Source organism: Catharus ustulatus, chromosome 4 (genome assembly GCF_009819885.2).
Source record: "Catharus ustulatus isolate bCatUst1 chromosome 4, bCatUst1.pri.v2, whole genome shotgun sequence".
Lineage (NCBI taxonomy): Eukaryota > Metazoa > Chordata > Aves > Passeriformes > Turdidae > Catharus > Catharus ustulatus.
In genome coordinates, this window is record NC_046224.1 from 61,040,865 (window position 1) to 61,286,200 (window position 245,336).

General features: G+C 42.3%; 1 protein-coding gene and 3 long non-coding RNA genes across 7 annotated transcripts; 2 read left to right on the forward strand and 2 right to left on the reverse strand.

Moving 5' to 3' along the window:
- Nucleotides 1-45,621: 45,621 nt before the first annotated feature.
- Nucleotides 45,622-219,198, reverse strand: LOC116995377. Of its 4 annotated transcripts, XR_006162963.1 has the most exons (6): nucleotides 218,895-219,198; nucleotides 127,879-128,053; nucleotides 127,553-127,661; nucleotides 126,507-126,714; nucleotides 46,095-46,203; nucleotides 45,622-45,975 (listed from the first exon to the last, which is right to left on the reverse strand). It is a non-coding gene; the product is annotated as an uncharacterized LOC116995377 (long non-coding RNA). The 4 variants fall into 4 exon arrangements; XR_004417714.2 differs by lacking the exons at nucleotides 45,622-45,975; nucleotides 46,095-46,203 and adding an exon at nucleotides 123,951-125,595; XR_004417716.2 differs by lacking the exons at nucleotides 45,622-45,975; nucleotides 46,095-46,203; nucleotides 127,879-128,053 and adding an exon at nucleotides 123,951-125,595.
- LOC116995376 lies at nucleotides 154,578-155,777 on the forward strand. The gene is made up of 2 exons (XR_004417713.2): nucleotides 154,578-155,188; nucleotides 155,367-155,777. It is a non-coding gene; the product is annotated as an uncharacterized LOC116995376 (long non-coding RNA).
- On the forward strand, nucleotides 159,888-206,456 carry LOC116995372 (neurotrophin-3). The gene is made up of 2 exons (XM_033058056.1): nucleotides 159,888-160,249; nucleotides 204,478-206,456. Exons 1-2 carry the CDS (start codon nucleotides 160,232-160,234, stop codon nucleotides 205,270-205,272), a joined length of 813 nt encoding a protein of 270 aa, XP_032913947.1. The 5' UTR covers nucleotides 159,888-160,231; the 3' UTR covers nucleotides 205,273-206,456.
- On the reverse strand, nucleotides 201,571-204,857 carry LOC116995378. Its single transcript, XR_004417717.1, has 3 exons — nucleotides 204,768-204,857; nucleotides 204,535-204,643; nucleotides 201,571-201,733 (listed from the first exon to the last, which is right to left on the reverse strand). It is a non-coding gene; the product is annotated as an uncharacterized LOC116995378 (long non-coding RNA).
- Nucleotides 219,199-245,336: the final 26,138 nt, after the last annotated feature.

The window sequence follows — 245,336 nt, forward strand, 5'->3', positions numbered from 1 at the left end:
AGCTCTACGTGAGGAAAAGGCCATGGGAGCAATTAAATTAGCTCATGTTTAAAATAAACAACCACATCACAACAAATCCTCCACCTTTCTGCTTGCTGGCAGAATCTCTGCTCCCTCCCACGCAGCCCCAGCTGGAGAGCACTCTGCAGCAAAGCCACTCCGGTTGTGACAGTGCCTTTCCACTCACTGCTCCCTTTTCCTCCCCTCCCAGGGAGCAGCAGCTGCCACCACAGCCCCTCTTTTCTGCCTCCAAGGGGCTCCCACTTATGTAATTTGCAGAAGGCAAAGGAAGAAAATACTGAATTGGTCCTAGGCAGGGTCAGGGTGATCTTCCTAGCAACGCAGATTAACAGGTCCAGTGCTGCAGAGAGCATCCTGCTTCAATTTCAGGTGGAGTAAAGTCTTTCACCCAGGCTCTGAACCTGCCTAAACACAGTCTGGGCAGAGGAGCTCTGTGCTTGTGCACTTCTGGGTTTAAAAGTGCCTTTCAGGCCAGAGTTGAACCTGGTGTTTGGAGCCAGGCTAAGTTAATGTGTTGGGGGAATTTTGGCTGCATGGGAGCTTTTTGCAGTGGCCAAAATCTGGTCTCTTTGGCAGTGACAGGATCAGTGCTGCTGCTGAGGGGTCATCTAGGGAGAGTGTCCCCTTACTCCCCTCCCTGTCAACCAGGGGAAGGAAGGAATAAGTGTTTGAGCAACCGGGTCTGCTGGAAGGTGTCCCTGCTCAGGCCAGGGGCTGGAATGAGGGGATCAGTAAGGTCCTTTCCAACCCAAACCATTCTGTGACGTTATTGAAGCATGCTGAGTGCTGGCTGAGCCAAGGGCCCTTAGTTTCTGTCCTTCAAGAGCAAAGCTCAAAGCAGCTTTGGGAAAAAGACGGTGTAGAAGGCAAGGATTAATTTTCCTCTACTCACTCTGGGGTCTGCCCCATTCCTGCCCTTGGGTGGGGTGGATGCCAGTGTGGAAGCTGGGAACAGATGTATGCACCAGCGACTAATGAGGTGTGAGTGATTGATTCCCTTCTTGCTCAGGAAGCACAGCAGAGTGCTCCTTTCTCTGCCACAGGCCATCCTCCAGGAACAGGGAATCATCCATCTGAACAGGGATTCCAATGCTCCAGGAAGGAGAAGTGCCAGAGAGCGAGGAACAAGTGGAGCAGCCTTTGGGGACTGAAGGGGTGGCAGCAGCCTCAGTGCACTTTGTGTGCTGGCAAAGGACTGTATTTATTTTACAAATGGAGCACAGCTATCATCCCTCAGCTGTGTGGAGGTTACAAACCTCTGTGGAGGATATCCAGTCATTTGGATTGGCTTGTGAGCTCCTCAGCAGAGAGTCACAAACAAGACTGAGGGGGAAAAAAATCCCATCTGTCAGTGCAGGATTCACACAAAACCACCTGATTGCAAGAATTCTGTGCCCTGGTATTCCATGAGCTTCACAGGATCATGGAATGGCTTTGGTTGGAAGGATCCTTAAAGCCCATCCAGTTCCAGCTCCCTGACATGGGGGACACTCCACTGGGCTGCTCAGAGCCTCGTCTAACCTGGCCTTGGACATTTCCAGGGATGGGGCAGCCACAGAAACATCTCTGGGCAAGTTTCTTTCAAGTCTTTCTCTCACTGAGCCTGCACAGCTCAGGCTGACAGGCACATGGGGTGTAAGAGCAAGCCCTTTCCTATCTGCTTACAGAAATTGCTACCTTTGCTCTTACACTGTGATAATGATGCACTAGAGAACAAAAATCCTTCCAGAGCCTTCCCAGTGCCATTTTCCATCCTCTATCATGCATCCCTGGGCCCCACTGGCACTGCCTGGCTTTGCAGGTGGAGAATTCCCAAGCTCAGCACCACACCCAGAGGAATTTCTGGGTTGCTTTGGCTTTCCTTGATTTTTCCATTATTTTTGTGCCTCATTAGTGTGACAAAAAAGCTGCTCCCAGCATGTATTTGTTAGGCACACATAGAGGGAAGACTAAAGATCTTTAAAAGTGAGGGACATGTTTTTCTCAGTAGCTTTTTCCACCCTGTTTTGCCAAGCTGGCACTCCCTGCTCAGCCTCATTTGGAAATTGCCACAAATAAAGCCCGTACTGAAAACCTCCAAAGTACAAATAACTATGAAGAGAATGAGTCCAAGAGTTCATAGCTGTCCCAACTTCACTTAAATTGGAGTTTTGCTAGGCAAGATTTAAGATTCTGGAAGAAAAACTCTAGTATATATTATATATATATATTTTTTTTTTATTAAGTCTATTTAAAGTGCTTTGATACACCAGAATGCAGTGCAGAAAGGCAGCTTTTATCACTTACCTTTGATCATATAACAGGTTTTCTGTGAGGAATATGAGCAAGAGCTGATGGGAAAAAGAAAGGGACAGGCAACAGTTAATGGTAGTTTTTAAAACTGGCCAGACTAGTGCTGCTGAGTAAATGTGACAGCTAAAACTCTGACTTGCCTGGCTCTGTCCATATGAATTGCTGGTAAAACTTCCTTTCCCCTGAGATGAACACTTAAGAATTCCATGGTGAGCTTTGCCATTCTCTGTGTTTGCACTGGTATGAATCAGAATAAAAAATTCTCCTCGCAACTTACTTTGTTAATGATAAAGGTTCTAAGAATAAATTCTAGCTAAATATCTCCTGACCCACCCTCCAAAAAAAAATGAAACTCAGGCCTAGAAGCATCTTTGCATGTGGCTGTGTGGTAAATTTTTTATATATTTTTTTTATGGTACCCATAGTTTGAGGATAGGCACGAGGGAAAGTCATCCTCTGGAGAGATATAATCCAAGGAAAAGCAGAAACACATGTAAAAGAATGGATGGGACATAGAATAAAAATAAATTCTTCTGCCATGGCTCAAGGCCAAGAAGATGGGATTGCTGATGAGCAGGTGAATAATTGAAAATGAGGTAGGAATATTATTTTGTTCTCCCTTTGGACACAGGGAGTCCCTTTGGAGGAAAGTGCTTTGATTAAATGGAAGTTGTTTCCAGGCTACACAACCCCCGTTTCTGTGGGTACAAGTGAGCCCCAAAGATGCATCCTGGCAAATAAATGTACCAAACTCCTAAAGGAATAGGCTGAACAGCCTTATAAGGAAAGTATGAACTTGGGGAAAAAAGGTTGTACAGCAGGGAAGAAAGTAAAAGGAATGACTTTGGAAAAATAGCAAACCCTGAAGCTCCAAAAATTCAGCATAATGAACCTCCCAAAGAGAGTACTCATGTCCAGCCAGTTAAAACACTCCTTGGTGACCAACTTGAACCTTCCAAGATGTGAGGATGGGGTGAAGAGAAAATTGCCCCCCACTGCTGCTTCTTCACTGCTATCCTGTCTGCTTTGTGCTGGAACAGAACAACAGCAGGCAAGAGAAGGGGAAAGAGGGAAAATTTGCACCAGCTAGGATTCCATGGCCAATTGATTCCATGGCCACTGATCCCAGTGAATTTTAACAGGCTAATGCCAGCACAGTGTTATCTTTCTTTCATGGGTGAATTGATTTCATAAACCTTTTCCTTTCAGTAAAAGGCCTGATTAAAGTGATGGTAATATCTCTAAAAGGGATTCTGATGGTAATATCTCAAGTGAAAAAGCTGCAGGATGTACAGAAAATTTCCATCTATCTTCTGACTCAGGTAGCCATGGCACTGAGACCAGTTCTTGTGACATTTCTGAAAGAAATGTCAATAAATCAGCTTCACTCAAGGGCCACATTAGCAATGTAACCACTTTTTAAAAGAGTCTAGAAATATTGTAAAGACCTCAGCTCTGTTACAACATAGATTTGTGGTGTGTGAGGCACACCACAGTGTATGAGACTGAAACTGTTTTCAGAAAGTCTTTTGGCATTCTCCTGATGCAGGTTGATCCATAAGAGTTGGAACACTTTAAAAGAATTGAGAAGGAAGAATTAATTTTTTTTTTCTATTTCTCTTTTTTTTTTTCTATTTTTCCCCTTTACATTTTGTCCAAATCTTAGAAGTCAAAGTACTTAATGAAAATAATTGAGAATTTCAAAAGCTCAAACTGTAATGTTTCATAAGTTAGCAATTTTTGTCCTAGCTGAAATGACACAGAGTGCCATGAATAGAATATATAGGAAGTTATGGTTACCCCTGAATTATATTATTTGTAGTGAGTGTAGTAATATAAGAAAGTGCAACAAAGCTTTACAGCTCTGGATGAGATGTTTCCAGTCACCTAAACCATGTTATCCAGCAGAACATTGTTCTAATTTTTTTCCACTAGCTCCATCTTTACTCCAAATCCATTGGACATTTCCCATTTTCCAGGGAGTTAAAGGCTGAGAAAACCACATTGGTGATCAAGACAGAAGCTGAGAGCAAACAAAGTGTGGATCTATCCTAGTGTGGAGGATGATCTGGTCTGATGTGTCTGGTCAGCTTTCTGTGGCTCCCACCCAGGATCCCCATCAGTTTGTTTGTGAGCTTCTCTCTGTCCTTGTACTCCCAAAACACCTCCAGCAATCCATTGGAAGCTGTGGAAAAACAGGTCCTGCACTAAATACAGCCCTGTGCTGGAGAGTGATGTGGAAATACGTAGAATAATCTGTGAGGGGAGTAGTTTTATATTTCTGTCCCCCATTCTGGGAATGACATCACTCCTTTCCAGATATACCCAAAATTAGAGCCTGTATCTCCAAGTGTGTTTGTCAATTCAATCATACAAGGAAGCAAAGTATGGAGCAGCTGATACTTGTGAGAGAGTTAAGACTAATGAATAGGATTAAAAAAATACCAGTCCTACTGAGGTAACAGCTCTGCTGTGCTTCAACCTGATGCTACAGGCCCTGTGTTTCTTTCTCTGTTGCCAGAAAAGCTTAATGGAGGTTAAGGTTTCTATCAGTACTTTAAATTTGTTTTGATATCTCAGATCCCACAGAACAAAACTCAGGGAAATAATACAATTTCAGTAGCAGTGATCTAGTTTGGACCTCGTGTTATTTGGAGCTGCAACAAGTCAGAAGAGTTATCTTGGTCACAAAATGAGGCACAGAAATGCCTTTGCTATACATAAATTAAGATAAAATACTATGATTGCATCTCATTCCCTTAGGTAGTTTAAGGCTAAAACAGTCTGGCACCAGGGCAGAGCTCTGATAATGAACACTTTTTTTACACAAGCTCTCCCATCTTTTCTTCTTAAAATATAATAAAAAGTTGTTTTGTTTTGGTTTTTTTTTTTGTTTTGTTTTTGTACTGATCGAGTACTTTGCCAGATTATTGTATCCCATGAAGTATCTCTGTGTGTTCTTATTTGCTCAGAAGTTTAGGAAATTAATCTTTCCATCTCTGGCTGTGAAACTTAGATTGAATGATCATGGCTCCTTACTAATGTCTGGTGCTTAAGGTGGCCCAATTATTTAAAAATTTTTTTACCCCAACATAGGATTTAAACTTAGACTGTTCTCCACTCTAACACTTATCTGATAATATACAAATGCAAGATGAGTGGGGAAGACCACAAACTTGAACTTAATCAAAGTGCAAAAGTAAGGACTTTTTTCTTCATTTGTCGTACTTAGAGAAGCTGAAGTGCTCTCACCAGTTCACATCAGGTGAGTAGGAGAGGATTCCAGGCCAAAGAGATTGAACTGCTCACCACATGAAGAAAACTTGACCTGACAACCCCAAAATCTGCCCTCACATCAGCTTCAGGATCAGTGACCTCAGTGGCTCTTTCCCCTTTCTCTCCAGTGATTCTGTTCATGCTCCGTGAAATGTGCATTGCTTTGACAGCCAGCAGAGCACTGAAAGATGGAAAACAAGTATTGCAAATGCAGTTTGCATAAAGTTCTTGGCACACTGAGTTGATCTCCCAAGGGAGATGTGTTTTGTCCTGTATGGGGTCTTCAAACTCTAACACCATGAAATAACTTCTAGAAGAATATGCGACAAAAAAAAAAAAAAAAAAAAAAAAAAAATCTTATTATTAGATCTCTAATTAGCCCTCTAGTTTCTGATTCCTTTCTGTCTTGTCCACTGTCCTTTGCCATCGAAACACTTTTAAGCTCGAAGCAAATGATGTGTGCAGTAGAAATTTTGCTTCTATTTACATGCAGTCCATACTGTTTGCTCCTTGTCTTTCTTGCAGATAACAGATTTTCCTAAAAGCAGCTGCCTGGCTAAGAACAGAACAGGGAAAGCTGAAATTCCAGGGATTAAATTGGATTTTCCCATGCAAGAGTATGCATACAGTGAGATTTGCCAGCCTGTTTACCCCTCTGCAGAGTCCAGTGAAGATAGCTTCAGAAGCTCACAGATAGCTCACATACCAGGAGAAGTTACTTCTCAGTGATGAATCCATACTAAATTTATCCCAATTCCAGGGCAACAGTTTATAGTGCTATAGTTTATAGCAGTTTATGTTTTAAAAAAGAACCTCCTTTCCTTGCCTTCTGAGACTTGAGTTTCACTTGGGAAACTTCTCTCAACAGCTCTGGGCTTTGTTTTGTTTTTCTTCTCTTTCAAGTAAAATCACGAGCTGCTGAAAGGTCCCAATTTAAGTTCTGTGGGACAGCAGGGCCCTCCAAATGGTCTCTGCAGAAGTGGCTCTTGGCAAAGGCAACATGCCTGCTTTTTTATTTGGTTCCCTCTGTGAGGGTGAAATTCCTACCATGAGGACAGCCATGGGCTGGAGAAGGAAGGTACTGAGTAATTCTGGGAGATAAACAGTCAAAATATTACTAATCTGCAAGTGGAAGGAGGGAATGCAGACCCCAATGGGGTAAGGATGCAAAAAAGACAAAATGAAGAGGGTGAGGGACATTGTCCTCTGCTCTGTGAGAGTCCAGGAATGACACTGAAAGGAAAATCTGCATGGATATAACATGGACGGGTTGTGAAAAGATAAAGAACAATGCCCTGCCTGGTTTCAATGGATGGCCCATTAGCAGAATATCTGCCGTTGAGATAAGGATCACTGCCCCCACCCTCAACAGATGGTGATAGAACAGATACCTTTTATCACACCCTGTATTGTAATGTGCGGCTTATAATCAGGTGCGGCTTATGTATGGACAAAGAATGAAAAGTTGCTGGCACCCGGAAGTGCGGCTTATACTCAGTGGGGCTTATGATGGTGAAGTTACTGTAGTGTGAGAGTTGGGAACATCAAGTCTCAAGAAGCAGAATTGCTCCCGAGTTTGTGTTAATTATCTATTCTAGCAGTGCCAATCCCATGAAAAGGGAAGAGCTCATCATCTACAGCCATATAAAATAGTGTTAATAGTTTATGCCAGACACACATTTGCTTCCAACAGCATTTTCCCAGTGGTTTCCATGTGTGTCTGTTAAAAACATGCCTCATTACCTGAAGTCACCCCGGTTATCCAGGAGGAAAACAAAACAAAATTCTGGTTGAAACTGAACACTGCTGGCCATGTGCCTGTTAAAGCCAGAAAAGAGATAAGATTGAAATAATGTGAGATAATGATTGATGATGCAACTTCCCTCCCTCATTTTAAAAGGAAATAATGACCTGTTAGATTCCTGCCTTGCTTGCATTTAAATAACAAACGCTTACAGTCTCAAGATCTTAAGGGCTGCAATCTTCTGCACAGAGGAAACCATCTTTAGAATAGCGATGAAAGGAAACAGATGGTCTCTCCTTTATGCACTAATCTTCCTGTATGTTTCAGAAAATTAAGGTTTGGGGAGTGGAGTTGAGGCGGGGGAGAATTCTTCTCCTGGGAGAGAATATTGAACAGAAATCACTTCAAGTAGATTCACTGAAAATCGTATCTCTTTTTATGGATAAGTAGCTTGCAGGCAGATTCCCTACTGCTTTTCCAGAATATTAACAGCTTGTTTTAACAGTTCTCTAATGTGCAACCTATTTGTAGCCATCTCCTCTCTTCCCAATTTCATGTGGGCTGCACTGTGATAAAGCAATGATGTCCCTACTGCGAGTTCTACTGTGGTTCACTACCAAAGTGTTCTTCACCTTAGGGTGAGGAAGGCAGATTTTCATCTGGGATTTAGTCTTATTCTGCTTCCTTTGTGCACTTGAAAGACTTTCAGAATTAAATGTGTATCTGATGAAATTTTGGAGAAAATTTCAGAGAAAATATGTATATGAAGAAATCAGCCAAGTCAATTATGGATAACCTTGTGTCTAATATATTTATTATCACGTAATGTTTGCTCTGATCATAGACAAGTATAGTATCAAACTTCCAGTGACCCTACAGGGAGACTTTCCTGACTGAGACTTTCCTCTGTTTTTGAGTTTTGGGTTAGTGATGGGCTTTTTGGTTGGTAATTTGGTTGTTGGTTTTGTTCAGCATTTTGATACGTGACTTCTTTAAAGAATTTCCCTCCACAGAACCACAGGATCATGGAATCATTAAGGCTGGAAAAGACCTCCAAGATATCAAGGCCAACCTCTGACCTTGCGCACTAAACCAGAGCACAGAGTTTGTGCTTGTCTGTGTTTGTGTTGTTTGTGTTTGTCAAGAAATGACATCCAGTCATTTCCTGAACACCTCCAGGGATGGGGACTCCACCATACCTCTGGGCAGCCCATTCCAGGCTTGGCAGCATTTAAAATTGGAGTAAACTCAACTTTGCATCAAGAAATAGAAAACTGGCCAGAAATTAGGGAACCTCAGGGTTGTATTTGTCTTGTGAACAACAAGCAGTCTTTATTTGCTAAGGAAGCACCAAAGGAGGAATTCTACCTCCCCAGGTTTTTCTATTCTTTATTCAGAATTAGTGAGCGGTGTAGGTAGGAGACACTGAGCCTTGACAGTGGATCTGGGAGGACACATGAGCCCTTCTCAGTCGTGTATTTGTCCTCAGAATTCTTTAGGGTGAGGCAGCACAAGGGAGGGGCTGAGGGAGCTGGAAAGGGGCTCAGCCTGGAGAAAAGGAGGCTCAGGGGGAACCTTCTGGCTCTGCACAACTCCCTGACAGCTGGGGGGGTCAGGCTCTGCTCCCAGGGAACGGGGACAGGATGAGAGCAAACAGCCTTCAGCTGTGCCAGGGGAGGGTCAGGTTGGACATCAGGAAGAAGAGTGTGCAGGTAACTTTGCTGATAAATATGCCATATTCAATACCACAGAAATAATGTTTCCAGCCTCTTTCATGAGTAGTAACTGTCCACTACCTAAGGAGAAGCATGAAAGCCCATATATATCTAGAACTTCCTTGAATGAAGGGAAAAAAACCCACTATTTCTATACTTGAAGCTTGCCAAAGCTGGAGGTAAAAATCTTAAAAGGGGGAAAGTGACAAATTTCCCTCAGCAAATTTAGAAACAGAAGGGGAAGTCACAAATACTTGCAAACTGCCAGTACTTGCTTGTCTACCCACTTAATGGAAATATGAAAGGAAAAGCATAGAGCACATTTTCTGCTTTATTTTGACAGCCTTTTTTTCTGAGGACATCTCTGACTTTTCACTATGTGTACAGGAATAATGAGAGTATGGAGGTCTCTATGGTCACAGGAACCTGTTTATGTGTCCTTACGTGTGACTGAACACAATCATGTGAACTACAGGAAAGTTGTGGCTATTATTTTAAAGCAACACTTCCCACATTTCCAGCCTCCTGATTTTAACACAGACAGGTGACAGGAGGAATTGGCTAGTTCAGTGGTAGTGCCATGCTGCAGCACAAGCTGATCATGTTTCTTCAATATTTGACATGATGAGGCATTGCAATGCCTTCAAAGCAGGGTTCTACCATGCAGATGCACACACCACGAGTAGTGTTGAGATGGCAAAGCCCAGTTTCAAGGGCCTTTGCAATTAAGTTGACCAAGACTTGCTTTTCTTAAACCAGCTGTTGTGCTTCACTTTAGTCACCTTTGTTGCTGGCTGTAATGAAAAACATTTGCAAAATGATACGTGATACAGGCTGCTAATGTACTGCAGAGGTGAAAGATAAAGGCAGGTGTGGGGTTTCACTTAAGTGATTTCATAAATTAATGTGACCTGTAGTTCCTTTGCCAAATAACAGGTTAGCAAATGAATTTGAATATGTGTTATTTGAAAGTTGAAAGCTGATGTTAGCATCTGAATGAGACCTGGGAACCTGACAGGCTTTTATTGAGTGCCAGTCTTCTTATTATTTCTAGTGAATAATTCATGTCCTGATGGTGGCTGTGGCAGAAAGACTGCTTCACCAGACAGGAGACAAAGCAGACATTTATCCCACCCCATTCACACTTTAAGGTGTGCATTCAGGTAAGAACAAGACTGCAAGCCAAATTCTCCTCGGGGTTCAGTAATTCACAGCATCTGGAAGCAGCCTGGTGTGGAGCAGGCCCTAGGGAAGGCAGGGTGAAGTTTCCCACATGGACAGCACTGCCCTGCTCAGGGAGCTTCTCTGAACCCAGTGATAAGGGTGTACCAGGAGATTTCCTTCATGCACCAGGCATTGCCTTTCAGTGTGATGTGGTCTATTGCAAATAGCCTCCTGATACCACTTAGTAGAGAATTATTGAATGATTTTCTAAATGATATGAGGGAAATAAAATGCTGTTAAAACACAGAAATACAGAAATGATGGATTCTGTTGCTTGAAAGCACCCACTGAAACTGATGCTGTGACTGAGACTAGTTTTTTATTCAGTAAGTAAAATGTCAAATTAAACACAGCTCTATTGATACACCAAGAAAAGGGTTCTTGGTTTAATGCCAACATCAATAATTATAAAGGGGAGACAGCAGGCTAAAAGGCATAGCTGGCAGCACTTCTAAAATATTTGTCCTTGGTGGGACCAGGGACTGATTTAGTATAAATTTAGATTCCAAAGAAAAATAACATCTCAAAGGGCATATCATAAAACTTAACTGGTTTATTTGTTGCAAACCAGATCAAATAAAATGCAGTAGAATAAACGTTTATTGGTTTTAAAATAGTGGAACAGTGCTGCAGTCAGATGAGTGAGTTGATTCAGTAGGTGAGGACTTAGGAGATCAAGGGAGGAGATTCTGCTCCTCTCTGCTGAGCCCCCTGCCCTGCAGGGCTGCACCCAACCCTGGGATCCCAGCACAGCAAGGACAGGGAGCTGCTGGAGCCAGAGCAGGGACACCAAGGGATCAGAGGGATGGAGCAGCTCTGCTGGGAGCAAAGGCTGAGGGAATTGGGATTGTGCAGCCTGGAGAGGAGAAGGCTTTGGGGTGACCTCACTGTGGCCTTGCAGTGCCTGAAGGGAGCCACAGGAAAGATGGAGAGAGACTCTTGACAAGGGCCTGGAGTGACAGGACAAGGGGCAATGGCTTCACACTGACAGAGGGCAGGGTTAGATTGGATATTGGGGAGGAATTGTTCCCTGTGAGGGTGCTGAGGCTCTGGCACAGGTTGCCCAGAGAAGCTGTGGCTGCCCCATCCCTGGCAGTGTCCAAGGCCAGGTTGTGAAAGGTGTCCCTGCCCACGGCAGGAGGTTGGGACAAGATGACCTTTAAGGTCCAATAATCTCTCTTCATCTTTCTGGGTTTCAAATCTGTGTTTGTCAGTGTCTATAAGTATGTCATATGTTCCAGACAGCTCCACATGATGAAGAGCAGAAACTTAAATGGACAGATTCTGTCTCAGTTATGGCTCATCTCTTTATGATTTATCTCCAAAAGGAAGCAGGTCCTGTGTGTGGAGGGCAGACAAAAGGTCTCCCAGCAAATATTAGCTATTAAAGTCTATTGAGTGGAAATCTGCCTTTACTTTATGGAGTGGTCATGCACTTAGACAGTTAAGGCAGAGCCTATTGCCAGTGGGTGATCTAAACATTTCCTGGCAGATCCTGAGAGAAATCACTGTGACTGAGGTTTGTGAAAGAGGAAAAGGCTTGTTAGTTCATTCACCATTCTCCAGCCACTTGTGCACAAGCCCATGGTGGTGCAGAGCACATTGAACATTCACAAGTGGCACTGGCGACAAGTACCTGGGACAAAGCAACCTGTCCAGATAAGAGAAATGAAGTTTATTGTGACCTCCTGCTGCTCTGGCTCTGCAGCCTGTTGTTTGCAATGAAAAGAACACATTGCACAGGCAGGGAGCTCATCTCTGGGGCAGAGAGAATGATGTTTCTGGACATGATGGAGATAACTCAGGCCTTTGGGACCAAGTGGATGATCTTTCCTAACCATTGTTTGATAGATCCACACTCTCAAAGTCATACCCCTCCAAGAAATAAATCATCATTATCCTTCCAGAGCCAGTGCAACACTCTTCCATGCAGAATGCTTTTCTAAATGTGTTTTGTCAAACTTCTGCTAGGAAAGAAATTTCTACATCTCCCCTTAGAATGACAGTTTTTCAAGGGGGTTTTCTTGGAGCTCCCTTATAAAACTGTCCTCTTAAAACTGATCAAAACGTCTATTTTGGGGGAGGAAGCTGTTTCTGAGAGTGCTGCAGCAATGGTTTTAGTTTTCATCACTATTTCATTAATATGTACACTGGCTTCAAATGATCTCATGTTCCTTGATAATTCTCAGGCAACTTACAAAATACTAAGTTAAGAGAAAGTGTTCTGCACCAAGCCAATGCCTGCTCTGATGTGGTGACAAATGCTATTTTGGGAATACTACGTCTTTGTTAGAGATGTCTCATTGCAATGCATGAGTGTAACAACCCATGGAATCCTCTCCCTCTCCTACTGGAGTCAGATCAGTCCTGAATTTTGCCCCCTTTTTCAACTGATCTCACACATTGTGCCTGGTCTGAACATTAAAAGAACAGTCTGATCCACTGTCTGAAGCTCTAATGACAGCAGAAAGGATATTTTTTTCAGGATCACATGCTCAAAAAACTATTTTTAAGTCTTAATTTTCATTCAAAATAGGAAAAACATTTAAATGAGCACTCTAAAGTTCCAAATCTGACTAAACAGTAAAAAAAAAAAAAAAAAAAAAAAAGAAGTAGAATCTCTTTCTAGTGGTTAAATTTGAATTTATAATATCTTTTTATAGTAATGATGTCTTTATATTTATGAAAAATAAGACACTGCCTACTTACTCCAGAAGCTGTGTAGTCCCAGTGGAGATGCCACATGTTGGATAAGAATTTTTTTCCTGTGCAGCCACAATGTTCTGTTATATTTCACCTTCCATGTTGTGAAATTACTCTGCAAGTGCACAAGTTTTAAGGAATTATTTACAATTTTCATTTGTTTGTGTCCTTTTCCAACCCCATGTGAAAATTTGTTTCCTTCCACCTACCAATAGAACTGGAATTTCCCTTGAAAAAATTTAAATATCCATAGGATCATGCCAGGTCACATCAAGTCATTCAGGCTTTCAAGACATAACATCAGCCTACACAATGTGACATGGTTGCTGCATCGTGTCACAAATCTTCAGGGATATTATAGTTTTTTAATAAATGATTGTGGAAGTTACCATGGCTACAAACCCTTTTTATTATGTTCAGATTTGAAACATTTCTTTAAATATTGGCTAAACCACTCTTTCCTTCCCAGCAACAACTCGCGTGTTTCAAATGGGCTTATTGTCAAGTTTCAAGGATGAGGAAACTCCTACCATATTTCCATGTGGTTTTTGTTGGTTTGTTTGTTTGTTTTAATCAGCTGTGATTTCTTTCCTTGGGATTAATATAAAATGTGAAGAAAGGGATTTTGTTGCTTTTTAAATAGCACCTAAGAGGACTTAGCAGCAGACTTGTAAAGGGTAAGGTGTTTGTGGGTTAGAAAGGGGCAGTGTCTGGAGTAGGGGCAGTGCCCTGTGAATGCCACTTGTCATCCTGCTCAGTAATCCTCATATTTTCCTTGGGATTAACCATGGAGGCATGAAGCTGGAACAGCTTGGCAACACACCCTGTGGAACAGCGTGACAAGGAGGCTTCATTTCCCACCCTAATACTGGTGGGGATTTGGAAGTTTTATCAGAGAAGTGTTTTACCTCATCCTGTAGGTTCTGATGACACTGCACTGCTGTTCTACAATGAACAGGAAAGGGGAAAATAATGCAAAATGGGCCTATTTCAACTCCAGCCTGTGTGTAAGGGACTTGGCTGAGTGGCCTCTGATGGTGGCCACCATCAGGCAGTCCCAGGGAAATAAAGTCACTTTGAGGGAGAAGGAGTGGATTGTGATTCCCCAGCTGTGTTCTCCCAACACCTCCCTGTCACGCTGGCCCTGAGGAGAGACCTTAAGGCAGGTGGTTTAAAAATTGGAGGGTATCTAGATTTTTTTTTCTATTACTATGCTGCTGTTTCCCCCTCTTACTTCCTCCTTATTTATTTTTTTCTTTCTCTTTTCTGGCCAAAGAGGGTTTTGTTTTCATGATTCTAGTGTCCACCTCAGCAAGTCCCAAAGTCTGGCGGTCTTGCCAAGAAAGTCTGTGAAATTCTGAATGTTTGTGCTCTTCTGAATTTGCAGACAGATGTTGAGAGTTTCAGAGTCTGTGGAGGAACACAGTCTGGGAAAATCACCTCTGAAGAGAGAAGGTAACTTTCTCTTGAGTTTTTCTCAAAAAGAAGGAAAGACACATCTGGGTTCATCTTCTTCTTGTGTAGTTCTGGAACACCCCATGGCTGGTCTTACTGGGTTGAAAGGAAGAAAAACTTTTTATCTTTTGCTTTTTTGATTTTTATTTGCTTTTAATCATTTACATGACAAACTTTTAATTTCTGGATTCTATTGAAAAGTTGATCCTAGTTTTAGCTAAAATGCATCACTTTCTGCCAAGTTTCTTTGCTTGCTGTCCTAGTTGTGATTTTTAATATTTGCCAAAGAAATGAAAGGGAAATTTGCTGGAATTTGACCAAATGCTTTAATACTCTTTATCATAATTATCTCATATAGGTATTACAAAATGTGAAATCTAGGAAATTAAAAACAAGGAAAATAATTCTATCCTTTCCCTCTGGTGATTTTTCCTATCACATTTTATACACATTATATTATTGGTATATATTTTTATATGCGATAATTACAACAATATATTGTTTATAAATATTTTAGCTACATATGCTTTTGTATGTACACATTTTGAAGTGATTTCCTTTACTTCTAGGAAAATCATTAGGACTAATTGCTAGAAAAGTAGCAGTTGGCAGGATGGAAGTTTTAATAGAAAAACATCTTTATTAGGAACCTTTTCTCTGTCATTCTTCATTTTCATCATAAAAATGGGACAAATATCAGTGATTAAAACTGTTTAAAAATAAATTTTCCCTTCTCAAATGTGTCTGCAGAAGTTAATGGTCTCAGGGGAGTTAAGGTTCCCATGTGGCCAACAGCAACTCCATTAGACTTGCATAGTTTTGCACACCCAGAGTCAGTGTGCAATGTTATTTTCCTTCCCTTTTTATTGGGTTCTTCCTTCCTGTGGTTATTTCCTGCAAATACTCATGACTCATCTCTTTCTGAGTGGCTCTTTTTGCAGCCAAACCTCATTCCTTGAATGAATGAATGAGAGTTTGTGAACCAATGGGGATGATGGCACCTGAAAAGAAAGTCAATGAAAGTGATGCAAGTAGCCAGTTTAAAATGTCACAAAAAGGTGACCAATGTTCTGATTTTTATCCCTTGGCAGTCATCTCACAGTGGGTTTGAAAGGACCATTTTCAGTTGGTTTATGATCTGTGCCAATGTCTCTCTTTAATTTAATCCATCACCTGGGCTCTTTTAGCTTCTGGAATTTTTGCTATCCATTTCAGAGGGAAACTGAGATGGGCCAAGTTTAATGAAGGCTTTACTGGAATCTGAGTCCTTTCATTTCTAATACCCACTCTATCTAGGTATGAAGTGATTTAAGATTGTATAATTTAAGTATCTTGGAATTGCAGAAAAAAGGAGAAATGTTATTATCCTCCATTAAGCAGTTCTTTGGTTTATGAGCAAAATGCAATTCTGAAAAGAAAGAGTGGCATGAATGAGTTTTATTGTTACACTGTGATTCTCCTTGTGAAGCAGCAGGAGTTCAGTTACTCCTCCAGGATTCCTGTTCCCCATAAAACAGGATCCTGGCTCCTACCCTCACACTCACCTGTTTGACATTATTGTGTGCAGCGTTGTGGAAACGTGTTGATGATGTGTGCCTCTCTGTGTGTGTCCCTGTGAACAGGTGGATGTCAAAATCAAGGACAGGGTGACAAAGCCCCAGTGAAATTACCTTTGCCTGATATTTCCAGAATTCCAGAAATCTTTTTTTTTTTTCACCCTGTGTCAGGGAGCAGCAAGGGTGAGACAGATTGGGGTAGCACTCTCATCTCACTGCTGGAAGAAACAGGCACGTGCAGGGGCAGTTCTGTTCTCAGGGGGTTTGAATTATATTTGTGGGGTGCCTTTATTCCCCCTGTCCCTGCAGAGGACACCTGGGAAGGCTGGGCCCCAAACTAGGTGGTGTGAATAGCATCAACACAGAGGGAACAGAGTACACTGGCAGCAGAAATCGTGTGAGTGTCATGATAAATGTGCTGCTTTTGAGAGGGTGAAAGGAATAAGAGGAAGGGATAAGAGGAACAAATTGGTAAAATAAAACTAGAAAGGGAAGGTACTGAATGGAGCTAAAAAACATTGCTAATTCACCACAAGAACTGGAAATTGTCAACCAGCACAGGCTTGAGCAAATCCAACCACAGACATGATAAATGAGAAAGTTCTCTGTTTCTAACATTGTGTGTGAGCACTGTGTCCCTCAGGCTGAGTCCTCTTTCTGCAAATTTCATCTCAAGCCAAATGGCACATGATTTACCTTCAGGCCAGAGGAGCTACCACTTGTGTCCTCTTTGCTCTCAGAAAGCCTTCCTTGCATAATTCTGGGTTTTTAATAAAAAATAATTCTACTGGGAACTCCCATCTAGTGATACTGTGGCTGCTCCTGCATCTCCTTCTGCCACATCAACCCTGTGTTCTGAATCCCTAGTTGTGAGAAAGATATTCCTGCCCTCTTCTTTGTCTTTTTACTGGGAGACAAAGTCATCCTCTGCACAGAGACAGTGTAAGGTTCAGTTTGGTCACAGTAAGGTTACACTAATTGTTTAATATAGAAAATAAGTAGCCCTGACAACGTTTTTTAAAGCCTTGGCAATAGGATATGGGAGAGATTTCAGTACTCTCCAGAGTGGTTCTTATGAACAAAATGCAAACAGAACCAAAACTTTCCATTTCTCAACAGGCACCTAATGGTTAAAGGGCCTTTTTTTTAACACTGCAGTGAATGATGACTGTACATTGCTAAACAACAGCTGATTGAAGGCTCTGCACTCATTTAAAGGTGCTCCACATATAATATCAGCATTATGGGTTGGATACCAGCAGCCCTTGTCCTCTCACCCCTTAGTCAAAGATATAGAGGGGATAATTTCTGAGATTCAGTTTGAATTTTGACTAGAGACTAATCCTGGGTCATTGTGAAAAATCAGGACTTCATGATGCTCTGAAGTGTGCTGTGAATCTTCTCTAAGTGTGACCGGACAGCTTTGGATCTTCCTGGAGAGAGGCTGAGTCACATCTGTAAAGTTTTTTTGGAGCATGGTGCCTTCAGTTCCCAGTAAGGTGAGTGGGAGCATCTGCTGCTCCCTCCGAACATGCACAGAACAGCTGGGGAGCAGTTCCTTTGCTCAGCAGTGAATTGGCCATGACACCAGCAGGCACAAGGACAACTGGCTGACAGGAGCCTCAGAGACTCGGTCTCCTCTGAAGCACTACGCTGTGGGAAACTTGGACACAGCTCTGCAGAAATGTTAGGCAAGTGGATGCTCCTGTCTCTCAGCAAACTGTCCCCCAGCCAGACAATCAGCTGATTGCAGCCACTGCTCAGGAGCTGATGAGTGCCTTGTAATGAGTGGCTGCAGGGCAAATGCTCCCCTGGCAAACTGACTCTGAGCCAAACAAGGGAAAAGGTCAGGCTGAAGCTGTGTGCCACAAAATAAGGATGCTGCAAAGGTGGCTCTAAGGGAAACATTTCAAACCAAGACTTATAAACATTTTGCTTTCCACCAAGATTTGATTTCCTGGTCCTAGCTCAAAGTCTGGCCTTTGTAATACTGGCTGCCTCTTTTTCTTCTGCTGAGTGCACGTATTTTTAAGCTTCTATATGAGATGCCAGCCTACAAACAAATGGATAAAACTCAAATTTTCCAAGAAATGCTCTTGGATATGTGGGGGCTGACTCCACTGAAAGCAGCAGTGCAACATCTGTGCCTCTGACGTAGCGATGCAGAGCACTCTGTGCAAACAAAAATAGAAGATGGCAACGGCAGAACTGCGCTGCTGAGCTCTTCAAAACCAAACCCCTTCAGATGATTTAATGGCAGTGACAAAAGCTGTGTCAAGTGATTTGCTTGTTTATCTGACAGCATCTAAATACATCAGACGTTGCAGCTCCGTGCTTCGATCTGATAATAAATATTGTTTATTGCCCCAGAGCTCTCCGCGTGTCCAGGGAGGGATGAGCTGCCAGGAGGGCTGCACGGGAGCTGTGAACTGATTAAGATTAGTATAACCATCCATGGAACACCAGCTGTCTGTCCTTTGTCTAGAAAGGAGAGAGCAGGGGTGAAGTTTTAAAGAGATATACCAAGAAAGACATGCAATGCTACTTACACATTATGACTGGGAACATTCCCATACACAGAAGGCAGAATAAAAAACTTGGAGGGCTGGGCATGGAGGAAATCTAACAGACAAGTCAGCAAAGGCAGGAATCAGTATCTGCTGTGAAATCTATAACTGAAAAGTTTTCAATCTGAATTTCTTCCTTTTTGACCACAGTACATTTTCCTGGGTCTAATTTTCTTCCAGTGTAACATGCACACCCACCAAATACTCCAGCCAAATCATTTCTAGCCTCTGGGTTGTTTGTGGACTGTTAAGTTGCTTTGCTTTGCTCTTCTTCCTAAATTGTATGCCATTTTCTTGTCTTAAATACTTGAGTGAAGGAGGTTAAACACAACAGCAGAAAGTCACTGCTGAACATTCCAGAGAGGCTTCGTTATCCTGAATATCTGAAGTGCATGAGATTTCCATTAATAAAGACCAAAAAAAGTCTCTATAACCATTTAAAAAAAAAAATCTATTCTTTTTATCTCTGTGGGTTGAATAAAATCCTCCCCAACTTCCTCTTTCATTTACTCAAAACATATATGTATGTTTTGCTATCCAACTAGCAGGGTCTGTAGCAACTATCTGTGTCCTAAAATATTCAGCTACAAACAGCACCAGAGTTAATCTAGGATGATATCCAGGATGAGGGAATCAGAGTCTTGGCCTGTACATGTCAGGGCTCAGCTGTCACAGCATGGACAAGCCCCCCAGTCCCCTCTTCCTGTAGCAATGGGACTGGTGTGGTGCCAGAGTTCAAGTCTGGAGATCCTTTGTTGCTCTGGTAACTACAACTTATTTTCATGCCAAATTATGCTGCCTTTGGCCAGCAGGACAATCTGTGTTCTGCCACTGGCAAGTTTTTTTTGCAGTAAAAATAAACTCTGCTGCTAGTTCATCGAATGAATTAGCTTTTGCCTCAATTTCCAGGTTTTTTCCAGGCCTCTGGCATGACTAGCTTTAGCCTTCGGATGGTGCTTGCCTTCAGCATTAGTCTTCTATCATAGTTTAGATGGGATCAATTTGCTTGTTTCCTTTGTCTCTAATAAACTGGCAGCTTACACTTCCTCCCGCTTTTAATGGCAAATAAAAAGTGTTCTGTGTTCTTTCCCCCCATATTTCAGGGAGGGGAAAGGCCCATTGCAAGTCACCCACAGCAGGAGCCATGTGGTGCCAAGGAGCTCTGAGTGACACTGGCAGTGCTGGAGTGCTCTGTGTGCCCCTGTGGCCAGCATTTTGTAGGGTTTTGTAGAGTTATGGGAGAAAGGAACAAACTCAGCTTCTGTTCTTGGGAAGGAGTATGATGTGGAGTTGTGGGAATTGCAGATAATACTGGGAAGTTTTTTGCATTTCCAGTTGTGGAAGAAAGTGTGATTCTGTGTTTTATGGCAAAAATTTAGTGGGAAAGGTGCTCTTCTCCCTCACTCCCCCTGTTTGCCCTATAAGCACAGGGAAAACAAGGTAGGAAGTAAAGCTGGGGACATTTGTGCTTGTGGAAGTAAAAGCTGAGGTTAACTCTGTGCTTTTCTTCATGAAGTACAGGAACAGTCAAGCACTGGTGCATTAAAAATTATCACAGTTTCTTTCTTTTTATTATTACCATCATCAGAGCTTCTCTCAAAGCCATACTAAGCATGAGTATTTAAACATTAGACTTTTTAAAAAGACTGAATCAAAATGTCTGGAAGCAAATTGCTTTCATTCTACCCACAGCTGTAAATTTAACAAGACAAGGTCTCCTTTTGCCCCCTTTACTGATCTTGACAAGTGTTTGGCTGAATGCAGAACCACATTGCTGGCAAACATTATTGTGCCTCTCTGGCCTCTTCCCTGTGTTTACTGACCCCATCCATCCTGGAATAGTTGCTTCTGAAATGGACTGGGAGGACTTTTGCAAGTGGTGGGGGATTTTTATACACTTTATTGGCCTGTATACACCTTTCACATGAACATGGGGGATTTTAGAAGATTAGGTGAGGTTTAGAGTCACAGAAGAGCCTGGGTTGGAAAGGGACCTTACAAATCATCCAGTCCCAACCTCCTGCCATGGGCAGGGACACCTTCCACTATCCCAGGCTCCTCAGAGCCCCATCCAGCCTGGCCTTGGATGCTGCCACAGATCAGGCAGCCACAGCTTCTCTGGGAAACCTGTGCCAGGGCCTCAGCACCCTCACAGGAACAATTCCTCCCCAATATCCAATCTAACCCTGCCCTCTGTCAGTGTGAAGCCACTGCCCCTTGTCCTGTCACTCCAGGCCCTTGTCAAGAGTCTCTCTCCATCTTTCCTGTGGCTCCCTGCAGGCACTGCAAGGCCACAATGAGATCACCCCAAAGCCTTCTCCTCTCCAGGCTGAACAATCCCAATTCCCTCAGCCTTTGCTCCCAGCAGAGCTGCTCCATCCCTCTGATCCCTTGGTGTCCCTGCTCTGGCTCCAGCAGCTCCCTGTCCTTGTTGTGCTGGGACCCCAGGACTGGATGGCTTTTCAGCCCCAATGAGGTGTCTTTGGAGCCTGGATAACTTGTGCCTTAATCATGGCTTTAATGCAGCTGGCAGGTTTTGCACCTATCATTTAAGAACCATTTAGGTGAAAACTGTTCAAAGGTGTTCAAAGGAGGAGAGTTTAATTGTCTGTAGCAGAGGCTGTCATGGTCTGTGGAGAGCATGTTACTGACCCTTTATAATTCCTGTAAATGCTCTTTGGACTGTGAAAGCATTTGGGTAATAGCCAACACTTTGGTTGTGGGAGTCCATGGAAGGTCACGGCATTATCCAAGGAATATCTGTGTGCCTCATGGAGTCAGCTAGGAGAGGGCTGAGTCCCCTGTGCTCAGATGGTCCTGCCCAGCTCTGTAAGTGCAGGCACAACCTTGTGCTTCTCTCTGCTACCATTCCTCACCTGGCTCACCCAAAATCTGAGCCATGGGCTTGCTGGGAGGTGCCCTTCAAAATGTGCTGCACAACTTTCCTTTCCTTAAGAAGGGTCAGTGCTAGTCCTAAGCAGCTTGGCTGTGGTCCTGTTAATTAAGTAGCTGTCACTGATTTAAAGGATGAATCAGCAGGGACTTCATTTGTTGCTGGCTGGGAGCATCCAGGCAGTCAGTAAAGCTGCCAGGATGTGTTTATTCCTACATATTCCTACGCTGTCCCCTCCACGTGACACAGCCTTGTGTGGGGCTGAAACCAGTCTGGACTCACAAAGCTGACATGAAATGTCAATACTGCAAACCATTTCTGACATGCATGAGCTTATACTAATCCAACTTAAGGTTTATGCAGACCCAGTCATTCATAAGTCCATCAGTCACCCAGCCCCTCATGTGTGCCCTGAGCCCCTGGAACAACACAGGGCCATCTGTTGCTTTAATGGAGGATTAATTTCTAGGAAAATCCAGCACCCAGTATCAAAGCTGATATGCTTACATCCATGTTTGGCCAATTTTTTGAGTATTTTTATTCTGGGCAAGAGTTGAATCTCAACCAAGATTAATAATGCACATGTATATCTCGAGATTGAGCCAGCATGTGCAGTTTTCAGAGCAATAAAGTCAGATTTGCTCAGTCTTGTGATTTCAGGTGAAGGCTTTGCCATTTTTTTTGTCCTGATCCTGTAGATGTCTATAGAGATTGTCAGGAATTGTGTCTTTCTGAGGAAGAAAAAACATGCAAAAGAGATTTAATGAATCGTAGAATGTCTTGGGTTGGAAGGTATCTTAAAAATCATTCAGTTCTACCCCCAGGCAGGGACACCTTCCACTATCCCAGGTTGCTCAGAGCTCCATCCAACCTGGCCTTGGACACTTCCAGGGATGGGGCAGCCACAGCTTCTCTGGGAAACCTGTGCCAGGGCCTCACCACCCTCACAGGGAGGAATTTCTTCCTGATATCCACTAAACTCACTATCTGTCAGTTTGATCATGATGTCAGTGAAACTAAGGTGACAGATAAATCTATTTATTTACTCAATCACTATTATTTTTAGCAGCAAATTAGAATGTGAGTACAGCTAAACATAAAATAGTTGTAAGAGGACAATGAGAAAGCCACTCAGTGTAAGGTAGGGGTCTGCACCTTCATTAAGTGCCATGATAAACTTTATGGGAAATATCTGTTTTCCTCAAGCTTTTTATTTTCCCTCAGGGACAGTGGTATCTTTAGCGGCAGGCCCACATTTCTGGAGGTTGCTATTGTTTTCCTTCACCAGCCTTTTCTGTGATAACTTCTGCACTGATGGTTTTCTGCATATCCAATATACAATTCTAACTCTCATTCAAAAACTGCCTGGGTGAGAGTGGCTTTGAGTGCTGAGTCCCTGAGAGGTTGGAGCTCTGGCTGGTCCCAGGGATTCAAACTCTACCTGAGCACCTTCAGGCAGGTTTTAGCAGGATCCAGCATTAGCACACAAACCCAGACAATACTGGAATAGAGATGAGTGCTCACATAGACCCTTTTTTCTTTTTTTTTTCATTCATAATACTCAAAATTAAACAGCTTTCCAGATTTGGTGTGATGTGTCTGTTTTATCTAAGGGATTGAATGGTGTGCCATGATTTTTCTTTTTACCAAATCAAACAGCAATTGCTCTCTTTCTCTTCCAGAAACAATTCCCATCTTTTCTTTTGGATGTCCTCATCTACATCTTGTCTACACCAGTAGATGGAAGAGCTTTTAACTAAGACCTTCAGTATTGACTAGGAATAAACTTCTGTGATTCTGTGAAAGGCTAAAAATGCCTGTGTTCCTCTTCCTCCATATTGTTCTCTGCCTCTTGATTTTGCTTTTCAGTCTTTCAGGGAATCATTATGGTCAGAAAAGACCCACAAGGTCACCAAGTCCAACCATTGACCACACATCTGCAGTTCAGCCAAATTCTTTCCTGTTTTTTCCATCATTTTATCTGCAATAATCTTCTTCCCCCTCCAGTTTCTGCCACTTTGCTGCTCCTGCCTCCTCCACTTCCCAGTTGTTGAAAAGTCTGTGATCCATGTTTCCTCACTGTTTCATCACTGGAAATGAATGCAGGGAAAAATGCAGGAATGGTTCTCAGAGCAGAAACTGGACAATCCTATTTGCAAGAAACTCCAACTTGGAAAATAAAACGAAGCATAAAACTAGGAGAATGGTGTTGGAAAGAAATAGAACACATTTTTTTTTTTTTTTTAGGAGATAGAAAATGACGATAGACAATTGAAGGAGTTTAACATGGGTGGTAATATTGATAAACCAGGATGTTATTTAAAATTATAAGTTAATGATAAGGAGTGTTGCAGAAAGGATATTGCATCCTATTTCTTGGGCCAAGTTGTCTTAGGGATCAGGATAAATTCATTTTTAAAAATCCCCTAAACTGAGTTTATATTTGATTAAAGGGGCAGTTGGTCAGACTAGTCTGACCTATCTCCTTTGTTTTAAACTATCATAAGCAGATTTCTTTCTGTGCAAACAAAAAAATCCTTCTGCAGCAGTCTGCATTAAGCCCAGAGCCTCTGTAAAAATATCTGAAAAGTAGGTTAAATTGATACAAATATCACTTCATTTTTTTTAATGGGGTGTTTTTAAAATAGGGTGATACATGCTGCTTGAATTAAATCAAACAACCAGAGAGAGGAATGATGAGAACTCAAGTATCTGTAAATTGGGAATGAGAATGCTGAAAACAGATTTGCTTTGCCCTGATTTCTTTCAAGACTTATTTTTAAATATTCTTCCTGAACCTATTGAATCAATCTCTTTTACTACAAGTGTATGGTTTGTTGTGCTGAGGCACAAGCAGGAAACTAATCTGGGGATATTTATTTATCCCTGTACAGTACTGATGGCCTGACAGTGCTTGCATGGAGGAAGGAAACCCTTAGAGAACATGATGCATATCTTGCCATTAAATCCTAGACCTCCACATTAGAATGAAGAGACATTTTAACTGTATTACATTCTTTAAGTAATCAGCCTTCAACCCCTTTGGCTCGACCCACCCTACTGTGGTTTTTACACCACCCCAAGGTGTGAGTGGCGAGCATGTGCTGGTTTTTAGGGTTGATTTTCAAACCTTGCCTCAGTAGAGCACTGCCCATGGGGATCCAGGCATATGTGACCTCTCTGAGTTTATGGCTTGCTTTGCTCCCAGATGCACAAAGTCTGTGCTCTGTGGAAACCCCAGCCAGCTTCCCTACTCCAGACCTGTGGCACCTTCATGGCTCTGACTTTGGGTTTGCTCTGGTTCAGGAATGCAGTCTGGCTGCATCATCTCCTCTCAGCTGGGTACATTCTGATGAGTGTAAAAAAATAAAATTAATTCAATGTTAGTATCAAAAAAACAGTAGTGCAGATGGAATGATTTGAAAAAAAAATCAGGTGCATTAATATTTAATGTTATATGAAAAGTGACGCATTAAGAACCTTTTATTAAGATATTACTATATCTTATTGTATACTAAGATATGTTCTGTCCCCTGCTCTTCTCTGCTCAGCCCCACCTGCAAAGCTCCTCCAGCCCTGGGATCCCAGCACAGCAAGGACAGGGAGCTGCTGGAGCCAGAGCAGGGACACCAAGGGATCAGAGGGATGGAGCAGCTCTGCTGGGAGCAAAGGCTGAGGGAATTGGGATTGTGCAGCCTGGAGAGGAGAAGGCTTTGGGGTGACCTCATTGTGGCCTTGCAGTGCCTGAAGGGAGCCACAGGAAAGATGGAGAGAGACTCTTGACAAGGGCCTGGAGTGACAGGACAAGGGGCAATGGCTTCACACTGACAGAGGGCAGGGTTAGATTGGATATTGGGAAGGAATTGTTCCCTGTGAGGGTGTGAGGTCCTGGCACAGGTTTCCCAGAGAAGCTGTGGCTGCTCCATCCCTGGCAGTGTCCAAGGCCAGGCTGGATGGGGCTCTGAGCACCCTGGGACAGTGGAAGGTGTCCCTGTCCATGGCAGGGGGTGGAACTGGATGATCTGTAAGGTCCCTTCCAACCCAAACCATTCTGTAGTTCTAGGGTATTAAACCCACAATTTTTCCTCTTTTCCTCAACACAGCACAGATGTCATCCATGGTAAAGGATGTAAATGGGATCTTTCCCTTGAACTGCTTGGAATTTGGACCAGAGATAGCTGAACTGCAAATTGACTTTCATCAGGGAGCTGATGCTGCCTCTTTGCTGAGCCATGGCACCAGTCTGAGGGGGCACTATGATGATTTTTCAGATGGACAACAGGAAATGGGGGCTGACTAAGACCTGCCACTGTCTGTCGTGGTCACAGGAGTGGTCCCCATGAAAGGGACCTGAAGGGGATTGCAGCCTGCTCTAGAGGAAGGTCTTCCTGCCCATGCCTGGGAGATTGGAATCAGATGATCCTTAAGGTCCCTTCCCACCCAAACCAGTCCACGATTCTGAGATGATTCTATGACTGAAAGTAACTCCCTGAGTTCAGCAATGGTGAAGTCCAAGCATTTAATTTTCCTCACAGCTTGAAACAAACCTTCTGGGTTTGTGGATTACAGCCCCCTCCTTGTCTTTTACACAGCAAGAAGAAAGCTAAAGAATGAGGTCAGATATTGGGAGAAAGGTGGGGAGTCACTTCAGGCTGCAGCTGGGGACCTGCAGGGCCACCCAGCCATGCTGACCTCGGCCGGGAGCGCTCTCCTGTGCCGTGCCGGATGGGCAGGCTGGTGGGCAGGGTGCGCTCCCGTGCTCTTGGCCCCACCTCTGCTGCTCTGTGCGCAGGGTGCGGGGCATCCCCGCGCCGAGAGGCAGATGCCGGAGCCAGGCTGGGCGGCTCGGGCAGGATTAGGAGAGGGTGACAGATGCACACGGTGGCCTGAGGGCTCGGAGCGTGGCTGGCCAGGCATAAATGCACAGCTTAAACCACAGCAGGATGGGGGTCGCGCACGGCTGGGGTGCCGGGAGGAGGAGGAGCGGGGTCAGAGCTCTGCGGGAAAAGGGAGGAAGGTGGCGGGTGGGGTTTGAGCGGGGAAATAAATGCACATTCCCCCCATTTAGGGCTGTGGCTCAAGGAGAAAGAGCCGGTGTTAGAGCAGCGTGGGGAAATTCTGCGCTGGGAGCAGGCAGCGGGCTGGAGCACATCTTGGAGCACAGCCCCGCTCCCGGTGCCTCCGCCCGGCGAGTCCCGGGATCCCGGGGGATCCGCCGGTGTCCGGGATCCCGCAGCGGGCCAGGCTCTGCAGGGCTGTGCCAGGGATGTGCCAGGGATGTGCCGGGACTGTGGTGATCCCAGCACCGCCGCTCCCTGCCCTGGGCTCGAGGATGCTCCGGGAGCAGCGGGTCCCGGCGGTACCGCGGGCAGCCGGCGCCATCTCCCGGTGTCGGGAGAGAGGGAAGGGAAAGGGGAGAGGGAGGGAGAGAAGGAGGCAGGGGGAGAGGAAAGAGCAGGGAGGGAGAGAAAAGGGAAGGGAGGGAGAGAGACATGGAGGGAAATAGCAGCGAGGGAGGGAGGGAAGAGAGAGGGAGAGGAGGGCGCGGAGAGAAGGGAAGGGGAAGGGAAAGGGAAGGGAAAGGGAAGGGAAAGGGAAGGGAAAGGGAAGGGAAAGGGAAGGAAAGGGAAGGGAAAGAGGAGAGGAGAGGAGAGGAGAGGAGAGGAGAGGAGAGGAGAGGAGAGGAGAGGAGAGGAGAGGAGAGGAGAGGAGAGGAGAGGAGAGGAGAGGAGAGGAGAGGAGAGGAGAGGAGAGGAGAGGAGAGGAGAGGAGAGGAGAGGAGAGGAGAGGAGAGGAGAGGAGAGGAGAGGAGAGGAGAGGAGAGGAGAGGAGAGGAGAGGAGAGGAGAGGAGAGGAGAGGAGAGGAGAGGAGAGGAGAGGAGAGGAGAGGAGAGGAGAGGAGAGGAGAGGAGAGGAGAGGAGAGGAGAGGAGAGGAGAGGAGAGGAGAGGAGAGGAGAGGAGAGGAGAGGAGAGGAGAGGAGAGGAGAGGAGAGGAGAGGAGAGGAGAGGAGAGGAGAGGAGAGGAGAGGAGAGGAGAGGAGAGGAGAGGAGAGGAGAGGAGAGGAGAGGAGAGGAGAGGAGAGGAGAGAAGAGAAGAGAAGAGAAGAGAAGAGAAGAGAAGAGAAGAGAAGAGAAGAGAAGAGAAGAGAAGAGAAGAGAAGAGAAGAGAAGACATCAAGTTCTGTCTCACAGCACATTACAAACAATCCTTGCTTGGCTCCACAGCTATCCAGTTATCCATGTTGGAGACACACACACATTAGTCATCTTCAAGGCTTCTACAAGAGGTCTCGGCCTCAGAGAGGACAGGAAAAACAGGCAGCATCTGCAGCTTGAGAAACATGCCCTCAAAAATAATTGAAACTTTTCTCCTGGTGCAAAAACACATGTGTGAAGGTGCTCAGCCTTGCTAGGTGTTCTTCCTCCTCCACCTGTCCTATGTTAGCCTGGTTCTGTTTTGATGAAGACATCAAGTAGATGAAATAGGATTCTGCAGCAGACCGAGTTAAAAAAAATGTTCCATGAATGGATATAAAGGGCGCTGCAATGTAGTAGGCTATTTGCATATATATATAGCCATGGTGTTTTTCTTTTCTTTAGGTTTATTTGGTCTTTTTATTTTGTCTGGGTTTTGTTTGGTTTTGGTTTTGTTTTCGTTGTTTGTTTTGTTTTGTTTTTTCTTTGGCAGAGATTGAGGAGTCAAAAAAAAAGAAAAAGGCTTCTGGTTTTCCTTGCTAAACAAGTTGTATATGTGTGTAGATGCTCAGTTTGGGCAGCTTCACAGAATCCCAGGATGGGTCAGGCTGGAAGGGACCACAGAGGGTCACTGGTGCCACCTCCCTGCTCCAGCAGGGCCATCCCAGAGCACAGGGCACAGCATTGTGTCCAGCTGGCTCTGGAATATCCCCAGTGAGGAGACTCCACACCCTGTCTGGTCTCTGTTCAGCACTGCCCAGGGAAGAAGTTGTGCCTCCTGTGCAGGTGGAACCCCCTGGGCTCAGTCCCTGCCCGTGGCTCTGGTGCCATTGCTGGGCCCCCGGAGCAGAGCCTGGGCCCTGCTCGGAGCCCTCCCTGCACACAGGGACACCCAGGGCTGAGGGCCCCTCTCAGCTGGGGCTCCTCTCCAGCCTGGACAGCCCCAGCTCCCTCAGCCTTTCCCTGCCACAGATGCTCCAGGCCCTAAATCATCTCCACAGCCTCCGCTGGCCCCGCTCCAGGAGCTCCCTGTCCCTCCTGTGCTGGTGATCCCAGAGCTGGACACAGCTCTCCACATGTGCCTCCCAGGGCTTCCTAAACTGGGAGCTTCCTGAAGCCCCCAAATACAGGACTATTACAGCTTTTATTAATACCCAGCAGACCTGGAGTTAAGCCCTAGCAGCTGCTTAGCCCCTTTCTCTTCATGGAAGCATTTCACCTCTGCAATCTTTGCAATTCCTGGTCATCATATCACCTCTGCTGCAACACTGAGCTGCACCTCTGGCTTTGATTTGCAGCCACCCTAATCCTGGGATGCTTTTAAATGCAGAATATTGTAAAGGTCAGTTTTCCTTGCACATTTTTCTAAGCACGGTACACAGAGTTCTGCAGCAATGTTTCACTGTGTGGTTTTAGGTGCAGCATCAGCTGAGTTCTCATTACAGTGTTAGTCATGTATTTTTGGTGGTTTTCTCTGCTAAATGCTGGAGCAGGAAAGTTTTGCAGAGGTTAATGATTTAAAGGTGGCAGGTATGGTTTATCCAGTTCTAAAGGTAGGAACAGCACTCAACTGCTATTTTACCAGCATGGAAAAATAACCAGGAAACTTGCACTCCTCCAGATCTCACCCAGACAGACTGAGAGGAGCTCTAATGGATGTAACAAGAATTGGCTTTGGTTTTCTCTCATAAAATTTGCAGTACGTTCTGTCAGAGAGGAGTTGTGCTTGACAGCATAAGGGATTGCTGCAGTTCTGACCAGAATTTGAAGGCTTGCCACAGCTTGTTAAGCAAAGCAGCCCTCTCCACTGCCTTTGTCAAGTCTGTCTTTTCATTTGATATGATTTTAATTTAGAAAATAAAGGTAAAATCCTTGTGAGTGGAATACAGAAGTAATTAGAAGAAGTAGAAAAGAAGTAACTTTTCCTTCAAACTCTTTGTATGTGACTTGACATTTTCAGTGTGGAGTGATTTTCTTCTTTCCCACTCCACACTTTTCCAAATGGGAGATGGCTGCCAGAACTACATGAGTACAGTGAAACTGAGTAGGCAGTGATTTCAAATTAAGGTGATTTTGTGTCTAAAACAATATAGAAAAATCATCCTTGTAGACTTTCTACTTGGTGGGACCTTTAAAAAGCAACTTTCAAAGTAAAATTCCAGTCAGAAAAAAAACCCCAACAACAAAACACCACAGTTGTATGGGATGCAATATGAACAACAATGCTTTACTTGTTTTTGACAAATAAATATGTAAATTTCTGCTTCTTTCTTATTCTCACTCTGTTCTGAAATATTTGGCCTGCACCTGTCATGAGAATTCTTAAATATAAGCACTTTATATTTCTGCCATGTTTACTGGGGCAGATTTACACTTTAGAAAACAGTTGCTGATCTGTCTTTATTTCTGAAAAATGTTGATTTAAAAACCTCAAATACAGAAAAGTTTAGCTTTGGAAAAAACTCAACTACATTGTCAGTTAAAAGTTTCAAGATGGTCTGTACTATGATTTAACAGTTCTGAGCATTTCTCATTGTGTTTTTTTCTTTTTTTTCCTCCTTGAAACCACTTTGCTCTAATTAATTGTAAAAAAATTTTAGTTTGAAATCTTTGGATTTTTATCCTACTTCAAGAAGGAAAACAGTAAAAATCACCATACCAAACAGTGAGTATAGTAAGAAAGCATTTCCCAGCTGGAGCCATGGGCACCTGAGTCTGTTGGCCCAGATTTTTGCATTATGGCTGCAAGTCCTTATACTGAAAATTCTGGATCAAGTCAGGATTTTGCCCTGTCTAGAGGAGAACTCTGACTTGGTTGTCCCAGGACAGTGGCTCCCAAACAGGATGTCTGAGGTTTCCAGCAGATGATTGTTACTGCTGTTCCAGCCTGAGTGACCTGAAGCACTATCTGACAGACTCACAGAGGTCTGTGGGATGATGAAATGAGAGGAATTAATTTTTCCTAACAGTTCTCATGAAAGGAAAAGAGGGGAAGGCATCAGAAAGCATCTTATCCTCTGTATCTGAAGGAGGAGGATCTGTCTCAGGAGTATTTGCTGTCTTTTCAAGCCCATCCGTGGTGACATATTCTGAGTACTCTGGTTACAAATATGAGCCCTCCCGAATTTTTGACTGTCCTTTCAGATCAGGGCTGCAGGGATGCAGCTTGTTCAGCCTGTTCATGTTACTCAGGTGTTGGTGTCATACCTTCTGTTCCCTTTTCATCTGAGAGGAATGTGAATAAAAAGCAGGGCCATATTTCCTGAGCACATTGGCAGGACTTGGCAACTCATCCTTCAGATCCCATTACTAATGAGATTCAGCAAGTTTTTCAGCCTTTCCTGCTTCTCACAATCACTTTGAGTTTGATACCCTTTTTATTGGAGATGTGTTTCTTTTGTAGCCTCTCTCTTCAAAGTCCCTGCCTGTCCCCCAAGTTCCTTCTCCATTTATTGCCTCTTATCAGGAATTCAGTGTGCTCTGGGGGGCTGTTTGCCTCTTTGCTTTGTTAGGCACAAAGTATCTGCTGTATTGGTTTTCCATCTCCTGAGTCTCTGAGGGCTCCTGGGGAGGACATGAAATATTAAATTACCCAGCTCTGTCTTTAGATCATGGTGATAGTCCTCTAATCCCAGTGCACAATACCAAGATACTTTATTTTATGCAGATGAATGTCACCACCTAAAAGAAACCAAAGATTCCAACCCCAGCTCAGTGAGTGCAAGCTCTCATCCTTCCCATCACCAGCAATAAATTTGTGCTAAGGCATTTTGAGGGAAAATTATTTATAATGAGCTGGTAGCTTGCCAGAGGATGTGGTTTGGGATTATTTGCCTTCAAAGCTCTCTGGGGGAACACAAATTTAAAAGATTTCCTAGGGAATTATTACCTTTAAAAAACTTATTTCCTTTTTATTCTTACCCCACAGATGTTCAAAGGCCCTCTCCTCGTTACCTGGAGGTCCTGCCCTCTGTGGGTCACTTGGACTGGCCCAGCAGGGATAGGATCTGTGTTCCTGAGCAGGACACTTGGGATTTGGAGGGTGCTGAAGGGGTGGGTGATGGACAAGGGCATGAAACAAAACAAGAGTCCTGTTGTGCTGCTTTGCTATGCTTATTTAGGGGGCTCTGTGGAGATTTTCCTGCTTCCATACCCTTTATGGTTTGGATTTTTCAATCAGTGGCTCCATGCTTCTGAGAATTTTCATGTTTCTGAGTGGAGAAGATCCAGTGTCCCTGATGGCCACCACAGTGTCAGAAAGCATAGCTGCAGAAGGAGCTTATTGGCTTGGATTTTATTTGCTTGCTTATGGAGGTGGTGGAGGTGTTTTGTTCTGTTTTGTTTTGTTTTGTTTTGTTTTGTAAAGATATTTAGCTGGGTTGATCCTGGCAGCAGGCACAGGATGTCTGCAGATGAAGCAGGCTCTGACAATCCTTTCCCATCTGTTCACCTGCATGTGCCCATGCCTCTGTTTTTGAAGGAGAGATCACCTCTCTCTTCTGTTTGTGTACCTCTGGTGCTAGTAAGTGGTGATAATTCTGCAGTTCTTCAACAATCCAGAAAGTTCCTCTTAAAAATAAATAGTTTTTTTTCTCCCAGACATCAGGAGTATTTCAATGTCCTTGAGACTCCTTTGTTTCCCCTTCTGCTTTTTCTAATATTTATTTTTATTTCTGATTCTTTTTTGCAGCTGCCAGCAGAAGCCTTGAGTCTTGAAAGTCAGATGTTGGTGTTATGAGTCCTATTTTTGCTCTGAGTACTGGCAGGGCACCCACAGGCAGTCTGAGATGGTTCCAGTTCTTGTTGTCGAGTCTGTGTGCTAGAAAGAACATCTCTTCCTCTTGACTAACTTTCCTGTTGATTTTTTTTTCTTGTTTTCACATGACTTCTCTCTTTGTGGACTTCAGCCACTCAATAATAATTAACAATGCAAATAGCAGGCAATTACAGCCAATCTTCTCTTACACTCCCTTCATTCTAAGGCGTTCTGGCATAAATATAAATAATATAATTGCAGTGGAATCTATTTATGGATGAAGTTCCAAGTCCCACTGAGGACTTCCCAGTGGGAGCAGGAAGCAGGAGGCCAGGACCATCCAGGTTATAAAGGAGCAACAGCATCAACACCATCCATTGAAAGGAAAAGTTGCAGCATCAGTCCCTATGGAATTGCTGTTTTCTCCTCACATATCTGCCAGTCGTGGGACCTTGGCAGCCTTTTGGTGTTGTAAGTGCAGCACATGTAAAATTAGATAGATCTGGACATCATTAAGAAGTCAAAGCTGCAGGCAGGAGGTTGCTGGGATCTTGTCTTGCTCCCTGGCATTGACAGAGACTTTTGCTACTGATCTCCTTTTGAGATGACCCCCAGCCTCCAATACTCAGCATCTGGCTCTTTAAAGGGCCTGCCTTCTAGGTATATTGGATTGCTTTTATTGGTATTAAAATTAGAATTATTTCCCACAGGAAGCTGACCAGATGTCCTCATTTAATCAGAACAGATACCTTTTTTTTCTCTCTGTGTAACATCCAGCTGTCCTATCGCCTTTCAGAGCAGACTCAATTCTCTCCCTTGACTTGTAGCTGAGATCCCTGAAAGCTGTCAAGAATTGCTCACTCATAATTGCACCTCTGATCCTTCCATCAGGAGTAAAACATTACTCAAAACTCAAGGAAATACTGGTTAGAGCTCAGAACTTCCAGTTGCCAGTGTATAAGATTTTTAAGAGTTCATTATTAAAGTATTTTTGGGTTATCTTTGATTGAGCTTGTGCACTGTTTTCTCAGGCTGCAGGAATGCAGTCTGACAGAATGTGTATGGGAGAATAAATACACTTTTTTTACATACTGGGGTGCTGGAAGGCTGGTTTGACTTCAGCTTGGCAGTACAAGAAAGGAAGATTTCCTTAAGAATGATAGCCACTGTTGAAAATGAGGCTGATCCACAGACCCAGAGTAGCATGGAAATTAAACCCTTGTCTCTGCTAACAGCATAAACAGCACAATTCAGTTGGAAGGATGCTTGAAGATATTTTTATTCCAGTCATAAGACCCTGGTGCCCTGTGTCATATTTTTTATAGTAAGTATGTTTTTTTAATATTTGGTTTATCTGTTTTCACCAGAATGGAATAAATGACTTTAGAATAAGTTGTGCTTTCAGTTTTGGTGAAGTGTTAATTAAAACGGTATTTAATTCATAAAAATTCTTGGTGCACATACGAGCTCAGACTGAAAAGGGGAAGAATAAGGACACATAATCTGGGCAGCTCCCACAGGGGTTGCTCCCTATCCCACAGAAATCTGCCACTCTGCTCAGATATTTATTGTTCACTATAATTATGACAAATCTTTAAATCCTTTCAGTTGTTACTGAGATGCCCTGAGGGCTCATGTCCCAGGGTGTCTAATTTCCATTTGGCCAGATAGCCCCAGTGGGCAGAATATGGATTAGATTTAAAGCCTTGGGTCACTTCCCACAGCAGCACCTTATTTACACTGGAATGGAAAAGTACATTCTTCTATACTGGAAGTGATTTTTGGATGAAGTTTGTTGTCTGTGTTGTTTGCAGTACAAAACAAATTCCTGGAACAGTTAATAAGAAGAAAACAGGCCCTCATTTGTTAGGGGTGCAATAGACCTGGTGGGCTTGATCCAGCCCAGAAATCCAAGGAGATTCCTGTCCGTGACAGCGATCTGAGCAAGGCAGCACATTTTATTAGACATTGTGGTTTGCAGAGTGCATTACAGCTGCTGTACCCTGCGTGGTTAAGGCTGGACTTGATGATCTTGGAGGTTGTCTTGGGTTACAATACAGGGTGTGATAAAAGGTATCTATTCTATCACCATCTGTTGAGGGTGGGGGCAGTGATCCTTATCTCCACGGCAGATATTCTGCTAATGGGCCATCCATTGAAACCAGGCAGGGCATTGTTCTTTATCTTTTCACAACCCATCCTTCCTCCAGCCAGTCATTTTCTGCTAATGGCCATTGAGTCCCACTGTGGGACTGATAAAATCACTGCATCCCATTGGAAGTTGCTCCAGCCAGGGGGAAGAGCCCAACATTTCTTACCAAGATAAAAACAGAGGTTTTGGGACACTAAGGGAGCCCCTTTCTCCACTGGACTCCAGAGGAAAACCGGATTTCTCCACATCACCACTGGACCTCCAGAGGGAAACTGCACTTTGTATAGGAGCACTGCTCCAACTGAGCCACATCTGTCACTGCAGGAGGATGCAGCCACCATTTAATGGAACTGCTACCAACACCCTGCCTGATGGGGTGTCAGGTTGTACTCTGACTGTGTCAGGGTTTGGAGTTTGTTTCTTTGTAGTACTGTATTTCTATTTTAATTTCTCTAGTAAAGAACTGTTATTTCTAATTCCATTATCTTTGCCTGAGAGCCCCTTGATTTCAAAATTATAATAATTTGGAGGGAGGGGGTTTACATTCTCCATTTCAAAAAGAAGCTCCTGCCTTTCTCAGCAGACGCCTGTCCTCCAAATGAAGACAGAGGTCTTTTCCAGCCTTGAGGATTCCATGATTCTGCGACAGTCTGACACTCAGAAATGTGGCCAGAGGACGGGTAAAGGCTCAGCTGCTCAACCACATAAGGGAGGGCTCTCAGAAGGGACACTGAAGTCTTTTTCCTCAGAAAAGGAGAAGAAATGTTGTTCCAGAAAACCTCTCTAAACGAAGTATTTAGTGTGTGGTAGGGAAAACAAGAGTGTTCTGAAAAAAAACGTTAAAAGGACCTTTGATCGTCAAAGAGCAACAAAGGCAAGGGAGGAGCATTGTCCCATGGATGAGGAGTCAGTCATGGTGTATTTTAAGCAGCCAGCAATAGATCCTTTCATACCTAAAAATAAAGATCTGTGGATCTCCTCCAAAATCCATGAAAGCAAATAGGATTATTTTCATTGACCTTTCCAGTTGGAAGCCATAAATAGCTGGTTTCTGTTTTCCCCCTTCTGCTGAAGAAGAACAGGACATTTTGGGTTTTAGAGCTCTTTTCTAGCTGACAGACTGTGTCTGCTGATAGTTATGCACAGATAGATCCCTCTCCACTCCCAGTCTCAGGAAAAACAGTACTGCTGGAGCTAGGATGAGCTGTGAACAGGTGAATCATGCCAATGGCAGCCTCCAGCATGGCTGAGGAAAAGAAAAGGAAAATACTTTTATACAGAAAAAAGGGAAATTGGAATAACTGTGGTGTCATTGTGTGGGGTGAGAGATTTGGGGTCATTAAGGCAGGAAAGGGATGACTCTTCAGACACCTGCTCTAACTTTGTAACTTACGCTGTGAAGTCGTGCTCAGCAGTGAGCCTGGAGCTCGTGTCTGAGCAATAAGACATCTGAGAAAGCTCCTTCCTTGATTTCAAAGCAATGTATGTTTGAATGACAAACAAAGTGTCAAAAATGACCAAAAGTGACTAAATGCCACGTGTGCAATCCTGCAGGGAAGAACCTGTCTCTCAGTGCATTTACAGAAGGCTGCCCACTACGCAACCAGCAATCTCCTGCAGTGCTGTAGCATTTTTATTCCTCCTTGTCCCAAAAAACTGTGCAATGACTTTAGTGCCCATGCACTAACAGGCCTAGTACACACAGTAGCTTGAGCAGAGAAAGGACAGATCCTGTGCTGGCTTCTCAAAACATTGACAATCTTCCTGTTTGGAGGTTGATCCCAATCCTCCCACATCCCTGCACTCTGTCTACATGGATGCCTGATCTTGTATGAAGGGCCCAGAAAAGGTTTGGATGTATACATTGTGGTCCTTTTTTGCTCGATATTTCAGTTCAGTTATTGAGTTTTATCCCTCTGGAAATATTTATCAGAGTCCTGGTACCCAGACCCATCTCCAAAACATAGAAAATGTCTCCAGTTGTGTCTGAATCTGACCATGTGGTTGTATTTGTCTTTGAAATCATTGCTGAACTGTTCTACTGACATCACTTCATTTTTTCTCAGAAGCAAAACATCAGCAGCAATGACAGTTCATGAAGCAACAATTTGTAGGGTAACTACTTCAGGCTCTATATGTAATCTCTTCCATACTCAAATCCAGTTTTATTATCTTTTTTCTTTGTATTTTTTTTATATTTTTCTTCAGAGCGATTTTTAAAAATCCTTTTGATTAGCAGGAATTAAGAGCACTGTACCCAAGAAAACATTCTCCATTAGGACAGGAAGCACTAGGGAGGGGTGAATGCCCAGGGTCTTGCACCAGAGCAGCTTTGGCTGAGTGATGAGGATTGGACATCCAAGGAAATGCATGTGGTACATGTCATACTTTTCCCAATGAGTTAGCAGGACTTATTTGTACAAAAGCATTTTTGAAAATCAAAGGTTATATTAGTCTAGAAAAAGACTTGGGTATTAGTGTTGAGTGGAAGATGTCTTTTTTTTTTATGGCTTCGTATTCTGAAAGCTTTTTGGAAGTCCAGGGGCAAGAGTTAGTTAAATAGATATTCCCAGAATCCACCAGGTTGCTTTTGCTGGAGGTGAATTCACTGTTGCTTTCCACTTTCCCACTTTTTAAAGTTTCCTACAGCCTGAGAATGAAAAAGAGTATTTGAAGGTTTATTTAGTTATTTGTCCTGAGAAAGAATTGCTTTGAATTTTCAGCCAGCTCTTGTCTCAAGCATTTATTTGAAATTGTGGGGCTCTCCTATGTCAAGTTACTGCTCATTCAGGAGGAGCTGAATTTGTGACGTGGCATTTTTATATTAGTGCCCAGCATTTTAGGAGAAACACACTGTGCTGTGAAGCGTATTCTAAAAGTGTAATGGAAGAATTTGCTGTTTAGAAGGAATGGGGATCTATGGCTTGGGAAGGGTATTCCAGCCCTGTTAGGATGGATTATGGAGATCTAGCCTTGCACACTGGCTTGTTCCCTTGTTTTATTAGACACCATGCCACCTGCTCAGAAAGCCTTGTTTGCTGTTGAGCTGTCCCAAGGAACTTGCTTTGCCTCTCATTTAGATAATGTTTTAATCACCCTTCTTTATAATGGGGGCTGTAAGGGCCTCAGTGCTTTGCTGTGCTCCTGATGCTCCACTTTTCTGGCTCAGTTAATTTATTTCAGCTGGTTTGTGAAGGCTCCCCAGTGACAACATTGAGGTAACAGGAAAGAAATAACAACTCTCCTTCCTGTCCAGCAGCAAGAGAACTCTGAGTTAGTGTTAAAGGGTCACTCTGTGAACCTGTAGGGTTCAGCCCTGATTTGTAGCACCACCAACAGCAAGCAGCCCTTGGTTTTGTCTGTCAAGGTAGCTCTTCTCAAGGGTCTCATGCATGCAGGGCTCCTGTGACCTTGGTAGGTGCTTCAGGATTGAAGGGGTGGGTGGGAATTGTGGAGTTCTGATGAACACTGACTTTTGAGACAACACTTGGAGACTTTTTGTGATGCAGGGCTGAGCCTTTTGAACTCAGGCCAGCCCTGCTGGTCATGCTCCTGCCATGCCTCCGAGCTGATTCCATGGAGATTTCCTTGCATTTGGTGTAGAATGCCTGCTCTCAGATGGTGTTTCACATTCTCATGACTTCAGCCTGCCTGTTCTGAAATGCCAGCATGCCTGCTGCTCGCTCCTGTGCGCTCCAGTGGCTCAGCAATGCTGCTCCCTGCCTGGCATTTCCCTCTGTTTCTCAGGGATACGGTGTCAGCTTAGTTGTCCCCAGTCTCTGTGTCCTCAAAGCCTCTTTCCTCATCACTTGTCAAGCCACACCTGCCTTTTCTCTTCCTCCTTCTCCCCCAGACTTTCTCTTTTTTTTTTTTTTTTTTTTTTTTTATGTTGTTGCACTTTAAATCTTTACTAGGACTCGATGCTGAAACAAAGGTGGTCAAAGGAGATATTAATTCAATTATAGGGAGTCCCTAAACAAAAAACAAACAAACAAACAAACAAGACTATTTATCACATTTATCACTGTAGTTCTCCTGCAATTTTGGCATGGCAAAGGTGGTTCTCTTCTTTCAGTCAGAGACAGATTTGTCAGAGCTTTAACAGCAAATTTAATATGTCCTTTAGGATATGTGATTGCACAGAATGTGCTGGTGTTTTTCTGCTGGAAACACTGTGCTCTTTGCAGCAGTTTTTGCTCTGACTCAAGTTCACAGCCCTCAGGAAGCTCTCACTGTGGAAGGAAGGCAAATTTCCACATGAAGGGAAAGGAAATAAACAACAGAGAACTGAGAGAACCCAGTTCTTCGTTCAGGACAGTGCTTAAGTACTTTGATGTGGTAGCAGAATCTGCAATCGATGAGGGAGAACACATTAGCCAAGCCCCTTAGTAAGTTACCAAGTGACCTCCCTTATCAAGTTTCCCACCACACATATATTTATTTACCAAGTGCCCTTCCTAATCAGCTTTTGCACCACACATATTTATTTACTGCGCCTCTCTTTAACACCCCTGTTCTGTGAGCAAGATATTCTGTTGCAGAACTTTCTATTGGACGCTGGACTGCCCCAGCTCATGAGTAAACCTTCTCTCCTTACCTCTGAAATGCCTCTGTTGTGTTTGTTGCACATTTTCCTTTCCTCTGGATGGACAAGCTGAGGCACCAAGGGGAATATGAGACTTAAGACCCCACAAGGAGACAGTGGCAGATGGAGAGTGAAGATTGCATAGGTCTTGTCTCCAACACTAAATCAATGAGAATATACACTGTGTGCATGCCACAAAAAGGTGATGGTGAGAGACATGAGCTGCTACCATAAAAAGAACAATTTAGGATATATATATATGTATATATGCATATGTATGTATATATATATCCCCCGACATTTTGAATGTTCCCTTTCCATATGTAAGAGATGTGAGTGGGATTCTAGCTCATATATCCAGGCTGTGATGTGTCAAATGTAAGGGGAAATTGCAGCAGTCTAATGCTGAAATGACAATGAATGTGTGGGGAAATTGTGGCAACTCAGACCTCACTGCTGAGATCCCATTTACTCAGTGCACACACCATGCCCTTCATTATACCCATTTTTATATTAATTTTGTATATTTTTTCCAGCCTGTGATACAGATTATTGACCTTCAGCAGGCTGATAACAAAGGACAAGTAAAATACAAATACAAATGATTAATCAGTACTCTATGCCCACCGCCCAATTGTTAATTCTGCAAAACATGTTATTCTGTAGCATGACAGGTATGGCTTGTTTGATATGATAACTTTAAAAGTAAAGTGCTTTAGTTCTCAATGCTCTGCAGTTTTAAATTCTCATTTAAATGCTTGTTTTTCTCCTGAAGGCCACAGCCTTTACCCCTTGAAAGCAGAGACTTTGTCCTCTTTCACCAGCTGCTTCATTTTTCTCTTTTCTTTTGATCCCTTTAGCTGGAACTTTCAATTTTCAATCTATGGAAGAACAAACTTCAAATATTAAACATAAAATCATATTCCACCTTCATTTCTGAGTAGTGCTTATTTGATCAAATAAGTAGCTTTATTTAAAACAAGGAATAGAAACAATATGATACTTCAGGTAAATATTAATGGGATCAATGGAGCAAAATAAAACAAACCTGTATTTGGTAGAAACTCTGAATTTTATTTTTTTTAAATTTTCCCTACAACAGTTTCTCATTGGTGACTTCAGGCCAATCATCTCATTTCTGCTGTGACGGGACAGGATGTCTCTCTTTCTCCTCGTATCTTTTTCTACTCTTCTGATGATTTTGGACAAAAATAGGCAGAGAGAAATTAGAGAGAAAGGGGAAGGATGCTGCCAGCTGTTAGCTTCACTGAGTTAGGAAATCCTGTTTGAACATTATTCAGGCTCATCCTGGACACACAGATAACTCCTTGCAGAAGCGTAGAAGTTCAATCTATCCTACCAATGTTAAAAAGTCAGAATATATTGGCATCTCAGTAAACCCTTGCATTAGAATTTTAAATGGAATTTAGGTAGTTTGCTTTCCAAAATCCTGGTTAAAAATCTTTAACCACTCCCAGCCTTAATTTTCCTAAAATGTTCATGGGATTTAGAAAGCCTAGCCTGTAAAAGAAGTTCTGTGATGCACCTGAAGAGGTACCCGAGTATCTTCAACAAACTGGGACCACATCTCTCTTTGGTAAATAATTCCTGAGCATGTGGCCTGTGACTCTTCTTATTGTCTTCTGGTGCTTTCCCAGAAAGCATCCTGGATGCTTTCCCACAAAACTGGCAAATGGTAATGGAAAACCGGGTAATGGAAATTACCCAAAACTGGCTAATGGCAAAGGAATCAGGCTTAAAGACTCTGCAACACAAATATGACTCTCTGAGGCAAATCAGTCCCTATTTACAGTGTGCTTTGTTTGTTGTAATTAATTATAAAACTTTGATCCTTCTGGGTGTAACTATTATCCCACAGAATATTAATGGCACATCCAGCCTTGTTTCCCGCTGTTGTCTCGTTGATTCACATCTCATTAATTCCTTGCCTTTCTCTTCCTTGTCTTCCTCCTCTGGTGTAAAGTTTGGATTTTCTCTTCCCAGCTGGGATGGGTGCACTGGAGCCTGACTCTGTCTGTGCAGGGTACTCTGCTGTGCAACGTCATCCAGCCAGCTTTCCCAAACTCTGCATTCCTTTTCTTCTGGTTTCTCACTGCCCTTCTCCCTCCTTCTGCCAGATGCTGCCTCATTCTGGGCCTGACTTGAGGATATTCAGTCTGATTTGCATCCCACAGCTGTTATTTGATCTCAGTTCTGCTCCTTTCTCCCTCCTCCTCCTCCTGGTTTTGATCTAGTTCCAGAGTTTCATTATCTAATTCATTTGTTCTGGTAGACCTTTAATTTCTTCATCTTTTACTAGGCCTTATGGGAATTGTTTTCTCACTTTGGAGCTTAGTGATGGCTTCTTTTCCCATTTAATATGTCCAGGCTGCCAGGCACTTGTACCAGACTCCAGCTCAGCCTCCAGCAGGCCATGGTTGTTATCCTGCTTTTCCCAGCAGTTGTTTGGCTCAGGACCAAGAAGGCAGGAGTGCACAACATGCCCATGTGATGTCTGCCCTGGCAATGGGACACAATTACCAGCTCACTCCAGAGATTGTCACCCTCCAAAGGCTGCTTTCTCTGCATATGGCTGGGCATGGTTCATTTGTGAGGTTTGCTTGGGAGAGCTTACATCTCCTGCAGCAAATAAAACCCTTCCTGCCAGCTCCAACCTCAGGAATCCAAAGAGCCATCCTGGCTGTGAGTTAATGATGGCAAACCTTGAGAGCAGCATGCTGAGGGGTTGCAGTTTTCTGTGCAGGCACAGGGGCTCAGTTTCCAATCCTCTTGTGTCCCAGTTAAATGTCTGGGTGTTTTTTCTCCTAACAAGCCTCACTCACTGGGCTCCTAGGTCCTGTGTAGCACAGGTGTAAAGTACAAGGAGTTGTAGTGAGTAACTGCTGCTTGAATGAAAAGGATGGTAACCACACACTTGAAAAAGTTGCATTTTGAGTTCAGTCTTAACCAGAGGAGATGTAATTATTTGGGTGTCTTGGAGCTCCTCAGAAATATTGTGGTCTACAAGGAGTAGTAGGCCAATACTAATTAAGAGTAAGCGTTGCTTAGACACACAAGAGGAGAAAGCAGGAGTGGGAGAAGGCAAGAAGAGAGACACACTGACCACGTGAATTATGTGATTTTCTTTCTTCCCCCATATAAATGCTATGGATTTCTCTAAAGATTAATCATTTGTGTTTAAAGCTTCTTGGAAAACAGGACCCGCTTTTTTTTTTCCTTTTTTCTTTTTTTTTTTTTTTTTTTAATTTCCTTTCCCCGGAGAAATGTAGGGAATTTGGAGATTTCCAAGCTTCTTTACAAATCAGTCTTACATTGATGTCTTCCAGGTGGTGAGTGCTGCCCACACTTGGGTAGCAAGGTCATTGTGTGGAGACCTCAGAGCAGCCTCTGGTGTCTGAAGGGGCCTCCAAGGAAGCTGGAGGGGGACTTTTCATCAGGAACTGGAGTGACAGGACAAGGGAGAATGGCTTCACACTGACAGAGGGCAGGGTTAGATTGGATATTGGGAAGGAATTGTGGGGAGGCTCTGGCACAGGTTGCCCAGAGAAGCTGTGGCTGCCCCATCCCTGGCAGTGTCCAAGGCCAGGCTGGTTGGGGCTCTGAGGAGTCTGGGACAGTGAAAGGCGTCCCTGCCCACGGCCACCTCCTCAGGTGACACATCTGTAAACAATGGCAGTGTTGGGCACTGCAATTTTGAACCATGGAAATTATGCTAGGTCTTCTGTTGGGTATTTCTGGGGCTCTGAGTAACCTGGTCTGGTGGAACAATTCCTTCCCAATATCCAGTCTAATCCTCCTGTCAGTGTGAAGCCATTGCCCCTTGTCCTGTCACTCCAGGCCCTTGTCAAGAGTCTCTCTCCATCTTTCCTGTGGCTCCCTTCAGGCACTGCAAGGCCACAATGAGGTCACCCCAAAGCCTTCTCCTCTCCAGGCTGCACAATCCCAATTCCCTCAGCCTTTGCTCCCAGGACAGGTGTTTCATCCCTCTAATAAACTTGGTGTTTTATTCTGTGATTTTGGAAAGCAACACTGCTGGTTTTGGCTGGGGTAGGGTTAATCTTATTCCTAGTGGCTTGAATGGGGCTGTGGTTTGGATTTGTGCTGAACACAGGGGTGATAACACAGAAATGTTTTTGTTATTGCTGAGCAGACATTGCAGAGAGCCAAGGCTTCTTCTGCTTTTCCTACTGCCAGGCTGGTGAAGGAACTTGGGGGTGTTTGGGGAGCTGGTAGGAGACACAGCAAGGACAGGTGACCCCAGCTGACCAAAGGACATTTCAGACCAGCTGACATCGTGCTCAGTACACAAAGGGAGGGAAGAAGGAAGAAGGAGGAAGGAGGAAGGTAGAAATGTTTGGGGTGATGGTGCTTTGTCTTCCCAAATACGTGTGATGGAGCCCTGCCCTTCTGGAGGTGCTGAACATCTGGGGAGTGGTGAAAGAATTCCTTGTTTTGCTTTATTTGTGCAGGTAGCTTTTGCTTTTCTTGTTGAACCATCTTTGTCTCAACCCATGAATTTTCTCACTTCTACGTTTCTGATCCTCTCTCTGATTCCTCTGGTGAGGGGTGAATGAGTGGGGTGGGGTTAAACCAGGACAGGAAAAGGGAAAGGGACCTCAACACACCAAGGGCAGATCTGGAATCAGGCTTTGGGCTAGGTGGAAAGAAACATCTTTTCCTCATTCAACCAGTTGCTTTCTGTTGCAGGTTTGTTGGAACAGTTAAACTAAACCCATAATTTTTGTGACTGGAAATCTTTGTTGCCCCTCATTTTTTTTTATTTTAAGGGGAGAAGGAAGGACTTCAGTCCCCAACCTCTGGCTGTGTAGGGGAACAAGTTGTGGGGATATGTGCATACTTTATGGACTACACAATTCAGCCAGGTATCCCCATTTCCTGTGAGGATATAGGCACATGGAACAGCCAAGACATCCCTCAAGGCCTCACAAGCCCTGTATATTGTCAGTAACAGTATTCTTAATCAAAACATTTTGCATATTATCAAAGAAAAATAAGTTATTTAAATCACAGTTCCAGTGGAAACCTTTACCCAAGTTATCGCAATTTAGTTGTGTTTAATTGGTCCAACCTAACCTTTCCTAGCAAAATTTAGGTGCATGGAGCAAAACAAATCATTCTCATAGAGCGTTGATGCAAGGAAATCAATTAATTTTGAACAATCTGTAGCAACGAGCTCTCTGGACAGGGCCTATGCAGTGCTAATCCTTACTCACAGGATTAAGTGTTTTGTTACAGTGAAGTGTCAATGTTGTGGCTTGAGAGGAACTATCTGTGCTTGGTTTGGTAACTGTGGGGTTTCCTTTTGTTTTTCTCAGTGAGATTTGACATATCAGACTCCCAGCTCCTCAAACTGATCTCTCTCCCTAGAGATCTCTCGTGTTCAGCACCCTGTGGAGAACTGTCACTTCCAGCAGGTGCCTGTCTCTATCCATTACAATAATTTAGACCCTCAGGATATCCCCTATTTTTTTTTCATGCCTTCCCAAGTGCTCTTCCCTTCTTTGGCTGCAGTCTTGCAGGTGCTCCTGAGTATTTCGCAGTTTCATATTCAGCTTCAGTGCCTGGCTCCAGGTTTGGTAGTGGATTGGCTCACAGAACTGAGAAAGGTGGCACAGCTTTATCTGGTACAAAAAGGGTTCTTAGTTTGGAGCTTTGTTATCTGGAATGATTTACAAGGATAATTAATTCAGCCAAAGGTTTCAAACACAGTTACAGACACGTTTGCATTAAACAAAACAACCTCCCCTTACAAATAATGAATGTTTTGTGCCTTGTAGTCCTCTTTACTTCTCAAATGAACTTTCCCCTTTTCATAATCTTATTAAGAGGGTGAAACAAGCCTATTAATGTGTTCTACACTTGTTCTGGCAAAGCGAACAGGATTTGGGCTGAATTTCCCTGGAAGTTTCAGAGCAGCTGCTTTGAGCTCTGCTGGTGACAAGGCTCAGCAAGGCTGGTGGGTGATGGTAGCTCAGAACAGCTCTGCAGGTACTTGAGAGTGTTCTTGGGAGGTGCAGAAGCTTTGAACCCAGCCTCTCTCGTTCTGCTGATCTTTCCCTAGAAGCCTAAGACAATTCAAAATGGTGAAAAACATCTCTGAAAGTAACTATTATTTTTTTTCAATTATGTCTTAATCTATAAAATAATTGAAAATCAGATAAATGTATCACAAAGTTCAGATATTCTAATCATTAATTTGAGCAGGTTAGAGTCACAATTGCAATTGCCTGAAAAACAATTAATTAAGTGGGAAATTAGGGAGATCTGTCCCAAAGAAAAGACACCAAATGAATATAATAATGTCAATAATCATGCAAAAAAAGTAACAGAGCATGAAGACAGATCTGTGAAACTAATCTCTTGAGAAGACACTTTTCCATTTAATGCTAAACCTTTGACGGGAACATTTTTAGTAAAATGATTAATTGCATTAATTAAACATTCTTAACATCAAACCCAAACTTGTTTACTCAAGAGTACTTGAAGCAAATTTAGACTCCTGGGTTTCTGTGATACCACATCAAATATGATATGGGTGATGTGACCTCTCTCAATTTACTTGCTTTTTGATCCTGTAGTATTTAGGTAGTTTCACTTCCTCCTGCAGAGTACAGCATGGCCTTTGCCAGATCTTTTCCCTGCCAGATGCCTGACAATTTTGAAAGCAGGAATTGCATGTCTTATAAGTTTAGGAAATGGTGACAGATGTCTTTTTCATAAGAGCTCCTCTGTGTGTGCTCAGACACATGCTTAGAACTTCAAAACATCGGAGAGAACAGTAACAGGGCATAGTCCAACCTGTAGGAAAACAGGGAAAAAAAGATACAAACGGTTCCTTAAAATCAGAGGAAAGATTCATTCCTTGATTTGCAGTCTTTGGCTATTTTGGGGTCAGACATCACCTGTTCATGACTCACCTTGTGCTGATGGCATTATTTGGAGTGCCCAGGCTCGTTGAGTCACTGCTTCATCTTCTCTTTCCAAGCTCAAAAAGCAGGAATCACTCTTTGCCAGTGGCACAGTGGCCTGGAAAAGAAGGGCATCATCTTCTGCCTTTAGCTGAGCCTTCAAGGCAGTGGTTGTGACTTGTCCTGCCCTGCAGCCCCCTGCCCAAGGTGTGCCCAGGGCACCAGGAGGTGCAGATCCCTGCAGCTCCCCCTTTCCCCTTGTTATCCTGCTTGTCCTCCCCATGGGCCAGCTGGGAAAACCTCACTGAGCCTGGCAGCTCCTTTTTAACATCCCCTCTCACAGCCACAAGCCAAGCAGGCTCCCAAAATAAACAAGGAGTGGGATAAACAGGAGGGGAATTTACGGAAGCTGCCTCAGCCCCCAGCTCTGGGCACCACTCGACACCAGCAGTCATTTTCCTTCACCCACATTCTCAAATTTAAGGGTCTTGACATGTTCTGGATTGTGCCTGATGGTCCAGTCAGTGGTTGCTGCTCCTTATCCATGCTTCTACATCCCCATACATTTTTTTATATACACTCCTGTTACTCCTAAAATAGACAGAGATGTGTTTTGGGAGCTGTTTTGCCAGGCAATGAATCAGAGAATTAATCACTTGCAGCTTTTGGCAGTACAGGGATATAGAGTCACTCCTATCAATTTGCTAACCAAGAAACAAAGTGCTAATTTAGGTTCCTAGCTACATAAAGTTCACACAAGGTGAAGGAGAGTAAAACATATGTGAACATATAGCATGACTCCCTGCAAAGTGTGAGTTTGATGGTACATTAAGTAAATGCACCTCAGTTACTGATTTTTTTTTTGCATAAGCAGTGTACAAATTCTAAAACATTATTTAAAACATTACTGTCTCCCTAATAAAGTCTGACTGTGACAAACCAGTGTGTTAAATGAAATGCTGCAAGGATGAATCAGTACAAAAAACCAAAAATTTTCTGTGATTTTTTGATGCAGGACATACTGTAACAAAGGTTATGTCTTTTTAGATTGGCTGAAATTTCCTTTTCTGAATTGCTAGTCAATCCAGAAGGACATTCCCTAATATTTATCACTTCAGTCCCCACATTTTTAGCCCTATTTAGAATGTAAATTAGTTCTCACTACAGTAAGTTATTTTATATTACCAGCATTATTTTTGTTAACAGCTGAATGCAAAACCCTTTTAAGGTCTTGAGCTTTTCTCACATTAAGTCATTTATTTGCTTCATCTGGTACAAAATAATTCCCTCCATCTCTATCAATGTCATGGTTCAGTGCTGCTGGGATCATCCATCACAGGAAGAAAGGAGCATTTCCTTTTCAGACATCTCCAATCACTTTTCACACTTTAAAGATCCTCCCCTGAGGCTTCTGATGCTACAAAGTACCATGTCAAGACCCCAGTGTTGTGGTTGTTTTGAATTTTTTTTTCTGAAATTACTGAGCTGGTTTTATGTGACTAAAATCACCTAATCAGTCAGAACAGTTGCTTTCACATTATGTTGACATTTCCAGCTAAGGGCTCAGTTAAAGGGCATTTCACCTGCTGATCCAGCAGCCTGGATAGAAATGGGATTAAGGTGAGGAAGGAGCTGCAAAGAGGGAGATGCTCAAGGAAGAGGTGCAGCTATCCTGTGTAATGGACCAATGAAGGCCATGAAATTCCAGCATGCTGCAGGTGGATGGAATTGGCCTCTGCCATCCTGCAGCTTCATGGAGAAGACAGGCTGGGCTCTGTATTGAATTTGAAATTTTGACTTGTCCCCTGTGGCTGGCAGGGGTGGCTGAGCCATAGAGGGCACACTCTACTCCCTTTTCCCAAGGATCCAAAGTGTGCTTCTTTCCCTCCCCCCTGCCTGTGACTGGCTCCTCTGCAGAACTGATTTAGCAGCTGCTGCCCTGGGTGTGCCCCAGTGGGCCTGGGCTGTCCCTGCTCCCATCCATTTCCTTCCTAAGGTGGAGATGGGGCTCTGAGCTCCATGAAAGGTAAAGGCCTGGCTGGGATGTGCTGCTGGCCTGGAGGGCACGGCTGCCAGCCCTGCCTGTCCTTTCCCTGGTGCCCCATCACCACCCCCGCTCGGCTTTTCGCGGCCACCCAAGGCATCTCCATTACTCATCTGAAGTCTGGGAAAGAAGGCAGTAAACAAAATTTGATCAGGAGGTATGGGATGAACACCTACTTTCCCAAATGCATTGTTACAGTACACAGGAGGCGGTGGGAAAAAATAGATGGGACAGAAATGCTGGTGAAAATTATGTTTCCTTTTTCAGTCTGCTCTGAGGAGATGTAAATATCCTGGTGTGTTGATGGATCACAGGGTTTAGCACAATCTTTTCAAGCTCTGTCTCTTAAAAACCCGAGGTTTTTTTAATTTCAAAGATATAACCTTTTGACTGTCTGCCCATTATCCTCAGCATGAGAGTGCAGGAACATTTGTAGCCTTGGAGATATTTTACCAGTGAGTGACCACAAACTGTTCCTGCTAATACCATATTTTTTACTGAAAACATTTTACAACGGTATGGACACGAATCCCAGGTGCTCATGGCCCATCTGCAAAGTCAGGACTGTACAAATCAAGTTTTCCTACACAGAATGCAAGGACTGCTGAGCCACAGCTCCATGGGTTGCTTGTCTTCTGAGCTCCACAGAAAGGTGTTCAAGCCTACCTAAAAGTGCTTGAGATGTGGGATTTAGTGCAAAAGATGAGTGTGTCCCTTCTCTGGCCTGCCTTTCAAAGGTGGAAGGAGTCACATGCCATATATTATGCTTTGTCTCATTCCTCTCCCTCCGTTTCTAGGAGTTTTTACTTAGCTGAGAGAACAAATTCTAGCCTGGCACAATTTCCCAGTTCTCCCCCTTTCAGCTGTACCCATGTTTCTTCTCTGAGCCCAGCAATGTGAACATGGGGTGTAGCACAGTGGTGCTCTGCTCTGCTCTGCTCTGTGTCACTTGGCACTTTTATCCAGCTCTCAGAGGTGCTGAAAGTGCTGTAAGCACATGAGGTATCCCACTGACCTCAATTGTGCTTGTTTCCTGTTTCAAGACTGCTTTTTATTGCCAAGTAGTGAAAAAAACCCCACACATTAGAATAAATGAGATGCAGCTCATAGATTTATAGATACAATATCACAGCTAACAAAATTAATATACCACAGCTAAAAAAATTCATCTAAAAATACCCTTTCAGTTCACCCGGTGCAGAATTAGGTGTAGATGAGGCTCAACAATATGCTCTTTATGACAAATGGACGCTTCTTTTTCTACCTGTAAATTTACAGCGCCTTGGACTTTGTGTGATGCTGATTTAACCTGAACTGGTGAAACAAGCTCAACATCAATGTGATTAAATGAATGCTGATCTCACACTGTCCCAGTTTAATGACATTTGTTTTATTTTATCTCAAGTTAACAATGATTGATATGAGGTCACACCTTCAAAGGGCTGAAATAAAGCTTTGTTTGTTTGATTGTTTTTGTTGGTTTGGGTATTTTTTATTTTCCTGAGGCTTCTCTGTGGACATTTCACAGTCAGCTGCAGTGTTTTATGATGCTGTTGCCCCTTCTGTGAAGGATTTCCCCACCACATCCATTGGTCAGAATGCAGTTGCTCTTCTCAGGCTCTCCAGGGAAATTCTGCCTCTTTGTGTGCATATTGTAGGGAAGTGGAAGCACTGGAAATTACCCTGAAGCATGTGAGAAATGCTCCCACATGCCATTCCCCAGACACTGCTGTGACTTGGCCAGGACACTGCTAACAAATAGCAAAGGTCAGTGACATCTTGACACAGTGCAGCTGCTTCCTACTCAAATGTGAGCCCAACATTTTGCTGTATCAGTTTTTAAACGGATTGAATTGGTATCTGTGGTTTCCTGGCTAGACAATGTCTCACTCGTAAATCCAGACAAATCTGGAAAAAGTGGAGGATGACACTGATAAACTCCGTGCTTTTTTTCAGATGTTGTGTGCTTGAATTACAGTAAAAGGAATGTTAACTATACAAAGGGAGGAAAAAAGAGCAAAATCTCTCCCCTGCCACAAACTCCAAGCAAAGAAAACTTCTTCCCATGCATACTTAAGAAAGTAAACCCTGAAATGGTTTCTGGATGGTTTAGGTGAAATAATGTCCTCAGGAATGCTCACTCCTCTGGTGAGACATTTCACTGATGCCAAGATCCACTTTGTGCTTTGGAAAGTCTCTCTGAAAATGGATTGTGTTTTCCCTGTGTTCTAAACTGACTTCTAGTACCCCTGTGAGAAACAGCACTAAGAGATACTTTCCCAGTGCTTCACAAAGGGGCATCAAAGTGACTGACTATTCATAGTCGGTATTTTTTGTTCTCCATCCTTTTAATTCATGGTGTAATTCTTTATGTGGAGGCATCACTAAAGACTTGTAACATACTGAGTCTTAACAGAAGGGGCTCATGTCCTACAAAATGCTAGAGGCAGGGAAGGGACACAGATTTTCCTTTAACCCAGGTGCTGATGTGGCATTTAAATGCCTCATGTGATCGTGGCTGTGTTTTATAAGTGGGGCTTCTCCTGGAGGGTGAGGTGAAAGCCCAGCAATTCTATTGCTGCATGTAGAGAACTCAGTGGTTTTCAAGGAGGACAGGGGATAAACCACTCTCCTTTCCTCTCTGGAGTTGGAGGGATAGAAGGATCTTCCCACGAGACCCCAGGAGAAGCTCTGAGAGGGGCTCAGGTCTGTGTGGCCCCAAGGACCATGGAAGTCCCAGTGATAATACAATTTAAAGAAGCCTGAGTGTAGACACAGTCATTATACTCACTTCTGTGACAGCCAATTAAGATATAGACATAATTAATAAGTTGGAATTAACTTGTCAGGGAAAGCATATTTGAAGCCTTGTTGCACTCACAGGGATATTTAAAGTGTCTACTCCTTCTGCTTAATTGTGTTACTAAAATTCCATGTTGCATTTTAAAGGAAAAGCAGTGAGTTTGGTCATTCTTGTTTTTTCTCAAGCAGATATTTGCCATTTATTTGTCTGCAGCCTCGTAGCTATTTCTAGAACAGGCTGTATGCTATAATTTTTTTGTGAAAAGCAGGGTTGAAGGTCCATAGGGGGGCAGAGAAACTCCTCTTGGGGCTGAGAACAGCCAAGGGCAGATCTAAATAAGCTCTTGGAGGTCACGGTGTGGTCTGAGGGTGAAAAGGAACACGATCCTTGGCCTGCCTGCCCATCAAACACATTTCTGCCACTCTAACCTTGTGCTGAGGGGGTGGAAGTGGTGGGGGTAGGCACGGGGGTGGTGCCTGGGTTCCAAATCCAGGCGAGGCAAGGGAAGGAGCACGCCAGGTTTTCTCCAGGATACACAAGTTCACAAATATTAGGGCCGGCGGAGTCACAAGGCTGGCTTTGTTGATTTAATACTATTCAGCTGTTCCCTGTTTCCATGTAACCCTACACCTTTCCTAGCAATACTATTTATTATCCCATATTAATAATAGCAGTGTTTTTTCAAAGTCACCTACCACGACCTGCCCTCACATCCAGGTCTCAGTCTCTTGTGGGATTCTGGGGAGGGATTGTCTTATCTTGCCCAAAGATTTTGAGGTTTATGAGGCAGCATAAAATTCTGCCTGTGCCATGTTTCTGCCCCTAAACCAGAGCTCCAATTTGGCTATAAAACCTCACAGCACAGAATGTTTTTTGTCATTGGCCCAGTGATTCTCAGTTGAGGCTACTTGTTCTCATTACAGCCAGGGAGTAGCATCTCTTACCAGCAAATAAACCACACTGAGCCTGGACAGCCCAAGCTAGTCAGGAAATTTACTTCCCTTTGTGATGGCTGTGACAGGACATTGAATTATGTGTGTCTGTTATTAATTCCCAGTTCACCTTTTAAAAAAAAATCCATTTATTTAAGGGTTTACTGGAAGATTCGAAAACTTTTTTTTTTTTTTGCCTCTATGTATGTGCTGCTTTTCTTCAGAGTAAGAATTCCTTGGGCTAAAACATATCTGTCAGACTTTACAAGTTCACTTCAAGTAAATTATTCCCTATTCCTTGAATTGGACAGCAATTTGATTTAAGTACATTTTTGGTTATGTAAAATATCTGATATGATTAAAGTTATGGATTAAGAGATTTTCCTCTTTGGCTTGTTTAACTAGGCATTTCTTATTTGAAACTAGGGTTTGACATCTCTAGCTAGGAGCATTTTCTAATTAAAGGAAATATTCTTTTGAGGTCAGGCATGCATTAGTGGCCTTAAAAATAAAATTTAAAAAAAACCAAAACAACAAAACAAACAACAAATCCTGAACATCTTAGTCTAACAGTATATTAGGATGTTTTTTGTCTAGGAAAAATGCATTAAATGCTAAAAAAAATGCATTAACAAACCAAGGAAAGAAAATGTTTATTTGTTTTTGAACTGGATGTACTATTCAGATCTGATATGCACATTTATATACCATGATTTAGCATTCTGGTGATATACTCTCAGGAAAACAGTTTAGAAGGATAATCCAGGTTCAGAATAAAACTATTAACCAATTTATCTTGTGTAATGTGAAATCTGTTTGAGAAAATTATTTTTGACTTCTTGAAGATCGATTTCTTTTTCATGAGCAATTTTAAAGTAGAAACAATCTCTCCTGATAGAAAGCAAGGTAGCTCCACGTTATTACAACAGACAAAAAAACCCACAACCCAAATGAAGCAAAAAAAAGAAAAAAAAACCCCAAAACAATTGGGTTTTTACATCATGATCCCAGTGAAACTGTTGCTGAACTGAGATGCTGTAAGATATCAAATCATCCTGAGTCTAATCTGAGCTCCACCAAAAATCCCTTGTGTGACCTTGTGGGTTTTCTATCATTTCCAAAACTGGCTGTCTGAAACGGCAGGCACCCAAACCTGTAACCTCAGTTCTGCCCCTTTGGGAAGGTTAGAAACAGAAGGGTGCATTTGTGGCTTAGAAGGATGTCTAATGCCCAGCATCAACAGATATATTTTCGTCTATTTTAAGGGTCATCACACTTGAAACAAACCAAGCAGCTGAAACCACACTGTTCATTGGTTGCTTCAACTGCCTGAGTATAAACAACATTGTTCTGTGCAGTTTCACATGACCTAGCACTATTTTTATCATGATTTCACTAAAAGGTGTCAAAGGCTCTTAATGCTTCTCTCATTAAAGCTCCTCTTGCTGCCGCTGCCATGGGCTGTGTGCTCTGAACCCACCACAGACCTTCACCTCCCAGCCCTCAGGGCCACAAACAGGGAAGAGGTTCCACCTCATCCTGGAGGTCCTTTGTCCCCTGCCTCCCACCTCGATGGTTTTTTGTGCAAGGTCGGTATGACAGGGTCTATCCAATATCTGCAATATCCCTGGAATGCTGGTTTTGGAGTTCTACAGCTGGGAGGACACAGCTAGCACAATGCATTTCTTTTCTGCACTCTTTCAAAAGTGGGATGTCACTTTTGCTGGGCTGGCTGCTCGTGCAGATTTCCGAGGCTGATGGACTTTGAGATGTGTGAGAGTGTTTTTGTACAAATCATAGAATCACAGAATGGTTTGGGTGGGAAGGAACCTTAGAAACCATCCACTTCCCACCCCCTGCCATGGGCAGGGACATCTTCCCCTATCCCAGCTTGCTCAGAGCCCCATCCAGCCTGGCCTGGAACACTTCCAGGGATGGAGCAGCCACAGCTTCTCTGGGAAACCTCTGCCAGGGCCTCAGCACCCTCACAGGGAACAATTCCTTCCCAATATCCAGTCTAACCCTGCCCTCTGTCAGTGTGAAGCCATTGCCCCTTGTCCTGTCACTCCAGGCCCTTGTCAAGAGTCTCTCTCCATCTTTCCTGTGGCTCCCTTCAGGCACTGCAAGGCCACAATGAGGTCACCCCAAAGCCTTAACAATCCCAATTCTCACAGCATTTTATGTGGATATTTATGCACACATATGCATCATGCTGTTGTACAGGAAACTGAGCATACTCCTTAAATCCCTCCTTTTCACTCTCCAGCTGGAGGTACACAGACTGCTGCTGATTATTGTTTCAAGGACCAAAGCTGAGTGCTTGCTCTCACCTCTGAAACATGGGGTGCTGCTTTGTAATTAAATCCTCTGCCCCTGGTCCATTTACATGCAATTACTTTGAGAAAACCCAGATGTGGATACCTGATACAAGGTCTACTTTTCATAGCTTCGTTGTGAAAATTGTTGGAAGTTTGCAAAATTGCTGTGAGGTGGGGGGAAATGGTGCTGAACCCAGGGTATCCAGTCTCTAGAAATCTCTGCAACTGGTGTTGACTCATTGGATTACTCAATATTAGCATGTGGAAACTTAGTGGTGCACTCCCTTGTGCAGGATCCACCAATTAATATTTACATAGAAACTATCCAAAGCATTAAAAATACCCCCTGACAAGTCTGTCCTTGCTGTGAACAGAGAGCTGTTCTTCAGAGCAGTGACCTCAGCTGGAATTTTCAGCAACTGCTACATCAAAAGGGGATTTTCTTTCTACTTATCATTCTCAGAGGCTCAAAGCCGTGGTGCATCAATAATAACTCATGTTTGTGTAATGTGATGCCACAAACCATAAAAACTTCAAGAAGTAACTTGCTCAAGTAACCAGGGAAACCAAAAGCAGTGGAAAAATGTGCTTTTCCACCTCATGAGGAAAAACCACAAGTGGTGATCAATGCTCAGTACAAATCTCTGTCTTTTAAGGGAAAGGTGAATTTCAACCCAGTAAAAACCAATTGCAAACTTAATAATGGGGACTTTCTATTTGTTCCACCTCTGAAAATTCAATTTTTATGGCTTCTGTGATGAGAGGGAAATTCTATGCCTGCCATTTCATGATTGATTCTCATTTATTCCTGTTAGCACAATAAAGGATTGGCAGGCAGGATGTGTGGGAAGCCAGATGGAGTAAGGGAGCAAAGTGGGTGGCCACAACTTTAATAAGATGTGTCCTCTTTGCAGCTTACTCCTGTCATGTTATCCCTGACCAGACAACCACTTGCTGGTAAGAGCAACACGAGTGACAAAAGGGCTGCTCCTGAAAAGCTCTTTTTTTCCTGCTAAATAATTTTAAGTATTTTTTTCCTGCTAAGAAAGGAAATGTAGCACATTAGCTCTGGAAGTAGAGATTGGAGTTGGGCACAAGTTTTCTGACCCCTGGTACTTCATAGGACCTAGTAAATAATGGGACTGGATAATTGAAGAAGTGTCAAAAGGCAGAAGATGTTGCTTGATGTTGTCCAGGCACTACTGCATTGTCAAATAATAAATAACTAAATAAAATTTTCCATACCTGAGAGCAGCCAAAAATTTTAATTAGTTGCTAGATTTTTGCAAGGCTCTTGCTGTTTTCTTGACGTGTCAAAGTATTCTATTTTCAAAAGCAGTAGAGTACTCATTACCTTTAAATGTTTTTTAATGTCGCTAACCAGCTTTCAAGATTCTGAAGGTTTCACATTTAAAGTCTTCACACTTGGAAAATATGGAAATTGAGATCTGAACAGATTTTTTTACCAAGACTGGCACACTTCATAAAGGCCATGTTAAAAAAATAAAATAAAATTGAACTAGGATTTTACATAAATATGATTTAGGTTATTGAATGATGACATTGATTTAAAGGGTTTTGATTTAAGTAAACCTGATTCCAGTTTTGTTATTAAAAATATGTTGTGCAGCAGCATGCAGTGACAGCCCATACATTGCTACTGTGTTGAGATATTGTATGAATCATAAATTTTATATGTGTTAATATATATATTATCCATATATTAGTACATAGAGCTCATTACTGAAAAGGTAACTTAGCTGAAAGTGTCTTTTATGCTATCTCAAGTGATTTGCCTTGTTAAAATGAACACTAAGTTCCAGGCTAATTAAAGTTTTACACCTGAGTATTATTCATCTGCTTCCAGCTATGAATGGTGATGTAATTAAACATTTTATCAGTACCTGATAAAGGCTCTGTCACCTAAAACCTCTTTCTTGTAACACTTTACAGTGGATGTTGTAATAAACATCTTCCCTATTTTTATTTGCTTTAAATGGAAAGCCAGCTCCTAGTCTGGGTTCATCCTCGTGCAGAAGGATCCTTTGTTCTCAGGGCCATAGTAAATGGGAATACATAGGCCTCATGCAGGCAATTCCTCAACAAAAGTGGAGAAGAAAAGCATGTTTTTGGGGGACAGACACACTGCTTTGCCCAGCTCACTTGATACCCTACGGCATATACTAAATACAAATTTGTTGTTGTAAGAAGAGATTTTCTGCCTTTGTTTGGGGCTCACTCCAAGAGCACCCTTTGTGCTTCTCCTGTGGTTTGGTTAGGGTAAGGAGATCTAATATCTCTTCTCCCTGACACAAACACCCAGCGCTTTCCATGCAACCTTTGAAGTACGATAGGGATTTCACTGATGGCTATCACTAAAAAACTGATTCACCATCTGGAAATGCCCACTGCATTCATTTTCTATGCCTCATTGTATCTAGCAGCAAGAATCAACTGGGAAGATTTTCCAGTTAAAGCAAAGATATATTTAGATTTCTTTTGTTAAAAATGTAGTTCAAAATACAGACTAAACAGAACAGAATTAACTGGCAGGGTTTTTGCAATCTCAGAATCCAAGACAAGATTTTCTTAATAAAGGAAGACAATAGCAGCTAATATATATGTGTACAATAGAAAACTTTTCTAACAAGGTTCCCATTGTTAAGAGCTCCTCTTCAGACCTGCTTATCTTTCCAGCAGCAGCCTATTACACTGACATTTCACAAGCTGAGCCAGGTAAATCTATATGGGGCTGGGTTCCATATTTCACTGGCCTTTAATCTAAACTCACTCGTATTCAGAACCCTTTAGTTCTTTCTGGCTTTTATCTTGCTGGTTGCCTTTGTTAATGGGTTATTTCCATTTTCCCTTTTAACTTAATGATTTTGACTAGGAATAAAGAAGTGTTTCCAGCCCAGACATCAGAACTGCAGGACCAGCTGTTCACCTTGTTGCATCTGGCATGAACTGGGGTGTGCTTAAAAAAATGAATTGGTTTATATCCACTTTATTTGAGAAAGGTTTAAAAGCTTTTCCAGTTGTGGTTTTATTCTGGTTGCTTTTAACACCAGCCAAAGAAACTTGTGCTATAACCAGCTTTTGTTTTCATGCCCATGACACTGGGTATTAGGTTTGAAGAGTTAGCACAGCCATCTCATCAGTGTAGTGCAATGGGACACTCATATCTCTCATATAAAATTGATTTCCTCGTTGTGTTTTGGTGGATCAGCTTCGGGAATGACCTTGGCGTGAAAATGTGGAGAGGTTTTAGAAAACAATAATATTTTCACTGCCTGAAATTGGCCATAAGTAAAATGTAGAGCGTGCATCTCTCTCCATATATAGATGCCTCTGAATACAGTAAAAAAACAAAAAGAATAAAGCAGTTTCCTGGTGCTGTGTAATTTTCTAAAGGAGATGTTTTTCTTCATCTATTCAAAAACCATGCCAATGTCCAACCTTCTTAGAAAATGAACTGGAAATTAAAGGGGTTTTGATCCAAGAGATACCTGTAAAAGGGTGTGCAGAGCAAAGGAACACTTTAAAGTGTCCCTACATTTGTGGGCATGATACTTGGAGTTGTTTTAAACTTACACATTAGAATAAAAGAGATTTCATTCACCTGAAGTCAAATAGCAAATACTTTACTAAACTTGGAGTCCACAAAAAATGAGAAGTAACTTCATTTCAGATATGTACAGAATTTACTGCAGAAAAATCCATATTATAAAAGGTGTTTGACTCAATTCTATCAAACCTTTTCAAAACCCTGGGTGTTTTTCAAATGAATCAGAGCTGTTTTCAAAAGAACTTCTTTTAATACAGATTTTTGAGTAAGCTTTTACTTTCAATGGGCATTTTTTAAACGATACTGTCCTTGCCTTCATACAAATCAGGACTTCTTGCACCAGAAATATAAATTTACAGAAGTCCAGTTATTAGGGGAAAGAGCAGGAGATGGGACTGCCTTAAATCCTTTTCAGAGAGTTATGGAACACAAATCATAACCACAACTCAGAGGCAAATGCTTAAATCTTCCTCATGGACATCCCTATATCCCTCTTCTCCTTCTTTTTGATTTAAGTAAGGTTGGGGCACCTGAAGGGAGCCTGGAAGGAAGATGGAGAGAGACCCTTGACAAGGGCCTGGAGTGACAGGACAAGGGGCAATGGCTTCACACTGACAGAGGGCAGGGTTAGATGGGATATTGGGGAGGAATTGTTCCCTGTGAGGGTGCTGAGGCCCTGGCACAGGGTGCCCAGAGAAGCTGTGGCTGCCCCATCCCTGGCAGTGTCCAAGGCCAGGCTGGTTGGGGCTCTGAGCAAGCTGGGATAGTGGAAGGTGTCCCTGCCTATGGCAGGGCATGGAAATGAAATTGTTTTTAAGGTTCCTTCCCACCCAAACACTTCTGTGATTCTGTGATTCTCTGATTTATGTAGATGGTGGATGCCAATGCGCCCCAGGTATTGTTTGGGAGCCTGTGCAGGTGATGTAGGAGCTATGTCTCATTATCTGATTAGGCTGTTGGGCAATTCTTAGTAGTACTTAATCCAAACCAGAGTGAACAAAGTCCTTTGGGATCAATCTGGAGGAAACCTGATTTGTGCAATCTTGTTGTCATTCCCATGCCTTTTAATGCTCAGCCCTGCTCTTTTCCTTGGAAGCCCTACAGCTCCTGCTCAGGCAAGGCTTGTGCAGGCCCTTGGAAAACCCCAGAATCTCCAGGCTTGGGCCACCCAGTGCTTTGGTGGTGAATTCAGCAGTGTGAGCCCACCAGGGCACGCTCAGGCAATGCGGTGGTGCTCTGAGCCAAACCAGAAAAAAGCTGCTGCTGTGCTGCTGGCCAGTGGGAAAGGACAGTCAAAAAGGCATCAAGCAGGCTGTGCTGGAAAGCTTTCAAAGTCAGGGCTGAGCAGAGTGAGGTGATGAAGGCACCGGCTGGCAGGGCATTGTGGCTGGATTGAAGCATCAGGGATGGGGCTGCAGGGTCCAAGCTGCCCTGTGGAACAGCTCAGGGCAGCCCAGCTGAGGAAGCAAGAGGAAGTTACTCCCACCCTCCAGATCAGAAGGCTGGGATCAGAAACTGTGGAGCACTCCAGTGCTCTTCAGGGGGCTGAGTGACCCTTGCACACCAGGGCGTGGCAGCCCCCTGAAATGCTGTGTATGGTTGGCATGGGGCAGTTAATGGGTTCCAGGGAGTGGCTGTAAATTAAATGTGGGGATTCCCACTGAGACCTGGTGGCTGATTATCACCATGAGAACCCTGCTCTTTATCACAACCACTTGGAAAAAAAAAACCCAAGAAGACTCCAGGAAGGATAAAATATTTCCAGAAAATTCTTTCAAAAGCAGGACCTTTTTCTTTAGTTAAGGGTGGTGAAAATTCAAACACAACAGAGCTGCTGAGTCTCAGACTGGAGCAAAGAGGAGAAATCTGATCAAGTCCCTGCTAAAGCTCCATGGGAGCATATCCAGCTCTTGGCAAACCCCTCAGCTGCCTGAAGAGAGACTGTAAACACACATTTGCAGACAGTTGTGAAAGAACCACCTCCATTCACTCAGGGCTTGGGTCACATTCAAGCTGAGACCCCCTTTTCCCAGTCCTACTGTCCTGGCAGTGAAACTATCGTGTCTATTTTTAAGTTTTTTCACGTTGCCAAATTGAGAGTTTGTGTAAAGGAGGGTCAAGCCTGGATCAGTTTACAGAGATAGAATTCTAGAGATTTTGTCTGTCTGTCTTTTGTGGCAATGACAAGTTATCCCAACCACTTCTACAGGAGTCACCTACAGGTGGCCTTTGCTATGCAAATAAGGCTCTTTGCAACATTTCTTTTCCAGGTGTTAAAACACAAATAAAAATACAAAAAACCTATTCACACATATACAACCTCTTTCCTCCTGCATATTGGAAAGTTAAGGCTTTGTTTTGGTTTTGTGTTCTGTCACTAAGTCAAATATTTGCGTTCTGTTAGATAATTAAGTGTACTAATCAACAGGAAAATCCAGGTTCTCTGTTGTTGTTTTGAATTTAAAATTTCCCTGGTGTGATTTGACAGTGGAAAGCAATTGCCTTGGTGGAAAACACAGCTAGCTAAATGCTAGGAAAGAATCGATTAACCTGGAGTGACATGGCTTTTGAGGCAATGAATTATTTATTTTTCTTTCAAAGTGATTTACTGGGTGAAATGAAGAATCACAAAATCACAGAGTGATGTGGTGTGGGTTGGAAGGGGACCTTAAAGACCATCCAGTTCCACCCCTGCCATGGGCAGGGACACCTTCCACTATCCCAGCTTGCTCAGAGCCCCATCCAGCCTGGCCTTGGACACTGCCAGGGATGGGGCAGCCACAGCTTCTCTGGGAAACCTGTGCCAGGGCCTCACTGCCCTCACAGGGAACAATTCCTTCTATAATTTCCTCTACTTCTTTGACTTTCCCTGTTGAATCACTTTATAAATAATGGGTAAAGTTTTAAAACCTCTTCATGCTTAGAAGGGAATTAAACTGAATTCCTTACTTCCCAGAAGAAAGCCCTATGCGACATCAGAGGTGACAGTGGCAAAGCTGGTGCATGCATGGCTGGACTATACAAATTCTTACTTTCAAGAGCACCAACTGTGCATGCACACTATAAATTCTCTTCTGCACGAGGTCTATCCACCTGTCAGATAATTTTCTAGCTCTCATGGTAATTTTGTATGCAGTTCCACTTGTAGCCAACAAGTCACACATGTATGTGTCATCTTTCTACCAAGAAGCAAGAGAAAGGTCTTCAGGACTTCAGCTTCTCAGGTATCTAAACCACTTCAGACTAGTAACTCTGAGGACTTCTGAAAAAGAAAAAAAAAGGGAAAAAAACACCCAAGGGAAAAAAATCCCAAACAATAAAGCAAATTCCCTCTTTGTGATAAATGTTGTATTATTTTTGTATGCACTCTTGGCAAATGTGACAATGTGCAGCCCTGGGAGACCACGCTACTGAGTAGATTTTTGAAAGCAGCAGCTCTCTCAGCAGAGTCTCTGCCAAGGTAATAACAACAAACAATGAGCTGCTTGTTGTCAGAACCCTGAGGAGGCAGAAGGAAAAGTGTCTTGGAAGCAGATAAACTTCACTTTAAGTTCTGCTTTGAGTAGATGAAGAGGGTGCTGAAAGATTGTCAGTAGATATAGATTGGGGAAAACAACAAATTTTGGAAGCCCAATGGAGATTTGGGTCATTGTAAGGTTAGGCAAATAGTGTTGGGAATGCAATGAAATGTGTGCTTGTTTGTGTGTGTGAGAGTAAGACAGTTTTGGGGAGCTGGCTTCCAGGTCTGACTGCAGAGTGACACCCCGTGTGCCTGAGGGCAGGGCTTGAGTTGTGGAAACTGAATCCTGAACAAGATTCTATCCCTTTGCTCAGTACAAGGGGTGGTAAAATAGCTTTTGGAACCAAGCTGCCCCTGTAAACAGCCATCACTGCTGTCAAAAGAGCCACTCCTTTCCCTGGAGACAACCTTGTTTTAATTTTTGTGTGTGCCCACGGGGAGAAACAGGGTTAGTTGCTTTCCTTTTGGAGAAGGATTTTGGGGCTTGTCTGGAAGGAACACTTGGCTGAAGCCCGAGTCAAACCACAAAGCAGAGGAAAAGATTTGCAGTGGCCCACTTTTTCTCTTCTGGGCAGGTGTTGATTTGCTGATGTCTTTGGTCAACGTGCTGGTTGTTCTGGAAACTATTCTGAGGTCAGTTGTCAAACAGTGGTTCTGGCATTTAATGGCTTCAGGATGGGGACAGCAGGGAAACAAAGAGAAAAAAAAAAAAAAAGGACAACTGCAGTGGCTGGCTCCTTATTTCAATCCATTCTGAAGTACCAAACCTGTGCAGGATCATCACTGGATCTTGGTCTCCTTCTAGTGTCACTCCTTTGATTTCAGTGAACTCATATGCTTTAAGTAGATCTGTGTTAGTAGTACAGGTTCAGGTCTTATCAGATACCTGCAATTTATTTTCCCAATGTCACAATTTTATTATAGATAACTCTTGGAATAGCACATAAACCTGAACCTGGAAGCTGGCATGATTTGAAGGCTTTCATTATCTTACTTATTAAATCCTGGGTCTGTCCCAGTACCTAATACTGGCATTGTGTATCCCAAGTTACAACAAGTAGTGCCTTTGTATCAAAGCAGTTTTGCCCAAAAGAGTAGAATTTACTGGGAATGTGTCCACAGCATAGAAGGGGAATGTATACTCAACATGGGAGAGGGCAAAATGGGTATGAACCTCAAATACTGAAAACAGTCCAGAAGACAGAAGGCACAGTTTGATAAATTCTTAGACTCTGGCATTTAAAAGCCCCTAATTTACAGATTTTTGCATTTAGTAACTTAAAAGTAGAGACTACATGGAAAATCCCTGTCTTGCTATAGCTAATAGAAATTCTAGAGGGGACAAAATGTTACCTCTTTGTGCATAAGGCTGGTCTTGTCCATGAATGTGAATTGAACTGATAAATTGCTTTATTTGCCCCCTCTATGCCTGTGCAGTACTCACATTTGTTATCTGGGTTCTGGGTGGTTTCTAAGAGAGTTGCTGGCTCTTAATGGAGGATTTTTCTCACAAAACACAGAAACAACTCCTAATACATGGTTCAGAACTTGAATTCACCAGTTTCCTCAGGAATCTGTAGATTAGGAATTGGAAGAGGTAGTTGTAGATTGGTGAGTAGATGTGTGATGAAGAGTGAGGATGTGGCCAGAGAAATGGAGCAGGGATGATAAGGAAAAACTGCAGGCAAATAATGAAGTTGAAAGTAGCTTTGGTAGGGAAAGAGGAAAGAGACCTAAAGGCAACAAGTGGAGACTGGGTTTAACTGCAGGAATTAAAGCCAACAAAATATTCCCTGCTGGAACTGGAAGGGAACCCAGGAGCCACGCCAGCACACAGCTCTGCAGTTTGCTGGCAAGCTGCGATGGTCCCCACTAGAATTGCTAAACTATTGCAGCTGTCCTCCACTCCCTGAGCTCCAGGAACTGAGATTAGGCTGAGGTGACTCACACAAGTGTCAGGAAAATGCCCTTTGATGAAGTGTCCCATTTATTGCCCTGGTAATTTTAGAGCAGACGTTGTGTGCGGTACATGGCAGGACACACACGGGCTCGGCTGCCTTCTGCCAAATGTGAGACTTGGGATGGGCTCCCAGTGGCTGCTGTCAGTGCATGGGTGGGTCTGAGCTTTACAGCAGCACCATCTTTCAGGGCACGGGAATCTGAGCCAGCACTAGGCACTGCTGTGTGTTGCTTTGCATCCCAGCTTTGGATTTGTGAGTGCTCCTTGTGGCTGCATGGGTGCCCTATACAGAACATGCTAATGTTCCTAAGAATTCTGAATAACTGGAGCCTCCAAATTCTATTATCACATGAGCAATACTTCTTATTTTAACATCTTCTTCATGTCCCCATCAGTAAAGGATGTTTTTGGGGATAAATGCTCTTGCTCATGAAGCCTTCAGACATGGTGCTGAAGTACAAGGAGTACAAGATGCTCAGTCAAGCACATCTTCCCTCACTGTGGCATTGAAGGACTCAGGGAGGTGATTTACACCTCCTGCTTGTAGGAAATCCCATGGGGAAATGAAGCCTTCTCTCTTCTGAACAGGATTTTGATAATTGTGTCCTCAGGCCACACAGAGCCTGAGAAGTGAGTGAGGAAGATGGCAGTGAATGAATACAGAGCAGCCAGAGCACTTGGAGCATGCTGAGACAGAAGTGCTTTAAGAGGAAAAGATAAAAAAGGAGTAGGATTACTCAGCTCTAGAATTTATCACTTTACAATCTCACAGAAGAGATGAACTACAGTTTTCCAGGATGTACTGAATTTCTGGCATTTTCTCTCTTTTAAGTGCTTGACCTGACATATTTTACAGTGTTTAACACATTTCTTAGGATGGAAATTCAGGCATATAACCATTCACAAGCCAGGTGTGTGCACTATAGTTACTTAACATACACATTAGATACATATTTGAATTCAAAAGCACTTATAGAAAGCAGTTTTTAGTTACCATTGCTCTTATATTCCTTACTTAGGGATATGTTAGATTTTATTTGTGGTGTCTGATCTTTATAAAAGCTCTGGAGACAAATGGGTTATTTAAAGTTTGTTTCTTTAGTTAGACCAACTTGCAGTCTATGTTAATAACCAATCTGCACAGAGATTTTTTCCAGTGTCCTAAAAAAATTGCCCCCAGATTTTGCTCCTCTCTTGTAGCCAAACTACATCTGGTGCCCAGCTGATTTATGTGCCAGGATACCTACAGCAGGCTGGTGTGTATGTACAGAATTCACAAATGTGTGATGCATTCAGGCCAGAGCTCTCCATCTTCCTGCATTCTCCATATGGGGGAAGCAGGATAAGAAATCATTGTTTCCTTTCAGCAAGTCCAGAAGAAAAGCAGAAACCTGCTCAGGGTGTTGCCTGAAAAATGTCTGATCATAGAATCACCAACTGGTTGAGGCTGGAAGGGACCACAGAGGGTCCCTGGTGCCACCTCCCTGCTCCAGCAGGGCCATCCCAGAGCACAGGACACAGCATTGTGTCCAGCTGGCTCTGGAATATCCCCAGTGAGGAGACTCCACACCCTGTGTGGTCTCTGTTCAGCACTGCCCAGGGAAGAAGTTGTGCCTCCTGTGCAGGTGGAACCCCCTGGGCTCAGTCCCTGCCCGTGGCTCTGGTGCCATTGCTGGACACAGCTCTCCAGATGTGCCTCCCAGGGCTGATTGTTCAAGTGATACCTGTAAGAGTCCTCAACCTGCCCTTCCTCAAGTCAGAAGTCAGCATTTAGTGAAAGCAAGGTGCTTTCTGCACATAGAGACATTAGAAGGCCCAAGTAGCAGGTCTGCCTCTCCCCCTCTCTTGACAGGCAGAAATGTGTGACATTGGCCCCTTTTCAGTCAACAGGAACTTTTCTTGGTGGTCATGAGCTTTTGAAGATGATGAGACGAATCTCACAGTGGCACTGTAGGGTTCCCTTACCACCATCACAGCCATACATACTGTTCCCATAAACAATTGGCTTAAGTGCTCCCTAACTCTGTCTTCTTCCTGCAATCCTAATGAGAAAATAACAGTGTGATTCTTGGGGTGTTCTGTGCAGGGTCAGGAGACAGACTTTGATGTTCCTGATGATCCCCAGCAAGTCTCAGACCCTGTGATTTCAAGACTTGTTCTACCTGCCTGAGGAGGGTTTCATCTGCTTCTTCTTCCCAAGCAGGTGGTCTGTAGCAGATTCCTGACCCAAATATTAGCCTTTATTCTGATCATTCCTCACAAATTATTGATTGGTTTATCAACAGTTCCAAGGTGATTTGGACACCTGAACTATTTTAGGCATTTCTGCTCAGGTGTCCCCCAACTCCCATTTCTGGTAATAGAGCAGTTGGAGTAACCTCAAGTTTATCTGCATGTCCTTGTGCTTAAAATCTCCTGCAGCAAGCAGTGTTTCAATCCAGCTGTTGAAAGCAAAATTGAAACTGGAATTAAAAAAAAAAGTGTATTTTTGAGCATTTATACTCTTGTGGGCTACTGGTGTATTTGAAAAAGTTATTGAGAAAAAATGGAGGCTGGAGGGAAGAAGAAAAAGACAACAAAAGAAAACAAACCAAAAATAGGAGGAAATATAATACAAAAGAAAGAATTTTGTACCTGGCAGTGAATAAAGTGTTATGAACGATTTCTTCCTTCTTTTTATCTCCTGGCAAGGTTATACCTTCATGTTATTCATGTTATTCCAGAAAAAGTCCATCTTCTGTGACCACAAGTCTTCTGTTTACCCAAATTAGTGTGACAGCTGTGTGAGATCTTTTCACCATGGAAGAAATGAGACTGGCAGATGGTGACAGGCACCAGGTGTATCCCTGGGAGCTGGAAAAGGCACTTGGAGCTGGACTTGATGCCTGGGACATTGGTGGAAGGAGCAGCAAACGAGGCTAATGGATGTGTTTGGGAGAGGGAAGGAGAAGAGGTAACTTGGGATATTAATCTATTGAAGTCTTAAGATAGGGGTGCATGTGCACCTACATCTATAGGAAATAATTTAAGCAGATTAACTTGGGAATTCACTATCAAGATCACTTTAAAATTAGGATATCAGCTCATGGATAAGACTGGAATAACATGCAAGACAGGGAATGTACCATGTGGTTAGTCTTTCATACATCCTTTCCCCAGTAGAGAGCAGCAACTCACCAAGGGATTCTTTAACATGTCCCTCCTTACAGAAACTGTGAAAATGAGTCTTGGTTTGTTTCTTATGTGAGTTCATTCATCACAGGTTCAGTTCAACTTAAAGCACTGTAAGTCTTGGTTATGGTATTAAAAGAAGTTTTAAGAGATAGAGAAGTCTGGCATCTCCTAGCACATCCATCCTGCTGGAGAATGGGATGAGCAGATAAACCACATCACAGTCTTGGTTTGGTAGTCTTTGCTTCCTTTCTACAAGCAGAATTTGCAGCATCCACGTGTTAGATGCAAACTCCCTTCGGCTACTGATTAGACTGGAATTCTCTTTGGCTACTGATATTTCAGAATCATCTTACAACAGCTCACACTCACTAGGATGATGCTTTTAGAAGAGCCTGGGTGATTTTTGCAACATTCTCAGATTTCACGGGTGGTCTCTTCTTATAAACACCAAGTCATGAAGGAGAAACAAAGTTATGTAAATGCCAAGACCAGAATGAATCAAAGCCTGACTTCTTTTTCTCTTGGATATTCAGCAAATCTTTATTCTCAAAGAAAGGACTTGCTATTTCAGAAGGGCCACTGAAAATATTGAGCCTGTGAACATGTATTTTTTTCTGTGTTTCCTCCCTCATGAAGTACAAAGACACAAACTGGAGGAGAATAGGTGTGATGATACAGGATTCTTTCCTATTCTTTCCTTTCTATTTAATTCTAAAAGCTCAAGAACACTGTATCAAATATTATCTTCCTTTCTGCATACCTTTAGAGGTACATATTGTGTGATCTCAAGCTTTTTCTAAAGGGGATGAATTCTGCTAAAAGCTGAGCAAGATTTCTTTCTCTCAAATTCATTTCCAGTATAAATTAAGTGATGAATATCAAACAGAGAAAGGTCAATGTCTAAAGTCTCTTTTTCCATGCAGTGCCCATCTTCCCATCTGGAGAACAGTCCGCATGTTCTCCAGTCATGGTAATCTAAGAAGCAGAAAACATCTCCTTGTCCTTTTCATGGGTCCTCATGCCTTGACATCTTGGGCTGACTCAGGCTGGACTTCAGTCACTGCCAGCCTGTTCCTCTCAGTTTTACTTGGGCAGGAAGGTGACAGGAAGGGATGTGACATGAGCAAGGTGTCAGTGTGTCCACACACACCTGGCTACACATCCAAGCTGCCATAATGGAGGAAGGGAAATTATTTCAGCAAATGCATGAGCTCCACAGAATGCTTAAGGCTGGGAAAGACCTCCAGGGTTATTGAGTCCAAACATCAGCCTGTCAACTACACCAGAGCACTGAGTGCCACATCCAGTCATTTCCTGAACAACCTCCAGAGGTGGTGACTTAACCACCTCCCAGGGCAGCCCCTTCCAACACTGCACAACTCCTTCAGTGAAGAAATTCTTCCTGAACCTGCCCTGGCACAGCTTGAGGCTGTTTGCTCTCATCCTGTCCCTGTTCCCTGGGAGCAGAGCCCGACCCCCCCAGCTGTCCCCTCCTGTCAGGGAGTTGTGCAGAGCCAGAAGGTTCCCCCTGAGCCTCCTTTTCTCCAGGCTGAGCCCCTTTCCCAGCTCCCTCAGCCCCTGCTCTTGACTCTCCAAACTGTAAAGAAGAGATGGGAGACATAGAATGCAGTGGTTTAAAATGGATCTGTTTTGTGTTTAAGGCTCTGTTTTAGCTCTGAATCAGACAGGAAGATGGTGTTGAAAAGTTTGCAGAGTAACAGACAATCTGCCTTTTCCCACAGCAGCATCAGACGGATGGAAGATGACCATGAGCTGTCAGACAAGTAGTGGGAATAAACTTTTTTCCAGAGGCTGTGAGATGTAAATCAAGGCTGAGAAAAGTGGCAGTGCTACCCTGTATCTGTGAGGGAGGGGGTGTGGATGGAGATGGCCCTTCCAGCTCCCTGCAATGACTTTGTACCATCTGTTTATGTAAATGTGCTCTCCCTCCACCGCTTCTTGGCCGTACCCTGAATGACTTCAACCACAACTACATCTCCCCTTAAGATTTCTGCTCTGTTGAGCCATTGCCATCCTTTTTGTAGTGTTTGAGCCTTAAAGTCTCTGCATGCTGCAACATTTCCCTCTAATCTGGGTCTCTAATGAACTGCTGTCATCACAGATGTATCACAAGCAGCTCTTGCCCCAGGACACTGCATGTTTCTGAAGAGCTACTTTCCTAACATTCCAGTGAAATGCAGGAATCTCCTGTAGTCTCACAATACCTCCTCTTTACCCATTTTTCTTTTTTAAGTGGTCAAACTCTACACTGTTGTCTCTGTATGCTATTAAGTCTCTATTTCATTGTATTTCCCCAGAAAAATAAAATATTCTTTATCTTATTTGCTTCTGTAAAATTGCTTATTCAGATGGAGAAAAATCCCAATATTTTGGTGTCTTTGGCACAAATCTAATTTTATAATAGTGTAAAACTCTGTAAGAATTCCAAACCAGCTTTTACAATTCAGAGTGCTGCTTTTATAAATTCAGATCTTGATTTGCTGTTCCTACCTTTATTTTAGTGAGAGGTAAGGGTATGAAATTTGCCAGATGATTGATACACTCTCACAACTGTCAGAGTCTCTGTCCTCTTCAGCAACACCCTGAGATTCTATTAGTAATACTGAGGGGTAGTAAAGGTTTGTTCTGAAAAGTGATCCTTGAGGATTCAGTCCTTTTCCTTAGCTCAGCACTGCTGTATCATGTGTGCAACCAGAGAGGTGTCCTTTCTTTGTGAACAAAAGCAAGCCTTTATTCCTTTCAACACTGCCAAAAGAGTGGGATCTCCTTCCCACACTCACCAACGTGAGCACAAGCTCCCCTCTGCAGCACATGAAGAAACTGCTCCATGAAACTGCTCTTCTGCAAAGCCTCTGTGGGTACCAACGTTGCACTGAGCTCCTGGAAGATTAGTGTTAAAGGCAGCCATTTATACAAGAGACTCTACAAAAATTCATCTTCTTGGTTCTAAGTCAGTCAACTGGGATTACTTTCAGTTGTTTTTTTGGGGGAGGCAAGATTCTAATAAATACACATGTGGTCAAGATACTTGAAAAATCAAATCTTAAAAGCTCTACTGAGAATGCAGGTTTAGGGCATTACTCAGCTGCCTAAATATCAGCATGTAACATATTCTGAGCTGGTCTGTGATATCCTTTTTTTGTCTGGATCTTCTGCTTCAGAAGGTTTTCCATGAGCCCTGTGCCATTTCTATCCAGCTCAGGTGAATATCTTTGGTATCCTCAAGTGTCTCAAGTTGCATCAGATTCTTGTGTACACACAATCGAATTGCAGCTTTTGAAACCAAGGTACAAAAGTACTGGTAGTGTTCACACACTTCTCAGAGATATTTACGTTTTCTCATCTTTAAAACATCTGCATTAAATACATCTGAAGAGTTTGAGTTCTACATGTCAGGCTTTGGGAGGGAACTGTCTGTAAATCATCTAATGACCAGAAGCTAATTTCAGCCCTTGTCTAGACTGTTTGGGATGAAGCAGACTTTATTGGAGGGTTATTTTGAAAAAAACCTCTGTCTTTGAACAACTGTATGATACTGTATGGGAAAATGACTGTTAAACTGGAATATTGTTTTCTCTTTGGAAAATCCAAACAGTATCTCCCCAGAGGACTGCCTTGAAGATACTGGTCCATTTTTGTCACTTCCATTAAAGAAAAGCAAGAACTTCAATGCTGCCTGTAAAGGAGCAGAGCACAAGTGTGAGCGTAGAAAAAAGGTGATGATCAAGAAGGCAAAGTTTCTGGGTTTGCAATGGAACCTGAAAGGGTGCTTTTTTTTTTTTTTTTTTTTTAAGTTAAGCTATTGCAGCTTTTTTCCTACATTGAGAAAGCAGAAATGCTTGAAAGCTTTCAAGCTGGGCAGCAAGCAAGCCATCAAACTCCCCAAATGGAATATTTTAGAATTCCTGTCTCATGAACAACGCCTGGGTTTTCTGTTTTGTTTTGTTTCTTGTGAATCAATGCAAGCTTGATTTCCAGTCTCTTAGTATTTTCCAAGGGATCTTGATTCTATTTCTCTGGGCCAGATTTATTCTTAAGATTTCGGGCAAGAATTCGCAATGGCAAATAAATATGAAAAATAAATTAACCGCTACAAGATCAGTGTGAACTCTGCTAGTCTGCACTCAGCAGGCGTTAGGGATGACCTCTCTGAGATGTGGGGGATCTCAAGGATCTTGATGTGTCTAATGGCCCATGTTTGCTCACCTTTGGAAATCAACCTTGGTCACCCACACCCCTTTCTTTGTGCATTGTCAGTACTGCACAGCTGGAAAACACAACAGAGCTCTGCACCTGGGGACTTATTTTTATTCCAGAAAACCCATTTTGAAAATGCCGGTTGAGGTCCATGACCTTGTAATAGATCTGTTACACTAGGAAGAAGGCTGGGAAGGGATTGTTGGACTTGATCTTTGAGGTCTTTCCCACCCTAAATGGTTCTGTGAATAAAAGGTCTTGAGGAGCTCTGCATTAGGGCAGCAGGCAACTTTTTCCAGACCCTGCAGACAGCAGGGATATTCCTTCTAAGCACCATTCCTCTCAAACCTCCAGACTGTAAATTCAAATGCAACCCAGCAGAGCACCCTTGGAAAGCCATCAGCAGCCTGTCTCATCTGAAAGTCACAGTTCATGGGGCAGAGCCAAGTCACCGTTCCAGTGATCCATTTGGGAGACTGGCAGTGTGTCCATGCCTCTTGCTCTCTCTCCTGCCAGGTGTGAATGCTCAGGATCTCAAAGGCTCTGTGCCTGGAGGTTTATGTGCCTGTGTTTCACCTATTCCCAGCTGAAGTGTTGCACTTGATGGTCTCAAGTGAGGAATAGAGGGCCCTTTACCAGTGTTTTATTCTTCTACTTACTGTAACCATTTTGGATCTCAGCCAGCACATATAAACAGCCTGCTTGGGCCTTTCCAATTCTGCACTGCCATTTTAGCACTCTGGACATCAGCCAATGCCCATAAAGTATGTGGCATTGATTAAATTTCAGCTGGCTCCCCAGACTTTTGATAAATGGATCCAAGGTGGACATGTCTGTCTAAAATAGGAATTTAATTCTGTATTGGGGGTGAACAGAATTTGGTTAAATCCTGTCACTGACACAATTATCAGCATTGCTTTCAACTTTTGTCTAACACAATGCCAGATAAAAGGTGCTTTAAAGAAGAGGATGGCAGTGAAAAGATATCATTCCAATAGGGCTGTAAGCTTGATGTTTTATGTTTTATGCCCATGTGGATATTCAGGTTGTGGTGGAAACGACTTGCTGAGATTTACCTCATTCCCATAAGGCACTTGAGCATTACAGTATTACACATGAATTCTTCTCATGCAGTCAAAGAGACTTTCACAAGTTCAAAGTGCCAGTTCTCATTGATTAGAAGCAGAAACAGTCACAGAAATATCCCAATGCAGTGGTTTAAGTAGTGGTGTGATTCTAAATTATCTTCTGAAAGCTCTTTCTTTCATGGACAATGTGGGAGAAATAAATCAGAAAATACCATATCAGCTAAGGATCTAATTGCTTATACTATTCAAATGCATAATGTTATGAAAAATTGTGACATTTCAATGAGCTCCTAAAATCACATCATCCCTTATCTACCTTTTGTAGCTACTTGTAAGATTATTGTACTTATCACATTAACACCACATCTCAAGCAGTATTATCTCAGTGTCTGTTTCTATCAAATATGCACAGAAAGACAAAAATCTAAGCTTTGAAATGCAATTAAAAGCTCTCAAGCAGATAAAGGACTGAAAGGGTTACCAGGAAATCCGAGATTGTCATTTTGACCGATGTAGGGGGAGCAGAAAGTAGAGCAGAGTGGAAATCACTCAAAAGTGGAAAGAGATGTGTTTTTATCTGGGCAGAAAGTCTGGATATTAACTCACAGATCCAAATGCTCTCTACGTTTTATTTAGTTTTCCAGCCTTATCAAAAATTGTTGGGGCACCCTATGCAGGGCCAGCCCTTTCCAACTCAGGATATTCTGTGATTCTGTGAATATCTCCTCTCTTGGCTCTAGTCAATGCAATTTTTTTCTTTAAAGATGGTGACAGTGTGACAGGAGCAAGACCTATAAATAAATAACCCATTGTGCTGTGACAGACCCAAATCCTGATGACAAACCTGTCAGCTGTCCACAGTTTTGCTCAGAGGAATTGCCTATTTTCTTCCATGGACATTACCAATAAAAGTCCACAGTATTAATAAGAATAAATGCCTTCAGGAATTACATCCCTGAAACCATTGACTGTCAATGTGATGTTTAACCAAACATGATATAAATACAATCCTGGAGTGCAAGAGAAATTCTTAATGAAAATTAGGATTAATTTTGTTACCTGAAGTAAAAGAAAAGAGTTTATTTTAATGTTATCTTGTAATTGCCACTTTTCTGTAAAAAGACAATTAGCACAGTGATCTATAGGAAAAATTGGAGATGATGGATAATTGGAGCTGGCATGCCAACTTATCACAAATTATTCAGAAAGTTTCTAAGAGAGGCCAATATACCATATAGCCTTCATTTTATCATTATAAAATTAACAAATATTCTGGATTTGCTTGAATATTTAACATAAATATGGCTTAGAAGTTCTGTGGAATTTTAAAAGGATACACATATATTAATAATTTTTTACATTACGGTTGTTTTAGTTGCATCACTAACCCTATAAAACTTAGGTTTATAAACTTCTTTAAGTTTTATGAATTCAGCTCTTTGGAGTTCAGTAAGGACCAAAAAGAAAAACAAAACAAAACAAAACAAACATCAACAACAACAACAACAGTAAAAATCCTAGTAATTAGAGACCTAAACGTGTTTCAGTTTTAAGAACAAACTCCTCGTGTATGCCCAGAACTGGAAGGGAATGACACATGTCATTTCCCCTCCTTATGTGCTAAATCATTGTTTTGAGCAAATTCCCTCTACTTTGAGGGAATTTTCACTGAGAGGCAGAAGGAGAAAACATTTTAGCAATATATTTTTCCCTTTATTTTTTTTTCTTTTTTTTTCCCCATATGGCAGCTGCAGAAAACTCCTCAGAGGTCTGGCAGGCTCTGCGCAGCCTGAGGGAGATGGATTAGTGAGCATGGGACAGGTGAGTTCATCAGAGATGCATGAGAAATTGCAGAACTATGTGATAAACACTTCTTTATCACAGGTCTATCTTAAGAAGCCCTCACTCCTTTCCCTGTCTCACGAGGGAGAACAGCTCCACCAAAAGCATGCTGGAGGGTTTTCCAAGCTGGGAGTGAGAGGAGGAGACATCTGGTCAGAAAACATCTGGTAATCAATATCTGAGACTGCCTGATGCTGGAACTGCACTGGGGGAGGGCATGGTCTTCCCAGCTGAAGTGTGTGTGACTGGAGTGTCACTGTGATCCTTCCTTCCTTCCTTCCTTCCTTCCTTCCTTCCTTCCTTCCTTCCTTCCTTCCTTCCTTCCTTCCTTCCTTCCTTCCTTCCTTCCTTCCTTCCTTCCTTCCTTCCTTCCTTCCTTCCTTCCTTCCTTCCTTCCTTCCTTCCTTCCTTCCTTCCTTCCTTCCTTCCTTCCTTCCTTCCTTCCTTCCTTCCTCCCTCCCTCCCTCCCTCCCTCCCTTTTTAGACATGTATTAACTTTTCATCCTCATCTCCAGGCCCAGATTCCCACTTGGAAAAATTAAAATTTAGGGCATTCACCAAGCATATGAGAGACTAAATTTCCAAGCCCATACCCTGGTTCATGTCATAATTTCCACTTACTCTGGCATGGGCTTCCTTGCTGAAGCTGCCCTTTTGACAGTCTTCCTAAATGTTCTTCAGGAGAGGGAGGTAAGATGTATAAACATGACCTCATACATCAGTGATAAGGGCACTCAGGAGAGGGAGAGTCTGGATTTCTGCCCCTCTTTTATTGAAAATGTATTTATGTTTTAGAGCCAGAAGCCAGGGGTAAGTAAGAGTTTGTCTTTGGCAGGAGAGAGATGATGACATCTCATGGAGAAGGGAGAAGAGCAAAAGCCATCTTTAGTTCTTAGCATGAGTAAGGGAGAAATAATGCTCTGGATAACAGGATTTCAAGGCTTATCTGTTTGTTTTCTGCTCCACGGAGAGCCCCCTTTCAGCACAGGTGTTTTATTTCAAGCATGGCCTGTATCTCATGGAGTTACATCTGTTTTATTCTCCAGTTGCTGATTACAGACTGTCTCTGTCATATTTATTCTCTCCCAGGGGCCCACACACTGCATGGGGTTTGCATGGCCAGTTTTGGTAGCAGGGGGCCCCAGGGGTGAGGGAGCTGCTGGAAGCTCCCCCATGTCCAACATAACCAATTCCAGGCAGCTCCAAGGTGGACGTGCCATTGGCCAAGGCTGAGCAGGTCAGGAATGGTGGGAGCACAAAAAAGATGTGCAGAGGTGATTGTGGCCAGAGCAGAGAGGAGTGAGATGTGAGAGTGTCTGGGGTTACAATACAGGGTGTGATAAAAGGTATCTATTCTATCACCATCTGTTGAGGGTGGGGGCAGTGATCCTTATCTCAGTGGCAGATATTCTGCTAATGGGTCATCCATTGAAACCAGGCAGGGCATTGTTCTTTATCTTTTCACAACCCATCCTTCCTCCAGCCAGTCATTTTCTGCTAATGGCCATTGAGTCCCACTGTGGCACTGATAAAATTACTGCATCCCATTGGAAGTTGCTCCAGCCAGGGGGAAGAGCCCAACATTTCTTACCAAGATAAAAACAGAGGTTTTGGGACACTAAGGGAGCCCCTTTCTCCACTGGACTCCAGAGGAAACCCGGATTTCTCCACATCACCACTGGACCTCCAGAGGGAAACTGCACCTTGTACAGGAGCACTGCTCCAACTGAACCACATCTGTCACTGCAGGAGGATGCAGCCACCATTTAATGGGACTGCTGCCAACACCCTGCCTGACGGGGTGTCAGGTTGTACTCTGACTTTGTCAGGGTTTGGAGTTTGTTTCTTTGTAGTACTCTATTTCTATTTTAATTTCCCTAGTAAAGAACTGTTGTTCCTAATTCCCATATCTTTGCCTGAGAGCCCCTTGATTTCAAAATTATAATAATTTGGAGGAAGAGGTTTACATTCTCCATTTCAGAGAGAGGCTCCTGCCTTTCTTAACAAGCACCTGTCCTCCAAACTAAGATAGGGAGGAGCACCCCTGCAGGCACCCAGACAGTGAGGAAGGACACCAGAGCTGGGATTCTTCTGCAGCCCACGGTGCAGCCCATGGCAGTGCAGAGGTGCAGTGCTGCTGGAGCTGCCCTGGCTGGAGCAGGGGGATACCCAAAGCATGCTGTGACCTTGTGGGATGCCCACACTGGGGCAGACTCCTGTGGAGAGAGGATCCCAGCCTGGAGCAGGTTTGCTGGCAGCACTTGTGATCCTGTGGGAGAAACCCAGGCTGGAGCAAGCAGTTCCTGAAGGACTGACCCAGGCTGGAGCAGCCAGTGAGGAACTGCAGAGCATAGGAAGGACTCATGCTGGAGAAGTTCATGTCCTCCAAGAGAGGGACCCCACCCTGGAACAGGGGAAGGACTCTCCTCCTGGAGGAGGAAGCAGCAACAGAAACAATGTGGTGAATTGGCCAAAACTCCCATTCCCCATCTCCCTCCTCCCCTGAGGGGCAGGATGTAGAGCCCAGGAAGACGGCAGGTAACAAAACAAGAGATAAGAGACTTATCTCTTATGAGAGAAGGGGGAAGTTGTTTTTAGGATTTGCTTTACGTCTCATTTTCCTACTCTGATTTGACTGCTATATAATTGGACTGATTTCCCAAGCTGAGTCTGCTTTGCCCAGGACAGTAACTGGTGACTGATCTCTCCCTGTCTTTATCTCAACCCATGAGTCTTTTGTTATATTTTCTCTCCACTGTCCAGTTGAGCAGAGGAGTGAGAGTGCAGCTTTGGTGGGCACCTGGTGTCCATCCAGGGTCAGATGACCACCCACACACACAGAAAATACCCATCCAGCTGCTCCTCATTCCTCCTGTGATCAGATCACTGCTCTCAGACAGGTAGTCAAGCTGTAATTTAGGGCAGACTGTCCCAGGAAAAGACACTCTGGTCTTACTGTGTCCTCTGCTTGGGAATACCCATCATCCCCACATCCCCACATGGTTCTCACACTTAAAGTGTAGCAAGATTTTATATTATCAGCACATTAAAAAACCCCCCAAAAACAGAGGTTTCTTGGTGGTGTGGCTGCTGGCCACAGGTTATTTTCTCTGATGTTTGTGTTGCTACACTGTCTTTTTGCTGAGGAGAAATTTCTGCTTCAGGAAACCTGGAGCTTCTATAAAAGAAACTTGAAATAATCAAGATAAATGAGTGGCTGTCCCTAGGGCAGCACTCATAGGAACTGTTCATCAGGCGCTAAAGAGGTTTTGGCGTATGGTACTTTGAGCCATTTAATGTCTGATCTCTGATTTGGGTGCAAGGAATTTCTTTTTACTCTCCATTCCACGCCTTAGTGTCAGGACCAGCAGCAGTGTGGCTGAGAGCTCAACAGACCTTGCCTGACCCTAATCCCTGAGAATACAGGGATTTGCTCTAATAAAGGGAGATTAGGGGAAATTGTGCTAAAACCTTATGTTCCTTTTCATATTATCTCACAGCTGTTCTGTAGAGCAGAGGTGACAAAAGCAGAGGGGAAGACATTGGTTGACAAAGATGATTGAACTGCTGAGACTACATAAAGTCATAAATTCGTGAATGATCTGGGTTGGAAAAAACTTCTTTGAAGTTCCAACCCCCTGCCAGGGGCAGGGACACCTTCTACTGTCCCAGGTTGCTCAGAGCCCCATCCAACCTGGCCTTGGACACTGCCAGGGATGGGGCAGCCACAGCTTCTCTGGGCACCCTGTGCCAGGGCCTCAGCACCCTCACAGGGAACAATTCCTCCCCAATATCCAATCTAACCCTGCTCTCTGTCAGTGTGAAGCCATTGCCCCTTGTCCTGTCACTCCAGGCCCTTGTCAAGAGTCTCTCTCCATCTTTCCTGTGGCTCCCTTCAGGCAATGGAAGGACACAATGAGATCATCCTGAATCCTTCTTCTTTGCAGGATGAACAATTCCAGTTCTCTCAGCCTTTCCTCGCAACACTCAGAAGAACAGATCTGTTCATATCTGTGTTGTTTCTGTCTTTACTTAAAGCTGGCCTGAGAGTGGCATGCGTCAATGTAGGTGAGAGAAATTCTGTATGAACCGTTGAAAACAGCCTTCTTTTCTTTCCCCTCATGATGAATAACAGAATATGCCAAAGTGGGAAGAATTTCCATGCTTATGTGTTATGTTATGCAAAGTGTCTTGACAGTATATTTTCTGTTTGTCTGTGTTCTCCTTGGATCCCAAATTCTGTGAATTTGGCTCTGGGAACTGATACCTCTTTGTTTAGGGAGAGGATAGGAACTGTCTCTTGGAAACAAAGCAGGCTGGGTTCACTAAAGTCAGGATTTAGTCCTTAGACACCCAGGTCTTTGCTTTTAGAAGTTTTTCTGCTCCTTGCCATGTTTTTTTATTCATGTTTCAATGTCATATTAAGAAAAATGTGTTCTGTTTAAAAGCAGGATGGGGTTTACCGACTATGTGAGTCAAAGTCCCTAAAGATCACTTTTTGGGGATTTTTTGTCTGGCAAACAAGTGTCAGATCTAAGTGTACCAAAGACAAGGCTCCTGGGGTGACAGTCTCCTTTTGAACACATTTACTACTGATTAAGGAGATTACTTCAGCTCAGCTCAGAGGCTTAGTCTGGAGAGCCTATGTTTGCAAATTGGTGCACAAAAATTGTGGCAAATTGTGTACCAAACCAGAATAAGTTAGAGCATGAAACTGTTGGAGCAAGTCCAGAGGAGGCCACAAAGGTGACAAGGGGACGGGAGCACCTTCCCTATGGAGACAGTCTGTGAAAATTGGGGTTGCTCAGCCTGGAGAAGGGAAGGATGCATGGAGAACTCACAGCACCTCCTGATATCTGACAGGGCTACAGGGAAGCTGGAGAGGGACATTTGCCGAGAGAAGCTGTGGCTGCCCCATCCCTGGAAGTGTCCAAGGCCAGGTTGGACAGGGCTTTGGGAAGCCTGGGATAGTGGAAGGTGTCTGGAGGCTGGAACTGGAAGATCTTTAAGGTCCGTTCCAACTCAGGCCATGCTATGACTCTGTGGGCTAAGATTCTGAGTTTCAGAGGTATGTGAGACATTAGGCACAAGGAACACCTGTGTAAGGTCTTCACCTGAGATTCCAGACGGGAGCTGGAAAGCACAGCTGGGCTGCCAGCAACCTGGATCCCCCTCATCCCGGAGGAGGACCCACTGTGCTCACAGGAGCAGGTGTGGAGATGTCAGCCTGCTGTGTTTGATACAACAAAGACATTTGGTTGCACATTTATTTGTTTTAGAAACTGAACTCCATCCATTTGCAGAGACATACCTTTGTGCTGATTTGATGGGAGCCACTGAGTGAAAAGTTGGCGGGTGGAAGATGTGATTTAGCCTCCTCGTTGATGTCCCTTCAACTCAGGTGGTGATTTTGTTGCCAGAAGAAAGATTTACCATGTTTTCTAATAATCTCTGAATAAATCTTTCCCAGATCTCAGATCCAACTCTTAATTCTTCATTAACTTGTCACTCTTGTTAGCAATTCCCTCACCCAGGGTGAAGAACTGATTGCTATCAGTCCTGTCAATCTCCCTCATCATGGTGAAATTCCTCATCCCAGGAATAGCTTCTGCTTTGGAGGCAGATCAATACCAGTTTCATAATGGAGGGAGTAGGTCCTGGGAATGGGAGTTGATCACACCTTAATCAAGAGGGAAAATGTGAAAGCATAGCTCTTGGCTTTATTCCTCTGTTAGTCTCAAATCTGGAGCTTTTCAAAAATGAGACAAATTTTTAGCTATTGTTCTAAATAAGTCTGAATAATTACTCCGTTTTTATATGAGAAAACCTGTTAAGATTTTTTTGGACCCAGTGGGGATATTCCCACTTTTTCTGCTAGATTCTGCTGAAAATTCAGAGCAGGGAGTTGGGGTACTTTTTGTTTCTTTCCAACTGGTTAAAACACCAAATATTTGAAAGCAATTTAAAATCAGGATTTCTACCTAAAACACAATGGGAAGAAGAAGCTGTCCTCCTATCTTTTCAGAAGGAAGTATTTTTCAACTATTCCTATTTAAACTGCTGATCCTATAAAACCACATCATGGAGTTTATCTTAAGGCTCATTAGACTGAAGCCTGTGAAATTTGTAAACATAAACACCCTTCATGCAAAGATATTGTTTCATCTCTTTTTTGGTCACCTAACATTACATAATTTATGATTTCATTTCTTTTCTGTTTAAAATTTTAGTTGGATTTGTCAATACTACACATCAAGCTCTTGCTGCTTGGTTTAATATTTGAATATTGAATCCTCAGTTTCTAGATTTTTTTCCTAGAATTTACAGTCTAGCAATGACAGCAGAGTAGATATCTCTATATCTAGGGATTGGGGCAGAGTTTGGGAATTAGTGGAAAAGTTTAAACATGCATGTTTAGAAAATAAACTATAAAATGACAAGCTTTCAAAATAATTTAATATATATTCTTAGATTTGGCTTGGAGAGTAAGACTGATAAATAGGTCAAGTTGGAATTCTGCAGTTTCAGCTGCCTTTGAATAATGCCAGAAAAGTTAAATTAGAAAGCTCAGTAAGTTAAGAGCAAACTTAATCTTACCATACAATGCTGGACCAAAAGTAATTTTCACAAACGTCCTGGAGAGAAAAGTAAAACATGAATTCTAAATTTTGACAAACTGCTGTGGAAAAACTTTCTTGTAATACATCAACAATAGGAAAAGCGAGTTTCAAAATGAGATAATAGAGATTTTAAGAAGCAAATTGAAGTGCTATAAAAATGTTGGTGGTTTGATATTTTTTGTTCATGACAGCTATTTTAAAAACTCAGCATTGCATTTTAAATTCATTTTCTAACCATAAGAGAAGTTTGCTAAGCTCTTAAAGTTGGGAGTCATCCTCTTGCTGATTTCAGGATCTCTGCCAACACTGTTTTCAGTGATGAAAGGAAAAGGTCTAAATCCCTGGACTCCTGTAGGAGAGATAGAAAATGAGGTGACTAAGCCTGACCTCTCCTCTTGTTCAGATTCTCCTCCTTGTCCTACATGTTCCTAAGGAAAATATTTTCAAATTCTTGGAGTTCTGAGCATCTCCTGTTGAGTTAGGACAGCTCTACCCACCAGCACAATAAAAGAAGATTTAATCACCCACTCATAAACACATTTTCCTTCTTGTTGCTGTTTTTATTTTTTATGTAATGACAGAATTTCCCCAGCATGCAAACTGTGAAGCTGGGAACCAAACCCAGAAAGGTTTGTCTGGGCAGAAATCATTGCAATCTTCAAATCTCCTGAGGAACTCTTTTTTTTTTTTTTTTTTCCAGCACTCCCCAGCCTTTGTAATCCTCTCAGAGCTATCAAGGACTCTGCAGAATTTCTGTGGTTTGGAAACCAAGGGCAAATCCCTCAGTATTTACATGTGTGGAGAGTTAGGAGCTGAGAGGAGAAACAGAAAAGGCAGCGAGTTCAATGTGCCTGTGGCACAGCACATCCCAGGAAAGACTTGGATTTGTTTCCTCAATGGAGAAAATAGAGGTGGAGTCCCTCAGCAGTCGGTCCTGAGCTGCTGCTGGCTGATTCTTCCTCTCCCTGTCTCTGATAAAGCCTGGTTTGGTACAAACATTATGGGGACGTGTTTAGGAGCAGCCAATGGAGGGAGGAAAACCAACAAATCTGACAATTCTTCCCTGATTTAAGTTGTTCTCAGCAGCATGAATGGCATTCAGACATTTCCCCTCTCCAGAATGACTTACTAAGCCAGGACATCCAGAATAGCTAAACTATTGCAAAATAGTTAAGGAAAAGCCTAAAAAACAGTTAAGGAAAAGCCTAAAAGCTGTGCACATTAGAGCACTTCTCCCTGTTGCTGTTAATTAAGTAAATTCTTACTATTTGGCATCTTTAAAAACTGAAGTTTGGGGTTCTGTACACTAGAACTTATTTATCTTTTTTTATTTTAATGAAGAGTGTCAAGGTTCAAATTAACAATGCCAGGGCTAGAACATAATATCTGTATTGAGCTGTAGTAAATGCAGGGTATAAAGAAAATACTTTGCAGCGGTTTCACATACAGATGATTGTAATATGTAAACCCTGATGCCAGCCAGACCACTGCTAGATTCCTGCTAAATTCCCAATCCTTGCTGCAAGGTAATCAGCTAATCTTGTAATCCTGCTCCCTTGGGGAAGGGATTGAGATCAGCCAGCATCTCTTAATGCAGGCTGTGCCCCCAGAGCCAAGGCTGGAGTGACTCCCACAGGAAAACAGCTCTGGCACATGGATGCGTTGCCAATGGCACCTCTGTCTGAAAATGGGGGCATTTTAGGTGCTAGGGAGGGTCAAGATGGGCTGTGTAGAGGGGGCAAAGTAAAACCAAGTCAAAGGAGCCCCATTTAGCACGGAAAATCAGCAGGGTCTTCATGGGGTCTTTCCAATGGCACATCTGGAAACTGCAGAGGGATTTGTTTCCTTTTCCCAGTCTCTTAGGTCTTGTTAAAACTAAAGAAAGCCTGATCAGATAAAAGGACCACAAGGGTGGTTAAACACTGGAACAGTTTCCCAGAGTGGTTATAAAGTCTCTGTCCTTGGAGCTGTTCAAAATTTGGCTGGATACAGCCCTGAGCAAGGGTCAAATTCAATATTTGCTAGTGGTCTGCTCAGGGGCCACAGGTCTCTCCAACCTAAATTATTTTGTGATTCTGTACCAGCTTCTGAAGGGCTTTGTGCATTGGGCAACATGCGGGTGTAATAAATGGGGAAAAGGTTTAGAAGAACCCTTCCTTCTCCCTTGTTGCACTTGTTACCATACAGGGAAAGAGTGGAAAGGCAGAAATTTACACGTGATGGGCATTGCCAACAACCTAAAAGTATTTTTTTTGGGGGTAGGAAGAGAAAACCAGATCAAAGCCACAGCAGAAGCGATGTGTGAGTGCTGCATCCAGGGACAAGGGGAAACATCTTTTTCCACAAAGCACTGGAGCTCTCCTTCAGTGTGGTGTGTTTGGAAGCCACCACAATTGCAAGGATGTGTGATTCCTCCTCTATACTGTGGCAGGCCTCATGTATATAAAAGCTTTAACTGATCCTTAATTTGCTGTTTCCTACTGACTCTGAAATACAGTGGTTGCTGGCAACCTCTGAGCTCTTGACTCAGTGAAAGTGAATCATTCTATTTATGTTACTACAAGGGAGTGGAGTCTGGCAGAGGCCCTGTTTGGAATGATTTAATGAAGTAACTCATTTAGAAGGGATTATTTTTTTCTTGGGTTGTTGGCTTTTTCTTCAGGGGATTTTTTTTGTTTTTTGTTTGTTGGGTTTTTTTTTTAGGTTGGAGGAGCTATTGTTTCCCTTTGGTTTTAACTCTCCTCTCCTCTCCTCTCCTCTCCTCTCCTCTCCTCTCCTCTCCTCTCCTCTCCTCTCCTCTCCTCTCCTCTCCTCTCCTCTCCTCTCCTCTCCTCTCCTCTCCTCTCCTCTCCTCTCCTCTCCTCTCCTCTCCTCTCCTCTCCTCTCCTCTCCTCTCCTCTCCTCTCCTCTCCTCTCCTCTCCTCTCCTCTCCTCTCCTCTCCTCTCCTCTCCTCTCCTCTCCTCTCCTCTCCCATTAAAATCTTGATCTGTTGTGTGGCACACTATTTGTTGTGTTTTCAAATGGTTGTGAATATGCATATGAATATTCAATCTTTTTCTGAGCTTGATTAAATTTTTGGCTTCTCTTAGTTTCTCACTGTACCTTAGCCTTACATTGTCTTTTTAGAGCTTTTGACACTTTGAAGCTTCCTGCATCTAAAAATCAGTAGATGCCCATTATTATTTTGTTATGGACTACCATGAACAATATAATCACATAATTAATTATTTTTCAAAAGGTTGAAACGTCTTATATATGGCCTTCATGTCAGTTGAACATTTCCAGGTGTTTCAGTTTCTCCTTGGACTTTTCTAGCACGGGGTAGTTGTCTTACACCTCCTATGAGATAAGGAAAATACTGTTTCCCTGAGAACTCTCTGCCAGATGTTTTACTGCTGCAGGGAAGGAAGATCCCTCAGTAGAAGCAGTGGTGGGCAGAGCAGACCCTGCTATGTCTCAGTGAGTGAAACACAATTTAATCCAGCTGTAAATGCAGGGAGCTGGGCCTTAGACAGATTGTTGTTATTTTAATGTGAGTATTTTCTCCACCTGTTCCGTATTAACTCCACTGATAGTCCCTAAATATGCTTCTGTCCAGCACTGTGTCAGCATTGTAAAATATGTGGAAAAATGGAGCAGGGAAGAAGCAGCTCTGGAAATGAGAAAGGAGGAGAAGAATGCAGGACACAAGGGATGGAACAAGAACTAGTAAAAAAATATTTCCAATTGGAAAAAGTTGTGTAAGTTAATGAAAGATAGATGGATTCCCATGTTGCACACAAATGTTGACAGAAACTATTTTCTCTTTCTAATACTTTATAAAGCCTCCTCTTATCCAGAATCAGATTGATGTTCTTGCTGGGATTAGCTTTGGTTTGCTCTGTTTTTAACACAGTCCACCTGTCTTGAAGATCATGATGTGGAACTGATTTCTATAAAACACAGGAAATTAACTTAATGATCCTGATCTCTTTCCCTAAAGTGATAGAATCCTCTGTGGGAGGCCAGGGCTTTTCCAGCTCCAGCCAGACATTGGGAATGCCTTGTCAGGAGCCAATAACCTCAGTGTGATGCTTTTCCTTCCCTGGATCCCAGTGCCTAGGTTACACCCAGTAAAAATCAGCTGACTATTGTGCAGGCTTTCCTCTGTTCCAGCTTGGAATCTGCTGTCCCTTTTATCTGTTCCTGGAAACTCTTTATCTCCCTGCTGAGGTGGTACTGGTGAAAATACAATTGTTGTGGCTAAGGAAGAGGGATATACTGAGTAGTGTGGCTCACATGTTCACTTCCTTTCTGACAACCTTCTTTTGAAGAGGCTGTCTAAAGGGCCACTTCAGTCTGGCAGAGAATATTTGATCTGATAAAAAATGTCTCTGAATTAAAGGAAAAAGAAAAAAAAAAAAAAGAAAAAGAAGGAGAGGAAGAAAAAGACCCGCCTCATAAAAAAATGAGTACAGAGCAAAAGCACTACATATAGTTCAACAAGAAGTATATAAACCTTGTATTTGTCACAGAATCATCAAGGTTTCAAAAGACCTCCAAGACCATCAAGTCCAAGTTTTGACCAATGCCCACCTTGTCAGCTAAACCAGAGCACTGAGGGTCACATCCAGTCATTTCTTCATGGATGGGGATTCCACCAGACCCCTGGACAGCCCATTCCAGTGCCTGGCCACCCTTTCAGTGAAGAACTCAAAGTCTTTTACCAGTGGGAGGCCCAGAACTGGACAGAGGATTTGAGGTGAGCCCCACACAGGGGGACAATCACTGCCCTGCTCCTGCCAACCACACCATTGCTGGTCAGATTCTTATACTAATTTCTTTCTCAAAGCACCTTGATGAAGAAGTTACAGATTTTAGCAAATTGTTCTGAGGGAAAAGAAAAAAAAAAAGATCTTGGAAGAGAAAGCAGGTTCTTTGATTATAGAAGGAGGGGAAGAATTGGTGCTGACACAAAAGTATCTTAAAAATCTACCAGTCAAATTCCATAGAGAATGTGGTGAAATACTCAGAGAAAATTAAAGAAAGAACACAATTTTCCCGAAGACAAGAAAACAATGGTTGGAAAAGGAGCATAAGTCCTCACCTTCATAAGTCCATAAGCTGTGGCACCAAGTAATTGAAAATATTTCACTCTCATTTTCTAATGGAACTTCTCATTAAGAGGCTTTGTAGGATTTAGGCAATCAGCATAGTGGCCTTCTCCATGGGCTGCAGGGAATCTCTGCCTCTCCCTCCTCCTGCTATCACCTTGTGTCTGCTGGATGTTTCTCACCATTTCCCTCACTCCTTTCTGCATTTTTTCCCTTCTATAAAGATGATTTGCTTGGCATACAGTTTATTCCAACAATATTCCAAGAAGTAGCATAAGGTGATAGCTAGGACACTGATTGTTGGGAGTTTTATTTGTTTTATGAGTGGTTTTTATGGCCAGTGTAGCTACCTAGAGGAGCACCAGTGTTCTGTCTCATTCTGGACTAAATCCCTCGATATCCATTGAATAATTGTTATCAACTAAAAGGGGAGCAGGCCCTGCTTTAGTTTATTATCTGAAAAAAGTGCAGGCAACGAAAAATGCCCGCATTTCTTGGAAAAACAAGTGCATCTTCAAAGGCCATTTTGAACTTGTAGCCCAATAATTTCTTTTTTGTACCAGCTGGAAAAAGCCAGGGAAGTTTGGACCCTAGAAGGTTTTCAGTTGCTGACAGATTTTCTCTGAAACAGGAAGAATTCCAGTGCCACATCATCAACCAAGCTCCAAAAGTAAAACCCAGGTTCTTTGTCTTGGTCTTGATACCTTGTTTTTCCATCCATAACCACTTCTCACACCTCACCTGTCCTTTGTGTTTTCATATCCCTCAACCCTGCCAGTGGATGTCCTCAATCCTTTTTTCTTCTCCTCTAGGAATCTTCTTTCCCTGTTGAGTTTTTGTTCCCTTAATGCCTCTTCTTTACTTCTTGCCCGAGTCTCTGAATTTGTTTTCTTTCCCTTACATCACACACACATGGCCAGACCTGCTCCTTGCTCTCAGTTATTTTTCAGTCAGTGCATGATAACCTTTTAATGAGAATTTTGAACAATAACAAGGATTTTGAACTCTCCTTGTACAGGAGGGTAAACAATGTTATCTTTAATAAGGATTTCCAAATATATTGTGAAATTAGCCATTTCACAAGCAGTAGGACTACTGAAGCATGATTCCTACTGGCTTTGTGCCATGAGGCTCAACTGGGCAGGATCTCTGAAGCCTAATAAAAAGTTATCTCGGTATTTTCCCCCAAAGGGCACCTTGAGGGATCTCTTGTCTTTCCCCAGATGCCATTTATTAGTGGCTGCATTATGTCCCAATGATGATTACCCCTTATCATCTTAGGAGAGATGTCAGTCCCTGTTTGTGCAAGCCAGAGTTTTGCTGGGATTTAACTCTTGGCTCCCTGCTGGGATGGGACAGGGCAGGCACACAGATGTGTGTCCCCAGCCTGCCACATGAGGCCAAAGCTTGCAGCTGGACCATTAGCACAGCTCTGGAAAAGAATTATTTGAAAACTCTGCATTTCATACGTTAATTAATCTGGCTTTTAACAAGGACACAAGATTGTGGCTGAAGACACCTGGACATCTTGTGCTCCTTTTAAATGGCACAAAGCGAGTTTATTTATTTTATTCAATAATTTTATAATTACTGGATGCTCCATGGGTCAGTGTTGACACATGGGTGGCTGTGCAATAATTAGTGCAGGGCTGTGTGCCTGTGGTGATGGGGCTCACTGAAGCATTCTGGCTCATGGCAAGAGCAGAAGAAGCGACAAAAGTGATCATCACCTTTTGGTAAATCTTCTTCAGAGGATCTCCATAATGAAGAGAGCAGAAATTAGCCAGATATGTCAAATTAATTACAAAATGCTGGCTTAACTAGTTCATGCAGGACAGCAAAGTGAAATGGATGGACTGACATGTGGCAACAACAAAACTCTGTCAGCTCTGTCAGCAGTGCTGAAATACAAGGACCTGCATTGAATGATGTGATGGGGAACCTGAAAACGGGATGGTGATTTGGATCAGCACTGCAGTAAGTAATGGGTTATTACACCAGTTTGCCACTGCCAAACCTTAGAAACAATATATGCTTCATCACAGAGCAGAACCAGTTAAATCCTATTATCTTTTGCTATCATTTACTATTTCTTGAAGTTGGAGGGGTTTTCATTTTTTTTTTTTAACTCTGATTTTGCGCAAAAAAAGAAAGTATTATGTGGAATTCAAGAAAGCACACGCCACAGGAATGTCATCCTGCCCTTAGGCAAATAGCTGAGCAAACCCCAAACACCAGACTTTCAAAAGCAAACTCGTAAGCAGCTTTCTGCAACCTCCTCTATATGAGCAGGCACGAATTCAACATGCTTATCCCTCCCGTGGTTTTGCCGAGGCAACTGTTGTTGTACAAGAACAAAACTACCTAGAGGGATATGAGTTCAAGTGTCAGGTAATAAACCCTTCCTGCTCTTAGTCAATGCTATTTTTAATAATGCCAGAACCTAGGATACTTTGCTTACTGCAGATTGTATTTTGTTTAAACCTGAAGGATATATTGCTGATGAGAACCAAGCATGGAAAGTGTCTGATATTTGGCTGCATTATTTAATACAATTAGTGGTATTTCTGGGTTAGCAGCTGAGATTATCTAATACAAAAGATTAAAAAAAAAAAAGAACAAAGAGGAAAATAGCAACAATGAAGTGCCTTTGCTACAGTTGTTCCTGGTTTATGTTGTGCTGAACTAGCCAGCAATAAAGGGGACTCTTGATGATATTAAGGACATGATTTTGGCACTCATTTTTCTGAGCAAATCTTTCTATTTGATTCTTGAGATGTCAACATATTATAAAGGATTACTCCACAAGAGTTTAAGTGACATTCACCACCTACTTGGCTGTCCCTTACAAGCCTACAGAATCCTGGAATGCTTCTCCCAAGGCGCTGGAGTGACAGATATTCCTGCCACTAGAGGGTATGATGTCTCCATCATTCATACCTGGCCAGCCCTCACTCATCGTGGATGCAGGAACACCTGCCTTTCAGGAGGTTCAAAACTGAGGGAAAGCTCCTCAGGGAAGCCCGAAGGAATTAAGGGGTCTTTGGGATAGGAGCATCTCCCTTCTGCTGCCTGCTGTGTGGGTCTCAGCCCAAGAATACTTTTCAGAAAGCTGCAAGTGTGAGTGAGAGCTGACCAGTGGAGCTAAATGGAAAATGTAATTACCAGGATTTGTGGGAAAAGTTAATTTAAAAGTTCACAACCAGAGCAGTTGAGCAACAGTGGGAAATCCCAGCCTGTCATCCCAGGCTGAACATGGAAGGCTGACGTACAAACCCATTAATCACGTTCCCTTGTACTTGGGTGGTAGGATCTCTCAGCAGCCAAAGAAAGGTTCTGAAGGCTGAGAAGAAGCCCTGGATAAACACACAGCTGAAGAGATCCCTGACTGATAATTCTGAGGAGGGAAGAGCTCGTTCTCTGCTGAGGTGACAAGTTCTGTACCAATGCAGCAGCCCTCAAGCAGAACAAAGGGTACCACAGCACCAGCCAAAGATAAAGATTGGCCTTCTCTACAACACTTGGGATCCTTCAGGAAAAAAAAAACACCTCTGTGTTCAGCTCTAGGGATCCTTCTGCCAGGTGACAAATGCATTTTTTCTCCTTCCAGCTAGTTAGAAAACTGAGCTTCAAGAGAAAAGTTACTTGTTAGAAGGTTCCATGCAATTAATCATGCTAATCTCTAGTATTTGGGAGCAAGATGTATCTTTAATTGTCTGTCTTGCTGTACTGAAGGTTGGGGATCTGAATATCTGAATAACAAGCCCAGTGAAGAAATTGCAATCATAATTAAAAATTTAAAATGTGAAAGCTCCTTAATCTTTTAGAAAAAGGGGAAAGACACTATCTTCTCAGTCCAGCCCCTCTCTGCTTTGTGATCTCTCAGAGAGGTGAAATAAGAAAAACCACTTAAATCTGTTGCAGATGAAAATAAGTATTCATTTAAAAACAAACACACAGATATGCAGCCAAACACTGCCTTTAGGTGACCAGAATATTACTTTGGCAGCCTCCAAGCCCCCTTGGACCAGGGCACTTAGGTGGCACCTGAGTGTGAGCACAAAAACACCAGTGCCAAGTTCCAGATTCGCCACAGCTGGGTCTTGCAGAGCAAAGCCATCAGGCAGACTCAGAAGTATTTGCTCTGCTAATCTGGATTACATTTAATGGCTATCAGATAACCCCAGCATGGTGATTGCTAGGCTGCTGCTGTCCCCAGCCAGTGGCAGTGCAGATGGCCAGGCAGCAGGGCTGCCTTTATGGAGAGGACAGTGCCTGAGGAAAGAAGGAACACGGGAATTCTGTCTGGAAAAGGACTGTGAGTGGGTCAGGGCTGCAAGGCTTCTGTAACTGAGCTCTTCCCCCTCCATCCTGCATGGGCAGAACTATTGCTGGTAGAACTATTGCCTGATGAGAAGTGAGTTGATGGAGACTGTGTCAGTGTCTTGCTGTAAACCTTGAACTCTGAAAATTCCCAGTACCTCAGCTCACTGGCAGTAAGGGCCAGACTCAAAGCTAGAAAAGATAGGATCCTTGTTTATGCATTTTAAAATTATTTACACCAGGTCCAGCTGCTCTTTACTAGCATAACTGAGAGCTGTCCTGTGCAAGGCCAGGAGTATGACTTCAGTATTCCTTGTGGGTCCCTTCCAACTCAGTATATTCTATGAAATTCATTTACTATTCATTATTGAAAGCATTATGTCCCTTCATTCCCCCAAAACACACGTATGCAGGTGAAATAGGAGAATTCTCTGCAGAAACCACCCCACAGATTTTGATGGAAGGAATGAGATGTTCAGAACCAAGATGACTTCTGCACTAATAAAATATGTACAATCCATAACAAAACGAAAATCACTTGCAAAAAAGAGGTTTTGAGAGGATTATCCTGAAAATGAAGAGCATAAAGACACAGGTTGGTATATTCTTCCAAAAGAGCAGGGACTTGCCATGAGACTGCATTGCAACGGAAGTGTGAATTTTGTGGATGCTTTCTGAGTCTGAAAAAGGCCTTGGAATTAGTGCAACTCCATGTATTCTGTTATCAGTGCTTATTACATGGCATAATACCCAAATCCTGGTGGGTCCATTTCAGTTCCTGGAGTTTAAACCAGCTTTCAATGCGAGTACCATGCACATGTCACAGTAGAGTTTTAGAGCTGTTATTAGCAGCTGTGGAAACTCAGAGTTGAAGGATGTACCCAGCTGGGTGACCCCAGCTGGCCAAAGGGACATTCCAGACCCTTTGGCATCGTGCTCAGCTTATAAATCTGGGGGGAGAAGAAGGAAGTAGGGAAGTTTGAAGTGATGGCATTTTTTTCCCAGGTGTGATGGAGCCCTGATCTCCTGGGGATGGCTGAACACCTGACAGCCTATAGCAAAGGGTAAATAAATTCATTGTTTTGCTTTCCTGGCTGGTCTGGCTTTTGCTTTCCCTTAAATTGTCCTTATCTCAACCCATGAGTTTTCTGGCTTTCACCCAGCCAATTCCAGCTTTTTTTCCTTCCCAGTGGGTCAGGGGAGAGTGAGTGGCTGTGTGGGGTTAAACCACAACAAAGTCATTTGCAGTTCTCAGGCTTGAGGTTGCCTCCTGAAGCCACACTTTTCCCCACCATGGGTTTTACCTCCTGTGGGTTACCACATCTCAGCTCTGCAGGCTGGGTGGATTCCTGTGGAAGACACAGTTATGTGATGGTTTGTTCATGGATTTAGATAAAGCAGCCACACAGCAAATTTATTGCCTTTGTCCATTTGTAAATGTCTTCTGAACGTGAGGAGGTCAATTGAGTGTAAATAAGGGCATATTTCCTTTGGCTTAAAATTAAACTCACTTAAGTGGATTGCTCCAAAAACACTAAACACAGTCCACACTAGAAATCAAGATATTTATAATTTAAGAGCATTTTTAAAAAGAAGAACAAAATATTAAAATTAGTCTTCATACCACCTTGCAAACTTCTTAGTGTTTTTCAAATGTATTGCTACTTTCCAGAGGTATGATACAATACTGCTTATTATGGGATTGTATTGCTTTCTGTCAATGCTTTCTTAGCCTTGTAGGCCACAAGTGTGCATGCTGAAACCCAGAAATACCCAACAGAAGACCTAGCATAATTTTCATGGTTCAAAATTGCAGAGTGCCCAACACTGCCATTGTTTACAGGTGTGTCACCCATGGAAGTGGCCACGGGCAGGGACACCTGCCACTAGCCCAGGCTGCTCAAACCCCATCCAATCTGTATCTGTCTCCCAGTTTGGCTCACTGCCCTTTTGGCCACTGTGTGTGCTTTCATTTGCACATGAAAATATGTCCATGCACTCCAACTCTTGCCCTGCATATCACAAAGGCAAACTGGAGTATTTTCTCTCAAGATTTTGTGCAAACACAGATGCTGGCAGATCAAAACTAAATACATATTTGGTAGGCACGTACTTTTTCATTTGGAGAAATGGGATACATAAGATTAATCATGCCCAGAATTATGGATTATTAATTATAAACAAGTCTGGAGCAGACAAACCAAAAGGAACTTTTATGTAAGGACAGGGAAATACCACCTGGTGCATCTGTGCATTAGAAAATAAGAATCTTACAAACTGTACAAACTTCCTCAGTTTGCAACACTGCAACTTGCTACTGCTGTTACATTAACCAATGTTTCTAGATGTGAAGTCTTCCTTTTCATGGAAAGCATAAGTAAAAATAATGTTTCAGTGACACACTCCTACAGGGAAAGCCTTTAACACTGAATTTTTCCAGTTAATACTTACAGTTCTAGTGAGGTTCCTTTGAAACCTTTTGGAATTCTTTGTCAAAATAACAAGAATTGTTCTTATTGTGTTTTCTTTGAGTATCCCTCTAAAGTATACTGTGTCAAGTTCCCAAGATGGATTCTCTAACAGTAAAAGGAAACTAAGTTAAAGGCATGGTTTTCCTTCCAGCCTTCATCTTGTTGATGGCTAATTTTATATTTGCCTTGTGACTCTTCAAATTCCTTCAACTTTTTCTTCACCTTCTCTGTTACCTCTTGAGACCATAATCTAATATACCCAAAAATGCCCTGAAAAACTGTTTTGTAAAGAAGACAGAATGATTACAATACTTTTTCTGCTCTTTGTTTTGGCAAATATGTTTGGCAATAAGGAAGATTTAAGAAAATTCATAAGTACATTAAAATAAACCAAGACCATAGATAGACAGAAACAATGCATATGGTGTATATTTAAAAAATATAGGGGAAGGGAAGGGGAAGGGAAGGGGAAAGGGAAGGGAAAGGAAAGGGAAAGGGAAGGGAAAGGAAAGGGGAAGGGAAGGGAAGGGAAGGGAAGGGAAGGGAAGGGAAGGGAAGGGAAGGGAAGGGAAGGGAAGGGAAGGGAAGGGAAGGGAAGGGAAGGGAAGGGAAGGGAAGGGAAGGGAAGGGAAGGGAAGGGAAGGGAAGGGAAGGGAAGGGAAGGGAAGGGAAGGGAAGGGAAGGGAAGGGAAGGGAAGGGAAGGGAAGGGAAGGGAAGGGAAGGGAAGGGAAGGGAAGGGAAGGGAAGGGAAGGGAAGGGAAGGGAAGGGAAGGGAAGGGAAGGGAAGGAAGGGAGAAGGGAAAGGGGGACCAGTGTTGATCCAGCTGAGGGGGTGCTTAGAATCCTGGGGCTCCTGTGTGCCCAGGCTTTGTGGGGATACCTTTTCATAGATAAGTTTCCTCATCCTGGAGATAAGTTTCTTGTTTTCTATGCAAGTTACTTGGCAGAGAATCACAGAGGTTGGAAAAGACTTCTGAGATCATTGAGTCCAGTCTGTGACCAATCCCCACCATATCAACCAGCCCAGAGCACTGAGTGCCACATCCAAAGGTTTCTGGAACACCAACAGGGATGGGAACTCCACCCTGGGCAGCCTGTTCCAATGTTTCACAACCTTTCCAAGAAGAAACTGCTCCTTGTATCCAGCCTGAACTCCCCTTGTGCATCCTGGGGTCATTTCCTTGTTCTGTCACTACTTGCCTTGGAGAAGGGACCAGGTCCCACCTTGCCACAACCTCCTCTGGAAGTGCAAAGCCAAACCCTGTTTGGCTGTGGGATTGTCCCAGGGTAGGAGCAGTCTGCAGTCTAATTTCCACAGTGTCACTGAACTGAAAGGTTCAGTAAGCATGGCACAGGAGCTGTACCACATTGGATCACCACCCATCCCTGTATCCTTTCTCTTGCTGTGTAGGCAGCTCATTTTCAGGAAGCTGCTAATTGACTGTTGATGACTAAATGGGAATTGGTTCCTTTATGCTTCATTTGGAGGGGGATTATACTGTAAACCATTCGGCTTTGTTTTTCCTTCCAGTAACTCTTGGACGTACTTTTTTTTGCCCCACTTCTTCCTGATGTAACTGTAGCTGTTGATTTTTATATGATTCATGATATAAGTGTCCAGTCCTTTTTTCACTCTTGACAACTGCTTAACCTCAAAGCCACTCTGTGGCTGATTAATCCCATTCTAAATGACATTGATATCCTGTATGGGCTGCAGGAATGGCTATGCAGGGGGTGCATCTGCATCCTTGTCAGGTGAGTTCTCCCTCTCCCATCAGCCTAAGGTAAACATTAGCACAGTACAGAGTTCCTGTATCTGTCAGCATGCTCTATTCACATGAAGGGACCAAAATCCATGATGCTAAACCAGATCACAGAAATAAAGGATATTTTGAAATCTGGAGTGTTTTTTAGTTCTGCTTCCCTCCTACAGAGTTGAGCAACACACACTCTACAACAAATCGTGTTCACTTCTTGAGGTCTCATTTTGATATGCTTAGATCTGTTTGGTTTTATAATATTCAAAGTTTGCTCCAACAGAAAAAAAAATTACAATTTGTAACAAATAATAATAAAAAGACCATGATCATTCTCTTTAGGAATGTTGAGGAAAGCCACCAGGATAACAGGCACAGAAAATGCTAGAGATGTCCAGCAAGCAAAGTTATTCTCTGCACTGAGCACAAAATGCTGAAAGATGTGAAGAGTGAGGGGAGCACACGATGCCAAACACAAATTTCAGGTGAATGCTTTCCTGCTTCTTTATGGGACCCAGCAGTGTTATTGCAGCCTCATTTACACTGCTGCTGTTCCATCTGGGTCAGTATTTCCTTTGGAAATCCCTATTTTCAGGGCTTTAGAAACTTCCCATAAAAAGCATTAATGGGCAGAAATCTTGGCAGCCCTGCTCCCAGTATGGGAGAAAGCCATTGAGTTTTAAGAGGGTTTATTTCCCTCTAAGTTGTAACTCAAATTACTTCATGGGCTTTGCTTAGAGGAAAGTTTTCAGACTATCTGTGTCCTCTTGTGGCCTGGACTAAGGAAGTCTTGTTGCTAAACATGAATAACACCTGTTCCCCAGTGAGGAAATCCAAGGATGAGTCTCTTGGGTCACTTTTGCCCAGACCTCCCAGCTATAATGTAGTCCTGGCAATTCTTATATGGAAAAGGGGAGAGCAGATAAAACTGAGGGATAATTCAGCAGCCTTTCCCCACCCCCACCCCAATTCCTGGTACCAAATATAGAAGATTCATATCCTGACCAATTTCTTTCCATTTGTGGAGGCCATAAACCAGGCACATATATTTTCTTTTCTACAGTTCAGAGTTTAATTTCGTACCTTGGGCCTTCTTATTTATCCCCCAGCCCTTTTAGGCAGTCTGAACACATCAAGGCATGATTAAGAATGCATAAAGGTTATTGACACTTGTTTTATGGGCCCTTTGAACTGTTCAAGTGAATATAAAGGGAACACAAAGTAATAGGAAACAGAGGCAGCAGAACATCAATAATAGAAAGAATAGGAAAAAACGTCTCTTAGACTGGTGGGGATCTAAATGGTTTGCTTCATTCTCACTCCACCAACTCTGACTAAGTCTATTTGCAGTGGTCAGATGCCCTGCTCCTCCCCTCTGTGGGCTGTCCACTGAGGAAATCACTTCTAATCTCCACAGAAGCCTTGGAGTGACTGTATGGATTGGATTGCATGCCATGCCATGGCAGCACTACCCCAGCACAGTTTTGCAGTTTGGTGGCTGGAATTGCAGTTGAGGGTGGTTTGAAGCGAAGCTTCACCTCCTTGTGCACCTCTTCACCTCCTTGTGCACCTCTTACACAGGGCTGGAAGATCCAGGAAGGATTTGTGTGTCTGGTGATGAGCAAATACAGCTCTCCAGGACATTTCCATTTCTTACCAACATTGACTTGCATGCCTTGAGAAATAACATTAAACAAATAAAGGAGTGTGAGAACTTCAACAGTCCCTTCTTATTGCCACACCTGATTGTGAAGAAAGTACAATACCTCTCACTCCCTTCTTTAGTGTATAGATAACCTAATTGTCTGCTCAAAAATGAAGGAGGACTCAATCTTAGTCCTTCTGTCAATGAAGGGACCTCTGAATGCATCATTCAGTGGGATTTGCCTTTTCTTGTTGTCACAACTTCATGTCATTGATGCTCTGTCACTCAGAGTTATCCCCACATTTCTGGTAGCACTTCTGCCTGGGAATTATCTCCTGCTTTAGATGTATTTGTTCCTTCTTATTTGTATCACTTTGTGCTTGGCTTTCCTAAGAATGTTTTTGTTTACCTTGGACTGGTTTGCCAGTTTTTCAAGATCTTTTAGATTCTGATCCAATCCTCCAAAGCACTTAGAATTTTCTTTCTCTCTACATGATATTCAAATCTTTTTGAAAGCCATTAAGCGCTTACTCTCAGTTAATACTTTGTGCAAATAATGAATTTTTCAGTTCTTAGTCCAAACAAACAAAACATTTAGCCTTGAACATAAATGATTTCTTTTTTTTCCTCTTAGAGAAACAAATCCCTTCCTGCTCAGCATATTCTGTGATTCTGTGAAAAAAAAAAGTCATTATGAGTCAATGGAAATGTTTTTGTTTTCATTGCTGACAATTTTAATAAAAGCAAAGTACTGCAATGAAAAGCTTCATTAGCTAACACTGAAAAATAACAAAGAAATGCCAGTCTTTCTACCTAACCCAGTGCTTTAAGCTGCTTACCCAAAGTACCAGAGATTTAGATTTACTGCCTTCTTCCATGGTGAAGTGTCAAATCCCCAGCTCCCAGAACACCCTGGCCTCCAAACTCTGTGCCAGGTCTGGACAGCTTTTCAGTCTCCCTTTTGAAGCACTTTCACAATAAATTGAAGAGATCACTGGCAGAGGGACAAGACCCAGGGTGTTCATTCCCTTTTCCAGGTGAGTATCCCAACCACTACAGAGAGAGCACCAGGCTCCAGCTGCCCTTTCCCATCTCTTGGACAGCCCTGTTCTTGGGCAGTGATCCTTTTATGAACAGCAGCCAGCAGAGGAACCTCCTCCCACCACTCTAAACCAGAATACCCTTAATGTGGATATGGATAATAATGCCTTAGATGTGGAATAGGACAAGGGTAACCAACTCTTCACATGTAAAAGGTTCCCTCACACCCAAAATGGTGCTCTCATAAAAAGGAATAAAGATCCTTGCTCCACTTGAGCAACCCAAACAATTTCTTCTCACAAAATTTTTCTGAAAACTTTGCCAAAATCCCTGCATCACTTCAGGCCAGTGCCAAACACATTCCTCAGAGAGCAGGACATAGCAAGTACATTCTCTGAGTGACACTCACTTGTGACAGCATGGGACAAGTGTCTGTCTGTACCCAGCAGGATCCAACACTGACTCCTTCCAAAACAAACAAGAGGATCTCAAGCAGCTTTTACTGAAAGTATCTGAAGAAAAATTTTTGTGGCTTTGGGAAGCCCAACATGATACTGTGGTGCCACAAGGCTAACAATAAATAGGTTTGAACTGTTCCCTCTTTAGGTAATGTTACTCTGAGCTCCCAGATGTTGCCAAGCAGAACAGTCTGTGCTGCTCTCAGCTGCCATGTGGAACTGCTTCCCCAGACTAAACCACACCAAGATTGAGATAATTAGAGAACATAATACAGAAACAGACGTGGTTTGGTTTGAAATTCATTAGCAACAAATGCTGTACAAGATCCTTGCTGCTAAACTACTCATCAAATAGCAAAGCTTGAGGAACCCAGAGATGGACTGGGGTGGTAAAGAAAGTGTTGATTCCATCAGCCTGCTGAGCTCTAGATTCTCAACAGAATAAAAAGTTTTGTGCACACTGAAATTGTGGAGAAAGAAACCCTAGACCTCTAGCAAAAATCAGTGTCTGGTAAGGCCCTTGCTCAGTGCTGTTTGGGTGAGGATTAGAAAGTTTATTTTCAATTTTTACGTTTGGAGCGTAACGGCTGAAGAATATTTTGTTGGAGGTGTTCCAATGCCTGGAGTAGATTCTTGTCACATGATAACAGTCCAAGAAAGGACTGCAGAAGACTCAGAAGCAGAGGGGCCCTCAGCCCTAGGTGTCCCTGTGTGCAGGGAGGGCTCTGAGAGGACCCAGGCTCTGCTTTTTCAGAGATTCAAGAAAAGTTTCTTTTTTTTCTGCACTAACTTTAGTGCAAAAGATCAATCTGTATGTACCAGTCAGGTATCTATAAAGACTTTAATTAACATTCATCATTATTTGGTCTTAGTTCCTCTTTACAGGAGCAGCCCTGAAGGACAAAATAACAGCAAAAGGGAACAAAGCATTCCCAGCTGACACTGATTTCTTATTCTTTGGTTTCCTCTGTAGGATTTTATTTTTAGATTTAGATTTTAGATTTGGCACTGGCCAGGAGTAGAAAAGAGAGAAAAGCGTAGAAAAGCGGTGCAATTCAGAACTACAGCTTTCATGTAACTTTATTATCAAACTGTTTATGACAATGCTGAACTCATATATATAAATTTAACCAAAAAATCTCAGGAGATTTTGAAGCTTCCAAGAAAAGCTAACATCTTTAGCAATACCAAGGACACAAATCCAGTATTTGAGTTGAAAAGGATATCTGAAGAAAAATTTTGTGGAGACTATTTATATTGACTATTTAAACCAAAATTTTTACATTCTTATATTCTTAAATGCTCATGGTTTTGGGCTATGAAATATGAGACTTTTGCAGTTGTGATGTATATAACACAGCCTGGGATGCTGCAAAGATGCCAGCATTCCTGAGGAGATACATCTAAGAAATGGTTCCTAGCGCTTTTAACAGTAATAACTCTCATTCCAGTCCCCCACTCTGCTCCATGAAGCAGAGCTATGGCAGTTTGGCTCCTGGGAGGTGCTAAGGGGCTCTGCTACTTGCTAGGTTTTGCTCTGCACTGCTCACAGCAGGTTTGAGAGGCACAAATGAGAGGTCTCACCATGCTGTGACATCTGATCTCAGTAGCTGCAACTCATTCAGGGAGCACAAGTGGAGATGGATCACCATGGAATTCCACGACGAGTTCCAGTGTGCACAAACATGTCAGGTTGTCTCCATCAGCAGAGAGGTGGAGCTGATCTGAGGGAACCTAGAGAGATGTGGCATCCAGCAGCTGCCTGATTTCTTTCTCTGCTCTGCATTGTTTGCCTGTGCAGTCTTAGACTGAGCCCTCTGTCCCAGAAGAAAAATGACCCAGGGTCCAGATTCCACTTTTTTTTATTAGAACTGATGATTTTGGAAACAACTTTGGAAATGTTCTGGACAGAATTCTGACCCTGTTCCACACACAGAAGCAGATTGTGTGCAGAATTTTGTCCCTGTCCTGCACACAGAAGCAGATTTTTCTTTGCCATTTATATTTCACTTCCATATCTTCTCTTCTGTTTCTTCCCTCTATCCTCTGTTTTTCCTCTGTGCCTCAGACAAACAATAGGTGCCTAAAAAGTAAGGGTGTGCATTCTGGATGCACCATTTAGAATGGATTTGAAATACATGGATCTGGATACATTTCTATTCCTCTGTATCCTGAGTGTCTAATCATCTTGAGCTCTGCTTCCAGTTAGGAGAAAATTCTAAGTCAACAAATTTAAAATTGGACAGTGCAAAAGGATTTGTCCCTCCTCCTCATCTTCAAAATTATTATCTGTTTCTCTCCCTAATAAAAACAGTTAAACAGGGGCATCTCACAGCCATAATGAATGGGAGAAAAGTGTAGTTAATTGTATGCTGCTCTGGATAACCATGGCCACAGCTCAGCAAAAGACTATCCAGTTTTAAAAATATCTTCCTTACAGTCTAATTAGAGTGATCAAACTTCATTTTTCTTAAAAATAAAAGATGTACAAAAGTCAATGAGCATAAATTTTAGCAGACTGGCATGAATAAGAAAAGTCTTGAGTAATATATATGAACAGATGTACAGAAATTTGAATTTTAGAGCTGTATTTTAACAGGTTTCAGTTGGACCACACTAGACTCATGAAAAGAAATCAGAAGGACACTATCCTAAGCCATATGTGTGGAATTTTCACTGTAATGGGACATTTTAATGCTGAGATCAAGGGTTCTGTCCTTTGCTTATATGGCATGATAATGCCATGTTGGGAGACACACAGGTATGAAGCAAGGGGAAAATAAGTGCTTTTTTCTCTCCTCTTGGGGCATTTGCTTTGTGGCTTAATTGTAGAAAAAAGTCCAGTAGAGAGAAGTCTAAATTTAGCCTACCCTTGGTGAAACACCATTTCAATATTTGTTGGCAATATTTCAATATTGCAATAAGTGGCAAATTCTTTGGAGATGGTTTTGTAACCACTGCAATCAAACTCAAATATCTCAGTGACTTTTTGGTAGCAAAGTAAAGGTCCTTTACTTTTGCAGAGAACCTTGTCATACATTAGGCCCTCTAAATACTGCAGGAATCCTTTAAGCTGCTAAAATAAAAAGTGTTGAGACATTTGTTTTCAAATCTGCACCCTTGAGGAAGATCTGGATTGACTTCTTGACTCAATGAGGGCAGCAGAATTCCACTAAATGGAAATGTCTTAGTCAGACTTTTAACTTAAAATGCTAACACTTTTGTTTTACATCTTAATGCTGCACTAACACTGAATTAAAATGGAGTCCCAATGGTAATGTGCAATATCTGAATCAATACCACACGATTAGTGTCATGAAAATGAATATTAAATGATATAATAGTAGTGGGACTCTCCAAACAAGAAGGGATTTTTAAAGGAATAAAGCCTTTGGTGTCCATTAACTCATGCCTGACTAATGCTAAATTATGATCAAATATCTGGAAAACACTTGTGAGAGCTTCACTATTGCCCACAAAATGTATCCTAATTAATGCTACTGTGATAAATTCTGAAAGAATTCATTATGGCTGGGTATTTCTAATAGATAGTTACCCATAAATTTCCTCTCAACAAACCCTGGCATTACCACAGCCCCTGTGATTAGTCCCACAGAGATGCTCAGATGGATTGGGTCCAGACTCTCTATTTAAAGACTACCAATGACTGCTTTTTCTGTTTGACATATTTCAACTTTGGAGCTTTCTGCCATGACTGAGAATCAACATCCTACCTCGTTTTGTGGCTTGATGGTCAGTGCAATGCCTCTGTCCCCATGGTCTCCACAATGGACAGGCTGATGTGGATGTGACAACAGGAGCAAAAGGATGGGTGTGATTACAGTCTGTCCAATCTCACATTAAATAAATACTAAATTCATGAAAAGAAAAATGCTTGGATTCAGATTTTATCAGGCACCAGATACATGGATTTTTTGAGGTTGTTCCCTGCTCACATGGAGTCTCCCACATCTGTCCCACTGCAGGTCATGGCAGGACCTGGCCCCAACGCCTTCAATACATCAGGAACTTGGTTTGTATTCTCTGAATGTAAAATAACACCTTTTCTATCAAACTATTTCCCTGCAAAATTAACCTCCCAAATAAGTAAAGTGCTCTTTAATATCTCAGACATGAAAGCCATTTAAAATTTATCCCAACAAATGATTACAGACATACTTAAGTACGGGCCAATTTCCAAGGCATAGGAACAATATCAATTTAAATTAAACTGTTGTAACTTTGTGAAAATTGCAGATAACTCTTCCAAGTTCTCTTCCTCCTTTTAGTTGGATCATCTCTCTGAAAATTTAATGTAAATGCTGCTGATTTCATCCAAAACACATGTCCAGCCAGGACAAGGCTTTTGAGCATATGCTTTGCTGGATTGATGCTTGGATTAAATCCAGAGAAGCCCAGTGTGTTTTTCTAAGCAGGACTGCCTCCATACATGCTTATATGATTTCCTAAATCAAAGCCTGTTTTTTTTGTTTGCATTGCTCAAAACCTTCCTCTCCATTTAGCCTTCATATTTATTGATTGAAAAAGGATTTGCCAAAGTAACAAATATAACTCAGGAGTCAGGGCAGATTTCCACCAAGTTTATTATCCATGTATCCAGTAGACAAAGGAACAACAGAAAGTCTGTTGTATGTCTGACAATTTGCCTGTTTTTAATAGTTTATGGTCACCATTTGTCTATACATTGCTCATGTCACTTATAAATTAATTCAGCAAAATTAAAAAATACCAATTTACTTAGTTTTTCCAGAGCTAAATAAAAATTGGGTGCTACATCTTGATTTTCAAGAGAAGAAAATACAGTGGGCAAGAGTCATCCCTATTGTGTGCCAGTGATTAATTTGGCCTCGTGATAGATTTGGACATAATAAAATATCCTTCTACTCTGAAAACATACTACATTAAATGGCAGCTTACACCAATCAGTCCCACATTCTGGGCAGAGTCAAAACTGCTGACTTCAATGACAAAGTGATTTTTTTTTACTGCTTTTTTTCCCCAAAGTACATGCTTGAGATTGTAACTGAAGAATGTGCTTCTGCATATGGTTGAATTCAAAATATTTAGATGGTGATGCAAGCTTGCCTTGAGCACGTGCTAAAGTGCAGCCCTTGAAAAAAGAGACTTGCCTGCACTGAATAGGGTGAGATAGCTAACTTCTGCTCCATCCAATAATTTAGCAGGTCCAGAAATAGATCTTTTATTCTGAAGGAAAATAAAAAGTGTCTTCATGCAAGGCACTACCACCACTACCACCACCACCACTGTTTGTTTGTTTTGTGGGTTTTTTTTTGTTGTTGTTTTTATTTTATAACTGACACCCTTAATCAGCTCTTCTCTTCCTTCTCCTGTGATGTTGTAGTGCTTCTGTCTCATTATCTTAACAGCACTATTAGAATTCTCTACAACTAAACTTTCCTCAAATCTTTAAGGAAACCTTGAGCAATGACTCTGTAGTCCAAGCTAGGAATCATGCTTTTCTTTCAAGCAGAGACATCAGAAATCCCTGATTTCCACAATGGAAAACCATTTCCGTGAATTTACTTCAAGGCTTGCTTGACCTTTTGTGTGCATCCACAGGTACACATGTGTTCAAGCACTCACCTAAAAATCAGACCCTGATTTTGCTCTCTTGAAGCACCACTTTGGTTTGCTCATTTTCCTGTGAGTGCTTGGGCTACAAACTCCTCCTACCCCACATAGTGAACTTTTAACTACAAACTCAAGGTAGTGCACTCAGCTCTTCACAGTTACTTCAGCACATGGCCAAGTAAAGTGAGAAATTGAATTATCCTGTGTTGAAGGTGGCAAATGAGTTGCATTTCAATCAGCCAAGGCAGGTCTGCAAGAACTCCAGCCATCCCTTATGTTCTCCCCCTCGTGGAACTGGAGGTGCAGGCTACAAGGAATGCTGTATTCCTGCCAGACTTTATTGATAAACATTCAGGTTATCAAAACATTAACAACTCCAAAGTATCACCTTTGAGCTGGTTATTAGAGACTAGAAGAGTATCCTGGGGAGTGTCACTTAAGATTTACTTGATTCTCATCTATTTTCCATGGAATGTGATATTTACATTCCCATGGGCCAGAAGGCTGAGCTTGGTGGACTTTCACCTGGACTTCTGCTGTTCTTCCATCCAAGTTGAATCTACAACCAAACCCATCCTTATTCAAGACACGGAGTTATGAATAAACAGCACAGTAACTCATGTAAACTGGTATTTACTTCTTTGCTATTATTAAATAAGCAAATCACTCCAAATCTGCCTGGGCTGAGAACTGAAGCTCCATGGGGCTGACTGTCCTTCAGAGTTGTCAATTCCAGCTGGAAGAGGAGAGGCAGGAACTGGGGCAGGATTAGTCCTACTGAGTATCAGCTCTCTGAAAATTGGATGTCTGGCTCAAGCTGCTCACGTGGGGCTCTGTCTCAGGCACCTCAAGGGAGTGATTCATCTCTCTCATCTGAGAGATTAAACTAAGTGAGGACAGCTAAATGTGGGGAAAATCAATCTTGTTCTCCGTTTCACCCTCTCTTGTCTTTCCATCCCCTTAAGTTTTTTCACCCCACTGATTATATTCTAAACAACTGGATAATGATGTATAGCAAGCTTAATAAAGCTTATCAAATTAAAAAAAAAAAAGGATTCTTAAAACCATCTGAGACTGCCAAAGAATAACAAAAAGATGTTTCACATATTTTCTTGCCAGAGTCTGAAGGATACAGAGAGTCAATAGAGACATTTTTGTTCCCATAAGCAAAGAAAAAAAAAAGAATATAAATCACCAAGAGTTTTCAGGAGGAAAATGATCTGAAATTCCATTTTCTTCTGGTATTCAAAATTTTCTGTGTGCTTTCATTTCAGTCTAGAATGAAAAATATTTTGAATAGTCAAAAAAACAATGTCCTTTCACAACTGTTCTTGCTTTCAGTTTCTTCCAGAGGACTCTGCCTGGTTGTGAGTGATTAAGAACTGTTTCCAGAGCTGTCCATGAGTAATGTATGCCCATTTCCTCAAGCCAAAAATGGGCTTTTGTGTCTGGGCAATGACTTCCAGATCATATTTAATTATTTCAGAAAAAAATATTCCCCCATGCAGCACCTGTAAGAGAAGATGCATGTCTGTATGGGATGCTTCCTGCACCCAGGCCTTTGTCTTTATCTGTGCTATAATTTCATTGGCCTGTCAATGGGGATGGTATTTACATCAACCTCAGAGAGGTGCTGCAAGGTTCACTTCATTAAGATTTGCCAAATGTCAGGTCCTTGGAAGCAAGATGGGATGGAATTATAAAGAAGTTATTTTTAGTATTCAGAAATTAATCTTTTAACCTGCCAGAACAGATGCTCTGCGCCTTTCTCTGTGCCCTCCAGGTTGCTGAACTCTGGTGAATCATGAACAGAAATTAGCTGCAGACTTTGCCTGCAGACAGGGTAAGGATTGCATCAGACCCTGTGGAAATAAAAATATGTTCTCAAAGACCTGTTGGAGTCCTTTTGAATGTGAAGATTGTGTTGGACAACTTTATAAATCATTCTGCAACTCTCAAACCCCAAATTTTTCTGTTGGAAAGGTCTTCTCTAGAAAGCAACAACTGTTTAGGCCACTGAAATTCAGATTTGTCTTCTGAAATCTGCTGATTTTCCATAATTTCCCTCCTGTTTGGAATTAGTAATTGTCAAAATTGCAGTTTTCAAATGAAAAAAGGTAAAACTACGGGAATGCCATTAAAAAGTAGTTAGGACCAACAATGAAACAGAATTTAAGAGACCTAAAGAAATAAAAACCAGCCATGCCATGGAAACTAAAAACTAAGGCCAAAAAGGAGAGAGTGCTAAGGCTTAGAATATCTGGAATGGAAGAAAACATAAAGACTAAATAGGGAAGATTATTTATTTAAACTTCAGGCTTTTATTTCTTAATTGTGTTTTAAGAATGCTTCATTTTAATTATCAACATGAATGATTCAGTCTACAGATCTCAGCAATTACAGCTCAACAACGTGCAAAATCTGTTCCTCCCACTACCTTTCCTCTGATACTTGACCACCACTGCTGCTATATTTCAGTTGGGAATGTGTGACCAAAAATGGGAATGTTAGGGAGAAAAATGCCTGCAAACATTCCCATTCCCTTTGGTGCACCATGAAAAATGCCACACCAGCAGCCCCTCACTGCACTGGTCTCCCTGCAGAGAACAGCTCTGCAGGCAAATCCTGTGGGCCTCATTGCTTCAAGATGTCCAAGCTTCCAGCTTTGAGAGAACCTGCCAAGAGCTTGTCAGGATGATGGGATCTGAAATAACAGCACTCTGGCCTTGCCATTTTCCACACTTTTTGTCTGAGCATGCACTGGTCTCGATCAGTGGCTTTGGAGGGAGAGAAAGTAGGTTTAGATTGGATATTAGAAAAGACTTCTTCCCTGTGACGATGATGAGGCACTGGCACAGGTTTCTGGGAGACTGTAATGTTAGTGGGTAATGACTCAAAACAATCTGCCACTTGCAGAGGTGCTTAAGTGTTACTTTTATGCTTCTATATTGCTGTATTACTGTAGATAATCATAACAAATATGGCTACAAACCTGCTTCCCATTGCAAACAAACTCTTCTAAAATAAAGCTTGACTATATATATAGATAGATAAACACAGTCATTCTTGTTTCTTGCCTTCATGGGCAACTCATTACACTTGCCCAGAGAAGCTGTGTCTGCCCCATCCCTGGCAGTGTCCCAGACCAGGCTGGATGGAGCTCTGAGCAACCTGGGCTAGTGGAAGGTGTCCCTGCCCATGCAGGGGTGGGAATGGAATGGACGTTAAGGTCCCTTGCAAAGTCAAAGGCAAATCATTCTATAATGCCATGATCTAGACATGGAGTGGTCTGATCCAGCCCATCCACAGAACTGGGAGCCCAGAATTGGGAGCACAGTGCAAGAGATGAGTGATGCCCAAAGCTAGGACATGCCCGTGGCACTGCTGGGGTCACTTCGGTCCTCAAGGTGAGTTAGTGCCTCTGTGTGGTGTCTCTGCAGCAGACAGACCCAGCAGCCAGCTCAGGGCCGACTTCACAGAACCACAGAAACATTTAGGCTGGAAAAGACCTCCCAGATTGACTCCATCTTTGACTGAGCACCACCTTGTCAACCAGACCAGAGCACTCAGTCATCTATTGAAAACCTCCAGGGATGGGGACTCTACCACCTCCTTGGGCAGCCTGTTCTAGACTTAACCACCCTTTCCAGGACTGAATTCTTCCTGACGTCCAACCTGAACCTCTCCTGGTGCAGCTTGAGCTGTTTCCTCTTGTCCTGTCCCTGTTCCCTGGGAGAAGACCCTGACCCCACCTGGCTGCCCCCTCCTGTCAGGGAATTGTAGAGAGTGAAAAAGTCCCCTCTGAGCCTCCTTTTCTCCAGGCTGAGCCCCTCAGCTGTTCCTCACAGGACTGACTGTCCTGGTGTATTCAGAGCACAGAGCTTGAAGATGCACAGGGGTCCATGCAAACACCGACAGCTGCAGAGTTACCATGGAACACAACCAGCCAGGCATTTCAGGTACAAAGAGATAATGGAGACATGGTTCACAGGACTGAATCATCTCATTTGGGCTGCTAAAATGCTGCTAATAAAATGTGATGACAGCCTCGGTGTTAATAACCGTGCGCTATCTCTGTGATCAGCACAATGTTTATTTTAAAGAACGGTGTTTATTCCTTCCATTGCCTGTCCTCGTCATTCAAGGCTGAACAAAAGATCTTTTGTGTAGCACAGAGCTGGGCTTAACCCTACAAAGGGCTAAGCATTCTTGCAGCAGTGGACTTAGTCACATGCTTAACTTTAAGCATGTCAACAGCCCCACTAAAATTGGCAAGACTAATTATGTCCTCAGAGTTAAGCACGGGCTTAAGTGCACTTTTGGACCACAGCCAGAGTACTCAGCACCTTTGCAAGGCTGATCTGCCAGTGACCAAATTTTGTTTTGGAAGAATTTATACTCAAAGAAAGTAAAATGGCCAAAAAAAAAAAAAATCCTCTCGCATCTTTCTCTAGGTATTATCAAATTGGATCCAAGCCAAAATTTTACCATTCCCACCAGCACATGCAGCTGTTCTCTGAGAAAAGGGTGTAATTCCAACCCCTGGATAAAAGTGTGCATTTCAATACATTTGCCATAAGGAGAAGTTTGCCGTTTTTCACAGCTAAAGCAACTTTTCCTGGTTGGTGGTAGTTTCCTTGTCTCCAGTGAAAACTGCCTCAATTTCCTATGGAATGTTTACAGGCAGAACAGGAAACAGTTTCATTTTATTGCAACCCCAGAGCGTATTTCCCATTTCATCAAGCCCATGAAGAATGTCTTCCAACCCTGCAGGCTGAGCTGTGGCTCTGAGAACCCCGGGGGAGAGCTTTCAGATATTGCACACCCTTTAGCAAGACCTCAACCACCTGAAAAGAGCACCTTGCGTCTCCAGAGAAGGGTGAGGTGAGATGAAGTGCCACTGCTGCACTTTCAACTCATTCCAGACCATTGCTACCATTGCCACAAGCCCCAGTGGAAGTCACTCTTCCCTCAGTAACCCACACAGTGAAACACACCCCTAGGAAACACTGAATCCTCACTTTACATCCTGCCATCTCCTCCAGGATGAAACCAGCCTGCAACTACTGCTCAGCTGTATTTATTTTTTTCCACTTTCACACTCATTTTCCTCACTGGACACCTCAATTTTTCGTCAGATTATTTAAATTCTCAGTTTCTCTCGTCCTACTTACTGTTGCCTATTCCTGTTCCCTTCCACCTCTGGAAGTGAATGCATCCCAGCAAACAATTTCTCATGGATGAAATAAAAGAATTGCTCCTGAGGAGAGGAAATGGCAGGAGGGAGGGAAGCAGGAAAGAGGTAAGTCCCTGAGCTTTGAGCTTTGCAGCCGCCAGTGCTTTTCTAGCAATGCCCTCCCAACTTGCCAGAACCTGTCAGTCTAGCCTTCCTATTATCACTTCCACTTTGAATTTCTGCTGGAATGTACTCGTTTGTTGATTTCCTGTTTGCTGTTTGGTGAGGTTCGTAAGGAGCAGCTGCAGTACCTGTCCTAACTCCTTCATTTCTCCACCTCCCCTCCTCTTTCCAAACCAGTCACCGAAGTACAGCTGCTCTGGCTTGGAGACCCTACACAGAGCTTGCAAGCAGTGTTTGTTAAACAGATCTTCAATTAGCTCTAAGCTCCCCAGGTTTAGCTCTGGAAACACTCAACTTAGCAGCTGACCTTTCAGTTCAGTCACCTATCAACTGGACTCATTTTTAAACCCCAGTCTTTACCTAAACTCTTGGCACTGAAGGAGGATTTTGCTTCCTTCATCCAATTTTGCTAAATCATACAAGAGTGCGTGAAATGACATTTTCGGCTTTCTAAAAGGCCAAAAGGTGGTTTTGTACATTTTGTTCAGTTCTGCTTTTAATTCTTGCTGTCTTCAGGTTCAAGTGACTTCAGAATTCATCCCTACCCATCATCTCTCCAAATCGTTCCATTAGGCCCATCACAGTGGTACAGGAAAAATGAGGTCGCTTTCCTGGAAGGATAGTAACTGCTGATTTATTTAATAAAAAAATAAAAGGATCATCTGTAAGCACAGCAAGCTGCAGAATGGAATGGGATGGTGTGAGTGCCTCCTTCTGCTTGTTGGATATTCCCAGAATCCCAGGATGGGTCAGGCTGGAAGGGACCACAGAGGGTCCCTGGTGCCACCTCCCATCTCCAGCAGGGCCATCCCAGAGCACAGGGCACAGCATTGTGTCCAGCTGGCTCTGGAATATCCCCAGTGAGGAGACTCCACACCCTGTCTGGTCTCTGTTCAGCACTGCCCAGGGAAGAAGTTGTGCCTCCTGTGCAGGTGGAACCCCCTGGGCTCAGTCCCTGCCCGTGGCTCTGGTGCCATTGCTGGGCCCCCGGAGCTGAGCCTGGGCCCTGCTCGGAGCCCTCCCTGCACACAGGGACACCCAGGGCTGAGGGCCCCTCTCAGCTGGGGCTCCTCTCCAGCCTGGACAGCCCCAGCTCCCTCAGCCTTTCCCTGGCACAGATGCTCCAGGCCCTAAATCATCTCCACAGCCTCCGCTGGCCCCGCTCCAGGAGCTCCCTGTCCCTCCTGTGCTGGTGATCCCAGAGCTGGACACAGCTCTCCAGATGAGCCTCCCAGGGCTGGCAGAGGGGCAGGATCACTCCCTGACCTGCTGGCACTGCTCTTCCCAAGGCATCCCAGGTTTTGTGATCATTCCAGGAGCTATTCACCCCTGTGATAGGATGCTGGAGGCTGAAAACGCAGTTACAGGGGTGCCTGGTCGAGCAAGCCTTGCCTGTGGGCTTTCAAACTCCCTCTCTGTGAGAGCCTTCATCAGCATCTCTAAACTAACTGATCAGTGAAAGGCCATCCCAGGCTCTGCTGCAGGATCTGGGTTAAATGCTGTAGGGCAAACAGTGACATTCCATTTGGGCTTTCCACATCTGGGGGGAAGATCTGAAGCACTAAAGTACTGAACTGAGACAATAAGCAGGAAAAAAAGGTTTGTTATATAAAGCTACAGCCACACTAACACTGCAGGGATTGCAAGTCTTCCCTCTCTCTGCTAGTCACCTTTCAAAATTTTCTTTGGTACACATGCAAATTACCCCAGGTACTTTGAGACAAGAGATGGAAAAATGTTAGGGGTAAATGGATCAGGACTATCCAAATCAGATCCAAGTGCTATTTCATTTTCTGATTTAGATGAGTCACCTTTTTCACTGCATGACCAAGCTGAGCTGTAAAACCCTGGCCCATGTTAGAGTAGTCTGACTTGAGGTCAACCTTTTTTCTCATCAAAACGAGGGCTCAGATAATACACAGAAAAGCAACTTTTGACTGTATTTAGCAGCTAGTGGGTAAATAAATTCTAACAATTAGTTCTATGAACATAATAGAAAGCTTGGTAAAGATAACCTCTTCCTAATGACAGACTATGAAACATCATCACTTTGTGGCTGGAAATAAGTGTGAATATTGACCATGAGTCTGAAAGAATATGACATCTGCAGCATGTTAAGTGTCTATTTTTTTTTCCCTCCGCTTTTGCTATGAGTGGTAAATCAGATCTGGTTTATCCTTGGCTCTTGTCTCTTTTTCCCACATTTTCACTGTGTCTGTGAGCTTCTACTAAATTCCTCAGAGAAAATTAGGAGTGACTTGCAATAAACATAGAATTCATATAAATGTGTATATACACATAATTATAAATATTTATAATTATGAATCTTTCTTTCCTATATCCTGAGGAAGACCAGGCCATTTGTAGGCACTGCAGTCAGGAAGGAGTGAGAATTGTGCAAGCCAAGGGCAACTCAGGTTCTGGAATTTCTTCATGCAGTAAGACTGTCATTAGCCACTATCAGAAAATTTCATTTCAAGAGTTGTTGCTATTATTGTGTGTCAGGAAAACTTTGGGATGGGGAAACCACGATGGTTTTGTACTCAGTTGCTGAAAGGAATTTAGTCTGGTATTGGCCAAGGAACTAAAAATTAGTATCTCGGGAAATGAATTGGAAAAGATTATTAATCTGTCAGGCAACAGAAGAAATCCATCTCCCATTGATTTTGGGACATCTATAAATGGAGGTTTGCTATTCTGAGTAGTGCTGAACAATAACCATTTAAATTATTCACTGTGTTGATTCCCAGACTGATATATGATACTGTCAGGCTGGTGAACTGGCAGAATCTCATGCCACAATGCTACAAATCAAAACAAATATTCCAGAAAGGGGAGGAAGACCCAAGATGAAGCCAGAATCCCAGGTATATACAGTAGGGAGAAAATGGTACAACACATGAGCATCAAAGAGATTTTCTGTAACTTAAAGAAAGCAATTTAAAAAAATGTTTTGGAGTTTTTTTCAGAAAAAAAGCAAAACCAAAGCAGAACAAACCAAAGCAACCTTTACATTCTCATTAAAACCTGGGCAGTTTGGTTGTGCAGATAGAGCAATCAAGAACACAGGCACAAACCTTCATTTAAGAAAGATGACTGAAGACTTAAAGTCATAGGAGCGAGAAGAAAAGTGGAAGCTAGGAAAAGACAAGAAGGAAGGACTACATGATTCCCAAGGCATTTTCAACACAGATGAAATGCCTGACACTATTTTCCAAACCTCATTAAGTGGGGGAATTTCCCAATGCACTGACAGAGAGCAGATCTTTCAGCAGGCAGGGCCTTATCTTATCGATTTAAGCTACATTGCTGTATATTGATTTGCTGACTCCAGAATTAGGATGTTCTTCTAAGCAATTAGATCTTGTCTGAAAATGTAGGAGTTGCTGCTTGCCTCCACTAATCCTGAGATTTCAATCAATGCTCACAAGATTCAACCAGTACCAGCCAGAATGTGGCGTGACTGTCCGTTTGAATGGAATCTCCATCCAGGGCAGGGCATCCCCACTCCCACACAACCTCATGTCTTCCACCAGAGCCTCCTGCCTTGAATCATGCTCTAGAGGATCCTGGACTCCTCCCCTGACTCCAAAGGCAATCTGCACTAGTCTCTGATCCCAGAGCTCACTTGGCTGTTAGTCAGCCTCCCCTTTCTTCCCCCTGATCAGACTGCCCAGAGCAAGTCCACATGGACAGTGAGGAGGAGGAAACTTTTGCTCCCTTGGCTTCTGCAGCATGGTGGGAATATTACAATTTACATCTCCAAGGCACCAGCAGAACATCAGTACCTTCCCTGGCCAGAGGAAGGGGAGGGAGACACTGTGACTCAGTCCCTCAGCTGAGTCACAGCCCTGGCAGCAGCAATTTGGGTGGTGCCACTGTCACCACCCTCCTCCCTCAGAGCTTGTACTCACTCCCTGCCTGCATGAGACCCTTCTCTCCAGGGACTGAGCTACCTGTCCTGGTTCACCCGATTTTAAAATTTGGATGACTCTGTCCAAGCCATGGAATAAAGGTGAAAGCATTCCTTTGAAAGAAAACGGAAACTGTGCCCACCAAAACCTTGTAAAATACCCAAGTCAGCCTTTAAGGTGAGTCTGGCAAGACTTTAGGCATTAAAATAAACATTTCTGCATGAAATATCATTCCCTTTAAAACTGGAAAGAGGAATTTAATTGAAATTTTTTAAAAATCCAAGAACAATGCAGAATTGGAGTTTTCCCAAACTTGCCTTCCCCTTTTTTACATCAGAAGCAGAGAGTGACAGTGATATTCTCAGACACCAAAATAAAGACCAAGCAGGTGGTCCTGTCCTACAGTATTTAATCCTTATCTCAAACTTCCCAGAAGAGCATCTTAATCACCCTCACACCTCCTACAGTGGCATGTGCCACAGATAAATCAGTTCTTATAGTAATTACAGGCAAGAATTCTTACAAGCACCCATAGGACATTATTTTATTTTCAGGCTGAGAAAAGTTAAAAAACATTTAAAAGCTATAAGCCAGGCATGAAGGACACTTAAATTGCCTTAAAAACACCACTGGTTTTGCAGTATTTATGAGCAAATCTGGGGAGGACTCCGACTTGGATCAGACCCATTAAGGTGTGAGTTATATGTAATGTAAGATATTCCCACCTGCTACTGCTCCCCAGGCATTCAGATCCCTACAAAAAGTTCTTTACTTACTGCTTCTCTTGAGCAAAAGCAGTCCTAAGGCTCAGGGCTTTGTATTAAAATCAGAAGAATGGCAGCAGTAAAAATATTTAAGGGTCAGCTGCCACTCAAAAGAACGGGCATGGTTCTTGTGAAGTTTGAGGTGCTCCTGTAGGAAATGGATTTAATTCTGCCCTAGAAGTGCCCTGTGTGCTTTCTGAGAGATGAAAAGAAAAGGGAAAACACTTTCATAAGCACTTCTTGGTTAGCAGTTTTCTCTGTTTTCCCTGAAAACTTCCTTTTGGAATTTACATGAATAGTTTTAGTAAGTCAGCCACTACCACATTTAGGCTTTACGATGGTAAAGATTTTATTCTCTCACAATTTGAGAATACTGAACAAAGACAATCAAGATGAAGTAATTTAAAAATAGAAATTCTGATAACAAAGGTAATGTATGATGCATGAAATATTTTGCTTCATCAAATTACTTTTTTTCATTGCCTGTGTTGCTAATGGCTTGGGATGGGAAAGAAAGTGGAAAATAAGTTCAGGTTCCTTGTTGCATCACTATCTTCAGAGTCTTTATGCTTGGTTTTTCTATACACTGCAACCACGTTTAGAGCTAGGCCATCCCTGAAATGTGTATTTACATAGTTGCCTCCTTTTCTCTTTCTTTTTTTTTTTTTTTTTTAATTTTGGAGCAATGCAAGTTCCCATGCTAAGAAAGTGAAAAGAAGCATCAGCAGATGGATCCATGTTTGTGCCATTCGGACCCAATCACCTGAGGATGGTTTTTATGCACCTGAGGGAGGATGTGAAATGTTTATTTTGCTGAGGGCCACAGCCCATGGGCCACTTAGGAATTCTTTGCTGGGACATGGGAGATGCTCAGGGGTTCCAGGGCTGATTCCAGGTACCCTGCTTGGTGTCCCTGTCACCAGTGATGCTGGGAGGGGAAGTTCACTCCATCCTGAGAGCCGTGTCCCCGTGGCAGGGTCAAACTGGGCTGTACCCACGGCTCTTGTCTTGCCAGGGGGGTTTTGCAGCACAGCCAACTCATTCCAGCTCTGGATTCCCACCAGGCACAGGGGGTTTAGGGATTCCTGCAGGGTACTCAGCAGGGGAAGATGAACCCTTGTTGATTGTCACCAGGAACATCAGTTTGGGCCAGATAAGGATCAGGCTTGGGACAAGCACTTGGAAAGCAGGACCCTTGTCAAGCAACTGGTGAGTCAAAATTCCAGACAAACCATATGAGGGGGATCTGGGCAGGCTAGGAAGTCTGTATCAGATCATATTTGTATTCCTCCCAGTTCAATGTTCTATTTCTGACTGCAGGCAGTGCCAGTTATTTCAAAAGAGATTCAGCTGTAGACTATTGCAGTTTATCCCTAGGGAAAGCCTGGTTTTATATTTATGGCCTGTGTCTCGAACAGAAGATTTATATCAATTTGAAAAAAAAAAAAAGGTTGATAAACATTTAGTCTTTTGGACAAGACACTCTCCAGCCCCTGGGGAGAAGCATTTTCACAAACCCTGGAAGGGGTGATGGGGGCCTCAGACACATTTTTAAGACTGAAGTCTCGGGGGTATGGGAAGAGCTCATGCAAGAGCAAAGTTGCTTTGGGCTTTGTAGGCTTAGGCTACAAATTTCCAGGGAGATCCAAAATACATATCCATGCTGTGTGAAAGGAAAACGCCACAGCTAGATAACAACTTAGGTTGGGATACAACTCAGGTGAATCTCCAAAGCTGTTTCTCCCTTCAGAAGCATTTGGCTGTCTCAAGATTTACAGGGCTGTCAGGACCAAACAAGGCATTCAGGAGCCCCTCCTGATCCCATCCTCAATCTCATTAACTTCCTGCCTTCCCCAGTGCCCTGGTGGCCGTGTGTTAACGAAGGGCTGTAATTGGTAAATGAAATTGATTACACTACTCTTTGAATGAGGCAAATTGTCCATCTCTGGAGAAAAGGTAGCATTTTCTGCTGTGCATAAATCAAATGAGGGTCTCTTAAAAGCCCTGGGTAAGTAGAGAGCATTTCAAATTGGCTACAAAGTGCTGGACAAAGCATCAGCAGAAGGAGGGGCATGGACAAAAATGACCTTAGTGGCTCTTTCCTATCCCCAGTTTCTGTGAGTCTATGAATTTTAATTCTGAGCTGCACAATTTAATTACCACTTGCAAAAAGCCACTGAAAATAGAGCCATTTTCTACTGTGTGCAGATCTGTCCTGTCATACATCAGCTGAGAGTGTGATTAATTGTTCCTACAAAAACATGGACATAAAATAGATCCGTGTCTATCCAAAGGACTGGACGTTGGGGCATCACAGTTGGAAAAAGCTGCCAGAGGTTGTCCTAAAAGCCCTGAAACCCTCTTCAATAAAACAGTCTGAACTCTGCCATGCTGCAGGACTACTCAATATCTTGTCATTTAATCATGTTAATATTTTCATATATCTGGTTTTGAATTGCTGCAGAGTAAAGGAATCAATGCCTTTACTCTCTTACTCCTTTTATAGTAGCCATTTTACTAATGCAGAGCTTGGCCTTTTCCATCTTAGAGGAGAAATGTATTTCTAGCTATTCTGGGAAACAAGGAATAATTCCCTTTCCTTGTGAGATGCCCTTGTCACATTAATATCACTTTTTCAACTCTCTGTAATCCTTAAGAGAGTCCTCCAAGCCTGGTGTCAGTTTTGTTCTGAATATTCTTCATTTATGCAGTTGCTCCTGAAGCCGTAATGACAGCACAGAGACAAACAGATCCCAGTGTCTGGCCATATAAATATAAATTACAGGCCTGTGTATTCATAGTATCATAGTGTCATAGAATGGACTGAGTTGGAAGGGACCACAGGAATCATCTCTTTCCAGCCTCTCTGAGGGACAACTTCCATTAGACTGGAAGACTCAGACAACCTGTGGCACAGGTGTCATAATTTAACATTTCTTGTGCATAAATATGCACCCTACTCTCAGGCTAAGCCTGGCCAGTTTCATCTCCCAAATTCTGTTATTGCAGGAATTAAGGAACAGGTGGCACATTTTGGGGGATTTGCCTGTGGCTGGTTTTAAGGGAACAGAGTGCTCTGGGAGGAGCAGTGATGGATGTTCTTTCATTCACTTCACTGAAAGCCTGTCATTTGTGCCAGCTGCAAGTTAGGTTTTACAGACCAGATGATACCTCCTTATTTTTTCCAAGTGGAGATGTTGTTCCTAATGATTAACCTGTGCTCAGCAACAGTTTCTTGAACTGTGCTTTTTTGACCGTTTTTCCTCCTCTCTGCATTGAACTGATTTATTTATGTAGACTTAGATGTGCTATAAACCCTAAAATGATCCTAGATATCAAGTCTCTTCTCAGGGGACACCTTATCTCACTGTTGATGGCCTGATTTATTTAACTCACTGCAGAAAAGCACTATTTTCTGTGATGTGCCAAATTATGAATTCTCCCTAAAAACCTGCTGTGACAGACAAATAAACATTTTAGCTATGGGAAGGCAGAAGCAGAAAGGTGTTGAGACTTGCTGAAAGCCACACAGGGTGTTACTGTCAGAGGCCAGGTTAGGATTTTGCAAGTCACTCATCAGCACCCTTGCTTGATTTAGTATCTGGGAGTTACAAAGAAACTTGGCAAACTTTACCAGTTCTCCTACCACTGGCACTGAGATAGGATCCCAGGAAAAGCTTACGTAGGATAAAGGTTCTGCCACAGCTTCCTTCCCTGTAGTGGGTGTGAAGACAAAAAAGATCTGGCAGAAAAGTGCAAAAACTGTGGGTAGAAGTCATAGCATCCATTCTGTGACACATTCTGTGAAGTTGTGATGGGTGGTTTACTGACAAATCCCTAAATCCCTGTGAGCAGGGAGGTGGCCCTGCAATATGAGACTGCCACCACCCAGTTGGTTTGTTCCCTTTTTTTGAAGGGGTCCAGAAAATGGATCTGCAGGATCCATCTGAAAAAGGTAAAGCTAGCCAGGTGCCAGTCACTCTTAAACTCTTCATATCCAATTTAGCAATACAGTTCCTGTCTCTGATACCACTTCTGTGTCTGGGACATCCACACCCTATTTCCTTTCAGGAAGATTCACTGACCTAGACTTGCTGGATTGGTTCCTCAAACAGGAGAGAACCACACAAACAGACTAGGGTTTTTTTGGTTATTTTTGGTTTGGTTTGGTTTTTGTTTGGTTTTGGGTTTTTTGTTTGTTTCATTTTGTTTTTTTCTAGATATTGTGTTTAAGGATTGTGTACCATATGAAATAATAAAGATTTACTAAATTATGTAATCATAGAACGACCTGAGTTGGAAGAGGCCCTAAAGAAAATGTGGATCCAAGCCCCTGCCATGGGCAGGGACACCTTGCACTATCCCAGGGTGCTCCAAGCCCTGTCCAAGCTGGCCTGGAACACTCCCAGGGGTGAGGCAAATGGAGGATGGTACCCAATTACCTTCACAAACATGTACCAGACCATTCCAAGAAGAGTGCTAGGAACAGGGCACAGAAAAATAGAGAGAAACTTCAAGAGCATTTCTGCTCTCCTTCACAATTCTGGTAACTCTATCACCTAACAGTTCAATACTTGCAGCTGAAGGACACAGGGTGTTTTTAATGTGCATTGTAATGCCGTTTTTCTTCACATGCTACAATAGTTTGTTTTCCCCAGTTCGTTCTCTGGAGAAGGGTGCAAGGATGGACACAGGACTTTGAGACCTGCTCAATAAGTAATTTAATTCACAGTAGTAGCAACATCTAAAATGATATTCCCTACCACAAGTGGAAATCATAGCTGGACACAGACATATTCCCCCAGCTGCACAATTTGTTTAAAACTAATGGGTCAAAAACATTCCAAATGTAATGCTGCTGAAAATGATAGTGTGAATCAATCTGAAATTCAATAGGTGGTGCCTAAACCCTTTCTTGCCATTGGTCAGCAAAGCCTGGGATGTGGAACAGCAAGTATGAAATAAAAGCAGCAATGGAAGGGTTAGAGAAGAAAGTCTAGATGATGAAAATCTAAGCCCGAGCAGAATTTTTCTTTGTGGCCCAGGAAGTCTGGTCACACATATATTGCACATTTATGTTTTAAATGCATATATGCAGTGCAATTATGCTCTTGCACATAAACATTTGGAGGAACTTTTGTCTCATTTCAAAGGTTTCTAAAGTGTAAACTTAGGAAATGTTACAGATATATCAACAGATTGGGAGCCACCTTAATTTTCAAAATCATTGCAAATGCCTTTATGAAAGAGAGACTTTTTAAGTTAGCTTAGGTCGGGAGCCATGAGAGATATGTAAAAATGGAAGCAAAGTCTACACATTCCAGAGTGTTCCATTTTTCAATTCCCATTATTTTTTAGCTTGGGCTTCAATCTTCAAAGCTGGTATCTACATGAGTTGTTCCCTCTGGGTGTTAATTACCTGTGTAAGTTGGTTGGTAGTAGATAGGTGGATGTATTGTCACAGAAAACAAGATATGCTTTAGAAAACAGGGAAGGACAAGAGTAAAACCAGCCCAGGACATATCAGGCTGTAAAACACACAGTTTCCAGTGAATTTAGATCTCTGCCAAGTGTCTGCTTAAATATTTGGTCCCATAATCTTGGCCTGCATTGGGAAGTGTTTGTTGTCAGGAAAACTATAATTCAACTGCCTTTTTCCTTCAGGTCTTTTATTTTGTTGCTCCAGCCAAAGTTGATTTTCATTTAAATGTGGTAAACATAACAAGCCCTTTCATGAAATGTTAGAGGTCAACTGCACCCCTCATTTTATTTAGTGTATGTTTCTTTATTTCATTTAAAAGAAGAATAGCAAAACCACAAACTGAAACCCAATATCACCAAGCACTGAAAACAAAAGGGTGCTTACGGGATTGGAGTACTGGGGGAAAAAAACCCCACCATTTTATTTTGCAAAGCATTTGGAAAAGTACATTTGATCTTAGTTCATTCTTTGGTGCCTGATATTTCAGCCATTCAACTGGGCTTAATTCTGTGTGGTCCTACCAGCACATGTGGGGTTTGTTCCTGGTGTTACTGCTCACCTACTGCGTGACATGGGCTGAAGCACATCTGTATCTTTGTGGTGCCTAAAGGCACCTGGATGCAAAATGGCTGAAGAGGTATATTTAATTTATATCTGTGAATTATATTTATGCATTGTATTTATGCATTATATTTATAGATTATATTTAATTTGGTTCCAGAAGACTTAATCATAGTCTCCTATGAGTACCTAAATGAGTGCTCTCTCATGTCTCTCTCTGTTCTCTTCAGTGTTTTGTATATCCACTCTGCCTAAATATGGCATATTTATTTGTTTGAATTTTTGTCATGCTAATATTTTTCCTAATACTTTAAAATTTAATTTCTATCTTTTTTATAGTCCCCAGTTCTGGAATGTCCTTTGGAACCATTTCTGTGGGAAGGACTGCAGGGCTATGTTGTTCTTTCACATGACGAGCCTCTAGCAAAAAAAGCTGCTGCATAAATCAGTAAAACAAATAAACAAGAGGAAAGGGTTTTTGCTATGATAACTGTTAATTTACATGATTTGCTTTGTTAGATGAGCTACAGTTTTAATTTTTGATAATTTATATGCATTTCTTTACTTTATATATTCCAGATAGGGACATTGATGAGTTTCTGCTGTTTTGGACTTTTAATAAAATGACATGCATTCATAAACTTTCATATTTCAAATGTTAAAATACCTTCATTTAAAATATATAGTTTTTTATGCTTCTTATGACAAGAATATCTTTAAAAAACAGAAACATGTTAATTACCAATACGCTGCTACCTAATAACCCCTAATCAGAGGCAATGGGGATGTTAAAGGAGAAGGATAAATCTGATTTCAGTGTTTTGCTGGGTGAACATGCATGTTATATTCACAGACCCAAGAAGCCTTTCTTCCTTGCAACTGGAAATGAGAAACATGAACACAGATAACATGATAAATAGAAATAAGAAGCATGAACATAGATTAGCACATTGATTGGGAACCTCATTGCTTGGGAAGCCTGTTATTACAGCAATAAAAACACAAAAGCTGCATCTGTAAATAGGATAAAATACATTTGTGTCTGTGTAACAATATTAAAGCAAACCTAGACAGAGCTAATAAATATATTTAACAGTGAGAAGAAAATTAGTAAATCAAATATATAACATGTATGTTGACTTTGATGTCATGTGTTAACAAACAAAATAGCATCTCTCTTCCACTATTAGAGTCTACATAAAGCAAATACTACTTTAAAAACTTCTGACAGAGCAAATACTTCTAATACTTCAGTCTCCCTTTCATTTTATTTAAAATTATGCCTGCATGTATTTCTGCATGAATTTTTAAGTTTTAAAAAGCACTGTTTCGATTTATGTGCCACCTGTGCATTTTCTTTTCTTGTTTTATTGCATTTTGTTCCATTCCCGCTGTTTGGAAAGGGAATCACACAGAATGGCAAGACACTGGGCTCTTGCCATGCTCTCTTTTTCCCTGGAAAAGCAGAATCTCCCCCATCAAGCAGGATTACAGTACCAGAGGCATTTAGAATTGACTTTAGGATGGGTGTGTACAGGTATGCTTTTATGAACCTGATTTCAATGGGACAAGTTCATGTGCAGGATTATATTGGATTCAAAGCAGGACTTGAATATCCTCATATTTCAGTCTTTCAAAACCACCACAGATCATTTCCTACTGCACAGCTCTGATAAAAACAGCTAAATATGGCTGGAATGTAACAGATGAGTTGTTTTTAAAGGCTGCTTGCTATAGGTTAAGTGGGAGAACAGCAGCTTTTCATTTATTTCTTTGTAGATCTGCTAAAAATAATTCCAGAGAAGGATATAGATGAAGCAACAAAAAGATGAAGCAATTGGGATTTCTTGCTCTAGTGATATTTTGCAAGAATTCTTTAAAAAATTGAGGAGTTTGTTCCAGATCCTTATCCAAACATTTATTTGTTTCAGCAGTTTCCACAGTAATTGGCCATTGTGAACACCCAGAGTGTTTTAGGGCTGGCATAATGGGCCTGCTCTTAATTTATAAAAATAAACTACAAATTAGATGTCACTTTGCAGTTTCATGTAGTAAACTGATAGCCAGCTGCAGAATTGTAAAAATATGGTAGTCTATTTTCTTTCTTTTTCGAGCAGTGGCAATGAAATTCCTTTTCAAAGTTGACCAAACCCCTGAGACAGCATGACAACATCAAGACTGGCCAGCACAAGCCAATACTTTGGGCTGTCATCATTGCCAGGGTGGAAAATGGCTTTTGGTGAGAAGTCTTCAAATTACATCCATATGATGCCATATGATGAATATCTTTCCAATGTGAAGTTATTCCCTGCTGTTAATGTCCTGAAGCTGTATGAATGTCTTCCCCAAAACTGGTACCAGCCAGTGGCTAGAGCTGACTGGAAGACAAGAATTTCCATTTTTATTAACATCTTGGGGACTTCAACATTTGTTTTGTCCTGTTGGTTTAAAAAAAAAAAAAAAGCATACTGGAATAAAAAGATGAAAATTGCACTGGAACAAAATCTGTCTTTAGAGAAATGAGAAATCCCAGCCCTAAAATCGTGATACACATATTTGAGGGACAGACAGCACAGCTGTGACACTGAAGTACACCCAAGGTTGTGCCCCCTTCTCTGTCTCCTTTGGCCACCTGGATCACTGCTGTGGGCTCTGGGCTACAAAATGGTAGAACCATAGACTATGCTGAGTTGGAAGGGACCCACAAGGCTCATCCATCCCAGCTCCTGGCCCTGCACAGATACCCCAACAATTCCACCCTGTGCATCCCTGAGAGAGTTCTCCAAACACTCCTGGAGCTCTGGCAGCCTTGGGGCTGTGACCATTCCCTGGGGAGCCTGGGCAGTGCCCGACACCCTCTGGGGGAAGAACCTTTCCCTGATATCCAGCCTGACCCTCCCCTGACCCAGCTCCAGCCCTTCCCAGCTCCTGTCCCTGTCACACAGAGCAGAGCTCAGAGCTGCCCCTCACGAGGGTGTTGAAGAGCACAGTGAGCTCTGCCCTCAGTCTCCTCCAGCTGAGCAGACCAAGTGCCCTCAGCTGCTCCTCACATGACCTCCCCTCCAGACCCTCCAACATCTCCAAAACCCTCCTGTGGACACTCTCTAACAGCTTTAGATCTTTCTTGGCACCTAAAACCCCCCACAATATTCCAGGTGAGGCCGCCCCAGCGCAGAGCAGGACAATCCCTCCCTGGCCTGGCCGGCCATGCTGGGCCTGGTGCCCCAGGACAGGGATGTCCCTCCTGGCTCCAGGGCACTGCTGGCTCATGTCCAGCTGGCACAGCCTGGTCCCTTCCTGCAGCTGCTCTCCAGCCTCTCATTCCCCAGTCTGTCTGTACATCCAGAGCTGCCCCATCCCAGGGGCAGAATCAGCCTTGTCTTTGATAAACTTCACACAGTCGGTGATTGCCCAGCCCTGCCCTTCATCCAGGGCTCTCTGCAGGGCCCTTCTGCCTTCCAGGGACTCAACAGCTCCTCCCAATTTAGGGTCACCTGCAGACTAACTCAGTATCCCTTCCAGGCCTGCATCCACATCCTTTATAGGTTCTTGAGGAGCACAGGGCTGAAGACGGAGCCCTGCAGAACCCCACCAGTGACAGGTCCCCAGTCTGGTGTCACCACAGTCACTGTCACCCTTTGTGCCCAGCCTGCGAGCCAGTTACTCATCCTGCACATGATGTTTTTATCCAGCTGTGGGCTGGACAAAATCAACCTGTTGTCCTCATTAATAGACTCTAAACTATTTCTGTACCATCAAAATCAATGGCCATCAAAACAGTCACCGTTTGTTGTAGCAACACTTTTCAAACCAACTGGAAAACATCCATGACAACAGCAAGTAGCAGTTCCTCACACCAGAACCATGATCTCTGTATTTCTGCATGAAAAATAAGACAAACTTTATTCAATGCATCAAAAGTTAAATAAACAAAAAAAACCCAAAAAACCCAACAAAAACAACAAAAAAACAAAATAAACTTTTGCACCTGGATGAACTTTTCAATAGCATATAAAGGATAGGAACAACCATTCCTGGCATTGTTCACTAAATAATAATTCTATTTCTGAGCTGACAGAGATGCTTTTGCAGGGAAGCAAACCTTTAGAATGTACACCTGGAAAAAGGACATTCTTTTGTTCTATTAGTTACTGAAGCACACTGACCTGATACTGATACAGGTTTTACAGCTGATTGCAATCTTGTTGCCCACATACTCCTCCAAAACACTGAACTACTCTTTTTGATCTCAATTCAAATAGAATAATATAAGGCCTTTTAAAACTTGTATGAACTTTATTTTATGCTTTGATAGACCAAATTTTATGAGGGGTTTTCATTAGCTTGTTTCTCTTTTCCAGACTAAGTTGGTATTGTATTTCCCTAATAGCACCTGCTTCTGTTTCTCCTCAGAGTTTTACTTACTCCTACTGCTAAGTTGTATTCTTCAAGTTTCATTTCAATTTCTGATTGTTAACAAGGAAGGTGAAATCTAGTTTTTGAAACAGATTATTCTGTATCATCCTCCTGAGAAGATTTTGCAAAGTTTTCCCACCTCTATTGATGGGTGCTGTCATGTTTAAGATACCAGAATATGCCATGTAACCTGTTTTCCATGTAACCCTTGTGTGCTTAGATGACTCAAATTGTCCAAAAACACTCAAGCTAAACCCATCTGCTGTTCTGCTGGTGCTCCAAAGTGCTGCTCTCCTCCAAGAGCTGTCTCTCCTCCTCTTACTGGGATGTGCTCTTATTTGAAAGCCACCCAGCCAACAGCCAATTTTGACCCCCAAACAGACAAAAGGACACCTGCAAGCCAGACTGGGAATAGCAGGTCTGTGGATTTGATAGAAGTGAATGAGAAGGGATGTGCCAGAAAGGACTGGCATGATGCAAAGTTCTGTTTATTTTGACCTACAGTTCAAAAGCAGAGGGAAAGCAGTTGAATCCAAAGTCAGTAGATTTAAAACTGATAAAAGTGAAGGGATAGTCCAGCCAAAGTCTGATTAGCTATTTTGTCTCTGTATCTATTATACACAGGGGAAAAAAAAAAGTAAAAATCAGCAACAGAATACTTCATTTTCACATTAGAAAATATAACCAAATATATATCCCAGTAGAATCTATCATGAATAAAAATGACTTATATTGCTACTAAAGCTTATTAAGCCCGGTATTAATAGAATAATTCAATTTTTAAAATACTAATTAACATTTTGCACTAATTGTACATTTTATAGTTGCTATGGAGGGAAAACCTTAAATCTAATATAGTCTTTAAAGTCACTTGTTTTTGAACATAAAATTCTCAGAATAATGAACGGACAGGATAATAATCAGTCAGGATAAGGAATGTGTATATAAGGAGGAAAACTGTGTGTGTACGAAACAGAGGATAAGGCCCCATTCATTTTATTTATTTTTTTTAAATTCAAAGTTATTTTAAGCAATGGTAAAAAAAAAATCCACCAAAAGGTAGGCTGCCACAGACTCTAAAAGTCACCCAGTCCATTTTTCTACGCTGGGCAGGGTTACATATAAGCAAACTTCAGTCTCATAACTCACCTGGCAAATGTTTGTCTAAATTGTTCTTTAAGCCTCCACAATTCCCTGAGCAAGCTAATCCAGCCCTTCACTATCTTGCCATTAAAAAGCTGCTTTTTTCCCCCTAATTCCCACCCTCTTTCTGTTGAGGCATTTCAAACACATCATGTCTTGTTCTGCTCCTGGTGGCTGCTATCATGTCTCTGCACATTCTTCCCTTCCCTAGACTAAACAAACCCAGTTCCTTTGCTCTTGTCTCACAAGCTGTGTTTTCTGGACCTCTAATAATTCTTGGAGTTCATCTCTGGGTTTGTGCCAGTTGGCAAAGGGCATTTCCCCAGCTGTTACCTGCACTTAGCTGGACACAGGATCCCAGATGGGGCTTTATCCATAGAGGAAAGAGGTATTACTTCCCATACCTTCTGTAGCACCCCTCATTTATAGTGGATTCCTGTGCTCATCAGGATGGATCTGCTGACTCACAAATTCCCTTGACTCACAAATTTCCCACCCTACTCGGTGGCTCCCTCGGTTGTATTTGTCCCCTGACTCTTAGAAATTGTTGTTTTGTTTTGTTTTATCTTGTTCTTTAAATTTGAAAATTCAAAAGATGAGAAGCTGCCATCCAAAAGAGGAATTGTACATATATTTACAATGATGGGAAGACAGAGGGGAAAAAAATAAAAAAAACAACTTTGCATATGAAACTAAATTATTTTCACCACTCCACAGTAACCATTGGTAGTCTCTAATATTTTGTTGTAAGTGGTGACCATAAAGTGATCTCTGGTACAAATTACTTCATTCCGACCATGTTTGTATTTTGATGTAATAAAAAAAATCAATGAGTTCTTACTTAACATTCATAAATAAAAATAAAAAAAGTGTGGGATCATTAGGGAAATGAATGAATACAAAGATTTCAGGAAAAAAAAGGGAAGGGATGTGTGGGATTTCCAGTGTTGTCTAGAAAATTCAGGAAAAGAACAGCATTTTCTTCACATTATTTTAATTTTTTCAGACTAAAATTTGTCATTCTTTTCAAATAAGGAAATGAGAAAAAGTGTGTATCTACAAAGAAGTATTTAATTCACAAATCTTCCTCTTTCCTAAGAAAGTGAATCATCCTATGATCAACACAACACCTGAAGCCTGACACCCTGCTGTTCCAGGTTTTGTGGCTGAGGTCTCCTCTGAATACCAATTTCTGGCCAAGCCTTGCTTCAAGACTAGAGAACTTCCATTGCCTTGCTGCTCTGATTTCCAATCATTTATTTGAGTTTCTGCTGCAACTTTTCACTCAGCAAAGATTTGTTTGGATCTTCTGTCCCAGCCACCATTTATTGAAATTTGCAGTTTAGTTCCTCTGTAAACTGAAATAATCTGTCAGACGTAGCTGAAATTGGAAAAGGGTTTTGAGATTATGAAGAGAAAGCACAATAGCAAACAACAAACATTTTGTTAACATCAATCTTATCCCCACAGAAAATCAAGCCAAAGAGCTCTCTAAGAACTATCACGTGTCTTCCTACAAAAAACCTTTTTTTGTTCAGGATTTCTAGAAATAAGTGGCAACAAAAAAGAAACTATAATTCTTGCTATAAAAGAAACTTTTTGAGGCTCTGAGTGTGAGAGGAAACCAAGGAAAAGTTTTCCATTGGCCAGAGAGAGTTTGAGTGAAGCTTTCATGAGCACTGACAAAAGGGGTAAAAGGAAAACCAAAATTTCCTGCTTAATTGCAGCTGGCATCACTGAAATCTCCTCCTAATTCACTCTGCAGAAACAGCAAAGACATGATATAATTTATTATATCAGCAAAGACATCACTATCACTTAGATATCAGTGATGATACTGCAGAAGAATGGACAGGATAGAATTTGAACTGGCCAAAGATTGATTTGATGTCTTAGACTTTAAATAATTTGAACATTTTTGTCATTTTTCCCCTCTTCATTTAGAGCTATTGAGAGGTCTCAGGCATCAAAATCAAGCTGTGGAAAATACCGTGAAAATTTATGACATCTCAACCTGGATGTTTTCTGTGTTCATGCATCTGAAAAGTGAAGCAATAACTTGTTTGCCAGTTTTCAGATCCAATGTATTTTATTTTTCAAAATAAACAAAACCCAGTCCTTATCTCTATCCTTCCATGCTAAGGAACTGAGAAAGTCATAATTGATATATTTCCACTTAAGCATTTATTCCAGAGAAAAAGAATTTTTAAAAAGAGAGAGAGGAGAAATAAATTAGCAAAAGTATCTCTGATCTGTTTTGAACTTGATTATTAAATTGATAATTTTGCCTACCTTCTTGTTTTGCCAAGATCTCCTCTGTCTTTCCTTCAGAAATTCCTTGCATTATTTCAACAGCAGTTCCTAGTTTATTAATTCAGGCTTAGGCATCCAGCTCTTTTAAAATGGGGTTCCCTCAATAATTCTTCTGGTCAGGCAAGTAACCTTCTTCTCAAATAGTATTTTTTCCTCTCCAAAGCAAATCCACCAGTATTATATTTCCCTATCAGAGAACAAATACACGAATTACAAATTCTTCCTCCTTCCCCACCCCCACCACCAGCCCATTGATTTCATGCACGCTTTCCCAGAAAATCCAAGCGGCTTCACATTCTCCCTGCCCCCAGATCCATCAGGTTTCCCATTCCCACAGTCTGCTCCAGCCCCTCTGAATGGACCACACTTCTGATTCCCAAGGACTCCATAAGGAGCCCAGGAGTGAGGTGTCCTCCCTGGCAGCTCTGCTGTGTCACAGCAGCAGCGTGACAGTGGCAGCAGATGGGCTGCCTTGAAGCTGCTGTTAACAGCGTGATGTCTCAACCCAGCCCTCCCGTGGGGACCTAATTTTTGGCTGCTTGGCAGGCTGGGAAGGGGAAGAATCCGACCTCCCTCGCTCCTGTACATGAGCCATGAAACAAAAGCTTTCCCCTGCCTCACTGATTTCAGGCTGGCTCAAGTCCTTCACATCATGCAGGCAGCACAGGCTGCCCCATCCTCCTTTCCTGAAGGTAAATGAGTGATTTATATTCCTAATATTGTTATATGGATATCAGTTCAGGCAGGTTCATGCAAGGCAAGACAATAGCTGTTCGGGAATTTGACTGAAGAAATCAAGGTGATTTCATTTACCATCATGGCAGAAACAAAATTGTTATTTGCAAAGTTATCAGGGAACAACTCCCAGGAGCTGCCCTTCAATACCCTCTCTAATTAATTAAATGACTTCTTCATTGATCACCCAAAGATGGCATATGGAAATCCATAATAAACTTAGGATGCTGTGTTTTCTTAATAAATACAACTTAATTAGCCTTTTCATCATTGTAACACTAAATACTTACACAAAATTATTTTGGAGTTGTATCATGAAGTAAAAGTAATTGATTTCTCACAATCACCAATTTGCTGTCTCTTTTCTCTGCTTGGGAAACACACTGCAGTTCTGATAAACTGACAAAGTATAAAATAGTTACAAGCTAATCCTTGTGGACTGAGAACTCCCAAGATTTTTTGTTCCCCTCCCCCTTGGCAAGAATTAAAGACTTCCTCTTTCACATGACAAATCTCCCTTTTCCCACATACTTGGTGTCAGAGCTGTGTTTCACTAGGCCTTGCAAATCTAAATTCCTTCAGGTCTTTTTTTTCCTTCAGTGAAATCCATACTTACAGGCAATGGGAGTAGCAAGACTATCCATTCTCTTCCTCCTCCTGTCCTTCTCTTTGAAGGCAGTCAGTTCCTTTCCTTGCATGCACACAGGTCAAGAATTTCCAGGTAACAGCTCCCATCCTTTTCCCTCATGTGTCACCACTCCCACTGCATATTCATAATTCTCAACTGGATCCTTTAAGAAACACATGATGCACAAATCTATATAGCTGAATTCTACGAATTCAAATCTCCTCTGTAAAATCAGTCATGGTGTGTTTGGTGGGTTTGTAAAAGTTGCTGTCAAATTAGTCCTAGTTGGACTATACTACCTTAGTTGATTCCAAATACCAGTCCTCATGTGGAACCAATCTGTTCCCTTCTCTGGACACACTCCAACCCCTCAATGTGCATCTTGCAGTGACAGACACAGAACTGGACACAGGATTTGAGGTGTAGCCTTGCCAGTGCACCTCAAAGCTCCACCTGGCTGCTTTGCCACTCCAGAGTTCCCTGCTACGTGCAAAACCTTCTCTTTGACTTGTGAGTGAGCTCACTATATTTGAAACGCATTGGCAGAGAAAATCTTCCATTGCTCTTCTTAAAGCACCATGGCTGTGCCAGAGCAGGAGCCTTGAAATGGAGCACACAGTTTAATCTGCCCTTGACATGTTTGTTTTTAGCCCAGTTGTTTCTTATTAGAAAGCATTTTAGTTTCTTCTGTGATTAATTTCTTCATTCATCACCACTTCTGTGTGAACACAGTGTTTGACAGAGCACTCTGAGCATCACCTTCAGACATCAGCTGTTCTACCATTAAGAAAAAATCCTTCCTCGTTGAAATAAATGGTGAGATGTCTGAATCTGAAGGACACATTTTAAAAGGTGCATTTGGCATTACGTAATTTTAAGTGCGAGAATCACATGCACCCTGATTTACCACATTTATTACAATATTTATACATTTGCGTAAGGAAAAAGAACCAAACACTAACTTGCAGACCTCTACAGTGCCTGTTTAATGCAAGTCTGCTCCCTGGCACACTTTTGGCTCAGGCCAGCTATCCTTCAGGGAAGCTCATACCCCTAAAACTGTGTTCAGTAGGGATGCAGTCACTCTTTTCCAGGGAGGAGGAAAGTTCAAGCCCATAGTCAAACAACCAGATCATGGCACTTGCCCTGTGAGCCAGGGCTGGGGCACCAGTCTGAGGCTTTTTTTTAGCAGTACAGGCCAAATCTGCCTCCTTTGTAATGTGGTTTTGTATTACTCCTGTGAAAAAGAAAATATTGAGGTAGGTGACTTTGATAAAAGGACATTTGCAACACTGCACTTACTGTGTTCATTTTTTTTTTGCAAGAGGATTTAGCAGTGCCAACAATCCACTGCATTTTGGAGAGTGTGGGGCAAGTTCTGCACTAGTTTACTGCACTGTAGAACATGGAATCCATTGGTGTTAGGTGACACAAGATCAAAGAACTTAGAACCAGTATATTCTTATTTTCTGTTATCTATTAGTTTGCTTAATGCCCTTAATGCTCTTAATATAAAGAGGTTTTTTTGTTTTAAACCCTTTGTCTGACTTGATAAGAATATTTTACCTTCAGATATTATATAATAACATTTTATATGCAATTTATAAATGTGAGAGAATCAGTGGTTCCATTAAGTAATATTTTTCTGTGGTTTGTTTGGGGTTTTTTTATTTTCTGTATGTTTGAGAAAGCTTGTTGGACAAAATCCTTTGAATACAAGAATAAAAGTCATGATCATATGTTTAGCCTTTTCTGCCAAAAAAAAAAAAAAAATAAAAAAAGGACTTTGGAGGTAGAATACTTGGATAGAAGGAAAGTCCTTTGTAATGACAGTTTGTGAGTTCTAAACTTTCCTTTTCCTACAGCTTTTATGCTTGATCTAATAAAAACATCCTCTGTCCCTGCAAGGTTTGCTTGTCACTGTAAGAGCAGAGCTGATAGACACTGCACACTTTAACTAAAAACTGTCACTGTCAGATCAATATCATAGCTGAGATGAGAATAATTCAGACCTAAACCATCCAGTGCCTAGGATTTAGAATGACTAACGACTTTGAAATAAAAGAGTAGTTTCTACAAACACATGAGGCAGTTGCCAGAATTTCACCTTCTGGTTTTGGTAGGAAGCAAATCTGGCATGGTTCAGGTTGATGTAGAATCCAGTTTTATTCTCACTGATTCCAGTCTTAAAACTGAGCCAAGAACCCTACAGAAACCCAGGCCTTACTCCAGTGGCTGTCAGATTAGTAAAGACTTACACAGGACATGGATCAGGCTACTTTTGCAGGTTGGTGAGAAGATAATAATCTAAAGATATAATTCAGGCAAGATTTAAGACTCTGCTTGATTTTACACGTGTAGGCAGTCTCAAGGAGATCAATGGGATTACCCATGTACATAAAGTTAAATGCACACATAAATCTTTGTGAAGCTGTGACCCAAGGGTCCAGCCTTGTATTTATCTTCAATATGGATTTTAGTTCTAGAGGCAATTTCATTGATGACTTAAATATGCTCACACACAGCAGTGTCTCATATTCATGGCTGCATATTTGTGATTGATCGGGTCCTTAGATAATGTGAGGAGTGGCAGAAAAGAGAATTTTATTTTCAATCTGTTCACTTTCATTATTGTAGCTCCAACCAGCTTTAAATCCTTTTCTTTCCTTGCATTTTTACTCAGAAAAGACAGGAGATGTTCATTAGTGCTAAATTAATACGTTTTTTCAGTCTTTATCAGGACTTCCAATTCCAGCACATATGGATCTTAACTTTAGTTTATAATTAGATTACTAGTGATAAATTGGTCTGCCCCTTACCCAAGTTTGGATTAAAACATATTTGATTTTTTAAAATTATTTTTATTATGATTGGTGTAGTGTTCCCTTTCCTGTAGAAATTTCCTTTTCCGTTCTGTTTCCCTTGGAAAATGTGATTTACCCTCATATAACTGCTTTGGTTTTGACCCTTTGACACTCACTGATTTCCATTTAAGAATCTTCAATTAAATGTAACTGGACTCAGCAGATCACTGACCCCTTATTTTTACAGCTGTATCACAATTTCTTCTCCATAAGAATTTCAAATTGTATTTTTTAGTATTCATCACTTCTCCTAAAAGACATACCAGAAAAATTCTTTTTATACTTATTGAGGGTCTCTGAAGCATACACATATCTGCCTTAAAATTCTGGAATATCTTCTATGTTTATTAAATCTACCTGTCTTTGAAGAATTTAATGGATTCTGATCACTCTCCTTAGAAGGACCTGTCTTCAACACCTCAGTTCTGTAAACCTGAAAGATGTTTTTTCCTAATGAGCTTCTTCATTAAATACTGACTTTCCATTCCATTCTGACCTTGAGTCTCAACACAGTGTAGCTAGATAGAATTCAGTAAAATCCTTCTGATATGGAAATATTACAAAAGTAGAGGAAGAGACCACAACAATTTCAAATATAAGGTTTGGACCCACCCTTCTGGTTTTCCCTCCACAAAAGATGACCTGCACTAACAGCAGTGCAATTACATTGATCCAATACCTGTGTGAAATCAGAATCAATCCCTGCATAAAATGGTCAGACAATTGGAAGCTGGAAAAAATGCAACCATTCATATTTTTAATGATCTGCCAATCACTCTATATGGAAGGAAGGAAGGAAGGAAGGAAGGAAGGAAGGAAGGAAGGAAGGAAGGAAGGAAGGAAGGAAGGAAGGAAGGAAGGAAGGAAGGAAGGAAGGAAGGAAGGAAGGAAGGAAGGAAGGAAGGAAGGAAGGAAGTTTATTTACTTGTTACTTGTCAGGAGAAGAAAAAGAATTCTTAGGAAAAAGAAAGATTGTGGAAAAAGACCAGGATCTAGGGGAAGACAACGTGATTTAGGAGAATGCTTGGTTCTGTTTAGTGGTTTTGTGGTTTGCATCTTTTGTCTTCACCAAGTCACCCAGACTTTCAGGGTCACCAAGACCTATCTTCTGCCTGTTTGTTATGCCTCCTGGCAAGAAAATAGAATTTCCATCCCAAAAAATCATTCCATGATCCAAAATTTATTTCAGAATCTCAGTAATGTTTTGATCTGACAAAACAATGTCTCTGAAAGCTGTCAAATAAAAAGAGTCCAATATTGCACTTGCCAAGAACTTGTTAAAATAATCAGTAGAATCACATTCAGGTCTGCATTCATCTCACAAAACTTCACATGTATGGGTAAGGCATGTAGGGCACACTATTTGCCAACACTTTTCCTGCATCTCATGGGGAGGATACCTAAAGAGGCAGCTCATCCCATTTTCCTGGGATGAATGAATTCATTCCTGGATATACTGTTCCTTTACTCACAAGGGCTGCCTAAATATCTAGGATTGACTGGATTCCAGTAAAATACTGATGTGAAATAAAGTATAATCTAAACCAAGAGAGCTGGAAAACCTCATGAAACAAAACATAGCTAGAAAACACACACCCCCCTTCCCCCCAAAAAATTTTGGATGTTATGTAAAGGAACAGGAAAATTTGGGATGGGGGCGTGTCTAGATTTGAAAAGCCATGGGTGTATTTATTCTTTTGATAAATGCTTCATCTTTTTTAGTCAGACTGCCAGCAAAGGGTCCAGCAACATTTCTGAACAGTTTTGTAGTTATATCCAGGTGTGCTGATGTGACAGGGCCGCTGGTATTTCCATGCTCAGTATTGGCAGAGTCCTAATCCCAGGAGACTCATTCTGCAAGGCTTGTAGGGCACTCTGGTCAGCCAGGCAAGAAACTATTTTACAAACTGTGGGCTTACAAATTTTCTAACTTCTACAAGAAGTGGAAGGTTTAGAATGTATAGAAGCTCACAAGCACTGAGGAAACCACTTCCTATGTTTTGTACGGACTCTCCCATATGATTCTTAATTTTTTTTTGTTACTGCTAAAATGTTACTTAATGGACTTTTTCTCCAAGTGTCTAATAATATTTAGTGTTCCACAGTGGGATTTTCAAAGCAAATTTTCCTTTTAAATTTGCCAGTAAATTTCATTAAGTGTCTTCCATTTGTCAGGCAAAATTTCTTTCGCTTCAAAATACTGCTATAGTTTTGTGTCATTGCTTCTTTAAGCAATTTTCAGAAGCTGTAATGAGGCAGGGAGGCAGATGCCTAGAAATTTCAGAAGAAGCTCTCACATTGCACAAACTTCTCTGACTCACTGTCTTTATAGACTGGAGCTGAGGTTTCATGTGGTCGGCTGCTCTGTGTGATGCCAGCTATGTTCCTGTTTCAAACAACTATTTCATAAAACTATCTAGCAAAATCCGACCTATGAATCATTAACAACGTTGTTTACAAGATGACTTTCATCTTCCTCATGTTTTTCTATAGTAAAATTCCACTTTAACACAAGCCACAGCTACACCCTTAAGTGGAAATTCATTAGCCTTAAGCTGAGTGAAGATTTCTGCAAACAGAGTTTGGCTTTTGTGCTGGTTGTTAACGATTAACATTTAATATGTTCTGACAACGTGTTCAGCCAAGTGCAAGACAGAGCTGAAGACAGTCCTTAGACTCAGTGCTTAGGAAACAGTGCACGTAGCACAGGAGTAGCTTGTCAATCCAGAGAGCCAAGGACAGAACCTGGAGTTACAGGTACCTGTGGAGTTTATCCTGCAGGTGACAGGATCCTGCCAGAAGCACAGACAATAGAACCCATTCTGTCACTGCTTTCATACAGAATCACCAACTGGTTGAGGCTGGAAGGGAGCACAGAGGGTCACTGGTGCCACCTCCCTGCTCCAGCAGGGTCATCCCAGAGCACAGGGCACAGCATTGTGTCCAGCTGGCTCTGGAATATCCCCAGTGAGGAGACTCCACACCCTGTGTGGTCTCTGTTCAGCACTGCCCAGGGAAGAAGTTGTGCCTCCTGTGCAGGTGGAACCCCCTGGGCTCAGTCCCTGCCCATGGCTCTGGTGCCATTGCTGGACACAGCTCTCCACATGTGCCTCCCAGGGCTGGGCAGAGGGGCAGGATCACTCCCTGACCTGCTGGCACTGCTCTTCCTGATGGACCCCATGAAACCCCCAGGGTGCTGCTGCCTCATGGACATCCTGCTGTCCACCAGGACCGCAGGTCCTTCTCCACAAAGCAGCTTCCCAGCAGGTCACCCCCAGCCTATGCAGGTGCATTCAATTATATCTCCAAATATATGCAGGACACTGCATTTGCCTTTACTGAATTTCAGGCAGTTCTTCTCTGCCCATCTCCTCAACCTGTTGAGGTCCCTCTGACGGGCTGCCCACAACTCTGGGTCACTTCTTTTACACCTCGAAATTTGAGCAACAGTGTGAGAAAATATTTCTGATAGCACAGAGAGGGGAAGTTGAGACAGAAGCATGACAGAAATAGAGAAGTCTGTGACCGTGTAGAAAGTGATCCATAGAATTACTGGTGCTAAGATGGCCACATTTTTGTTTTATTGTTAAGTGCCAGCCATGAGTGTTGGGTGCTCATGAATAGGACACAGAGTAAATAAAGCATTGATGTTTGAGTTCAGAGTCATTGCAGGTAGCACCTGTCGTGTTTTGGTGTTTCTTGGCAATTCTTTTGCCTGAATCCTTTCATTCTCCCTGCAAACAAGATTGTAACAAACCCTCCATTTTTCACACACCCAGTAAAGGCTGAGAGCTCCTATTCTCGACCCTGAAGAAAGATCCTAAGCATGGAATAGAAGAGATGGTGAGAAGAGAAACTGGGTATTGGCAAGTTAGGGAAACTGTTGTTGAGGCCACATAAATTCTGTTTTTCAAGTGTTAATGTGTTATCAGACAAGAAAATATCCATAGTAGCTTAAAGCAATAGTGGAGATTTCCAGTAATTTCCCAGGGTTTCTTAACTTTCAAAAATAAAATATGAAATGCAGGCAAATGTGTGATTGGTTAAAAATAGTTTCTCCCATTGATTTTTTTTGCCCTTGTAAAATCAGTCAAAATTTGGAGCATTTTACCAGCTTTCACCAGTGATGTTATTGATGTCCTGATCATTTGCATTAACCACAAGATAGGAGCTCAAATTATGAACTACCCCACCCCAGTCCTGCTGTTTCCCTGTATAATACAATAAAACTTCACTCAAGAAATAAAGGCTGCCACTAGGAAGCAATGCAGTGATGCTGATCGGTGTAAATTGGAAGGTGCTGAAAAGTGGCAGCATTTTCCTTCAACTAAAAGGCAGTAAAGTCTGAGAGAGGAATTAAGGATGACTGTCAGTCAAATTTAAGAAACAATTTGTGAATAAAGTAAAAGAAGATGTACCAGAGTCACATCTACAGGAAACTGAATAAGTCTGATTAGGAGTAAGGCACAAAATGCACTGAAAAAAACCCAATAAAATCAGCAGACATCTGACTGTAGTCTCTCCAAACACAGATTGTGAGATGTCTTGTCATAGCATCATGGGGCATGCCAGAAAAATTAATAGCTCGTCTCTTACAGACATTCAAACATTCAAACTTTCCCACTCTCATTGCTCTGCACAATGTTTTTTTTCCAATTTTTTTTCTTGTCCAAGATTTCTATTCCTAATTTGAATATAGCATGCTCAGATTTTTCCTTGTAAATATAACTTAGAAACCATGATTGTACTTTATGAGCTTAAAGAATTAAAGCATTCAGACAAACCTGTACGATGGGATAGATTCCTTAACTTCTGGAAGTTTTAGTTTTGATCATCCTCCATAGGCTAGGAAAGGCATGGGATTCACTTCAACTACACCTGATTTCAAACAGTGGGAAAATGTGTGGGATCATGTGAAAACGTTGGGTCAGGTCTATGCGTGCAGTGACTCACCACGGGTATTATAAAGCATTATTCTGCATTTACTACTGACTTACTGAACAACAAAGAGGTCCTGACTGTGTTGGAAGATTAAAACTCTTTTGCCACAAACTCTTGTTTGCATGCTTTCACTTCTTCCTGGGGGAAACCTGTTTAGGATTAACTCTCTTTGGGAAACCTCTACATGCAGTTTAAGCATAACCCTTTCATTGTGTGAAAAGAAAACTGGCACCTGTACATAGACTGACAAATTTTTACTCTGATAACTGTAAGAATATTGCAAATATGGAACTGAAACTGCCAATATCTCTCAGAGGGTTGGTCTGTATTCACAACCAAACTGGAAAAAAAACTCTGCCTAGGGATTATAGCATTTGAACTGTTTAAGAATTATGTAGAGTAACAACAAGAAATGTTATTAAGGCTGAGAATTTGCCTTGAAGACCAAGAGGCATTTCCATTCAGCTCAGTGGAAGATGTGGGGATGGTTTCAGTAAGACCTCCTTGCAGGATTTAGGAGCCACACACAGAATTTGGGGAACAGAGTGTTTATCTAGTGAATTAAACATTACACATATACATATTTACCAAATGCATGTTTAAAGTGAAAATTTAATAGCATCAAAACTCTTCTGAATGTGGGAGTGTTTAGAGCAGCTTGCAAGCCTTTTCCTTGTTCCCTGGGCACAGCGATGAAGGAGTTGCTTTTCTAAAGCTTGGAGTAATTGTTTATTCTTTGGTTGGTCAAGAAAAAAGGGAAGGGGAAAGTGCAGCCAAAGCTGGATTTTTGTGAGCTCAGTTTGCCCTGTACTTGATTATGGCAATTCAGAAGAGCTGCCCACATTACCTAGAAAGCTTGCCTGGGAAAAAAATATTTCTAAGAGTAGCATTCCCTTGCAGCTTTTTCAGACAAGGTTGACTGCAATTTTCCCTGCAGGATGTAAAATAAGTTTAGGCATCACCAAACAAATAGGATTAACAGTGCTGTGTGCTGTATTGCATGTCTTATAAGAATGACTCTTCTCCAAAGTTCAGGGGCTGGATTTTGATTCAGAAGCCAAAGGAAAAAAAAAATGCCACTGATGTCCAAAAATGAAAGAACTTTCTGCCTGAAGAGAAAATTAGTTTTTCTAGTTGGATGTGAGCATTTCCAGGCAGCAACAAAATGAATGTATTCCAGGGGGTCCAGCAGAGATGGTTTAGGGTCTGGAGCATCTCTGACAGAGAAAAATTGCTTTCATCAGCTGAAAAGGGAAATTGGATGGCAACAATTTTACTAGTTGAAGATGACAATGGTGCACATGAATCTGAAACCATGAGATCCTTGAATCACTTTTCTGGATCTTTAATTTTTCATTTAGGTATGAATTTGGTACATAAATTATGTTTCTAACATTGACAGCTTTATAAACTCACTTGACCTAAGTCAGCATAACCTCACTGACTTCCAAACAGCAAAGTTCATTTACAAGAACCAAGATGCTGGTCTGGACTTTTTAAATGTGTTCCCATGACTTTATTCCTGCACATCACCAGGTTCTGAGTGCCTGTCTGTGTTGCATACACAATAGCCTTCAAGCCCCCAAGTAAAGGTTTATTGGGAGTACCATGGAAAGTTTTATTAACTTAGAGTTTGAATGTGCAAACATTAACCATACACTACCCAAACAAAACCAGTGGGATTGCATTAATTTAGAGCAGTGAAAAATCTGACAAGTAGTGACCTTTTCCTTAAAAAATATTCATATTTTTTCCCCATTAAGAGATAATTTTGGTTTCTGTTTCTATTTTTTCCTTTAAATATAAATTCTCTGAGGAATACATAGTAGACAGCTCTGTAATCTTAAAGAGATTGAGCTGCTTTATTTTTTTTTTTGTTTAATTCAAAGTACAAAGGCTGAAGTGCTAAACTTTATGAGGCCCGTAATAGGTCCTTGGTCTGCAAAATAGTAAGGAATAAAAATAAATAATAATCATCTAATACCAAGCACTTATGTCATGCCTTTCATCCAAGGAAGTCAAACCACTTTAAAAACAGCAATGAATTAATAGAGGAATGTTTTGCCACGGGCAAAAGAACGAAACAAGAAACCATCCTTCTACTCCCTGCAGCCTCCTGAACTGCACAAAGGCAATAATTCTGTGAGTGAAAATTACACTGCTTTTTGGTGCTTATTTCTTAGCACTTCTGGAAACTTGGATCATGTTGTTCCTCCACACAAAGTCTCTCAGTGAGCAAGAGCCACGTGGCAGGATCAGTTCAAGCAAATGTCAGACCTCTGTAATTTTCTTTTCCTTGTCTTCCTGCCATGCCACTGAATACCAGGGAGGGAGATACAAATCTCTGATGCATTGATTACTCATTTCATCTTTTTTTTTTTTTCCCTAATTCCACATGGGTAAAAATAACCATTTCATGCTCATGAAAAATGGGAGCAGTCCCAACTTTCCCAGCCCTTATTAATTTCATGGTCTGTTCTGGACTTCATGAGATGTCTGGTGTGACTGGTGTTCCCTGCTCCAGGTGAGACTCCTGAGTTTTGACAACATCAGAGAGCACTGAGAAGGAAGGAGAAACCTTTATTTATTCCACTGTGTATGTATCTAATGGACTCCTGAGGAGGAGCTCCACAAGGACTAGGATGGGTCTGGAAAAGGCTGGCAAGGGTGGTCAGGAAAAGAAAAGTGGTAAGACTGCACAGACTACAACACACCAGCTTGGATATCTGAAGAGAGCTATGCTGGAGGCCTGTAAAGTAGCAAGTGATGTGAATGAAGCAGTTGAGGAATGATCATTCATTATTTCTTGCAGAATAAGAACTCAGGAATACCAGAGGCAGCATTCAAATGAAAAATAGGGAATTCTTTTTCATTCCATTATCCCAGAAGATAATGTACACTAAATATATTAACACACTTAAAAAGCTGCAGGATAAATTCCTGGACACCAGGTAGATACAGGTAGAGGTACAAGCTCCAGATATGGAAGGTTTTATTTATGACTGTAAAATAATTCAGAATATAGATTACTGTACACATACACATTCTTAATTATTTCTCTGTATACTGGGCCAGATAGATCTTTGGTGTCTCCTAGCACATCATGAATTAGTTTCATCAATATCAATATTAATAATCTCTTAACCAAAACCCAACTTCTAGGCTTAACTGATGCTTAAAGCCTGATCAGAAAGGGTATATTTTATTTGTTCAGGGATAACATCTATCCTTTTATAGAATTAATTTAAAATCAACATGAAAACTTGTATGAAAATATCTTTTCAGGTAAAATCCTATTGTCTGATTATGTATCTGTCATCAGAGGATTTCAGAGCAGGTTAGATCACCCTGCAACAGGAGAAGCACTAATATATTTTTATTGCAAGGTAAAGTTGTGATTCAGGAAATTGCTTCCTCAACAGATGAAGTTACTATTAACAGTGATACACCAGAAATTCAGTACACCATGGACTGTATTTCAGCCAGGTAGCAAAAGAAAAGTGGTTGCTATTCCAAACTATCAAAATGCCTTTTGGTAGGGGATGTGGGTGATGTTCAGCATCAATTTTTAATAAAAGACCCAAGATAGGTGTAAAAGTAAATAATCTTGTCTTTTTAGTATCACTGTACACAATTAAAAATAAGAAATCTCTTGGGGATGTAAAACTAACCAGGGCTTAGATAAATAAAACTAGAACTCAATCTCCTGAAAAAAGTGGAGTCTAAGGATCAGCACGTTCATTTTGTGCCTGCAAAAACACTGTTTTAAACAGCTGCAGACACAAAAATCCATGTGGAATACTGGGAAAAAAATTAAAAATAAAACCAAATAAACTAAAGAAAGATGCTGGGAATGGCTCAGGCTTTTTGATGCTGCTGGCACTGAACAAACCTCATTTTAGCACATGGAATCTTTGCAGGCATAAAACAGCATCTTGCAGCTATGCCAGAAAGGAAAAGGCTGTTTGTGGGAGAGGACAGGCACGGGTAGAATTTGGTTGCATGTCACATTCTAGGTGATGTGACGTGGCTTGGCAGTCATTCCCCAGATGACCTCTGAAGTCAGGGCGAGTTAGAGTTGACCAAATGAGTTAAGAATACAAAATCAGCCAACAGAAGAGAATTACAAAAAAAAACGATTCTGTTTTCAAGTCAAACTGAGCCCCTTTTGAGGTCCTTAAAATGCAATTGGAAGTCACAAGAAATTAAAAATACGCCAAGAAGCAATAGATGAAAGGAAAAAGAAATTTAATTTTTAAAAATTGATTGACTATAACTAGTGTTAAAAACTATTTCCCAAGTCCTGTTAATTATTCAGAAAATGTCACCTCCATTAACATTTGTTCCTTTAGTTTGTAAAAAACTTCTCAAAACACAACATGTCAAACCTCACTGACTTCATGTGCCCATTTCCCACTTGCAAAGGTAAAAATCCCTATGAGCACTTATGCAGTGATTTTTAGCCTTATTCACACAGGGATACTTTGGCTGTGCTATCCAGAGATATCCAAGGTTTTCCACAGGTACACTTTGGAGATAGATACTTGTTTTGCAATTATTGGTGACATTTCCTTACAAACAAGCTTGCAATGAAATATCTTTTAATTAGGAAGTCAATCATGTTATTTTCTTTGTGACTGTTGAAAAAAACTACTTTAATCACTGAGTTTATGATAATTTTCTTTTTTTTTTTCGTGTCTGTTTTATGTTTTTCCACTTGCATTCTGCCTCAAAGGTTTTCCTTTGGGGAGACAGAAAAAACTAAAAGAAGCAGGAATATCAAGCAGTTTTTACTCTGGTTTAAATAGAAATTAGTGAAACTGTTAATTTAAGCATATAATATTAGGAAGAAAAATAAGAAGTAGAGAGAAGCACCAGAAATTGTATAACAAACCAATTTTGCCCTCCTTTTATTATAGAATTGATTTCAATGAATTTTTCTCTCTTCAGTTTTTGTAGATTCATGTTTTGCCCTGATGCAGTCAGAGTTGCACAATTCTGGTGCTGCTGGAGCAGGCTGAGAGCAGGTTTAGGATTTTCAGTCACAAGCTGGTCCCTGGTCTCCATCAACTGCAATAGGAAAAGGGCTAAAACTGCCAGAGCAAGCCATAATTTGATGCTGTTATGAGGTGAGGCCTTAAGGTCAATTAACTGTTCAATATTTTAAAAATCACTTGATCCCTGAAAGAACATGTGGTCCAGGATGGGCTCCAATAACTCAGACAACAACATGCTCCACAAAATGAAAAGCAGAAAAAACAAATTAGGCCTGAATCTCCAGAATATTTTATCGAGATGTCTTCCTTTTGCTTAGAATCTCAAGCAGTGATTTTATTGTTTTGAGGCATGTAAAGCGTTTTCTTTAAAAGGCAATTTGTCAAGAGCAACACAGTGTAGCTCCCCCCTCAACAGCCCTCCTGTGGATAAGTGAATCTTTATAGCTCCAGAAGAGCTTTGGCTGTTTTGTGGCAGGAAATCAGGTTAATGAAGAGATCTGAGCCCCACACGTGCCCACAGTGACACTGGCCAGAGAGTTCCTCCAGCTTCAAACAAACAAACCAGCAGGAATTCCTGCCTGTGGCTGGATGCCAGGATTGAACTCTTCCCTGGGCAGCACCTTCCACGAGCCACTGACTCGATGGGATGGCAGTTTCATTACGGCTTTACAGCGTTTATGGAGTATTTAATTACTTCCCTACACCCTGGTCCTGTTTTAAGGTTTGTTTAATCATTTGTGTCTCTGTTTCTAATGGGGATTTCAGTTTCCAAACGGGCCTGAAGCCAGAGATGTAAATGGAGGGTACAATATATTGCTTCCTGAAAGATGACACAGGGCAGAGGGGAGGAGAAGAGGAGGGCAAAGAAGGAAAAAGAAGGATGGAGGGATGTGGGGAAAAATGTAATCTTGAGATTCAGGCTAATTGAACACCCCAGCAAGCGAAGATGGATGATCCTCCTGGGCAATTAGCAGACTAAGCAATATCAATAAATGAGTCTCTTACAGGAGACCTTCAACAGAGAGAAAATGGCTGAGATGAAGGAGCTGAAGAGAACAGCTCTGCAGAGTGATGTGGGAGGGAAGTGAGATGCACAGAGCAGCCGTTAAATCAAAATAGGTGGATTTGCAGCATTAGTGCTGAGTAAAGATGAAGGTGATGCCTGACAGGCAGGGTTACCCCTCTGAGCTTCCCAAGGATGGAATTCAGGAGGGCTTAACTTCAGGGAAAATGAAGAGTTTCCAATAGGCTGGGACACAACACAGTGGTAACAGTGGGTTCAGAGCCAGCACTGGGTCTCTTTTCCAAGCAGTTTTTCGAGAGCATTGTTTCCTGGCTAGCAAAACTGCCCCATCCCACAGGAATCACTGAATGGGTGAGGCTGGACCAGCTGGTGCCACCTCCCTGCTCCAGCAGGGCCATCCCAGAGCACAGGGCACAACATTGTGTCCAGCTGGCTCTGGAATATCCCCAGTGAGGAGACTCCACACCCTGTGTGGTCTCTGTTCAGCACTGCCCAGGGAAGAAGTTGTGCCTCCTGTGCAGGTGGAACCCCCTGGGCTCAGTCCCTGCCCGTGGCTCTGGTGCCATTGCTGGGCCCCCGGAGCAGAGCCTGGGCCCTGCTCGGAGCCCTCCCTTTTTATATTTATACACACTCATACTCTCAGTCCTGTCTTCTGGAGCAGTTTTTCATCCAGCTTCTTTATTATTTTTCCTTTTTTTTTTTTTTTTTTCTCCCTAACTTTCTTTAGAACCCCAGGAAAGAGAACAGGATTTCACAGGGTCATCCAGCACTAACTGCTGCAGTCTCAGGAAACATTGTACAATCCTGGTAAAAAATTCATGGAACTCTACCTTAAAATTATTGTCTTGCTTTTCCCTTACTCCTGCTGAACAGCTGTTGCAAGAATCTGTGTCCTTGAAGACTTCAGAATGCTTAACAAATTTCCAGCCTAGATGTATTCCTGTCTAGGTTATACCCATGTGTTCTTGTGCCAATGTTTTCCTTCAGTTTAATCACTCTTCTCCCTTCCTGCTGTTTACTTAATTGCTTTTATCAGCTTGATTTAAGAGCTTGTTATGAAGTGGTTTTAACTGTCTTTTAGTTTGTTTCTAACTAGACTGTACAGTGCCTCGAGGGGTTTGGCAGGGGCTTTCTGTTGTCATAATTCTCTGATTATTCTTAATCCTGTGAGCCATTCTTCTATCAGGGATGGTTTGGAGGTATTTAGAAACAGCACTGTCGTGGTGTCACCAGGTTACTAAACAAAGAATATTCAAAACCCAGTCCCACTGGCAGCTGTGAAAATTCAGAATGCAGGATTTGCATCAGCGTCTATGAGGTCCCTTGAAAGTGGTGCTGTGATATTTTCCACTTTAGAGTGACTGAACTGCTTCTTGGCCCAAGGAATTATTGGACACTGCTCAAATGACTAGGGATGTTATTCAGATATGAGTAGAATCTATGTAAAGTGTCAGCTTCCCACAGATGTGCTCAGAAACAGCAATTATTGATAATATTCCTGCAACTGTTTAAACCTTCCTATAACTAAATATGCATTTAGAGAGCAGTGTGTGTACAAGAATGGTCTGCTCCTCTCTTGCTCCAGTATCCTGGCATTTCTTCACCCAATGGCTTTGTGCTGGGGTAAATACTGTCCCTTCTGTTATCTCCCATTTGGAAAGGTAATTCCTGAAGCTAGAAGGTGATGACTGCATCTTTTGCACCGTGACTGCCTGAACCACCAGCAGTTCATGGAAGGGTTTTCCATGTGCAAGCATCACACCAGTGACGTGCCTGCAAGTTTGACATCTTGTACTGAATTGTTGGAGCAGCTCCCCTCAGAGCAAATCCCTGAATGCCTCCCCTTTGCTGGGACCCTGCAGCCTGGCTGTGGGAGCAGAGGAGAGAGTGCTGCAGGCTTTCCATGTACCTGCTTTGCCACTCCTGAGGCAGCAGACAGCATGTGCATTTGATTTATTTAATGAATGGGAGTCTAATTATAAAGCAGAGGAAATCACTGGAGCATAAATTTATGGGCTGCCTGAGTTCACCTCCCACGCTGGCAGAAACCAGCAGTGAGAGGTGATGTTAGCAGCGGCAAAGATGTCAGGGAGGAAGGTGGATACCTGCAGGCTTTCCCTGACTCCTGGGTGGAGGGGAACAGGGATGAGGAGGTGGCAGCAACAGGAGATGCTCAGCTGGCAGTGGCTTTCAAGCATGTCCTTGAGTCCAGGATGTTATGACAAGAGAAATAGGGAGACTTGGATAAAAAGTCCAGCGTGTTCTGACAGCAGCCTGTCCCTCTGTTTGGATATAGCATGAAAAACTGAGTCATAAAGGGCTGCAGCTATACACTGCAACTTTGTGCCCATTTTTGGCTACGTCTTGAATTACAAAAAATTACAATGACTTCTTAGAAAGGAAATCCTTGCCTTTCTACTAATATGCTGTAATATTCCTGGAAGGGCGCCAACATGTTGATTTAAGTACCCTCTCAAAGTGCAAGGGGCTGTGATATTTCCAAGTCCCAATGCCAGCTCGAGCCTCTCTGGAATGTGTGCCAAAGTCTTCCCACCGAGAAGAATGCCTCACATTAAGCGTGTCATCCCTGGGCTGGCCCTCAGCTCCTTCCCCAGCTCGAGAGTCTCAGCTTTAACCTTCGTTCCTGTATCCCATTTCCCAGCCCCATGGAAAAAAATGCCATGGAGAGCTTTCCCCTCACCCCCATCATCCCTTTACACATTAATGTGAAATGAAACATTCTCATGGCTGGCTGTTGAACAAGAGACAGCAATTCCTGCGTGGGGAATTTTAATGTCACATTTCTTTCCTAACCTGGATGCTGCTCAATGTGCTTGTCACTGCAGCTTAGAATTTGTAGGTGTCCAACGACCCAGCCCTGCAAAGGTGACCAAAAATTCAAAACAGTCCAAATTTGAGCCCAAAGGATGGAAAACAGAAGTTTTGTCTGGGTAAAATGTATTTCAGAAAGATTTTCTGAGTGAGGATATCTCTGTCCTCAAGAACATTCCCAGTAACACATTTAGAAATCCAGTTAACCATCATGCACTTGTAGCTCAATGGAAATAAATGTACAGTCCATTTTAAGACTGATGGAAACTGAAGTCCTTTGAAGAATATATTCAGATACATTCTCAAATTAAGCCTAAATTTTTATGAGGCCAGGTTCACAAAAATCGATGACTCCTGAGTATGACATTAAGAAATTTATTCTGATTCGTATGAGCTTTTAAAAACACCAAAATATTAATCTCCAACTTGACTTCGTTGAGCCTCAAATATTTCCCATTTTTTCCCAAAATGTTGGAGCCAAGGGCTTGTATGTGTGTATTGTTTGAGTGTGAAATGAAGGAAGACACAAAAGAAACCTCCTCTGCAAGCACAGGACAAGAAGATTTGACACTTTTGTTTCTGTAAAAAGGGGAATGGGAATTACCATTCCATTGTCATTACTGCTGCTGCTGATTTCCCTGGTTTCAGTTTCCCTGACAAGCTGGGTGTCTGCTATAGCAGGAAGATGAATTTAGGAATGTGTTAATTCACAATTAATTTACTTTCTAAAGTGCAGGAGTGAGGAAAAAACCAAGCCAGTCTAAAGAACTAAAAGACAATTGATAAAAAAAATAGGCTTGTAAAAACAGGCATTTAAACTCAGTTTACAATTTAACGAGAAGGATGTTTAATAGTTTTTTTTGGCAAGGTCAGTAATTACAGAAGAGAAGGAAATCTTAATAACTGTTTTATTATCTAGATCTTTTTGAGACAGACTGGGACAGGAAATCACACATTTGGACAAAAAAAAAAACAGGATATCACAACTTAATAGCAGTGGAAAATACACAGGAACATCACACTGGTGTGAAATTATCAGACAGGTGGAAGTCTTCTAAGAAAACAAGATTAAGAACTCTAATTTTGAAAAAAAAAAAATAATTTAATAACCCCTTTTCCCATGTTCTGAGGTCTGAAAGGTGAGACTCTCCATGGTAAGATTGTGGTATTTTACCCCATCCTTGGTCATAATTTTAATATCATTCCCAACCACAATTGATATGTCTCACTCTTTACTGGTTTGAGCTTTTTGCTTTTGTTTCCAAAACGTTTGGAGAGATTAAGGATTAAATATCCTTGAGCTCCCCTGGACATATGAAATCCAGGCAACTTGCTTTGAATTTTTCTATTTTTCTTGCATTATGCAGTCCATCATTCTTTTCTTTACAATTAACATGGAAATATCAACTTTTCTCCATGTTTTTTATTTTGATTTTATTTGGGGGGCTTTATTGAGGTGGGGTTTTTTTGGGGGGTGGTATTTTTTGTTTTGCTTTGATTGGTTTTTTGGGTTTTTTTAGGGTTTTTTTTTAATGAAGGGATATAGCAAGGGAGATCCTTTGCTGCGGTAAATCAGGATAGTGTTAAGAATTTAAACAGTGTTTTGAGACTGAGTTAGGCTCTAGTGTTTAGGGACTGTGAATAGAGAGGAAATCAAAACAAATAGGTTTCTGCACTTGTTAACCACATAGAACGATAACAGAGTAGGCTGAGAAAGAATATATATATATAAGAAAGAATGCATGAATGCATAGATATTATTGAAATGTATTTTTATGTAAGAAATGTGTTTATTTAAAATAAATATAATAATAAAAATGCACTATTAATGCTTTTACATTTACAAATATGTGGATTTAGTGATAATCAATACATTTATTAATATTCATATTTAATGTATTTACAGCAGAAATGTTGTGTATTTGCTGGTTTTTTTAGGGAAAAAGGGTATTAAAGATTGACTTTATAGCTGGGAAAGGGCAAGCAGAATAACACAGATCAAAATTTGGATATCCACATCTGCACATTAAGTTGACTGTGAATGACCTTGGAGTGCCTTTTGCCAAATTTTCCTTGGGCATAATTTGTGATCAAGGAATCAAACCTGAAAAAAACTGTGCTGTCTATTAGGACTCTTTGCTTACAGGGAAAAAACCCTTCCCTAAAGGATAACTTGGCTTCTCCTTTTTCCTAAGGGGAAAAAACTGCTGGGGACTCACCTTCAAACACAGAATTACTGGATCAGTGAGGCTGGAAAAGAATTCCAAGGTCATTGAACCCAACCTGTGACTGATCCCCACTGTGTCAACCAGATCACAGCACTGAGTGCCACATCCAGGCATTCCTTGGACACCTCCAGGGATGGAGACTCCACCACCTTCCTTCCAATGTTTATTAACCCTTCCTAGGAAAAAATTGCCCCTGGTGTCCCACCTGGACCTCCACCAGTGCAGCTTGAGGCATTTCTTATCCTGTCAGAATGGCACAGTCTCAGGGTTATGGCCACTCAGAGGAGGGGCTGGGGCTGTCTTGCCCATTTTTCTGGCCAGTGAGAGGACCAAGTTGCTTGGAGCTTCCACAGAGAATCTCTGAACCCATTTCCCACAGTTTGTTTGTTCCAACACTGTCTGTATCCTTACACACCCATAGACATCTTGAAGAGTCTCTCCAAAGAGTGGTGAGCTCCCGTCTTGGCCATGCTGGTGAAAATCCAGAAACTCCTTTGGGAGTAACCTGGGTTTTGATCTTTGATTGACTCTGGCTACCGAGGGAGCTGATCCTGCAGGATGGTGAGCCAGAAACTTCTTTGGGAGTAACCTGGGTTTTGATCATTGATTGTCTCTGGCTACCAAGGGAGCTGATCCTGTGGGATGGTGAGCCAGAAACTTCTTTGGGAGTGACCTGGGTTTTGATCTTTGATTGACTTTGGCTACTGAGGGAGCTGATCCTGCGGGATGCTGAGCCCTTCTGTTAAATCTGAAGGGGTCGGTTGTGATTTCACTACTGCAAACTCTTGGTTTAATGGGGTGAGGGACCTTTCCATGGCCAGACAGCAGCTGAGTGAAGTGACCCCCACGGAGGACTGGGCCTGTGGTTTGTTTATGGAAACTGATCCGGGGCTGGAAAGCCGGAGTGGTGATTACACAGAGCTCCCGCTCCGTCCTCGTGCCAACAACAACAGCGCAAGGCTCCGAGTCAAACCTGCTCACGGAGCCGCAGCTGAGCAGAGGCAGCAGTCAATGGATGGGACTCCTGCCAGCTCCCAGCCAGCCAGGGGTGTTTTGTTCCTCTTTCATTCACTCGGATCACGCTTGTCTCCCATGCTGGGTGAAATTCGGAGGTGCCACAGGAATCCGCCAGGAGTGTTTTTGAGAGCTTTGGCACCAACCACTCCATGTTATCTCCTTCCTTTGTCCATCCCAGGGCACTTCCCAGCTCCTCTCGGCTTCTAATTTAGCCTTCCCATGGAATACTGTGCTGCAGGTTATTTAACTGTGTCTTCACTTTTAAAATTGGAATGTTTGCATTTCCTTACCCACATTGAACTTGAGGCAAGGGTAATGTGGAGGGCAGAATATAAATATAAATATCATAGACAGAGGAAATAATTAGATTTAAGCAAATTTACCTTTAATAACCCTGTATATGTATTATATACATATATCTATGTATATATTTGCTTTAATACCAAGCAAGATATATACAAACTGCCTATGAGCGCTCTATAACAATCCATGTTTTAAAAGCCATAAATACTTGTTGAGGGGCAAACAGCTGCTAGTTCTTCATCATGAGGCGTGAGAGAAATAGAAATAAACCTTTAAAAGTTGCCAGGTAATTTTTTAAGCTCTCCTGCTCAGCACTAAAAGAAGACAAAAATGGGAGTACCAAGGAAAAGGAGTTCAGAGGCCAGCACTCTGGAAAAGCAAAGATCCTCACCTGCAATAAATCAATACGCTTTTAATTGAATTCTCTGCTTCTTTGATTCCCATGAATAAATAATTTCTTTGTAAAATGTTGCCATTTCATTTATGGAGGGAAAAGCTTAGCCAGTTGTTTATTCAGGGAGCACAAGCAAAGATGTGCAAATTTTAATGCTATAAATTCTTGTAGCTGTGCTGAAGCAAAAGAAACAGCTGCTGTTGATCTAACACAGCTTAGCACCTTTCTAAAACATCTTCTAATGCCTCCAGCACTCTCCTGAGGTTTTGTCATTTTGTTTTAATTAGGTAGGGGGGGGGGGAAACCTCTAGAAAGATAAAACCAAAAGCTTCAAGGAATGGAATGCAAAGATCTGTGGGCTAAGGAAAAAGAAAACATCCAATTTTAAAGGAGGAAAAAAAATTCATAGATTTATTAACACTATTCAGAAATTGCAAAACGTTTTAAGTGTAAAACCCCCAAAATTTTGGACCTGTGTCTAAAATAGAATACACATGAATTTATATGGAGAAATTGATCAGAAGTATTATTTGTAAATTTTAAGGAAGTATTTGACTTTATGAAATTGATACTAATAAAATCTGCTTTATGTTTGTTCAAAGAGACAAAACACTCCTGACCATTTCTCATTCATATAATGAGAAGAAGAAAATCAACATTTATTATGCTTTTAAGACTAGTGAGGACTGAACTGAGGTACAGCTTACCCCTCTGATGTCTGTCACCAACATTTTTGTTGATCTTGGGGTTTAAATATGATCAATGCAATGAGTTTGGCCTGCACAGGAAGCTTGTATTGTGAAGTAATCTGAACCACAACTCCCAGGAATATTGTAGATAAAAAGGAGAAAGCGAGAACCTGATCAGTGGGAAACCAACCCAGAAAAGACAATTCTGCTTAAAATATATTTAATATTTTAGCATAACTAATCTATTACTATTTGTCTATCCTTTTTATAAAAATGTATTTTCTTTCTTTTTTTTTCTTCCTCCAGTGAACAACCAAAAAGCTTGGAGAAAACTCTTTTTTTCCTTCTGAAAAGAAATGTAGTGGTTTTCATTGAAATTCAGACAAGTAGTGCAAAGCAACAGTCCAGTTTATGCTGCAATCTCTTCTATATCACTCTAGTAATGAAGAGGAGATATAATATGATCAATACATTACATTGGATTCACCAGTTTTATTGTTTTGGGTTTTAGCTGGGTGTAAAGCAATTTTTTTCTCAGTAGGTTTTAACTTTGGGGCACAAAGAGACTTTCTGGACTGCCTAAAATTTGATAAAGGGATCATTTTACCTCTCTGCTGTTCACAGAGCAGTGAAAGGATCAGTAAAACCTCCTCCATACTCACAAAGCCAGAAGACTTTCATAATAATACCTAGAGGAAGAAAAAGGGCTTTTTGCTCCATGTCTTTCCTCCACTAACCCAGAGCAAAAGCAGGGATGTTTCCCAGCAGAGCAGGCAGCGCCAGCGAGGGAACAGAGTGTTTATCCACTTCCCTGGGAGCTGAAGCGTGCTTTTCCCCTCTTGTTATGCTAACCTCTGATACCAAATGTTAGTCTTGCCTGCCCTGTGTATGACATTGGAAGGCACAGGGGAGTAACAAAAAAAAAAAAAAAATTATTTTGGCTCTTCACAGCAAAACAAGAAAGGACCATTTGTGCATCCCTTCAGTTGCTAAACTGTGATCTCTCAAGGTTTTCTGCCAGTGCTGTCTCAGTCATATCCAGCCAGAATGAAGGAGCTTCAGTACTTAATCCATGTTTGCAAAGCTGCAAAATGACTTTTTGCTTTAACCTTAGCTATGGAGTGCCCAATCGTGTGGGTCTCCTTCAGGAGAAGTCATTACAAAATATTCAGGATCAGATTTCCTGCATCATTTCCACTGCACCAAACCAGAACAGAGTCCTGCAAGGATGTTGACATTTTCATACTGGATAGAAATCTGTTAAACAAAAATTTTTGCAACAAATAAATAAATATAAGGTAAATATTGTAGTAGCCCGGATTTAAGTTTTCTGGTCTTTTAGCTTAAAACAGTGACTGAACACTGTTTTAGTATCTGATCCAGATTAATCTGATAACTTTCAAGGATTTAAGTGGACCTTAAAAACTGAATCCTTTGGAGTACAAAAGTTGCAAAACCAAAATAATCTTTTAAGTAGAAATTTCAGTAGTATGTGAAATATTATGAAATATCTTTGTTTGCTTCTTTGTTTCACATAAACAAAACTGTTGGAGTGGGGGGTTGTGAGTTTTTTGTTTGTTTGGGTATTGGTGTTTTTTGTTTGTTTTGTTTGTTGTTGTTTGTTGTTGTTTGGCTTCTGTTTGTTTTGTTGTTTTTTGGTTTTTTTTTTTCAATATACAGTGGCAAAGCAAACATCTCATTTGAGATTTGGAAATATCCCGTACCAGCAGCAATGATAATCTGGTAAAAGACTATGTTTTCATGTCAGAGCTGGACTCTGGGTGCATTTTTGAGTAGGATGACTCCTGAATTATAGCTTTTAACTGGCCTGAGTAGGCAGCAGAGTAAATAATTGCAAAAGTGATTGTGCCTCAGGCCACTGTAGAAGAGGTAAAGTCATGCCTTATCACTTTCCTCTGCATGTTGACACGATTTTCTGGCCTCAGATTGCAAGAAGCCTTATCTTTGTTTCTCTAAATTCCTCTGACTTCAGCTACTCTTGTTCTTTTCAATCCTATTTACTTTTCCAACCAGCTCTTCCATCCCTTCTTTGTCTTTCTGTTGGTCTCTCACTTCCTACACTACTCCGCTTTTTTCCCGCACAAAGCCCAGAACTGTTGTTATAAAAGGGTAGGTGATGTGTTGAACTTTTAGTTGGGACTCCATCCCTCGTGTTACAGACACAAAGCCGCGAGTGCAGAGCACAGGGAGGTGGAATTTTCTGTAAAAAGGGGTCAGTGACAGTGTCCTGCACAGCTGCTGAAGGGATAGATCAACCCTGTAGAAAGAATGACAGAGTCATTGAGGTTGGGAAAGATCTCCAAGGTCATCCAGTCCAACCTGTGACCACTAAACTGGAGCACTGAGTGCCAAATCCAGGCTTTTCTTGGACACCTCCAGGGATGGGAATTCCACCACCTCCCTGGGCAGCCCATTCCAGTGTTCAGGAGCCCTTTCAGAGCATCCCACACAGCCATCCACGAGACTGACCCAAGCATTGATGGCTATCCAAGCTCCCCAGCAGGGTCTGCCTGGCAAGTTTTAAGAGCAAAGCCATTTCTGTGTGAGCAGGGACACATCTACAGCATTTAACAAGCAGCCCAAGGATAATCACACAGAAATTTTGCATGTTCTTCATTTTATTGAGCTGATTCAGGATCCCATCCCTGGGAAAAACCACGGTGGAGCATGGAAATTGCCTTAAAGAACTTGAGACTGCAGCAGAACTGACATGTGGCATTTCTCTCAGTGCAAAGTAAGGCATGCTGCATGGGCAGTTTTTCCCAAGTGAAACAATTCCCACTTGCTGTAGGTATCACATCACAGGACAAAAGCCTCTGTGTGGGGGGAGGACTTAAAACTGCATTGCATGCTAGGAAATTTGTAGGTTCTAGCTGGGCAATTTTAGGATTTTTTTATATTTTCTCACTTTACTGGCTCAATACGACCCTCAGATATGTTACCTTGTTAAATACATCCATTCTTTCTTTTGAGGCATTTAAAAAAATAAAAATTCATGCATAAAAGAAAGAGAAATTTTCAAAAATTAAGGGAAGACACAGAGGAGGTATCAAGGTACAATGAAGAAAGTGAGCTAATCCCTGAGGATGTGGAGTTTGGTATGGACAGAATTAAATGAGTTTAACATTAAATCTTAATTTGATTTTAACATAAATCTTAATTTAAATCTGTTTAACATTCTGGGCCTAGCTCAGTATAGTCATATTTCCATAAAGAAATCAGGGATTGCTGGAGTTTTTGCTTCATTTGAGGTTGAGGAAAGCCAAAATATCTGTCTCTATCAACTGAAGTCTGACTGTAAAACTGACTCTGCCTTGATGCAAGAATAATCTCTCATTTCAGAAGATATAGCCATGCAAATGAGTTTTATTCATTCTCAAGATAAAAATTTCATCTTATTCACTTGATAGTATTTAGGCAGAGACCAGGTTAATTAAGGGAAAGCCAAGGTGCTTCCTTAGACTATAAATAGTGCCACAGAAACTATCCTTAGTACCTTTAGATTCAAGTCCTTATACACATTTCAAGCAATTCTGCAGCATAATGATGTCTTGCTTTATATCAAAGGCAGAGCTTCCAGGGACAGAGGCTGTGTTTAACAAACACTGCTGGCTACTGAGACAAGTCATACTGGGGAATTGCCTCCAGCAGGAACTTCTCAGAAGGGGAAAAAGCGTCAAATTAATCGCTAAAGATAAAAAAAGAAAAGAACGATAAAAATCAAACCCAGCATGTGCACTGGAGAGAACATACATGCCACAACTTCATAACAGTTCCTAAAGCCCCATAAATTTTCCTATTGTTGCTTGTGTGACCAAGCTTGTATGACTCATGGATTAGGCTGTGCCAGTCAGGGATTGTTGTGTGACCATCCCCATCCTCCTGCAATAAACACTCTCTGTGTCCTCTGCTCAACGCGTGATTTCTTCATTTTCCTCCCTTGCAGGGCAGAAACCTCAGTTGCTATTCTGGTCCTTGATAAAGGAATGGCTTAGCTGCAGAGCTGGAATGAGACATGGGACAGACAGCAGAGCATGTGAGTAGGAACCTTTTGCACAACCACAGGCGTGGGTTAAACATTGATGATATTTGGGAAGAGAGAGATTTGCCACGAGCATGTAGCAGAACAGAATTTGGCACGAGCTTCCTCAGAGGGAAAAGAGTTCCTTATAAACTAAGAACTTAGCCTAATCTTAGCTGCAGGCATGGACAGCCTGAAGCACAATCAGCCTCGAGTGTCAGTAGTGTGATTCAATCAAAAGAGCGTGTGGATTTTTCCATCCAGCTTCTTCTTTTACCCACTACTCCCATAGTGAGAGATGGGGTCAAAAGCCATAAAGTCTTCAGACTAAAAAGAAATCATAATTTTAAAAGCCTCCATGCCTCTGCTTTTTTTCCTTATCCTACTTGAATCCTAACAGGCTGAATTTGTTCTTCCAAATAAAACTGGGGAAGAATGGAATGTGGGTGAAAAACATTTGTCTGTTTACTTGGTTTAAAAAAAGATATGCATGACAATGAAAGAAAAAGGTAATCTCTTTCTTTGAATTGAGCTTAAGAAAAAAAAGCTCTGAGCATGCAAAAGACTCCCTTGCCTGTTCACACAGTTTCTGAGGAGTGGTTTTGACTGTGGTGCATCCTTGATCCCTCGATCCATGTCTTGTGCTAGATGCAGAGGTGGGGCTGGAAGCTGATGGGGACGCCACCATTTGAAACAGTCCCAAATCAACCCAAGGACTTCTTAATTAGCTCACAGAGAAACCCAGTGAGCTTAAACTTCATACAAAGATGCATTAAATGTTTTACCTACAGCCCCTCAAAGAGTACTTAGTTACATGCGTGTACTAGGCTTGTGAAATGCCTTATTTAAGATTTCAAAAAAAAAGAAAAAAAGATAAAAAAAGATAGACCAGGATGGACAGAGAGCACACTTTGGCCCAGAGTTGTTTCAAACCCCCTGCCTGTACATCTGCATTGGCTCAAACGGGACTTTCAGTTTTTGGCTGCCTGAAAGTTGATCCATACCACGTTTGCTGCCCTGCCTCTCCTCCAGCAGATGTGATTTCATGCTAAGGTTTTAGGGAATTAAAATGTAGAAGCTCAGCCAAATGGGCATCAGCATCCATCAGATAAAATGTTTGAATAAATTTCCTTTAATTCAAATAAAATTGCCTTGTAAGGACACAACACACAAATATTAACTACAGGGGATAAAAGCCAGCATTGAGAAATGTCCCACTGGCTTCAACAAGCTGACTTCTGCTGTTAAATCCACCTTGTCAGCTCTGCTTTGAACCAAGACTTTCTCTATTCCAGCAGACAAAAAAGGAGAATATTAACTAAAAAGTTTATGCAGAATATTGTTTTGTGCTGTTACACCAACTTTTGTCGCTGCTTGCAAGTGACTGAGCTTCTCTTTTCACAGAGTGTTTCACTATTCACCTTTCTTTGCTTTGCTTTGCTCTATTTTCAATTTCTTCTGGTAGTGACCATTGAGAGGAGCACCTGTATGTGACACTAGGAGTAGGAATAATCACACAGGTCAGGACACATTTCCTGGATATATGGTGTGGAACTGAGCCTTTCATTTCACTGATGGCCAACCTGCTTGGGTCTAACAGATGCCAGAACAGCAATGATCTGAGCTCCTTCCATATGGAACTGTTTGACTTGTATTTATTGTTATCTTTATTTTGAAAAATATTGATTTGTTGTCCTTTCTTTCATCCTCTTTCAACTTGCTGCAGCTATTTCAGTTCCACTGCACCTGAAAGATGCAGAAGTACCAGTGCAGGAGGGAAAACCAGTACTGTGGTTACCTCCCTGTGGGAAAATTTCCCCAGATAAAGACATTTAGTGTCCCAAACCAAGTCATATGAATGTGGAGTGGAAATTTTCTGAAGGCTTTCACTGGGAAGTTTTCTTCAAAATCTCTGCCAGACCCCAGAGTACAAGATGTTCCTGGACATACTTGCTTTCTGTGATGGTGTAAGTCATGTAGTCATGGGAGAGAGGGGGGGAGAGAGAACACCTAGCCCTTCCCTTGCCCTGGCCAGGGTCAATTACAGGCTTCTGAGTCCTGACTGATTTCTTTACTCTCTTGGGGTTTTTCAGCATATTTTTAAACTACATGACACATTAAATCATTGCTTCTGTCATTTTCCAGGTCTTCTCTGACTTGAGCATGATCATAAACTGAGTCCCAGCATCCCAGCTAACATCTTACCAAGCACTTATGTATCTCCTTACGTGCCCCAGTGTGGAATGCACCTTCTTCACAAAAGAATGGTGCTGTGACTCCAAATCTCCTCTTCTTCTATCATTAAAAACTGCAGGCACCTTTTCCAGTTCTAGGATAAGTAATGGAACCAAACTTCTTCATATGGTTTTAATTTGATTTTTTTTCCTCAGCATTTTTCTTACTGAGAGTCATGCAAGTTCTCTTCAGCTAATTTGGGATTATGAAAAATGAGCAGAGGTTCAAAGTATGCTTATAATTACAAGGAATATATTTTCTTTCCCAAAATATTGCCTATGATCAACTAACCTTGTTTCTGAATTATTCCTGCTATAAAGACCATCTCCGGAAAAAAATAAAGGAGACCATCAGAAAATGACAAATATTACGTAAATCCAAAATATGATTTAAGCCGATAAGAGATGTAACATATTAGTACATTGGAAAGATTTGTAAATATCCATAAGTCTATTGCCAAAACACAGCTACATATTGGAGAGTGTAAATTCCTTTTTGTATATCACTTTATGTATAGCTTTATTTTGATATAGGAGTACAGGTCACTACATTTCCTTTGAAATGAAAAATATTTGTTAAACAATTAAAATTTTGGTCTGAGTACTGCAATGCTGTGTGTGTGTGTGTGTGTGTGTGTGTAAAATATTTCATGCAATAAAGTGATTGTAGTTGTACTTACTAGGTGCATTTTAATGCATCTGGATGTTATTTTAATTAATACTATTATTATAATCTCATTTAATCTCACTTTGCTAATTCTCTGCCAAGGAAACAGGTTTTGAAGGTGAACTACATAAAAGCTGGCTCTGTGAAGTGCTTTCCTTTTAGGAAAAGCTCTGAAGAATAATGGCTTTCAGGGTGTGACCAGAATTCCTGCTTATTTACGTGCATTATTCCCATCCTCCCTCCTGGCATGCCTACAGCTCTGGGTACACATTTTACACTGTCTCATCTTTGACCTGCCATGTTAATTGTTATGAGCTATCACAATTATTTCTAATAAAGAGGAAAAACTGCAGAAGACAACTTTCCAAGAAATGTGTAACAAAACCAAGTCTGAAGTTCTTTGTGATTCATGCTGGAAATTCTTTCTAATACTTCTCGTTTGCCTAGCCGGGGTGCAAGTGAGGATGCCAATGAGGCTTCAGAAATTCCTTCGGCTCTGAAATCGTACAACTGGTATTCTTCAAACAATACTTAAATAATGTTTAAATAAATATTTTCTATTATTTCCCACCATGATTTCCACCACATAAAAACGTGGATTCCTTTTTACTTCCAATGAAACATTGGCAGCACATTTCAAGTAAAAAAAAAAGCAGTTCTAGAGATTTTGGGCTCTTTATAAAATTCTGGACATTCGAACAAAAGTGATTTTGGAATTAACATCCTCCTGTACTGAAGATATCAGTTGGTCAAAATGCACAGAGGTCATCTCCTGCTCCCACTTCTTCCTTGCCTTAACTTCAAACCCACCACCTTAAAAAGAGAGGACCACATTTCCATCCCAGGTAATGTATTTGTCAATGGATATTAGAACCAACCACCATGGGAACTGCTCAGACTTGCAGAGGCACGTGTGGTGTCCCTGCAGTCCCTTTTTGGGATCTGTTTGGGATTTCAACCACAAAGTGGTGCTGTTGCAAAAGCTAACCATTATAGAACGTGCTCCCTGCTTTTAGAATGACCCAAGGCATGCATTAAACCCAATAAAATGTTCATGCATTTGCATACTCACACGCATATCTTCCCTATAAATATTCAATTTTTTACCATCAAACGAAATCAAAGCGGTATCTATTAATATGTAGAGAAAAATACATATATACATAAAAGTATATAAAATATCACATGTTTTGAAGTCTGGTCAAGTGCCTAATTAATCAGATCAATGTCTTGTAATTATCCCAATTAAAATCCCCAGAATTCAAAGATGACTTTCTCCAGCATGCTTTGAGCAATGTTTCAGATTCTTCAAGAGAGAACAGGGACTTGTTCAAAGTAATATTTTAGGTTGTGGGGATTTTTTTTTCTTTTTCTTTTTTTCTTTTTTTCTTTTTTTTCTTTTTGCCATGTCAGAACCTCAGATCCAAGGGTGACAGATAAAATAAAGTGACCATCTGGGAGCTGGATTACTTCTCATTAAAAATTCAGAAACCTGCTTAAAGTGCAAAAGAAATCCACCTATGCTAAGGGTTAGCATAAGGGAAAAAAACACCCCACTGCCACAATAAGAGCTGAAGATGTAGAAATACCTAGAAAGAAGCAACTTCAGAACAACAGAAACATCTGTAGGGGAAAGGTTGGAAAACGGCAAGGACCAAACACGTCTCCATTTTCCCTGGCTGTGAAAACAGGCTGTCTACAATGCTTTTTGCAGTGCACACATATTTGGCGAGATTAAGGTGTCACATCTCAAATTACAAGGCGTCTGATTGCCCACAGACCCAGACCCAGGGCAAAGCCCCTCCACTCGTGCAGGCTCTGGGAGGTTTGCCTCCCATCAGAGGTAGGCAGCCCCTGTGCCCAGCACTTTTGCTTCTAGACTTCTTCTTTTGCTATTTTTTTTTTTTTCTTTTTCTTTTTTTTTCCTGCTGCAAATGTGAAGTTCCCGGGCTAGGGCTGCCTTCAGAGGCTTAACCCTTTGCCTACCTCTAGAAGAGCTTTCCTTCACCAGCCACAGGAAAGTTTTCTATTCCTAGCACTGTTTGTCTACTTCAGGAGATTAAAAGCTGAGTCACATTTTAGGCATTTCTCAGATCTGACTACAGTGCCTGGGCTGGGTGTGGGACGCACGGGATTTAATTTGAGTTCCCTCATCTTAGCTGAAAAAGCTCTAAATCTAAAAGATCTAAAAGCTCAGGACTTAATTCGAGTTCCCTCATTTTAGCTGAAAAAGCTCGAAATCGAAAAGATGCAAATAGCATTCAGGAACAGGGTGAGATAAAACCCATTAGAACTAGGGTTATACAGCTTCAAGGAGTTTATTGTTTTTATGGTTTTGATTTTTTTTTTTTTAATTTTTGGGGGGATTTTTTTGTTTGGTTGGTTTGGTTTTTTGTTGTGTTTTTGTTTTGTTTGTTTGTTTGATTGTTTGATTGGCAGAGCAGCAAGTTTTAGTACAGAATTCTTAGAGGCAGTGGTGGAAGATGACTTTTGTTCTCCATCTGGGCAGCAAGCGACTAAGGCAGAACTTATGAGACAGATACAAATTGTGGAATCCCCTCAACAGGACCATTTAAATTGCAGAATCCTCTAAATGGGACCATTTTATGCTTGAAAAGACTCAGAGAAAGGACAACTGCAACTAATGACACCATCTGTATTTCAATCTATGGTGGCGAATATTTCAATAAAACTGTGACAACTTTCAGGTAGATTAAAATGTCTTAAAGGAGATGGTACAAAGCTTTGACAGCAAGAGGGGGCTAATTATCTTTACACAGTGAGGGGAAAGAGAAAAAATAATCCATGGTTAAACAGGAAAAGAGAAATTTTATTGAGCTAGTAAAAGTATTCTTTAAGGAAACAATCTCATGACCCTTATGATTTAAAGTGTCACCTCGTATCGTATATGACCAAGTTCTTATGGATACAAATCTCTCAATTATGCTCAAATCAAACAGAAAAGAAAGATGACTTAAGCATGTAAATTTAGAGGGAGACTTAGAGGCATGCAGCTAAATTTATCAGCCATCTCAGTGAGCGATCTCTCTAAATAAAAAGTTTGGGAACCAGTCGCTGCTGGTTGCTGATGAACTTTCCATGTTTTTGGCACTTGCCATCCTTAATGGACGAATCTGCGAGTCAAAACAGGAGGAACTGTACACAAACCCATCCTAAGGTCTGTTCTGAACAGTGGGTGTTTCTCCCAGCACTTATTTTTGTGTCATGGCGGGTGACTTCCTAGACAGAAATGTTGACCGAAGAAATAAATTTGTCAAAGATTTGCAAACAATTGGGAAAAAAAGGCAAAAATTCAAAGTCAGAGCGAGAGAGCAGGGGCTTATGGCACTGCAGCTCTGTGTCTCTATTTCACCTGTTTGACATGTCCTATAGTGACTTGTGAGCAGGGGTAGGAATAGCAGCACATGCTGGCAGTGTGAGCAAAGTGTGTGCATGTGTGTGCATGTGGGAGACAGAGGGAGCGTGGGGGACAGAGGGGCGGGAAGGGGGGAGTGGATGGACCATTAGAGTGCAAACACAGAGACATTCCTGCAATAAAATACTCGTCTGCTGAGGATCGCAGTCTGGAAGGGATGGTGGTGATTTAACAAAAGAATTCTCTAAAATGTTCCCTGGTGCTAATACTGTTCTTAATAATACGAAGAGGTTTTGCCAGGAAGAGGAATAAAACTGTCAATTGGATTTTAAAAAAAGAAAGAAAATAGGCACAGGATGGTGGTTTGTTTTTTTTTTTTTTTTTTTTTTTAGAGTACGCAAGGGGAAAAATTGCCTTTACGACGGTTTTGTCATTTTCAAAAAAATGCCTCATTCTCTGAATTTCCCCAGCCAGGCAAGGTTGTTATAAATGGTAGGTAGGGAAGGCAGAGTGTGGCAATAAAGGGGTTAATCCACGGAGCACAGAGCCATCTGGCTGAGCTGGTTTGTTATAATCGAGCAGATTATGTTCACGGGACTCAGAGTTTAAGGCTCCTCTCCCATAGAGCAACTCTGCACAACCCAAGCAGACCAACTTTGGGACTTTGAATGAACGTATTTACATCCACCTTTCTCTTCATGTCGACTTTTCTGGAAACATTCACACGGATGCCATGGTTACTCCTACCACGGTAAGGGAAATTTGACGTTTTCTAATAGGGTCCTAAGAGGGCGGGGAGGGGAGGGGGGGAGAGGGGTCCTTGAAAGAAGTATAATGGGGAGGAGGTGGGGGTCTTGTAAGCGGTAGATGTGTCCCAAATGTTGCCTTTCCCATTGTGCCTCCTCCTTCCCCCAGCCCTACTTGCCCTATAGTTTGCTTCAGTCCTGAGGTTCCCCTCTCCTCCTGCTCCTCACGCTGTTGTTCGGGTCCCTGGAAAGAAAGCGGCGGAGGAGAAATACGAGGTGCTACAGGAAATCTGACTTAAGAGGCAAAAGCGAAGGAGACTTTTCGTTTTGTCTTGAGAGGGAAACCAGCAAGTTCAGATATAACAAAAGGGGTTGAAAATCTTGACCGTGGATTGCGAGAACCAGCCTCGGCACACGTAGCATGCTCGCCCTCCGGCAAAGTTAGAGCCCATGACAAGCAAAGTCAAAATTCCCAATTTCCAGACCTCGCCTGCCGCAGGTAACCGGCTTCACTGGAGCTTTCACATTTTGTGTGTGCGCCAGACACCGAAAACCCCGTTCATGACCTTTGAATCAATCCTCATTCTCCTCAAACCCAAACACTAAATTCTCTGGGAAGAGCTGGAGATCAAAAGATTCCCTGCACATCTGTGCCTAGGTGAAAAAGATCCACTCTCTCTGTGCTGGAATGGCAGGGAGACTAGTCTTACGTTGCAGCTCCGTGTTTGGTGAGTGCCTTCTAGGAATGCAGCACACAACTAATCAACAGAGATGCACATCTAGGGAGCAAAATAGAAAGCTGTTTCTCATCTAAACAGCTGAAATGCAGCTTAAAGCGTCAGTTACTGGCGAGTCCTTATGGAGACACCAAACTGCTCTTAGCCAAGAGGGGAAAAAGTCCTTGAATGGTTTAGATAGTTTTCTGATCAGTTCTTAATCCTTCATTAAAATAAACGGGAAAGCTCTGTTCTGGTCCTATCTCTCGAACTATAAATATGCAGTATTTGGAGAGATGGATATTTTGGATTGAATAGGGCTGCTATGTGCACATTCTCTGGTTCCTATATTGCAAAACCAGTTATTTAGAGATGACTCTGTGTGTGTGTGTGTGTATGTGTGTGAGGGGGGTTGCTTCTCCCCCTCCCCTCTTTTTAAATAGACAGGGATGTGTGTTATATGGTCCAGAGGATTGTTGTGAGCTACAACCTTTCAGAAAACACCCTTTGCTCTCAGGCTTGTGTGATTTGTTGCATGAGGAGTGCAAATGGTATGTAAAGTTTTGCCTTTGCATTGTGCCTTCAGGAAAATATCCAGACAAGTAGGAGAGGCATTCTCAGGCGCAGAAATACCTGATATGTGCAAGCTTGCAAGTGGAGAAGTGGCACAAGAAGCACCTATAAATGGGATGCAAGGAAAAGAGAAATATAATAGTAATAAAAAAGAAAAAAATAAAAAAGCCTTGCCAGACAATAGCAGCAGAGAATGGAAGAGTTCAGCATGGTCCCAGCTGCTAATAGTAAGAGACTGGTCTGAGATACACATGTAAATACCAGGGGCTCTGTGTGTGAGCACAGTGGGGGCACAAAATCCAGGCATGATTGCAGGTGGTGGAGCCAAAACATGGGGAGAAGAGGAGGTACCAGCAGAGCCAGGAGGGGAGTGCTTTGTGTAGAAGGGTGCTACATGTTGAGGTATGCAAAACACGTAGGTTTAAGGGGTTTTGTTTGTATTGTTCTGCTGTGGGTTGGAGTGTTTTTCTTTTTCTCTTCAGGGAACAGAAAATTAAATGGTGCATATAAAGGTACATAAAAACTAGAGGGAAGGTGTCATAGAGCAGAAATATAAAGTGCTACATGTTCATTGTTGTGCACTGGGGTAATAATGGCAGGTGAGACATGGAAAGGTGGTCAGCTTGAAAGGAAAACTGCTGCACATCAACTGGAAAAAGAGGATCCTTGTGGGTGGCAGAAAGTTTAGGAGCTTGCAAGAGGAAGTAACACTTGAGAGAGATGGGAAAAGGTACAGGCTGGAGGCTGGGTGAGGATATGAAAGGGACATACAAGGATGGTAGGGTCTGCAAGGGGGAGGTTGGGTATGGAGTGGGAGTGGAGGCAGAAAGGTGAAAGCACAAAGGATGTTTGGAGGAGGAGTTAAAATGTGAACTACTGGCTATTTGGAGAAAGGTATGGAAAACAATCAGCTACATGATGCTCGTGGGGGGCGTCAGAAGGAGACACCTTTGATTCTGTCAAGAAATAGATATGGGGATGTATCTACCAGGAAGGTATCAGAGTATGAAAGGCAAGGCTTGCATGGTGATGGAAACATCTGCCGAGAACAGGAACACAGAGGGAAAAACGAGCTGGATGGAGATAGGGTGTGGTGCAGGGAAAAGGGTCCTGTAAGTATGCGAAGGGGTAACTGATTAGAGGTATTTTAGAGGAGGCTGGAAACCTGCTGGAGTGTGCTGCCTGCCTGCAAGGGACAGACAGAACTGGGGAAAAAGCCACGGGGAAGTGGTGTGAGGAAATTCAAGAGACTGGAAATCACAGGGGCAGGATGAGCTGCGACGAGGCTGTAAAGCCATGGCAGGTGTTGAGAAGCATGAGAATGAGGAAAAATTAAGGAATGTTGGAGGCATGAATGAGGATGAAATGGAGAGCTGTGATGCCTAGGAAAGAGGTGGTTTGGAGGAGATACAGGGCGGGACAGCAGAGAGTGAAGGGAAATTTGGGGGCGTGTTTCTTAGCAGGCAAAGAGAGGGAGTGGTGCAAAGGTGCAATGGTTTGCTCAACAGAACTGGGGATGCCTTTTACTGGGGAGTGGGAACAGCACAGGGACAGAACAGGCATAAGTTACAGGGGGAGCAGTTGGGGCAAGGAGGGGCAAGTAAGGAATAATGGGAAGACTGTGGGAGGAGGAGAGCATACACAAACAGAAAGGAGCGATTTTCTGTTGCATCAGACATAACCAATGTGTTTATATCTCTGTGGTAGGTACTGGCTGGGTGAAACAGCAAGAGGGAATGGAATGGAATGGAACAAACGTGCTGGTGGAGAAATGACTAAAGATATAAAGGGGTGGGAGGAGAAGGCATGGGAGGAAGAACTACCTGGAGAGCTGTGTAAGCCACACGGCTGTGCAAAGGTCAAAAGTGAAGTGTGAAGGGTGTGGGGAGGCGAGTGGAGCTGGGAGCTGTAGGGCACGAGGTGGAGGGGATGGGAATGGCAGTTCCTGCTACAAGGGGTGAGGAGCTCGGCGTGGGCTGGCACACAGCGGTGTGGGAGCGAGGAGGGGACCTGTCAGGCTGTGCCTGCTCTCAAGGGCTGGGCAAGGGAAGGGGAAGGGAGGGAAATGCTGGGCCTGATAGGAGAGATCTGTGCTCACAGCATGCTCGGAGGAAATGAGGGAAGTACAGGTGAGGATTGCAGAGCTGGGTGTGGGGAGAAGGAAAACTGCTTATGGGGGAAGGAAGAGTGATGAGGAGTGAGAAAAAGTTTATGATGGCTTAAGCCATCTGTTCTTATCTGCCTCTTGCTCTGAGGGAGGCTGAGTGTGCTAGGGGCCCTAGGTGCATGCAGTGCACCAGGAGAGCAGATTGGGAGTTCAGTGCAAGGGCACAGGTAAATCCATAGAGAACCTTGGTGATAGGTACATGGATACATGGGATGCTGGTTCTGTGGGAGGGCCAGGGGTGAATAAGTGCAGTGGGTGCTTGGGGGACTGGCAGAGTTGCAGGTGATGAGGACAATCCAGGCAGAAGCTGAAACCCTTGAGGGGTGTGTAAGAGCCCTGGGTTGCTGTAAGGGACAAAAGCCAGTGTGGCAGTCCCCAGGAGCCAGCCAGGAGGCCGTGCTGACGTGCAGGGTGGCTACCAGAGGCTGAGCAGAGCATCACGTGTCCACTGCGTTCGTGGCACAGCTCTCCATGTCGAAATCACTTACGTAAGGCCAGCACCAGGGATGAGTTTCGTGAGTGCTAGGAAAGCAATGTTTGCATTGAGAAGGAGGGTAGGAAAGGATGACTAACCAGGAAAATGGTTTGGTGCGTGGGTAGCGATGGGACCCGACGTGCTCTGGATGTACCTGCCTTCTGCATGACTTGCACAGCGGGCAGGCTCTCCTCTAGAGGTTTTCTGCAGGCTTTTTATGAAGAACTGCTGAATAATCATTAGAAAAATCACAGTAGATTGAACTACAATGTTTAAACCAGTTTCTTTCAGAAGCATACCAACACACCTTATTTTCACCCATTAAAAGCTCTGAATACTGCTCCCGGCACAAAAGGGCAGAGAGATTTCTCTAGGACTAGTTAACAGGGCTCTTGGATGAACAGCCATTGGGCTGAAGCACACAGAAGGACTCCAGATGTCAAAGGAAAGAGGAAAGCACTGGCTTTCTCCATGGTTTCAAGCAGTGCTGGAGTACTGTGCCGTTGGTTGAGGGTTGAAAACATAGGATACATCTTGGGTGTCAGAGAGGAGCACTAGGAACTTATTTCCCTTCAAAACAATTGCATCTATTGACAACAGCTGTTCTTCAGATCTGGTCTAAAAACATCTTCAAATTGCAGGGCTCACCTAGGGCTTGGGGTCTTCTACACTGAGTAGGAAAGTGATGGTTTTCACCTATAGCTGGTGAAAAGATTATGAACAATCCTGTGGGACTTTCACTGGAAGAAGTCAGTCTGACCACACAGAACCTCTAAACTTAAAGGTTGCAGCCTCTGAGCCCAGACCTTAAATAACATCAGTCCCATGGACCACGGTTCATAGATCCCTCTTCTGTTCATTGCAAGGACAAATTCCTGCTAAAATAAAAGCAAGCAGTCTGTGAAATGAGAAGCAATTAGTGTTCATGCAGCCATAGGTTGTGTTGGGAACCTGTTGTCCCGTTTTTTACACTGGTTTCCCACTGCAGAGTCCAGTTCAAGTTCTCCAGCTGGACGATTTTTCCTGGCAGTTCTTGCAGCTGGTTGCAGTCTGTGGGAAGCACCTCTCTTTGGTGGGAGTGAACTTCCCACCATGGCAGGCCGTGGGTGGAGGGGATGGTGAAGCAGTTGTCCATGAGGGGGAGATGCAGTCTCAGACTTTGGGATTCAGCTGGGATGAAACCACACACCACAGCCTGCTCAGCCCACTGCCACCAGTGCTCCCCTGGCCTCTGACCACTCTGTAAAAGTAAAGTAAAAATCAAAGAGTGGCATCAACCTGTCAGCTGGCTGAGGAAAGAGAGAGGGATCAATGGATTGCTGCAGGAAGGGAACAAAGCAAGACAGAACAAGTTGTGCTCAGTGTGGAGAACATGGGACATTTTTGTCTGCCTGGACTCTTTGCAGCCATGACACAGCCAGAGAAATCCCTTGCAAGGGGCTGGAACATCTGGCTGTCCATGCAGATGTTTGCCTGGCCATGTGTGTGTGTCTCCTGGTGGTGCCCAGTGGGAAGGGATGACGGAGGGGGATGGCAGCTGCTGCTGTGGGGGACTCTTGGTGCTTCTGTCAGTGGGGGATGCGGGGATCAGTCACTCTCTGAGGGGACAGATGGGGTGTGTCTGTGAAGAGAGAAGCACTCAGGGTGGATATGGAGCAGCTTCAAGGTTGTGAAATGAGTGCTAGAGGGAACATCCACAAACAAACCTCACTCCAGCACCCAGTTCAGTTCAGAGCCTCCTTCTCTCCTTCACGAGGCACAAGCAAGCCGGGAAAGGTGGCTCTTTCCTTCAGGGCAGCAAGCACTAGAAAGATCACAGCAGGACCATCTCCTCCTCCCTGACTGCTCTTTCCTTGCCTCCATCTCCTCTCCACCTCTTCACACACATGAGGAAGGGTCGTTCCCAGCTCAGCTCTGGGTTTGTGTGCAGAATTCCTACCTGAGGGAGCACACATGGGGGAAGGCTTTGTGTCTGTGAGTGTAGAAACAGAGTTTGCTGGTTGTCATCTCAGGCTCACAGAAGGAGCCTGCTGGTTGCATTTTGGTGCTCATGGGAAGGATGGCAGGGTATTCCATGATTCCATCAGGCAGAGCGTGACTCATCTGGAGTCACCGCTTGGAAAAGCGCAGATCCTGCAGAGCAAAGTCCACTCGGGTTTGTCTGAAGTGATGAAAACACCTGGAAGGATTGCAACCCACAGGGTGAGGTTTGCATCACTCCTCCAGTGTTTCCCATTATGGAACCACAGCAATAAACGTGCTTCTTCTCAGTTCACACCTTCCAAGCAATAAATTCCTGTATTTTTAGTCTGACCTTGATATAGATTTTACAAGTTTTATCTTACATTAGCTGAGTTAGCATGAGAGAATCTAGTTAATTCAAAAATATGTATTTCTAGGCAATGCCTTACAGAAAATTGAACCACAGTTGCCAAAAGTCTGAATCAATACAGTCAGAGGTAACTCACAGGGAACTGTAGAGCTGCAGAAGGAAGAAGTCCTTTGTACTCTACATGAATTCAGGTTGTGAGTGTGAAATTTAAGCCCAACCACTTCTTTTGAAAAGCTCTGTGGTGAGACAAGTTTGAATACAGCATCCTCTCCTGTGACTTCTGCCTCACCCAGGAGATGGACACACTTGCAAGAGCAGAATCAGCTTCTGTCCCCTCCAGAGATGGGATCTGGGTGGTATTTGGTTTCTGCTCCAAGCAAGACGAGATATTTTGGCTTTTAGGTGTCCAATATAGACCTCATAAATCTGATGGAGGCCAAACCAGAGACATAATTTCATGTGCTGAGAGGTCTTTCCTGAATTTGTACATTCACAAATTAGAAAATATTTACCCACTTCAGTGTTTTCAGCTCCTGCGAGAGGTAAAACTATTTCCCCCACTCATTTCTCAAACAACTTGCACAGTCAGATTTTATATGACTGGCCTTCCAAATGGATGATGCAGATAAGTCCATAACACAAAAAACAATCTTCCTGAAAGGATGGACCACTTAGATCCCCTAACATCTTGACCACCTTTCCTTCCTTGTTACTGTTTGCTAAAGATATCCCCCAGATATTTGACTTAAGCTGTCCTTTGTTTAAGGCCATTCTTTACATACAGAGTTAACATGATTTTTTTTCCTTTAAGAATATTCTTTCATTTCTTAATTAGGTTTTTTCAGTTTTCTGACCTGCATCAATTTCATCCAAAACTTTGTGGCACTAGAGAATTTAGGAATAAAATTGGTGTTGTTCCAAAACCAGGAGACCTCTTTACTCTGTTTGCCTGTCTTCTGCAATTACAATGACCTCCCGCACTCACAATTTTTCTTTTTTTTGTGTCTCCCTTCTACTCTAAAAGAATTTCCATCTAATAAATCCAGCACTAAGTTTAAATCATGGCTAGCTAATTTTCACTATTATACCTTCCAACTTCCTCCCTAACATTTAATGCAGTTGCTCTGAATTGATTTTTCCTAGACATATTATCTTAGGCTTTTCTCCTCTGAATCTCTTGTTTTCTGCCCATTTGTCTAACAAATCTCTGTCCTTCTACACAGCATTTTTTTCTATCCTTTCCATTCTTTCTATCCATCTACACCCCATCCTTCTCCCATTTCATTTTTCTTCAGCTTTCACACTGAGATGCTTTTTGAGGTCCCTTCCACCCCAAACCATTCTATGTTTCTATGAATTTTTGCAGAGTAAAACTCTTTATGAGAGAGATGGAAACCATCTCATCGTATAGGAACACCTTTAGGAAATATTGCCTCAATATGTCTTTCTTCCTAGATGTACTCTAGATGTACTTAGAACAAAGTATTATTTTTATTTATACAAAAATGCATTCATTAATTTATCTAGGAAGAGACTTTTTTTCTTCTCAGAGAAAATGTCTGTGTTCAAACTGCCTTTCTGTGTTCCCTTGCTGCTCAAACTGCCTTTTTGAGTCAGAAACACTGAAAAATGTTTAGTTTTTCTGTTGAAAGACAAACCATCACAAGCTCTGAGAAAAGCAAAACAATCTAAATACTGCTGCAAGATGAGACTGGGGAGGAGTTGTTGTTGTTGTTGTTGTTTTACCCAAACAAAATAAAAATAAACAAAAGCTTCATGGAGTTAAATCTTGCGCTGGGAAGCTAAAAGTGCTTTTCACATCTGCTAGGATAGAGAATAGTCTCCCTTGGAAAAGTTTGCGTTTTGGGGAAACAGAAATGTTTTTAAAGTCCAATGATGTTTTTTTCCTGTCTTTCCTCTATTAGGAAATCATCTTGTTAATTTTTTTTTTCTTTTATCAGAGTTGTTCTCATTTGCCTCATTCCTCTGAAATAAAAGCTGGTGAATTTTCAGCATTATCTGTTTTTTGAACCATCATTAAGCAGATCTTACTGATTTAGTTGTCTTTTGGTGAGTTCATTTGTTTACCTCAATCTTTCTTTGCACCTCTGGTTCAGACTGTGCCTTTCCTGGCTCTGGTTTGACAGCAGCACTTCCACTGATCCCAGTGCATTTCTGATATACACAGGATCAGGGAAAACATGGAAATCCACATGGCTGAAGGTCAAATCTGCTCTCAGTTGCACCTAGGCAATCCTACTAAAATTTGTGAGGCTGTAACTTTGAATTTGTGTCTTGGTGTTTGTTTTTGGGGATTTATTTAAACCATGAATGCACATCCAAAGCCTTTTAGTATGCTGAGCCATAGAAGTCAGAGAAGGGGAGAGAATATGCCCACATTAGATAAGTGGTATTTTGATTGGAAATATTGCAACGAATACTTTTTTTCTTTTTTTGATTAGAATTTTTCAGTTCCTCAGAAACCAAGCATTCCTCACTTGTTCTAATAAATCTCAACTAAGTCTCAGTGGACAGCATAGTTTAAAACCCTTTCAGGCTTCTCCCTTGCTCAAAATCCTGTGTCCCTGCTCCACCAGCCATCCAGACCAGGAAATTGGTGCTTGGAGCCACAAAGACAAAGCCAGTGAAGCATGTTAACCTGGAGAAAAACAAGGGCATGATGCTTCTGCCTCACAGGGGGCTCTTGGGCTTAGGAGGCAAAGAGAAATTCCTCAGGACTGGAGAATTAAACCCAACAAAATCCATCTCTAGTACAGTCTAATATCTCCTAATACGGTCTGTGTCTCTAAGATCCCAGCCAGCCAGATAGAATATTCTACAAAGCTCTGTCATGTCTAATTTTAAATTCATCAAGTGACTGTGCTTCCACCACTCCACTTAAAATTTTCATACCATCCCCCATCCAGCTTGAGTGCCATTCATTACTACAGGATTGAGTGCTTTCCCATGGGCAAGTTGTTAGCAACAACACAGTCCTGGGTGGCAGTAGGACAGCTGGCAAGAGACCATTTTAGACGAGTGGTTTGGCTTCAATTTTATTTTTTCTTAAGTTTAAATTCTAGCGGTTACCTTTTTGTCATGGCATTCGTTGAGAAAGAAATGAAAACAAAATGTGTCGTTGTTGAAAGCAACAGATTATTTTTTTCATAAATAACCTGTTCTTGGAGAACAGCTTTTTCAAAGGAAAGGTTGTGCTGGTGAGGCCACACATTGAGTCCTGGGCAGAGATTTGGGAACCTCAGCACAAGAAAGGCACTGAGGGGCTGGAGCGTGTCCAGGCAAGGGAACGGAGCTGGGCAAGGGGCTGGAGCAGCAGGAGGAGCTGAGGGAGCTGGGAAAGGGGCTCAGCCTGGAGAAAAGGAGGCTCAGGGGGAACCTTCTGGCTCTGCACAACTCCCTGACAGGAGGGGACAGCTGGGGGCGTCGGGCTCTGCTCCCAGGGAACAGGGACAGGATGAGAGCAAACAGCCTCCAGCTGTGCTAGGGGAGGGTCAGGTTGGACATCAGGAGGAATTTTGTCATGGAAAGGGGGCTCAGGCACTGGAAGGGGCTCCTGCCCCTCCATCCCTGGTGGTATCCAAGGAACTGGTGTCACTGGGGGCTCTGGGCCGGGTGACAAGGTAGGTATGGGTCACAGGATGGACTCAGTGATCCAGGAGGTTTGTTCCAACCTCAGTAATTCTGAGGTTCTGTGGAAAGCTCAGTACCATCTCCTCAAGATGATGGGTGTGTCTGCAGCCTGGCAGCAACCTGGACAGGTTGGTAACTCCAGGAGGTAACTCCATACAAATTACCAGGCCTGCACCTTCCCTCATGGAGAATCTCCAGATCCTCCAACCTGTTAGGAAAACTGCACCAGGATAACCAACCTTATTTCTGCTTGAATGGCAGTGCAAGGCTCTCCAGGGACAGGTTGCCCAAAGACACTGTGCAAGCTGGTATTAAGACATCGTGCTGTACAAACAGCTCTGGTGGAGCAGCAGAGACAGCAGTTCCTGAGCCAGCACCCTGCAGGGTGGGCACAGGGCACAGTCCCTTGCTCCAGGTGCACACACCCCCAGGCTCCTCTCAGGTGTTCAGGCTGCTTGGTGAGGCACATGGACTAAGCTACAGCCTTTTTCCAGCTCTTCCAGAATAACTTTAGGATGACTGGGATCAGAAATCTTCCTTTACCACTACAGGGATCACAGAATGGCTTGGGTTGGAAGGGACCTTAAAAATCAGACAGTTCCGCCCCGCTGCCATGGGCACGGACACCTTCCACTGTCCCAGGTTGCTCAGAGCCCCATCCAACCTGGCCTTGACACTGCCAGGGATGGGGCAGCCACAGCTTCTCTGGGCACCCTGTGCCAGGGCCCCATCACCCTCACAGGGAACAATTCCTTCCTAATATCTAACCTAAATTTCCCTTTCACTTTGAAGCCATTCTCCTTCATCCTGTCACTACAGTTCATGATGAAAAGTCCCTGACCACCTTCCGTGTATCCCCTTTAGATACTGGAGGTCTCCATACCCTTCTCCTCCCAGGCTGAACAGCCCCAGTTTTCCCAGCCTGTCTCCACAGGGGAGGTTTTCCAGTCCTCTGGTCAACTTCATGGCCTCTGGACTTGCTCCAACAGTTCCATGTCCTTTTTATGTTGGGGCACCAGACTGGATGCAATATTCCAGGTGGGGTCTTACCAGAGCAGAGTACACATGGGCACCACAATCTTCCTTCAGCCAGGTCAATAAATTCAATTATTGTCTTTTTTATTCATAAACACCCCCTAAATATTGATGGCTATTTAAGGAGATTTGCTCATTCTAATTGCTTTCTGAATTTCCTCCTGATTAACTGATTTTTTTTTAGCAATACATGGAAACTTATAGACTGCAAAGAAGCATCCAAAATTATTTCCTGGTTACCTGGCAGATTTCCATTGATGGATTTCACTCTGGGTTTTTTCCATCTTTTCCCATCCATCAGCTAGTATTTTCCTCTTGCTGAATATTCTTGAACAGCCAGTTGCTAGCTCTGGAGATAACTAACTTAACAGAGGCCTAATTCTGACCCCACTTACATGGAAGAAGCTTAATGGCCCCCCAGGGAATAAGTTCATCTTGAGGCAGTGAAAATTTAGACCAGAGTCAAGACCTGAGAACTCAACAGAGAAACCATTGCCAATAGCCAGAGAAACGAGAGTGGTTGTTTCTGAAAAAAAAGTTTTCTTACTGTAGAAACAGTTTTCCAAATCTGAATTAGCAAAGCTTTCTCCAAAATTCTTTTCTGACCTGTCAAATATTATCTAATCACAGTCTGATACTGCTCTTGCTTGTTTGTTTGCTTCCTTGCTTGTTTTCTCCTGTCTTTTTGCAAGAATGTGTTGGTGAGGTGACTCCATCTCTTTCAGTTTTTCCATCCATTAAATTCTCATCCAGATAAATTATGTCAGACCAAATCTGGAAGATGAAACCCAGCATCCTACCTTTGATCTGAGGCAAATAATCGTAGTTGCCATCGCCAGCCTTCCACAGGAATGTGGTCCAGAGCAAAGGACTTGAAAAGAACCTCAGAGATACTTCTAAAAGCCATAAAATGTTTTAGCAATTTTGGGTTTTCCTCTCTTTTTCTTACTGAAAGGGAACAGATGGGAACAGAAGTAAACTCTGCCATCTGGAAAGACTGAAGGATCAGTATGAAAAGAGCCAGGTGTCAAGTGTGTTCATCACCAGCCCAGCTTTGTCAATTATCAACATCAAAACCTTGTCCCAACAAGGGCTGAATTACTCTAAAGATAAATGATTTTGCAAAGGCATTTTCTCTGTATCTTTTTGTCACCTAATTGTTCAACTGTCTTGAATACTCCAGTTCTGAACAGAAAAAGGAAAGAAATTAATTTTAAGTTTTACTTCATATGCCACAGGAAATTGCCTGCCTTGGTATTTCCTACCTTCCATTGAACACTGCAGCCTGGATTCCACTTAAAGTCCATTAGTTCTGTCATAACCTTTTAATATTATGTTAAATTGAATTTATATATAGGTAATTTCGACCTTGTTCTTATAACAGTTTGAAATGGAAATGTAGCACCTCTGGGTGGGAAATCAGAAGCATGAAAACCATTATAGTGCTGCTAAGTCTCTGGAGAGTGTTTTTAATTATGTTATATTTACATTTCATTTATGAGATTTCACAACACCTTTGGTTTTAATCTTATTATTATGTAAGAGGCCATTCCTGCTTTAAGCTCTCCACTGAAGGACATTTGAGCAAATAATTTCCCATCTGCATACTAATGAGACTGATAATATAGTGCCCAAAAATACAAATAAGGGACCTGGAGTGACAAGTTAAGGGGGAATGGCTCCACACTGAAAAGGAAAATTCAGATTAGATATTAGGAAGGAATTGTTCCCTGTGAGGGTGGTGAGGCCCTGGCACAGGTTTCCCAGAGAATCTGTGGCTACCCCATCCTGGGATAGTGGAAGATGTCCCTGCCCATGGCAGGGGGTGGAATGAGATGATTTTTAAGGTCCCTTCCAACCTAAACCATTCTGTGCTTCTGTGACTCTCAAATATATATATATATATATATATACACACATACATATATATATGTTTGTATATACATATATATACAGTTCCAAACAATATTTATTTTCTTCAGACATGCGCACACACTGAGTTTCTTGCTAAATACCCTCAGCTTCCTTTTGCCATCTTTTGCAGAACAATTTTTCTTCTCTTTTGCAAAGCAATTCTTTCCAAAAGCTGGAGCTGCATGAGCTGGTACTGTTTTTCCATGCATAATGCAATCCTTGATGCTTCTTTTACAAGTTGGCTCTGAATGCCTTTTGTCAAATTTTGCCCGTAGTCCTCAATTATCTCCTGTGTCTGTATATTCCTATGGATTTGTGGTTTGGTAATCCAGTCAGCTGTGGTTGTCCTCTTTTTCCTCCAAAACATGAAATTTGTTTTGTTTCTGCTGTGCAACCGGGCAATTTTTCCTTTCCTTCAGTTTGATGTCTCTGTGCCCCAGCATCATCTGAGTAGATGAGTCCACAAGCTTCTCTGAAATTTACTGGGAAATACTCAAATATGTTGTGTAAAAAAGTTTTCTCCCAATTTTTTTAGATCTCTATATAATGCTGATACCTTTCAAAATTTCCTTACCACTGTCTTGCTCTTCTTATCCTGATACCTTGATAATGAAATAAATCTATGACCTCTGACCAAGCCCCCAAGACAAAAAAGAAACAATTACTGCTGCTTATGTCCTTTTTCAATGAATTTCTTATTTTTGTGAGAAGGAAAATTCTTGTTTGAATGCCTTCTGTCTGACTTCAGAAAAGGTTAGGCTCTTTGAGGATCTTTGGCATCTCTGTTTTCTCATCATTGTCTTTCTTCATGCTTTACATATGGTCTTTTTCTCATTTTTCTCCTTCTACAATGCACTCTGCCTTGGTGAGGGTTAGACAGAAATAAGACAGAAAAAAGGAATTAAAGGAAAAGGCATCACTGCATTCCTCTTTCAAGAAGACTGAAATTGAAACCATCTTTAATGGTTAAAATCAAGGGCTTGTTTTTTTTTCCCCAAAGTTCTTTAGAGACACAGAAAAAGAATTGTTTTATCAGACTTCTGCGCTGCACCTCCATCTGCTTAATCAGATGATGATTTAACAGTTTTGTTTGCTTACCTTCCCATGTCATGAAAGATTTTAGTAACTCTGACCCTTGCTATGTTCCCTCCTGTATATTTGTACAGATTTAGTACAATGGTTGTGTCTTCACCTCAGAATTCTTTCTTCACAATCAAACTTGTGTCAACACAATTTCTTCAACCTTGTTTCTTTTGCTCTTGACAACATCTAATTTCCTTGCAATAATAGTTTTTCTTCATGTAAAAAAATAGTAATTCAAAAAACCCACAACAATAAAGAAATCCCAAACTTTAATCTACAGCCTAAAATGTGAATTTGAAGCAAGTTAAATGGAAGGGACCTTAAAGATCATCCAGTTCCAACCCCCTGCCATGAGCAGGGACACTTTCCACTATCCCAGGTTGCTCAGAGCCCCATCCAGCCTGGCCTTGGACACTGCCAGGGATGGGGCAGCACAGTATGGGAACCCAGGACATTCCCCTGGCTTCCCTGGAACCTGGGCAGGGGACTCAGATGCCTGATGGTTACTGACCCTGAAAAAAATCAAAGACAGCTTTCCTTTCTATTTCAGAAGGAAGATCAATCTGTTGTCCAGTTTAATCTTATTTATGACATGTTGCAGTGAGGGAAGAACTTGTTCACAGTGTAAATCTGTGATCTTCAGTGCAGACAGCCCAGTTTGCATAGTCCTCCTACTAGTGCATCTGTTAACCCAGCAAACTCAGAGGTTTATAGTAAGGGCCTGATACTGGAAAAGAAATTCAATTATCTGGTTTGCTGATCAGTCCAGCTGTTTCAGAGGGATCAGCAGTCCCTGAGAGTTATAATCAAGCTATTGGGGAAGAGTGGGACCAAAGCTTCCAGGCTCTTTCACCCACAACAAGCTGGAACTTGCACTTACACGGAGCTTTAAGTGAGCAAATTCCTTTCATCACCTGGTTGTAGAAGGGTGTGCATCTGAAAAATGCAGCCCTTCTCACTGGGCTTGGGTTTATGGGGTTTTTTCCCCCAAAGGAAAACGTCTTACCTTTTTATCAGGTGAAAATCTTCAAGTCATGCACTGAAGACACCAAGTGACAGAGAGCCAGGCTTCACCACAGAAAAATCCCTTAAAATTCTGTAAATAGAACTGGACCAGCTTTGCCAAGTGTGTTTGAGTTGCCAGGCTGCACTAGGATCAGCTCACTTGGATATGTGTTCTCATCTTGAACCCTTGCTCTGCGAATATCTCAGGGTGGGAATTTGTCAGGCAGTGGTCTGCCCGTGTCATGATGAATTCACACCCAAACCAGTTTGAATGAAGGCTTTAAGGAAGATTCCCGAGCTGTAATTAGTAATGCATTGCTAGAACCCAGGTACTGCACATTTAAATGCTCCTCCTCTGACTCTTATTAATAACACATTGCTAAACCCCAGCACAGCCCTCTGACGTCCATTCAGTCGTTCATTCACTCACTCATTCATTCACTGTTCCTTTTGTTTTGGGCAGCAAGTAGATTTATCTTTTTTTTTTTTTTTTTTATTTTTACACTCAGCTGATTTCCTCAGATGAACAGAACATTTCTGAGGGATTTCAGTTGAAACAAACTTAATTTTTCACAGATCAGGTGCAAGGCTGTTTTGGTGTCTGTCTCCAAAGCACCATGATATAAATTTTGTGGACGCATTGATACAAACCACCTTTCTATTTACACGTAAAAATTCCTTTTATGTTGACCTATGTAGTTTCCCTTTATAGGCCATGCATCTGCTTAAAAAAAGACAAATTATTAAGTACAGTTTGAGAGAACAGAAACCTTTTTTCATTAACAGAAATAAAAAAAGAAAATAATTTTGCCAGTGGTTAGTCCCCGTTTTTGGTTTGCATTCCATAATCACTCCTTCATGCATTTTTCAGGGAATTTTGGACTTTGATCTGAGGGTGGTTATTGTAAATCTGTAAAAATAAGAATCTGTGTGGGGACTTTCTGAAAGTGGAGGGTCATGGAGAGGATGGGACAAACCAATTCCACCCATTTAGCGGTTCAGCCTGACATTTTGGAATATCCAGCCAAGCAAGAAATAAGGTGATCAAGACCAAAGAGACACACGGCAGAACTGCTTCCCTTTTCCAAGAAGGGACCCTGCAGGTCTTTGAGAATGCAGGAATCTTTGCTGGCAGCAGCTGGTAGGAGCTCAAAGCAGAGGGGAAAGGAGGATGAAGGGTTGCCAAAACAGGCTCCAAAGCGTCTTGCTGTGCCTCTGACCAAGTGCTTACAACAAACTGTCCAGGAATAATTTCCAGCTCAAAAAAAAAGCAGTCACTTCATGGAGGTTATTTGGCATGTCTGCCTGAATAACAAACACACTGGGGTGGTGGCAGGGCTGTCATAATTCACTTAAAACCAATCCTCAAAGTTGAATTTCACCCTTACAGATCTTTGAGCTCTTCTTCCTCTTAGGGTCTGTTTTTCCAAGAGCTCAGCCTTAGTTCAGCCTCCTCCCCAGTCTTGTAACAGAGTGAGCTTCAGACAGAAGGAAAAAAGGGAATTCACTGAATATTTTAATATTTTTGACATATTCATTCAGTTCCCCACACATCAATGATCTGCATTGATCCAGTGATATCTGGGCCATGTGTGGTGGTGCCAGCAGTTTCCAAATTTGTGCAAATACCCATGAAACATGGCTTGTTATGCATAGCTTGGCAGTTCAGTGCAGAGAGTCTGCCAGAAGGAGACAGGAGCCTTATCAGAAGGAGACAGGAAATTCTCGAGCAAATTTGGGAGTTGACTTCTGAGTTAGGAGTGTTGACAGGCGCAGATCCCTCTGTCTGGCAATTATCAATTTTTCCTCCCATAACTACAGGGAAAATCCAATTACCTCAGATTTTGACTGGGCAGGAGGTTTGTCCAAGACCTGTTTCTCCAGAGTCATTCTATTTCTGCAGTCCTGGTTGCGACCTTAGTCCAAAAGTGCAAGGGTCACATTTCCCTGCTCCAGAGATCTCAGAGCAGCTTTTGTTGCTTATGAAAGATTTCCACCCAAACATGGTAGAAGTTGCTCAGCATGTCTGACAAAACCGTGACATTGTCAAAATGTGAATGCAACATTTAATCTGGATTTCAAACCTTGCCTGGGAAATGTGAAAGGTGCTGCTGCAATTCAGCAGGTTGGTTTCCCTGTCAGGTGTGTGGGATTTTTTTTCCTTCTTCTCAGCCATATATCAATTGGCTCTGCCAAATACCCCAAACAGCTCTAGCCATGAGGATGTTCATCTCTTTGTTTTAGTGTCTTGTAGGATTGTTTCAGCACCAGACAATTCATTTAGGCACTGGTAGGAGTAGGATCGGACACAAGGTGAATGACAAATTCTCTTGAAGTGGAAAACTTGCTTGATTTTCTGCTAAATTATTCTGTCTCTATTGGCAGTTTGCTATTTCCACAGACTTGGCTCATAAATATTGGATGTCTGCCTAGCTGGGAAATTGCATTTCCATTTTCAACACCTGCTATGTGCTAGACTTCTATGAGAGTGCTTAGCTGGCTCTCTGCAAAGAGGGGATGCTAAAAGTTGGTGTTGTTACCTGTGAGGGTTTTTAAAATGTGCTTAATTCTCACCCCAGTTTTACCTTTAGAAAACAACCCCAGTTCCCTATGAATTTTGAAGTACTGGTGAGATTCTTACCAGACTTTTTTGCTGCTCTCACAGCACCGTATCTCATGCAGACATAAAAGATTCCGTGCTCTTCCCTTAGAAACCCAGGCTCGGATATTCCTGGCTGGTGTCTCCCTCCCCTCACAGCTTTCACAGCATGTTTGTTAGGGAGTGTTTAGGAAGAGGCAATGTTTGCATTTCATGGCACTGTATGTATAGAGGCCACAGAGAATTCAGCAGATCCACTGAGGTGTTATGCAAACAGAGGATATTTATGATAATCGTAATTATACGCGGTTGCATAGAATTATTCATGTAAGCTTGGAAACCGTCATTGCATATTTTGTTTACCAGATCTCAATAACTATTTTAGAAAGACAGACAGGCTCAGGGCTAAATGCATTCCCTGACAGGCTGGCAAACCTGGATTTCTGCCCATACTCAGCACGGGTACAGAATCAGTGCCATATTCTGGGCTTTTCTTACACAATGAGGCATAAATAAGCAAAGGGAAAAAAAAAAGTTTAGGAAAAACTTAAGCCAGTTGTTTTGGTGGTAGGTTTTGGGAGGTTTTTTTAAGACCTGTTCTCTTTTGCTGTCCAGTGAGTTTGCAAAGACAATGAGTTCAGAAATAGACATCAATGCAAAACTTGAAATAACGTACCACAATGTTTTTTTGCATGTTTTGTCATCTATTGACCATAAATTTGCAAATACAATTTTGTACATGAAGTACCTCCCTCTCCTCTTTCAGCAGACCTGGGAATCTCATAGAGTAAAAGATTCAGTCAAAAAAATCCCCTAGAATCATAAATGGAAATAAAGAGATCACCATTTTCTTATTCACAGACTCTTCCCTGTAAATAAATGTCTGTTTATCCCATTCTCAGCAGCCTCCAGAGATGAAAACTGCATGTTTTCTAAGCAACCTGTCAGAAGAACACTGTGTGCCTGCCTGGTTCTTCAGCCAAGCAGTTCTTATCTTGCTGCACTGCCACATTAAGAGGGACAAAAATCTCCTCTGGCCACTTGAGCTCATGGAGCTTCGGCTCATATCTTAATTTTCTCCTCATGAAACAACGACTTGGAAAGAGAGGTACAAGTGCAGGTCTTACCCTGTAACAAGGCTATATTAGTAACAGGACTTGGCTGGGAAATTAAGACGTGTCATTGATGTTTTCCTGAATCTTAGGATCTCTTACTTTCAATTGCTCCACTTGAAGGTTGAAGCACTTGAGGTCCCCTCTCCATTTTTACACTTTTGGTAGTGCTGCAACCAGCAGCACCATGCAAAGCTCACCTGCTGCTTCATACAACTGCTTCATGTAGGCAAGGTTCCTCCTGCATCTGGTACAACCATGAAAAATAGAAGGATGGAGTTCAAATGACTGATGAGCAAAGTGGCAGGAGGTTCCTGTACTTAATGCATTTGTTGCGAGAGCCTTCAAGTATGGGTTTAGCTTACAGCTGGCGGAAGAATAAAGATGAAAATGCAATTTCCTGCCTCTCAGACTGAGTGAAATACACCTGGGAGTGAACAGGACCAGGGAACACAATTGTCTGGAGTCCCTGAAATGGAGGCTGGGTGGTACATGAGTTCTGCTGCTTTTCATAGGAGCACATTTATCTACTGTGTTCTTTCCTCTGGGCCCTGCTAAAGGTTATCACTGCCCTAGCTTTTATGCTAGTTTCAAACATTTATGCATTAATCAGGAGAGATATGGCACTGAACTTTTCCTTGAAATGTCTGCATATTTACTGTCTTGCATGACATATGTATATATCATTACTGGATGTTGATAAGAACAAACGAGAAGGAAATATTTAACAGACCCAAACAAGCACTATACTTAGCATGTGATTTATAGGCTTAAAATGGAGTCCAAATGCTAGTGGTGGGAGCCTTGTAAGCTGCATGTGCAGTATTGTGTTCTGCATCAGCACTTAAAAATGAAAAATTAAACATCAGCTCCATTTACTTAGGCTACAATGAATATCTTCAGTGCTTTATGAATTACTGAGGTGTGCTTACGTGCCAAATTAAAAGCAAACTATAAAAAAAAAACAAAAACAAAAACTAAATACCTACAAGAAAACGACTCTCTCCACTTGACAAGACTTTTTGAGTCAGAGACCAACATGTGCTTATGCCATCACAGAGCATTGCAGAGTACATGAAAACAAATTAATTCACTGGGAAAGTCCTTTGCAGGTCACTCCTGGAAGGCATGGAAAGTGATCTCCGTGTTCAGCCCTCTCCAAAATAATCACCCAGCAGCATTTCAGAAGGTCAAGTGGTCTCAGAAGGAGATGGAACTAGAGGAAAAACTTTTCGGTGTCAGACTTTCATCTATGGCAACTAAAACTGGGGATTTAACACATAATAGAACTGAAGGAGAGGAGTGGAGAGTTTTCATTCAGAAAGAAAGCTCAGAGAGAAGCTGCCTTCAGAGAAAGCAAAAAGTACTATTTCTTTTCTGACCTCTCTGAAAGTAAAGATATTAGAACTCTATAGACCAATCAGATGAAGTTGGTGGAAAGATTCCTTAGTATTTTGGTGGATTTTGGGGTTATAGCAAACTTTAGATGTTTCATGGACAGGCTGCTGGCATGTGGGTAGGAGGGATCCAGTTCTGTCCATCTTATTCCAGAAATTAGGCAAACAGTTGATCACAGACCTGGGAATTCATGGCCTGCTGCCCCATGGGAAAAAATAGGTAAGTTTTTGGGATGCTGACAATTTTCTTGTCCTCTCCCCTTCCCAAGACCTGTGAACTGGAAAGTAGGCTCAAAGCAAGGTAAAATGTTGAGGCAGAGAGGAATCAAGAACAAGCTATGCTGGCTAGTGCTTGGGGAGGCAAGAAGCATCTCTGAGATGGAGTGTTTACAGAAAAAAATCCCACAGCTCATATTTGTATTATGTATTTATAAATTCCTGGAACTCAATTTTATAGGGTTTTTGATGAATGGCTGTGCTGCAGTTCAGCTCCAGGCCTATTGAACTTACTGTACTGGAACTGAGTAGGACGTGCACAAGCCAAATATGAGCACTACTACTGGACTGTGATTTAGAGGTGGTTCTCTGCTCAAAGGCATTGCTGGGGCAGCTCTGCTTATTGTACACACAGAGATCAAAGTCAGAGAGGGCCTCTCAGCAGCCTTCTTAACATCAGAGTCAGGGACGTGTTTGTCTCAGATACTGCCACAGCAGAAGAGCTGGAGAGCCATGAAAAGCCCTGCGATTTCCCCAAAATTTTTACAGCAAAGCAGGTGCAGAGCTTGTTGATGTATGGATTCTCCTAAATATATATTTATGTCACTTCCATCACAGTATCTTCCAGGAGCAGGGCCAAATGCTCTGTTCCCTTGTGCTGGGGTTGCATGCCAAGTCTTCCCACACTATGGTATTTGACATTAGTGCTGTTTCTCCCACACTTCAAAGAAGACATCTGTGGTTATGGCTGGCAAATGCCAACTTAATTGTTGATTATCATGGTAATGTAGTCAAAGCAGTCTTGTTGTGCTGAGGTGGGAGTCACTTCATCAAATACAGTCCTTATGGCTATTAAGATCTGTGAGGCAAAACGGGATGCCTCTAATTTATTGGTGTGTCAACTGCTGGAGTCAAATGAAAGCAAAGTGAAAAAAAACAACAACAAAAAAAAAACCACCAAAAAAACCCCAAAACAAACACCCAAAACTGGGTGGGAAATCTCGAGATTTGCCAACATTGAGAGAAATTTCTACAGACCACACTATGGCCTGTGGTCTTCCCAGCTTTCAACTGCAAGGTGGAATCACTTTAGAAGGTGAAATACCTGTTTGATCCCAGAGCTGGGATGTGAGAGCAGGATCCCTGGCATATTTCACCCAGCCTCCTGCAATCACTGCAGGATTTATTTCCTGCAGGAAATAAAACTAAAGATTGATAATCATTGTTGATAACGTAAATCTTCAAAAATATGAGGGACCCTTTGACAACATAGGATCCAGCAATCAAATCTGTCTCCCCTCTCTTCTTTCTGAGTAGCAGAAGTTTGAAGCTCTATGTCCCTTATTCTATGCACTGTGTAACAAAAACAACATAAAGGAGCCCACCCACCCCTACACACAGAGTAAATCCTGGAAAACTGAATTTTCAGGTAAAAATTAATACTGGAAAATTGTTCCTAAGAAAGAGTTTCTCCTCCAGGGGTCTGGCTTTGTGTTTATAAAAACAAGAAACAGTTGCAACAATGCTGGCTTACTTAAATAGCCCCAGACTAAAAAAAAAAAATAAAAATTTAAGAGGTATAAAGTTGCTGAAATTCATTTAATTACACTTATGTAGTGTATGGGCTTGATATGAAGACAAGCTTAGTCTGGTTTTAATGAAAATGTTACTAGTTTTTATGACTGCTTGCACTTGGATGAATGTCCTTTATTGTTAAATATAAATATTATGCATAGGTAATTAGCATGATCTCTTTATGGCAGAATTACATATTTTTATTTTCTTTTACTGGAGTCCTTCATTATTCATCCTCAATTAACTTCATTTTTTCTTAGTTCTTATTTTCTTTGAGCTTTGCAAAGCATAGTGGTTGTGATTTGCTACTCAGGGCACTATTTTGAAAGACCAACTGTGTGGAGCCATTCACGTGTTTCCTTTTAAAGAAAATTTTCATTCATGTCTGTTGAAGTCCTTGCTTCCAGATGGTTCAAATATAAAGCAGCATTTTTCTTGCCGTGCCACACTGTGATGGTTCAGTCACAACCAGGGGCTGTCAAGCAAATGGGACCCTGATTTGTAATTTCAGAAGTCCCTGCTGCACAATTTAAGGGTGCCAAGTGGGTCAGCCACCAGTCAGAAACTGCAGCTCCAAGGGGAGTGACAGGCAGTCATGAAGTTGCCATTTTCATAGGAGAGTTCTGGTTAAAAAATATAAATTACTCTCCGAGTACACTAACCCTGGAGGAAAAAAAATAAGTGCTTTAAAGAGGAAAGGAAAAGATGTTGAAAGTGTGTTCATATACCTATAGGCTACCAAGATTTTGGATTTATACACATTCCCAGGCTTTCAAAGCAGGAATGACGTGAGGCTGTGTATTTTAAAGTACCACAAGTTAGAGTTTAGCCTGAGGATGGAGAAGAACATTCACATTGGATAGTTCAGGTTCACAAACTGGTGATCTGTGCGCCTTGGGCGCCACACCTGGGACTATTGGGGAGCAAAAGGTGGAGGAGCCACAAGTAATCTCACTCCTCACCTCCCAGAATTTAGGTGTCCTTGACACAGCATTGAGTTGAATGCTGGGAAGAGATGAGAGTCCCCACTGCTTGGTCTTGCTGTGGGTTTGGTGATTTTAGGGGATAAATTCCAGTCTCTGTATCTCAACATTCAGCATTACTGAAAACACAAAGGACTAGGGAATACCAGAGGGATTGTGTGTTTTCATCCTGACTCATTAAGTAATTCTGAGTAAGCATTCCCAAAGGTTTCTTTCCCCAGTGTTTCTCACAGCTTTATCAGTCCACTTCCATCTCTCCAAAAGGAGACAGACAGACAGACTCCCACTTGTGGAACTGGACTGGTCCTGAAATGTGCTGCATGCAGGATACACAGCTGTTTGCTTAGAAGCATGAAAATAGCTAAAATCATACTGAGAAAAAGCATGGAGGCTCATTAATTGGAATTATTTTTGAGTTGTATTCATTTGATGATTAATGTTTCTGGCTGTCAGTTACAAACCAATGACCCATAGAAAAGTCATAAAAGATAGAGAAAAACACAGGATCACAATCTCTGATTATGTCATGTAACCTGTGTTACAGGAGAGCAAGGACAGTCTGCTTTTGGGATCAGTGAAACTACTTAACACTATTCATACTTGTAATTTACTTCTCTATGTCCATTTTTAGGGTGATAAGTATTTTTTTCACTGACATACTTTAGAAACTAGATACAATTTTCATGCTTTCCTGTGTGAATTATTGTGAAAATGGGAGGAGACAACTTGCTGAAACATTGCCATGATTCCACCCCTAACCAAGAGACATATTTTTTTGCAGAACAAAATTATCAGCAAAAGGTAATTCTACACAGACTGCATGTGTTAAATCCGTTAATGTTCCTATTAATCTGTGTAGGGAATATAAAACCAGATTATCTTTTTTTATCAACCCCACATTCCAGGGAAGCTGCGTCTTTGACAGACTACGTAGGAGCAGGACTTTTCCAGCTGGTAGATGCACTCATCCCATTAACTCTCCTCAAATAACTTGTCTAAAAATGTTGAGCCATTTTGTAAGGCCATCAAAGGATGGGGGCTTTAAAGTCATTGTCACTTCCCAGAGTGTTAGAGAGCTCTTTGGTTATTCATCCTGAAAGCTGCAAAGGCAGCAAAACATCTTTGTCAGCTGAGGGGGTGAGCACTTCTGTCAGAGTTTGGAAATCCTTCCTATCATACTGGTTTTCCCCCTTTTTTTCTGGAGTGGATTGTACACTGAAAGGAACTGAACATATTTATGTTCTTTCTTGAGCTAAGATCTTGTCTAAGCCATCACTGTGAGGTTTTACATGTAGGAGGGGCAGATCCACAAGAAAACTTCACTTCATTTCTGAGATCACCCCAAATGTTTTCCCATTGATAACAAAGGGAGTCAGCACACAATGTTTCTATGGTTACACATGGCCATGTAAACAATTACAGAGAATTAAGAGGGTCACTTTTTTTCTTTTTCTAAACTGAAATAGATTGTGTGGTATTATGTAAAAACAAATAAGGAACTGGGATCAAAAATTAATGTCTGGATAAATTTTATTAGAAAAATCAGAATCATGGTTTACATAGACAAGCCAAAATACATGAAAGCCAGGTTGGATGGGGGCCTGAAGAACCTGGGATAGTGGAAGGTGTCCCTGCTCATGGCAGGAGGATTGGTATGGGATGATCTTTAAGGTACCTTCCAACCCAGGCAGTTCTGTGGTTCTGTGATCCTATGATCTACTAAAACATCAGCAAAACCCACTGTTATTATCCTCCTGGAGGTGGGGGCTGAGTGGGTGCACACTTGCATCAATCATGAGTCCCCCAAGTCTGTGTCTGGCACCACAACTTGCAGCTATGTTCACATAAACCTTTACTACAAATATTCTGCAGCTAGAGAAATAATGGCCAGCAAAAACCTAGTTTTCCCTAGTTTTTATTTTTAGTTGTTGTGACACAGATGAGTGAAATGTGCAGTTGAGACAAATATCTAAATATATTTTTGCCCATACTTGAATATATCCAGGGAACCTTGGGTACAGAGCTATCTTCATCTCCCACCACAAATACAATCCCTCAGTTTTTACAATAATCAAAATATCTCAATAATAGTGTCATTTGGATTAATTACTGTCATTCCCACTTCATAGGTAGAAAAGTAGCTTGAAAAAGCTGCGTTCTTCTTTTACCTCAGAACCACTAAATGCATTCTAGTTACAAAGCAAACAAATCTTTCAACTGTGCTACTGAATCAACTTCAGCAAACACACCTCAGACTAAAACAAACGTGTTTTGTCTTTACTGGTACAACATGTAGCAGCTACATGTTCATCAGCGATGCTGCAGGACTCACATACACAAAAAAGAAGTTAATTTTAGCAGCATAAACAAGTCCCTAATGTCTTTCCCAAACATACAAAGGCAATTCCCAAGGAAGTTAGGAGCTAAACACAGGTTAGTGACTTAACCACCGGACACTCCTTTCAGACTAGCTGACCACTGAGGAGAAATCCTGCAAAATTTCCAAGAACCATCAGCTTTCCCTTGGTCTCAGTAGGACTCAGAGTCCTGAACACTTGCAACGCCACAAACACAATCTGCATGATGCTGAAGCCTAGCTATGATAGGTCCATGGCTGTGGGCAACATTTTTACAAACCCGTTTGAAAAGCACGATTTTACATCTATTGTACATCACTCACTCAGTTATGGCGTATTTTTAATTACTATTGCAATAACATCTGGAGGCCTTGGTCAGGGTCTGGCCTCACTGCCCCCAAACTGTGCGAGACGCAACTTTCCTGTGCTGCAGTGAACGAGACCCTGCAGAATTCCTCGTGGAAGGGGAGAGGAAATGGGGACATGCTTCTGGCATCTGGGGCTGGCAGGCACCCAGGATGCTGTGGGATTGTCCGATGGGCGCGTGTCCAGCCGGGAGAAGAGCCACAGCACGAGGCTGCGGCTGAAAACAAAACCTCCCCCCAAGCCTGCTTTGTGCAGCCAGCTGCAGGGCAGGCACAGGACACTGCTGCTCTGTGACCTCAGCTCCTCCAGCCTGCAGGCTCTCCCAGCAGGGATGAGGGCAGGATAAGGGTTGGCCTTCCCTGCCGGGGAGAGATGGGAGCATCACTTAGGGCACGAGGTTCCACAGTGCTCACATCCCGAAACGGAGCAAGGCACCATCCTCCCTCCCAAAAACTCAGGATCCAAGAGAAAAGACTGAACAGCCAGCTTAAGAAAACAGGGCTAGGGAGGGGCAGGGCTGATGAGAGAAGGGTGGGTGTTTCTGGATGGAGATGGGAGCACCATTCCCAGATATGCCCTCAGGCAGTCTATACCAGCAAACACAGCAGTAAGCTGTACTTGTAAATATATATTTTCACTTACTCAAACTGTAAACAGTGATGACAGCTGGGAGAAGAGCAAAGATGGGTAGGAGGGAGGAGGAGAGAGATTTATTTTATTTTTTTTTTCTAATTTCTCGTGAAGAAATAAAGTTGCCAATCTCAGAACTGGTGAAAAAGTGTACTGGCATCAAACCAAAACCCAGCTCCTGCGAGACACATGCTGACAATCAAGGTTCATGGTTTTTTCACTGAATGAGATAATTTCACAAAGCAATGGAGTATTTTAAGGTTAGGGCCAGATCCTCACAGTGATGCAAACCAGTGGGATGAGTCAATGCTGCTACACTAGAGAAGATCTTGCCTTCTAGACAAAATTCAGATGCCTGAATCATCAGAGAAAATAGACTTTCAAGGCCTATAAATCCTTGTTCCTCAGATCCTGTGGATAATATTGTTACATCTTACAATTCCACTGTAATGATATTATCCCTCAAGTCATAGACTTCCTAGAGAAATCACATGAGATTCTCACTTTGTAATAAACACACCATATATACCAGTCTTCCCAAATTCCTGGAAACGTTTTGAAACAGAAAAATCAAATCAGTTAAATTCAAACCATGTGGAAGGAAGGCCTGTTCACTTCAAACAATTAAACAATTTGTTTACAATTGTAAACAATTTTGTTTGTTTATTTGCTTCAAAGTTCAAGTCAAATAAGCTGTTTTGATCTGTTGAACTAAACCCAAAATATATTCAGATGGTCAGCTTGTAAACCTTTTGACATTAATTCATGTTTTTTCTTGCCAGATTCATGACTTTTAACTCTTTAAGATTCCTTCACCTTTTGAGTGCCTTTCCTCAATTTTAAATAGTGGTTCTAACCCCAGTTAGGTTCTTTGTATCTGAGACAAGCTCCGGTCATTTAAAGCATTTTCAACCCCTTGAAAGCAGAAAAATTGTGGTACAAGTAACACATATTTCTTCTGTACACTTCAGATAACACCACCTCAACTTTGCAGGGCTCTAAGTGAAAAAACCTGTAGTAGAGATGCAAACCTCAATCACTTAATTATAATTTGGCTCAATTTTCTGCATTCAAAGCCTGCCCTGCTTTGCCCACCAAGGCTAAAGTGTTCAGGGACTTCTCTGGAGTAAGAATACACCTGTTTAACAACATGTGAAGGGGGGACTCTGTTTTGCAGCTCTTCTTTCTTGTGTTGTGCAGGGGTGGCAGAGAGGAAGGAACATTTTTGTATAGATGTTCTTGTTGGAGGAGACACCAGGGAAAACTGGGGCTGTGGTAGAGGGAATGAAACAGTCATTGTGTGCTGCATAGACCAAGAGGTTCCAACAAAGATAATGGGGCAAAAGTGTTTCTCTGTGTCTTCTTCTCACCCAATTCCCAGCAGTTTCTGTAACACGTGAGTCTGATGTGGTAACACTGCATATGTGTCTTTCTCTAAGTCCCTCCTAATTAACTTTTGACTTGGCCACTGCTGGGAGAGGATCTCAAGGTGTTTAACTTTCCCCAGATGGACAGAGAGAATGGATGGAAGTGTTATTTCCCCCGAGGGAAGTCCAGACAAGGGAGAGAATCTTGGAGCCATCGGTATCAGGCAATCCACACAGCACAAAAGTTTAAGAACACCCAAATTCCTGCAGGAGTTTTGGTTGCAGTTTGATTTTTTAGGAAACCAGAAAATCTAACCACAGGTCACAACACAAACCAAAATTCATTTTTTATACTTCTCAAGGAAGTGAGCTGCTGCAGGAACCAGCAGGTCCAAACCCAGAAGGTTCTGCTTGCATTGGCTTCTTGCAGCCCTGTTCTGTCACACCATGGGCCCCCTGTGCACCTCAGCCATGTCAGCTTCTCTCCCTGGATGACAGATTTTCACCTGCAAAACAGGAATCACTGGAGCACTGATCAGCCTGGTGGGAATATCATGACAGTAAATACTCTAAAAATACCAAATCACAAGTTTCCTGAAGCTGAGGAGAACAAAAGGGCTTGTCTAGAGCCACAGTTCAGGCAGTTACCTCTGCCAAAAAAACTCTAATGGAATGACAGAACATGACCAGAAAATAAAAGGGATTTCACTATCACCAGAGCCATTCCCTTGCCCTATCATAAGCTGTACAACACAAGAACTTTGCAGCAGCACATCTGTATCCATGATGTAGAGGTAAACCTCTGTCTGACAGAGATTTTTATTTAAAAATAAAAATCTGCTAGTCTACAGGTCTGCTGGTGTACACCTGGCCTGGGCTGACAGAGTGTTTGCCAGGTTGAGTCCACCTGGAAACAACCAGAGGCACAATCATGCATGGGTAGATGGAGCTGCCTTCCAGAAGCAGAGACATTGAGAGAGTGAAGATCCATCCCTGACAGATTGAGAGAGTCCTCTGCCCATGTGGCTGTGTCAGAGGCAAGAGGAAACATGAAATCACAGAATCGTGGAGTTGATCAGGCTGGAAAAGGGCTCTGAGATCACCAAACCCAGCTGGTAACCCAGCACCTCCATGGTCCCACCAAGCTGTGTCCTCAAGTGCCACCTGCATATTGAACACCTCCAGGGATGGTGACTCTACCATTTCCCTGAGTAATCTGTTCAATGCTTTACGACCCTTTCTGTGGAGGATTTTTTCCTAATATTGCAGTCCCTGTCTGATTCTGCTTTACACCAGTGCCTCTTTAATAGAGGCTCAGTTAAAATTTCATGGTTGAACGGTGCAACTTTTCTATACGATCCTTTTTTAAAATGGTTTGATTTGTTTTTCCCCACCAGGAGAACAAACAGGAACTGAACTGATATCAAGCAGATTAACCCACTGAAAAGACATTGCGTCAGGGTTACAGTTCAGAATATTTGAAGAATGTGAATATTGATAGAACAGAATCAGAAAGAGAGGTGGCCCTTCTTTTGTCACTTGTGCTTAGTTTGCACAAGTTTCACTTTATCAGCTGCAGAGGAGTTTCTCCCAGTCTAAACCAGTGTTAGAGAAAGAGGTGAGGCACGGGGAACAGCAAGAGTGAGAATTGTTGAATTAATGAACTGAACAATCTGGACCATATTTAAGCACATGCATTTCATACACAGAAGACTGATAGGAAGGCATAAAAAAATGCTTGTGAAGATGCTAAATGCAATTTATTCCAAGAAATAAGATCAAAAGAAGTGTTTGAGCTGGAAAAAAAATTATGTTGTATGCAAAGCAAAGAAAAAGAAACAAAAAAAAAAACTTCGCAAAAACAAGTCCTCCTTGGTATTTACTCCAGAGAATACCAACCAGGAAAACAAGAAGATAATTAAGCTTCTGTGTTGCATTACTTTAAAAATTCCCTTGAATGAAAGCAAGCAGTACAATAATGAACTGAGTTAGAGAGCACTGTTCAATTAGAGGTTGAATTTAAGGGAGTTTATAAGAGCAACACTTAACAAAGAACAACTTGGTTGGGCTTATTGTTATGGAAAAGTGGGGAAAGAAGTTGTGGTGTGTTAAATGTCATTTATAAAATAGGAGGGTCTGATCAAACCGATCCACATTAGTCCTCCACAGCAATAAGACCTTAAAATTAGGTCAGGGGGATGAAAGGAGAGCAGAGTCTGAACTGTTTCGTACAAAGGCGACGTGACATATGGAACACGTTACAACTAAAGCAGGGAGCGTGAATGTTTTCAGGCAAGAAAATGACAGGGCACTCCATAAGGAAATTTACAACCATGGAAGCTTCAAAAGGAATACAATTCCTATTTATTTGTGTATTTGTTTAGGGGAGTCAACCACTGCCTGTGCTCCGAAGGATAAGCATTATTTATCCTTCTTTCCACCTTCCTGTCGATGGTGTTTGTGGGGTTTGGTTTGTTCCATTTTCACTGGGCTGCAATTTTGCCTTCCCAGAACACAAAGGACAAGAGCTACTAACATTTTAAGGGCTATGTTCTTTAGGTTCAATAGTAATGGTTTTAAAACCTGCTTTTTTGTATTCTCTTCTGCTTTGACAAGCAGTTTTTATAAGTGACTTTTCAGTACAAAACAGTCCTTGAACAAGCTGTTCCTCAGCCTCCCTGCTAGGTAGCTCAGATTCTGCCTCCTGAAGGAAAATATTGAACACTAATCCAGAACTTCAATTTCAAATCTTGAACCTGAGACCTTACTGTAGCATACAAATTTCTCTTCAGTTAGAAACAAACTAATGAAAATTGAAAGATCATTCATTGTCTTTACACCATGTACATTTTCACTGCCAATAACTGCAGGTTACAATACATTTTTATGGAGTGATACCTGCATTAAAGGCATCTCTTCTTTTAGAATGTAGACAAACTAGTCTCCTTTCTTGCAACAATGCTGGTTTTTTTTCCACATAGCTGCAGACCTGCACAACCAGCTTCACTGCCTAAGCTCAGTATTATTCCCAAATTTAAGGAAAAGGAAAGAATTTGGTGAATTGCCAATCTTAGCTTCAACATGGTGATAGAGCACAGAAAAGAGGAAATAAGATAATTTTGTTTTACCAGCTTGTTGTTCAGATATTTGCATATTCCATTTTTCACTATTATTAGAGGCCTGCCAATGAAAGATCTTCCAAAAACAGTGGCACTTTCGTCATCCAGGTAAATCTGAAGCAGCACTACACAAGTCTGCAGAGTTATTTTAAGCCTACAGAGTATTTTCAGTATTTTAGTATTTTTAGATTTTATGCAAGCATCTTTTAAGCAGAAGACACAGCATTGTTTCTTAAATTCCTCCAGTTTATTTGGAATCATGCTGATTGTGAGCATTAACACCTGACCCATTCCCTGTTGCATTTCCTCATAGCAACTTACCAGTACTGACATTAGCTGAAGAGAAAACCAAGCCAGCTCAGACTTTATGCCAGATTATGACCTCAGTTTTATGCAACTCAGTCTGCAGTCGCCTGCTTTCTGCGTGACCAAAAGCAGAGTTTGGCCTCGAGTTTTAATTTTTAAGAGTTGCAACTACAAAACTGTCTCCAAGCATAATACCATTTAATAATTTAAAATGGGAATAAATGTCCTTTTCAATTTTCTCTAATTTCTAGCAGTCTAAAAATATGTGTCTTATCTTTGCTGGATAACTCTAGCAAAGTACTTTGTTTGTGAACCCAACTTCTGCACATGCCCTTGAGTTTCATGGTCCAGACCCATGGTCTGAATCCCTCAGGCCTGACCTGCCAGGTTCTCTTCTTCTTTCCACTCACCTAGATCTCAGTCAAAGCCCTGTTGGAAGTCTGACATCCCAAACTGTGCCCTCATATAAATACTGACAAGAAAGAGGCCTTCATGACACTGTCAAGGAAGAAATTTCTTAGTTTTGAGGTGCTCTTATCCCAGAGATGTTGGTTTATGTGAGATGATGGACCAAAGAGAAGCTTGTGTGTGGTTATATCTTTTCCTGGGAGGGCACAGGAGATATCTCCTGAATATGTGTAGGTTTCCCATCGGTTCCAGCCACAGGAAAAACAGTTTTCTATCGAAAAAGTCCTTTACTCCTGCATGTAGCTCAGCAAAGCTCGTTATGTTTTCACTCTCAAAAAGGCCTGAGAACTTTTTATCCTCTTTACATGCAGTTATCCCAAGATATTGACTGACCTCTCACCTTTTGTAAAAAGTTCCCCCATATGTTTGCCTCCCCAAAGTTCCTAAGGATGTGATTGCTTTGTTTTGTTTTTGCAGTGGGCTCCTTTCCATATTTTCTGGTAACACGCTGCAAGCAGGTTAGGAAGGTCCTTCACAGGTCTCAGGGAATATGCTCCTCAGTTTTCCAGCACTAGTAATATCCTACCTCATTGGAACACAGGCATTTAGCTCAGAATTTGCACAGGATGCACTTGCTACTCACCACATGTTGCCAGTGCTGGTACCTGGTCAGGAATATAAAAGGGAGGGAGGATTGTCCCCCCCTCTTCCCCAGCTTTGTTCCCTTGGCTGTTCAAGCTCAGCATGCTCAGAACAACTCTTCCTGCAGCCAGAGGAGCAGGGACTGCTCACCCAATACTCCCTGCTGAGAGGAAGTGGGTGGAGAGGGGATGCTGAGATGACAGAAGTGCAGAGAGCCCAAGCTTCACCCCACTCTGCTTCCTCGCTCGCCAAAAGAGCTGGCTGGGAGCATGGGAGAGTAAACTGCTCCATGAAACAAAAAAAAAAAAAAAAATGGAGAAAGAAAAAAATGAGCATGAAGTAATTGACTTTTGTAGCAGAGCAAAGGGAGTGCAAGTGGTGGTGGAGGGAAGATAGGGAGGAACTGTGACTGACTCACAATATATTCAGCTCCCCGCTCCTGGGGAGATGCAGCTGTGCATCTCCCCTCGTACAGGCTGTAAAGTTACACCATCGTCCAAAGTAAGCATCCCTAATTCTCCTACTTCCTGAAGCACAACAGTGTTTGGCTCCTTTTTAATCAGGGATTTCTACTGTGCAAATTGAAGTCTAGGACCAGGCTTTTCCTATGTGTAGAATTAAAAATCCTTCCCTTGGTTGTTTTGTCGGTTCCTGGGGAAAACTACTGAACTGTTACAGCCGATTTACATTGGCCTGATCCTTTTTTAAAGCTCATTCCAAGTTATTCTTAATTCCTCAAGGCACCTGAGATGTTGTGCATGAGCCAGCCACGGACACCTTTGGCAATGCTTTCCACATCCTTTTTCTTCCCTCTGCTTGCTTCCCAGTTATTTCTAACTTCACTCAAGGACTGTTTCCTTTTCTACCACTGCAATAGGAATAAATATGGTATGGAATTTCTTCTGATTTTGGCCAGCTTTGGTTAAGGCCACCAGAGTCTGGGGAAGAAGCTGAAGGAAGAGGTTAATCCAGTGTGTGGAACTAACCTCGACCAGCCCAGAGCTCACGAGAGGAAGATCTGAAGGCCCACTCTCCCATTTTCTTCATTTGTTAGCTTTGGCTTGTGTAACTTAGGAAAAGTCACAGAACCTGCCTGGGTTTTGCTTTCCAGACTGCAGCCCTTTCGTACCCTCTGTCAGCAGAGGAGATAGAATTAGATGATCCTTGAGATCACTTCCAACCCAAACCATTCCATGACTCTGTGATTCTGTGAATTCTGGGGTAGTTAGATGTGAGTAGGATCCTTTTGTGAAATGCATAAAGTGTGCATCTGAAAAGAGGTAGCCAAAAGTCTGCTAAAAAATTACTCTTTCCATTCCTGTTTCTCTTGCCCTGAGAATTACTTCAATCCTGCCCTTCTACATTTTTTTTCACAAACAGAATTTCTTCAGTACAAAGGGATTTTCTAAAAAGCCACACAAGTTACTGACTGTATAAGGAGAGGCAAGGCCAGCTGTGGTGCATCCCGTTTGCCTCCTTCACGTGCCGAGTTTGACTTTGCTTTTCTGTCAAATATCTGGAGATCATATGCTTGGTGAGAGACAGCATGTGTTAAAATACTCCCAGCTCTAAAACTCCCCTTTCAAGAATTTTTGGCAAGGGGGAGCAGGGAATGCATTGTGTATCAACAGCAAAATGGCATCTGGATTGAAAGATAAGAAATACTGCCATGGTTTCCAAAAACCAAAGCCATTTTCAGATGAGTTTTGGGCCTGGCAGAGGTGCAGAGCTTGCATTAGCACAGTGAGAGAACACAGAAATCATGCATTGACTTTGGAAAGGCTTCTAGAGATCCCAATTTGCAAATTATTGGGCATTTTGGATGGAAATTAGCAGAGCATTCAGCCATGAACTGAATGTGTCAGCAGTCCGCATGGCAGCAGGGTGACTCACGAACTTAAAAATCAGATATTCTGCTAGCCTGGGACCAGAAACCTCCACCCTTGAGCATTAATCCCCAAATATAGTCAAACTCGTGGCAAAGTGTGAACTGAGAGTTAAAACTGGAACACTTGCACATCTCGAGGAGAATTGTGTACAGGAAATTTTATCCACATGCACATCGATGAACAGGGGGGCTCCCAGGCAAAGTTCCTCTTCAGGCAGATTTCTACCAGGAAAAAATGCAGAGGAGCTGGATTTGCCAGAACAGTCCTTACCCTCAGGACAGGCTTATGTGTAAACAATTTGCTATAAACTAATGGAAATTAGCAGGATGAGTTTTTTGCTCTGAATGGGCAATGGTTTTTTGAAATATTCAGGTGTAATAGGAAAAAACACACACCTGTCATGGACTCACGTTGTATTTGTGAGCTCTTCTCCATAAGAAGGGCTCAAGCGTCTCACTTTGCACCAGGGAGCAGCTCTAGGAGAGCCCTCGTGATTTCAGAGAGAAGTTGTGATGTCTCCTATTAACCAGCTTATTTAATTGGTCAGAACAGATGAGTTCTTTCTGTACAAAGCTCTTTTTAAAGTCTGACATCTTTTGCAGAGAAGCAAACTTCGAACCTTTCCCCCCACCAAAACACTTGGGTTTTTTCAGAAATACAAGACTCCTTTTTCTCTGAAAATGAATTTAAAAACATCATTTTAAGCTGGTTGTGAGCGAGCTACTGCACCTGTGCAAAGGGCACGGAAAAGATATTAATAATACACAGCAATGCTAATTCCTCACCACAGATCTGATGGGAACAATCTGGTTTCATGCTGTGTGTATGTTAAAAGAAGGTTCAAACATCAGCTGTATTTAGTCACATTGTCATTCCCTGCCTCTCTTATTGTACAAAAACTTTGTCCAATGAATGCTGATGTCACTGAGTTCCTATGGTGGTTTTAAAATATTTGGATCAGGTCTGGGATCCTTTTCTTAGAAAGCTGCATCAGATTATGTTGCACCTGCAAACCTAACAAGACTTTTTATCTGGGGGGGTTGTGAACCTTTGAGGAATAGGGGGAGGCAATTCAGAGAGCAGCCTTTGATTCAGAGAGTGGCCATGGATGTATTTCTGCACGGATTCAGGGAAAGCCAGAGTTAGGGCTTTGGGAAAGCAAACACAGGTGCAGTTCTGGATGAAATGAAGCAGTTCTTCCCTGGCAAGGCTCAGTGCTTGGGACAAACTCCAGAGCAGCAGTGTTGTTCTTCCAAACCATCTTAACGCTGGAAGGGGCTGCCCAGGGAGGTTTGGAGTGCCCATCCCTGGAGGTGTCCAAGGAGTGACTGGATGTGGCACTCAGTGCCCTGGGCTTGGTGACAAAGTGGTTGTCAGTCACAAGCTGGACACGATGCTCTTAAAAGGTCTTTCCCAGCCTTAATGATTTTGTGATTCAGTGATTCTGTAGCCTCAGTGCAAACATCTGTGTTCAAGGGTCACAGCAGAGCTCTCAGAAAAAACAAATAAATGCCTTTTTTAAAAAAAATTAATGACATAAATAGCTCAGGTTAACTTCAGGATTTATTTTGATTCTACCCAAACAAAAGCTCACTTCATTTCTAACTAGAATTCCCTATATTCCTTATATTTCCTTTTCCTTGTGCGTGCAAGCTCTGTATGTGCCCATGAATCAGGTTTAGGAATACAAAATTTTTAACACTTTTGAATTTGCAGCTCTTGCTTTATTCTGTTTGTTTGCTTGATTTCACTGTTTTCCTTACTTCACAAAAGAAAAAATGACAGAAGATGTTTTCAGCTTCTGAAACAAATTTTTTTTTGTTTCTGTGTTTTTTACACAGAAACTCCTTTGCTTTCAGTGTAAAATCCTACAAAATAATGATATATTGAAAGTCAAAGCTGAAAACAGTTTCCCCTTTGAGTTTCCTAGTATCAGAAAAACTAACAAACAGTGGTTAAAACCATCTCATATTTCTGCAATATTTTCCCCTTAAAAAAATGAGTTGTCCAGTGGCAAAGTAAATGTAAAAACATATCAGACCATCCAGCATCACAGGATCTCCAGGAGGCTGCTCTTTCATAGGAGAGGGACAAAATTCTGATAATCTGAGAGGTGCTTCCCTTTCTCCTCCTGCTACCAAATTGGATAAAATCCATCCCTGGCATTTTTAAATAGAACAACCAGGACAATCTGTTGCAGGGCCAGGCTTGAAGCCCCCAGGATTGTGGGGAGGTGAAAGAAGTGAGTTTTCATCTGGAAGGCTGCTCTCAGCTCTAATTATGGACAACTTAAACACTCAAAGAATCTCTCTAACAAAAATAAGAGGAACTACAACTACTGCCTGACTTTAATACAAAACAATTAATCAGCCCTGGTTGAGCCAAAGTGGGTCCAGGTTGACTTGAAAGGTTAATGGAGCTTCAAACTGTTTCAAGAAAAGGCTTAAATGGAGTTCCAGTGCTGCGAGGAAACACGAAACCCAGGCCTCTTTGGTGTGGCTTTGGGTTTGTTACAAACATCTTGCAGAGCTTGAAAACTGCTTTTGATGATGGGCCGAACTTCCCTTTCCTCAGCTTAATCCCAGTTTTCCTGATTGCCCCACCCTAGAGCGAATGTTCCCTTTCCCCAGTGCTTTCACAGCCCAGATCTTTGCCCTGGGTTTTCTGCCATGCCCCTTCTGCCAGCTCAAGGCAAATGTTTGAGGCAATTTCCTCAAAGGTCACTTTCACAACCCTTTCATCGTTTTTGCTTCTCTTCCCTGATTTTCTCTTTTGTATAAGGCAATACCTTCCAACTTTCAAGTAGCTGTCCCAATTTTACTGCTGTGCAACAAGAAGCAGTGATTCCATTCCAGCTCTGCAATGAAATGCCCCAGTATTTGCATTTATTAAATACTGTGCTTTTCCAGTTTTTGATCATTCCTGGGTCTGACCAGGTATTGCTCCTTTCTAAGTTTCTTTTCCCCTCTGTATATCACTGATCAACACCAATATTTCCCCAGCACATGAGTTTTTAATTTCTACTTCAGCTTTCATTTTGTAATTTTCTGCCAATGTTTTATTTCTCCATCTCCCCAGCAGAGATTGTATTTCTCTTTGCTCACTGCCGTTTGCATCCCCTCCAAATTCAGCTGCAAATTTAATTTGTTTGCTGTTTAGCCCTACTGCTATTAACAAACAGTAATGAAAAGATTAACTAATACACCCTTTATCAGCTTAAATTATTCACTACCATGTTTTACTTCTGGAGCTTTCTGTTCTTCTGTTTGCAAATTACTTCTGAAGAACAAAAATATGCAAGTGCTAAGATCTGGGGAAATCTACTTTCTGTAAAATTAGCACAGATCCAGTCAAGTCAAGCTATTTATTCAGCTATGGACATGACCTTTAGATTTCCTTGTACTTTGGGAAGTTTTCAGAGTTACACAGTGAATAACATGAATAAATACTTCAGTTTTTGTGGTAATTATTTACCCCACTACAGTTTTATCTGTAGGATGCTATTGTTCATATTTCCCTGTAATTCATGCTTTTCATTGATAGATAAAACTTTCAAAAAACATTACAGGTGGACTTCCCAGTGCCAGTGCAACAGGAAAACCCCAACCTGTCTGACCTGGCAAGTATCAGCTGATTTCTGTGTATTCCAGTTTCTACTCTTTTAAAAAGGGAACAATGGCAGTACTCCTACTTTGCCAGTAATAACCAAGAGAATAGTTATGGATTGATCCAATATAAATGATGTGAAAATGGCCTGGGCTGGAAGAGACCTGGAAGTTGCTTTGTCCCAGCTCCTGCCATGGCAGGGTCACCTTCCACTGTCCCAGGTTGCTCAGAGCCCCATCCAACCTGGCCTCGGACACTGCCAGGGATGGGGCAGCCACAGCTTCTCTGGGAAACCTGTGCCAGGGCCTCCCCACCCTCACAAGGAACAATTCCTCCCCAATATCCAATCTAACTCTGCCCTCTGTCAGTGTGAAGCCATTGCCCCTTGTCCTGTCACTCCAGGCCCTTGTCAAGAGTCTCTCTCCATCTTTCCTGTGGCTCCCTTCAGGCACTGCAAGGCCACAATGAGGTCACCCCAAAGCCTTCTCCTCTCCAGGCTGCACAATCCCAATTCCCTCAGCCTTTGTTTTCTCAGTTGGGTAAAATCATCCAGCTCTTTGAGGGAGAACCCAAAGAATATCAGAATATATACCTAGAGTAATAAAACACCACAATCATTCCACAAAGTTCTTTCCTTTGCAGATTTAGAAGGTAGCAATCAGACATTGTGACTTGACAAAACTCTTCCAACATACCAGGGAAATTGGGATCCCAGCCTTCAAACCCCTCATTCTGACCTCCTCAATACACAGTTTAATCAGTCAGCTGCTTAATGCAAATTTAATTAATTAATTAATTAATTAATTAATTAATGTCAGGGCATGGACAGGCAGGTGTAAACATGCAAATATGTCACAAAAGTGTCAATGAGGGATGGAGTTGGAATGGAAAAGGACCTCATTGTGACTGAGAAGAGGCTGCCTACTCCTATAGCTGATTATAGACCTGGGGATGTAGTTGGGATAGCTGATATGGCACCAGCCATTATTAACAGTCCAGTCCCTCAGTGGGATTGTGAGAGGATGCTGGGGAGTGCCAAATGCCTCCAGGGAGTTCTCAAGTGCCCTGGTGTTGGTGGCAGGGGAGGGAGGTGCAGGGCCAAACCTGACAAGAATTAGCTGCACACAAGGTGTGAGAAGCAGCAGCTGTTTCAAAGAAGGAGGTAAGCACAGAGGAACTGCTCCTGACCTTTCTCTTGGAATCAGGCACGTCTATGTACAGCAGCCTCCTGTTGATCTCCAAAAAACCACAGCTATATCTGTGGAAGGATCAAATGTAGACACCCTCCTGCCATTGCAATTACCTGTGTGACTCTGCAGAGCTCATCTGACAGGTCAGAGCACAAACTGCTCCTTGCAGCAGAGGTGTTATCCCAAATCTGGCTCTCAGGAAGATGTCACAGGTTGGGAAAGCTCTCCCCAGCGACCAGCAGGGTCACGGTCACCTCCATTGTGGATTTGTTCAAAGTGCAGAGGAGTTTCATATCTCTGGTGAGCAGCTGTCCTGCTGTGCTTTGCTCAGCCAGTCGTTTGAAGAGGAAAAGGAAATGTCAATGACTTTGGGCTGAATTCCATTTCCACAAGAAATTAAGTATATACCATTCACTGGAGGCTCAGTGCACAGAGGTGTCTTCTCTTATAAATGGCCTTGAGTGAATTAATTAATACACTTCTGAGCTGCTGCAGAGATGATGAACCTTTGTGGGCTCCCTGTCAGATGTGTAGTTGTGCTCCCCTGCCAGTGTGCCAGAGGAATTAATTTGTTTCAAATCCCCTCACTCAAATTTCTAGTTTGGTTGCCCCTCAGGATGGGAGGGTTAACACTCAGGGCAGCCATCACTCAATTATGTCTTTGAATTCTTCAGTTTGTTAGAGGGTCTGGCTGTTGTGGAAGCTGTAGTTTCAATCTGTATGTGTTGAAATTTCTGTTGAAATAGAAGTGTCCAGGAAGGTGTGTGCAGGGACATTCAGCACTCTGCAGCAGTCTACCTTCACAAATCCGTATTGTACAAACAGTTGATTACTATTCTGAAACACAGTGCAAATTTTCAGACACAGTTATTTCACATTCACACTTTTCTGAACATTCAGCATGCTTTTCTTGCTCTGTACCTTCCCCCAAAGCACAGAGGAAGAGGGCTGCATTTCTTCCCAACATAGTTATTAGGAAGAGGGAATCAACAGGGCTATCCATGACTTAGGAGGCTGTGGGAGCAGTGCTCAGCAAACAGTGACAATAATTAAACTTTCCTCTTTGGTTAAAGCCTGGAAAAGCTGTCAGCCACCACAAAGGATCATTAGTTGCTCACTCTGAAGAACAGAAGCTGCTCCTACAATTTTTTAGAAAGTGCCAAACACTTCAAGCTGGCTTACATAAATCATGTGGGGTATTACAATGCTGAACGTAAAACTCACCAGTCACTTTTCCTTCTATTCCAGTTCCTCTTAGCAATGACTTGCAAGTAAAAGCTTGGGCAGTCTCTCACAGGGCTAGGATTTCATGCTTTCTGCAGAACGTTTTAAATGATGTTTCGCTCTTTCCCTGTGTGGAATGTTCAGAGGCTGACCAAAATAAAGCTATACAAAACTAAACTAAACTAAATTTTTCCCTACTACGTAAAGCGGTGAGTCCAAAAAGCGCAGAAAGTGATTCACCAGAGTTTATCAGGGATTGAATTTATCGATGGAAGGAAGAGTTAAGCTTATTTACTTCTCCTAAATTTAGACCTTCCCTGAGCCACCTAGCTCAGACAGCATTAATACCCTGCTGAAACTGCAGTGATAGGCAGGAGAACAAACCATTAAAGTAGAGTAAAGCTAAGCCACAGTTGGGACATCAATCAGCTTGCAAAGCATGAGCTTTTCCTATCTGTGCTGTTTGCTTTTCCCCTCTGAGCCACAAATATCAGCAATCTCCTAGTCAAACTTGCTTAGTGCAAACTGGCCACGAACACAGCCAAAATGAACGTTTGTCGGGAATTTACATGAGGAAAATTCCAAGAAGAACCAGGAAGAACAACAAAAATATCTCACTAACATCAGCTAAACAAGAAAAATTTAACTTGGGCAAAATCTTTGCACCTGAAATGAATAACTAGAATTGGGGGAAAAAAAAAAAAAAAAAAAAAAAAAAAAAAAAAAAAAAAAAAAAAAGAGGAGAAAAAAGTCATGTGAATGACTGAATTCTGTGCCCCCAGGAACCTGGAATTTGAGTCAGTATTCTCTCAGACAGGACATGTATGCCGAAATCTTGCCTCTCTAAGTCCCCTCTATAGATAATTTGCTCACCGGTCTGCACTGAATAAGCACTTGTTCTGCTTTGTGAATTGCACTGTGAAACTCCTGGAGGCGTGACCAGAAACACCAGAATTATTTGCTTTGAGAATATGAAAAGATAAACATTTTAATGTTTTACATTTTCCTCTTCTTTTTATGGCTTTAACAACACGTGCCAAATAAATTTCAAATTATCTGCAGTTCAGACAAGCACAGCGTTCCATTTTGGGCAAAGAGCCATTCATCAAATGCAATACTCCCAGACCTGCAAACAAATACACTTTTAATGTGTTTTATAACCAGATTACAGCCAAGGCTATGAACCAGCTGCAGTTTTCCAACAACAGCCATTTCTCCTATCTAGAATAGTGCTTTAGACATACTCTGAGGTGCTGGACTTTATGGAAAGCCTGACAATTTTTAGTCATGGACTGGAACTTCTGAACAGCACTAGGCTGGAGTAACTCCCTGAAAACTGTAATCTCACCAATCTTTGTGTTTTCTGTCAAAGTTTTGCACCCAGAAAAATATAAAGTTTTGTTCAAAACCTCTTTACTTTTGCAGCAAATAATTTGCAAAGCATAAATGAAACTACAGGTTGAAAGTTACCATCTTTCCCACCAAATCCATAAGACTTTTCACCTGAAGTTCAGGAAAACGCTTTCCAACATTTTTCCCATTAATGGGGTTCCTGCACAGAGAAAAAAAATAGCTCATTTTAGCTTCTCCAACTCTCGCGTCCCCAGCCCTTCCTTTCTGTGTGCAGTGTGACATTAAAGAGAGCCTGCAGGAACTCCAGCCTTACTTTTCCCACCTCATCACCTGCTCCAACTTATGTATTTTGCTAGTGCCACTTAGTTTTGAGACTGAGCAGAGCAGTGATTGCATGCAGCTGCATGTTGGCATGAATAATGCTCCTGGCTTTTGGGCTGAGCCTTGTCAGAGCTTTGCTCACCATCCTGTGGGCTCGTGTGTCGTCCAGCGTGTGGATTCCGGGTGCTGCAAGAAATCTGCTCAATGACATCTGTTTAATAATATTTTTACTGTTTTTCAAAGCAAGCCCTATGCTGAGGGAAGGCGAAATTGCATGGCAATTTTTTATCCAGAAAGGTCTGGGCTCTGAGATCCATCTACATTAAGTTAGTATTTATTCAGGTATGACAGTAATTGTATGGTAACTGGACATCTTCGATTTTTTTTCCCCCCAAAAGCAAAACATTGTTGCAAGCAACAGTCTAGATTTAGGTGAACTCACACTGTGACAAACTGAGAATGGAGAAAACACATTTCTTGTCCATAAAAGGACAGCTCACACATCCACAGAGGGTAGCTCTGATTTTGCTGCAGTTCCAAACTGTGAAGTGGGGACTCAATCTTGCAAAAAGGAGTTTTGTTTAGAGTGGATAGAAGGTTGTACAGTGAAGTTTTTTTTCTTCTTTTTTTTTTCCTTTGCCTTCTGAAACAGAAAATGGGTCTCCCTCTTAAATAGAAAATGGTGATTTTTTTTCTTTTTTTGAAATGGAAAATTTTCTATTCAGGAGGGAAAGGATCCTTCCCCTCATCTCAGCACTGGAGTGTTGTGTCCAGTTCTGGGCTCCTTAATACAGGAGCAAATCCATGAAAATTATTAAGGATTAGGACAACTGTACCAGGAGGAGAGACTGAGAGAGATGGGGCTGTTCATTCTGCAGAAGAGAAGTCCCAGGGAGATTTTATTGAAGTGTAGAAATACCTCACAAGAGGGATTAATAAAGATGGAGCCAGACTTACTCAGGTGTGTCCATGAAAAGACAAGAAGCAGTGCGAAAAAATTGAGATATGGGAAACTGCTGATACTACTGATACACTGCTGATGAAATATATTTCTTTTTTAAATTTAAGGGTGGTGAAACAGTGGAACAGGTTGTCTACAGGGTTGTGGAGTCTCTATCCATGGAGATATTCCAAACCTGAGTAGGCACATCTCTCTGCAAGCTGCCCTGGCTGATACTCCTCTGAGCAGTGAGATTGGCCTAGATGATGTCCTGAGGATCCTTCCAGCTCCATCTGTCCCACAGCCTGTGACTCTGTGCCTTCACCCCTGAGTGCCAGCAGTCTCTGGCACGTGGTGGGTGTGTTTGCAGAGCAGGAAAATCAAATTCAAGGACTTCCTGAGTCACTTGAAGCAGTACTACAGTCAGGGTTAATCACAGACTATGAGGGTGGTCTAAATGAGTTTTGTATTCTCTCCTTCAATCCACTACTTGTGCAGCAAATTTATAAGCAGGTGTGCTCTGAAGTGAATCCATGACTTAGGATTTTACATTGAAAATTGGTTTAGTTTAAATATAAATACCAAATATACAGATGTCCAAAAATATAAGGAGAAATACCACCTCCCTGGACAGTTGCTCCTGGCTCTCAGCTACACAAACAAGGTGACATAAAGGCTTAAAAAGAAGTGACAAATGAGCTTCTAGAATATGGACAGGAGGTAGAATTTGAAGGAGATCACAAGAAGCCATATAGAGCAGTGCATGTAAAAGTACCAAGAAGCAGCACACTTTTAGGAATGGTTTTCAAAATACTGAATCTTTGAACAAGACTTTTTGCCTTTTAGGAGATGGTGGGGAGAGGGATGTCCTCAATCTGTCCTTGACTATTTCTCATTGATGTTAGTTTTGTTTCACCTTACATAAATGGAATGAAGCAACTTCTTAAAAAAAAAACACCAAAAAAAGTCCCTAATCCTGGAAAAATCCCCTATGAAATGGTCAGTGGGTCCATCTGAATTCCCCACTTGTATCACAGAGGTCTAATCACCACTCTCTGACTTGACAGCATCATTTTCCTTCGAGAACACTTTCCCTTACCAGAGAGAGAGAGAGAATGAAGGCACGATTGAAACACAGGATTTATTTCCTTCTTGTGGTAACATTAAACAGAAGCCACTTGATAAATATGAATTAGATGGGTCTGAGAGATCTCAGCACACAAAACCTGACAACAGCTAGCAAAGTCTGAACTTTTTTGTTTTACACAGTGAGACAGTTTTCTACTCTGCATGATCCTGCAATTTTGAAACCAAACTTCTCTGTGGAATAAACTCAGTGGAAGTAACTTGGCCTCACTCTGCTGCCAAGTCCTGCCCATACTATCCCAAGAGCTACCTACATCTGCAGAGAAAGTGATATATGTGCCACTATGCATGGAAAGAGGAAAAGCAAGGCCTAAAATATAGATGGTATATTAAAAAAAAAAAAATCAGAAGAGAGATGCACTCATTATAAAGTAAAATAAATAGCATCTTCAAAGAAATGCACAGCCTTCATTTCTATATATTTGTCTTCAAAGTCATAGATGTTACTGAAAAAAACCCACCAATGTTCCTGTTTACAGCCTTTAGCAAACCTATCTCTTGGACTGTTTTAACATTGGCTCTCTGTTTCTTTGCAGATCTTACAGGTGAACAAGGTGATGTCCATCTTGTTTTATGTGATATTTCTCGCTTACCTTCGTGGCATCCAGTCTTCCAACATGGATCAAAGGAGTTTGCCAGAAGATTCAATAAATTCTCTTATTATTAAACTCATTCAGGCAGACATTTTAAAAAACAAGCTTTCTAAGCAGATGGTAGACATTAAGGAAAACTATCAAAACACGGTGCAGAAAACAGACACTCAGCAAGACATGGATGGGGAGGAAAATGTGAAATCAGACTTCCAGCCAGTTATCTCAGTGGATACAGATCTCTTGAGGCAGCAGAGACGCTACAACTCTCCCCGAGTCCTCCTGAGTGACAACACGCCGCTGGAGCCGCCGCCGCTGTACCTCATGGAGGATTACATCGGGAATTCCGTGGTGCTGAACAGAACCTCCCGGCGGAAGAGGTACGCGGAGCACCGGGGCCACCGGGGGGAATACTCCGTTTGTGACAGTGAAAGTTTGTGGGTCACGGACAAATCCTCCGCCATCGACATTAGGGGACACCAGGTGACTGTTCTGGGAGAAATTAAAACGGGCAACTCTCCGGTTAAGCAATACTTTTACGAAACGAGGTGTAAAGAGGCCAAGCCTGTAAAAAACGGCTGCCGCGGCATCGATGACAAGCACTGGAACTCCCAATGCAAGACATCCCAAACTTACGTCAGAGCACTGACTTCAGAAAACAACAAACTGGTGGGCTGGAGGTGGATAAGGATAGACACCTCCTGCGTGTGCGCCTTGTCCAGGAAAATAGGAAGAACATAGATCTGCATCTCTTTGCTATATAAATTATTACTTTAAATTATATGATATGCATGTAGCATATAAATGTTTATATTGTTTTATATATATTATAAGTTGACCTTATTTATTAAACTTCAGCAAATCTACAGTATATAAGCTTTCTCTCTCAATAAACAAGAGCAAAGGGTGTGTGCCTCTGCCGTGGCCAATTCCGGGGTTTTTTAAGACTATGTTTGTGACACTGCTTGTCGGCAGCATACCGTAACCTTCCTGTAAAATCTGTAAAATCAGTATTTTTCATTCAGTATTGTCAAACCAGTGACTGTCATTTAGTAAACTTGTTAAAAATCAGATCAATGCCAAGACTTGTGTACATATTTATATTCCCTGCTCTATACGTTCATATTTAATTGGATCTGCAGCATTGACTCCTCACCACCAAAAAAATCCCCAAAAAATCAAGGACCAAAATAGATGTTGTAGCCTGAAGACAAAGTCAAATTTACGGGCATCAGGTAAATAAAGTTTCTGTGTATTATGCCAGTTTTGCCGGTGACATGACCATTTCCCCTATGTTAGCATTTCAGAATGGCTGCTAGTAATCCAGGAACATCCATTTGTGTTTTGGAAGCACATTTGTTTTGCAACTGTTTCTAATGTTGCCAGTGCATCATTGAAAAAATATGAAAAAAATCTGAAATATTTGTAGCCGAAACTTGCTGAAGCCAAGAACTGATCTAAATGGATCATTAATGTAATACATAAAATATGGTTTGTTGTGATCAGCCTCTTCCTCCTCACATGAATCAATTCTCTTCTGCTTGCATTGTTGGATCATTTGTCTCTGTCTGAGTTTTTAAATTAGAAACAAAGCTGGTGGTGTTTTAACCTTAAAAGAGCCCTTGGCTTGCAAATTGTAGTAAAGATATCCTGGCATGGATATCAAAGCCACACGCCCCTACGAAGGTTTCCTTCTTCTCAGCAATCCATTCTCCATCTTTCATAGGGGGAAAAATGTGTTGAACTGCTCGAGAGACCTGGTAGCTTTCACAGGAATGTGAAATGGATGGTGGCTAAAATCCATGAAGTCTGTGGTTATACTGAAGTTCCCTAATTAAACATATGAGTTGTTGCTCAGGACAGACAAATGTGCTAGCGTGTACTTACCTCAGGCTCTTCTTTGGATTGTCATGTAGCTCCACTGGGGACAGAAATAATGACGCTACTTGAAGAGATGTCCCATTACACATTAGCTGTGCAATGCCCTGGATGGGATCCCACTCCCAGGAAGCAAATGAGAGTTCATGGCTAGGAACAGAATTCAGATTGGGCTGCACGTTATCTGTATCCAGAGAGATCCAACCCAAAGCCAGGGCTGGGAAATACCAGCTACTCAGAAAGTTTTACCCTCAGTTTTTTTTCTGAGGGCTTTACAGCAGCAGCTTTTGCTGCCGTAGCGTGTTCAGCATCACAAATGGAGCTCTCAAACACGAGGTTGCAGGATGCCCTTGCTCACACAGTTTTCACTCCTGGAAAACCAGCTTCAAACATGCAAAAGGCCACGAAAGGCAGCAAACTGTGCGGTCTCCCCTAATCCCTTACAGAGAATGCTGCACACCATAAAACCACCAGGGAGCTGGACAGGTTGCCTTGAGGCCAAGCACTGGAACAGTCCTGTCTTGGAAAGCCAGGTTGGAGCACGTGGGTGTTTTCTTCAGGGGAGGCCAGAAGTAAAGCTTTTGAGAACCATCTCAATTTTCAGCATGAGGCCAGGGTATTTACCTCACAGGAAATATCATCACCTTGCAGCACTAAATCCTAGCTTTGCTTCAAGCAATAACAACTTCAGAGGTTCTATACCAAGGCAGTCATTAAAATGAGAGGACGTAATATAACAAGGAACTCAGTATCTCATAGCTCTGATTAAAATATTTCTCATTTCTTGGCAAAAATTTTAAAAAGAAAAAAAAAACCCAATCCCACAGAGCTTTTGCTACTTTTCCTAGTAGGAAAGTTTAACTAACCTTTTTGGCTTGGGGGAATAAGTATATTTTTCAGAGTTCTGCCCCACTGGATTTTTTTGTAAATTAAAAGCTTGATTTTACACCCTCAGTGCCAGAGTAAAGATCGTTTGCAGATGCTGGGAGCAACTGAGACCTGATACAGTTATGGAACTTTAACTTTGGAGGTCTCTTTGTTTCACTGTGCCACATAGGTCTATCTCCATGTGAGGAGTCAAGGAGACCAATTGAGCTTGGTGGAATCCCATTAATAAGAAACTACCTTGTTCTGGCAGTGTGGATGTCACTTTTGTTTACATTACTGTAAACCCAGAGAAAAATCTGTTGAAGACAGGGTAGAAAACATGTCTATATAACAATGTAAACAACATTGGAGTTGATTCTAATGCCTCTATTTCTGCTCACTGAAAATTAAGGGAGGCTCATTCTTTATAGGTTCAAAGAAAACCATTTGTCATTTTTCACTGTAAATCCAGTAACAGGAACTGGTCTTTGACTCTTGGCTTTAACAAGTATTTTACAAGCAGCCAGCAAAAATGTCTTGGAGTAAATATGCCTGTCATCTGAAACACACGAGATGAGAACGGAGCGCGGTGTGTACGGTTATTAGACCGGTTGCCTCTTTCCCACCCCAGGAAAACAATGAGCGGAAGTGTTACCCCCTGGACCTGATCCAGCTTCCACTGAAGTCAATGGGAAAAAAAAAGTAAAAATCTCACCTTCTCCGGTGGAAGCTGGATCAGGCCCCAAGTGAAGAAAAACCTGCAGATCTCGACCAGAGAGCAAAGCAATCCCACACATCAGTAACGCGTTCCTGTAAATCCTGTGTACGCATAAGATGCTGTATAATTTTGTAATGAGTTTGTAAACAAAGCCTGTAATAAATTTGTTAAGGTCTGATTCTCTTTTCACTGTAGCCAGGGATGGTTTTATTGTCGACTTTGGTCATGGCACAATGAATTCAAAATTCCTATCCAACTCTTTTTTTGTTTGTGTTAAGTAATTAAACAAACTATTCAGCTCTCAACGCCAGTTTAATTTAAGCATTCTAAAAATCACTTCCATTAGGCTGCTCAGATGCTCTGTCAATATTGTTTTGCCAATAGATCATTATAAGCACACATTTTATTTAGATTTTCTCCCAAATGACCAAATGCTTTTCTGAAATTGCCTGTCTGTGTCAAACTGTATTTTCTCCGCTTTTTCCCCCTAGTTTTTTTCCAGTCCATTTAGTAACAGCAAAAAATGCTCCACTGAGGTTTTGGAAAACCATCTGCACTTATTTTATCACCTTTGAACATGTGTTCAGGAATGAAGTCTGTGCAGAGAGTTTACTGCTACCAAGAGATTTGTGCGGCTGCACCAGGAAGAAACTTTGACTGGACTTTACAGAGTGTGTGCTCAAAACCACTCTTCTCATACTCTGTTATTTCGATTCTTTAGCAACCCGAGGCTTTTGCATTGTGTATCTGCAGACAATACCAAACAGGAAACGAGCCTGATTGGGAGTTCCAAAATTAAAAATTTCATGATAACGACCTGCTATCTCTGACCTCTCGGCGAATGCGTTTGCGCAGCGAAGTAAAGTGCAGGAACATTCGTTTCATTTAATAGAAACATTATGGCAAAAGCAATGGGATTCTGTGCTCTCCATGCTTGCTAAGCGTGTGTAATTCATCATGATGTGGGGCAAGAGGAGGAGGAAGAGGAGGAGGAGCGGTATAGGATAATAAGCACTACATGCAGCTTGTGAGAAGTAAAAGGCTGTGCTCCAGCTTGGAGCATTTTAAAGTGTGGAGGGGTTGTTCTCTGAAATGCTTTGTCTGTATTTTGTTACAGCAGATGGCAGAATGACGAAGCAAGCACAGATGTGGTGTAAAAAAACCAAGCAATATGAGGATAAGAAAAAACTTTCCCGGCAAAGTCGGCCACTCGCTACCACTGTGGGTCCCTGCAGCTCTGGGCAGGTGACTTCAGAGTTCAGCAATGACATCCTTAGTTTAATGATTTAGCTAATCTCTGTGGGAAAAAAAGGGAAAAAAGAGAATTTTTTTTTTCCCCTGAAGCTCATTACATTCATGAGCTGGAAAATTTTTTTGCTTTTCTTTTTTCTTTCTTATCCCTTTGAGGGTTTTTTGTTTGTTTGTTTGTTAGATTGTTTTTGGTAATCTCTAGCTGCTTTGGCACCTCTGATGAACAACGAGCGGTAATGCTTCGCATGAATGTCCCCAGATATAGATTTCTCCTTTGTTTTAGAGTGAGCTTTGAAGCCAGTGGCACCTGAAAGCCATACTTTCACCACGGGACAGCCCTTTTGATGTCATGACCTCATGTTTCCGGACATTTTGATCATAGGGTCCTATTTTGGAGTTCTTACCCACACAATAGGTGAGATCATGACCAGGCTGATTAAGAAGTGGCTGTGTACACAACAACTGAGGAGCAAAGAGAGAGTGAGGCAGCCCTGTGCCATCTTTGTATCCACCTTCGCACATCTCCTGCTCTGATTTCAGTCTTAAATTGCAAGATTAAGGGCTGGTGATCAAGGTTTGCTTTCTGCATGTCCAAGGGTTCAGATGCCCAGGATATCCTGCAGTGGTTAGGTTTGGGAATGACCTTAAAGATGAACTCATTCCAGCCCACCTGCCATGGGCAGAGACACCTTCCAATAGACCAGGTTTCTCAGAGCCACATCCAACCTGTCCTTGAGCACTTTCAGGGATGATCTTTGGCAGCAGGACAATTTCCCAGTTCACATAAACATGCCTTGTGTGAATCTGAGTATATCTTCTGTAAGAGGCTGCTGTGGTTGCAGCATTGGTCATTTCCAAAGCGCATCGTCACTCTTCACATGTGTCACAGGGAGCAGACAGAGCCATTGGTAGACCAGCTAATTCATCCAGGGGAGGCTGATAAGAAACTAGGTAGCATGGTCCTTTCTTATAAGCAAAAATATTCTCATGGAGGATGCAGGAAAGCAAAAGAAGTGCTGAAAAATGCAGGGAGTCGGAGCTGTTGGGTGGCAAACACCTTGCAGAGGTTTCAGAAAGCGAGAGAGAATTCAGCTGTTCAACTGTAACATCAGATGAAAGGTTCTTTCCTACTATGATAAGGGTTAAACAAATACCATTAGATCATCTGTAGCAGTAACTCAAAAGCAAAATGAACCTCTATTAATTGGGGTTAATCCCCCTGTGTTGATGAGGAATTAACCACGCTCGCTGAGCACAAATGATGAAGCCTTGCTCTCAGTTAAATTGTGCAGCCCCTGTTTTCAGCACTCAGGACTATGAAGCTGTTAAGTGAGGGCAAAATTTGGCTCAGAAGGTACTAAATCCACACTGGATGCATGAGGGGGAGCCCACGTTGGAAGCATTATCCACCACACAAAACAAGCCAAGTTTTTAACATGAGTTCATAAAAATTGCTCATTACTTTGTCTAGTTTCAGGGATTTAGGTTTTAAAATAAGTTTTGAACTGTCTGGTATGACCAGTACACATATATTTAGCGGCAATTTACAAAAGAAAAGAACCCTGTAAATGGAAGTATGCGGCAAAATACTGTGTCTAGCACTGCAAATAACCTCTGTTGATTCTTATTTATGTTCTCACTGTCTCAGAGAGGAATTTTAATACAAATCTTGGTTTTGTTTTACACACCACATTTTGTAAAATAACCACCTCAACTTACTGCTTCTAGAGGTTTGTGGTGTGCAATCTGTGTGGATAATGAAGCAGAAACACGGCTCTAAAGCTGCTGAGCAATATAAGAGTTGCAAACCCCACGCTTGTACAGCAGAGAGTGAAAACGTGTGAAAATGACAGAATCGGTTTCTCAGGCTCAGAGATTAAATATGTTTTAAAATATCAAATGACAGTTTTTTTCAAGTTATTACAAATATCTCGAGTCAGATTTGTATGTGACACAGCTCACTGCTCGCATGGAGCATAATTTTTGTAATCTTTGTTATTGCACAAATCTGCTCAATGTGATTCCCATTAAGTTCAGAAAACAGAAATTTGCTCATTTCCACACTGCTGACAGAGCATTCAGAATAACCCCAATAGACGAGCCAAATCTCAGGTCAGAGCATGATCCCTGAGTTTGTGTCCTAAGGATAAAACTACCAGGAAGGAATTTTTTTTTTCTGCAGAGAGTGAGAGCTCAGCTACCACATTCACAGCATCTATGCCATGCTATCACATTTGAAGACTTTAGGAGGAAGAATCTGGTCAGTTGGAGAGTTGATGGGAAGAAGCAATGGGAGTTGGATAGGACAATAATTATTACATGGTTGCCTTGAAAACTAGATCCCTCAAACACTTAAAATGCAGCCCTCAGGATTCTCCTGGTCTCAGGATCTGACTCAGAGGCACTTATTCCCTAGGTCAATAATCTTGGATTCCTGAGACTTGGCGTCAGGACATGGTACTTGTCCTAGGCGGGGGTAAAGGTGAAAAAAAACCCTTCTCCCACCATAATCAGATAACAGCAATTATGCAAGAGGGAGTTCTCATGGGAACAGTTTTGTCTCAAACTCCCATGGCTTTTTAAAATTTTTTTTTCTGCAGAAATGGAAGATATGGGTTTCTGAGAAAGGACTTGCTGCCTTGTAGTTTTCTCAGAGGGATATGAGGGCGCTGGAGAATTGAACTTAGGCAGAAAAAGTCTCACTGAGTAGAGTTTTTCAGTGATCTCTTTTCCCTTCACTACAAAATTATGTGGTGAAGTTTCCTGACGGAGACTCTGATGCAGGGAGGATTTGCAGGGGAGTAACAATGAAAAGCACCTCAGTACCAGACTGGATTGAGGAGAGTAGCTCAGAAATCCCTGTGGCTCCTTCCTCTCTTTTCCTGAATGCCCAGGGAGATTTGAGTGGCACAAAAAGGGAGAGCAGTGACAGAATAGCTGCAGAACACACTTCTCCATTCACAACAGTCAGGCAAGGGCAGCACAAGGACAATTCCATCATTGCAGAGGCTGATCCAGGGCACGCACTTCATCTCCCTCCACGGGAACTCAAAGAGAAGGATCCATAATGCCATTTCATAAACCAACTTTAAGAAATATCAAGGCAATTTTGCAATAGTCTGGACCTGGTCCACACAAAATGAAAGGCAAAATCTGGTGGGGTTTTTTAGCAGTATTTGCTGTTGAACAGTTTATTTGAATCCAGAATGTACAGAAAAAAATAATGTGAATAGTGGAAAGTGTCTAAGTCACACATACAACTAATAAATACTCAGCTTTATTCTGATCTCATGCAGGTTTAATGTCTGACTTCAGTGGGATTAGTCCCAGCTTTTACTGATACAATAAAGCTTGGAATTACATCCGTGACATTTGAAAGCAGGTGGTGGGCTCTGTGTGAGCTCAGACTCTCAATTTCTGTGTGCCATGAAGCTGCTGCCCATGAAGCTCTGTGATGGATGCTGATGGAATTATTTAATGTGATAGATTATAGAGACCTACACTTCCATGCTCAGAGGGATATTGTTGGCAGTTCTCAGACTGATTCACTGCAGCTCACCAGGCAAACCCCAGGGGTTTTCAATGCCACCAGCTAAGCAGCCTTCCCTGAGAACCACAATGCAGAGGATTCAAAATCAGCTCTGATTTTTGCTTCAGATGGAACTTCAGTGGCTTGGTTTTGTTTGAAGAAATGATGAGAAATCAAATTTAGACGTGCAGGTACTGGCATTCAGAATTAAAGTCTGAAATCCATAACTACTGCTGCCACCAGGAAACTGGGAGATGAAGGCAGCATGTGCACACTGCAGGTTCAGTGAAGATGCTCTCGTTCAGAAACAAAACTGCATTAGGCATCAGCAGTTTATTTGGAGCAAAGACAAAAATCCCAATCCTGCTGAACAGTGGTGTCCAAGCAAGTTTCTTTTTAGTTCACCAGAAACTTCATGGTTTGGGCTTTCCCAGGCAGTTTTCAGTAGGTATTATTGAGCGTAATTGGCATGATAACTTTTACTACATTAGAAACATTCCAGAACTACAACCTGAAATAAACTGAAATGATTGATCCTGGTTAAGCATCACACCCTGAATTTTGAAGCCTTTACCAGCCTTCAATAATGGCTCAGATTGCAAATACAACTTGACTTTGTGGCTAAGAGAATTTCCTTGAGATTTTTCTCTTCATCTGTTTTTCCATAAAATCTTCATAAATACCAGAGATCTTACAATGCCTAAACATAATCTGAAGTGTCCACTTCTGTCAGCCCTGAGGTCATCCATTCTCCCATGAAGTGTTTACTTAATATTCCATTGCCCCAAGCAATGGTTTGCTCAGTGGGAACAGTGCAGGCTCCATGAGTGAAGAGCTACAGTTCAGGAGGTGTGAATACAAAAAAACCCACAAAAGCCGATATCAAGAAATTCACTGGAAAGCCAGAACTGGATCTTAAAAAAAACCCCAACAACTTTAGGAGAGAAAAGTAGAAAATGAGGAAAAACAAAATCCAAAAGTTTGCAAACTTAGGGAAAAAATAAGCTGACCTATGGTAATTGCAGTAATTGGGGTTTTTTTTCCTCCACAGGGTTCATCCCCCTCTGCCTTGCAAAATCCATTCGTTTCCCAACAAAATAAAATATAATAGCTTGAGCTGAAATTCTGGTGTCAGGGAGATTTTAATGCTTAAGCATTTAGTGTGTCTCTGCTAATATTGTCTGTAATAGTGGTTTATAGATCCATTCTCAAAAAAAAACAACAACAAAAAAAACCCCCAAAACCATAACCACAATCAGGATTTACTGAGACCCAGTTCCATAGCTTAGTCTGCATTAGACTTAATTTACTCTAACTGCTTGCATAAGACTTGATCTGAAACAGCCCTTAAGTTCACATCCAATTTTAAAGGAAAAATAGCTGTTTTTTGACAAAGAGTTGGTAACATTAACCCTGTGCTTGAAGCTCAACACATGCTCAAATGTTTTCAGGAATAAGGGTAATATTAAGGTTCATTAGTGATTTTCGTCCTGGAACTTACACTCGTTCACTAAAAAAACCCAAATGGAACAATAATATGATCAATCCTCTTAGTTCCCATCCTATAAATTTTGCTTTAAAATCCCAGGGTAAAAGAAGTACAAAAGATAATCTGTAAGCATTTAAGACTTGATCCAAAGACCATGGAAGTTTTCAAAAAGCTTCAAAAAATTTCTAGTGGGTCCTGAGTTATGTGCTTGATAATTGAACCATGGTCAATAAAACACCATGGATTTATAGGGCAATAAAAAGAACACACCAAATAAAACTGATCATTCATTTTTTTAGAAATCAAAGCACAAAATTAGCAGTAAAGTGTTTGGCAGCACTTCACAAATTCTTCCTTGAAAAAGTCATTCAAATGGACTTGGATGTGGATGCAATTGCCTGCATGGGGTGCTGGGGAAAGGGAAGTCAGTTACATGCAGAGATAACTGGGAATGCCAGGTGGAAAAGCCACTCTGTGGATAACTGTGGGAACAGCTTTAGAGCCAGGGTGAAGTTATTGAGGCCACCTCAGTGACTGAAGTGCTCACCTCAATGTGTGAAGGCAAATTGGGCACCTCCCTTCAAATGAGGAGTGACAGCAGCACCTTCCAGAAGGTTCTGAGGCAACAGAAAATCTTCTAGGCAATGATGAGACATTACTTTATTCTTGCCTTGTACCTCTTATTCCAATACCTGCTTCAAGGCTGCTACAACTGCAGGTGAATATTTTAGTGACCCAAAGAAAGCATTTATCTGAATTTATCCATCCTACCATCCATGTACCCCATCCAAGACTCAAGCTAGTTGCTAAAATAAAGTCCTGAGATTTTCCAAGTCCATGCTAGACGGTTACAAAAATTTATGGAAGATTTAGAGCAAACACACAGACTTAAATGCTGTTTAATATCATCCTCAATGTCAGAGTGAGTGAGATCCTTCTCTGGAGATCCAGAGGTGTTAAAAGAAAAGGACCAATATCTGTCACTGCAGCTGGCAAGCTGCTGTCAGGACAGCACTAACATTTGCTTTCACATCTCTCTTCCCTCCCAGCTAATATATTGTTCTGTCCTTATTAGTTCTCTAGATGAATTTATTAGTCTGTCACTCAAATGTGGGAGACTCTAGGGAAATGTGGCCAAAACCAGACTGTGAGATTAATGTTTTTAGCCAGCTGGAAACAGCTTGTAATGCTGCAGGTTGGGTACCCCGTCTCAGGGAGTGGTGAATTCCATCAAAGACTTAAAAAGGACAAAATGAGGAGATAGACTTGTTTTCTGTCAGGGTCACAACCTCATTTGTAGACCTCTTTGTTCGTCTCCTGGTCCAACATGCACTGACCAGCAAAAAGTGGGAACTACCTATGAGGAGAAAGGGGGTTGGGCTAAATCAGAGGGATTTTTGGGATCTTAATAAAATTAGTTTTTCCTTAAAATAATAAAAAATAGGATTTCTCATCGCAGGAAGACACACATTTATATTGTTATTGTTTCCCTTTTACCCCATGTGAGTTTTAATTTTTTTTTATGGACCTAATCTGTAATTACAGAAGCCTCTCATGGGCTGGAAGACTTGTCCCACATATGGGTTACCTACAAATCCCAGTATTTCAAATTAAGATATTCTGTCAAGGGGAAGTCCCAGGTGCTTTCAGCACAAGTGTGAGCTCTGAAAATGGAGTTAAAGCTGTCAACACTGACCAAAAACGAAAGGGCTCATAAGACAGAGATGGAAATCCCAGCTTCAAATGAGGGAGGGGAGAGATCAAGGAGTGAGGAAGAGCCAACTCCTTTGGATGTTTGGCAGTGGGGACAAAATGCCAACCTTCCAATGTGCAGTTTACAGTAGGGATGAGGAATTGGGTGCAAGACAATGACCCATTGCTGGGCTGGGCAGGTGACAGGATCAGCCAGCTCTGGAAGACTGACTGAGGTTGAGTGTTAGTTGGGGCCAAGGAGCTGCAGGCCACCCACGCAGATCAAGTGGGAAAGAGCTAATGGGAAAGACATTTTGGGAGTTAAAAATATAACCAGTTCCTTAATCTGGGAACACAGAGCTGTAAAATAACAGCTGGACAGCAAGGCAGAACAAAGTTGTCCTCGGTGGTGGAGCACAAGGTGGTTGAATGGAAAGTCACTGTCTGCTCCATCAGAGCAGGCCCTCAGCCAGCATGGCTACGTGTGCAGGAAGGCAGGGTCACATTCCTCTGAGATGGCAGCACAGCTCTGTCCTGCAGGCCAGGGCAGCAGCCTTCAAAGTAACAATGAAATATTAGACGTTTTAAAAGGATTTCCCACTATATTGATGTTGTTCCCATAACACAAGCCAAGGAGTAGGAAGGCAGCACATCAAAACAAGTTTGAACTCACTTGGGAGCAGGCATCTCTTCTGCACCACACAATGCTTTCTTCTGCCTGTAAGGGCAGCATTTGGGCTGCAACTCCATGGAAAAATCTTCATATGGCACCTGCACCAAAAGCAGGAGGCTGAGAAAGTAGCCCCCATTGCTGGTGATGTTTGAAGTGATTCACAAAACCCAGGGGCATATCAGATCCTGCAGGGATGAGCACCCCCATTCTGCCCCAGTGTCCAGCTGAACCATTTCCACTGCTTCAAAGACAAAACCTGGCCCTGCCATTTAGGATTGCTGTGACTGTCCATGAGGCAGCAGCACCCTGGGCTGAGAAGGTCAGTGGTGTCCTGGGGTCCATCAGGAAGAGCAGTGCCAGCAGGTCAGGGAGTGATCCTGCCCCTCTGCCAGCCCTGGGAGGCACATGTGGAGAGCTGTGTCCAGCTCTGGGATCACCAGCACAGGAGGGACAGGGAGCTCCTGGAGCGGGGCCAGCGGAGGCTGTGGAGATGATTTAGGGCCTGGAGCATCTGTGGCAGGGAAAGGCTGAGGGAGCTGGGGCTGTCCAGGCTGGAGAGGAGCCCCAGCTGAGAGGGGCCCTCAGCCCTGGGTGTCCCTGTGTGCAGGGAGGGCTCCGAGCAGGGCCCAGGCTCTGCTCCGGGGGCCCAGCAATGGCACCAGAGCCACGGGCAGGGACTGAGCCCAGGGGGTTCCACCTGCACAGGAGGCACAACTTCTTCCCTGGGCAGTGCTGAACAGAGACCACACAGGGTGTGGGGTCTCCTCACTGGGGATATTCCAGAGCCAGCTGGACACAATGCTGTGCCCTGTGCTCTGGGATGGCCCTGCTGGAGATGGGAGGTTGCACCAGTGACCCTCTGTGCTCCCTTCCAGCCTGACCCATCCTGGGGTTCTGTGAATCTGTGTGGGCAATGGCTGACCCAAGGCAGAGCACAGACTGAAGTGTGCCACAACTCAGGATTGCAGGGTTCTCCTCCATGTCCAGAAGCACGACTCACACAAGGCAGGCATGAAATTGCCATGGCTGTTGCAAGGGGTTAAATACTCATCTATCAGCAGCACCTCTCCTTGAGAGTGAGCTCTGCAAGCACTCAAACCACCACAGAAGAATCACAGGTCACAAGATCAAGTCTCAGGAGCTGAAAGCACTCTGAGCACTTCCCTAGCATCACATTTTGTATCAGCACAGGACACAGGCAACTGATTGTCTGCATTCCTGCACTCTCCTTTCCGCCAGCTCTGCCTTCCCCACTATTGCAGCTTTTAGATTTTTTTATTTCAAGACTGTGGTACATGACAAATGCAGAACAGGGACAACTTCTGCAGTTTTCTGTCTTACTGTCTAATAGCTCTTCCTAAATCCCCTGCAAAGCTCGGAAGAGGCACAAAGCAGGAAAGGACTGTCATCTTGCAGTGTAACTGACTGCTGTATGATGTAATAGCCACTACTCACATTTTTCCCTGGGATAAGCTGTTGGCATTCCTGAAGAAAAGGGTAGATTCCTGAGCTTACTTATGAATTTCCTGCAGGCTAACCACATCCATAGAAAAAGACTCTGTAGATCCCCTGCTGTTATATTATTTTGTAGGCAAGCCTGTCAGCTCTTTCATTTAAAACTTTTGGTTTGTGATGGAAATCAGGCTTCCAAATAGACTTCCTTTTCTAGCAAATACTACACTTTATTATTCCAAAGTTATTATTCCAGTATCCCCATTACCACAGTATTATTACACATTCCTCTTCAGGAACTAGTTTTAAACCATTCAGTAGCATCCAGATTTTTAGCTGACATAATATGGGATGTATCAAGAGTGGCAGCATTCACTGCTGCAGTTTAGTGTCTGAGTGCATGACAGAGAATTGACATTTGTTTGACACATCACATTTCCTTCAGCTACCATGCCTCTTACTACCTTCAGCTGCTACCTCTGCCTTGCATTTTCAAATCCAAGACTACTGCAAAATGAACTTTATTTATGCAATAAACAGGGCACCTGTCTGGTACCTGTTTTAAGCATTCACCACTGACAGTGAAGCCTCCTGAGCTAGAGAGAAAAACAAAAATACCCCTTCAAATTGCAAGAGAAAGAGCCTTCAGAAGCGTGTTTAATCAGTGTAATCTGGCAAAGTGCTGCATCCTGAAACAGACCCTGCTCTTCAGTACTAGAGAACAGAGACAATTTTTCAAAGCTATGGACATTCATGCCACAAACAACGTGTTAAAGCATTTTCACCATGATCAGACACAAAAGGAAAGACTTACCTCTGGGTGAGCCTTTTTGGATCGTCACACGTGTGAGCTGCCGAGGTGGAAGGAGAGGCATGTGGAAAAGCAGGACAGGTACTAACCAGAACAGGCACCCAGCAGTCAGCACTCGCAAAATGGCTACAGGGAGACTGGAGCAGCTCAGCTCTGCAAGACTTAAAGGGACAGATTTCCACAAGCACACTGGGGCAAAAGCCTCTGGAAGAGCTCAATTCCCCACTGGGAGAAGGCAGGCCCTGGTTCTGGAAATATTGAAGCGTGTCCTTAACTCTAAGCATGTGAGAACTGCTGTGGACTTCAGGCTGTGTAGCCCTGCAGGACTGGATTTACTGACGTGCACGAAGCTACCCAGGGAGGGGATGCTCCAGCAGGGTGCTTGTGACAGCTCCATCACAAAAGGAGTGAGGTTCCATCACTGCTGAGTTACTCTGACCACTGAAGAGTGCTAAGATACATTCCAGAAGTACAGAAAGGAAAGAAAAGAAAATAATCAAAATGCATCCTTAAAAAAATCGCAAGTCATTGCAGCAAACACTGCTCGTGTATTCACTCTGATGTTTCTAGTTTGCTTTTTTAGCATGATACCCACAATAGGTACCCATCTAATTGAAACAATTCTAAAGTGCTTTCAGTTGCTCAAAACAAGTGAAAATTAACCCCAGTTATGGATTTGCAGCTCCCCTCTCCTCTCTCACAGAATTAGTGTCAAATATTTTACAGAGAGAGCAGAAACACCCCAATGACGGTCCAGGAGATTTTGAAGAGACAATCAATATCAGCAGGTTTCAAAGGAGAGTTTCCCCTTAGCTTTGCTGCCCAAGATTATCATAGTATGGCTGCAGAGAACACCTGGAGCCTCTGTGGTGTCCCCAGACCTTTGTCCACCACAAAGGCCCCCAGAACTCGACAATCCTTTTCAGTCATGAGAGGTGACATCATGACTTTGGGACAGTCAGGAGGGGATTGCTGCAGTTGTGGGATACAAATAGGCAACATATTTGGACTCAGGCTTGGTCTGAAGTAGCTCTTCTACATCATAGAATCATAGAATCACAGAATCATAGACTCATAGAATCATAAAATCATGGAGTTTGGGTTGGAAGGGACTCTAAAGATAACCTTGTTCCAAACTTCCTGAAAAAAAATATAGATATGGTGTTGCTGATGGGATTTATTTGGTCATATTGGATCATGTAAGTAGTTAAGTGCTGAAAGAATTGGCACCCTGGGGTTTTTTTTCATACTTTCCCTGGTGATTAGAAGTCTTAGCTGTTTTCCCAATGCCATCATTTTCCTCCTGATACTGAGTTTAGTCTATGCTCTGCTCACGTTTCCACAAATGTGAAATCAACATTAGGGTCAATATTGGAGATATTTTACTTTGTAAAACTTCATTAAATTGATATCAGCAAATAAAGCGCTGTGTATGCAATAACTCGGGCTTGCACACAACCCATAAACCACTCATCCTTGATTGCCTCCAGACACAGGGGCTGTGACCCTCTCCAACATCTTAGCACCAGAGGAGCTGCCCTGCAGGTTCCATCTGCTGCAGGATGGTTCAGGAAACATGGTGATTTTTTTTCCCCACTAATTGAAATATCCTGAAAATGTCATGAGCTTCATTGTGCCCCTGCTTACAGTACAGATTTGTTCTGTGCCAGCCATCTCAGCAAGGTTGACACCAGACCCCAGTTCCCCCTGTCTAGTAGAAGTACTTCCCACTCCATGTTTTGTGTGGGTTGTAGCTTTTTTACAGTGTGTCATTAGCATGACTGATTACATGCTATTGACATGCCATGAAAGCTTGCCAGATGTAACTTAACATGGGATTCTTAATGAATATCTGGGCCTGGATCTGATTTTTCTTGTACTACATTCACACTGGAGCAGCAGCAATGTTAGAGAGAGATTAGAAGGGATGCATGGGCTAAATCCTACACCCAAGAACAACCATGAGGAAAATTAGGTGGAGTAATGGATGTTGAACATATGGCAGCTGGAACCCAAATTTTGCATTTAATTTTAAGCGTTTCCAACGTTACTAAGAGGGTAACCATTCATGGATTCTGCAAACAATTAATGGGGCTAAATTTATCATCTCAAGACTTCTTAATAATAGAAATTCAAAGGCAATCACTGAAGGGAACTCCTTTATACCCTGCCATTAAAACAAATGTTCCTTGTAAGGCATTAGTACAGGTGGGAAGAATTTACCATGCAGGGATAAGAAAATCAGACAGGAAATGTTCCAATGATTATTTTAAATATCTCTGAGTGACGTAGCAGATAAACAGGGCTATGGAACTTCTGACAGTTTGAAACCTTTTGCTTTCTGAGACAGACTGCCCTTTCCACAGACACACTCCTTAAAAAATTAGGCACCAAAAGATTTATTGGCTGGAAAGGGAAGAGGTTTTAAAATAGTTTTTCTTCATTGCTGTAACATGAAGCAACTTGCAGTGTGTGTGTGTCCCTGGGCATGAGGGCAGATTAAGATTATTCCATGCTTTGATAGAACAAGTCCCTTTGTGCTCCCTTGAATACGTGAAGATATATTGGTTTGGGTTTTTTGCAGTATTGGAGCTTAAAAATTCATCTTTTTTCTGTATCAAATGCTGCCATATACCACATTAGGTGTTTTTACCCCCCACACAATAATGATCCCTGGTGTGCAACTTCCTGCAGCCAGGGATGTGTCCAACAAGGGTCTGCACACAGTGGAAGTGCTCTTTAGCATACAGTTGTCTGGTGGCTGTTTTAGAGGATGTGAAATTGCCTCTTCACTGGTTTCCAGAGGTAAAATAGGTTTCTGTAAAGACTGTTGGCTGAAAAGCAGCACGATAAGGAAGGAGATAAGTAGCTGGCAGCAGAAACCTGTAATATTTGCAAAAGGAAAAGCAAGGAAGCAAAAGAAGCAGGCCTGATGGAGGAAAAAAGAGGCTAAGGAAGAGATTTCCTGTCTAATGAAGACAATAGTCACTTGCTTGAGAAAGCAGAGAGGAGCAGACAACAGCAGGAGAAATGTTTCCAGGGGTTCTCATAGAAATGGAATACAGAGTTTTCTTTGGCAAGTGGATTTGCTGCAAGAGCCAAATGTCTTCAGAAACAGCTTATCCTCTGGTAGCTGTCTTTTGCTTAAACTCCCTCAAAAAAGCATCTGTGAAGCACTGTGCAGCACGAAGCCATTCCAAGTGCAATCAGTTAGATAAGGCAGCGTCCATTCCCGCCCGGCCACTTGTTCTGACAAACTTGGAAATTCCAAGCTCTGTGCAGGAGAATTCTCCAATTTCCTGTGCAGGAGAAGCTCCCTGCTGCCTCCTGCGTGGCAGGGCATCATGGCTTGGCTCCTCATCCACAGTCTGAGTGGTTTAGCAAGAAAGCCCAGCTAGAGAGACCAGAGGAACAGCCCTGCTCTCAGAGCCCCTCATCTATAAATGCTGGGAAAAAGAAGAAAGCACCAAGAGGAGAAGCAGTAGTTCCCCACAAGCAGTTTGCCCACTTGCATGCTGCACCTGATGTTTGATTGCAAGGGGGAAGAGGCTGAGGGACAAGAAAACATTAGTCTAGCATTTCATTCCACAAGGAAGTGTTTTCCTTCCAGGGCTACATCAAAGTTCCCAGATAGCTGCATGTTAAATCCATCCCTTACAATGATCTGATAGAAGGGAAAAGTCTCTGAGGGTACACACTGGCTCATGAGAGTAAATTAATGAATGGCACAGAGGTTATACACTGCTGGATCTGTTCGTGTTTGTTAGCTGCCAGCAACACATGCAATTAGAAAAATTCAAATCTAGTTGAAGCCTGGATATTGGTTTGCCAATTTGGCACCAGCCTCCCTGCTGTCAGGTCTTAGTTGACAAATAGTCCCAGTTTTAGAGTGACTCAAGCATTTTATCTCTCATATGTTTTAAATAAATTTGGAAAGGCACGTGCAACAACAACAAAAATTATGCCAGAATAGTTTCATTCTTACCTAAATGGGCTGGGGTCAGAGTCATGTATTCTATTTAATCCAACACTAAGGTATGATTTCAAGAATAGAAGTGGGGGAAAAAAGTCATTTGAACCAAGATTCTAAGGCTCTACTTGTAAGAAGACTTAGACAAGTGTGTGGCAACACTACTCACAGGTTTGAAATTATATCTGGAGATCTGGTAGAGTTCAACCCCTCATTTTCTTCTTGAAATGGAATTTCTGCTTCACATGGTTGATCCATAAAAATCATATAGAATCATCATAGAATCACAGAATGGTTTGGATTGGATGGGACCTTAAGGATCATCTTGTTCCAACCCCCATGGGCTGGGCATGGAAGGGCATGGAAGGGCATGGAAGGCAGGGACACTTTCCACTTATCAGGTTGCTCAGAGCCCCATCCAGCCTGGCCTTGGACACTGCCAGGGATGGGGCAGCCACAGCTTCTCTGGGAAACCTGTGCCAGGGCCTCAGCACCCTGACAGGGAACAATTCCTCCCCAATATCCAATCTAACCCTGCCCTCTGTCAGTGTGAAGCCATTGCCCCTTGTCCTGTCACTCCAGGCCCTTGTCAAGAGTCTCTCTCCAAAACTAAATACATAATTTTGAGAGGAATCCTATAGCCCCATAATGAGTGGAAGAAGTTTTCTTATAAAAGATGGCCAGTAAAAATCTCCTTATTTTCACAAGTATTATACCTCTCTATGAAACTGAAATTTGTGAAATTAGTTCTATTTATTTGTAAGCTGTCATTTTGTGTCTGTTTTATTTCCCCTCTTTTATCTTAGTCTTGTTCATCTCCGTGATAGGAATTTTTTTTTCAAATCTGAGACAAAAGGATACTTTCTTTAAAGATGGAAATCCATGGACGCTTGACATTTATTGTAAGAGGGACTAGGATTTCACCTGGGATTGATTGATTGATTGATTGATTGATTGATTGATCTAAATTTAGTTATGCCTGGCATTTAATGGGAAAGGGCTGTTGGTTTCCCTGTCAGTCAAGCCAGGGAGCCAGCTCAGGATCATCACGCCTCAGAAAGGCCACTTTTCTGCCCCCAGCATGTGCATACTTACCAGAACAGAAGATGCATTCCCACTTCGCCTATTCCCACTCTCAGCACTCCTGTTTGATCCTTTTCCCCATTCTCCAGGGGATTTATAAAACAGCCATGACTATTATCACACATGACCATTGCTTTTGGATACCTCTGTTTCCAAGGCATGGCATGGTTTTGGTGGATATTAACAGTGTAATTGCAATGGCTCCCTGTAATGTCATTGTGGACAGGTTTATTTGTTCAGCACAGAGAGTGAGTGTTCAGCTCCTTCTGATCGTGCTCAGAACTGCCAAAATCATTCCCAAAATAACAGAGGTCCTAAGCATCCATAGATGCTTCAGCTTTAAGGTAAAGTTACTCTGTCAAGGCTTTCAGTGAGAGTTCTCCTAAATGTCCTTTGCTTTCTGCCTTTTGGGAGTCAAAACAAATATTTTGGTCTGAAAAGCAAAAAATAAGTATGCAAATATTGGGCGACCAGACAGTTCCAGACAGCTTGGTGGAAGTCAAGGGAAAAATTCTCCCTGGCTTTGATAAGGTAGAGATGAAGCTGCAAGCCAAGAAGAGCACAGAGGATTGCCATGACAGCTCCTGCCTTCAGAGATGATAAAGGAAGTTCTGCAGGGCTTTTGGCTTTCCTGCTTCATTTAAGAGTCTATATTTGGCAATGGAAAATAGCCCTATTTAGAGAATTTTGTAAACAATGTTCGTTATAGGCAATGAAGTTTTTCCATCGCCTATATATAGTTATCTGAAGCTCTGATATGTTCAGGTCAAGAGACAAGAAGTAATTTAATTTTACTTAGGTTTCATGCCACATTGAGCTGTTTTAACTGACCATGGAGAAGCAGTTGTACTCCATGAGCCGTTTTAATATGTGTTTCCCTAGAGTACTTTTGGGCACATCTGATTTACATCATCTATGTTTGTCATCAAATAGCACCAGGCCCACTGAGGGACAACTTTGCAATTCCACATCTCAAATGAGCTGGGCACAGCCTCATGAGCTGCTGATTCTCAGTTAGGAAAGGCATCACAGGGACAGACAGACAATGCTTCTCTCCTGTTCAGTAGTAGCACCTTAAACCGCAGAATCCAAATTAAAATCCAGGGTATGAGGCACTCCACAAATATAAAACTTGGATTTATTAAATGGAAAAGACTCAAGGTGGCAGCAAAGTAATTAAACATTTCCACACCATTTTATTATGAAACTCATTGTGTAAGACATCACTGAGGAAAAAATCAAATGTATACAGATAATAAAACTATTCATGGGGGTTTTTGTTTCCATCCAGCAACTCATGAAGTATGTATGTGATTTCAATCAGAATGTGAAAAAAAGGGTTCCTTACTCCTCTTCTGTTCCTTCCTCCTCTTCCCACCCCAAAAACATCCCACTGGAAGGGCCACATTCAAGAGGGTCAGAGCAATGAGGAGAAGAGGAAGTAAAGGGAAAATGGTTTTACTCCGCTTAATTCTGTAAAAATATTCAGAAGAATAGTTATTTATTAAACAGTAATTGATAAAACAATGTTGTGAGCCACAGGGAGTGACAACATTTTTCACAGCATCATAGAATGTACTGTGTTGGAAGGGGCCAACAAGGATCCTTGAATTCCAAGTCCTGACCCTGCACAGGACACCTGAGGGATACAGGTGGGGAATATCTCCTGAAGCAGAGAATCTTACAATTTTTTTAAAGCCAGATATCTCAGGTGCTAAACACACCATGGCAGCTTCCCAACAGCAAAATGCATTTAAATTTTTCCTCTCATCCTCTACCTGTCCTGCTTTTCAAGCCAAGTTTTTTGATGCTGAGTCTCTTTGGTGGTCTGCACCTGAATCTGCTGAAATTTCAGGGATTATGGACTTGCATCATTTGGAGACTTCTATTAAAAGTTAATTGTATTATTGTATTGTTTGCTAAGGTCAAAGATATTCAATTAGCCAATAAAGCAATAGTTTCATCACCACAGACCTGTAATGCTGATAACCTCCTCTATTGCATGCCAAAGACCAGCTGTGGCAAACACTTTCAAGGAGAAATTCAAGATGTTTTTGTTTCTTCCTAATTCTCCGTGTGTTGCTCCGGGCATTGCATGTGTAGGAGATGTCAGGATTTGCTATTTCCTCTCTTGCCTAACTCTGTGGTGGTTTTAAGGTTTACTTAAGGACATGCTGACCAATTAGAAAAGATTGTTTGAGTTAAACGTTGTCAAGGTGCCCAGAGTATTCCAGAGCAGAGGGTGCTCGGAGGGAGGGCAGAGAAAGGGACACTTATTATTTGCACATGCACTCACACAGCTCCTCTCTGTTGTGCCTCCCTTCAGTCTTTCATGTCTGAAACGGGCACACATTTTCCTGGAATTAACTCAGATCCTTTGGATGTGAGGCTTTGGGGTAGGCAAATAACTTGGACTGAAAACATCACTGAGCTGTCAACCATGTGTGAACACAGAGGATCCCACCATTGGTTGGGATGATCTCCAATTTATCCTGAATTCTCTGCATCTTGCAGGTTGCTCTTGGGAACTACCCACTGCTCCCACACATGAACTATCCAACCTCCTGCACTTGTCCAGGGATCAGAAATGTTCTGTATTTTTTGCTGCAGCATCAAGCAGCCAGAGCAGACTCTTGCCTGAGGATGCTCACAGATCCATCTACATTGAACCTCCAGAACAGTACACTTGAAATAAAACAATTGTCAACTCAGTGGGATCCTGGGACAATCATCAGGATTACAGAATTGTCCCTGGAATGAGCTGGTGTGGCATATAAAAAGTAAAGGCAATCAAACTGCAATTTCTTTTAAAGGTTGAATATGAACCTCTGACACCCTGGAAGAGATAATAATGAATCCTCTTGAAATCCTGGCCAAAGCAGTGCATTGAGGCAAAGGGGACATGCCTGCCTCATTCTTCCCAGCACAGGGAAGTAAACCTCATTATTTTTCCCCTAGAAATGTAGTGGAAACACCCCAAATTACTACTTCTAGCTCATGCCTTCAATGGGTGAAAAGCAGTAGGAATGAAAGCACCGAAATGAGACCCAGGAGAGTGAATGTCTGATAGAGCACTGACAAGATGGATGAACTTTTCCCAGTCATGGTTCACCTCCTATCTCAGTTCCCCTCCCACGAAGTGAGAAGAGGATGATGTACAATTGAGGAGAGCTGTGGTAGGTCTGGCCATGGCTACATGCCTGCTGAGGACAGAGCCTGGCACAACCTTCAGCTGATCCTTTGGAAGCCAATTCTTCCCGTCCCCAAAAGAAGACATCAATAGAGATGAGAAACTCCTGCTTCCCTTCATCAGGCAATTCAGTGAAACTAAAAATCCTTTAACACTAAGAAGGGCTGAAGCTCTGGACAGGTTTAAAAAAAAAAAAAAGATGAAAGCAGGCACAGCCACATGGAAACACAAATGACATCCGTTCAGAATTAGCTCTGCCCCTTTTATCTTCCAAAGAAGCCACTCTGAACTCCAACCTTTGGATTCTCTCGAGGCATTAGCTTTTCATTAGGAATGAATGGCTGATCACATTATGACAGACAAATGATGGGCAGCAGGAGGGTTTACCAACATGCCTTGCACTCCCACAGTCACCGAGGGGGAAGTCTAATGAGCAAATAACCTGCTGCAACTTTCTACATATTTCCTGTAATTGAGAACTCTTCTGTACTTCGTCTGGAATGCAGATGCCTGTCAGTCACAGGGTCATAAATAGGATTAGGGGCTGTTTCTGAAAAGGCAGGCAACCAGCTTTAGATGCTCAGTTGAAAATACAGATGTTTTCTGGCTGCATGGCTGTTAGGCAGTGGGATCTCCACCTCTGCTTAAGCAGGCTTGGCTGATGGCTCTGCCCTGAGGCCCCAGGCTTGCAACTGGTGCAGATCCTATTAGGAGTGCAGATCCCTACTAATTTTTGCCTTTGCAATCAGCTCAAGATCCAAGTATTAGAAGCAACCTGAGAAATCTGATTAAATAAATGCAGTCTTCTGAGAATTTTAACCTCCTCCATCCCAACTATAGCTTCTATGTGTAGTAGAAATGTCTGAAAAAATAAAATTTGCCAATATTTAGTTAGATTTCTTAGCAGCACTGAACAATGCATTAATTTTGCTTGTACAGTACAAAAAGAAAAGAAAGCTGTTTGCCAAAAAAAGGGCATTTTGGTTTGAGGTTTTGTGTGTGTGTTTGTTGTTTAGGGATAATTTTTTTTTATGCCATGTCTAATTACAAGCTGAATTGCTCGTGCAGAGACTGTGAAACTTGTAAAACTTTTGCCAAATGACCACTTATGGCAACCAGTAGGCTCTGCCTCCCAGATTTGCTGGTTTTCTTCTTGTCCCTTCACTTCCACATCTATATTAGAACTTACTTCTCTTGTCAGTAGAAGCTGTTTCTCCTGTCAGGATATCTTATTTTAGGGATGTCACAAAAGGGCTTTAAGATACCATCAGGATGATGGCTGGTGAGCCACTTCATAAGCATGCAGAAACAATCCTTCCCCTGAAAAGCACTTCCAGCCTCAGCAGCCAGGATACAAAAAGCATAGATAGGATGGGAGCTGCTGCAATGAGGCAACATCCTCAAGGTCACAGAGGAGATCAGACCAGGAATAAAACCTTCACCTCCCACGCCTCTCTGCTGGGCTTGACTTTTCTTTAGTATAAAGAAGTCAGTGTTGAAGTTTATTGATTTCATCCAAGGCAAATCCCACTGGATCTCACCATAATGGAGGTAGGGAGAGGGGACAGATCCAGTTTAATCAGTCTACCAAAGTTTGCAAAACCTTTGCATGGAATATAAATATAAAACCATTCAATTTCAGCAGCTTTTTCAGGATATGCAAACCAGATGGAAGTCTATGTATTACATGATTAAATGTGCTCTAGATGAGATGGGAGCCATCACCAAAATCATCCAAAGCAATGCTATGAGAGAGGTCATTGTCTCCCACTCTCTCTGCTAAGGTCACAAAAGTCTCCACAGAGATAAGGGGATGTGTCAGTGCCCTGAGAGGCTGACACCCTAATTGCAGCAGAACAAAGGGCCAGGGGATGAAGCAGGAGGCAGGGTAAGGGAATGACACGGGGTGATGAGGATGAGGCCACAAGGTTACCCAGCAGAGTGGTGATGAACAAGGCTGCCCGTGTCTCCTGCCAGCACTGGGCTGATCCTGCTGCACACAAGGTTCTGCCTCTTTGGGGGTAGCATTGGGAAGTGACCATACCCAAATGCACCCTTTTGTCACAGGAGACAGAAAAATGCTGCAGAGGAACATTTCATTCTGCTGAACAGTGCTCCTGTATTCTGAGGTCACTGCCTGTCTCCAAGTCCCAGCCAATCCCTCTGTCTCACACACAGAGATATATTGCATTTACAGTAAAACAATAGGTTCTACCTAAATCCTATCCCTGCTTATAGATTTTATTTCCAAACAGCTTATCACCCTCAGCACAAATTCATATATTTAGGTAAAATGTAACTGATCAGCATGTTGAGTACAGCTGAGAGAGGAATGGATATTAGCCTAAATTCACCCTTGTTTTTCCCTTTTAGATTATGAAACATAAGCTACTCAAATTTCAGCATCTGAGATATTTGGATGAGTTTTACATTGAAAGGAAAGAAGAGACTTGCATGTGTGCAAACTTTTCTCCTCACACTGGCCATTTGCAATGTCTGATGCAGCATCATCCAAATTGCCATGAAGAATGGTTATGGTTTGTCCTGTAGCTAAGATAAAAAATTCTACCAAGGATGCACCAGTCAGAAAAAACCTCGTTCAGTTCAATGTGGTGCTTCTCTGTCTTCCCCTAATATTTCCTTTCCCTCAACAACATCCTTGACCAATGAATTCCACTCGTCATACACACTCAAATAGGAAAAAGGAAATCCTAAATTAGTACAGGACATGAAGTACTTCATGCAAAGGGACTTTACTCACCAGTAGGTGAGTTTCAACACACAACTGTGTTTCAACACACAATTAACAGCAACAAAGGTCAAAGACATGTCCAGGAATTATTTTCATGTTGCCAGTAGCAGAATGGGATTGACATTTAAACCCCTCAGCTTTGATATTTCTCTCAAGACAGGCAGAAGTTCAGGAGCAGTCCTACCTTCAGAAGTGTCAGTTCTCATTGCCAGATTCTCAAATTTCTCCAAATCTCAACCCTTTTTTCCTTTCCTTTGCCTATGTGGGCTCCCACAGCCATGAACACACTGAGAGTCTCTTAATCTGGGTCTGCAAAATCCCAATTTTTACCTCTTGGGTTAAGGCATCTGTGGAGCAAATAGATGTCATATTTGTCCAGTCACTTTGTGAGCACAGTAGCACCTAGACATAATGACTGATAAGTGTATAAAAATATTCAGATGCCTAGGCTGTTTTCTAAGGAGATTTTTGGACAATCTCTAAAATTCCTCCTTCCATCTCTCCTGTGAAGCTGAATTTGCTTCAGGAGAATCAGCCACACAGAGTGCTCACCATTCCCATATATTTCACATCCCCTGTTGTGTTAGGTCTAAAATCCCCAATCTTGCAGGGCTTTTCTCCTTTTCACTTTGTCCCACCTTCCTCATCTTCCTTTCTCTGTCTTCCTGTGGCAGAAGCAGCCATTCTGTAACTTCTAGCCTGCAAGGCAGTAAAATTCAGCTTGGGGCCCCAAGAAGGTCTCAGCTGGCTCAAACTGAAAAATGCCATTTAAAGCACTGCTGGGCAAAAAATAGAGATCAAGAACTCAATTCTGTTTCCTTATGACTTATCTCTGTCCATTTGTGCTCGCCAAGCAGAGCTGAGCTCACTCCAGCTGTCCCCACAGAAAGGCACAGGTTTCCCACAGGGCTTGTGACAAACCAGACAGATCCATGAGGATCTTTCCAACAGCCCAGAACATCTGTGGGCAGCAGGACTTGTTTATATGGAGATAAGTGAAATGATCCTCAGGTGATTCTCATAACAGCAAGGTGTGAGCTTGTGCTTGCCATGTCAATGTCTCAGATGTAAACCACAGAGCACAACAGGTGCCCTGGAGAAAGACTCCTTTAGAAGAGATTCTTTGTCTATTTGTGTCACACAGACAATGGAAATTTAGTGACTCAACCACCAACAGGGATAGGCCAAGGTAAAAAGATTGGTAATAGTCACCAAAGCTGTGTCATGAAAGTACATGAAAGAATATGTGAGGACAAAGGGGGAATGAATAATTTATGTATTGGAATAGGAACAGGACCCAGGGGCAGTGCAGCTCTTTCAGCAGTCCTGCATATGATCATGAACTGTCTGTACCAAGAGACTGGCAAATATTTAATGCATTAAATCTCCAGAGGACTGAAGGTGACACAGACCTCACTGCTTTCCCTGGCGTCCAGGCAACACATCTTCAGAATCAGAAGTTCTGCCTGGTATCAGCCCTGCCCAGCAGACACAGTTAGAATCTCTCTTACAAGGCTTTCCTGAATGTGAACATGCACCCTGGCAGTGGATGGCTCCCACGTTGTCAGCTTTCCTACCTGTGAAACCACTGAAAATCTGAAACCACTGAAAACCCCCACTACCCATCTAGAGGCACCTGGGACATCAGTGACATCTGTGCTGATGCTCAGGAACAGCAGCAGTGTCTTCAGGGAGCAGGGTGTTCTCTGTCATCTCAGAGCCATGAGGAAAATGTGTCCATCCATGGGCCCCTCAATGGGCAGTATGACAATTTTGGAGAATAATTCTCCCCTCCAGAGGAAGAGACCTCCAAAAATCACAGAGCAGCCCAAGCATGACATGCCATTTTTCACACTATCAAAGGGGAAACAGGGAAGTCAGATCACAGGCTGATTCTGTCATGCTTCTGTCTAGTCACTGGAGCTAGGAGAAATACATTCTCATTGCATTTCCTAACACAGTTTGGGCCTCTGCCTCAGCCTCTTTCCCTCTGCTGTTCCCAAATAAACACTGAGCTGAAAACACTGTTGTTCCCAATATCTGTGTGCTTCCATTTGGAGCTGGCTGGGAATCTTGCACCCAGGACTGCACCATGTTTTTGTACCTAAAGTTTCCTGTAAGGGAAAAAACAACCCTATTTTTCGGTAATCCCAAAAGCTTCTTGGCTGTGAATTCATGCAAGGACTTTGTTTGCTTATGAGCACAATACACTCCTAGCTGCCAGGGAAAAAGGGAGAAATGGATCCACAAGTGGGAGTTATCACTTGGGGACCTCCACTTCACTGGCACTAAGATGTAAACTCTGAAGACTTTTAAAACAAGTAGTTTTGGATAAGCCTGAATGAGCTCCTGACAGGTAAAATGAGCTGATAAAAAGCACAATGTCCCACAGAGATGGGCTTTATAGAAGGGTGTTAAGTTTTAAGCTTCTGGAAAATGCAAAACCTAAGATTATTCTAACTGTCCAACTGGCCAGGTATTCTTTGATCATTCAAATAAGATAAAATAATATAAAATAGCAGCAAAAGATACTGAGTTATCCATGCCTTACATCTAAGATAGCACGTTCTGCACAGCACTCACACAATTTTCCTTTCTGGAACTCTGGTGGATGTGCAGTTAAGCACTCTCAATGAAAATTGGATGAAGTACTACAAGCAATGGGCAAAAAAATGTATCTGGCACTGTTTCAAGCTGAGAAGCAGCCTGTAATTATCCACCAGAAAGGAACCAGTGTTCAGCTAGGGCTTGCTAATTCTCTGATTAATTAAATGTAACACACATTAATATTGTCTGTACACTTAGCATGCAGTTAGATTTTGTTCTTGCCTGCAGGATTTCCCACATCTACACCACTGCCTTTTGTTTCCTCTTTCTCCCTGGCTACACTGAGAGCTGGTAAATTAGAGGTGAGGAGCAGCTCAAGAGACCCAGGCAGTTCTGTACCAGTCTGTGCTGGCCACCTGGCACCTGTTTCCCTCCTTAGTTTCAACTTGGGTCACTTTACAGAGCCATAATCTGCCTGTATCTGGGGGAGGCTGCTGCCTGTGGGTGGCTGGGAGGACAAGACTGTAACTCAGAAGGAGAAAATCTTGCAGTTGTTTGAAGGATGGAAGGCCAGGCCTTTATCCTGCTTCAAAGAGGATGGCTTTGAATGGAAACTCAACTTCTCATTTTAAATATTCCTTTGAACTGAGGAATGACAAGCATAGTCTGTTACTAAAAATAACATCCTTTTATATTTATTTCTTTTTTAGTCCTGAAGAAATCTATTTCTGCCCAAGCCTGATATCCCCTTCACTTTTTAGCACTGAAAATTGAAACTCAGGTTTGGGAAAGAAAAGATGGAATTGATCTCGTTGAGATTAATTCCTGGAAGAGCACCTCTACTGGCTTTTTTTCTCTCCTTCATTTCTGTTCTGAGTTGAAGGCAATGCTCCTCATTGTCTCTTTTTTTCACTGCCCTCTGGTTCATGGTGAGGACGGGGTCTCACAGCACAAGTACAGGAGAATTTTGGGAGGAAACTAACCTGGAAGAGCCAGGATGGGACCCTGAGCAACCTGAAATGTGAAAGGTGGCCCTTCCCATGGCAGGGGTTTGGAACCAGATGATCTTGAAGGCTCCTTCCAACCCAAACCAATTTATGACTCTGTGAGGAGATTCTGACTGCAGAAAGAAATGGCCTATTTAGAAAAGTATTCTATGGAAATTATTTGATTAATGTGCTAATATCAATGAAACATATATATATATGATAACAGCTTTCAAGTGTTTCAAGCATGTTTGTGTTCTCGCAAAATTGGCAGCTTCTGTGGTATCTGAATGTTCTGAATGGCCACATGGTCAAAATCTTGAAACTCCAGTGCGTAATAAAATGTCATCCCCTTCACGAGCAGCTCTGCGTAAGCAAGGCCTGGTTTTTTCTCATCACTGCAGTATATTTTAAGAAAATATGATGGTTAATTGAAAATAGATATTTTTTCCATATGGCCTGGAACAAAGTTTTGGATAAACAGAAGACTGAACCGTCTGGAAACAACAGATGGCAGTGTTTTAAAGACGAAGAGATGAAAGCTTGGATAACCAGTGCTGAATGTCAGCAGGGACAGCATGGAGGCAGCACTCTTACATCTGGGAATTCAGCCTTGCCATATTTCTGTGGGACAGACATGTGGTCCAAGGAGAGCCTTTTTTTAAATGTAAAGGAGGAAAGTGAGCTACCTGTCATACTCCAGCAGCCAGACACAAGGTCTCCTGGTATTTAATTTCAATAGTATCAATTATGGCCATAAACAACATCTCCAGAGCAACTGGCAGGTGAGGAAGGGCTTATACCAGTGCAAAAGCTTAACCTGTTTCTCTTATCTATTTACTTAAAGTCCTGGGACAACCATTCTAAAGATGACAGGGATGGGAAATGTAAAAGGAACATAAAAAGGTTTGAATGCATCTGGTAACTGTGGTATGTAAAAACAAATTAAATAAATAAACAATAGGTTATTTATTCACCTACCCCATCCCTTGAGAGGTACCACATTTTCTCTGAGTATTAGCCATGTTATATCACATATTTGCCATGCATTTGGTCACGATTTAAAGGCCTATTCCTGAAAGCTGAGATGAATGTAGATTCATTTTTTTACTCATTTCAGTAATACCACCCATGGCAAAGGGAGTGTTTGTCCCAATTTCAGTAGCCAGCTAAATTAATATTGAAAGGAGATTCCAAGCCAGCCCAAGGACTGGCTTGAATAACAATTGCTTCCCTCACTAAAATGCTCAGCACCATTTCTGAATCCTTTCTTTGTGGGTAACACATAACACATTGCAGAGAAACTTTTAAGGCAGAGAAGGAAACAATCAACCTTTAGTATTTCTCTCTGATAACCTGCATTTCGTTTTGGAGAAGGAAGAATTCAACAAATGATTCTGTCCCCCAGTGCCACCTACAACAGCTCTGCCAGCCCACCTGCAAACACCCAGTTCTGCTGGGCAGGTAACACTCCAACACTCTCCAAACCCTTTCCTCAGGTGCACTGACATCAGGATTCTGTGGATAACATGAGGTAGATGTGCAAAGGGGAAGGGAAAAAAATAATCCCTGTCTACCTTTTTGTGCTTTCTTCATCTCAGTAATGCAGGACAACTCTGTTTCTGCCTCAGCTGGGAAAGGCTGGACACAAATTATCCTTTGAGCCTTGTCTTCCTTGGCAGAAGCAGAAACAAAGCTCTTGTGATAGTAGTATTTTATTGCTGTTTTATTATTTGGGCTTCACCTTTTTTTTTTAATGTCTTTTTTGATTGTACAGTGGGTTTATGACAACTTTTGTTCATGTTCATGTTACTGATACAGGTTCCCAAAGTATCCTCCCAGGTTCTCATAGCTTTGAGTCTGGGAATTGCACAAACTAGGGATACACACAGGCACATACTAAAACAAATATCCTTCCTGAACAGTGTTGGGAAATTCAGGTTTACTGTTACTACCAAACTGTACTGTGCATAGAGGCAAATTTTGTGGTTTAATATTTAATATTTAATAATTTTGTAACAGAGCCTCTTCTGCTCACCATGTGCCACAATGGGTATTTAAATCTCACCTTTTGTGTGTTGTTTTTTCTCATTTCCAGAGTTGGAGTTGTCCATCAGAGCTCCCTGAAGTTTCCCTGGGTTTTACACAGGAAGGGAGCAGGAGCAGACAGGGAGGGACAGCACAGGATCTGGAATTTCTTATTGAAGGATTTTGAAGGGTCTGTTCTCACCTCTGCTTTGGCGATTTGTGCCAGTCTGAGCGGGCAGAGCAGGTGGCCACTCAAAGGGAGATGCCTGGTCTCCATATCCACGATGCTGTGCTGAGAGCCCTTGGCAGCAGCAGTGCAGGGGCAGAGGATCCCCTGGGCTGCCTGGATGGTTTGACTGTGACTAATAGATTTTCCTGGGATCAGGTTAGAGATGTTAATTGTATCTCTTTTTAAAAGGAACAGAAAAATCCCCCAGCAAGTGCAGTCTTCTTGCCAGTAGAACTGGCAAGAAACATCTAAGATTTTCACCAGGAATCAAAGAGATGTTTCCTCTTTCAAACAGGTGAAATCAGCTCCTTGGAGTGAAAGGAGTCACGCCACCAACAAAGGAAGTCAATTATAGGATAAGGCAGGACCCAAACATCAGCATTTAGAGGGCAGTGCTGCTCAAATGACACACAGGCTTTGATTGAGCATCCACTAGATCTCCCTTTATCCACTAATTGTGTAATTCATTCAAAAGAACAACCAGATTGGTTTCATCTGTTGCATATTGCATGGGCCAAACCCCAGGAAAATATTTCCCTTGGCTCATCCCAAGAAAAACACTCACACACACTGTTTATTTTGATATTTTCAAATACTACTTTTATCTTATGTTTTAGCTAGATATTCCTTTAAATTTGCTCTTCTGAATCCTTGTCCCTTTGGTATCTCTTAATTAGACCTGGTGACTAATTCAAAAGGAATTATTTATTTAACAAATCCCATCCTTTCCCATCACAAAGCATCTACAAGCAAAAATATTTTTTTTTTCAAGTTGGTGTTAATTAAAAATTATTTACAGACATTCAGAGCAGAATTCTTTGCCCTTGTGCTTCTTTGAGGTGCACCATCTCTGCCAGGATGTGCCATGCAGGGCAGTGATGCCTGAGTGGCTGACAGGGGCAACTCTGTGACAGCTTGGAGTGGAAAATGTTTATGTCCAGACAGATTCTCTGCAAATCTAGAATAATTAACAGGGCCAGACATCTCTCTGCATGTCATTCCCTCACTGTTGTGCTTCCCCAGTCCCAGGCAGAGGTGCTGGTCCTGTACAGCTCGGGAAGGGCTCCGTGTGGTTGTTTGAGCATTGTTTGTTTGAGCAGTGGCAGGGGACAGCTGTGAAACGCTGTGTGAGCACAGCCTCCTGCTCCCTGGCTCCCTTACTTCCCTCTCCTCACTCCCATCTCTTCTCCTCTTACTGGAGGGAGAGGAAGTGGAGAGGAGAGCAGGGTTTGCCTCTTCATGTCAGGTGCCCACCCTCATCCTCTTGGCCCCGCAGTTTATGAGGGTGCGCCTGAACACACACCTGGAGCTCCAGGGTGGGAACATCCCTGTCCCTTTCCATTGGCTGCCCTGTACCCCCTGCTCCAGACACACACCTCAGCTCCCTCTCTGCTCCTGGCTGACCTGCTGCAGGACCACAGCAGACGTCCAGGGCACATCTGAGAGAAGGCTCCATTTGTTGGACACGAGCGAGTCATTGCTTTGTAACCTGACAAGGCATGATAATGGGTACCGATATTGGGCAGAAAAATTGGCGGGGTTTTGTTTGGTTTGGTTTTTTTCAAAATCAAAATAAAGTGAAACTAGGGAACCGTACAAATCTGCTGGAGTTACCTGCAGCAGGAAGAACCACTGCAGTCTATAATGCACAGCAGACACAAATGCCCCCATACCAAAGCTTCTGCAAGGCTGATGTGACATTACAAACCACACCTGGGCACCCTAAAGCTGAGGCAGCCCCAGAAACCTGTCACAGAAAGGAGTGGTCACAGAATGACCACAGCACACAGCACCTACATGGATTTGTTGCTGGCCCTGGGATGGGAGCCTCAGCATAGGAACCACCTATACCTTCCACTATCCCAGATTGCTCAGAGCCCCATCCAGCCGGCCTGGAACACTGCCAGGGATGGGGCAGCCACAGCTTCTCTGGGCACCCTGTGCCAGGGCCTCACCACCCTCACAGGGAACAATTCCTTCCAATCTAAACCCACTCTGTGTCAGTGTGAAGCCATTCCCCCTTGTCCTGTCACTCCAGATCCTTGCCAAGAGTTTCTCTCCATCTTTCCTGTGGCTCCCTTCAGGCACTGGAAGGCTTCAGTTTAACCCCATCAAGGGGCTGGGATGAGATCATCTTTAAAGTCCCTCTCAACCTGACCCATTCCATGATTCCATGATTTTCGCAATGTGTGTGACCCACCTGAGTCACTGATCAGAGTCTGCCCAGCCACAGCTTCAAGGCAGCCTTGCAGGCAAGTGACAGCATCAGCATCTCATCCCAGTCAGGTCCTACACATGGTAAACCCTGACACACAGCCTCTGTCAAAAATGCCTTTTAAAAAGCAGGCAGTTCTAAAGGAGTTTAGCATCTTTGAAATAATTTTCTTAGGGTTTGTGGGTTTTATCTACATGATTTTTAAAGGAATTTGGCCACATATTTTCAGAATAGCTTGATCAGCCCAGTTTTGGCGAAGGGACTCAGGAAGTCACAGAGAGAAGAAGCTGGGAAGCAAAGCCAAGCAGACTATTGCTGTCAAAAAATCTCCTGTGGAAATGGCCTGTAAAATACCTGCCAGTGGGGGTGACCACACAGGGCTTGGAGACGGCTCCGCAGGGCTGAGCCTCAGCTTTGGGAGTTAGGCAAGAAGCAAGGAGAAAAAAAATTATCTGACTTCCCCTGAGCCTGGAAGTGTGAGCAGAGGAAGGAGCCGTGCTCCCAGCTGTTCCCTCTTCCCTTCAGCTGGGTGTCACAGATTTCCTGGGATGATGACGGGACGCAGACCTCGCGGATGTTGCTGCTCGTCTGCCGGAGGCTTCCGTGATAAATAGGTTCAGTGAAAAGGAAAAAAAATCACTGATTTCAGCATGACCTCTTTTCATGCATTTCCACCAAAACAAGGGGGGCTTGTTTTGGTGGTGTTTTTTCAGAAGATGCTAACTTTTCTAGAAGATGTTAACTTGGGCGGAAGGGAAAATGAAAAATAATAATAATGAAAAAAATTTCATCCCAAATTAAGAGTTTGGCCTTATTTTGGCTCCTGAGGTGTTGTGATGTCCCCCAGGAGTTGGGGCTCAGCTGGTATGTGCCTGTGAGGGCACGTGATCCCTGCCATGACACACAAACTGATAGTAAACAATACAACATGCAGCACATGCAGAGTCAGAGGAGACAGGCAGTGAGAAATAAGAGGCTGGAGATCATATGGGAGATGTAAAGCTTGTCTCTTTTAATACTTCTTCACAGCATTAGGTTTTGCTGAAGGATTAAGCTACCCTAATCTCCACTAAAGCCAAGAGAATAACAAGCCAGTTATAATTAATCTATTTTCTTGGCTTTGGAGAAAATCCCAAGTTATTTTTCTTCAGCTACTAAGCCAATTCCAAGGAAAAACTCCTGTCAGGGTCAGTTATGTGAAGAGTGCTCCTGACTGAACTTGAAGCCATGGAGTAGCTTTCAGAGTGCTTTCTCCTCTGATGCTTTGCAGCTTGTTCTGTCAACCTGTGTGCAATTCACGTCCTGCCTCATGAACACCTTGGATGTCATGATTTTAAAGGTATTTTCCACCATAAATGACTCAATGGCTCAATACCCATCTCCTCTGATTGAGTACCCTGGGTATGTGGCATTGCTTTCCTTCTGCTTTCTTGCTCCATCTACTGGAACCAGTTCTACATGTCATCGGAATGAACAAAACATGTCAGGGGTATATTTATTTATTCTTGTCAGAAAAAAAAAGAAAAAAGACCAAAAAAAAGAAAACTCCTTAATCTAGTCTTTACTGTTGATTTATTTTAGTTTTATAGCTAAGTCCACATTTTGTAAACTAAATCTTCCCCTTTTTCAGGCCCTTAATCAGTCCTGGCAGTACGAATACTATTCTGGATCTAAATATCCTCATAGGGCTGTGTCCTTACTGACCTACTGTGTTTCCAAACTATGAAAGTATGTTGTTGTATCTCAAAAGATTAGATGTAGCAAAACAACAACACAAACAAGTCAAAACCCTCTCCTAGCATCAACAGAGGATGTTTTGTTGAATTTAGCTAAGATTTGGGTAGTACAAGTCATATATAGCTCTCTTGTTGCAAACAATGATAGTTTTAAATAAAGCTTTGTAACAGATGGAAGAGAAACTAAAAAACTAGATGCCAGAGGAAAGCTTAAACCACACCCGTAAGATCGAATATAAGATTATTGTTATGTTTGTTTGCCCCTTATTTACAGTGGCTACTGGAAAAGCTCTGGGAAAATAATCCTCTTAAGAATTAGTTCATTAGGAGAGGGCTCTCTGTTTAGTGCTGGGCAGAAAATGCTAGAAGAACTCTGTGTATTTGTCCAGCTAAAATCTCCACAGCTTTTTGCTTTGATTTCTGCTGTCTTTTGTGCTTAAAATGCATCAGAGAAGTCAGGAGTCACTCCAGAAATGGGCTTCACTTTGTGGAGCAGATCAGGTAGGGCTGTGATTTCTTCCTGTGATTTCCCTTTAAGCAGAGAACAGCTTCCTCCAGCAAAGAATGAGGCTGTAGGCTGGAATATGGCCCTGGGAGGCTCTGACATAGCAGCAAAAATTGTGTCATTGTCCCCTCAGCTTCAGGGAGCTCCTCTCCTTGCCCCATTTCCACCATTGGACCAGTTTCCTTCTGATTTTAAAGGCACAACTTTCATTGGCTTTCCCAAAAATGCATGGTTCACTTGGAGGGTTACAGTAGCCTTTCCAGGCTGATGGATCACATTGCTTCCCTGTTGATTGCATCCCTGAACTTAATGAAATCAGGCACTACAACGTTACATAATAGGGAGCTTGTTATAAGGATTGCTATCTGTGACATAAACTTGGTGGCTCAATATTCCTCATATATTTAAATTCAAGGATCATAGCTTTCAACAGTGACTCACAGTTGTGTCTGCCTTAAGTCCTTCCCACATGGAAGCATAGTTCTGAAAACCAAGTTCCCTAAAGCCAGCCCTAACACCAGGATGAATGTAGATGAAATCAGCCAGTCAGTTTTGGAGGGTGATCCTATCTCTGGAAAATGCAGGGTCAAATCCCAAACTGCTGGCAGTGCACAATTTCCACAGTGGGACTCACTGTAAGGCCACAGCCATGGAAGTTTGCTGGGGATGCACATTTTTCCACTGCTATCCCAATTTCTCTATGTAACTGGTTAAAAGCTGCACACAGAATTGCATAGAGAAAAAAGAAAAACTCAGCTCAAGGGGATACTGAAGCCAAAAGAAAGACTTCACTGATTCCAGTGAGGTTTGAATCTGCCTTGCCTCAGGTGGCTGCATTAGAGACATATATAATCCTTTGATAGTCATCATTTTGCTCATTAAAGCTGTGTCTGTGAAACCAGAAGTGGCTTGGTGAGTAGAAGAGATGTTTTAAGTGAGAGTCCTAAGAGTCAGGAAAAGTAAAGCTGCGGGATTGTGTCAAGAAGCAACTGAAAATACACATAAATAAAAATATTTCATTAGATCATTATGCACTAATAAAGAGTATTATCAGTCTGTCTCGGGAGTTATTATGGAATCTGGTTGATTTTAACAATTCCATGGGGGGTGGGAAAGAGGCAGCAAGGCACCCTGTTAATTAATGCAGCCATTAATAATTGAATAATCCATTAATAATTGAGTACATTTGCAGATGATGGGTAAAGGATGGAAACTGCAGGGAATATTCAGAGTTTTGGTAGTACTTAGGCATTTACGACAGATTAAAACATATTTAGGAAAAAATTCGTGCAGACCTTTCCTTGAAAAATTTGCAGGTCGTGCATATTTTTTGCTAAAAATATTCTTCAGCCTCCATTGTCTGTTAGCCTTTCAGATGAACCATGGACTGATGGCCCTTGCAAGGTAAGAACTGGGAGCTCAGGTGTAAATCCTAATCCTCTCTCTACCTTTAAGTGCAATTCTACTGTTGCATCTGAAATTTTGTGGACAGACACCTTATCCAGTAGGTGTGCAGGAATTTACCTACAAAGAACAGCTCACAAACAAAAGTGGTTTGTGCTTTCTTTTCAAAAGGAAAATAATTAGACCAGACGGGGAACAGAGAGACCATCTGTGGTTAATTAAAGGGTGAGACTGCAGAGCAGCAACAGATGTTATATTGCTGTAGTCAGAGGAGTTTATTGCTAACAGTGGTGAATATTATGCATGGTGGACTGGGTATTTCCAAACAATTATTTAGCAGGCAGACTTCCACAGAGGTCACCCTTTTCTTCTTGGAAAAAGGAAGGGTTTGAGTTTCATAAATGTTGGATTTGCGGTAAAGGTCTAGATAGCAAACTTTTCTCTATCCTGAGATGAGGACTGAAAAGCCTGTGATACCCATCAGAAAAAAAGGTATCTAGGGCTGATGATTACAGAAGTGGGCAGGCCTGCATGAAGAAGACAAGACAGAAAAGGCCAACATTCCCACAGTTTCACTCAGTTCCTGAAAGCCCCCTTCAAAACTGGAGATAAGCACAGTGAGAGGGTTTGTGTGGCTGGTGGATCAGACAGATCCCATAACCAATGGCACTTGAGCATGAAGTGACTCCAGAGCAGGGAGCTCCTTCCATCTGGGTCCATTTCTTCTCCTGAATAACTGCTGGAAGCTGTTTGAAAGTACCCTGCACCACCAGTCCAAGGGACAAGTTGTGGTAAATGGAGCAGCAAAATCTGTGGAGTTTCTGCTGGACAGAAGGGGAATACACCTCACATTGCCTGGCCTGGCAGGGTCACATCCAGTTGCAGCTGGTAAGGCTTTATGAAAGCCATTCCACTCCTTCCTTTTGTTGTTTTCTATTTGCACTGCTCTGATTAGATGTGTGTGTTCCTATTGATGAGGCTCCATGGATCCTAGAGTGTGGATCTGGAGGTTTGGGGCTAGGTGCAGGACCCAGTGTGGTGTTGGCTAATCACACACACAGACATGCTGCTTTTCATTTGTTTGCCTGTTTAATTGGGGTTTTCACTTTATATCTGCAGTGGTCCAAAATGGCCATGAAATTCTGCACTAAATTGGTATGCAATTCCTCTCCACTTACTTTTTTCTCCCCCTTTCCCCTGCAGAGATTTTAGCTGGTTTTCATTGCTAAAGCAAGGAGTGACAATAGCCCACAGGTTTTGTTACTTTTGTACCTCCACTTGCATCCCTATTCCCTTGGTCCCCATGGAGAGCTCTCCATGCACGTCTCTTGGAACAGCCATTCTCTGCTTCTGAGGCACAACTTATGGCAAGGGGGAGATCTGTGGGTAGACTTACAATTATCCCACTGATAAAAAGGGGGCAGATAAAGTCTGGCTTTGTCCAAAAAAGATAAGCTGGAGCCTAAGAATGACCGAATACCTGATCAGTGATCTACAATTACAGCAGCTGATGGGAAGCGGTGTGGGGAGAATCCAGAGATTGCCATAGAAATGCAACAAAGGGTGAAATCCTCAGGGAGTGCACCTGAGTCAGGCACTGAACATGCAGGAATCCTCAGTGAATGAAACTCTCAAGTTTAAGGGGGAAACAGCAAGCCTATCAGAGATAAAGATAATTGAGCTGTCTGTCCTGTTTGTGATATCAGAGGAGATCCCATCTGGACATCAGCCGGGATTGCTGCTGTGCCTCTTTCCCAGCCGTGTTTGGGAGAAATACATAAACCTCAGGAGAACTTGCAGAGCATCAGTGTACATCTGCTGGCTTCTCTAGTTCCTTGTGCTAGGAAATCTAGAAAAACCTTATCATTTTTGGACCATGGCAAGCATTTCAGTTGCTTGTTATGGAAATCCTGTGTAACAACAGCCTAATGCACTCAGCTTTGGGATAATATTTTTCTGACTGTATTGGAGTGACTCACAGTTTTTAAAAAGGTATTTCCTGGGTGGAGGGAGAGTGTACAAAATGTACAAAATGGTGCTATTTTAAGGAATCCCTTAATTCTGAATATCCTTCATCAACAAGCCACTGGCAAAGAGGGTGCTGTGCAACCTGCGTGCAGTCCCTTTCTAAATCCGTTTCTGCATGCCCTCCCACATTCCTGGAAAAAGGAAAGGAAGAATTATGACAAACAAGATTGATATTTCTACTGGTTAGAAACATATTTTCTCCCCATCAGAGGCTGTTTGGAGGGGATTGAATTTCAAAAAACTAGAGTTGCAAAAAACAAACACAGATACTTCCCAACTCTGAACAGTTTCAAATCCCCAGGTTCACCAGCAGAGCATCCTCTTGGTGCAAAAGAGGGAATAGATGTTGTTAATATTGACTATCTTGATACATTTGACCATGGAGTCCCCAATAAGGCTTTGTTGGCCCTTTGAAAGTAAAATGAGAGAATTTGTTTTCAAGGAGATACCATTCCCTCATTCAAATGCTGATCTTAGAGGGGGAAATCAAAGGTTATGTCTCAGCCCCGTTACAGATTTCCATGAGGAGCCTAAGTCTTAAAAAGCAAACAAATAAACAAAAAAAAATTATTCAATTATCTAACAAAATTTAAAAAAAAAAAAAAACCCAGCAAGTTTTGGTTTTGACAGGGAAAAAGAGGAAAATATTTGCAGAGTACTGACTTTCTTTCAACAAAGTTAAGCATTTGCAATTTTATTCCAGACAACATTATCTTTTCAAATTATGTTTCTATATAGAAGGAATAAATAACCCAAAAGTAAATGTTACAAATGAAACACCAATTTTTTTTTTTTCTTTTCAGTTTACCCTGAAACAGTGCTCCCATTTTGATGTGCCTGAGTTTGGGCACTGAATGAAAAATGAAATTATTTTTGCATCTCACATTATGTTACCAAAAGTTGTCACAGTGAAAAATCTTTTCATCTAAGACACTAATATAATCTTAGGCTTCAGAAATATATAAAAGAAGAATATTATGATAAAGAAAAATCTTGAATAGAATGCCTGAAACTGAAGTACTTCTTTTGGTTTGTATTTTTTATGGTTGTGAAAGTATTGTCGAGAAGACAGAATGAGAAGAAAACCTTTTGTCCAGACTCTGAATTTCAGGCTGGGTTAGAGACAGAACCTCTAGGAAAATAAACAGATTTTTAAAGAAAGTTTAATTTTCATTCATGACAGAATAAAAGTATTCCTTAAATGCTTGTAGGTGAAAGCTTGGTTACTGAATATGTTTATCTTCCAATGAAATGCAGTTCTGCAAAATATTTTACTTCACAGTAAATCACAACAGCAGCAATTTTTGTTACTTTACGTGCAGTGTACAGGGAGATGCCACATGATTTACAGGGCTGGATTCCATTCTCACTCCTCAGCTTTGCACTGGTGGTTCAGTGGCGTGATTCCTCCTGACACTGGCAGAATTCCAAGGCTAAGTGAGAGGAGAATCAAACATGCAAGGTTTGGTTTTTAGCGTTCAGGACAATGAGTGCCAAGGAGCTTCCCTGCTTCTGGCAGCTTCAGCCATTCTGATGGCCCCCCTGCTCACCAGCACATGCATTCCAGCTCCTGCTAAGCAAAGCACAATATACCCATAGATGCAAGTGCCCAGTGATTTAAATTCCTTCTGTCCCCACATCTCCCAGAGCCCTGCGTGCCCTCCAGAGGTGGCACCATGTAACAGTGTAGGTTAGGAAGGCACAAAGACTCCTTGAGACTCCACATGTTTGCAAACGCTCCGCTGGCAGCTACAGCCAGCGAGACCATGAGG